Consider the following 284,894-nt stretch of genomic DNA (forward strand, 5'->3'; position numbering starts at 1 on the left):
ACAGGGAAGAACAGAGAGACCATCTCTCTGGGTGAGAGGAGATGTTTCAGCAGACTCACCTCTCGTTCAGGATTTGGATGGTTTGGGACCTGTCCGGCCCTAGGAGGAGCAGGAGGGATGGGGACCCTCACACAAGGCAGGATTGCCACCTCCACAGAGTGCTGCCTGTTTACCTTCTTCCATCCCCTGCAAGCCACAGCAGATTTGTGTCAAGGCAAAGGACCTTACTTCAGCACACTTTGAGTTCCCGGCCTCTCTGATGGGTGAAAAAGGTTCAGAGAAGATTAAAATTCAACGCATGAAAGTGCAAGCACCAAAAGGCCCCGGCAAAAGTTATTACCCATCACCTCTGGGGATGCCTAAGGCAGTTTCGCCATTTCTGGGGATTTGCTTAATGGATTTTGAAAGCCTGGATCACACACGGTCCTCTCGCTTTTTCTTAAACAGGTCCCAGGTGCTGGAGCTGCTTCAGTTCTCGTTCCCCTCTCTGTAGTAAAGGCCTGAGAAGCAGGAATAGACAAAATCAGGCAAACAAAATCAAGCAGCAAACAAGATCTAGCATTTTGCACATAGTGCAACAGTTCTGTTCTACCAATCTTTGAGCACTTGGGCCCATTTACAGAGGGAGAAGGCTGGGCACAGCCAGTGCAATATAATTATACTGCCTCCGATACAAGTTGAAAGTGTAACTGGATATATCAATGCCTTTTCCCTTGGGGAGATTTAGCTTATAGCTCCTTCCCAGAGACAAATCTAAAGCAGGAAAAGAGTTCTTACTCCCAAACTGGAATTCTCTGATCATTACACTGCTGGAGATTTGAATGTTCAATTTGCACTAGGAAATTGCCTCCTGTCAAGAAACTCGAGAAATTTCTGTAATCCCAGCAGTGTGAGGGATCCTCATGTCCACTGCCCTTCAAGCACTTTCTGTCCAGAGCTTTTCAGCCCGCTGTGCTGCTTATAAACACCCAAGAAAGCAGTTGAGTCTTCTTAGAGCTTTACTTCTTACATACTTATGAATTTTAATTGATTTTCCTGGTTCCAGCTGTCTCAGCAGAAGGACGGAGCTACACTGACCCACACTTCTCTCTCCCCAATGGCAAGTCTATTTGTGGCCCTGCACAGTGTCGGAAATAAACTGCTTTTCTTGGAGAGAACCACTGGCAAGCATCAGGCTCGCTACAGAGGGCACAGCAGTCTCAAAGAGACTCGTTTCAACTCGGATTTCAAAGTCCTCACCGAGGGGTTTGGAGGGTTGGAAATGCTCCTGGGAGTGGTGGTGAGGGGAAGAAGAGGCAGGAAGTAAAAAAGTAAGATTCCTCACCCCGTTCTATGCTTGGAAAACAGTCCTTTGGGGTCTGCCTGCTCCCTTCCATCATATTTTTTTCTTATAGCTGGAAATCTCACTAGTGCAGCGCTGAGAATATTTTAAACGACTCATTAATGTTTGCATACATAAGCCAGATGCTTTTTTTAAAAAAAAAAAATAAACAAACAAACAGAAACCTCAAACACCCTCCAAGAGATGCAACATTTTCCCTCCAGTGAAGAACAGACTGACTGCTTGTGCAAGAGAGTGGAAGAAGGTAAAAAAAAAAAAAAAAAAAAACACATACATACACTGCCACCACCACCACCCTCCCCCAGTAAATAAATAAATAAATAAACAAGCAGAGAAAACCCTTTATGAACATTTCTCCTCCCCTTCTGATCCCTTCCCCTGCCACACTGGTTATCCAGTCCCTGGGGAGGTGAGGAGGCACTGAGAGAAGTCACAGCTGCTTATTTCCTCCACAACACCTACACAGAGCATGGACTGGTGGCTTTGGACCACCTTAGCTGCATGTAGATGAGACACTGCATTAATCCAGCTGCTGAGATCATTGATGGGTTGTTCATCAGAACATCTGCCCGTGGAGGAACCCCCACCTCAGTACCTGAGGCCACCCCAGAGATTGTTTCAATAACTTATGAATGAGGCTTCCTAAGCAATTTAGGTGCTTTTGGTAATTTTATCCCAAACCCTTTTTCTTCTGATATTTTGCTCAATTCACTGGGAAATAAAGCACTGTGATTTCCCAGTCCTGGCAGTCTTTAACTTCACCATGCTGTTCACCATGAAAACTGCAGAGTTCCACAAGGGATGCCTGGGATAACCAGTAGGTGTGCAGAAACGGGCCTCGGCAGTGCTGTCCAAGAGCTCAGATGCAAAACTGCAGGGAAGGTGGTACCAGCGAGAAGTGATCTCCCCATGTTTCCTCTGCCAGCTTTGCTCCAACGCATCAGCTTTCATGCGCCAAGGAAATGACCGCAGCTCCGTATGCACACAGTCTTTGTTGTGGAGGAGTGTTCATACACGCTGAATTGATTCTACATCAGCAATCACCATAAAATATTAACTGAAAAAGTGAAGAGTATATTCCTTTTTATGTCTTATGCAAAGGCAACAGCTACTGAAAGCAAGAGGGATTCAGGCGAGCGCTCCACAAGATGTGACTGGAATATGTTTCTTCTGAAGTCCTCTAATCAGCAATAGTAATATATTCCTTTTTTCCCCCCAAGACTTGGAAATCACATTTTAGCGCCTGCCACAGGACTGTCAGGATCAGCATTTCATGAAGCCATTCAGCCTTTATCAACATTCAACAGCATAGTAACTCAGGAATAATTAATGTAATATTAACATAGAGTTATCACGAAAGGTAAGAACGTACGCGCTCAACATCAGATTCATTTAGCATTTACTGCAATAATGTGATCAGCATGGAGTCGTTTAACAGAAATGTCAGCTTCTGCAGGATGTCTTGAGGCAGTCAAGAGCATCTCCGAGGCGTGCCTCTCGCTGTACGTACCAGCCTCAAGCTCTCCAGAGTGCTCCTTCTGAGGGCCGTCTTGGGAAGCTGCACCATGTCTCTGTGTCAAAACAAAAAAAAAGAAACAATTTGGTAAAACCCACTTTGCTGAGGTATATAACACGTATCTGTATTTCCACTCATGAACTATAGTAGGTAAATCATACGTACAGAATATTTAGGAAGGACTGTAGTCTATAGAGAGCCTGTAGATCTCTATTTGTGCATGTATATAAGCATACTGATGGGAAAGTAGCTAAAATTCTATTCGTATATCCATTCTCTCAAATGGGGGAACATGCTGTGGCTTTTGTAGAAATTGTTTCTTGACTTAAGAGTGGATCCATCAGGCAGCATAATATGTACTAATACAAAATTACTTACACTGCTATGCTGCTATATATACACACCTATATTTTTATATATATAAATATAAATTCAGTGAAAGGGTTTGCTTCATAACAAAGGAAGAGAGATAAGCTGCTTTTCCTCGTATCTGGGAAGGATTTACTGTCTTTCAGAACAACCAGGTTCAGCAGTTGGGGTCCTGATTCCTGCATTTCTGTTCCCTCCGTTCCCAGGAGTACTCCTGTGCAGCCAAAAGGAAAAGGAGCCTGTCTGAAGGGTTTTGCTGCTCAGAGCTGCAGTAAATGTCTAGTGGGATTTGCAAACACAGCAAGGCTGCTACCTTATGCTGATATTAGCAGGAGCAAGGTGCCCAGGCACGCTGAAAAATCCCTGCAGCTACTCGAGTCTCACTTGTAACAACATGGTGCCTGTGACAGACCGCCTGGAGCCAGGACCCCACTGAATTTCAGTGGAGCTGGGACACCTGGATCTAGCAAAACCCTGCAGCCGTGAGCACTGGCAGTGCTGGAGCTCACACCCCCAGCTGTATCCGTGCTGCAGCCTGGTTCTTCCATCCAGCTCAATTTCCTCGAGCTGCCATGCCTGCTCCAAAACCAGGGTACAAAGAACAGGGAACAACGAACACACACGGAGAAGTAAAAACCTCTGCTCAGCACGATAAGCCCCAAAGGCCAGATTCTGCACCATCAATCACAGAGCTGACATCGGGAGCGTGCAGTGGAAGGGGTGACGGATCAAGCCTGACTCAGGAGACACTCCTCATGCTACCCTGACTGCCTGAAGCAGCGGTGACACCACCTACGGCAGTCTCCTTGCGATCTGTGGGGCTTTAACAGCGTGTCAAGCATGTCTTGCACGAGCACCACGTCTGTCTTTATGTATTTTTTTAAGAGCTCTTCCCACAAATAAAACCTGAGGCTCGAAATTATGCCTAGGTGTAGTTCCAGCACTCTGCCTTTCCCCGAGGCACCAGCGAAGAAGGCTGATTGCAGTGGAGACACTTGTGCACGAGAAGGTCTCACTGCAGGGCTGGGAGCAGGCGAGGCAGCCTCTGCAGCCTCAGACAACATGCTGCAGCTGAGTCCCACCACTTTTCGGAGAGTGCCATGCTTGTTTGACTGCGTACAGACCGAGTGCTATAGAAAAATGTAAATATTTTTATGGCCTTGCTTGCTTAAAAGCCTACGAGGATGGCTGGCTAAGTGGAAAGGAATGCTGTGCACACACAGCAGAACAAATTTAATGAAAGACAGAACCCAGAGGTATTCTTTAACCCAGAGACGGAGTGCTTTGCATTGTTAAACAGCGCTTGTTTAGTGCGCCACAAAGAGAGCATTAAAGTCTAGATAACGCAATTAATAATGAACTCTCCAACACAAAGTACTGTCCCCATCAGCATGACCTCACCCTCTTCGTGCACAGAACACAGGCTGGCTTTACAGAGCTACTCACTCGTCTCATCTTGCGTTTGAGAAACCGGCCAAGTGCCCGCTTCACTCCGTGCTGCTGGATTGGGATGGTGCAGGCGGAGCCAGGCTCCTCTCCGAGGTGCACGGGGGAAGGACAAGGGGCAAAGAGAACAAGATGGAAGACAGGAAAATCCACTTGGATATTAGGAAAAGTGTTCTTACTCTGAGAGTGGTCAAACATCAGTGTGGTGCAGAGAGACTGTGTCTTGGAGATACAAAACCATCAACCAGGCACGGCCCCAAGCAACTTCATTCGCTTGGCCCTGTGCTCACCAGGGACTGGATGAGGTACATGCAGGGACTCCTTCCAGCCTCTGTTATTCTGCAGTTCTTTGGTTATCCCCAAAGGGCACTTTTGAACGAGATATTTGTCACTCTTTTCTTGCCTGCCTCCCGTGTCAGTGCATCACCTGGGGAACATGAGGGTGTGCATACCCACTTAGCAACAACAATGAAAAAAAGGCAAAAATCTCATAAAACAGTCAACAAAAACCCTGAGCTGAGGTCTCCGAGCTGTCACCACTGAGTGTCTCCAGTAACCACAGGTGAGACCTCTCAGAGTCACCTCTCTTAACCAAGCCCCTGCCTGGTGAGAAGCACAGCCCCCGGCTGCTTGCTACCAGGACGGCAGGAAAATCGCTGCCTGTCAACAGCGCACGTCAGCAGCAAGATCACAGGCAGCCAGCATCACCATCAGCTGACAAAAAAAAAATAAAAATCAAAGGCAGCCTAGATCTCCCTCGCCCTGCTCTGTCTTTCAACACCATGTTCAAATCAGCTCCGAGAGCAGTCATGTTCCACTTACTTTATGGCTCCGTGTCCCTTCAGATGTTACCGTCTCAGTGAGGCACGGTCTCTGGCGTGGGGATCTCCCGTCCAACCCGCTGGGATACAGCTCCAGGGAGGCCAGGAGAACTACACAAGGTGTAAAATCTTCTGGAAGGGAGCCTAGATGCAATACTGAAGACAACGTAGGAGAGGTAAGCCCTGCAACAAGCTTGGCAGCATCCTAATGCAATTATTTTTTAAAAATACATTTATTTAATTTATTTTACGTCATCAGTGATTATGAAGCTTGCATTTAACCTGGGGGGGGGGGGAAGGAAACAAAGACTTGTGGATGGATAAAAGCCCATCTAAAATATTAGAGCCATTGTTACGGCTAAACATTACAACCATGTCAAATTGTTTCTTCAAATATAAACACTGCAATTATGCTAAATGCAAGGTTGCTGCTTCCCATTTAACGAGCCCCTGGCCTTCCCTGCACGCTGGGAAAAAAAAGCAAGTAGACAAGGTTTAGCTGGGCCAGGCCAAAAGCACAAATTTCTCAAGTCCTGTGTCAGCTTAATCTAAATTGCACAGCACGTGGTCTCCACCCGCTCAGGGAAAACTTCCCCTCGACGCTGGGGCTCACACTGATGTCTTGCTGCCAGTTCAGACCCCGTTCTTCAAATCCATCTTATCCCCACGGTTCCCTGCTGCCTTTCCCCCTGGCTCCTCCTGCAGCCCCTGCCTGGACCCTCGCTGCCCTGAGGCACTAGGGATGCTGATCCTCTGCCCTGTGTCACCATCCACAGCCTCTCTGCTCAGTGACGAAGGATTCGAATTTGTCTTGCTCTTGGATGCATTTGGGGCATCCTGACTTGAGTCTGAATTGAGAGGCTTCAGCAAAGCTGAGCGCAGCTGCAGCAGTGACCCAGGGAGCTGTGAAGGGGCCCGTGGTCTTGTAACAGCACGACTGGAGAGGGTTTCCATTGGGCTTTTACGTGGCCTCGTTCCCCTTCTCCTGCTGTTTCTGGCTCCAGTTCCAGCCGCATGCGAACAATGCGCCCTGTGTGCATGTTTCCCATTTGGCGCACAACCTTGTAAAACATTTTTAATATGTGATTTACAGTGGTTCTGGCTTGGGCTGAAACTGTTAGCCTCCAAAACTCAGCAAGGGTAGGCTGGTGGAAAGCATTCAGAGGGAAAGGCAGGAGCAGGCAGGCAGGGTGAAGGCTCTCAGGCCACTGGCAGCCCCAGCACTATGAGAAGCAATAAGCAAAGAGATTGTTCCTCCCTCTGCCAGCGTTAGCTCCACATCATCCCTGCTTCCAGAAGGGACATCTCCTGGCAGTAAGCAACGCTGATGGCTGCTCACTTAGACATCAAAAGCAGAAGCAACCAAAAGTTTCCGCAGTGTCTGAGCCAAATCCATTTATGACATTTTCTTCCCCCAGTAAACTGAAAAAAAATAAAAAAATTACTACTGGAATCACATAAGGAATGGACAAAACAATGGCATTATGCTTAAACTGGATGGGGTGCGTGTGATAATTTTATAACAGGAATGTATTTTTAAAGGGAATTTTCATGAAAAGCAACGTCTGGTTTACAAGCCCCAGGCAGCCCCGTTTGTCATCATTCGAAGTCCTTAAATGATCTCTCCAAACGCTCAAGTAACTACACCAGGCACAGAACCCTGTTCGAATTCCAGTTTCTTATTAGACTTCAATAAAGTCTCAACTGGAAAAGATATAAACTTCCTGTCCTAAAAACTGCTGCCACATGCCGTGAAGGCAGCAGGGGAACGAGGCAGCGCTGTGCTGTGTGTCTGACCAGCAGACGCAGCACTCGAGTCTCCCTCATGGTGAAAGGCATTACGAAATGGAAGACTGCTCCGATTTGATTTTGCATACATATATTACGAGACGATGTAATCTCCACTTCGAGTGCTGACAAAACATACTTAATCACCTCTTTGAGGAGTTTTACAGAGTTGTTGCTGCAGTGTGAAGTGCAGAGAAACGTTTCAGAGCCTAGCTAGGATGTTTTCTTCACAGGTTGAAGCACACGAGACAAGTGCAGAAGCCTGAAAGGCTCCCCAGACACTGCTCTGTGAAGAGTCATTGGGGGAGGTTCTTAAAATAACCCATCGGCTTGAGGATCTCGAGTTTGATCCCTGTTTCAAGCTGCTTTATACCACAGTTCTGTCAAGGAAATGAGCACTAAACGATGCCTAAAAAGCATTTAGGCAGCACCTAAGTGTGTCACGTCTGTGGCACCCGTTGGGATGTGCCTGCTGGGCGCTCCCCAAGGGGACACCCATGATCGCAGCCACTGTCCTGTGGCTCCCACCCGATGCCCTGTTCCCAGTTGTGCCCAGACCACCGAGCTCACTCACTCTGCTCAAGGTTTCAAACCTCATTAAGACAGCCCACTAATTATAATCCCCCTTCATATGAAGCCTGCAGCTCTCCCCTCTGCCTAGAAACGCTGCATTCCTCAGCTGCACCTATCTGCAGTGGCTGAGCTGACGGAAGGCTCCTCGAGGCACTGTGGAAGGCAAAAGGGTCACCCAGCTGCTGCCTGAACCCCTGGAGCTCTGAGGCTAGGAAGGATTTGGGGTGGAAACGGTGGGGCTGCCTAACTGTAACCGGGGCTGGAGTTGCATCAGACACTGCAAATGTGCTTTGGCCACGAAAGGTGAACGGAGATGCCAGAAAAAGCTTGGAGGTCTCATTTTGTCTTTTTTTTTTTTTTTTTTGGTAAGAGTTTTCCTTTAGTTCAGCCATTTCATCTGTCTACGTCAATTCAGTGAAGTAGCTCCCCCCCCAGCTCCTGGGAACCACAAAGGGCAGCCCACAGCTCGCTGAAGAACGCCATCTCTTTTGGCATATTGATTACCGATACTGCCACTGCACTGCACACGCCAAAGCGGGTTTCTGAGAACAGCAGGACTCAGAAATAAAGCACTTCAGTTCAGCAGGCATATTTTCTAGTTACACTTCAAACAGACTGTGCGAAAGTTCTTCATTATTCCCCTCCTGGTTTTCCCTTCTCCAGACCCAAATGCCAGTATTGAGTTTAAAACCTCCACAAAACACGTTTCCGTGCGTTTTGCTGCTCTCTTAAATGAGCTTTTCAACCACACTCTGGCAGTAGCCTAAATACTCACTGATGGCTTTACAAAAGCAGAGGAAAGGAGCCTTCTTTCTCTTATCTCCACATAAACATTTTTGCTTAAAAGCTAGCCAACAGCCTGACCGAGAGATGAGGGCACACAAAATGATGTAAATAAGTGCAGCTCATATCAACCAACTGCAAGAGCTGAGCAAGAAGTGAGAGAGCACTGTGTGTGTACGTGCACATGTGCACAGGCAATAATATAGGAAAAAATTTCACTGCAGAACTGGTCCTGACACTTCCAGATGCTAGGTTACTAGAAGCGAGGTCGCTTGTGCAAACATTTTTTGCCCTCCCTGAACATTTACCTTACACTAGAGCCTCACATTTCAGAATCACATGCTATTTTTTCCATTCCAGGCAATTCAGTGCTTAGCAGGGGTGGCACTAACCGAATAATAAAAAAAAAAATTCAACATTTGATTCTCATCATTCATGGTGTTGGCTCACGCCTTACGTACCGTGCATGGTTCCAGCACTTCCCTGAAGGCACAACTACTCGTTTTCCATATGGTCCTCAGTGAGATGCCTACACCTATAGATCCTGACTGAGTATCTGTAACTGCACAGCTCCCTGGTGAAACAAATAATGGTATTTATTCTTATTTAGGAGATGAAGTGGCAAGAGAGATGGCCAGACGTGCCCCCTTATGCTAGCATCTGATTTTTATTTTTATTTTTTTAGAGGCTGCCTCTTCAGAGGCAACTGCATCCTTGCCAGGGAGGGAAGGCTCAGTGAGGTCTTTACCTGGTGACGAGGTGGCCTTTTTCTCTCAGGAGCTGATGCTGGTGATGCTCACGCAGTCGTCTTCACCTGGGCTGCACCCAGCTCTCTACCTCCCCGGGACCTTCCTGCTGATCAAACGAAGCCCCTGCGACCTCAGCACGTGGAGGAACTGAGAGGACAGCAGCCTGTGTGTGCCCTCCAGGCTCTGTCTGAGCTGCCTGTCATTAAGCAAAACGCTGATCCCAATCCACAAAGCCACCAGTGCACCAGGCTCGATTAGCTCTGCAGCTGTCCTGCCCTGGACACTTAAAAAATGCTTGCCACCCCCACCTCTTATTTGCTGGGAGCAGGCAGATCAGCTCTTTTGCCTTCAGATTTGACTTCAGCAGAACTGGGTTGTCCTCAGGGAGCCCTAGAAGAGCTGGCTCAGCTCCAACTGCTACCAAAATCGGGAGTCCGTTTTTTTTTTTTCTTTGTACTCATGAATTTTGAGTCATGCCCCAACATGGCTCTACATTTCCCCTTTGCCACGGAGTCACACTTCTTCACCGAGGCTTTTTTAGCTAGAAGTTTAGTTAGGACAGAGCAGGCTCCACTGTTCCCGAGTTGGCAGGAAACAACAGTCCCCAGACATTAACATGATGGACATGTCGACACAGGGAAACGTATGGTACCAATTAAGACAGTATCAACAATTATGCAGAACACAGTTGAGTGGATTAATTTGTTGCCTGGAGTAAAGGCTGCCAGTACGGAGCTGGCTGTCAAGAGACACACTTTCATCTCGCATGCTGCCTTGTGCCAAATACTATGAAGCCCATGTGCACTAAGGATGATCGCCAGGTTTTCTTTTTCCACCAGCAATGTTGAGCAGGGAAGCAGCAACCAATTAATGTCTCTATGTGCTGCTTCCTCTCTTCTCTGATTAAAAAAAAAAATGGAAAAAAAATCCCCAAATGACCACTTTTCCCATAACACTAAAAGAAGAACTACAAAGGAGCTGGAAGAAGATGGTGCTTTTCTTGCTCAAAAAGGTTTTCTTTTGCTGAGGGGCTTACACGATAACTCATTTGTCAAACACACTTTTCTTCTCAGTTCTCTCAGCAGAGAGAAGAGAAATGGTTAAGGCATGTGTGACTTCTTTCCAACTTGCTATTTTTGCACTGACCAGAAGGATACTTACACATGCTCTCTCTCCCGCTTCCCACACATCCTTTGCCAAAGAAGATGCAAGATTAGCTCTAAAAAGTTGTGGCTAAGGTCTCCTGCCTTATCAAGTACCTTCTAGAGGATAGGTCAAAACACCTTAATTCTTGCAGGTTTGTAGCAGCAAGCTGCTGAGTTTTGCAAAAATCAGCACGTTTGCAAAATGCTTCATAAGTCTACGGCTGTCAGAGTATTAAACAGTAAACACAAAACTAGGACTTGTAAATCATCATTTACTGCATTAATAAGCAGCAGCATTTGAATTCCTGCTAAAGCTTTGTACCAGCTGTGCTTTGTCTCAAAATCCAATTAAAAAAAATCTGCTTATGCTTGTGCCCGCAATATGAAGAATATTGAGCTGCCCTTCACAAACGCCACTGTTGCTTACAGCCCCAAATCATGCTCCCGTTGCTCCATATTTAGCCTCGTTCAACAACAGCATGCCTACCTGGGCTATAAATTACCTTGAGGCTTGGAGTAAGGCCATCCCGAGTAAGGAAACTATTCATAACACTGCACGCCTTAATTCACTGCAGGCCAAGTCCCCTACCCACTGACACGGCGTAAGGTGATCACAATCAGCGATGGAGAAATCCAGTTGTAGCACAACATTCCCAGTAACCACCTTGTTCTGGGAGCAGCACAACCCTCAAGTCTGGTTTTCTGTAGGTTTATATCCTACGTGCCTTACTCCTCCAGCCATCACATCTGCAGAATGCTTGCAGTTCAGCAGCCCTCCCATACAAAACCTTCCAGCCCCTTCTTGTTACCTTTATTCCTACTGCATCTCCTTGGGTAAAGGAGCTGGAAGCTGCAGGGTCCCAGAAACGAGCAGAGGAAGGGCTGTCCTTCCCTGAGGACCACGCTCCTGCAGGTGTCTCCTTCTCTTGACGCTGATTTTTGGAAAAAAAAATTATCTTTCAGGCCGTTACCGCTTGATCAATTTTGATCAAAATCAGTCAACGCTTAGCAAAGCTTTAGAGGGTGAAGGATGGACAGAGAACGCAAGAGATCAGACCAACACAAATCACATCTGCATATTTATGAGCTGCAGATAAGTGCAGAGGGGCTTCCAGTAAATTGCTCGCCAGGCGCTGAGCGTTAAGTCTGTGGGCATTTGCCTGATTAGCAATATTTGCTGGTATTGCACAGATAACACGGGGCATTTAACAGGATATCGAGCCTTCACGGAGGCACTTCATGATTCCCTCCAGCATCTCAGCCACTGCGCTCAGGAAAGGGAAGAAATCCTCAGTGACTTCCACCCTCACCAAACTATAACTCTGTGGCATTGCTCGGAGACTTCTGTGCCCAAGCATTTTGCTCCATCTTTCTAACTTAAGACTAATTTTTCTTCATTTCACGAGCCTCGTGCACAGGGTTGTTTTCTTCACTGGGCTCAGGGATTTGCGCAGCCCCAACATCCTCCCAACGAAGAGGTAAAATCTCTACAGGCACTTTCTGGAAAGTTATTTCTGCAGCCCGTAATCCCCTGCCCGCTGCCAGGCACGCCACCTTTCTGGTAAACACCAGCCTGGCTCTCTGCTGGCTGCCTGACACCTCCTCTGCGTGGCGAGGACATGGGCTGTGCGACTCCCAAGCCACGCTAAAGCAAGGCTGCTCCTTATCTGCTGCTTCCAGACGCCTCCGACACAGCCTAAGGGGCAGAGGGGGGCTAGCAGTGATGCCAAGGAGAATCAAGGAAGGTCAAAATGGGACAGAAAAAAATATATCCATTCAGACGTGCCCAAATGGGATTTCTTTTTTTTAATTGGACATCTAAACATCTACATCTTCAGGAATTTTGATGAGGTTAAAAAATATATTCCCTCTTCTTTCTCCTTCAGCTGCCATAAACTGCAATAAAAATGGTCCCTCCTAAGCATCTTTTCACTACCTCCTTTTTTCCTTTTGTACCGTTCTCCTTGTCTTTTACTATGTTGGAGCTTTTCCAGTGTGAAATGTTTTCAAAAATGGCAAGATAATGAAAACATCCCCAAAGCAATAAAAAGAGATGAGATAAGGAAAATAGCTACAAGACTTCATTTAGCCTTTTACACTTGGTAACACAAGAAAAGGAGGACACAGCAAACTTAAAATTCTGAACTATCTACATATCACCTCGTGAAAAAAAAAAAAAAAAAAAAAAAAAGGAAGCAAAATAGAAAGAAACAAAACAAAAACTCTGAAGTTTTTTTTTCTCTAGGAAGTACTTGTGAATACATGGAGATAAGCACCTTCCAAAAGATAAGTCAGGTTTTGGTGAAGCCTCTTTTTTTTTCTGCAGGAAACATTCCACTGGGAAAAAAACCTGGAAGCCAGCTCATTGTCATGGAAGTTTCTTCATCACCATCACGTGATCAGCAATTAATAGGAAAATGATGCCACGTCGACTGCTTCCCTGGCAATTTAGGGCAGAGAGGAGCTTCAGGAGGCCTCAGGTAATGGGAGAAGATACAGGCCAGCATGTGGGGTAAGAGTGAGGACGGTTATTCTGCAGCACTGGTGGAATCAGTGCGAGCTTGCGCCCCTCCTGCAAGGAAGAGGATGGTGGAGCCCATGCCTTTGGGGTAAGCTGAAATAAAAGGCAGCAAAATAATCTGATTCCAGCCAGCTCTCAAAGAAATGACTCGGGCATTCAAATATACTAAAATATTAAACACTGTTGAAGTATTGATGTGCTTGAAAGTTAAACGTATTCTTCTCCAGGACTGGAGACTGTGAGCTCGAGAGCGATGGCAATCCTCCCACCAACTTTCAGATATCAAGGACCTCCCTGGAGACATTTCGACTGCTCTGAAAGCTTCCTTAGGAGAGGAGATAACTGGCCAGGCCCCTGCTGGTGCTCTCCTGGTGGCTGTGTTTGAGATGATGAGACAGAGGCTGTGCACGAAAAGTGGAGGTCTGCTGGTCCAAACACACCTCCTGTTCTGTCATGTCCAAAGACAAGGAGATCACTGGAGGAAACACAAAGCTTTATTGCAACTGCAGCTACACCTGTCTATGTGGAAAATCCTCTCCAAACACACGTCTTTCTGGCTGTCTCATGGAGCAAGACCACGTTGAGTCCTGAGATCAGTTGTCTCTCATGTCCTCTCCTCAGGGAGCGCTCACATCCTCCCACTCTGCTTCCCAAGTCAAAATCTGCAAATGCAGGGCGCTCTCTAGTGTCTCTACTCTGCCTGGGAGAAGCACAAGTGTCCCAAGGCACCGACACCATTCCAGACAGTGCATAAACACCAGGCAAAGGGATGCCCGAGGCCTGCTATAAATTAAGAAGAGTTTGCCAGTGTATCTGTTGGAGCGAAGACTCCTGGACTGGCCATCAGCACTGTGCAATGTGGGCTGTGAGCTGGGGTGTGAGCTCAGAGGAGCAATTCCCAGGGAGGAGCTGGCTCAGAGACAGCAGCAGGGAGGGCTCAGCAGGCCTCCTCCCTTCACCACTGCACTGGGGGACGAGGTGAGGGCAGAGCACGTTTCTAGCTGCTGAGGGTGAGCACAAGCCAAAACACTGGGCGCAAAGTGGCACCTGCTTTGATTTCCCCTTAAACAGCTCGTTGATCCCTTTATCACTGCACTTTCTATCGCCACAGTGCCTCCTTCTCCCGTGCTCCTCTGAGGCTGACAGCTCCCGACAGCAAGGCAGCACATCCCACAGCCCACAGCCTCAGGTCCAGCCGTGCTCGCCTGAACGACAAGATCGATGTGGCAATCTGCAGCAGAACATATGAGATCCCCCTTCTCCCTCTCTCCTTTAATATACGTTTCACATTAAATCAGCATCCAAAGGGAGCCTCCTCTAGTGCCCGAGAGAACTGATTTTCTTCGAGCTCGTGACGCTGTCTGGTGACGAGGGGGGAAATGTGCTTGCACCGTGTAATTGATTTGATGCACGCCACGTTTCGGTGGGATAAACGCTCCCCCTACACTCCTCGCATCCCAGTGTCTCCAGCCTAAGCTCCTTGTTGAAGTGCGTTGGGAGCCCATCAGACACTGAGTAGTTTTGACGTGAAGATAAATGCTCTTATCTTCAGCTCCCGACGTTGCTTCTCTCCATAAGCACTCCCGACAGTTTTCAGTGTTTAGACTGCTCTTCAGCTGGGGATGGGAATACGGAGACACCGCTTCATCCACCTTTTATTCCATCAAACTTCTCTGCTGGGGCTGTAAGCTGGGCTTGTCACCAAACCAGACAACTTCCACTGGGACACAGCGCCACGACTCACGGGGAACAGATGAAGGCTTCATCCAGGCAACACCCTTCAGCCCCTGCACAAACCTGTGGCTTAAGCTTATCTCTTGCTTCATGGGCTTAGCATGTCCCAGGTGGACACGTGTCTCCAGAAGCTCCCACACAAGTGCAGTACACCAGCAAAACTACACATCCAAACAGTACTGTGCTGCTGAGGAACCTTTCCAAGCAGGCAAACACTGAAACATAAATAAGTATCTTTCAAGAGGCCGGTGAAAGAACCAGGAAAGAAAACCTGGTCCTTCGCCTCCAAATCCTCCACTTCTTGCTGCAGCCAGCTGACCCTCAGCTCAGCCTCTCATCCCTGAGCAGAGGGCTGAGAAGCCTGCTTCGTGCTTTCAACCTCCCCTTGCTGGAGGGCCACCTACAGATCCCAAACCCGAACACAGAGGCACAGCTCAGCTGGAGCCCAGGGAAAGCCCCGGTGATTTGAACGGATCTAGGATTTCACTCTCTGCTTCCCTACGTGGAGATTAAATAAATATTCCCTGGCTCCAAAAGCACCACACACGCCTGCCTGAGTTCAATGAGATATTTACTTTCAAGATGCAGAAAAGTCGCAATCATTTCCAGCAGTATGGCAGGGGATGAGCTTTAGGGCCAAAAAGGTATCCATTTCAGGCATCATAAATCCAGCCCATGTGTCTTTAATGCAGTGGAACAGACTTTGACAGGAAAAATGAAAGAGAGATTAAAGAAAAAAAAAAAAAAATCCAAGAGAACACATTGCCAGAAGAAATAATATAAAAATGCCTGAAGTATATGAGGAGAAAAATGCCTCGAGAAAGAGCAGGTCTCAGAGCCCCAGCAAGCAGGGGGAGCAATCAAATAAGGAGATTGCAACCAAGCCAAACAGAGTCTTTGTAATCAGTACGCACACCGGAGTATGACTGGGGTTAGGAAAAGGTTGCAGAAATGTTATTCTGGGGGTAACTGCTTATGCTGAGACACTACCCGACACGCAAGAAGAAAGTAAATAATACGAGGAGCACTGGAAAAAACTCAAGATACTGCAGTGAACTGAATCAGCCAGGCTGACAGCAGCTTGCTAAATGCACCAGCCAGCAAAGTAACCAAGCTCACAACAAGAATATGGAATTCATCTTTACGCAGCTGTCACTGCAGAGGGACCCAAGTGATACACACCTTTTAGAAAAGGACCGAGATCATTCTGGGATGAGCCCAACAATTGCTGTGTTCCCAAATTGAGAAAAACAGCCAAGAAAAAATCATGCAGCTTGCTATGAAACCCCCTCAGGCCAGCTGCAGCAGCAGATTTTTGAAGTAAGTGAAATTATTCTGAATTTCTAGTAGAGGAATCCAGCTTTGATTCTGCCCAGAGCATTCTGTACGAGCCTTTGAACTGTGGCAATGAAATATTCAGCTGCACAAATCAACAAGCCTACATCCATGCCCAGCTCCAATGAAGAGTCACACAGTTGTCTATAACAAACAACATTTTCAAACAATTTATCTTTAAAATTTCAGGCAGGAGATAAACTCAGGTTTTTCTTTGCCTCAGTTGGAAAGCCACCTAGACCATCCACACGCTCACGTTTCAGGGGGAAGTCTTCAATTCACATTTCCATTGCATTCACTTCAATGCAGTGACCTCCCCTCTCTGCCCTGCAAAATGCTAATCACAAAACAACCCAAATTTCATCCTGTGTGTGCAGAAGGCATCACGCTTCTGGCCCCACATGCTAACCACGAGACTGCACTGCTTTAACAAGGGTGGCTAGCCTTTGGGTCCATTGCTAGCACTGACCACTAACATCTGAATTCATGCAGAACAGACAGAAACAGCAATCGTAGCTGGTGACCGAAGTTACATCCAGAATCCAGCACCATAAATTTAGACCTCTTACTGAGGGAGCTCACACCTCAAAAAGAAACAAACAGCACAGCGTGTTGTAGGAAACAGCTATAAGAAAGCAGCCAAAAACGCAGCTCCCACCAACCAAACTTCTCTGGCAGGCACAGCAGGATCAGGATTTTTCCATAGGATGAACGGTTTGCTCCTACTTTGGCTTGGTTCATGACAGCTATATTCCAAGGCACCTCCTGAAAGATACGTGGAAAGCAAGATGCAGATGTCTTACAGATGCTTAAATACACCAGTTTTGAGTTTTACAGACATCCTGATATGTCAGACTGTCAGTTCTCTGTGCTATTTGAGAAACTGTTTTGTGATCTGTTTAATGAATCAGCTACAGAGAAGAGAACTCTTCATAATTCAGTTTTAAAGTCTGGTCCTATCACACAAATCAAAGATTGAATCAGAGTCTTACAGGTTCCTCACTACAAACTGCAGCAAGGACAATGAAGTAGATCAGAACTACAACTTACAGTTATAACCAGCTCTATGCTGGAAGCTGTGCCAATACTCATCAGCTGACCACCTGCAAAACACTGCCACTTGTGCTTCCCTCTGGAGAGCTTGCTGAGATCAGTCTGTAAGATTAAATGGGACAAGACTACTAGATTCCTCATGCACCTTAGCAGTAGTTGTTAACCTGCCAAATTTACTAGTTTTCTCTCAAGACTGCAGGCTTTTCACCCTGTCTATAGATATGGTGGAAACACCGCACAGAACACTATTGTTACGGTTTCAAATAAATAAACAAAAAAAGGTGTTGAGTAATTTATGCATTAAACTGTTCAACTGCCCATTTTTATTTCCCCCTTTCTTCCTACAAGTTGTAAGATCAGGCATACAAATTCACCAGCTTTCTCACAGAGCGAAATTTTAAGCAACTGCTTTGTTTCGTGTTTTAAACCCCACGTTGCTCAGACTTTGTGCTTCGGGCCACTGACACAAAATTTACCAGAAATTTTCCCTGGGGCTACAAAGGGATTATCCAGCAAGAACAAAACCCTTGCAAAAAAGCAAAAACGCAGGCACCGATTTTGATTCTCGACTTCTCTCCATCAGGTTTAGGAAGCCCTGCAAAGCACAGAGGAATTATCATTGGAAAGTAGCTTGGCAACGCTGGTGTGGACGCACTGCTACCGAGTGTTTTCTGCAGCTTCACACCCAGACAGATCAAAGCGAGCAGGATTACCTGAGTTACCTACGGACTTCTTGCTAGCAACCGGTCCAAATTATTTCTGTGTGCATATCTCAGTGTGCTCTCTGCTGTCAGCATCCATTAGTACAGCTGGAGCAGGACTGTGCTGGTTTTGTGCATTGACATCTTAGGAAGGAGAGGGGAAGCTTGGGGTTTGGTTTGACACGATCAGCTGCAGTTGTAGGGCTCTTTTTTTTTTTTTTTAATCATCTACCTACACTTACCAGTGATGTGCCTTGTATCCATGGCAGGTCACAGGCGTGCCTAAGAAGTTCACTAACTGCTGTTCAGCCAGCAACACGAGCTGGTAATAACAGAGCAACCCTGCATGACTTCAGCCTTGCTCCATCAGAAGGAAACCACTCTGAGCACGCTGGTGCCATACCTATGGGGTTACTGTGAAAGCACAAGGACTGATGCCAGGTGAGCAGCCTAACAGGCACTACATCACTAATGCAGGGGCATACCACGCACAGCACCATGCTGAGCACCACGTCTTTGTGCTGTCTCAGGTATCTCTGCAAGCAAACATCGAGCTGCTCTCAAATGGCATGTTTGTCCCTGTATTCCCCTACTAGATTCCAACCCATTGCTGTAACTAAGATGAATAATAGTGGAAGAACAACAGAGAATTGTTTGTGATCAAGGTGTTTTCTGAAGCCAGCAGTGATTTTAAGGGCCTCTATACGTTGGTAAAACCCAAGAATAACTCAAATTTCAGAAAGTGGAGGTACTCTGAAAAACAGACCTCTTTAAAGCATCCCCAGCTTAGAGCCCCAGAGCAGCTGGCTCACCAGCCATTTTCCAAATGCCGGGCCAATATTTGCATGTACAATGGAGTATTATGATTTCCAGATAGCAGTATGTGAAATTAATCAGCCCCAAAGCCAAAACACTTCATCAGCCCCAAACCACTTAGTACTGAAGCTTGATGAAAGCTCTGAGTGAAAATTCAGGTATCGTCAGCAAAGGTTTGTTGAATGGCAGTTTCTCTCAAGTGTCCTGGACTAGAAAAGTGCTGACGCATAGGCAAAAAGAAACGTGAGGCAAAAACCAAACGTGAATGTGTTTGATGAAAAATTCTTCTTTAGCTAAAAGCTGCATATTGACAACTCTCAGTGCTGCCTCTTTTCATCGCTGTCAGACTATGCTTGACATCGTCCCGGTTTCTGAATCTGCTAAAGGCACAGGGAGACAAGTTGGGGCTCAGAGGAGCAGGACGAAGCCTTTGCTGCTACCCAGGCACTCGTGGTCATTATCCCGTCTGTAACATTCCTGTATGAAAAGCATTTCTTAGCCTAGATTCAGCAAAGCACTTAAGCACATGCTGAACGCAGTCAAATCAAGACTGGACAAGAAACGAGCTGTCGTTGCATCAGCTGTTACAAAACTCACTGCAGAAGCACATAATGAAGCTGTACGGCCTGCTCCATGTGAAAGTTCCTACCTGGAAAAAAAAATAAACCACATCCTTAATCCACTTCAGCAAAGTGCTTCGTACTGTCGGGACTTTCATCAAGCTCAGGACTGAAAATGTGTCTATTTTACTTGTTTACTCCTAGCAAAAATAACCCAGTCCCAAGGAATTGGGGATTTTTAACCCATTGCACTGGAAACTATAGCTGATGAGCTTTCTCCCCCAAATAACGTGACATTCTGAAGTTCAGTTTAACTTGGCGCTTCTCCTTCTCTCTTCTTTAAAATGTATAGAGCAAAAAGCTGTTCTAAGGTATTTGTCCAGCAGTTCACTCCTGCAGAATAAAGAAATATCGAGAGCAAAATGGAAATAGCAGAGGGGTAACTTATCCAGTTGATTGATTCCACCCCTCCCAAGGATGAGACTTTTGGACATAACGGCTGGAATAAAGCACTGTCAGTCCAGGCTCCAAGGCTGAAATTCTCCCTCCTGGCAGCGCAGCACGCACCCCTGGCATGAGGCAGCTTCGTGTCCTAATCTGCAGCTGCCAGACCCCAGGCCCAGTCACCCATGCAAGCTGGGGCAATCTGCTGTGCCCTGCCTGCTGCCAACAGACATCCCTGCAAGCGAGGGGCAGCGGGATTCAGGAATAATCTCAACGCGTCGCCTTCTGCCAGGACTGGCTGCCACGGAAGGACTGCCTAGCAATTATTTTTCGGTCGCTCTTAACCTAGGGCTCCTTGAGGCAAAGCTGAACGGCAAGGTGGAGGTGGCAACAGCTCTGTAAACTCGAGCAGCTAACCCAGATCTGATGTTAAAAGCCCTCCACATCCGATAACCGAGACCTTTACAATAAACAATCTTCATGAGGACTGCTTAAATTCACCTCCAGGGTTCTCCAATCTCACAGCTTTGCAGAAAAATCATCTCCTTTATGCTATTACGCTCTCAGAAATCCACTTTCAGCACAGGAGCAACCACTGACTTGCACTCCCCTCTGCCTCAAGTAGCTGCTTGCCTTTTTATAAACAAATTCACCTGCAGCTGCTATACAGCAGTAACAAGTCTCAGAGGGAATGCTACATTACATATTCACGTTACACGCTGGTGTGTTTTAGGAAAGAGATAGAGTTCAGAAGTTAGAGGATGATAACATTTAGAGAAATAACCCCTCAACTAATTCTTCAAAGAAAAAGACCATTCAGACAAACTGCTGATAGACTCCAGCCTTAAAGGAATTTCCTTCCATTCTGCATTTGGCACCAAGCTCTTTCTGATTTCTGTACCCAGACATATTTTCCTTCAGGGAAAATACATTACAGTTAGAACACTGCCCGGGATTTCATAATATGTATTTATGAAGTTAATCATACTCAAGTCTCTCAAGGCATCTGTTAACCCAGGCTGGTAAATTCCTAATTATCCTTGCAGGACAGAAATATCAATCCTGAGTCCTAGTACAGTGGTTTGCCACGTTTAATGTTCAAGGGAAAACCATGTGCTTTAGGCATGATCAATACAGGCTGTCTGGTACTGCAGCGAGCAATTTGCAATGTACACTGAAACACTTCCACTTTATTCATCACCTAAATCTTTTCCCCTTCTCTGCCCATTAGATTTCCTCTCACGGAAATCAGGGGAGACCTACTGCGATAAACATCTAGCGTAGATGGACACGGATCCTTTCAGCTAGAGTTGTTTTGTTCACAGAACAGCAGATGAGGCAGTACACGATAAGGAGATCAAGAAGTAGCTGCAGAAAAAAAGCAGTTTATTAGCTCCACATCCATGCTTGGTAAGATGTGAAGTACAAATTGAGGAAAGTGTGGCTTAGGATAGATACTAGGACTTAATTTTCTAACGATACGGACACCAGGATAGATTTGTCCAGGCAGACTGCGTAGTCTCTGTCACTGGAGAGGTTTGGTTTGGACATGGATGGCCTGGCTTTGGGACAGGAGGATGAAGCTGCCTCTCTGGGGCCTTGCACAGAGGATTTTGGGGAAGTCACAGATATGCCAGGCTACAACAGACAAGACCTGGTGGATATTTGTAACTTTTTAAACACAGAAGAAACTAGCTCAGTGCTTCCTTGTAGAAACTGACTTTGTTGTCTTCCAGCTTCTGTTTAATTACTTCTGACTGACCACGGTGGCAAAGTGCATAACCTGTCACACCATAACCCAAAGCCTACAGCACCTCAGCACAGGTCTTTTCTCAACTAAACTCCCGCACCTCAGTGAAATAAAGCAGAAATTCTCAGGAGAAATCAATCACAGCAGTGTCCCTCCACAGCAGACCACAGCTTTTCTCACTGAGACCTCTTGTCGTTCAAACATGTACAAACGCAGCCTGTATTTGCCTCTTGTTGTGGATGCTGCAGTTTAAAACAGCACTTCACTCACACGGTCCAGCACTCGATATATTTCTAATTAGAGCTGCTGTATCAGCATCTGGTGTTTTAAAATACTGCTGCAGTAAATCCTGCAGCTATAAATTTGGTATTTCATAAAGGCAGGCAAGATCTTGTAGACAGAATCTGAGGGGGGGAAAAAAAGCTTTCAATTGAGCCCTGTAATAAAGCATTCCAGAGAGAGAGAGAGGTCAAGCAAGCAAGCTAGATTAGATCCTTCAGTCTGCCTCCTCCACCATGAACAGCAACAACTCAGCATGCAGAAGGGGAATTCCTTGTTTTTAAACATCTTTACAGTAAAAAAATAAAATAAAATAAATACCATGAGGCTTCCTCCAGTCTTAAGCACCACTTCACAGATTCTGGTTACGTGAGGAAGCCCACCTTCACACGACACGCAGAAGTTTTCCATTTCAAAGCCAGCAGATTGGGGAGTTCAAAATGATCCTTCGCAGTACCCAGCAACTGGAACCACAGCTGAGACTGAGGTACAGTGGTGCGTACCCACAGATAAGAAGCCCCCGTCTTAAATAATTGAAAGTGTCGTAAAGACAGAAGTAAGTGCACTCTGGAACTTCAGCAAGTCACTACACTCTTTCTTCGGTGCTGCTTGAGGAGAAGCTGAGTCAAGTATCGTTTTGTTTGGAAACACAGCAAAAAACCTAAAGCTAACAGATTACAGAACAAAAATAAACACGCACCCAAATCCCCGTCCCAACGGAGAGACACCGTAGATTGCCACAGTGTTGCACCAGCATCCCCAGCAGCATAACCCACGATGCTTGAACTAGAGATCCCGAACCAGAACGCAACTTCTGCAGAATTTGCAGTTGTTCTCACCGTCCTGGACTCTCACAGGCATCGGCCTGGACACGAATGGACAATGGAAACCCTCTGACACAGACCTGACAACAACACATACCTTTAGCTTGGCACAGCTTCACAGCAGGGGGAGAGTTTGTTCTTGTTTGGAAACATAAATTTAGGCAGCGGAATGCATCAGGGAATCCAAATAACCAGCCTCACTTCCAGGGTGCTGCCGCAGCTCCAATGTAAGTTGCATTGAAGTTTAGACAAACTCAGGCACGAATTTAGAAATTAAAAATACAAAACCCAACCCTGTGATTGGTTTCTTAACTAAACAATAGTCCTCTCTGTCTTGTGGCTCTTTTTTCCCCCTAAATGATCAAACTACTAACGTGTGTACATCACACACACAGGGCTTAGGCTTGCACTAATTGCAAAGGAAGGGCAAAACTTCTTGCAGGGAACTACCACCACCAGCAGCAGTCACCACTAAGGCCTTCCCTCACACGGGTATATCATCACATTGATTCATGTCACCTTGAAGGTAATTTTTTTTTTTTTTAAATACTGTGCTATCTTTGGATTCTGTGATAAAAAGAGAAAGCTCTTTCTGGCCCTGCCAGGACCCACACCCCAGGAAGCATTTTGCAGGAGTTATGAAGAGTAACAGGTAAAGCACTTGCTGTGATGCCCAGAGAACACAAACAGGCCTCCCATCTGGGAGAGCTCACGTCCACGGAACGGGCTTTGGGGAAGCTTAGATCTCTACACAGAGCTCAGTTTTTAAATAGCTGGGCACCTTGGTTTAGCAAAACACTAGCCACCATTTGCTGAGAGAGCAAACACGTGCAGCAAGCACATCCCTCCTTCCCAAGAACAGCCTTCTGGGGGAACCCATGGAAGAGGTGAAGGTGTAACTGAGGCAGAATTAATCCCCAAAAAGATCTGGAAGCAAAAGAAGAACATCACTTTGATCATAAATTTTGTCAGCAACACAAAATTTGAAGGCACCCAGCCTGTTTGCAGTGTTAGAGCATGGCATTCAACAGCTATTCCACAGCTATCTTTTAGAAGTAAGGCACCCCTCTGTGCTGGTCAGGACACTCAAAGAGTCCTTTAAGGGTACTTCAAGGGCCTCAGTAGAAGCGAGCATCCAGCTCAAAGTCCACACCTTTACTGTAGCCTCCCAGCATATCCCACAAAGCTAAAGCACTTCGGAAACACAAATGGTGAAACTTGTTTAATAGCAGCAGCAGCCTTGAGAATTTCCTAGCGTGCTTGACAAAACAAACCAACTCCAAAAAAAGGCAAAAAAAAGCCAAGGAGCTGTTCTAACTAACCGCCAAGTACAACAGAAAGAAAATCAATCCGTGGGAGCAAGTAATAGCCCCTCTTATCGTTGTTGTTGCTGTCTTTATGCTTAAGAAAAGAAAACAGCTACAATACAGTTATTGAACAGAGTGGTTGCAGCAATCCATAATGGTTGAAACGGGAGCCTCGGAGAGGTCTCATCAGCAACAATAATTGTTTACCAGACACAAATATCCTGTAGGTATTAAACGAACACCAGGGACTAGTGTACAAGCGACACAGAGAAGATTGTCCTGGGGTACTGCACGCCAGGAACACAGCTGTGAAATTGCTCTGGCAGACACTGTCACAGCTAATAACACGAGCCTTTCAAACACACACACATTAGAGCCTTCGTGGCATTTGTAATTTGTTAAAACTCCCAATCTGTCACTTCATTCTGAGAAGAGGAGGACAATGCAAGCCTGTACTCCGTTTGCCTGCACATACCTCGACTCACCAGCACTTTTTTTTAAATATTTTACAGCATTTCTAACAAAACACTGGGCAGGTATCAATAAGGGTGAAGCAAAGAGGAGTGTGACTTGCGTTGCTTGCACACTTAAGGCTACATAAGGGGCAGCAGCACAGGCGTGCCAGGGGAAATAGCATTTGTGGGATTCCACCCCAGCAAATTCAGAAACACAGCAATTGCAATTCAGGTGCAAAGATAAACCACTGGCACCATTTAAATGAACTCTGTGTTTCTGAAATGCCAACTGTAAAAAACTGCTGATATTTAATTTCGTTAGATATACTGCATCTGGTGTTTATGGCTTAGTGCTGTTGCCAGAGGGCCCCAGGAGCTTCGGTCTGGGAGCCAAGCCAGTGTCTACCAACTTAGTTGGACTACTGTGGATACACAAAGATCCAATATTCCTCTGATTTAAAGCTTTCAGGCAGATTTTCAGAGACTTTTGTTTTATTTATAGCTAGCATGTGTGGAGAGAAATAAAACGGTCATTTAATATGCTGCGCAATTATGAGCTTATTTCTTCCAGTTTCACATTTCAGTAGCTTATTTCAACGCACAGAGAAATGGAAATTTGGTTGTTTCTACCTTAACCTTTCATACATGGATAGACACGAAGAAACCAAGTGGCAGAATGTCTTTACATTACAAAAGGAAAATGCCAAAATGGGTTTTAATCACAAAAGCTGGATACTTACCGTATTTATACAGATGGTCATCATAATGGTTTCTGTCACGTAACAGCTAAATGTTTTTCCTTCTTCCACTCCTTATGGCCCCTATTGATACCCCAATGTTACAGGAAGCTCTGACCTGTCAGTGCAGATGTCCTGGTGTTCTGATTCTTCAAGTTCTAAGATTCTCTTCTGCTTGAAAATGGAGCAGGTGCTCTCCAAATGCCCCTACAGAAAATCAGAAAAATTTTGTTTACTAAATTGATCCCCAAAAAATGTGTGCCTTGGTCTAAAGAAAATTAAACAGAATTAGTAAAAAAACAAAGACTATATTCCGTCTTCGGGGAATATTTTAAGTATCTGCGTAGACAAAAATATTAAACAAAGAAGTGCACAATTTCATTTCTCAGGGACATGTAGGATGCTTGGCCATCTGCTGAAAATGTAAGACTGCCAAATATCACAGATTCACACCTTGAGTCTGGAAATAGAGTTCACATGGCAAATCCATGCATTTCTTGTGGTGTCTGCATTCCGCCAGCCTTTCCTTTACCTGCTGCTTAGTTTTACACTTCGCTGACTGCTAAGCTGGATTGCTTCACAGTTCTTAAAAGAGCAGAGCCCCACTGACTGCCATAGAACTGCTGGCTGGACACCTGACTGTATGCTTGATAGGTTTTCAGAATTGGGGAACATAAGAAAATCAGAGCATCTGGGAGATCGGGGCCTCTGCTCAAAGCCACTGGCAACAGGAAAGGAACAGCATTGTGCAGTTCAGGGAAAATTCTTCCCTCAATTCTGAGAAAGTAATCAAAAGGAAAATCCTTAAAGGCTGAACTTTAACAGGCCAGAGTTTATACAACCGTAATTTTAATTCGTATAAACGTGTTCCCTTTGTCTAATTAACTGAGAGTGTGGGATCAGTGTTCCCCTAATTTAAAGGGTGTTAATGAGATCATGACAAACACAAGTGCCTGAAGCTTTGCTTTACTATCTCATTGGTAATATTGCACAGGTTCACCATATCTCACCATTGTTTATAGCGAAGAACTTGATGGTGAGATTTGTGCAGAAGTCACCATTGTAGTTGTCGAGTCTGACAGCACCTACTGGCAAGATAACAAATAGAGATTGCATTTTTTATGTTCAGAAACCTACCTATGAAAACCAGCATTAATGTTAATGCTTCCTGAAACGTAAAAGTCATCTTTGAGCCCTTCAATTATTTACCAGGTAGTTCGCTAATCAGCAAGCATCCGCTCCCAGATTTTTATCACCGTAACTGTGGTATAACTCTACTGTCCTCAGAGCTTTGGCATCCATATGGAGCTAGGACACAACTGTGCGCACATCTGCAACTGCAGCTTGTTTTGCTTTAGAGCCCCCAAAGCATGTTAACTAGCACAGGCATCACTGTCACTACACCTGTAACAGGACAGGCTTCAAAGTTACAAAGTCAGGTCAAAAAAAGCTGAACAAACATTCAGACTTGATGCTTTTACTAAATTATTTGCTTGTAGAGCTGTCCTGCCTGAGCCGCCTAGGTAGCCCTGGTACCAGGCAGACCTGATAGTGCTACTGAGCTGCTTCATCTTTTCTGTGAAATAGGGATAAGCCTCGCCTGCACTTCAAGGTTTATTTTATAAGATCACTTACACAGCAGAGCCCGCTGCCTTCAGCAGCCCTTCAAATTCTGGGATATCTGTAATTCCTTCTCCAAATCTGCTGCCATTATTTGAAAATCACTTCCTCCTCATCTCTTCTGCAGGCTGTCACAGGCAGTTTATTTATTTACTTATTTTTGTGCGGATCCCTGCTGCCATACACGTGTTTGGAGAACCCTTTGAACAGTATCTGTTGTCAATACCACATCGTTCATCAGCTCGATAGCCAAATGGATTTCTCAGAACTCATGCTTGTTTAGCTATCTTTCTCTGTAGTTCTCCCAGTGGGATAGAAAGAAATTAAATTTAAACTAGGCTTTAAATTATTTAGTCAGAGATAATTGAGTTTGGAAAGTCATACTAGAGAACGATCACCCAGGGAAGTAGCTAAATACAATTTGGGGAAAGGAGGGAGGAGACGGGGAAAGGATTTAGGAGATGGAACGGGAGTTGACATGACATATTATGTTCAGTAAAACCACAATTGTTACCAGCCCTCATAGTAAAGGGCACTAGCTGTTCTTTCCTTCAGGTCATGAGGAAAATAACTTTCTGGGCACATCCTTTCTCCTCAGAAGGAATCAGGCCCTACGGGAAGCTGAAAAACCTGGTGAACAGACCACCTCATCTTGAGGTTTCGGACACAAAGTGATTGTTTTCCAAAGCAGGAACAAGCAGAAATTGTTCTCATGCTAACAGCTTTTCTTAGTGCTGGGAGGGCATCCCATAAGGGACAAAACCTACCTGGAATAAAAAGTCTGCACTGCTGCTTTTATTAGTGACAGAGAGAGGCAGCCTCGAGGAGAGGGCATTTTGTGGAGAGCTGAGGGTCAGCCTCTTCTTGCAGGTACCTAGTGATAAAACTAGAGGGAATTGCCTCAATTTGCACCAGGGGAGGCTCAGGTTGTAAATTAGGAGACATTTCTCCTCAGAAATAGCCAGGCGCTGGGACAGGTTGCCCAGGGAGGTGGTGGAGTCACCATCCCTGGGGGCGTTCAAGGGAAGGTTGGACGTGGTGCTTGGGGATATGGTTTAGTGGTGACACTGGTGGTAGGGTGATGGTTGGGCCAGATGATCTGGGGGGGTCTTCTCCAACCCTGATGACGGTGTCACAAAACGAGCCTCACGGACATTCACTTTGAGCACAAACAGCTCCAAAACCGCACCACACGCTCTCAGCGGGAGCGCGGCGGCCGCCACCGCGCCTGCGCACCCCCGCCCCGTCGCCAGGGCGACGGCGGAGTCGCGACAAGCCGCTGCCTCGCAACATGTCGCTGCCCGAGCCGCTGAGGCGGCGGCTGGGCTCCTTCAGCCGCACCGTCTTCACCGACAGCCGCGGCGCCGGCCCGCCGCTCCCGGGAGAGCGCGCAGGTAGGCGGCCCGCCCGCAACAAACATGGCGGCGGCGGCTACCGGGGCGGGCGGGGAGCGCTTGCCAGCAGCCAAGATGGCGGCGCCAAGCGGCGCCTGGCGGCCGTTGGAGCGGTTGTGGGCGGTGAGGGCAAGGCGCCGCTATCCCAAAAATTGCGTAGGGGCGGGATGGCGGAGCTGGTGGCCCCAGCATGGAGGGGAGCCCCATCGCCCTCCTCCAAGCCCGGGAAACGCTGGTGGAAAGTGGAGATGCCCTGTACACGAGATCTGGTTTCACCGCCAATAATCTGCCGTGGTTTAGTGAATATTTTCTGGAGTAGAGCAAGCAGAGTTTCAGCATCACCCCACACTTAACGTGCTGTAGGCTTAGGGCTGGTTTCCTGGACTCTTAAAATACTCAACAGGATGATTTAAAGTCAGTTATACAGGATACTTACACCCACCTTAACAGCACTGGGAGAGCGTGCATGTGAAATACTACAGGTAAAATCCATTGTTACTCACACACCAGATACTCAGACCTCCAAAATAAAGTATAAAGGATTTATAGGGAACAACAAGAACAAATAAAACAACTGAGTTACTGGTGTAAGGTCAGTACCCCTGCACAGTTTGGACACAAGATACCCAAAGCTTGAAGAGGTACATTCATTAGGACAGCTGGAACAAATTCAGGTAGATAGTGAAACTGAAGTACCTATAGATTTTCATTCATTTGTAGATTGTAGCAAAGCGCTGATGCTTAAAAAAGGGATTATTAAACAAGGATATTGGTTGTCTTGCACTTTCTATTTCAGTACAAATTCCTGCCCCTCACACCCTACCCTTAAGGTCTGTCCTAGTTCTACTCCCAAATCCTCCTCCCTTCCCACCTAGTGTAGTAGCTACCATGAATACTTCTGCAACTATCATAAAGACTTCTGGAACAGACTGTACCAGGCTGCATGTTGCTGGAATGGAAACAGGGATGCCAGACTGAGGTGGAACAAAGACAGGTATGAAAATGATTGGAAGATACGTAATGAGACAGTAATAGCAGAAGAGAGGTGGTTCTGAGTCTGGAAGCAAAGAAGTGCAGCTGTCAGTCTGAGTTTCAATTAATGTCATAATTGTAGCAGACAGAAAACTTGAATACAAATCAACAGGTCACAACAAATACTTTCTAAACTTGCTTAGTTTTTAGTTAGTGCTTCTTAGTTAGAGTTTAGCTTCACTTGTCAAGTGAGGAAATGTGTCTACATTTGGGGAAAATGTTAAAAATGGGACTGCTGGTAATGGAAGTAAATGGGTTGCAGTATCAGTTGACCATGGCAATAAAACTTCACCCATTAAAATGAACAATTCCCTTGGAATGACCTTTTAAATTTCTCCTTGTTTTCAGTCTAATCTTTTAAATCTATAATTAAATGGTAAATATAGAATTTACAGCCTGCAGAGTTCAATATTTACTGTTCTTTACATTGAAGAGAACAAAGTGTGTTGATACAGTCTTTAATGACTAAGTTTTAGTTTGACATGAATTTGAAATTCTTAACTCAAGAACTAAAAGCATTAATGGGTTTCTGCTCTCTAGCATTAAGTCCCTACACAAGATCATGTACAAAACGAGGATAATCATGTATTTACTTATTTCAACTTCGACCATTCTCTTAAGAACAGCAATAAAAATTACCACTTAATATTTCTGCAGTATCAGTGTACAGCAATACTTGAGCTAAGCCCATCAGTCAGACTGATTAGGTAGTAGCTTATGGCTTACTCCACAATCAGACACACAGCTTGAATTTACAATTAAGCAATAAAATTTCTGTATCCTGTATACTGGAAGTTACCTTAGATTCCAGAAAATACTGTAGCCTAAGATAGGGTAGTTTTTCTTCTTGATATGTGAAATTCCTTTTCTTAACATTTAACTTGATTCAGAAAGGTGATAATGCTCTTGCTTGAAGCTAAGATGGAACATAATCTTTCTGTCTGAACTATGGTACAAACTAGGAGTGATAAAAGCTTCTGTTTGTCTACAGATAGTGAAATAGTTTCCAGCTTACCACTACAGATGTCCCTCTATTTCAACGTTTATTTTTTCCCGTTTTGGTGGCTCAGCAGTGTTGTCATGCTCCAGCTGAAGGTAAGTCCTGAAGGAAAGTAGTTGTTTGTAAGTGTGATGTTTCTGAGCAAACACCTCCCTGTACAGAGATGGTGCTCACTGACGTTAGAATTTAGTAGGTTTATTTGGGATTTGCTTGAAACTGGAGGCTCAGGAGGATTTGAAAGCCAATACAACACTGTAAACTTACAGTAGCATACAGTTTTTTCATTTAACCACAGATGACATACTATGAAACAGCACGGCAGAAAATTCTACTCTCTTCTTCCCTCTAGTATGCAGTCCTGTCAGATTACTACAAGTTCATTCTGGTCACAGTCATGATCCTAGCCTCCCTAATAGAGATCATTCGACTGTACCTGGGATACATCGGCAACCTGCAGGAGAAGGTATGTTACTACACATACATGTTACTTTGTGTAGGAGAGCTTTCTGCAGTTGAACATAATTAAAATGGCGTGACAGTTCATTCAAGAGATTGTAAGTTGAGGTTATTTCTGATTTACAGCCTGCATCTTGTATTACCTTGGCACCAACTTCCATTAACTTCTGTGGACTCGAAGAAGTCCACCCTCAGAGGGGACCCCTCTCACTCCCCAAAACTGTTTTTCAGAAAATACAAGCACTGTTAAAACCATGGTATACAGAAATATTAAGCCACCTCACTTTGCCATTTCACATTATTTCCTGTGTTTTAGAAGAGTAAAAGTTACTGGTTTTGTGTTTTTTTCATCCCCAACTGCCCGTTTTTAAAAGGTGATATCTCCTTGTTACAGGTCCCTGAGCTGGCTGGGTTTTGGCTCCTGACTCTCCTCCTGCAGTTACCTATAATTCTCTTCTTGCTTTGTAACGAAGGTTTGAAAATCCTGCCACTGGAAAGATCAGTCAATATCATCTTTGCCCTCTTCCTAATCTTTCAAGTCATTGCAGCCTCCGCCACCCTGAAGAGAATGGTGAACAAACTGGCAACTCACTTCCGCCTTAATGAATTTGACAGGCTAGAGGAACACCCCGTGCGTGAATTTTACAGCCTGAGCTAAGACGAGAGTACAGTGTCCAGGACGAATAAGGACCCATGCTGAGGAGTTTCACATGACAAATACTGGCTGGGGATCACACACCAAGGGCCTGAGAAGCCAACAGAGGCAGTCCTCATGCTGCTACAGCTCTGGTTTTGTTTTGTTTGGTCGTTATCAATCTTCCTACTTCAGAGACATTAAAAAAAAATAGGTCTTGCTTAAGAGTCAACAGTAAGCCTCAGAGATGAGGTCCACACTGCAAGAAAAAAAAAAATCATACCTTGCTGAGTGGACCAATTCATCTGTGCTCTGTTACTGCATGAAGTACCTACAGAGTAGGTTTGGTGGCTTTGACATTTTAAAAAAGTCACGTGCCATTTCTAAAGAACAGAAGACTATTTTCCTAACTGTTTGCACAGAAGTATTTTGTTTACAATAAATCTTTTGTACACGTTTGCATTGATAGCAGTTTTCTCTCTATTCTTCCAGGTGTTGTGGGTGTTTAAAGACTCGTATTGCAGTTAAGAAAAAAAATGAGTAAGAACATAGGGAAAACTCAAGTCCCAGAAAGAACAGTAGGGATGCCAGTGATGAGACAGTAAGCAAAGACTAGAGTTTGAGGTGGTATTTAAGGTAATTCCAGCACTAGGAATTCCTTACTAACCAACTAAGAATCAAATTTTAAAAGTATTGTCTGGTCAGAACTCCTACGCTCCTATTCTTTGGTTTAGCTAGGGTTTTAATCATCAAGCCATTCAAAATGGATGGTGCAATTTTCTCACACAGGAGATCCAATAAGTCAGCAGTAACAAAATTATAGCCATTAAAAAAAATTGGCTTGTATCACTGAAGGCAGAGCATGTTTCTTGCAAGCCAGGACATACACCAAGGTCCTCTCATTCTTCTTTGTATTAATGTCTGGACTATCTTCAGTTTCAATAACAGCTCAGCATTACTTTTTCTTGTCAAGGTGGGATGAAAATCAGAAGTAAAATACATTTTCCATATGAATCCTTTGAGTTTTCAGTTGGGCGTGAGTATTCAGTTTTCTGGAGCTGGCACAAACATCCAGACTGCTCAAAGTAAGGTAAAGTAGTCTTATGTGAAAAAAGGCACAGTATACTTAAAACTGTTGCACATTTAAAGCTCAAAGAACCTGTAGCAAAAAGAAGGCATTTATCTTCGTTTCACGTATTTGTTTTTCAATGCATGAGTGAATGGTGTTATTCACTGTATGAGTGAACTCATACAATTCTACTAAATTTTCTTCCTTTTTTTCCCCATTTTGTTACAGTAAAGCATATATTATCAAAGCACATACTCCTTTGCTTTAAAACAAACTATGACTACTGCCAACAACAGAATTAGCTGTTCTGCAGAAAAAGAATTTCTCTATGATAGTCTCTAAGAAGCTCTCGCAATTACTATGAAGTATTTGAAGCCCATCACCTAAAATCTGCAAGAGGAAGCGAGGTTTAAGTTAGATCAGTTGAAAAACAGTTTTACAGCATTAGAAACTCCTTGTAAAAACATTTGTAACTGATGCAATATAAAAATGTGTAACATTCCTATCAGCTACACTACTGCACAGGGCCAGGGCCAGGGCTGATGAGGTACAGGAGAAGCTTGGTAAGATCCATTACAGTAACAGATAACAGCATAATGGGTCCTGACAGGCCAAATAAATATCAAAAACCTTTTTTCTCCTGTAACTGTGGAGCATAACTCAGATGTCTTAGTGCCCCTGTAGCTATACAGCCTCTTCCTGGCCCAGTGCAATGGGTCTAATACCGGAGGCTGCCATTCTTGGCAGAGGATGGGGGGTAGACCTCCAAGGAGCTCACCTCCACCACTAGGAAAACCTGGCTGTTAAAGAAATACAGGTTAACAAACTGCATTACGAATGTTGAGCCCTGCTAGCTTGCAATGCCTTCCAATAATTTGTTGAAAACATAGGGAGTCAAATCAGCATCTTTTTCTTACGTGCACCTGATCTCCAGATCTGCCCTTGATCTCATTAACAGCACAAGCATCAAACTTAGAAGAAAGTTTAGGGCAGTTGCCATCCCTCCTGCCCTGCATGTAGCTTGCCTGTTCTCCTTGTTAAAATCCCACTATGGGACAGGGCAGATGTTACCAGGGAGGTACACTAAAATGGTACAGTAAACCAAGCTCTGAAGAGACAGAATATACCCATAGTAATCCAATCTCTTGCCTTAACTAGGGAATGCCACATTCTTTGGTTTTCTTCCCTGTATCACCTTAAAAAGTTTTTAATGTTAAACTCTGTTGTAAGATAAGAGTGTAACGTTGGGAGTGTTTTTGACACCAAATACATCACATACAACATGATAAGGACCGAAAAAAAGCTAGCCATGCACCAATGCTGACAACAAGGAAGTGGCCTCAAGGCTTAAGGCTGAGAGACACGATTCAAAATCCTTGCTTTTAGTGATAAGGAAGCCATAGGCTTGGAAGATCAAATTGCCATGGAAGACAATTATCAGGAGCCAAAGATACAGGGATACACACCTCTTCGCTAGAGAGACAGAATATCGATGAGGTGAATACAGAGAACAGCATCCAGAGAAGCACTGTTAGAAATAAGAGTTGCCTGGAAATGCTAAAGGGTGGAAACCAGCCTGAGACGTGAAGCTTCAGCAATAATTTTGATCAGTCGAAGATCTCTGGACCATCGCTACTCAGGTTTCATACCAGACCTGGTAGTCTTTCTCTAATGTCATCATTACCATCTTGAACATTTAGTTATGAAGAAAGCCTGCAAGTGCTTAGAAACTTACATCACAGTCTACAGGTGTATTTTTCCCTGTGAGTTTCCCCACTCTTCACATACCAAGAGAGAGGAGACAGTTATGAGTGCTCCAGAAAGACAGAACAACAAATTCAGAATGCACTAGGACTTCTTCACCATTTGCTAAATTTGGCAGGGACTGGTGAGACTTCAAACAGGCATCACTTCCCTCCAGCACATCAACCACACCACACAGCTTGGTGTCATCAGCAAGCTTGCTGAGGATGCACTTGATCTCACTGTCCATGTCACCAAAAAAGATGTTAAACAGCACCGATCCCAGTATTGACCCCTGAGGAACACCACTCGTCACTGATCTCCACTTGGACGTTGAGCCATTGACCACAACTCTTTGAGTGTGACCACCCAGCAGTCCATCCATCAAGTCCATGTCTCTCCAGTTTAGGGAGAAGGAGATCACAGGGAACAGCATTGAATGCTTCGCACTAGTCCAGGTAGATGATGTCCACCAGTGCTGTAACCCCACTGTAGAAGGGCAACAGATTTGTCCAGCACAACCCGTCCTTAGTGAAGTCATGCTGGCTGTCACCAGTCAACTCCTTATTTTCCTTGTGCCTTAGCATAGTTTTGAGGACAATCTGTTCCATGCTCTTGCCAGGCACAGAGCTGAGACTGACTGGCCTATACTTCCCTTTTCTCTTCCTTTTTTCCCCCCTTTTTAAAAATGGAGGTTATGTTTCTCCTGTTCTAGTCAGGGAGATTTTCGTTGGACTGCCATGTCTTCTTAAATGTAATCGTGGCTTAGCAACTACATCCACCTGGGGACCCCTGGATGCATCTCATCACCTGAGAGCTATTGATAGCTTTCCCTTCACAGGCAATATCTTTGAACAGCAGAAGTCTCCATACAGAACTCAACCCTACATTATTTCATTTTATGAAGTTAACTGTTAGGAAAGGTCAACAGCCAGTTTGAAATGAAATCTGTACTTCACTTTTCTTCTTTGGTTAAAGGAAGAACAGGCATATTACCTTAAAATGCTATTTTTAGCTTTCTGATCAATTTGATGGAGTATTTTGTATTCAAGGGTATAGTTGCTGAGTTGTTAAAACCTGAAGTCAGCATTCATTCCTTGTCAGAAATAGACTTTTGATAAAGGATTTTTTTAAATAGTATCTGGACTTCCGAGAAGGTGAAATTAAATTTGGAAGAGGATTCACTTATGCACCTCACTTAGGCCAATCTGATAAGGCAGACGTGAGAGAAGGGACAGATTTGATAAAGACAATTTATGGAAGAAGGGGTGCAGCATTAACCTTCCTGTACCAACAATTCACTCTTACAGATTGCTGAAAGATTTGTACCCAGAAGAGTGAGGTCATACATTTCACTCTTGCCTTTGTCTCTTATAAACTAGAATAGAGTTTGTGTTAATCTTTAAATAGTCAATGAAGCCGGTAGAATCTGCACCATTACATGGTCTGATAAGGCATTCAGTCAATAGTCCTGTTTGATAGCTGGGTGAGGCTCCAGAGATCATTTATTTTGGAAGAACTAATTTTGTTTCTCTAGGACAAAGATCAGACAGCAGCAATTAAAAAGAACTTTGTTCAGTGCTTTGAATAAAGCAAAGGTAATAGAGAGGTCTTCTGCAGGAGGCAGGTGAAGCAGTATATAAGGGTCAACTGATAAGAACAAGAAAAAAACCATGACAGAATATATAGGTTCAAGAAGCGTAACGCTGAGGGAAAATCACTATGTTGATGATAGATGCCACTGAAAGAACAGAGGATTTATTAGAAGGAAATAAGTGTGCTGAGAGTTACTGGCTTGAAATCTTACAGGGATTCAGAGGAAACACATGATTTAATATTAAAGTTAAATTAAGCAGCAGCTTACAGGATACAGTTCCACATTCACTAAGTAAATGCAACTCATGCAGCTTGTTACGAAGAAACGTCTTCTATACACCATGCAATCCAGGATTTGAAAGTAATAAAAACACCATCCTTGGGAAGCACATACTAGCCAGAAGACATGAACACGACAGGGAACCCATAGGGAACAACAGAACAAGGCTGGCAGACAGCTGCAAACATGATCATGCTAAGACCTGTGGCTTCCCCAGTGAGCTTAGGAAGTATTACTGACTTCCTTCAGAGCTGCCTTGAGCATCCAGTGATAGGGAAGGAGCTCCCACAGTCTATGAAAAGAAACACTGTTGTTCTTTAAGGGATAGAAAAGACCCTTCATTATTCACATTTGGTAGAGCTATGCAACTTCCAAGTCAAAAATTCAAACAAAAATGCTTGAGCCATTAATTACCGTGTTCTCAGTTTATTCAAACCATCCCTCAAGCTAAATTCTTTAAGGTGAGAAGAACATCAGATACCCTTGTTCCCAGTCACTCACATTGCTAACACTGAGGAGATTGATTTAATTCACATTACACAGAGAAAGCTTGTGGCAGGCTGGAGCTTCAGCCTCTCCTGTCCCATGCAGCTGCTGGTCCCCAGTTGCTTAAAGAGGAACCTACAGCTCACAACCCCTATGTATGATTCTGGATCAACGTAGTTGATCTCCTGTGTGAACTACAAAGGATTCCAGGTTTGAATTATTTGTTTTTGAAAACACCTCAGTTTGAAAATGAAAGCTTACCACAACCCAAAGTGCTGGAACTGATTGGACAACAACCCTTTGAACAACACCTTCACTTTCAGATTCAAATCCTGAAAAAACCTAAAGGTCACTCACTTTTTTCACACGACTCAGCATGGTTAGCAAGACAAAACAAAAACCAATCAGTTTAAAAAAAATAAAAGGGCATTGCTAAGGATCTTCCTAACATCACACAAACCACCCCAGCAGCCTATAAAGACTTCCCAGAATTAGTGGGGTAGGAAAACCCTCAGAATGTAGCAGACACATCATATGTGCACTTTAGTCAGACTTCCCCCTTATCCTGAATATAGCAACAACTGCTTGGGGTGTCCTAAAGCACAGCTAAGCTGACTGAATAGAGACAGCACTGACAGAAAAACTTCAAGGTCACCATGCCCTTCAAAAAAATACCTTTGGAAGTTCCAAAGAGTTGAAGGGGGAAGGGGCTAAAACCAGGCACGCAGGTGAAGACCTAAGGGATGGTACGCTAGAATCAGAGGGGCTGTGTGCCAGTGAGGTCCTTCGGTCAGATCCACAAGGTGCTGAGTGTAAGGAGACGCACCTGAAGTGCTTCTACATGAACGCACGCAGTATGAGGAATAAAATGGATGAGCTAGAAGTCCTGGCCCAGTCCCGCAACTACGACATCATCGGCATAAGCGAAACCTGGTGGGATGAGTCCTGTGACTGGGGTGTTGCGATAGATGGTTACAGGCTCTTCAGGAGGGACAGGCAGGGTAGGCGAGGTGGTGGGGTGGCGATGTATGTGAAGCAGGGGCTGGACTGTGTGGAACTTCAGGTCGGCAATGGCAAAGTTGAGAGCCTCTGGGTAAGGATCAAGGGACGAACGAATAAAGGGGATGTCGTTGTGGGAGTCTATTACAGACCGCCTGGCCAGGACGATAGCGCCGATAAATTATTCTTTACAGAACTAAGAGAGGCCTTGAGATTAACTCCCCTTGTCCTTATGGGGGACTTCAACTTGCCAGACGTTAACTGGGAGTGCCACACGGCTGACACGAGCAAGTCCAGGAGGTTCATGAAGCACCTAGATGATAACTTCTTGGTGCAGGTGCTAACGGAGCCAACTAGGAAAGGTGCCCTCCTAGACCTGTTGCTAGAAAACAGAGAGGGTCTGGTGGGAGATGTGGTGATTGGTGGCCGCCTTGGTCATAGCGACCATGAAGTGGTTGAGTTCAAAATTTACGGTGACAGAAGGAAAAGTGCCACCAAAACCTCATCCCTAGATATGGGGAAAGCGGACTTCAGGCTGCTCAGGGAACTAGTCAGCAAGGTCCGCTGGGAAACTGCTCTTGAAGGCCTCATGTCCACCAGTGCTGGTCATTCTTTAAGCGATGCCTCCTAGAAGCACAAGATCAGGCAATTCCTAAATATCGCAAGTCAGGCAGGCGGGGCAGGAGGCCGGCGTGGCTGACCAGGAACATTCTAATGGAGATTAGGCGGAAACAGAGAGTGTTTCGCTACTGGAAGAAGGGCCAGGCGTCATGGAAAGAATACAGGGATGCTGTTTGTGTTTGTAGGGAGAAAGTTCGAGTGGCCAAAGCACAGCTAGAGTTGAAGCTGGCTGTGTCTGTGAGAGAAAATAAAAAGGGTTTTTTTAGATATGTAAATGGAAAAAGGAGAACTAAAGAATACATAGGGCCGCTCCTTGATAGGGAAGGTCTCCTCACAGACGATGACGTAGGCAAAGCAGAGACGCTTAACGCCTTCTTTGCCTCTGTCTTCAATGCCGATGATGGGCTTCGGGACCCAGGGTGCCCTGAGCTGGAGGACCGGGACGGTGGGGATGACAAACTCCCAACCGACCCTGAACGTGTGCGGGATTTGCTACTCCACCTGGATCCCTACAAGTCCATGGGTCCGGATGGGATTCATCCCCGGGTGCTGAAAGAGCTGGCGGACGTCATCGCGGAACCTCTCTCAATTATTTTTCAACGATCCTGGGAATTTGGAGAGGTCCCGGTAGACTGGAAGCTGGCAAATGTTGTGCCAATTTTCAAGAAGGGTCAGAAAGAAGACCCTAGCAATTACAGGCCTGTCAGTCTCACGTCAGTGCCTGGTAAAATCATGGAGAAGATGGTTCTCAAACTTATTGAGGCGCACCTGGGGGACAAAGCAGTCATTGGTTCCAGCCAGCATGGGTTTGTGAAGGGTAGGTCCTGCCTAACTAACCTGATTTCCTTTTATGATAAGATCACCCCTATGGTGGACCAAGGGAAACCAGCTGATGTGATTTTTTTGGACTTCAGCAAGGCTTTTGACACGGTTTCCCATAGGATCCTACTGGACAAAATGTCCACCATACAGCTAAATAAAAACATCATACGATGGGTGAGCAATTGGCTAACGGGCAGGGCCCAAAGGGTTATGGTAAATGGGGCTGCGTCAGGCTGGCGGGCGGTCACCAGTGGGGTCCCTCAAGGCTCCATTTTAGGGCCGGTACTTTTCAATATTTTTATATACGATCTGGATGTAGGAATAGAAGGTATTTTGAGCAAGTTTGCTGATGACACCAAACTTGGAGGAGTTGTGGACTCGAATGAGGGTGCAAAGGCCTTGCAGAGGGATCTGGATAGGTTGGAGAGCTGGGCGATCACCAACCGCATGAAGTTCGATAAGAGCAAGTGCCGGGTCCTGCACCTGGGACGGGGAAACCCTGGCTGCACGTACAGACTGGGCGATGAGACGCTGGAGAGCAGCCTAGAAGAGAGGGATCTGGGGGTCGTGGTAGACAGCAAGTTGAATACAAGCCAGCAGTGTGCCCTGGCAGCCAGGAGGGCCAATCGAGTCCTGGGGTGCATCAAGCACGGCATCGCTAGTAGGTCAAGGGAGGTGATTGTCCCGCTCTACTCTGCGCTGGTGCGGCCTCACCTCGAGTACTGTGTGCAGTTCTGGGCACCACAGTATAAAAAGGACATGAGACTGTTGGAGAGTGTCCAGAGGAGGGCTACGAAGATGGTGAAAGGCCTGGAGGGGAAGACGTACGAAGAACAGCTGAGGTCACTGGGCCTGTTCAGCCTGGAGAAGAGGAGGCTGAGGGGAGACCTCATCACAGTCTACAACTTCCTCGTAAGGGGGTGTCGAGAGGCAGGAGACCTTTTCTCCATTAACACCAGTGACAGGACCCGCGGGAACAGGGTTAAGCTGAGGCAGGGGAAATTTAGGCTTGACATCAGGAGGGGGTTCTTCACAGAGAGGGTGGTTGCACACTGGAACAGGCTCCCCAGGGAAGTGGTCACTGCACCGAGCCTGTCTGAATTTAAGAAGAGATTGGACTGTGCACTTAGTCACATGGTCTGAACTTTTGGTTAGACCTGTGCGGTGTCAAGAGTTGGACTTGATGATCCTTAAGGGTCCCTTCCAACTCAGGATATTCTATGATTCTATGATTCTATGATTCCTAGCATCGGTCAGCCATGACAAAGCTACATTCCTTGGGCAACAGGCTTCAATCAAGAACATAAGCCAGAGCTCCTGAGAAAAATTACACCACCTTGGAAAGTCACCACCAGAAGAACAAATGTTGTAATAGCAGGGAAGAAGGGTTAAATAGCCTCAGTCTTCACCGCAGCTGGGAACAACTTCAGGAGTGTCTTGCAACCCTGATTAAAAGAACTCAAAAATCAGAGTTAGGGGGTTGAATGGAGACAGCTGTGTGGGATACTCTGGGTGTAGCTGTGGCCCTTGAGCAGATATCTCCTCATGCCCCACATACACGGGTACCAGGGGACTGTCCTGGTGAACCACTCTGGTCTGCCCTATTGAGGGGCATGTGATGGGAGTAAGTACACTCAGCTGATGTGTCCCACCACAAAGAAACACTACTCAGTTGTATCTCACTTGTATCATCAGACAATGATTTCCTTTCAATTTATTTATTTTTTTAAACCAATCACACCACAAGAAATGAGATCTTACGTGTTAGTCATTAAAAAGCTAAGACACTGTGCCTGAAAACGTGTGTGTAATCTTCAAATAGAAAAACAACTCCCCCTTCCACCTCTACGCAATATATACAGTCTTGTGCTACGAGTGCAAGCAAATGAACACTTCCCACTACATACACACATTAACTTTTAGCCAGCAAGAGGGATTATTAAATAATCAGCCATTTATTCAGAACTCAGTGATTTCATCTGCCAAGAATAAATCACAGCTTGTCCAGTTATTTTGATAGAGCTGCTTTGGCTGACAGATAGCAGAAGCAACACGCCGCTTCTCCAAAGACGCTTGCTTTCACGTGTTAGCATCCTAGTAGCAGAGTGACGGTGCTGTGCAAGCTCTATTTCTCTAAATAAAAAGGCACCATCCTGCTAGGATTGCCTTGACCCCCACTTCTGGGCTTGAGGTGGGATCTGCATGGTTAGCATGCTGCATATCTGCAGTGATGTCCTGGCTGAACACACACAGAGAGGTGGGACCACACGAAGGCTCCCTGCTCTTTCACCACTGCCACCAGTAATGGAAACATTTCCAGGTTGCTGACTTTGGAGAATATTGAATTTTTCCTCTTCCCCAGTCAGAGAGAATGCAATCCCATCTGCTTAAATCAGGCTCCTGGTATTAGCTACCTGCCCGCCTTTGTATGTGACCACCTCTCAGACTGAGCAAGCACAGAGGGCAGCCACAAATTTCCTAGAACTGGGGTGTGTGGAAAAAATTAAAAAGCTCTAAAAGCCAGGAAAATAAAATGGACAAACATTGAATTACAAAAATCCTGATAAGGCAGCAGCAAAAGGATTAGGCAGGCTGGTCGCAGTCAGCAACAGTGAAATGTGACACAATAAAAATTCGGTTATTGAGTTAGGACCGCCCTAGGATACAAAAGACTGAAATGAAGGAAAGCTCTGGATTACTTTGTTCTTGAATATTGATTTTTTTTTTTTTTTCAGAAGCATGAAGCATGAAATATTACAGCGATAAGCAGAGATAGGGAAAGAAAAATAACCGAGGAATAGTCTGTAAGGGATTGTTTAAGATGCGCTGAACGAGTAATTCGGTTCAGTCCTAAACATCCCCTGCACCATATTTGCCCACATTCACATTTGTCAGTACGGCTTTAATTATGTTGCAAAAGGACTGGTGCTGGTCCAGAAAGGCAAGAGAGCAGCAGTACGGCTCCCCTTGCTCCCCAGACACCTTCTGTGTTTGCGTGGTCATTCCTCCCACCCCAAAGTCCATCCCCAGCACAGGGCAGCTCTGGGACCAGAGATGCTCTTCCACTGCCCCCAGCACAAATGCAACCACTGGTGCTGCTGTCAATAGGGATATAACTGATACTAAAACTCTGACGGAAAGATGGACCCTCAGCGGGGACCCACGGAAGGGTTATGTTTTTGTTTTTAATTTCACCATATGGCCAGCTGCCACTGCTGTAGGCTGCCCAGGCTGTGTTGCTGGCAGCTAATCAGGCAGCCAGCAGCTTGAATTTTGTGTGCTGGCTGTCAGCCAGTTGCTGATATCCTGGCCCTGCGTGGTCACCAGCTGTGACAGGAGCTTGAGCAGGACCTCTGCATCCCACCTTCCTCCATGCTACCGCAGCACATGTCCCAGAACAAAAGCAAAAACAGAGCAAGCAGAGCTGAGGACGTACATCGTCCCACTTGGGTGAGAAATCAGGTGTCTTCCTGCAACCCCAGCACCCTGGGTAAGCACAGCTCATTTCTCATGACACCTGCAGAAAACCAGTGACCTCAAACAGTATCAGCTGAAATCTCTTCATCCTCAAAAGGTGTTTGCACTGTTTTATTTTTTTTTTCAGAAGTCCAGACACTCAGAAATTGATATTGCTCTGTTTCAAGCAAAAGAAATATATATATATATTTTTTTTTTTTTTTATTAAAAGAAAAAAAAAATAAACCTTTCAGGGAGAAAAGAGAGAGAGGTATTTTCCTGGGAAAAAAAGAAAAAAAATCCATAGCCACACTTCCTAACTAGAGCAGAAAGACCTTCCCTCTCTGCACAGCAGCTCTTTCAGGTAAGATCTCTGCCCATCGCCCTGCTGAACAAATGATTAAATAATAAATAATTCCTGCTTCTTCATGCTTAGAGGATCGGGAATTTTAGAGAAATTGCATAGTGCTTTGAGCCACTTTACTGCTTTGTTAGCACTTCTGCAATCAGGCAGTGAACGAGTGCCAGCGTGGGTCTAAAGGCTGGTGGACCCTCCTCCCCTGAATGCCCAAAGACTTCCAAGCTGGCTCTGCTCACCCCATGCCCTGCACGATGCAGCACCTCCCATTTTATACCATCAGATCGCCATCCCACAGGAAAGGCATCCAGAATACACCATGTCCCTAATTTTTACACTACCAGGAGAATGAGATGCTTTTCCAGGCACACATGGCTCGGCCCTGTGGAAAACCCAGTGCTGTTCATCTGAAGAACAAGCACGTGCAGCTGGTTCGGTGCCTCAGCTCGGGTGCCCACGCTGGCATCCTTTGCAGTGACAGCACTGTTATTTAGCACCCGTTTAACAGAGGTAGGCTGCCAAACACCAAGTTTGTCCTGCTCTCAGTTCTGCATGGTTTTGGTGTTTTTCGGAGCTGTGTTCAGGACCATTCTCAGGGTCTTTTTTGCGCGAACAAAACCAGAAGCATCAGCTTCACTGTCAGCAGCGTGCACTTACATGGATGCTGTTGCCTGGACCCTTTTGGAAGAAAAATAATTGCTGGAAATATCTTCTATTCTGCTTTCTGCCAGCAGAGGGGCAGCCCAGCTTTCTCTCTCACTAGCAATGTAAGAAATCCCTGTTGTAATATCTAGTGCTCATTATCCTTGTTGATAGCTTCCTGATCCTTTGCAATGTATGAGGAAGCTGTAGCAGGAGAGCAAGCACTCACAGCTTCAGTGGATTGGGTTTTAACTCGCTGCTGAGGCTTCCCAAGTCATCTAAACCCTCTATCTCAGGCGCCTTCATTCTCCTGAAAAATGGAAAAAAATAAGCAGTCTGCATCCAAACCTGTCAATGGGGAGAGTCAGCGTGCGTGGGCATAGCTCAGCTCGCCAACAGCCAGTTAGGACAGAAAAGGGATTATTTTCCTCCTCCTCTACAGCTGGGAGAAATCAGGAGCAAACAGACCCGGGCTGTAAAGCAGCACATCATCTAGCAAACAGAGCTACCAACAAAAAGCGCTTTTGCAAAGTTTCTGGTTTGTCACGTTATAAGTGGGAAGCCAGCCTCTTTAATTTTCAGAAAATGTCAAATATTGCCTTCAAAAACTAAAATCTGAGCATGTCAAACACTGCCAGGCTGTACCTCTGGAACTGTGTTAGGTCCTTCCCATGATCCAAACAGGTTGTTTCCAGAGTGCAAAGAGGTGGTGATACTGCAAACTCTGCTGCACTACCATTGCCCCTCGTGGCAGGGAAAGGGGGAGATTGTAGCAAGGTCTGGGAACACGGAAATCTGAGGATAATAAAATTGCACATCATCATGGTGATCGTGGAGTTTTATTGTAGAAGCTAAGACCAAAATCCCACTACAGTTAACATTATCAACCACATCTCTCGTGCAACAAATCTTCACGTGTGCAGCCAGCCCTGAAGAGAGCCACTTAGGCTCCATATGTTGGAAAACCTCTTCAATACGCTTAAGCTGCTGCACTGATTTAACATTCAGCCACATGCAGATGTTTTCCTGCTTCATTCTCCATCCCCACGCCTTCCCCCTCTGAGCACGCCTAGATCACTGTGTATCCCAAAAAAATAAATAAAATCAAAAAAGCTGAATACATCCAAACCCACGATTACACAGTCCCACGGCCAACTACCACAAGTCAGACCGACAAGAACTAGGGGAAAAAATAGAGCTCGAATACCCGTACCAAGTCAAGCCACAATTAATCTGAATAATTTCAAGGGCAGGTCCAAAAGGCACATACCAGCACAAATATTTTGATGATCTCAGTCGAGAGACTCCACCTCTCCCTCTTCAGGGCCGTAAACAAAGTTAGGTCACTGGAAAAACTTCTTGAACTGAAGTACCCCAGCAGCAGAACACGCTCTTCCTTGTGGCTGTAATTATCACAGCTTTTATTTAAGCAAAAAATATTGTAAAAAATGGGATAAAACCAGAATGTTTAGCAGGATTTTTTTTTTTTTTAAGCTAACTTAAAAGCTGAATGTTATCCTTAGGATGCTCTTAAAGCCATTTTGGTAGGATTGTATTAGTAAGAAGAAGGTTGCTTGTGGTGGCGTCACTCTGGAGCAGCTGGAGGGACTTCTGGACGTGGGGACAAGGTGGCGGTGCCTGCGCATCGCCCACACATCCTGCAGCACCCAGCACCCACAACCCGGCTGGCGGCTGTGTGAGAATTTGGAGGAAGAGCTATAATTACATCTCTGCGCCAGTAATTATGTGTATTTCACACAGCTGAGCAGATGTCGTGGGGTACAATAGGTGCTGTGAAGAATACTCATTTATTAAGTAATTTATAGCATAATAATTAACAGCTAATCACTTGCAAGTTAAGATGCTCTGGGAACGGACCCAATTCGCAGTGTGCGCTGCCTCCTTCCAGGAAATCTCGCTGTTTAGACAGTGCTCCTCTGCTGCATCCCAGCAGAGCCCTTGCTTGCACACACACATCTGCAGGTAATAACCGGGTACATGGCAGTGGCGCTAACGAAGAAATCAATCTCTTGTGTGCTGCATCGTGATATCCGTGGGGCAGGGTGGGGAGCACGTGCTGCTGAAGGAAAGGGAGGAAGAGGGTTTTACACCATGATCTGCTGTAGAAGAAAACCACCATCTTCTTTTACAGCTGAGCAGGCTTCATTTCTCTGCCCGGAGGTGGATACAAGCCAGGGGCTTTCCCAGCCTGCAGTGCCCTGCGGTGCCCGTGCTGCAGGGCCCGACCTGCACCTGCTCCAGCAGAGCGGCTCCAGCCCAACTGGGGAGATTTGGGGTAACTCCGAGCCTCCCTTTCAGGGAGCATCCCCTCATTCCTGCATCGTGAGACAAGCCACAGGATACACAGCACTCCCACCGCCTTTTAGTTCTTTGCTCTTGAAGTCACGCCAGTCGCAAAGCTTTTTATCCAGGGGCCTCTCCAAACCGAAATCATTTCCATCACCCTCCCAGTCCCCCGACTGGCTTCATTTTTGAAAAACAGCAATAAGCTGAAGCCATTTTGCCATTTCTCTTGGGTTTCAGCCTTTGTTTCTGTCTTCTGCAATGCAAGCAGAGGCAACTCGCTGTGAGCCCGCAGTGTTGGAGCCTTTCCACCTCCTCCAAGATATAGCCCAGCCCACATGTCCAACAAAACATCCCTTTGCAGTGGTTCTTGTTATTTTTTGCTTTCACTGATGTGCCAGCCATGGCCACCACATGTTCAATGAGATGTCTCACATTCTTTCTTGTTTTTCTGGGGAGGCAGATGGCCATGGATAGGTCTCCCATAGGGAAGTGCCTCCACATCTCCCCTAGCTCTGTGATTTGTATCTGATGCCAGTGCTCTGCAGCTAGGCGAGGCTTCCCCTGCCTGTTTCAAAACCTGGGGAAACATATTAACTTGAAGCATTTTGGAAGAATGAGTTCAACCAGAGCTCGGTGGCTCTCTTTAATAAATTAAAACAAAATAATAAAAAATCAGCTGACATCGGCTGATGCTCCCCCCCAGGACAATCCCAGCCTCCAAGTTAATCACAGGCTCTCCCAAACCTCTGCACGCACTGCAATAGCTCAGCGATAATGCATGTGGGAATGATTCCTGCTGCAAAAAAAAATCGTGCCTCATAGCCCATAAATCCACAGAGTGTGTCATTTCATATGGCCCAGGGCTGCGAACAAGCTGAGTGCTGCACAGAGAGATGACAAATCCATTTTGGATGTCAGAAGCAGAATAGCTTCCAGTCAGTCTCAGCCTGCAATGCAAGAATTCAGATTTACAGACCCAGAAGGTTCACTTTTTGCCTCATTTTATTGTCTATTAATTCGCTCTACAGCAGATGAGAAAGATTTTGGAAGAACAGGTGCCAAGACTCTGAGCTGCAGCAGGGAAAGAAGTCGACCCCTCTCAGTGCAACTCAGGAGAGCAGGCGAGGAGAGGGATGCAGCCCTGGGGCGGGCTGTCCTGCAGCCAGCCAGCAGCCCGTAAGGCAAAGGGGGGCTGCACACAGCTCTTTTGGCCTCGGTGGAAAACAAAAAGCAACCTTCTTTGGGACAGAAAGCAGATGATTTGTAGCAGGAAAACAGTAACACCTACTGCTCGTGATGGGCTTGGTGTTCGGATCGAAATCCTGCTGTGTTTTGCACACTTGTGCAATGTAGATGCTTCCAATAAAACCCTGATATTTCTCCAAAATACAGCAACAGAGGGCTCAGGCTGTCCTGAAAGGGCACCCGTTGGGAGCCTTGTGCCTAGCACACAGTGCAAACTGCTCCTCAAAAACCAGGGGCTGAAAGCAGCACGCACCCTCGCCTCAGACCATGAGCTCCTGGCAGCCAGATCCTCCCCAGCCACCCATTTCTCACTCACACACAGGCGCTGCAGGGTTTCCCTCAGTGGTTTCTAGTGAATTTAAGATGTGTTTGGGAACAGGATGGGGTGGGTAGGTGAAATGCTGGGGACTTTCCCTGCAGCATTAATTATTCCTGGGTTTAAGGGCGAGCTGAGCGGTGCACTGGGTGAAGCAGAGGCAGGCAGAGCTTTGCCCCTCATCCTCATTCCCTGGAAGACCCCCAGCCTCCAAACCTCCACCTGGGAGCTGCCCATGGATGGAGGAGGACAGGCACCTGCAGGGCCTCCTTCATGGAGCCAAGGGGTGAAAAGGGGAGAAGGTGCCCAGCCAAATCCTGCTTTAGCCCTAATTTTGTACAGGATGAGCTCTAAGAGGGACTCAACCCAAGGCTACAAGGTGGAGAGATGGCCAAAGATACAGTTGTGTTTTTCCCAACCTTTACTGTCCAATTTTATGCGGGCTGGAGAAATTTGTTTCCCAGCAACGAGGACAGTATTATTTTAGCCCTCGCTTTGTTCTTTGACCTCGTTGAGGAAACAACCGCACTCCACAAAAATACAGACCCGCTAATGGCTTCCTTCTCTTTATGATGGAAAATTACACACGCTTATCTGCCTCCTACGGAGACACTCGCAATCAATTCCCTGCTATTTGCAACATACTTTGAAAACCACACATATAGAAAACGCTCTGTGAGAGCTGATAGCCATGTGTCAGGCAAACCAAGCAACAAGCAGGGCCTTTTGGGGAGATTGGTTTGCACCTGGTATCTAAACCTGGACAGCACCAATGCCAGCTGGGGTCGGGGAGTCTGTTCTGCAGGCAGGAGCCCCATCAGCACCAAATAACTGGGATGAGGCTGCTCTCAGAGGGCACACAAGCAAACATCTTCCTTGAGCTGCAGCAGGGAGCAGCCCCCTCCAGCTGTACCCCACATCTGGCAGCCCCTGCACAGGGCCAGCCCAGTAGAGCAGCCGGTGAGAGGCTTTCAGTGGCGGACACTGCCCTCCAGTGGGACATTTGCCACCACACCATCGACATGCCTTCCCCGAGAGAAACACCAAGGTTATTCGAATTAAAAAATAAAAATAAAATAAAAAATAAAGAACTGAAACGAAGATGGAGAAGTCACAACCCCAGACTTGGGGACACAACTGCACTTGATTGCCAGCGAGGAGGATAGGGTGGTGGGTGTTGCTGTTTGCAAGTGGCTGCTCAGCATCCAGGATTCACAAAAGCACAAAAAGTGTTGTCCCCATTGCTCAAAAAGAGCAGAAGACTTCCCAAAACCTTACAGTCAAGCCCTAGCATGTTTCTCACCCATGGTGCAAGAAGTTGAGAATTTGGTCATGGCTTCAGTCTCGCCCTGGCTTCCTGCAGAGCTCTGCAGGATGGGCAGAGGAAAGGAGGCAAAAACAGAGTGCAGGTGCAAGATTAATTAATTCCTTAAATTAAGTAGCAAGACATTTTATTCCTTATTTTTTTCTTAAAAAAAATAACATTTATTTTTCCATGTACTGACACATCCACACAAATCTCAAGAAGAGAACATGGGAGAGGACAGAGTGCTGTGAGCAAGCGTCTAAAAGTCATAAATAGTAAGACAAAGACGACTGTGAGAGAGGTGTTTGTCCACAAAAGACACAAGGAGGGGCCACGTAGCCGAGGAAGACAGGACCACCAGCAGGGTGTCAGGGCCCCCCTAGAGCGGGGGGGACTGCTCCAAGAAGACGGGATAAGCCTGCCCAGGGTGGGCACGGGCCCCCCACAGCCACTCCGGGGGCCTGGCCCTCAGCTTCAGCTGGAAGGGGTCGAGGCGCAGGCAGTCCTCCAGGTCCTGCAGCTCCATCACCGGTTCCTCCGCAGGCCTCTCTGGTGGCTCCTCAGGCCCCGGGTCCCTCCTGGGGCGCTGTCCCCAGCATTTTGCCCCACACATGGCTGCGGTAGCCACCAGCGTCACCAGGCAGGCCATGATGGCCGCCCCCACCAGGATGTCACCATGTCGGAGCAGGAAGCCCATCCCTGACAGAGAAGGTCCACAGCCTCAGCGGTTGGGCCTGGAGGTGCACCTCCAGTGGGGCCACCATCCCCAGCCACCCTCATTGTTGCTTCCAGGGCAGAACATCCCTCCCAAAACCCTGTCCCAAAGAAATATTTGGGCCATGAGGTAGTGGTTTCCCAGCAGAGCCATCACTGAAATCATGTGTGGCTGCATGGAGGCTGGGCAGCCTGCTGCCACCCCCTGCAAACCCCAAAGGCCCCCCTCCTTCACCCCAGACATAAAGGTGCATTTAAGAAATATTAATATAATGCAATACCTAACTGATCTGGACAGGCTCAGACTGCACAACTGGTTAATGAATTTGGAGCTGAGAGGATGGAAGATGAACATGAGCTCAGCCAATTTTTTTTTCCATCTTGAAGCCACTTCCAGTTTTGCAAGGATGAGGAGGCATTTTGGTAAAGTAGCAGTGTTTTAAATGGGTACTGCAGAATACTGGTGTATTGCAGGCTGGGAGGCCCTATTACTCTACAAGATGGGATCAGCCAGCCCTGATTACAGTTAAGCACCACAAGCCATCTGGGTAGCCTTGTGCTCAATTTTTTTTGAGGAGCACTAGGGGTAACACTGGGAACATCACCATCCTTCTTGCCAAGACCCACAGTGTGACAGGACATCGATCACAAGGCAGCCCCAGCAGTGACCAGGCTTACTGATCACTGCACTGTAGCAGAGGTAAACCCTAGATCACTCTTGACCACACTCTGCTTCAAGCTCCAGGCAGCCAACACAAGGAGAAGCAGAAGATCTGGGGGAAATAAAGGCTCGCACATGCCTAATTTTAACCCTGCAGCAAGAAAAGTAGCAAAGAGTGGGGAGAGAAACTAATCCTAATAGAGAGGTCATATTTAGAAGTACCATAAACAGAGCACAGCCAAACACCTCAGCTGTCATCAGCAATTAGCAGCATAAACACCAGGTTCAAGCACCGGCTGCTGCATCCACCCACTAGTCCCAGGGCACACAGGCTTCACTGACAGCTTCCACCCACACCCAAGGAGGGTTTGGTAAAGCTCAGTCAAGCTTTCAGGAGCCTGTGGGAGGCAACTCACTTAATTAAACCCAGCAAGCAGTGATACTTCCACCTGACACAGTTAACTGATGTAGGTCACCCCTTGGATGCCTGTCTAGGCTCACCTCTGATAACTGATGCCTTTAGAGCCTGCATGGGATGAGGTAAAGGCAGTTTGTCCTTCAAGTACAAGGCTCACCTCCTGACTTCGATACCTGGCCTCAGTTTCTGAGAGGACTGCATAGTTCCCTGGTCTGCACACAACTCATACAGAGATGCTCCTGAATCTAGGGCTGGAAGCATTCTTTTGCCTACAGGAACATCCAGCTGCAAAGTGCCTGACAGATGTTATCTATTTTTCCCCACTCCTAAAGCCACTGTGCCAGCAGCAGTGCTATTTTTAAGCATCAGATGTAACACCTGATAGCAAAGGCACAGCTGGTTGGACCCCAGTCAAGGTAACACATGGCACGAGCTGGCATATAGGAGCCCTCTGAAGGGCAGGCAGCTACTGAGGATGCTGCACAAGTGACTTGTGCATCCATGCAGCACGTTCACACCATCTCTGCACACGTGATCATGCACCCTCATTCCCCAGCACTATCACCACAGAGAGATGCAAAAGAAAGCAGAGCACAAGAGCGATACTGTGTCCCCTACCTGATGCAGGAGCACGGACACACAGCGTGCCAGATTTCGTGGGAGAACGGTCCTCGTAGCCCTTCTTGCAGCGGCACAAGTAGGTGCCCACACCATTGAAGCACTCTGCCTCCTCCCCACACAGGCTGACTCCCGAGCTGCACTCGTTCACATCTGACAGGGAATAGGTGCCATGAGGCACACGAGGCTTGGCACACAAGGGCCCTGCAGCCAGCCCGAGACACCCACCTTCCACCAGCAGCGAGACCAGCTGCAGCTTCTCCACCCCCACCGAGGCACCGAGCAGCTCTTCCAGCTGGGAATGCAGGAGCAGGGACACATTTCTCTCCTGGGGCTTCAGGTGAAGCCAGAAGGTGAGCAGCAGGCTGGCATTGCTCGTCCTGCAGGTAGGGAGAGCCCAGGGTGAGGCAGGAGGAAAGCATCACCGCCAGGCCCTGCCATGAAATGCAGGCCTTCCACTCTTTAGTGCAGAGTCACTGTGCTGCAGGCTCTTGCAATGAGTGTTTGTGGCAAGAGACTGCTTTGCTGGAGGAGAATGAGGAGCACCACAGGTTACGGAGGTGCCTGCCGAGTGGGTGGCACACCAATAACCCTACCTTTTGACTTCCTTTAACTTTATTTCATTGACTCTGTTGGCAGAGAGTTTCAGGTTCTGCTGGATCTGAAAACAAGAGCAAACAGTGATGATTCAACATTTGGTGGGCACAGATATGGCATCAAGCTTGCTTTTCTCAGTCCTCTATCCCCTCTTGCTCTTACCCTTCACAGACTGCTCAGGACACATTAAGCATCCCATTGCCTCATGCTCTGAGCCTTTTCTCTAGGATATTGCTAATGGCACCCATCTGCCTAGCTTCAGCCCAACTCCAAGCACACAAGGTGATTTGAGAAGGGCAACAATGACCCCAGGTAAGCATTTGGGCACTAACCCACAGGTGTATACCATTCAGCTTTCTCGAGCAGGCAGCAGGCTAAACCCTACACACACAGAAGGCAAGATCAGGTGAAGACTTGGAATCATGCAAGTCCTGCCCCTACTGGGCTCTGACCTGAAGCTGTCCCATTTCTAGAAGCAAGTTGCAACCCTTGGTTGGTTGCAGCCCTGTCTCTGCAGCGCTTCTCTGCTGCCTTGTGATGGCTGTAGCAGCTGATGCCAGCCCCTGCAGCCGGGCACCCTGCCAGGGCATCAGCCTCAGCTGGTGACCAGCACAAGCAATTCAGATGCCAGCTCATCACATGGCATTAGCAGAAAATCCCTGGGGTGAAGAGCAGGACATGATCTCCAGTAGCTGAGCATTTGGGACATAACATTTGATTTTCCATCCCCACACCCAGACTTACGTGGTTCTTAATGGACTTTAAAAGATCTTTTCTGAGCTCATTTCCACCAGGAGAGATCCACTCCTTGTGCTTGATTTCAGTTGTTACTTCAAACAGCACATCTACCAGAAGAAATAACATCTGAGCATGTTTAAGTCAAACAGGCTCTTAAACTTAGCACCAGATAATGGCAATAGCACAACAGCTACACAAATACATCCTCATTGTAGTGCCACATGGGTGTTTCCAGATGCTGTGCATCAGGTAGAACAGGCTGGTGATGAACGGGTCAAGGCTAACCTCAACTAATGCCCAGTGCTGAATCCTGGAATCGATCTTGGAGCAAAGAGCACACAAAGCATTAACATGCATTTGATTGCATTCAAACTTCCTCAGCAATCACCTTTCCCAAAGCTATCTCCGTAATTTACAATAGCCTAAAAGCCCTCCTCTCTCACCCATCTGTTTGGGATCAGCTTAGATAAACAGCTGTGGTCTGGCTGAATCCAGGCTAGCACAGACTTGCCAGAGCCTGTTGTTTAAAAGCTTATTTATTCAGCAATATTTCTCCTGTTCAAAGCACAGCCCCCTTCTGCACTGATTCCTCTTTGCAAGCTCTTTCTGGGGCTTGCTGTGCTACCCAAGCCTGGTTCTGTGCTTAGCTGCTGCTCCCATGGGCAGGTTGTGCTGTTCTCCCCAGTCTGAGGAGTGAGGCTCCTGAGCCAGGCAGTCCTGAGACACCCGTGTGAGTGTGTTTGAGGAAGTGAGGACAGAATCCACTCATTTAACTTAGAAAAAGTAAACTTTAAAAGAGCCAACAACCAATTCTGGAACCACCCAACATTTCTGCCAGCTTCAGCATGTGAGCTCAGCTTTCTCCAGCACAAAGTGCTGTCCAAATGCCCACTGGTGAGGAGCACCCCACACTCCCCTCAAAGTTTCACGAGCAGACGATACCCACACACAGCACCACCCAGCACACCAGACTTTGGGCAGTGCTTGAAGACCTGCCTGAAGCCTTTGCATCACTCACCGCCTGGATGGTGCAGGGACTGCAGGGCTGTACCGTTCTCCAGGGATGCCAGGACAGAAGCCAGATCTGTGAGAGCAGGGAGAAGAGTCAGGCTGCTGACCTCTGCCCACTGGCAAGGGGGAATAAAAAGTAATCTACCATCAACTCCTAAACTTTAATGGGGGATGAGTGTCATTTTCCTCCTCCCCCCTTTAAATTCTGGAGCTCAGACCGTTCTGACAGCTAGGAGCATCATCCCATAGGTGCCTATGATACAGCAGATAACCCTGTGGTGTCTTCCCCGTGTGGAGTGCTACCACACGGACCAGTGGAAGGGAACAGATGAATCTACAACATGCAATAAAAGCCTCTCGAGAGTGCTCCTTCTCTGGAAATGGACGCTGGACAATGTTGGGCATCAGTTCAACCACAAATAACCCACAAAATGCCTTACCAAAGATGTCTTCGTGTCTTCCCTGTGGTGACACCATACCTCCAGCAGTCACACCAGGAGAGGGATGGAGAGGAGAAGGTTGTGTAGTTGTGTTTAGTGGTGGCTTTTCCAGCGTTGGCAGGTGATGTATGGTGACCGCCTCTGCTGCCAGTGTGCCACGGGCCTGACCCAGGTTAGAGAAGTCAGCAGAGATGCCTGCAGTGCTGCTGGGCACCTCTGAAGGTGGGACACCAGATGAGCTACGTGGGGCTACAGTGACTGGAGCAGATAGCAGCCCTGCATCCCCCTTTGCAGCCTTCAAGGATGGTTGCTCAGCTGCACACCCAGCATCGCCTCTGGCTGGAGCCACCAACATATCACTGGGTTCTCCCCTCTCGGTGCCACCATCCTGAAGGCTCCTTCCCATCTTGGTGTCATCCTGCAGCTCACCACGTTTGTCCAGGCTAGCGCCAGGCTGGGCACCTTCTGCAAGGTCAGGAAGGTGTTGGTCTTCTTCATCCGAGCTTGTGAACTCAGGCTTGATCCTGTCCGCAGGAGGCACAGCTGATGGGCTCGGAGAAGCTCCCAGCATGGGCAGGAAGCCTTTTGTTACCGCTGTCCTCCAGCTCTCCTGAACAGGCTCTCTGGGAGCCATCACCTCATTTGAAGAACCCGCAGCTTCATCATCTCCAAATACATAATACTGTCCCTTAAAATGTTTGTACTCACTGCTTCGGGAGCCGCCCCCTGACAAAAATAACACGTGGACCATGGTGGCTCGCGTAGCAAAGATCAGAGTGCCTCGGTTGTGGCAGGCGTACACGACTTTGGTCTCCACGCTTGAGAGCACCCCCTGGAAAATCATCTTGTCCTGATTCTTCCCGCAGCCTTCGCTCCCCTGAAAGCCCTGGACGTAGATGACAACGTGCTTCTGGGGGCCTGCCCAGATGGTCCAGTTGCACCAGATGTTGGCTTTAATGTCACCATGCTGGGGGAGGTGAAACATCCCAGACCTACCCCGAAGGACGACGTGGCAGCTCCTGGCAGGGACGTACTCTGTCGCCCAGGGCAGCCCCAGCTCTGGCACATTACAGAGAGGGAACACCATCAGTGGTTGTTATACACACCAAGGCACAGATATTAGGCTTTTAGGAGTTACAGCAGAAGAGGTCCTGTTTTAAACCACCTCCTGCTGGGAGGTTCCTGGAGCTCCAGCCCCCAGAGCCCCATCTCTGCCCTGCAAACAACACTGAGCTGAGGGACCTGGCCGCTCTGCATGCCTCCCCACAGCCCTTCCAGCCTCAGAGAGCTTGAGCTACATGTTTTTAATCCTAAAAGAGGCTTGGCCAACAAGACTGCTCTGTTGGAAGCACCCACAGGCAGCTGGGGTCTTGGCTGCCAGGCTGGGGCTGCAGGTGACAGACACCCCCTCCAATCCTAAAGACATCTCACAGCAAGACACAAGCACTCAGAGACCTACCAGCATGTTGCTGCCGCTGTCCTCCTGGTATCAGTGTCTTTCTGGACACGGGATCATTGTAGGGCTGCTGCAGCTCCTGGCCTCGCAGCACTCTTTGTCCCTGCAGATCCACAGGAGGGCTGGAGGGACGATGGCTCAAGGAGGCATTTCCCTGCTCACCAGCACCCGCTCGGAGGCCTTCCGTGGTTTTCTGCATGTTAAATCCCCCAAGGAGGGTGGCAAAAGCCAGTCGGTCACTGGATGCTGCTGTGGTGTTGTGATCTCCCCTCGCCCCCCAGGTGCCACCCCATAGCCACAACTCACCTGGTGCTGGGGACAAGGAAGGCGTGTGACAGACCTCAGCCTGGGGATGGAGGACACAGAGGGACCTCTGGCTGGAAATCCTGCAAGAGATGGGGTTTCTTCTCGCTGGCCACCCTCTTCCAGCACCCGTTTGCTCATCTCAAGGCCAAGGGGGCCGGGGGACACCTCTGCACGCAGCGCGGGGGCTGCTGATGGGTGGTGGGGCGGTGATGGGGAGAAATCCTCCTGTCCTCCAGGGCTGGCTGGTGGGGTCTCTGCCCTTCTCCTGGCAGGATCCAAACCCAGAGCTGCTGCTGGAGGTGAGTCCACCCTGGAGACAGCCTCTGCTTGTGAAGAAAGAGAATCCTTGGGGGAGAAATTGCCAGATCCAAAGCCTGCAGGGACGTGGTCGGGGTGGGAGAGGGCTGGTGTGGGGAATTTCCTTATTTCCAGGGGAGAAATACCCATCAGCTTCGCGTGCTGCAGGCTGGTCTTCCCCAGGTCGGGTTGAGTTGTGGACAAACCCTCAAAACTGCTTTGGCTTCTCTCAGGTGGCAGCTGCGAGCTGTCCCTCCTCACAGCATCATACGGGGTACTCAGGCTTGGCACCAGGCCCTTTGCAAGGCCACCAGCACCACCCCTCACTGCTCCGTGGCTTTTGTCCTCCTCCTGGCTCTTATTCTCCTCCAAACCAGCTGCACCCAGCCCCTGGTACGTGGTGATACCAACAGTGCCTTTACTTTCCCTTCTACCAGGGGACAGAGCCCGTGAGCGAGCAGCTACGTCCAGGTGAGCAGTGTGTGTTGGTTTAGTAGTGGGCTGGGGGCTGCCCACATCTCCCAGCCTCAGGGTAGGCTGCAGGACGGACAGATCACCCTCCTGACCCATGTCTGTGGGCTGCAGAAAAGGCTCTGCTCCCTGCAAGGCTCTGAGCAGAGGAGTTTCCAAAGGCACACTTGAAAACCCACTGACATCTCCACTCGTGGCAGGACCCCGCTCTGCAGCAGGGCTCCCACACTGATCCTCCTCGCAGGGCCTTGTGCCTGCTGGTTGCTCAGGCCCCGGCACATGAGATTTTGTTTCCAGGAGTGGGATCTCTGTGCCTCTGAGCCCATCAGGGCTTCCTGCAGGGCCTCTTCCCCGCGGGGACACGCCGTGCAGCACCGCAGTCACACCAGAGCTCTCGGTGCGATCTGTGCTCGCCAAGCCCAGCACGTCCCTGGGGTCTTCAGCCCGTCCAGGCTCAAAAACACCACCTGGTTGGGGAAGCTCTGGAGATAGAGTTCTGGGAATTGAAGCACCGCTGGAGGGAGATCTGCCTTTCTCATCCTGGAAGGTGAAATACTTCCCTTTGAACCGTGCGTCCCTGCAGTTTGGCACGTACCTCTTCAGCAGCACAACACGGACAGCCTGAGCAAAGGTGGCGAAAACGTGCATCTCCTTCTTCCAGCAGGCATAAACCACGCTGTTCTCCACCAGTGAGGAAACCCCTTCGAAGAGGATCTTGTCCTCATTTTTGTTACAATCTTCCTTAGTGGTAAAGCCCTGGATGTAAATTACGATATGCTTCCTGGAGCCTGCCCAGATGGTCCAGTTGCACCAGAAGTTGATCGGAGAATCGCTGCAATATGCGGGAGGAGAAAACTCCCCGTGGGCATCCCTCAGGACCCTGTGGCAGCTTCTCATAGATGCGTATGCCTTTACCCACGGAAACTCTGCCCCTGCAAGACAAAAAGGGACAACCTCGAGTTGTCCTCCATCCCCACCTCCCAGAGAGTTACTAGCCCTTACTTCCACCCTGGAGAAGGGAAAAAGGAGAGCAGGAGCTTGGGGATGAATGCTCAGACAGCCACAGAGCCCACAGGCAGTGCTGTCCTGAAGGCATCTTCACCCCCTTTCACTTCAAGGCTTCAGCCAAGCAAAAAGCCCTCACAGGCTCAGTAGGATGAGCAACGCTAACATCCCACTACAGCTAACTTAGCCCTCAAAACGGGGAATGCTTTCCCTCGGGTAGCCAGAACCACAGCATTTTCCAAAAAATGCTACCTCCAAGCTAGAAGAACCACTAGCAATAGGTTTGCCCTGCAGGAGCAGGGTTCAGATTTGGATTGAGCTCCTGCTATGTGCTTTAATTGCCCCCCAACAGCAACTTGCTACAGCACAGTGCTCCTGCCCAGGGGTCCAGGTTTTGCAGCTTGAAACACAAGTATAAGAGTTAAATCTTACCTGGCTTCACATCCTGATCCTCCGGGCAGGATCCACATGCCTATGAAGAAAACACTCTTACTGCACACCCAGCTGCCAGCATCTGCACTGGTGCAGCCCAAGGCAGGTAGCCAAGAAGCAGCGAGCCCACCCAGAGCCCCCACCACCTCCCTTCTCCCTGCAGCAACAAGTGATGCCTGCTCCCCACCTCCAACACCAGCAGCATTACCCAGTTCATGCTTTCAGGCCGTGATCAACACAATAACAGCCCCAAAAGAGGGTCAGGGCATCCCCCCATCACTCACCCCCGGGGCAGCATCAGCAGCCCCGCATGGGGGGCTCAGCAGCCTCCTGGGTGCTGGTCCCCACGCCAAGGGCACCAGGGCAAGGAGCACCAGGAGGGGCAAAGGCTTCATGGCAGAAGGCTCACACCATTAAAACAAGACCCCCCAAAAAAACCTAAAACACTTCTTCCTCCCTAAGACAACCCAGGAGACTTCCCCCAGGCACAGCAAATGCTGCAGCCCCTCTCTGATATATGCACTCATAGTGCCTGGCCACCCGCCTGACTGCAATTAGCTCGTCAGGGACAAGCCAGCTGTCCCTCGTTAGAGGTCGGCCTCACAGCTTTCCTCCTTCCCTCCGTGTTTGGAGAGCAGGCACCTTCCTTTTGTAGGGTGTTGGAAACCGGAGTCAAGGCATCGATGTTGCTTGTGGCGTGACCTCGAAGCAGAGCCCAGCTTGCTTCATCTCTCCGCAATAATAATAATAAAAAGGGATTAAAGTACTGGGGGGAGAGCACCCTCGTGTAAAACCATCTCCATTCCATTTTAACCAGCTTTGGCTGGAGTCTGTGATTTCCCAACACTCAGTGAAACAAGGGAAAGTGCCTCAAAAGACGAGGCTCCTCTCGATGTCTGTGCTGAGTGAGGCAGAAAGCAAACAGCCCAGGTGATGATGTGCAAATTATGGGATGCTTCGAGTTCTTTCAGCCTAGCTTGTCATTAGGGGCAACGCAAAGAAGGCAATTAGGCTGTCTGATGTACAGCTTTGACAACATAGCCTTTAAAATGTCAGTCATAATTTAGTACCAGAAAAAAATAAAATAAAATAAAATCCTTTCTTCTTCTAAGTTGTCACATCTTGGCAGGCTGGTGTAGGCTTTCTCCCACGGCAGTGTGTTTGCATTTACAGCATCCCAAATGTCTCCAGAGCCCTGCTGGGTCCCGCTGCAGCCTCCCCTTACTGGCCTGGGCATCTTGCACCAGGCTTTAGCCCCTGGGGAGAAATCCTGAAGGGGCTGAACGGGATCGTGGGGCTCTGTTTGTTGTCAATTTGCTGGTACATAAATATTTGGGTAATTTTAGAGGGCTAGGGGTTGTTTTTTTTGTGTGTGGTAGGCGTTTCTGTATGGGCTTCCTCCTGCTTGCAGCTCTCCTACGTACATCTACCCTGCTGTCATTTATAAAGTGGCGTAATCCTGCCGAGTTTAGGAGAAATTGATTTACCTTCTGCCTCCCCCTAGCGATTGCATTTGGGCACGAAGGGAGAGGGAAAGTCAAGCTCGACAGAACTTCTCTAATCCTCTTTATAAAACCAAAGTAAGCAAACGCATTGTGTGCGTCTCTTACCTGTGATTCCCATCCCTCTTGCACAGCAAAAGTAACAGGAAGAAAAGAGGTAAAGAAGGAAAAGAAGCTGGGGCTTCCCTCAGCTCTCTCCCAAGAAATAACTGGAAGGTCTGGAGAAAAAAAAAAAAAAAAAAAAAAAAAAAAAGTGAGGTGGATGGGAGCTAAAAGCCCAGCTCTGAGGGTCAGTGGAGCGATGCTGATGGGAGAAATGCCAACGCTGCCCACAGAATCCAGCTGTGAAGACAAAAGCAAAAACAAAAGGCAAAAGGCAAAAAGGCAAAAACAAAGATGAAAGAAGAAGAAAAGAATGAAAAAGGAGGAATAGAGGAGAGAAAAAAAGGACAAATAAGAAGAAGAAGGAAAGGAGGGGGGGAAGAAGAAGAAGGAAGAGAAAGATGACAAGGATGGAAAGAAGGAAGAAAAGGAGAAGAAAAAGAGAAAAAGGAGAAGAAAGAAGATGGAAAAGGAGAAGAAATGAGAAGGAAAAGAGGGAGAAAAATAGGAAAAGAAAGAAGAAGGAAAAGGAGGAGAAGTTTAGGGAAGAAAGCGAAGAAAGAATATGAAAAATAAGAGAGAAAAGAAGACAGCAGAGCAGTGACTGCTGTGCCCGTGCCGGGGCTGTGCCCGACGGGGCCCCTCCAGCCCTCCGGGCTCTCCCGGTGCCGTGCCAGGAGCAGGTCCCACGGGGTAGGGCATGGGGCAGCCACGGAGCAGCCCCAGGTCAAAGCCACCAGAGCCCTTGGGGTGTCAGTGCCCAGTAAATGGGTGACCTCGGAAATTTGGTACTGGCCGCCCAGCAAACCCAAGCCCCATTTTGTTGCTCCAAGGTGCTTTCCCTCTGTGACCCCAGCCAGGATGAGTTTTTCCTGAAGGAAAAGGTTGAGGTTTTCTGAATATTAAAAATATTTCCAAAATATTTTTAAGATTTAGAAACGTGTGCATCTTATATGCATGACGCACGTGGCACTGCTTCCTTCTCACCCGGGTGATTTTTTAGTTGCTTAACCCAGCATCGCTCAGTGTTGCCTGCTGGTGCATTCTTGAAAACAAAAGGACGTATCCAGCTGCCAGCAGCTCACAAGACTGGTTCTCCACCAGATTTATACATACACAAGCTCGCAGTGATACACAGGGCATCAGACTCCGAGGGAAATCCCAAAAGCTGGAGACAACAGAGTGCTGCATGGTGCGGGTGCCAAAAATCACAAGGAGCCCCGCTGGGAGCCGCCGCGGAGGCTGCCCGACACAAAGGGGCCGGAGGGAGGAAGCACACTGCTGCCTCGATAAGGGACCCCCTGCCACGGCTGTGACCAAAAAAAACAACAACAAAAAAAAGTCAGAATTGGGGAGGATTGACGGGGAGCGGGAGGTGGCCCTGAGGTGGGTGGCGGAGGAGCTGGAGATGCTGAAGGTGAGGGCACCCGGGGCTGGGAGGCACAGAAGCAAGGCAGCCGTCCCTTGCCTCCCCAGCAGGTCGCCAGACACCCCCCCCAGTTTTGGCTAAAAAATAAGCAACAACAACAGTCTGAATCAGGGAAGAAATGAAAAAGGTGATGGGTGTCTTGAGAGCGGTGCTATCCCTGTGCTCCTGCCCCGCGAGCGCTAATTGCGCCGCCCGGGAGCAGCCGGTGGTTGTTTTTCTGCTGGTAATTGCTCGCGGGGGCCACGTCCTCCCCAGGCAGCCCCAGAGGTTTTGCTCGCAGCCGTTTGCCCCGGGGAGAAGCAGAAACACCACAGGAGATGTTGGCAACAACTGAAGTGTGCCCCGTTTCCTCTTCTGCAACCGCGTTTCGAGAGCTGGTAACGAAAACCAGCATCGGCCGCCCCGCTGCGGGTGCGGGGAATTTGCCGGTAAGACACAGCCTTGCATTTCTGCATCGGTGTCACCCACCCGGGAAAGACCCAGCACCCCGGGGGATTTCCCCAGCCTGGCAAAAAAAAACTAGCTACATCGATCCCTCTGCCCTAAAACAGCCCGATCTGCACCCAGAAAGGTGGTGGCGTGATGCTGGTGCATCGCGGAGCAAATCGGTCCGTCGGCTCCCACCCAAAACTTTTAGGGTGGCTGCTGCAAGGTGCAGGTGGTGAGAAGCACAATTTTGGGGCAGCTGTCTCCCCTCCCCGTATACAAGCACCAGGCAGCGCTGTGTGTGCAGCCATAGGGTGACCCAAAACCTCTCCCCTTGTCCGCCGTGTTGGGTCAGTATGGGAAAGAAGTGGGCCAAAAATCCCAACCTCGCCATGTCCAGTTGATTCTAAAAAAATATAAATACATAAAAAGCTGAAACATAAAACTCCCTTTCCCAAAAAAAAGATAAAGAAAAAAGAAAAATAGGAGCCGCAATCAGGTATCGGGGCTCTGTGCGTGGGTTTGCTCCAGTTTCCAGGTGCTGCCAGAGCTGAAAAGGAAGAAATGGGTGATCTGAGGGGGACGTCGGAGCCAGGAAGTGGTTTAAGAACGAGCATGACGGTGAGGATTGAGAACGTCACCCCTTTTTCCTTTAATGTCTCTAGCTGCGTGTGACGCTGGAGGAAACCATCATTCCCCATACAGGGCTTGTGCTCCCTGCCCTGTCAGAAGGTTTTGACATCAAGAAGGGAAGGGAAGCCTTAAAACTCAAGCAGCAAAAGACCATCAGGCCAACTGGAAAACCAGGACCAACCCTAGCTCTCGAAGGCTGCAGGAGATGCTGCCCTGTCCTCTGTACACCTGCACATCAGCTCCTCGACAGCCCGGGCAAAGGTCACGGACCTTCATAGCTTTGGGGAAAAAAAATAAAAAGACAACTCTCAGCTAAAACCCTAAAATTTACTAGCGTGCTAGCACCATGGGCTGGAAGGGAGGGGTTTAGAGACTTATTTATTGAAATATCACTGGGACTTGATGTCAGCCCACAGGCTCGTAGGAAATTGCAGTGAGTGGGAGATGTTGAACCCTCTCCTCTTTAGGAGGCTGAGTTTGCAGGATCCGGCCATCGGGGAAGGCTCAGCAGGGTCGTGGCCGACCTTCAATGCTGGTGTGGGCAGTGCGAGACGTCCGGGGTCACCAAATCCTCCAGGGTTACAGGGGTAAAGAGCAAAGTGTTTGGGATCTGCCGCTCTCACTGCAACCTCCTGCCCTTTCTGGCTTCTTAATAATGACATCTCTTCCTGCTGGAAAGCAGGGAGCCAGGCCAAGGAGCAGCACCAGAAGGAAGTTGGGAGAGTCAAAGCATCACTGATGTAGACTCAATTTATCAGATTAACAGACGTGGGGGCGATGAGCACGTCCACCACCGAGTGGCCCCAGCCTCCTCCCTTTCTCCACCGTGTTCGTCTTGGTCATCCGCAGAACCAGATTGGCTCTTGCCTGAGAAGCTCGAGTTTTTAGGGCCAGCATTTGGGGGAGTTTCATCAAAATGAAGACAACAAAGTCTGGGTAAATCACACTGCCTACGTGCGATGGCTTGTTGTGAAAATGATGGAAATAATTATCTTCTGTGCGGTTGTTACAGCGTTGGTGTTCCTGCACGTTAGCTACGCTGCCGGTAATTGCCAGGAATTTTGTATATTAAGAGAGCAAAGATTTTGGGGCTGGCTCCTGACAAAACTACTGAAGGTGAACAAAGGAACCAGCAGCAGGCCGGCCCCCGGGTCCATCTGGCCATGCTCACCGATGACCAAGGAAAAGCAAGGACAAGACAAGCACGTAAGGTGCTCCCCCGTGAGCCCAGGCAAATTTTAATATCCAAAAGCCCCAAGACGAGGAGCTGCACAGATCCATCCAGGTGTAAAACCCCACCGTGTGTTGTGTCCCTGACTGCTACCAGTTCCTTGGAAGACCCCCTTCTTGCTTTTCCAGGCAATTTTTCCAGGCCCCCCTTGGTCATTTCTTCCCAAATCCATCACAGCTGCTCCTAAGACAGAGCCTGTTCAATGTGATCTATTTTGGAAATTTTTGCTGATTCTTCCTTATTTTTTTTTTTAGAGGAGAAAGCCCAAACCGTGTGCACTATTGAAGATATAAATAACCTGTTGACTTGAGGTGTCACGTAGATGTACCCTACCCCTTTCCTCGTCACCTTCAACGTGTGATTGGCTTTGTCCTCTACCCACAGCAGCCTCAAGATCTCGCTACGGAGCACAGCCAGGTTTCGTGACCTTTTCCCCTGCTGTGTCACCAGCCACACATCCTCCTTCAAATCTACCTCCCACGTCCCTCTGCCTCCTGCAGACCTCCTCAACTGCCCACGTCACCACGCTCAGAACTGCATCTCACGACCAAGCTCACCCTCTTCTCCAGACCACTACAAGTATGCCAGAATCCCCTAAGTCCCCTAAGATACTGCCCCACGTTCACCCACATTGAACTGAAGAAGGTAAGTGAGGACAGCCCAAACACCAGGGCTAATTTCTGTAACAGAACATTTGGCTTTTCTCAAAAATTTATTTTTTATTTTTTTTCCTCCTCAGAGTAGTGCATGTGTGCCTGAGCGTTCAGGAACAAAAGCTGTTCATCGATTTTTTACATGTATTTACATAGCACCAGCACCCTGGCTCTGAGTTTCAGAGGTTATCCTTTTTCCCCAAAAAAATGTCAGCCCAGAAGGACGCGATGCAGCTGGTAAGAGCACTGGGATCTTTGACTCTTCATCCTGTTCTTTAAATACCAGACTGTTTTCCCTCCAAAGATGTGTTTATAAAGATTTTCAAATCTTAACATGAACAAAAATTCCCCGGAGTCCAGGCTGGCGTCGCAACACGCTATATATCATTATAAAAGACAAATTCCAGACACTGGGATATTCAGAGCAGACCAGAAATAAAAGGGAAGAAACAAAGGGGGAATTTGAAGCGGAGTAGGTGGACGGGATTTTTAATACACTGTGTAAGAGGTACTCGTGCATTCAAGCAAACACTAAAGCTGAGCCCTTAAAGGATAACTCTACCAGGTTAGGCTAGCAGGCACTTTGGGAAGGCTGTACAAAGGATGGGATATAAAGGATGGGATATAAAGATCTTCTCTAGCAAACCTCCCACCTGGCAAACAGCTTCAGGACTCCCTGAGCAGAAAGCCACGCTAGCACAGTAGCCTCTGTCCCTGCCTGACTTCTTCTCTACTTTTGCCCTCAGAAACCCACATCTCAGGTATGTCCTGCCCCGTTTGGGATGAGGCACAACATCACGGCGCTGAATCCAACCAGGGCTTCCTCAGCAGCTTCCTCTGCTTCTCGGCGCAGGAGGCACGGGGACAGGGAGGGTTGCCCAAGAAAAAATTAACAGGGAGTTTATTTCATCAAGTGCCCTTATTCTTTGGAGGCATGGAAGGCAAAGGGCTGAATCATAAAGGTGGGGAATGAGGAACTCTTCTAGTTATTAACTACCATTAAAAATTTCAGTGCAAAACTCACCTGTGTAATTAGGCCAGTATTAATTACCCCAAGTGAATGATTCAGATCTCTATGTTAAACACTGGCTACGCACAACAAACACCCTAAAAGAGGGGAAATCCAAACCCGACCACCTGAGAACAAGCAAAAATAAACCAGGGGAAAGGCTGTTAGCTTTGTAACCTCCCAAGGGAAAGCAGAGCCAGGAGGCCCACGCTATCTCCCACCCTAAAACACGCACAGATTGGGGAAAAAGCACACATGCACGTGAGAGGACCCTCACGTGCCCCTTGCAGGCGGTTCCAGCAGGATAAAAAAGCAGGATGAAGGATCAGACATCATCCCGGAGCTACGACGCTGGGTCTGTGCCAGTTCTTCCTCTCGAGACGCGAGCACGTGTTTCACTTCTTCAGCGGGGAAATTTTCTAGCAGGCAGCTGCAGCTGCAATCCGCAGCATTGCTCAGGCAACGCTCAAGAGCTAGGCCTGGAAAATATGACAAAGAACGCAGTTTTGGTACAGCAAACAGTAGGAAATCAGTTCCAAAGTCAGAATGAAGATGAATGTTTTGAAAGTGTTTGAGATGCCTCAACTAGAGGTCCAAAGACAGTAACTCCTTAACACCCCACTCGGGGCTCTCGCTTTCTGGCAGATCTGAAACCGGTTTTCTCACACTTAAAAAAAGATATTCTTTCACTTGTAGCTAAGGTGGTTTCTTTTGCTCCCCTGTGAAGAAGAAAGAGCAGAATAAATGGATAATCAGCATCAGATAAGGACTGCCGGCCTACCACATGAAGGTAAAAGCTCGGTTCAATGCACCGCAATCACAGAACTGTAGGGTTGGAAGGGACCTCGAAAGATCATCGGGTCCAACCCCCTGCCAAAGCAGGTTCCTCAGAGCAGGCTGCCCAGGTAGGTGTCCAGATGGGCCTTGAATATCTCCAGAGGAGACTCCACAACCTTCCTGGGCAGCCTGTTCCAGTGCTCTGTCACCCTCACCGTGAAGAAGTTCTTTCTCATGTTGGTGCAGAGCTTCCTGGGCTCCGTTTTGTGGCCATTGCCCCTTGTCCTGTCCCCAGAAACCACTGAAAAGAGGTTGGAAAAATCCCTCTGTCCCCCACACCTCAGGTATTTATAAACATTGATAAGATCCATTTTTTTTTTTTAAGAAAAGGGAAGGTTTTGTTACTGAAATACCACACGGACATTGGGTTCGAATTATATCACTTATGGCTGTAAAAGAGCAAGAAACAAGTTCCTACCGCTCAAGTCAACCCTTCAAGCTTTCAGGCATCGCTGACTGGCTTTGATCAGGAAGGGGGTTAGAAATCACATCCACTCCAAATTGCGAGGGAGGGAGGAGACAGCTGAGTAATGATCTCATTCTTGGAGTGCCAGATACCGAGTTTCCATGCAGCACCTAATTACGTCGCAGAGCACTTTGCCAGAGCATGCAGAGAAGTTCAAAAAAAAAAAAAAGAATGAGACGAATTCCTGGAACACAGCTTTGTTGCTGGTCACCAGCCGCTGTGGTGCAGAGCAAGGCAGGGTTAAAGCCCTCCGAGCCACCAGAAGCCTTCTGTGTTTTTGCGTGCCCACAGCACTTCAAGCATGTGCTGTTGGACCCATCGGGACCTGGCAGACCACCCCAGCCTTGGTTTGGCCAAACACAGCTTTCCCTAGCGCGTGAACAAGTTGGAACAACCCAGGTTAAATTTCTGCAGAGAGACAATGACAGCTCTAACAACAAGAGCAGATCCTCAGACCCATCGCGATGAGGAAGCTGCGTGGAAGGGCACCAGCAAACCAAGATCACGCAGCTCCTCGCTCCTGAAACTCATCCAATTTCGAGATATTTTAAAGCTTTGCTTATGTGTGACCTCTGTGATAGCAATATTCATCATTATCCTCATCTAAACATCATTAATATTTTTACCAAGCAACCAGGATTGTATCAAAGCCATGTAAGGAGGGATTTCAGAAAAATAATTCACTGGCCTCCCTGACATTTGTTTGCAGTGGTCAGCAGCGAGTAAGGTGATGAATATTTTTATTTTTTCCACTCAGGTCTCTTGGGCAACCGCCAGATCTACTTCTAAAGCAGAAGCCTGTTTCCTCGCATACCAGAAGGACTGAAGGGAAACAAAAGCAGACCAACTCCTTTGTTTTTACATCTTCAAAAACATTCCCTCACACTTCACACTGTGCATAACAATGAGCCCATCTTAGCAACAGGCTATTTGTTCCTTCAGCTTCGCTTGCTATTTTCTACCCCGTTTCTTACCTGCAAGTTTTTGCAATATCTCCACTCTGGCTTTTTGCCTTCTCCCCCCAGTCATTTGTATGCCTGAATACAGGACAATAGTAAATGCAAACACAGTGATGCAGATTTTAGATAAAGAAGAAAGAGGCAAAGGTACACAAACATGTTTTTATTTTCTTCAGTAGTATTATTGAAGTGTAGTATTTCAAGCTGCAGTGCAATTTTGGTCTAAAAGTGGGTATTTTCATCTCACCTCTATGCACAAGGTGAGTTTTCAGTTTTGTTTTCTGTAAAAAGTTCACATGCATTAGCCTCCCTACTTGGCTGAGTAGTTATATACACTGACAATAAACTCCACACCTTCTCAACTATATCACAACAGCTCACAATTTAGTGTTATGGGACGCCAGGGGGAGAAAGGCAAAAAATATTATGGAACCTTTAAGAAACTGAGTGACCCTGCAACTAAGAAAACAGGAAAGAAGTGACTTGAATAATGACATTTTATTCTTGAAGTTTTAACTCAGATTTATTGCTCCGATAGAAGGCTTGCATTCTTAGCAAGAAGTCACAGGTTTTATGGAAGGGTTTCAAATGCTCATCATATGTGTATTATATATGCCATACCAGCCAGAATGTGTGCATGGTGTCCCCCAAAAAGAAAAGGTTCAGATCTTCACAATATAGTTGTCATTTCTGAAGCGAGCAGGGGCAGAAGTATCAGTGGTGGTAGGAATGGAGAAGGAATCAAAGATAACACATTTCAGCCACAAGAGGAAACACGTAAATGAATGAATCATGTACAACCCCCTCACACAGCAAAAAACAGCATTCTGTCAAGATTTAGCCTGAGGGATAGCAAAGGGACACAAAAATAAGCTGCAACAAATACCAAACCGCAGTGCTTGGCTTTAAAGGCTAACTTCAAAATCAGAAAGTTTACAGCTTGGTGTGCAACACCGCACTTCTTGCCTCATTTACTCCACTGTTTGGAACTGTTTGAATTAGGCTATGATAGAAGCCCGTGATTTTAAAATAGCAATTCCCAGAGAACATTGTTCAAATTCTTTCTTCCATCCTAGGGGTCTGTCACTGGACATGAATCCACAGAATCACCAAGCACTGAGACTGCTCAGCTGGAGGAAGTCAGAATCCATCCACTAGAGGAAAAAACTCCAGTGAATCCAGTGAATTTCTTCTGTTGCTCAGTAAACCCTGGGGTTTTCAAAGACAAACTAAAATAGGCCTGTAAGTGTTTTGAAAGGGCTGCAGCAAACTCCCTGAGGTGCCGCATAGCCACCCCTCAGCAGAGTCATCACTACTTTGAGAAGACTGGGCCACTACAAACACGATACTGCTGTGATTAGACTTTTAACAAAGACCTGGTTTGAGCACAACAAAAGAAAAAAGAAAAAAAAAAGACTTGCTCAGTACTTCATCACACTTCACATTTGGAAATTTTGCTTAAGTGTCTTAGTTGATGGCACACGGTTTATAATGCAACGTGCAGCGACAGGAAAACAAGACATCCAAGTGTTCTTGAAAGGTTAAAGTCAGAGAGCATCTCTCTGCAACCCTGTCTTCATCTGCGCTCCCTTCTTGAGAACACTACTAGCAGATGTCTCTTTTTGCACAGCATGGGGCTTGTTGGCCAACACGGCTTCCAGAGCTGAGCTTGTTTCGCTAAGTTAGCACTCCCACTCCTGTTCTCACCTCCATCCAGCAACCAACTGGGCAACGGCTTTAAAAAGTTTTGGGAAGAGTTTGAAGAGAATGTAGAGAACGATGCTTTGTGCTCCTGCCGACTGACATTCCTCTTTTCAGGTCTTCTCCACGCAGGGTCTGTGAAAGGGATGCATTAAGCAGCTCTCCCTGCCCCATTTGCTTGCTAAGTTGGTTTCGTGATTATTCTGTGAAAAGGAAACAGTTCGGCATAGGCATGAACTCATTAGGATTGGTGCCCTTGGGCAAACGCAGTTACACTGGAAATCTTATGCACATGAGACATAATGAGCTGGAAGGGAAGAGGCCAGGTCTCAGGGAGTAAACTGTTTACTGCAAGCTAGGTCAGCACAACAGCAGCACGAGGTAAGAGCTGGAGCGCTCATTACCATGAAAAATCAGTAAATAAATAAATAAAATTACCTGCTTGAATCTATGGTGACGGATCCTTGCTGAATTGCATTCCTAACACAACAGCTCTATTAAGTTCTGTTCTGCATCTCTCTGGTGTTCTTCAGCCAGAACTCTTTCCAAGTTTGGCTTTCAGCACTTCTAACCCTACACTGGAAAACAGAAAGGATTTTCAAGAATTCTCTTATCGTCAATCCAGTCAAGTGCAACATTTCACTCAAGATTGCATAAAAATAAAAAAATAAAAACATAATGGGGGTGCGGGGTGGAATCCAAGTATAAGGGCAAACATTCTCCCCAAGGTCCAAAGACCTGCAGAAAACTTATTTGAAAAAAAAGAAAAAAAAAAAAAAAGGACTTGTACCTCTAGAAGATAAACACTGCAGTTTGTGTATTAATTACAGCTCGCTCACCTTCCTCATCCAGAGGCCTCTTACAACCTCCTCCTGGCTGCATTGGGAAGTAAAGGCCTGAGCCTTGGCACAAACAAGCTGCTGGATTCTAGTGGCTCATCCTGATGCAACATCAGTTAATCACAGGAGCAATTCATTTCCCCTGCTGTGTTCCGGTAAGAGACTTCATCCACATTTAACCATCTCTAAAAACCTCTCATTTGTTTTCAAATACCGCTATTCCAGTTATTCTCATCGCAATCAAATTTCCTTGCACCTTTATATTAACAGACTTTACTCCTAAACTAAATAAAGATAAAAAAAAAAATACATATCCCTATCTCTACACTTCCCAGATCTCTTCTCACTAACACCTATGACTTGTTTGGAGTTACGATGTAATACTCCACCAGAAATCATCAGTTCTTACTATTTTCTCAACTTTAAGTTACTTCATAGGAAACCGGTACATATTTAAAAAAAATTAATCCCAGCTCACTTTTCTTTTTGAAGTATGCTCCAAAACCTGGAGCATACTTCAAACACTCCTCCCCCCCAGATAAAATCCAGCATCCTAACACTCTGCTTTCCAGTAACTTTCCATCTTCCATTCCCAGGTGTCCCTGAATTCCCCTCTTCCAGTGATACACCCTAGCAGACACCCCCTTTTCTTTTTGGTTGCAGCCCATTTCCTTATCTTTGTTGTTATTCCATTTACTCTGGACTCCAGTTCTTTGTCAGGACAATTCCTTCCCCCATGGGAGCGGACTGGCAGCCCAAGAGGGTTGTGCAGGCATCGGCTTCTCCACACCCAGGGTAAACACGGGCAGTGAGCCCGGTTCCCTCCCCACTGCTTTTATTTACCTATTTGCTCACTGGGTCCACCTGCTCGGCCTTCTCCCCCCCTCCCTTTTCCCTTCCCGTGTCACTCAGAAGGCAGGCAGACGCTTTCTCTCAGTGCTTCCCTTGGCAAGTATTGCTCAGCCTGGTTTTTCTTCTTCTCAGTTGTCCCCTGTGCAAGAGGGCTTTTTCATTCATCTCACGGTTACGGAACAGTATGAAGTAAACACTGTTGGCACCCCACAAATCCCACCCATTTTGCTAACAAGTTAGTATCACAGGTACACTCCACCCCATCTCACTCATAGCATCCAACTCTGGAGCTCTTATCCTGTCCCTTACTTTACACAACCTGCTCTTTGATTTTTCCCTGGAATTCATCCCCACATGTGTTGCTTACCCTCTTCTTTCTCTCTACAACTACTGCCCTCCTTTTCTTCTCTCCAGTCCACGAAGACTCTTAACATCCTGACTTGCATTCTCCATCACCTGAGTAACTTCTCTTTCCCTTGGCCCAAAATCCTGACAAAAATCACACTGGTATTTAGAAAGAAACTGAACTTACACATACTTAGCACGGGTAGGAAGAGTAGGAATTAACACATGCACAGTAAAATCTGCAGCTTTCAGAAAGGTGCAATTCCTCAAGAGTGACAAGGAACTGGGGCCAAACCTCATGGCACAATACCAGAGCACGGTCCGTCTGTCTGTCCCGAGGTTGGCAGTGAATACCTACAGAAGGGAGAGGTGCAAGACCAGAAAAACTTACCCCTCAACCAGGCAACAGGAAAATCCCACATCAAGATACAGGAAGGAGCAGGAAAACACATCAAGAAACCTGAAGAGCTACAGTTAGAGTTATTTTAAACAGAAACTACACTGTAAGCCATCCGAGGTACTCCTTGGCTCCTTTCATTAGAGGAATGGCATTGCCATATGGGCATCAATGATTTTTTTTACGTACCATTTTTCCTAGGGCATCTGATTTTTCCTTACCCTTGCAAGAGCTGCCATCCCTTTCAGCATCCAACAAATCCATTGGTAAGTGCAGCAACATTTTCTTGATAACACCCAAGTGTTAAAGCTGCTGAATTAAGCCTCTTAACTCCCAAAATGTGTTACTGAATGCCGCAGAGTGTGATTGCACTAGGCCAACACTGCATCTCAAATGAAGCACCACAAGAAATATTTAAATCACATTTTATTTTTCAAATTCAAAAATAACAATTAGCTTTATTTAACATGTTACACATCTCACAGGTTTAAAATATCATGCTCTATTTAAATATCTGAGTGACAACACTATACAAATAAAATGTTACACAAAATATATTTAAGAAAATGTTTTGGTCTTCCATCTGAACAATAAATAGACAGGCACTTCTACATATACAAAGGAAGCAATCACTATTTAGAATAGCTCTTATAAGCAAGATGTGGAAATACAGAAGAAAATCTGAGCTTTGAGAACATGTTTAACTCTAGATGAGACATCATGCAACTTCAAAGTTTGTTTCAAAATCCAAACCTCTCAGGAACCGCACAATCCTAGGCTCGCTACTGCTTTACAGGAGATCCAAACCGTGCTCTCACAAGCAATGTGCAATTTCAGTTATTTTTATCAAATCAGCTACCTGATCACTTTTAGTGCCAAAACAGAAATCAAGGACTGACCAGCGTAGCTTTTCACATAAATACCGTGAGTTACAAGTCAGCTTTACCTTATGGGTAAAGCTCAGGGTGGGCAGCAGCTGCGTTGTACCTACTGCCCAGCCCCAAACAAAATCTGTTCTGCCTTTCCCTTATATGTTCAGCTCTTTTATGGGGTGTTTGGAACCACAATACGCTCTTGCCATGTTAAAAAAAAGACAAAACACCAAAAAAACACATCTAATAAAAGGGTAAATCCTTCAGACACAGGCACACTTTGCACAAAAGGAGAAAATACTGCTTGGGGTGCGTAAAGACTGAAAACTGTAAGTTAAAAAATTAAGTCTCGTGTTTCATACTTAAAGCAAAAACTACATTCCTCCAATTTGTGAGTTGTTAATTTACAGTGGTTTCCACACAGCCCCGCACAAATGCTACTCAAGAAAAAAAAATTGTCTTCCACCATCACAATTAATGAAAGATGCTCCATAGTATGCAATCACTGCTTCCAATACAGGTACCGATCACTGACAGCAAGCCACATCTTTCAAGTCCTTTTTAAAATTTAGATAGATACTGAGACATAATGACCACCAGGACAGTGGAAAAAAACAGGACCAAGTCTTGGTGCCATCCCCTCCAATTTTAGTATTACTGTCACTTTCAAAAGTATAGGAAGGAATTTCCAGAGAAAATTTTAAAAGAACTGTTAAACAGAGCTTCAATGGTTCACCAAGAAAGTCAGACCCAAACTTGGAAAGTTATTTGTATTTAAGACACTTTTGCACATTACTTTAGCAATTTAAGTGTGGATCTTGCAAGCGTGTCCAGATCTTAATCATTTCTTGAGGTTTTCTACTATGCACTAACATTAAGTTTGTGTAGGAACATATGTTATTTCTGTATTTCTCTTCAATGTCAAATGTTTTGAAACCTTTGTGTTTTTCTGGAGCCAGCCCAAGCTTCTGAAGGCACATTCCAGTATAAACGTCATCAATAGGATAGAGGAGTACCTGGTCGGACGCATTATTCAGTCTTAATGCCAGATCACCAGAGTACAGAAACCCACCGCCTCCTGCGTATGGAGGATACGAACCTTCATAAACACTTTCTGGGATGTAGTACTTCAATTTCTTTTCCCTGTGAGGTCCAGCATCTTTGATCACATCACCTATGAACAAGTCTTTGGCTTTGTCCTTTGATAAGCTCTTCAAGTAATCCAGGATCTGATGGGTATTCACAAAAACATCGTCATCGCCCTTAAAAATAAACTGGACATCTGCGCAGCTGCTGCTGACCCACTTGAGAAACAGCACCTCTTTCAGAGTTAAATTGAAGAAAGTGTCTCTGTAGTTCCAGAGCAGAATGTCTTGGTGGGTTTCACTCTCAAATTTTATCATGTCTGAAAGGTCAGGAAAGTTATCCTCTGGTGGGGTCTGCCCAAGGAGGAAGACCCTTTTGACTGTTATATCTCCTGATTCTATTTCCTTGCCCCAGGATTCCCTAATTGCTTGCCTTCTATCAAAGTGTGGTATAAGTGACTTAATAGCCAGCAGCAGGAAAGGTTTATGTTTGCACTTATTTGGTTGATCCATTAGTAATGAGTAATTTCTACATCTCAAATAAAGCAGGAAGTCTTTGAATCTGTCTGGCAAGTTTGCAAAGTCACTAACCTCTGAAGTCACCCACGGGTCAGGATCACAGGAACTGAGAACGCTCGCGTTAGAAATTAAGTTCTCTTCCACAGTCATATTGGAAAGCAAAGTCAGGATCGGGTTGTACAGCAGTTCGAGCTTCTGTTGCTGCTTGTTCCAATAAGCTTTGTGAGGAGTGTATTTCCTCCAGAATTTGCTGCGCGGTATAATAACACGGCCTTTGGCATTCTTCTCTTGGCTGCCGCTTTTGGAGACTTCCACAATGACATAGATAAAAATGTTTACCATCATCAGAATTCCCAGCAGCTTTAATCTTCTGCGTCCAACACTCATTTCTCATATCTGGAAAGAGAAATAACAGATTTCTAGCTTTCTTACTAACAAGTTCTTGATTTCATAAAAACGCAAGCCACTTTCAGAAGAAGAACAAGCGAGGTGGCAGCCCGAAAACAGAGGTCACCTACACACAACAGAAGCAAAACCAAAACCAAAACCTTATCTACCTCTAATACAAGCACACCTGCAGCTAGTCAGGGTTTGGGGTTGCATAGGACAACAAAATGCTGGTAGGAATGTAAAGCTTCCAGTTCCCACTTTAGGAATTTTACATGGCATTTTACAGTGTCTAGATTAGCAAGCACACTTTGATCCTCATTAAAGTCTCCTTGAATTTTTTGACTGTACAGTAATTAGAATTTGAGCCCTCAGCTTGGCAAAGGCAGGCAGAGAAGCTTTTTTTTTTTTTTTGCAAGCAAGGTGAGCTTAAGGGTACGCAATGAATTGCAGTACAATAAGGTCAGTTATTTTTAAAATAAGCTCCAAGCTTTTATACTCGTATTTTTATACCTTCCAACTACAGAATAGGCAGAGCTGAATTTTATAGCAGACAGTTTGTTTCTAGCTATTTCATTTGGCTGTTCCTTGGGAGAGTGGCCGACAGAACTGACCGGCTGCATTGCTGCTATTCACTTCTCTGCAGGCAAAAGATAAGATGAATTTTGACTTTTTTCTTCAACTGGAAAAGCAAGTGAATGGCAGCAGGAAATGAAGTGCAATTATTTCTAGGAAAGAAAATCAACTGAAGAGAAATTAAAAAAGCAGAGGTTTCTGATATATGTAAGACCAGGAATAATAGCAAGTATTGTCGCAAAAGCTATATGGAAATCCATCTCCATTTCTTACTGAGACCGCAAACGGATCAACCCCTCTCTCTTCCACATTGTCAGAACGAAAGGTGTACTGCGAAGCAACCATGTTCCTCTGCAGTAACACTCATCCAGCTGTTTACCAGCCCAGAGGGCTACAGAGCCAATGTACAAACTACACAAAAACTCAACAAACCATTCTAAATTAGGACGTCAGACTAGAAAGTAACTCGGGATGAATAAGAGTCGGATTACATTTCAGATACATACGGAACCATTGAAGCAGTTTTCATTTGCCTGAAGTACAATTACAGCAAGACCAGGAAAAAAAAAATAAAAGAACACAAGTCCAGTTATAAATGCTAGCTAAGAAGGCAGAGCACTAGCAGTCAGGAAGGTATACTTGATTAACAGTGCAAAGTGTGCTTCTCTTCACCTTTTACATATTTCCACATCACCAGAGACCTGGGCTATGGTGACCCTTGGTCTCTCCTGGTTTTAAGTCTTCTACTCCTCAGCAATCCAAGTACAACTTTTAGTTAGACAGCAGTAGGTAAATCAGTGATCCTTTTTTCTTCTTTCACCACTGAATTGTCACTAAATCCAAAGGGAGAGTAGTACTGAATATTAAAAAAAAAGCAAAACCAAAAAACCCTCCTAGAAAGCAGGAACTGTCCCGAGAAAAATCCCTATTCTTCCTTCATTTGATTTCCTGTAGCATCTGCATATTGATCTTCAGATATGCTCTTGGGGGCTAACATTAACTACCTTCTTTAGTGTCCTGCTCTCAGCCAGTTGTGAAGCCTGCAGTTCAAAGCTTAGTTTTTTAGTTTTCTTCCATACCTCGAAGACACAAACAAATGATGGCACTGACCATAAACACAAGCCAAACAGCTGAACAGTCAGAAAGCAGTGGCAGCCTCCACTAAAACCAGAGACCATCATCTACTATGTATCTCCTCTTCCCATTCAGTACACACACATGCTGGAGAAGCAGCTGCCTGCATTTTGTACCACTCCATGCAGCTCAGCGTCCCTATCAGTGCTCATTTACCTTGTCCTTAGGCGTTTCTATAGCACCCTCGCTAGAAAAAAAGTGACGCGGTACTTTACCTGTGATCCCTGTACTCCAGGGACACCAGGGTGAGAAGCTCCCCCAGAAATAGCAAACACACACAGGACTGTCAAGAGCTCAGTCAGAGCCTGATTTTCCAGAATATGTAGCGCTGTGCAGCTGATCTGGTCACAGCCCCCGGCTACTAAGCTCCACGCGTTCGACACTTTTGCAATTCATCTTCTGGATGCTTGAGCTGAGAGTGTTCAGAACACCACTTGCAGAGTATTTCAGCGACGTAATAAAACCTTTCACATCAACGTCTTTGGACTAAGCATTCAGATTATGTAACTACAAGATCTTCTTTCATTTTCCTTCTTTCACTTGTAGCCCTGCAGCAAACAGAACATGGATCCTACACAGAAAAATCTCCATTAGACAGACTTGGTTGTATGCTTCATCAGAAAAAACACCAGTCTAGCAAGATCAGCGTGGCTCCATCAAATAACACACTGTAAGTGCTGCCAATCCCACGTATCAGCACACTTCCAGTATCAGTCTCATTTTGTAAAAGTTATCAAATAATGCTGATTAATATTTCTGAGAAGACAGGTAACATTCGGTATCAATACAGGAAAGACTTAAGTTACGTAAGACTTGATCTCAACAATTTTGCGCAACAGCATTCTCTTCTGTAATTAAAAACTGTCTACACAAGGTTTTTATCAATGCATTGAAGTAATATACATACTATGAACACTAAGCCAAGAATAAAGGCTACCCACAAAAAAGGGACTAAAAGTGCTTTGTTAAAAAGGTGATCTAAAGAAAGAAAAACAACACCAAAGAGGGGTTGTGTTAGACACTTGCTCATAGTGTCAGATTGACTTCTCAAATTGAAAGCAACAAAATGAACAGAGATCAGAACAACTATTTCTATAAAGATGGAATCTCAAAGTCCATCCTTTTTATCCAAAGTCCGCTAGTACTCGCTTCCATCATGACATCTCAAGACATAAGTGATAAGGAATGCCCAGCAGACCATTTCATTTCTAGGGAACGGGATTTATCACAAAGTTTTATTACAATCCTCATCGTAATGGGAGAGGTTGTTTTTTATTGTCTTGCTGTCGGTGCTTTTTATTTTTCAGCCCATGTCTCAAGGCAGTTCTCTGTTCCTCATCTGCTTTGCTGACGCTGCAGTGGCTGCCTGAAGCGGCGGCGCAGGGGAGGTGGTGTGCTCTGGGCAGCCTGCTAAGGAGCAGCATCGTGGAGCACAGGACAGTGCCCATTTCCGACTTCTGGCTTGGTGGCCGCCATCTGGACAGATCACAAGATATTTTCCTATTCCAGTAATAGCTTCTATCACCATTTGTATAACAAAATTTCCAGCTGCCTTTCCTTTGACTGATGAGAATGGGAGATCTGTTAGGGAAGCCAAAAAACTAGAAGGGATTCAGTTCATACTTAAATCCATCCAACAAAACTGATGTAAGAACTCATTGAAGATCCACGAAGAGCAGTACAAAGCAACACTACTTGAAAAATTCCTGCTGCTTTTTGTTTTAAAAAATAGGAAACACTACAGCACATAGCTCACTAACATAAAAAGTAAAATGAGCACATACATCAGTAAAGCAAATCACAATACAGAACCTCAGGAACAAAAACCCTACAAAACCTTGTTCCACCTTTGGCTAGGAAGGTGAAAGCCACCTACTTTCAAGGGTGATCTGAAACGTGGGTTTTCACTGTCCGCTTCCCACTTCTCAGCTACAGCGATCTGCAGACAGCTGTAGCAATCAGCTCAAGTTTGTACAACTCCCCACATTTCTGCTTATGCAACTTCCAGCAGCACAGCTGTGTGTCACTGCCACTGCACACAAAGTCCATTTGTTCACCGCCCTTAGAAAGCAACCATGTGACAAGAAAACGGGGTTAACGTTAACCATACTCGGGATGAACCAAGGGCCCACTACAAAGACAGTATTTGGGGTGATTTATTCTGCATAAATGGGGGGGGGGAGGATTTGCCTTCTTCAGCTCTACTCCACTGCAGTCAACCTAAAGTACTGAGAAAAGGAAATTTGAAAAGTCACAAGGGAGCACTGGGATCAAGAGGTGGATGAAAAAGTGGAAGCTGGGAAGAAAGCAGCACCACTGTGGGCCAGGCAGTGATCCACACACCCAGGAATTACACAAGACGCTCTTTCCTGGAGGCAAGCATTCTGACAAACGGGGTCACCATACCCCGTGACAAAAGGGCTAAGTCTGGAGGAAGCCACACTTAAGGTCAAAACAGGACTATCAAAGTGCACGCTACGGCCCCATGTGATTCATCAGTTTGACAGTCTCGCACTGGACTTCAGATCCTACCGATGAGTTCTGATGAGCCCTCGCACAGCACCCTGTAATGACCTCATGCAGTGAGCATGTGGAACACATGACAAAGATAGTTTTAAACCCCGATAGCAAGACATTGCTACGCACAAAAACAAGCCAAGACCTCTGCTGAGGTTTAGGTGTAGGAAACAAACAAAAAAAAAAGGTATGAGGAAGAGAGGCTGGTGTTGCCAAAACAATCATCTCTAGGATAGAGACAACGAAGCCCAGTGGGCTCAGAGGGTGCACTAACTGGTCCTAACTAACACACACCTGGGTGCAACCCCGTATCATCCAAATTCTGAAGACTTGGAACTCGCTTCCACATCCAGATGTTGTCCTACTTCAAGGCAGGACAGGAAGGTGCTCCGTTGGGAATGCCATCATAACCAAGGACATGGCCACATGAAACCAAGCAGCCAAGGGGAACATTTTGACAGCTGACCCTAACAAATTTACCAGTGAAGCAAGCAACTATAAAAAGTTTTCATCAGAAGTCAGACCAAGTGTGTACCTAACTTGGTTCATTCTGCATACACTCAACAAAACACCCACTGACTGTTAAAAATAACATGTAAGTAGCTAATCCTCTGGTAGCTGAGATACCATACATCAGTTCCAGGAACACCACTTTCAGAATGAGTAGAACTTTCTTTTATTACAAGTTTCTTAGTAGCAACCCTTATATTGAAGAGCCGGATGTTCAAACACAAAATACTGACCCTGTTTGTTGATTATTACTGATGCTTAAGTTGCTGAGCAGCGCAGCCTCCGAAGACGTCCCACTGCTGTACACTGAAGCTTCCTTGGCAGCTCTCTACAGACTGCATTGTCAGTCTCTGTACAGAAATGAGCACCCATCCCAAGCTCCCCCTTGCAATGATGTTAAGAGCATAATTGCACCAGGACATAGAAGAACAGGCATTCAGAAGGGAGCTACAGGAGTTAAAGCAATCCCATGCACCTTAATATCGACGGAAATGTGAAAGTCGTCTTCTTGTTCCGAAGAAGCAAAGCCCACAATAAATTACGCAAGTGGACAGACTGCTGGTGACTACTTCAATTTTAACCCCTAGAAGAAGTATTACTGTAATTACTGAAAGCAGGCTCCATCATCTCCTTCAAATAAAGAGCTCAGTTTCATTAAACACACCATAATGCCAAACAACACTGCGCAGCAAGCAGCTCCAAGTCAGCAGGTAGGTTCACACAGCACAACCTTGAACCATGCAAGGACGTTGGCTTGCTTTCAAGAGGCAACATAGTCTGTTGTTGTGCAGTGATCTGCACTCAGCTCCACGACACAGCACAGGAATACCCACAAACTCTTCCAGCAAGATGAAGTAATTGCAGTATTCCTGTTTATTACATGAGAAAGGAAGAGTTCCGGGGAGCCTAAGACACCAGCCATTTTCAATGGAACATTGTAGTTCCATTTAAAAAAAAAAAATGTAGTAGTTTTTCTAGACATATTGAACATCAACTTGACTCCAAGACCAGTTGTCTGCTATTAAAACATTCTTCCTTGATGCTTTTACTTACAAGTGGTATTTATTGATCTCAAGTCTTGACACAAACGCTCAACAGCCACAGAAGCAAGCTGTGACTATCAGCGAGCCATCTCGACAGCAGTGTATCACCCAGGTTTGCAGCTCAGCAAACCACCCAAAGCAGAACCGCCTTAAATCAGCTTGAATATTTAGCACAGACAATTAACAACTCCCCCAGGAAAGGAAGCCCAGAACAGCAAGATACGGACAACCTCCGGCGGTGTCAACACCTTCCCACACTGCACAACATTCCTGCATTGGCAACGAGCTCCTAGATGAAATCAAACCTCGGCTCGCTCATGTTGACTCCAGAGAGAAAACCGATGAGCGTAACCTGCCTGCCTCTACCCTCACCTCTCGCAGCAGTGCCAGGCCGTGGATCCAGGCGCAGCTGAAACAACCAGACCACCTGAGGCCTCCTTCAGGTGGAGGCTCCCTCCTCCTCCGTGTCTCCAAGAGCTCAGGCCTAATCCCTCCCTTGCAGCAGCTCCACCAGGCCCCTTGGTAGATGAGTTCACAGCACTAACCCTGCAGAAAACGAAGTGAGAGAAATAGCAGGTGTGCTTGCTAACTAAAACGGCTCACAGGAAGGTTTGATAAGCATCAGAGCAACTCAGTATGCTTTCACTGTAGAGGAAAAAAAAAAAAGGGAGCAGAGAGATTCCCCCTCCTCTTTGGCAGGGATGACTGACAACACACCAGTAATGCCTTGGTCCTAGATCTGTAATCCTTGCCATCCTTTAACGAGAGGCTAGCTAGCATCATACCAGCAACACTACGTGCCCTGGTGCAAGCAGCCGTATAATGCCAGTCTTTGAGCAGATCATGCAGAGACAGGGTAAAACATCTAATTTTTTCTTCTTTGAGTCTGACAGAAGCCATGACCTTTACCTGTAAATACCTGTATCATCTACCGAGGGCTGGAGTTTCGCTGTATTTCCTAAGTGGGCTGAGTAACTCGCATGCAGTATTTGACTGCCATACCCAAGCATTAAAAGTCCATTTGCTTACCGAGGCTGTCAAAAGAGATTAATCCTTGCTACCTGCAGGCACTACACCTACCACTCTACCGGTTCAGCATCAGGCCGTAAGGAATTTGTTAAAACAAAGCTGAAATTCAATTTTCTAAAACCCCTCCATCTTTCTGAAAGCTCTTTGCAGAGATAAGCTGTAACTGGGGCTATGCAGACTTAGATCTCAACATGTGGCTTCATTTTGAAGCCTGATAGCCTTTGTAGTAGGTGTGCACACAGTAACTCCTCATAGTGCTAGCAACAGTGCACCCAATAGCAGCACTGCTGCTCTGAAGATAATGATAATAAAACACTCCATTTAATTAAACACATCACGAGCTATGCACAGTCTCTCTACCCACTTGGGAGAGGCATCTGTCCCTTAATACCTCGGTTCTACTCAGCGAGCCAAAAGCAGTCTTGGAGTGACCAACAACAGCCTGAGAACATACAGAAGAGGTTAAGATCCCTGAACTGTTACACAAGAAATCTGTGCTCCGTCCAACTTTAAGAACTTGAACACTATTTGTTTTTCTAACTACACACAATCGTATCACTTTTTCCTCTCAGAACTTCACACAGGCACACATTTACACAATGGTAATTAAGAACATCTTAAGAACTGGCACGTGTTCAACAGATACCGGTATTCTGCTTCTGGAGAAGCACGCTGCAGGGGCTACTGCTGAGTAACGCTCCATGTTTTGTGTTCTTCCAACACCACAGTCAGTCTGAAGCAACGTTCCAGCTTGGGGAAGTGTGCTGGGTCTGGCTGGGATGGGCTGCTGCAAGGCAAGTTAACTCCAGCCCAGACAGACCCAGCAGAAGTTACCAAAACACCACGTTACACGCAAAAAGAAATTCAGAGCAGTTGGTTTTACTTTCATCAATTGCAACACACTTTGAACTGTCTTTCAGCACGTTATTTAGTTTTTCGAGAAGGTCAGTCCTCCCACATTTCAGCACCAAGAGTCACCAGCACAACATGGGTATGGAATTTCACAATCCAAGTAACTAAAAAGGCCACGGAAGGATGTGCCTGTAATTTCCCTAAACACAGCTCAAGGCATGAAGAACTGTAAATAGTCTGAGTAAAAGCCAATCTAACTTCACATACTGCTTCCATTCTGCTCCCCGCTAGTTATCTTCAGCACAGTTCCAACATTTTCCTCGAAAAGAAAGAAAGGACACAACGCACTAGGACAGTGAGGCATTTCTCTAGTAACACTCACCTGGTTTGCTGCAGCAAGGTACTTGAGTACTTTTTGAGCCAGGAACTGCATGCGAACCACATTTAATTGATGTTAGCGAAGCTAATCTCACTTTTTCCACTCACTCTTTGAACCCATTTATATCTTCAACCTTTGTGAACTTTACTGGCAATTAATTCCTCAGTTCTTCATACAGCAAGAACTTGGAATGACTTGATTTTGAATTACCAGACAAACGGGGACTCTGTGCAAGTATAATAGACAGAAATTTTTCCACTATTCCCCCTGTCCGCTCTATAGCTGGCGCAGCAAACAAATTTTCATCTGCCTTCAGTTTCTTCTTTGCCAAGGTGAAAAGTTCTAGTCTTCTTCTTTCTAGCAATCTTTTGCGCTGCTGTGTATCCTTGTCATTTTTCCTCCCTGCTTCTGCTAAGTCATTTTGGATATGGCAACAAAGAAAGCATTTACTAATTGAATCTCACAAGTAAGAGACTTCACAAACACTTTTTAGAGCCATATCAATGGTGCTTAGTAAAGGCTCAAGCCAGATATTATGGGCAGCCCTGCTAAACACCGTAAGGGAAGAGAATTACTTGAAAAAACAGCCACAAAATTAAAAAAATAACTTTCCCCACACACAGAGCACATTCTCACTAGCTTAGGAAGCTTTTTCATTTATGGCAGGTAGGGTGATGCTGAATTGATGAAAGACTTCAGATTTTGTTCTTTTTGCTTTCCAGGAAAGACATCATTGTCTTGTGACCTACATGAAGTTACATCATCTCAATTCAGTTTCTAGCACCCACAAGTTATTGGTATTTATTATTTATTTTGGCTGTCAGGTAAAAAGTTGAAGTGGACCTGAAGCCTTAATATTAATAACCATACCCTATGATATGAGGGAACGACACATGCTGTGCACAGAATCAGTTTAATCAGCTTTGGGCTACACTTCAGATAGTGTTAGTAAGGGAACTCCCTTCCTAGAAGGACTCTCCCTCCCTCTTTTCTGAGACAGACTGATGAAAACAAGGAGTGAAGTCTTCATGAACACAGAAATTCATCTGAAACTGCCAGGATTGTTAGGTGCTTGCCTGTTTTCTAATGAGGCACGCATTTTTGTGCTCCTCTGCTGCTCAGCTCACTCTCTGCCACAAAAGTGCTGCCTCCTTGTTAATCACTGCTTTCCACAGTGCTAACCCCCACGCTGCCAGCTCACAGAAGAACTTGACAGTAGCTATGACAATAAACTTGGACCCCCTCCAGCCCAACCACAGGGTTATCTTACCAGTTGCAAACTTAACTGGCACACTACCTTTTCAAGTCTGAAACTGGTTTAGAAGAATTCAAGCTTCAGTTCCCTCATCCTTCGTTAAAAAAAAATAAATAATAATAATAATAATAATAATCCCCAAACCTCAAGCTTCAGAGCTACCCTAGGCATAGGGACAAAGCTCTTCACTGTCCCCCCTCTTCTGATATTGCTTTTAAATAAGACCTCTTATCTTCACAGATAGTTTTCAAGAAGTTCTAAATTGCACGTCCTACAAAGAAACCTTCTCCTGCAGCAGCAGCAACACTGGAGGCTTCAGGAAATAACTGCACTGTTCATTCTAAATTGATTTGGCAGGTTACGTTTGCAATCACAGGGGAAAAAAGCTTGGATCCATCTCCTAAAAATAAGCTGAACAAACATATGTCTGCAAACAGATGGGTGAAAATCCCTCATTTCCAACTGACTTGCTAAAAAATGGGAAGAGAAATAAACTGTTGCAACTTCCCCACACAAAGATCTCACTCCATGTGGCAAGCATTTAATCCCGTATCCTACAGATATGCTTTTTTATTTTTTCCTTTAGTGGTTGATAAACTTAAGGAAGACAAACCAGTCTTGTACTATTCAGTCCAATGGTGATTTAACAAGCTTGGAAAGAAGCCTTTAGGATATTGTAATGTTGCACCCACAAGGCCCGTTTTTTCAGGCATCCAAGCTAGGCCCACATACTTTTTGCAACAATTCAAACTTCAAATTCAAACCATCAGCCAAGGAAAAACTACAGCAAAAAGCAAGTATCTTCCTGAGCTCTGACTGACTTTATTGGGCACTAATACCACATTCTGTACCTGAACAGCTACCTTCCCCTCTGTTCTTATAGCAGCTACCGGATTATGAAGGTGACATTCCAAGAAGTCTCTCTGCATTATGTCTTGTATTACATTTCCTGCGGTGGATCAAATGCAGCAATAAAGGAATAGCCTCTAACAGTACATAAAGTGGAAATTAACACCACTGTTAAATTTACAACTTCATAATTAAGATTATTTTATAAAATATATGAAGGTTATTATACAACATGCAGATAAATACAAGAGAATCTAACTTTAAAGTCATGATTTATAGAATTTTAAAAGCACCAGTACATAAAACACATGGCATTTTCTCTAAATACCATCTAGAATTGTTAATCACAGCCCAGTTTTGTGACCCTCAGCTTGTTTACAGAATTGATCATATAATTTGAACTACAGATTAGACAGAAGCTTTTTTCCCCACACAGGCTGATAGTGCCTACAATCTAGCACCGTGTACATACACCGAAAATGGCTTTATTACCTTAGCCTTGCCATTTTGTTCATTTCAAGTATTCCACGCAGCTACTTGCCAAAAATGTGCAATGACGAGAGCAGGAAGGCACGAGGATGATAAAGTCATCACGTGCCCCATGAGCTACTGTTCTGAAAGGAAAGAACAACGCAAGACTCCACTTGCAGCCCCTCAAACCTCATCCAAGTCACAACCACAAGCAAGCAGGGAGAGCGTGTCCCAACAAAGCACCTCTACCCCACAAGCCAGACAGGACCACGTTCCATCATCAGGTCTCACCCAGACAACAAACCACCCGAGCGAAGACTCAGTCTGCATGAGATAAGAGCGCCGGCATGCACGCTCTGTCTGTCACTGAATCGGGTCGTCATTGAAGTCAAGTCCCCCAGCAGCAGCAGAGACAGACCCTGCAGCTGCCTCAGGGGACCTATGAGCACTACCAATACTGACGTGTCTCAGACTACCACTTCCTAAATTCAGCAGGTTTCTTCTCCGCCAGGTCTCACTTCTCGAAGCCATCATCAGATAACACAGCATTTAAAGACCTAGCGTAACAGCTTTGAGCGAAGACGAAACTCAAGAAGTTAACTTGTCAGTAGTTGCTACCAAAAGGTGGGGAAATCCCTACTACACTACAATTTGTAAAAGCGTACTGAGAATCCCAAACTCCCTACCATCCGACTCAACTGCTGTCCCAAGACTACCGGTGTCAGCTTCCGACTGTGGTAAAAAGACTGAACTGTTTTTTCATTACTGCTAAAGTCCTGTTACCAAAACCGCAAAGTTTGAAGGACTAAGTTATACTGTAAGCATGTTTTCTGTCACCGTTCTGAGTAGCTCCAGCTGCTTCCTTCTCTCTAGCACCACAAGCAGGTCAGAAGTTACCAGGTGGTCAGCTTTCAGGTACACTACTCAAACAGCACCTAAAACAGAAGTTAACTTCATATTCCTGCTTAGAAGTATTGCAGCAACATCCACAAACTCTGGATCAAGTTTTCTTTGTAAGGTAGTTCAGGACTACAATGAAAACATTTAAAATTTCTTGAAGGACAGTTTTTGTGAAATTCCTGTCTGACAGAATCCTTACAGGGATCCTTACACCACAACATCTCCACTACCTCACTCTGAACACGTCCAACCCTGTATCAAAACCACCAGTCACAATACATTTAACTGTGAAGGGATCTACTTCTTACTCCTTTTTAAATTAGAAAGTCTATTACCAATAAAATCACTCAGAGAAGCCCCAACCAGTCAATATTTGAAAATATTACAGACATCCCTTAAAAAAAATAAAAAAGTCTGGTTTTAGTTTAAAGATGATATTTAAAGATCATATACCTGCTGAATTCAGTGCAAGTTAAAATTGCGTTTAATGCAATCAAAATTAAATCCTTGAATCAGCTGAATGATCGATTCATACTAGAATTGATTCCAATGTCCCTGTAGGAGATGAAGGTACATGCAAGGAAAACCTTCTGCTCATATTTAAAAGTCTTCCGTAAACTCAGGCTTAGCTTATATTCCACTTTTTCTATTGGTATAAACTATTAGTTTGGGCATACAACAGGGATTAAAAAAAGCAGTAAATCTCCACAGGTATACCACAGCTACATAAGGCAATTAAACCTACAGCTGTGTCTCTAAATCAGTGCACTGGTGCATCGTGCCAGCGTTACCATTCCATACTAGCATATACAGCCACACTAAATACCTGCGCAGGTTTTCTTAACCATGCATCCAAAGTACAGCGACAAAAAAAGGGGGGAGGGAGTTGCTGTTCAGGAGTAAAAACAGTGGGGTTTTTATTAATTGACATTTCACACTGCCAGCCCTGGGGAAGGTCTCAATTTACTATGAAAATACTCGAGCTTAATACCTCAGTATTTGAGGGCCCACAGCAGGGAGAGCAACCTGTTTTTCCCAGGCCGGTACACAAAAATCACATGCCGTTCTAAGGTCAGCTCAAGCTTTAGAGTTATGCCGTCGTGACGTTTGTTAGGAATAACCCAGAGCTGTCTGCTTCTGATTTATGAACTTCAGTTTTTAAAATACCTTTGAGTATTTTCATCTTGGATGAACAGTAAATCTCACAAAATCCAGAGAAGAGGTTAAACTGGATGGCAACAGAAGTACTCCTCAGAAGAAAATTATCATTTATCACTTCAATTTCAAGTGGGGTATAGTTCCATGGCAGTTTAAAGCAGTGTCAGTCAAGGCCGACATATTTCTGTTATTTATTCCTTTCACTATAAACTGCATGGTTCCATCCCACCTTTGCACAGAACTGTCTGGGTTGAGCCAGTTCCAGGAGCTGAAAAGGCCAACGAAGAACTTAGCAATAAAGCAGCAATTACTTTTCAGCCAGACCCACTCGCCACCGTGCCACATGCAGTAGCGGCGCAGAAGAGGGAAGACCCTCCCAGCCCACAGCCAATCCTATTTTTTATCTACATAAGCTTTCAGGGAACAGCACGTTGCTGCTGCAGTCTGCAGACCTTCACCAGCCAGGCAAGTATCAGCCCCAGCCCACCAGAAGCCACCAGCCTTTGGGCTGGCTCAACCACACCAGGGCCCGACGGGGCTTGAGTCTCTGGCACTTTTTGTAACGCCATCAGTTGGTTCGCTCTTCAGCTAGCACAGCCACCACTGCTTGTGCTGTGGTCTGGTACCTGTTACAGGGATAACTCAACTGGAGCAGCATCTTCCCATAACGACTGGAAAGCTATGGAAGGGGATAACGAGCCACCTTCCTCCCACAGTCAGCACAGGGATTGGTGCTGGTCCTGGTATGAGAGAACAAAGGGGTAACGCAGTGCAAACCTGACTGCTGCTTTCAGTGAACAATTGAAAATAAAGTCTGTTGGACTCGCTGTTTTACTTCATACTTTTATGCTGTATTAGTAAAAAAATAAATAAATATGTATTTCATCTACCCGTTGAAGAGGCAAATAACCATAACATCCACAAACAAGCCAATTCATCTCGTCAATCTCCACGAGCTCTATCTTACAACCAGTAATTAGTGCTGCCTTAACCATATTCCAACAACCTTCACATCCGCATACACAGCGTTCGCTATTTAATCAACTAACAAACCCATCCCTTAAGCGCTGTATTTCAGGTCATCGAAAACCTTACTCCTACGTTATCTTCTTGCCAGTGTTAGACTGTCAGACAGAAGCCACACTAATAAAAAAAGCAAGAAAGCTATAAATGGCTATGTCATTTTCAGCTACTGCCCCCAGACCATTTCACTTCTCCTTAAGAGAAAGAGACTGTTTCAATTCACTTTCCACAAGTTGCTGCGTTTGCAGCCAGCAGCTGGGTAAGGGGACAGGCAGCAGTGACAATAAGCTCCCCAGCCACCTCAGGTCACGTACCCCAGCCAAAGCAAACGCTACGCAGTTGCTCAATCCAGTGTCAGTTCAAACCAAATTCATAATGCAAATATAATGGTCAGAATTTCTGGATCTGCCTCTCAATTTACTGTACTGAACTAAATTAATGTTAAAGAATGCAAATACATGGAAGGTTTTTTTCTTTGCCTTTCTTTGGTTTAGGATTGAAGTGTAAAATACCAGAAACACAAAAAAAGGTTTTCCATCTTTCTGATTCATTCAACATTGAAAAAAAAAAAAAAAAAAAAAAGAAAAAAAAACAGTGGAGTTGTGAAGTGGGGAAGTTTTCCTCCATCACACTTGTAAAAGGAGAAATACTAATCTCACTCTAGCGTATCAAGTTTAAGGAAAAGGGAACAAAGTTCTCCCACACTTTTAGGCAGCTGAGGATGCATACAATACCTCGAGGCTTCTGCAAAAAGACCTTTAAGCGGGTTAAGCAATTAACTCCTGTTCTTTTAATTCCCACTGATACCAGTAGCAGGTAAGCACCTAACCTGATTAGAGGCTTCTAAATCCAAGCAGGAATTTGTTCTGTACCTGGTGCCTGCATACCAATACGAAACTATCCACTGCAGTTGAGAGCAGTTTGAGTAATCAACTTCAAGCTGTTTTGTAACCTTATTTTTACTCAAAAGCAAATCAACAGTTGGCATTAATGTTCTCTATCCCAAGGACAGCCTTCCACAACCACTCTAACATTTACATGTATGCCTAAAAAAAATCATCACCCAAGTAAGGTGAAACACCACTAAATCCATGGGACAATCTGACATTCAGCAAGCTGCACTCCTTAAACCAGACCAAGAAATCCCAGCCTTTCCCAGATCTGCATAGCTCCCTGTATTACATTACGCATAACCCCGAAGACAAGCAAACAGAAAGGTTATTTCTCAACCCCACCGGTTCCTCAATTCAGTTCACCACACAGCTGCACAAACAGCTATGCCGGCACAACAACAGGAGCGCTGCTCTTGCCGCCGCTATGCCTCCCAAAAACCATCGGCTGCCTCAGAGGCCTCACCTCCACCCGCAGCCAGGCCGGTCTCACGGCTTTCCTCCCCCAGAAGGGGAAAGCTCATTCTCCCTGCGGCTGCGAGGCCGCCGAGCTGGCCCAGAGCAGCTGAAGAAGGATGCCATCAGCAGGAAACCCGGCAGACTCGGGCTGAGTGGCAGCCTGGGGCAGGAAGCCTTGGTGGGGTGTGTAGCTTTCGACTGCTCGTGCACGTTTCCTACAAACCTGCACATTCTCTGGTGCTTCGTCACCAATGAGAGTTCATCTTCTATGGAAATAGATTGAAGTGAGTCATCCGCCCCAAAAAATGCAGATTTCTTGCTCGTTTGATTTAGATAGCTGGCTTGTGATTTGTGTCATTTGTCAGTCTGCTCGCAGAATAACCCTTCTGTGAGCTTAACATGAAGCAGCTGTTAAATTTCAGAAGTTATTTACAAAGATGAACAAAACTAGCTCAAAGTTTATGTTTTTCAGCACTTGCTATTGTATCTGAAACAACAAAACTCTTAACCAACTGCTGATGAAATCAGTTCATCAATTCTCCCTTTAAAAATCTCAGCACCACACCCATCACACACTGGGATTCGTTTCTTTACTTAAATGCTAATTGCCTCTCCTGAAACACCAATTTTCAATGACTCTTTCAGTTCATCGCAAGGCACTGTAATGGTCCAGTCTTTTCCTTCTGTTTTACATGACATGCAGACTTGCTGAGGACTGCATACTCAGCTTTTACACCCAAAAACGCCCAGTGAAATCAGTGAAAAAGAAATGCAGGATCAAGCTCAGCGTGCCTGTCAGTTCTTCCTGTGTTAAAAGAAGAAAAACGTGCTGCTGTCTAACCAGATCCGAGGTATCTGTTCTTCAGCTTTCACTTAGCAACGTGCTTGCTTTGTGCTAAAGTAATGGGAAGAGCCTGTGTTTTACTATTCCAACTTCATCTTCTCTAGGTTATTTTTGCTGTCTTTAAGCCCATAGGAATTGCACAAGACAACTGTAAAGTTGCGGCGGACCGATAAAAACATCTAAAGATACACTCACGAGGTCACACCATTACATAACAGGCAGATTAAATTACTAATTTTTAACTGCACTCACAGCAACAAATTCTTCTGTCTGAAGCGCTTGTCTGAATATAGCCTACGACAGTAGAAACATCAAATACTAATCCCGTGCTCTCTCATGCTCAAAACCATAATGACCACACCTTCTTCCTAAATTAACTGTTAACTGAAATGTTATTTTAGAAACAACTACTAGCAATTAAAATCAGATACATACCTGAAAAAAATGTTAAAGTTGCAATCTGAAAAGCACCTGGGTATCTACTTGCTTCAAAATTAGTTACGCACTTCTACTATACAGCAAGAGAAAATGTGATAAATATACATACTAGGAAAAGATCTTCAACCAGCAACACAGAAGAGAAACAGTTCCAAGCTTTTGGAAGCTGATCAACTCTAGCAGCCTTCCAGAAATACGAAAAGGGAACTTGTTAAAAGCCTCATTTTATTCAAATACTTGTTTTTCTCCTCCCCATACTCCGTGCTTGCTACGAAGACACGGTGATAAAACTAAATAAAAGAGATTATTAAAACCTCGTTGCCACAATGAGCATATTCCTGAATTTTTGGGATTTTTTTTTTTGGCCTATTCTTGGCAAGTTTTAGAAGTATACACTTCAAAAAGCTTTAAGTGTATGACAAATCTAGAAGAAGCCTACCAGGCTCTACCATTTAGAGCACGAACACTTCATCTGAATAAAAAAGATAAGAAACAAACGTGATTTTTCCAGCAGGAGACACGGCCAAATCCAGTGAAATACCGACCTGGAATGTCATTCCTTGATGCACTTCAACAGAGCTGCTCACGCGCTTTCTACCAAACCCCAGAAGCGTGTCAGCGAGCCCCACTACAAAACCAGCTGCACCAGGTGGCAGTAAAATGATAATTATTGAGGATCTAGGCCTTGGCAGTCAGAGTAGAGGAGCCTTAAAGTCAGGGCAATCCAGCCGTTTTCCCCCCCATACACAGCGTAACTTACTCATGCAAAGAATGACATCTATTTGTCAGCGTGGAATACAAAAACACCTTATCTGCTTCTCATTTTTCAAAGCCTTTTAGAGGAATCACTCCTTTGATACCAATGCACTGACTCCCTCAGCAGCATCTTCATTATCCCGAAGCATTTTTTTAAAAAATTAGGAGGAGCCTGCAGGTAATAATAATCAAATTTTTGATTACCAGCGACATCCAGTTCGTTAGGAACGATGTCTAGGGAGACTGGTGAGCTGTACCTATTACCAGACGGGGCACAAGAGGGTTAGCTAGCACTCCCAGTCACCAAATGCATGACCTTCAAAACAAGTTCCTTCAGCAGTGTTACCTTGCGGCTGTACCTCCTTTTCCTCCATTTTCTTCTTCTATTTATAGTACACGGGGACCAGAAACAAAAATCCAAGCAAAACCAGTTTTCACATGATAAAATTACTCAAAACAAGTTCTAACTATTGATCGCTTTATGCAATGTTTGTTGCCTCCTTCCATCAGAAGGACAGCATTGCAACATTGCAGGGAGAAAAGCACATGTTCGGAGAGAGCAGCTAAATCTGGATTTCCATTAAGCAAAGAGATTTTGATTCCAACCAGTGCTGTTATATTATCAAGTATTAAAAGATATAGAGGGGATATTTTGTTACTTCACAAAGAGTCTGTTCTCTTTTCAAGTTGCGCACTGCCCCCATTTAAACAACTGAAAATGATACCTGGGAAAGCTGAACTGGAAAAGCTGATGCTCCGTTTCGTTCCCTCCGCGCACCCGGCAATAATTCAGCGCTAATTCAGCTCCTCCGGGGGTTTCAACAGGCATTAGGCTGGGTCACTGAGGTGACGAGGCGGCTGGTCCCAAGCGCCAGCCCCTGGCTTTGTCACCTCAACGAAGCAGCGACCGAACCGACGGCACCACGCACCTGCATGTCATCTCCCCCCGCCCCACCCCACCCACACACACCCCTCCGTGACAGCATCCAAACCTGACGCAAAAGCAGAACTGCAGGAACACGAAACCGTTTTAAGCAACTCCAAGAGAGAAGTAAAACCGAGCCTGTCCCTCGTTAGGACGGGAGGAATAATTAACCAGAAATTTCCTCAAAGGAGAGCACTATAATCATGCTTCCTCTAAAACTTTCAGACTATATATTTGCATGTAATTTTATGCATGCATTCTTCCGCATCCCGAGTAAACTCTTCTGTGCCAGAAGTTTAAAAAAAAAAAAAAAAAGAAAAGGAAAAGGAAAAGATAGTTGAATCATGTAAACTCTTGATTTGCATAGTTAAACTAAACAGGACTGTTTAATAATCAACTCTTGACAGCACAGAGCATTTGGGGAGGTCAGACTAAAGGGTTACTCAAGTAACTTTCACCACAAATTTTTGCAGGATGACTAACGAATTGTGAGCTGCAGTTTGGCCACAATCGCAGTGAGTAACCTGAAGTCCCCTCCTGACAGGGTACAGTATGTCTCCTTAAGTTTCAAAGAACCGAAAAGCATCATCACATGAAGCAACAACATACATTTTTCCCAGCCAACTCGAGCTAAAAACCCGGCATTTACCCTCTTTTCCCTATCCAGGGTGGTGACCTCAAGCCCAAACGTTAGCGCTTCGAAATCTGCCACCTCCTCAGCACCGGGGCCGCGGCCAAAACGAAGCTTAATGATTAACCTCCTGGGGCACAGCCTGCCGCCGAGGTGTCCCCTACCCCCGAGGGGAGCTGCTGTGACCCCTCGTCCTCTCCTCCAAGCCCGGCAGGGACTGCAGCAGCAGCCGGCACTGCGGTAACTCAACGCCTGGGTTGTTTTTTCTTTTTTTTTTTTTTTCTTTCACCTCAAGGTTTCTTGCTGCGGGAGCTCCGGGCTTCAGCATCTCCTCTCCTAGACCGAAAGGAAGAGAAAAAGGCAAAGGGACGAGGCACGGCCGGTGCCCGGAGCCCGCCGCGCTGCTCCGACCTCCCCCATGCCAGGAGGCTGCGCGGCCGCCTCCTCGCCGGGCTGCTGCAACATGTGCCCCTGTGCGCCCCGGGGGGGGGGAAGAGGAGAGGAGAGGAGAGGAGCCGCCGTGGCCGCGTGCTTTAACCCCACCCTCAGCGCCTGCCACCTCCCCCAAGGAAAAAAAAAATTAAAAAAATGGTAAAAAAAATAAAAAAAAAATCCTAAATAAATAAACACGGCTCCATCCGCCCTCCCCTGCACACACACACACACACACCGTCAGCCTCCACACAAACAAGCACGGGGGCGGGGAGGTGAACGCCAAATATATATATATATATATATATATTTTTTTTTTTTTTTTTTTTTTAAATTTTGTTTTCTCGCCCCCCTCGCACCCACCTCGCCCGGCTGCTGCCGCGGGGCTCCGCCGGGGCTGCGCCTGCCGCCACCTCCACCATTGCTTCCCCCGGCTCCCCCGCAGGCTGGGCTCCCGCCGCCGGCTCGAGAGGGGCCGGGAACGGGAGAAAAAAGAGGTGAAAAAACAACAACAACAAAAAAAAAAAAGCCCCGAAAAGCGAATTTTAAAGGGGGGGGGGGAGGCGCTTGGGGGCTCTGAGGCAGAGCCGCGCGCGTTCCCGCCCGTCCGCGGCGCGCGCTGCGCACCAACCGCCGCCGCGCGAGCCCCCTCACGCGCCGAGGGGCGTGGCCAGGCGCCAAAGGCCCCGCCCCTCCCCCCACTAAGCCCCGCCCTCCCAGGCCGGCGCCGCAGCGGATTGGTCGGGGAGGGCGAGGGGCGTGCCGTGGGGCCGGGTGGGGCGCTGGGGGGGCGGTGCTGAGCCCACTCCTCTCCCTCTCCCCCCTCCCTCCCCTCCCGCCCTGGTTGGTTTTGTGGTTGGCGGAGCTCAGCGCCCGCCGCTGCTGTGCGGGCGGGTAGAGGGAGGAGGGTTGGCGGCGCCCCCTCGTTGGGTCCTTCCCGAGCCTCCCCGCTACCGCTCTGCCGCTCGCCCGTATTGCCCCTCGGCTTGCAGGGGGCTCGGCAGCCCCCTTCACGGAAGATCCATCCCCTCACGGAGCCCAGCACAGCTGCCCAGTCGCGCCGCCATGGCGCCCGCCCGCCTCGTTCTCCACCCCCCCCGACGCCATGATCCCCCTCGACGCCTTTCTGATAAACAATTATAATAATAAAAAAGAAACGAGACGGGAAAATCAATGTCCCCCGGTGCCCCCAAACCATGAAGACATCAGCCCTGTAAGCACAGGAGGGAGGTGCCGCCAGCTCCCCCCACCACAGGTTGGTGCCCACCCCAGGCACCATTTTGAGGTGAACGCGTTTCTGCCTCACAAAGGCAGGTTTCACTTCCCCCCCTCCTTCATACAGCAATAAAAACCCCTTTTCTGAGGTAGAAACCTACTCTTCTGAGGTAGAAACCTACTCTGAAGACTTTCTCTGAGCGGCCGCCTCTACACTTGAGGGCTGCTGATTCTGGCTACAAAACATCGTTGTGACAATATTTCTTCCTTCCTTCTTTTTTCCACACAGCATCAAGCAGAAAACAACAACCCTGAACCTCACTGGAAAGTGCTGTCACACATCACATTTTGCAATAGGTTTCTCCTTTTTTTTTTTAAACAAGAAGGCAGTTGGCTCAGTTTTAGGTGATGGTCCACAAAGCTTCTGTCAGATTTCAGGTGGAGGAAGAAAGGGACCGATTTAGGCTATCATTGCTTGCCTTAGTAATGAAGGTTCTGAGTGTTTCAAATTTTGGAAATTTGCCCTGTAGAGCTGATACTAATCATGCATGACTCACTCGCTCATTAGTAACCCTCTTTTTCTGTTGTTGTTGCTTGCTTACTTGCAAAGTTGATGAGACTACAAATCCTAGCTGAGCAGCCCTATTTAAACAGACTAGAGAAATCTCTGAGCCCCAGGATGCTCACTGAAATAAAACATTAAAATGTACGCTGTTACAACAAGGAGCACAGTCTTCAGTCTTGTCATGGCCAGATCAACAGCAACTAGCAGACCGACTTACAGTTCCCTGGGACTGTGATCCTCACATCTTTTTGTCCTATACAGGAAGAAAATGAACACATGCCATTTTTGTTGCTCTGTTAAGCACCTGCATTGTCAAGCCAGTTGAAGGAGAGACCCAACCAAAGCAAGCAGTCATTTAAAAATTGCCTTCATTGCAAAGCAGGAATCTCTACAAAATTACACATTCATGCTCTTCCATTTTACAGCGCTCTTTTTCACCAAAACTGGGTAGCTGATGTGCACAGCCATAGACACAACTGGCTTGGTAAGCAACACAAGTATCCACAGCACATACCCAGCTCCCCATACGCCGTGTCATGAAGCATTGGAGGCCATAAAAGACCTGCAGCAAGTTTCCTGAAGCAGTCCTAAGGCTACTCCAAAATCTTATTCAGGAGTAAGAAAGGGCCGTTCCCATCCATGACACATTCAGAGGGACAATGCATATTTCATTCCTCTTCAAATATGTATATATGTACTTCACGTTTCACTAAAATTGTCCTGACTATCAAAGTAGAAAGATTACAGAAGAGGGATGAATTACCCTAAACTGGCAAGCATTTTTATTCATTAACTAATACAAGGCTTGAAAGGAGAATTAAGTGTCTGGCAGCCAGTAGCTAGGCTCCACTGTAAAGGAGATTTCATAACACTACACTTCAAGATCGATTAAAAAAAAAAAAAAAAAGGAAAACAAAAGTGAAATAGAAGTGTGCTGTCTGGGGGAAAGACACTTCTCCCTCCTCCCGGTCCCACACCCACAGCCGTGCCTGCTCCTCTGCAATCGTGCCGACTCGACTGGTCATGGGGCTGCGTTGTGAAACCTTAAGGAGGAGGAAGGGTGTTTTAATCCAAGCACATTCCCTGATTCAATTCACATCGCCACTGAGCAAAGCGCATCGTCAGACTGCTGCCTAAATGCCATATCTCTGCTGTGCTTGGGGCAGCTGTACCCTAAAAACTTCGGTGGGGAGTAAGGCAGGAGCTTGATTCACAGCTCCACTCCCCTGAGTGTAGGTAGTTTGACCTTCCCTGTAACTGCACATCATGTAGGGCAAAGCATTAAATTTGGGGAGGTTTCTTACCTGTTGCTGGCAATTAACCAGTCCCACCAGGAGTAAGAGCGAGCGCAATGCCGGCTGCAGGGCTCCAACCCAAATCTCCTCTGCCAGTCATCAGGTTTAATGAAGTCTCCTTATCACAAAACAATCCCTCTGAGCAATTCTCCCTTACATCCTCCCTTCAGGCTTCACCTCCCTGCCCCAAGTGCTCTTGCTGGGGCCAGGACACGTCCCCGTATGTCCCTCACCCCACTGGAGTGTAAGGCAAGGTGAGCACTGTGGCTACCGCACGCTGGTGCCATCAGAAGACACAAATCCACCTGATGCCCTGCCATCCCGTGTCATGACCCGATACAACCTCAGACATGAATTAATGGGAACCAGTTCCTAACAGCACCGAGACACGCTGTTCCCAGGCTCGCTGTTGTTGTTGCTTTAAACAAACCATAGGCAGCTTGGCAGGGCCTGCCGGGGAAGAGGATTTTATATCCAGTTGTTGAGACGGGTAGCGGAGTGGCAGCGTGATGAGTAACCTTATAAAATACACTTTTTAAAGCATTGATGATGGAGTAGACACTAATGACACCCGCCAGTGTAACTGTTGGGGAGCACGGTCCCCGGGCCACCTCCAGCATTCATGGTAGGATGGAGCAAGACGTGATGGACTGCTTGAAACACAATCCCAGCACAATCTCTCCTGGATGGCTGCTTGTGCCTGGGTGAAAATAAGGAAGCCCTGAAAAAAAATTGATATTAAAATAGTTCTGAGGTTTACTTCATGAGAAAGGAAGCAGAATTTTCATGTTTCAGGTCTGTAAAGTTGAGGTTTCTTACAAGCACTGTAGTAAATTGCTGTGTTTTGTTTCTCCTGGGGAAGAGAGCAAATGCTTTTGATTGCAGGTGTTGTCAGAGGCATGCACATGCTTCAGTCCGAAACTGGCATAGCTTTTTGCCTACATATCAAAAATCTCACCTTCACACACCATCACAATGCAAATTATTAGATATGGTGAATCGCAGAGCATCAAACTGTTCTCACAGGGTGGCTACAGTGAAGTTGTACGTCCAGGGCACTGGTGTTGGCTCACTCGGTGACACGAATCCTTACTGCCGGAGTTCTTCCACAAGACATGTGAGATGCACAACAACCAGAAAATAAGTCTTTTAAAAGGATTCAACTCTCACTTTTGATCAAATTCAAAATATTTTCTGTTTTTGTTCTGTTCTGTTTTGTTTTCCAGGCTATTTATTCATCGCTTTGAGAGCAGTTGGGTGCACTGTAGTAAAAAGTTATCTTTTGGTGCTACTGTCTTTACAGCTGAGCTATGTACATTGGCTTTTCTCTAGTATTTGCTTGTTAATTCATAACTGGTTCATTGCCAGGAGCAAAAGAGAAGTAGGAATGAGTCCCAGGTTATAAAATCTTTAAGGTTATCTTGCTCTTCCTGTTTTGCAACAGCAAAGTAAGAGCAAGAAACATCAGATGCAGCCAAGCTGCAAGCGAGCACGGCTGCGAGCGCTGCGATGTGGGGCTGAGGCCCTCAAGCTGCTCCCTCGAGGTACCTGCAGCCGCTCTTGTGAACATGGTCCCTGCCTCCTCCCAGGACCTGTTTCATCAGAAACACTTACTAGTCCTTCCCAGTGTTATGGATGTGTTGTCCCAGACCCCCTGCACCACATCCCATAACGTTAATGACTTCTGTTAGCACCACCGCCCTGGCTTCATAGCCAAAAACACTGCTAGCCGCAGGCAGGCATGTGCTGAAACACTTTGCAATGTCCCTCTTGGAAATACCTCGTGCTCTGGGTTCAAATGCTCCTGTAAGGCCAGTGTGGCTGGAATTAATGTTCTGTGATGGACCAAAGCCTGCCCATGACAGGAATCTATCTGATTTCTGTGGACTGAGTGGAGCAGCTAGAGAAATCCAGCTGGAAAGCGTGGGACAAACCTCAGTGTGCCTCTGTGACCAAGAGGGTTAAAGACACAAGATAAGAGGTTAAGATTTCAATAACAACAGGAGCCTGAGGATCACTCCCTTGCATGCATGAGCTTCAGTGGCAGTCCTGATTTTCAAATGCTGGAGATAAGAAGGAAATACAAATGCAAAGGCAACATGTAATTGGAGCTGGAGCATCTCAGCTCTTCCAGGAACCAGCCTGTTTTCCCACTCAGATGGCTCGAGCCTGGAATTCAGCCAAGCAAAAAGCCTCTCCCAGGGCAGGCAAAGTTTACCAGCACGGTTTGTCAGCGACACAAACACAACTTTTCAGTGGTCTCCTCACACTGCAGTTTTCCCCCTCTTCCCCTACCAAGCCTCTCGTGCAAAACAGCACAGCAAGAGCAAGCCCCGCAGAGCTGTTTTGCTCCCGTTCCCTTTGCTTTCATGCCTTGGTGAGATGAGGGCGACGAGGATAGCATATTCAGCTCGGGCAAAACCACTCGAGTTGAAGGGATCTGCACATCCATCCGTGTTTCCTGGAGCACCATGGTATTTATTTATTTATTTATTTATTATTTTTCTGGAGCATTGCAGCTTGCTCTTGCAGGCAAACTGGGCAGGATAGCAGTGGTGGAATGGAACATGTCCCTGCTGCATTGTGTACTGCCACTTGTGAGCCATGGGCAGAGCTGTGTCATGCTCTCATTGATTCACGTTTGCCAAGAATAATTACTCCCTGAGCTGCTGGATTAAAGTGAATGCTCCAGAAGGGCATACCTGCCTTTTCTAGACAAAGGCTGCAGTAACCTATAGTGTTTTCCTCCCTTTCCTTGCAGATCAGAGGCACAGCAGTGCAGGCAATGGGATGGAGAAGAATCCACTTGAAATTCAGCTTCTTTATGAGCAGAAACTGGGCAATAATTATTTTGCAAACAGCAACAACAAAAACACACCCACTATGCACATAACATCTTTTTTTCAGTCCTGGAAAAGTTAACATCTTATGTCTCTCCTTGCCTCAGTTCAGAGGCATCCCACAGGGTTTTGCAGCAAGACCCAAGGAGCTGCAAAACCGAAATCTGCCAGGCAGCAGAGGCTGCAGCCAAGTCTCTTCAAAGGTGAGAAAACAGTTTACACTTAGGAAAAAAAAAAATGTACTGGGCCAGCTTCAGCTGAACCTCTTCCATTTTGCTTTTTTTTTTTTTTTTTTTTTTTTTTTTGAGGATGTAGTTTTAAGCACCAGTAAAATGCCAGCCATGGGACAACAGCCAGTCCTCACATGCAAGTATGATTTTTAAAGGATCTTGACTTCAGGCGTCTCCTCGATGAGGCCGTGCTGTGTGATTTCCCTCGGACTCTTGTAGCTTGGGGAACACGACTCCGATTAACACCAGTCTTCTCGCTGGAAGGATGCTGACATCCACGCTGGCTGTTGTCCGGGCAGCAGGAAGGCATGTCAGCAAGCAGGGGAAGCTGAGCCACCGCCGCTGCGTGCAGGAGGTTTTGCAAGACACTCCCAAAAGTTTGGCAAAGAGCTTGCAGCCACAATGGGAGCGACGTTCTGCTCAGCCCACGGGCGTGCAGGGCACAGCGGGTGTTTCACCACCGGCCTCGGGGCTGGCACATCCCCAGCGAGACAAACTGGGCTGCTCCGAAGCTCCTTGGAGGCACTCATCGGGCTTGATCCCAAGGGACATGCTGCAGGCTCATTGCAGCAAGTACCCCCGAGGTGCAGGATGAGACCCCCAGCACCCCTCAGAGGGGCTCCCCGCACCCACAGCAGGACAAGACGAGGGCACACGAGGAGCAGGGGTGTCTGGCTGTGTCAGACCAAGTCCCCTCACCACCTTTGGTGAGGATGGGTCATAGAAATACCACAAAAATGTGAAAATGCTTTTCTTCTGTAGCAATATGTACACACACCAGAATTATATCAAAGAAGGAGGCCAGAAAGCTCTTACCTTGTTGTTGTAGGGCCTGCAGATAAACTTCAGAAATAAATAGTAATAAAAGAGGGAAAGGGAAATGGAATAACCCACATAGCTCATTTTAATAGCCAGCCTCATAGCTACAGGTTACTAAAAAATGAGCTGGAAGGGAGATATGCTTAGGGACTGAGACCAGCAACATAATCAGAGTAAATAATGTTTTTTCGTCATGCTGCTCCGTGGAGAAATCCCTCTGCCACGGCTGTGTATAAATAAACAAAACTTCAGAAACCAGCACACAGCACAGGCGAGATCTGGCCTCGTAAATTAGGAAACCACTGCCCCACGAACGAAATCGCTGCAGGTTTTTGCGCTTGATCCTGCATGCATTTAACCTTCCCCATGTAAATAGTCCTCCGAAGTTAATGGAGCTGTGCTAATTTGCAATGGCTGGGGATTAAGCCAGCGGGTTTAAGCATTTCTGCCAGCTCAGATTGCAGCACGCTGGGGTAACCGGGCTGCGGGACACCTTGGAGATGTTCCTGCTTGGGCAAAAACCCACCCGTGGCCATCACATGGCGTGTCTGCGGGCAGAGAAATCCCACTCCAGCCCCGCAGAGGAGGGTGCAGACATTTTGTCAGCCGCCACGATGTAAAGCTCGTTTCTTGCATTTTCTCACTTCTCATTTTCTCGCAGGGGACGTGCCAATCTCGTCCAGAGACCATTTCATTACCATCATGCTGCTCGCGAGCATCTTCATTTAAATCGCATTATAGATGCGCCAAGGCACAATGATCTACCCGCAGCCTAAACAGAGTGAAAAAACATCCTTGGGCTGCAAGAGGCCAGAACACGCACTAATTGAAATGTATAAACTTACATAACATTATTTATAAAAAGGAGCCCAATTGTCAAAGGCCCTCAGAGAGCTGGAGCATGGGAATGTTTGTTCTCCCCGCAAAGAAAAATTAATTATGTAAGTTTATAAATTCCAGTTGCTTTGCTCGCTCCATCTCCTGATGTGCCCAAGGACTACTTGAAAGGAATTTATGGTTCCCAGCCGCTGCTCCTCGATGGTGTTTTTTATCTTTGTACTCATGCACACCGCTGCCCTGCAGGATCTTGCGGCGGGGGGAGTGAGCTGTGCACACCGTGCTCCTCGGCTCTAAAAAAAAAAGCAGATTGGCAGGATTGGCAGAAACAAATTCATTTTAGGGAATGTCGGGCTTTCCACGTCACCGTGTGCTTTGGGGAGGGCGGTGGGGTGGCTGCTGTGTTTGGGGGTGCAGGCAGAGGCCTGAGGTGGCTGCAGTCAGACCCATGCCATCACAGCTTTGCTTAATTTCTTCTTTTGCTGCCAGGGACACAGATGCTGTGAAGACCCTCTGAAGACCCTCACGCACGGCTGTCTGTGCTGTGGGGCAGCCAGCAACCCAGCACGGGGACAAACACCCCCCACCGAGCACCTCGACCCAGCAGGGGAAACACTTTTATCACAGAGGACCTCGCTTATCGCATGCTCTGCGTGGTTCAATTTGCAAGGCAGGAAGAGTGCCACTCATTACTAAAATGCATTATTTTGTATAATTTCCTGGTAATGCTGGGATTGGCCAGAGCTGCCAGCTGGCTGGAAAGCATAGGAAATATGGCAGGGAAATTACATAGCATCAAACCCGAATGAGGAATGCTTCCTCCGGGGCTCTGCTCAGATGCACTGTGGCTTTGGGTTTTATGCTGTGATTGCTGCTTTTCCCCCATCCTTATTTGCAAAACGTCACTCCTCAAGGATCCAAGATGCTCACCAGTACCCCAAAATGCCATTTGTTCAACAACCTTTGCATGTTCTCCAGTACCATCTCACTGTGACAGCAGGTGGCTGAGTGCTGGAGTTCCACCATGGCTGGCCACTAAGTGAACTAAAGCTCCAAGTCACCTGTGCTCTGAAGAGGTTAGAAACCAGAAACTCTTTGGAGAAACACCTGGTAGCAATGTACTCTGGCTGTGTGGCGGCACAGCACTGTGGTTTTCCTCTCAGAGGCAGCCCCAGTCATGCCCTGATTGCTCTGATAAAGCTAATGGCCACCTGCAACATGCCCTGGGGGCAAAAGCCCCAGGCAGGCACTCCTGACGTGCTTTTGAACCTGTTTTCCTACAATTTCTTGCATTTCAGCCTTGCTACCTCTGAAAGCAAGGAGGAAGGGTGAGGAATGTGGGGTTCTGACCCTGGGGAAAGCCTCCTCCAGGACTTGGTCTCTGCAGAGGATGAGGGCACGAGCTGGCTTTCCCCCTGTTTGCGGATCACCCTTCAGCACCCACAAATCCCAAGCCTTTCCTTTGAGCAGCCAGTTGTCATTTGTGGCTCAGTTCCTCAATTCTCCTTTCTTAACGGGTTTCCCCCCCCCAGGCTGCCAACACAGCGAGGAAGTTGCATGGGCTCCTTCAACCCCGTTATGTCTTGGGGGGCACCAGCCTTTTGTACCCATTTTGTGCAGGGACAACAAGCACAGGCAACACCCCAAATTAACCCTATCCAAGCAGGAGCGGAGTGGTGACCTTCAGGAGCTTTATTTTGGTACAGAGAAGGGAGAAAATGTTGACGGAGATGGCTGCTTGTGCTCCCAGGGAGCCCAGGCCAGGACCTGTCAGAGGACAAGGACAGCGCTGACACAAAATGCCCAAGTCTGCATGGGGCAAAGGCCATGGTTCAAATTAAAAGCAGTCTTTCTTTTTAGTTTGCAGACTGGTTTAAGAAATTTAAGTGAAAATCACCCGATTTTGCCTTCTTTCTGCCTAGCTGAAGGCATGCCCCCTGCATGCTGAGGTACAGCAGCAGTGAAACAGGGCCGGGAGGCCTGTGAGCCATTCCCAAAGGCTCCCTCTGTATCCTCCCCACCTTCTCCTACAACCCAGCTTATTCTTTTCATTTGAAAACCCTGCTTGGCCACTGTGGGCTCAAAGTGAGGACGAACCACGGCATGAAGTCCCGTGCCACATCTCTACCTCCCACCACAACACGGAGGAAGGCCGAGGGTTGCAGTCTGGCCTTCCCCGGCCAGGCTGTCGCCTGCAATGCTGCCTTCTTAAAAAGGCACTCTCTGTACCCAGCACTGCCTGAGTAAACTTCTTGTAAATACTTGGAATAAATGAATAAACTGTTCAAATTCCCCAGAACGGCAAGGAAACATTTCCACGATCGACACGGAGCAAGCGTGAGTCATCACGTAAAGCTTCTCGGAGAGTTACATGTCCAAAAACATCCAGTAAACAATTCGGGAAATCTACTAAGATGGTAAGTGATTTATTTTATTAATAGATAACAAATAATATAGGAGATGGTGTACAGAAAAGTAAATCTATCAAAATATCAACCAGTTTATCAAGATAAAGCACGACGAAAGGTCATGGACTGCAGCGGCAGCCTTCATAAGAAATACAAAAAAAACACAAATGTAAATTGTGGTGTTTGCACTTGTGAAAAGATCTGTAAGAAGGAGAAAGAAAAATAGAGAAATGGTGAATAAAAAAAAAAGAGACAAAAATACCCCAAACAATGGGAAAGGAAATCCACGTGAATGTAATGCGTCTGCTGTTTCACATGGCCCAAAGCTTTATGAAATGCAGTGGTTGCTTGGCTTGGATTTGGAAAAATGTGCCATGCTTATTTTTTTTAAAATATAGATATACCTAGAAAAACACTCTATGAATTAAGCGATTCTGGGAATACGTGGACCAGGAAAGAAGAAAATTGCACCGAGAGGGATCTTTTTGCAAGCAGAGCGAACACAAGCCTTGCCAATTGCCTAACGTGTGATTTAAGGCGACAGCACGGGCAGGTATTTTAGGGAGCCCCAGCTCATAAACCAGCGGCAACTTGGAGGGATTCCCAGAAAACAAGAAGTCACTGAATGAATAAATTGCAGGGCATTTCGGCGACGCATAAGGCGACCTCAGCTGAAGGTTGCGACAACACGGGGCTGCCGTTCGTGAGTTTTCGGCCAGGGTTGGGATGAGATGCACCTCTGGAGCCACGTGCATGGTGCTGGAGCTGCAGCCTCAGCCTCTTGCTTGCCACTGGTTAAATCCACCACGATTTTGGGGAACCACTGGCTGGGTGAGGAGGAAAGCGCTGGCAGAAGTGGGACTGGAGGAAGCTGGTGAAAACCCTGGCAACATCCCGGCTCACCCAGGCGGTGCCGCAGCTCCCGTGCCTTCCTGGATGCTCCCCGCCCTGTCTCAGCCCCATCTGTATTTGTCAGCCTGAATATCCGAGCTCTGATCGAAACCAAGCCTGCCCCAGCCCAGGGCCATGTGGAAGTCCCACTTGTTCCTGGTTTCCAGTCGTTAGTAAACCAGGAAGGATGAAAATTTGGCAGATTGCATGGCTGGGGAAAGCCAGCCTGAACTGATTTCATGGCCAAAAGAGAGAGCAAAGCGGAAGGTTTCCTGGTTAAATTCATCCAGAGCTTTGTCTGGTTGGAGACCTCTATCCCCGGCCACTGAGCAAGCTGTGGCGGGGCCGGGACAGTGGTCACAGGGCAGGAAACAGGAGCGGTGGCTCGGGGCACGCTGCCACCTGGCCGCTCCCCTGCAGGGAGGAAGAAGAGAAAGAGCTGCCCGGCCACGAATTTGGGTGATTGTGGTTTACACCCAGACAAGTAATGCCCATGAATCCCAACCAAAAAAAAACAAAAACAAAAACAAGGTGACTTGGCTCCTTCACTCAAGGATGCGAGCACAGCGACATTTGAGGTGTCTTCTCCTCCACCAAGTCCAGCCGAAAGTGGCCCATAGGTTCAAAACCCCACAGCGAGGAGCAGGTGGATGGACACGCACCTAACCCATGCCGGCAGGAAGGCACGGTCCTGCTCAGTGTGGAAATCTGTTCTCCTCACCCAGCCAGGGGATGCACAGCGTCCTCTTTCCCTGCCCATGTCAAACCTCATGAAGCAGAAATGATTTTGCTGCCCAGTGGCACTCCTGTGCCCTTACGAAGGGCTAGGCAGAGCGTGGTTCCCAAAATATTAGGCTGCTTTTTTTTTTTTTCCAGCTTTGCGTAATAGTTAGCAAAGACACACCAAGAAAATCACGAGAATTAGATATTTAGGGGAAGGAGGACTGGGAAGAGAGAAGCAGCAACCACAACCAACACGCTCCTTTTTAACGTCTCACCTCTACTAGGAAAGTACCCAATTATTTCTTAAATGACCCGACTTTATTATTTTTTGCCTCAGCCTCCTTGCCTGGTTAGCCATTTCACATATTTATTATTCTGTGCATGAAATAATACTTCCTGACATCTGTTCCCAGTTTGTTTCTCTTTAATTTCCATTTATAGCACATTTTCCTATCCTCTGACCATGTTAAAATAAAACAATAAGTATGTTTGACATGGTGCAAGTTACTCAAGATCACGATCCTTCCCTGACCTTGATTTTTTTTTTTTTTATTTTTTTTTACTTCTTTTCACATGCACTAAAACACAGAAGAACATTTAAATGAACTTTGCTGAAGAGGCAAGTGGCAAGCTGACGGCATCAGCAAGCACTCAGCACTTCACAGCCCTGCTGGCAGCTGGCTACCAGTGGGCTGGGGATGGGGCTCGGTGCTCCCAGCCCCTTCCACTCTGCCAAGGATCAGCTGCGGCTGAATTTGGAGAGCGAGGAGCTGGGGCTGTCTGGTCCCTTTGCAAAACAGAGGAGAGAACCAGGTGGCCCTAAGAGTCAGTGGGATGAGCATGGGAAAGGAGATGTTAATGCCACGAGACAAACTGGCCTGGTTGATGCTTTACCTTCTGACCAGGCAGACGGGAAAAGGGGCCTTCTTCTGGCCCTGAAGAGAGAGAGCCCGCTTCCAGAAACAACCTGGCAACTCCACAAGCAACAAACCCACAAGAAGCAGTGAGGAGTCCTTCAGTAATGGCACAAGAGCATTTGATGTCGTCATCTCTGTCTTGGTACAAGCAGTCAACATCATTTTAGCTCGGAAGGTTGCTTATAAAGCTAAGATGAAATGGAAAGAATCAGCGTAGCCGCCAGCCAAATGTATAAGCATGCCTTCCTGCTAGGAACAAAAGCAGCAAGCCAGTGCCATGCTCCAGCTGCTCCATCACCATTTTACGGACTCTCAGGCAATTCTCCCGTAGGAACCATCATGTTCCAGGCAGCTCCTCCACGTCATCCTGCACTGATAAGCTGGTAGTTACGGTTATTAATCCCATTGTGGCAAAGTGGACAAGATCACAGCCCTGAACCTTTGAGACTGAAAACATTTCAGCTCAGTCCTCCCTGGCTGGAAAAGAGGTCACTGGATCAGGCTTTTGGAAAACCAGTGTCACCTCCTGCCACTCAAGAGATGTTCCCAGGATTGTCCCTGGCTCTCTGTGGCACAGGGCAGGTGTGTGTCAATGGGTCAGCGAGGTTGGCCACCTCATGCACTTGGGAGCAGTTTAATCCTCAGCAGCACAGAGGCTCCTGATTACTTAAATGTGCGTTTGCACCTCCCTTTCCTGAACTCTTTGGTTCATCTGCTCTCCTGGGCTTTGAGTTCCACCTGGCAGAGTTTGGGTGGGCATATTTGTCCTACAGTGCCCATGGTTTGGAAGGATAAACTTGAGCTCCCCCACATCTGCCTGTTCCTTCTGCTCACTTCTCCCCCACCACAACCATCCTATTTACCTTTGCTGTCCATCCACCTGGTATTTACAGCACCTGGAAGACTCAGAAAATGATCGAGGGAGAAAAAAATAAGGAAAAGCTGCTGAAAACTCAAGGGCTTGATTATGCAAAGTTTTATGCAAACAACACTACTGCTGCCTTGGAGAACAGGTGTGGAGGAAGGGTCAGAGAAGTCTCCACAGCATAACTTAGCCCATGCTTGGTTTTGAATGTGTTGTATGGTTATAACTGGGACTTACAGATCATTACATATTTTATTTGTATAAACAGGCATTATGAAAAAGTACCAAGGTCGTTTGACTTCTGAGTTGCAATTCTCTTTATTTGCTGTAAGAGTCAAGTGGTCTGAGTCAAGGCAGTCATGCTCTCCTCTATTTCCGAGAGTTTCTTCAGCATCTGGCTCACCTTGGCCTCATCGAACTCCAGGCAGAGAAACTCGGATTCCTACGAAACAAAATTGAAAGAACAGCAGTTGACAACGACGATCGTTTTTCAGGCATACAAAGGAGGAGAGATATCACCAGGAAACCAGAACGCGTTACGTCCCGTGGATCTCCTTTTTGCCTGGTACCACGTCAGTGTACCCAGTGTACCCTGCAGCACGCCCAGGGATTTGCCACCAATCACCCACCTACCAAGCCTGTACACGCTGGCAAGCCAGCCAGCTGCTGCCAAAGAGGACACACAAAGGGCCAAGAAAGTAAATAATATGTGTTATAAAAGTTCTAATCATACAGAACTTATTAATAAACACCAATGTGAACCAGCCTCCTGAGGTCTCCAGTCCCATAGTCTTACCCACTGGCGTGTCTATGGTCACAAAGTACTTCCTATGGGGATTCTGGCTGACAAAAAGGGCATCCCCAGGTCTCATATGGTTTTGAGCACACTGAACTCTGTCAGTTTTTCAAAATATGTCTTTTCCTATAATTATCACCTGCCAAAAATACTGCAACCTCATCCTTTACATTCACAGCATAAATAGCTCATATGCAAGGACAAAGTCATTGGAGAAATGCAAATGAAAACCATCAGTTTTTCCCCACTGAATTTCTTGCTAACCAAATTTTACAAGTGTTTTTCCCCAGACATGGGGAATAGTTTTACCTTTTACCTTCTGTTACCCTCACAGGGATTCTTGGGTCGTTCCGGTTTTTGTAAGAATCAGACCAGAAAGTGATGTGTAAACCAAAAGGCGGACGGAGGAACCAAAGGGGATTATTTTGTGTACGATAACCACAAAAGGCACTGCCAGAAGAAGGCGAACAGGAAAGAAAGGAGATGACAGATGTTAATGATTATGAAGTCAAGCACGTGGCAGTCCATAAAAAGGCTGTGCCAGGGTTTCTGCCCTGACGTGAGTCACAGGGGGAACTACCGCAGTTCAATGTAGAAATCAAAACATCGATTTAAACTTTGAAACTGGAGGCACAAAGCTGCACACTTACACCCACATTCCACGTGCTTTAAGAAAGGAAACCTGGCAAAATAAAAGCATCATGCACTTTAAACTTTAGTCACCAAAGATCTCCCCAAAGCCAGCTGTTTGGGCACTGGAAAGTCACTTCACAGAGCTACACTGGGTAAATCCATCTTCATGAAACGTTTGTCTTCTCTGCCAACTACCAACAGACCAAAGTGCAGAGATCCCATTATGTATTGAGTATATACTTGTATTTTATCAAGTACTTCTGATTAGTGAACGTTTCATAGAGATAGGAGAACTTACTTCATGCCACTTCGTTCAATCAGAATTCAGAAACAGTCACATGTCTGAGTAGGCATCAGGCAGAATATACAAAGGACTGCTAGGAAAGACCTTTGACTGAGTAAGCTCATAAAGAGCATGCTGTTGGAAACTACCACGGCAGGTTGTTGTTGTGTTTTTTTGTTTGTTTGTTTGTTTGTTTGTTTGTTTTAATTATTAGCCTCTATAAAGTAGTCAGAAAACAGCAGTAGGCATTCAGGATCAACAGCAACACAGATAGGAAGCCCAGGACTTGGATGTTTTTCTTGTCCTTGACAATGGTTATCAACACATCTTATGGAAAGTATCTTGGCACTACAGCCCGCATGTAAAATACCCTGAATACTTCTACAAGGCATAATTACAGCCGGTCAGCGTGCACAAAAGAATGTCTGGTGAGGCATTAGACGGCTTAACTCCATTTGGCAGTGGGCTTTCCTGTAGATTCCTCTCTGATTAAGAGTTATTAAAAACATTGGTTGCATCTGCCTGAGGAAGATGTGTTTGCAAGCTTAGGAGATTGCAAAAGAATGCCTAAACAAACCCCAGAAACATCTCCTTATACATTCCTTTATTAGGAAGCACTGGAAAAGGCAAATCTCAAGCAGGCAGCCAGTTAACAACCTGAGCCTTTTGGAAACACGGTGCTGAAACCAGACAACGTACCCTTGCTGGAGTGAGTCGTTCCCTCTGAAATGAACAGACCAGGGCAGCGTCAGCCCAACCGCACAGCTTTTGGTGCAAAGGCAGCAGATCGGGACTGCAGAGCCGATGCCTCTTCAGCTTCCTCTGCAAAATCTCCCCAGCTTTAACATCCTTGTTTTCAGACAGGAAAACAATTTTGAGCTCGCTTTCACAGAAGAGCTACTGCAGAAGCAGAAGCTTTTCTTGCCAGCCTAAAACACTCTGAGCATCAGTAACACCTTACAAGTCTTGTTTCATAGACAACATCTGAAAACAGCTCTTCTCTCCATAACCTGACCTCGTCTTTCCCAACACGTGTGCCACAGGCACGGGATAATTTCTGTCTTGACCTTTCAGGCAACGACTGGCGGCGCCACGCTTCGCAGCCCCGGGTCATAGTCCTCAACAGGATGAACTCCAGGGCCAAACTCCTGCTGGCATCTGTGGCTTTCTGGCTACAACTGTGCACCCCGAGTCACGCGTGCTGCTGGTCATGAACGGATTTCCCCAGGGCAAGGTCTGCCTATGCAGCTTTTAAGATCTGCAGAAGATGATTTTACAGCTTAATCACAAGGTGAGCGTGAGCAAACAGGAGAGGACCGAAGCTCCCAGCTCTGGTGGGGGTGTTTTTGGCCTCAGGTAGCCTTTTTCCTCTTCAGGTTTTGTCAGTGAAAAGGACTGTAAATTGAGCACAAGGACACTCTTGCCAAAACTTTCCTTTGTGGATGGGACAATAGTTGAGTAATTACCACATTCTCACGTGGGCCAACCTGGAACATGAAGGAGGGGGTGATAAATCAGGTTGCTCAGAGCTGGGTTTTAGTTTCACGTAATGCTCAGCTAGTTTATATCCTCCACAAAGTTCCAAAGATAAAGAAAAAAGAGAGGAAAAAAAAAAGGAAGACTGAGCTCTGAAATCCAAAACTGATCACTCCCTGTAGCTGTTTTCTAAGAGCAGGACATATCTGGTATCCTCAGCAAGAAACAAGGCATCCTTTTAGATATTTCTTAGTGCTATAAATTTTTTTCAGCCCATTCGGATGCCTCGCAATTAAGCAAAACCAAACCAGAACGAGTCATTCATTAAAAACAAACCCAGAAGCCAACAAACAGGAACATCACCAGACTACCAAACACTCGCCGACTGCTTATCCGAAGCCACCAAGCACGCGATGACAGCGCCGTGAGCCCCTCCGCTGGAGGGGGACCTGCTGTGGTCGATGCTTCATACTTGAAGCATGAAGTGGCAGTGCCTGGAAGCTCTGCATGCTCGTCTGCAGGACAGAAACCTGGACTTTGCTGAGCCCTTCCTGGAGGTGGAAGAGGTCTTTAGGGACGGAGTGTGTCCGTGCATGAGTAGGGCTGTCAGAGCACACGCGTGTGCAATGGAAACAGCACGAACAGCCCTGCTTTCAGGCTGGAAAGCCAGGCTCAAAGCACACAGAGAACCGCACTGCCCTTCCACCACCAAACTGAGCCTCTCGGAAAGCAGTGGGACTGGGCAGCCACTTCCCACACCCGTCTTGGTTTTCTCCGCACACGCTTTCCCATCCTCCTCCCATTTCCCTCCCAAGCCCGGGCTACAAAAAGGAGCTGCAAAACAAACATCCAAGAAACACACACTCCCCCCAGCCATGAATCAGTTCTTCCATCTTCCAAGTTTGCTTGTTTTTTGTTGTTTTTTTGGTTTTATTTCCCCCCCAATAACAACAGGGAGCTGAAAAAATATTTATACGAGAGACTGTCTTTATAAACATCAGTGCTCTTGCTATCTACTAGAAAAATACTAGGAGAAGGACGGCTTTCTCTATCTCAGGAACTACAGTTTTAAAAAAAAGTGGTTTTAGAAAACCAATTCTCACACATCCAAAACTTAAAATAGTTTTCAGTTGTTCTCTATAGCATGGCTTTGACCAGCTACTTTAAAAGGTTCCCAGTGACCTCGACACTTCTGGTGTTTTAAGTTCTGGCAAGAGATTTGCTTTGGATGCTGAGACATCTCGACTGCTGCTTGTCCCACGTAGCGGGGGAATGTCCCAGTGAGGAAGCAGCAGTGAGGAAGTCGAGCACAAGGAGTCTCAAGGGAGACGCTGGCCCTGGTGCAATCGGCGGGGCACAGACGGTGCCACGCTTCACACTCGCTGGCCCAAGGACAGGGAAGGTTGCTGCTCACCAATATTTGCTGACCCAGGTGGAAAGAGCTTGGACAAAGCCCTGACAGAGGTGAGGAGAGCCCCCTGCCAAGCTGTAGGGGCCAGAAAATTGCTCAGTAACCGAACAAAGACTCCAAGGTGGTGATGGCAGCCGTAACAACCCAAACCCAAGCAGGTTCAGGGGACCAGGGACCACTTTCCTCTGCTGACAGCTGCCAGGAGAGCAACTCCATGGTTTGTGCAAGGGGAGAAGGAGCCAGCTCCACGGAGCTCTCTATGGCCTTCAGGGAACCAAGAGAGAGAGAGAAATGCAGGGTTTGTTTGGTTAGCTTCTATTTCACATTAAAAAGTCTCATTTTCAGACAAAGTGCTGCGTGCCCATCCTCCCCACCACGGATTTCAGACACGATGATTTCATTTCATATTTTGCATAAGACTAGAATTTTTAGATGTGGCTGCCCTTTGTGTAAGTAAAAACCAAACCAGTAGTGTCATCAGGATCCGAACTTGCCTTCAAACGTTTCGAACATCCAGGTACCTCCTGTTGTGATTAAAAGCCCGCATTCATTTTTGGCCTTCCTAATTTTCTTTTGCCTGCAACAGCATTAAGTGGTTTTAGAAAGGACTAGCTGATAAAACAGTTTTACATTCAAGTAATGCGTTCCCTTGCTAGCAAGGAAATGTTATTTTTATTAACAGTTTGTGATACTGTGATAAGCAAAGTGCTTCACTTAAGGAGGCTTTTTCTTAATTAAAAGAACCGTCGAAGCCAGAATTCCAATATCATTTATTATCCAAAGTGGTAGAATTCAGAAGTGTTGCCTTATTTTGGGCTGCAGCCCAACCATTCTATGATAGGTGATTAAAACTGAAAATAATTTATTTCTCCACTTAATCAGATGTGCAAAGGACTGAATCAAAGACATTTCTGACACAACGTTTCCTATAGAAATTAATCTTTCTGCTTTCTAAAGACCTCTTCAATCCTCAAGGCTAAGCAACTGATAACAAATTCTTTTACATGTCCCTTTTCCTTCCAGATCACTGAATATTCTGCAGCCGAGCAAATCTCCTGCCTCTTCTGTTCACCAGGAAAAATACCAAGTATACCTTACGTAAGTAATTAAGTGGATCGCTGGTAAATAAAGATGCTGAAGCCATGACCGTCAGACTTCAATATAACTTTGCTGCAACAGAGAATGACAACCTGCCTTCAGAGGCTTTCACACATCGTTACATAAGGCATAAGAAATGCGAGGATATGTAAAGCCACATACATTATAAGCTACCCAACCATTTTCCATCAAACAGAATTATCTCTGTACGCCCAGCTAAAAAAAAAATACCTTGAGATTTATTCCTAGTGCACCAAAGCATCCCTGGACTTTGCTTCCAGCAACACAGCAGGATTGGGGTTAAATCAGAGATGTTTTAACACCAGATGAATATCACGCAATTTACAGTACAAGCAAATTAGGCTGCAAACAGAAAAGCCAGCTGGGGGTACATAAAACAAAACGTTTTGTGGAGCACTGAGGAACTGGTCAGTGCTTGAGACGTGGGAGCGAGCAGGGCAGCGGGCGTGCGAGGAGCACAGCACACTTGCCTCTTCCAGCAACAGCCACGGGCAGAAACTAAATTTATGTGGCTTCCAAGGCAAGAGTTACATGGCAAAGACAAAATACTGCTCTCAGAGTAAATCTACAGCTTATCAATTTATTTTTTTCATTTCACAAACAAGTATTAAAACGCTGCTTATCTGGAGTAAGAGGAAATGCACGCACGTGCTAAAGATACAACCTGCCTCAGCAGCGGGAGTTAGGATGAGAAGAAATCTATTGATCTATTAAAAATGTCAACTCTCCTGCTTCCTCAAAATTTGCTAAGTATATTGAAACATTTTTCATAAAATACCGCAGATATTACCCTCTAAGTAACATCCCAAATTGTAAGTATATCATTATTTCAGTAGGAAAATAAATGCATAAATATTGGACAACCACCTAATAAGCTAACTCCTTATACCCTGCTGTCCTTCCAGATGAAACTGAAGGACTGCACACTCAGCATGAGCTTGCACATACATTAAAAACATAAATTTTCTGAACACCTCGCCGCAGCGTTACTGGCTAAGAAAGCATCCCTCCCTCCTCCTGCTCGGGGCTGATGGCTCACAGAAAGCTGTAATGCCTTTTGGGGACAAGCCAGGCTTTCCAAAGGGTCAGAAACGATGCTCCCTGCGGGTGTGCTTGGCACGCAGAGAGGACAAGAGATCCCTAAGAGCATTTTATAGAGAGGTTTTGTTGGCTTCAGTTAATCAGCACTTCTCCCGTGAGCTGCGGAGCCTCACAGCCCAGATGGGAGCAGCTTAAAGCTAGGAGTGATGATGATACAGCCCAGTTCTCCCTTCCTATAACCAAAATGGCACATTCCTGGTTACCCCATTCCTATTTCTTAATCACTAATGAACTGTAGGTGGAAAGAAAGTATCTGGAAATGGCCAGTGAGCAAACCAAAAGAATGTGCAAAGAGGTAGCACTGACCTGAAGGCAGTAATTGCATCTAAAACCTGACAGGTGAGGAAATTACAGGACGGTCCAAGTCTCTGAGACCTCCTTTAAGCATCACTCAGCATGCCCCCGCTGGGCCAGCTCCCCTGCCACCACCAGACAGCATTAATTTGTGATCGCCATCGTGTGATCGATTCTCTGACATGGACAGAAATAGCAAGATACAACCCCCATGGTTCAGATGGACCCATTTTAAGGCTTTGACGATAAAGAAATGCAGATCTCAAAATAAATAAAATAAAATGACTTGTCCCAGCACTACTGGGAAGCCCTCAAGTTCTGGATTCAATTTGTTTTTTTATGTTTTGTTTTAGATGCTGTACAGTCCCACCATCCCTATTCCATGAAGACACCTGTGGAGCTGCTGCCTGAGTGCCGAAACACAAACCAAGCTACACCTGACCCTCCTGCAGGCTTTTGGGGAGCCACATCCCTCCCCACACGGCTCCAGATTTGCTTCCCTGAGGAGTGGTTGCTGACGCCAACCCCAGCAGGAGTGGGGGAAGAGGGAGACAAAAATGACCTGCATAATTCACGCTAAAAAAAAAACACATAAAAGATAATGAGTTACCATGACAATGTTCTGGAAAGCATAAAGAGATGACCCCAAGAGAAGAAAAATATTGGATTTGAGCTTATTTTTCCTTCTGTAAGAATCAGAGTGACAGGCGTGTTGAGCTGGGTGATTCATCCTAAGAAGAAATGTATCGTCAGATGTTTATGAGAGTGGTTTACTCTCACTGCTTAGATTCTCATGTTAGGAACACTTAACAAATAATAACAAAAAAATCATCAAAAACTGGGCTGCTAGAACACAAGGTAGCCTGATCAAGTTGAAATTGCATCGAATCTGCTAAAAGACTGCATCAATCGTGATCCCACTGCAAACTTTGGAAGTGACTTTTAGATTCATTAATGTTCTGCAAGGCACGCTGGGGCTAATGACAGCAAGTTCAGCTAATTCCAGAGAAATTGGAATGGATGGCAATCCATTGATTTCATATAACCATGCTTCAGACAATGCTAAATTCATTACTTTTAATTAAATTTAGCTGCTTTTGCAACAAACGTATAGTCATGGCCTTTGAAAACACTAGGGTAAAGAGCAATTCATTTCCATAATACTGCATAAAATAAAGCAGAAATATTTGTTACTGAAAGGGCATTCTAATTCCTCTGTATTATTTTGGTGTTACGTGAACCAGGAATCTCTTAAGCTAATGATTATTACATCAACACAGAAAAAAAGAGTCTACCCTCCTGCAGATCTTTCCTTAATTCTTTTAATGTAACATCAAGCCTGTAATAGCACAGATTAATCAGAAAGGATTGCAGAAATTGAAATAATCTCAGGAGCATAAGATTAGTTCTCTGATACTGCACAGCAAATGTAATGTCATTGCTTTTATGTTATCAACCTACTGGAAACATTCCGTTTGGTATTTTAAACCTTAAATGAAAGACGATTATTTATGGATGCGGAGACACACAGCCCTTAACCCGCTTGTGCTTGTGCCTTTTGGAAGCAGAGTTTTCCTATCAGAAAACACCAGGAAAGAAGAAAAGTTAACAGTGCAAGTAAATAAAAGGAAGCATACACTGAAGTTCTTCCATATTTCACATCATAAAGTTATTTTTTTAAAAAGAGATTAATACTTTTATGCAACGTATATATACTTCATAAATGGCTATACTGTTTTCAAATGGCTGATACTGTGTCCTAGTCTATACTGTATTTTATCTGTAAGCCTTCTAACTTCCTCTTTTTTTCCTCTTTTCTTAAAAACAAAACAAAACAAAACAAAAAACCACCACACTTTGGATGGTGCCTGCTTTCTTTTCTGAATGGTTTGAACCTCCTGTAATCCCCACATCCCACTCACAGAGCAGCATCCTGTCCTTGGTGCCCTCCATACATGAACTCTTCCAAGGGCTACCCAATGCAAGCTTCCACCTAAAAATACCGTGCCACAGTGCATAAATGCAGAGTTTGACAATGAACGAACTGTGTCTAGCACAGTTAATTATCCTGCATTTGTCATCAGTGATCTTGTGTTTCGCCTCATTACTAAAGGAGGGCTCAGACCCAGTCACTGCCTTCTAGATGTTGCTAGGACACTGCTCGTTCATTATTGATGGAGATGAGCTGAAGCACCCCGTGGTTTTGGAGAAAACACCATGAATGCCTTTCCTAAGAGAGCAGCACCACTGCCTCGACACGTTCAGATGGCCTGAGTGCTGAGCCAGTTCACATGGACACTGGCTGGGGGAACAAAAGGAAAGGACACAGAAATCACTGTCCTGCTGGTGCTAATATAACTTGGAAAAAACAAACAAACAAACAAACAAACATATCCATTTATGCTGACAAAATGCAAATTTATTTCTCATTTGTAGATGACTATTTGCAAGATTATACCTGCAACTTTTTCTGCGGGCATATCTGATCACTAGTTACTTGCTAAGCTTGCCTACCTGGTTCCTCTGTTACCCTTTTACAACACGTTCAAGTAGTTGAGAAAATGACTGCGTGGATTGCCTTTCCAAACCTGCTGAGGTCACTGGTTGTCACAGGAGAGGAACAGGATGGAAAAACCCTTCGGCAGTCCCTGGCTGACCAGCACCACACACCTGAACGTACACAGTGCACAAACCATTCGGGCCTCCTCTCTGCTTACAGTTCAAGTAACTAACAATAAAACTGTGAATTTAACAGGGAATTCCCAGTCATTTCTTCAACTCCGTAGTCAACCTTCATAAATTTGATTAAAACACATGAAAAATAACTGCTTGAAGACAGCCTGGTCTATTCTCCTGAGTCCCAGCTGCTGATGTTGAGAAACAACACCGAGGTTGCAAAATCCATCGTCCCCATGCCAGGAAAGCCATAGCCCTGCTCCTCCTTCACGCACTGAGCAGAAACTCTACTCTCTATGAACAATTCAACAGTGGGCTTGGTGTGCTGCTGCTGGGGTGTTCCACATGTACGAGTCATTTCACCCTGGCAACCTTTTTTTGAGCCTGGAAGCTGCATCAGTTTCATTTCAGCAGATGGTCTTTAAGGTCCTTTCCGATCCAAACCATTCGATGACTCTGTGATTTCTATGAAATACTGACCTTATCAGCTGGTCAAAGCTGAAGGCTGCTAAGAACAGGGCTAGGAAATGCCAGCTAAAGGCACTGCTATCACTGTTGCCTTCTCAAGACAGGAATGGAGTCATAGCAAGAGAACAAAAAGCATTAAGCTCTAACTCCCAGTGCAGAAATGAAAAGTGAGACATTTATGTATCTAAACCACACTACGAACACCATTTGGACAGAGAAAGCACACCAAGACCACTCTCGTTTTGCTGAATCCCAGCATCTTTGAAAGTAAAGCTGAACTCAAGAGCTCTTTTAAACCCTGCAACAGTGAGCACGGGATGGTTAATCTTTAACAGGGCATTTTTCTCCTGCAGCTTGGCTGGCATGACATAAATAAGTGTAACAGCATGCAACACAAATCACTGCACCTTAGTCCACTGACACTTCCTTGGTAATGTTGGTATACAACCCTGGGAGGGTCCCTGGCCCAGTTATTATGCAGAAGAAAATGTTAACGAAGAGTCAAAATCACCAGCTGAGAACCACATTTCCCTTCTAACTCTTCTTTGCACAAATTTTGTTCCCACTAGGCAAGTTTAAAAGACCTCTGAAGAGAAGACTTGCAGAGTACTTAGGGAGAATTTATTTAGGGGTTTTGGTCAATATTTGGAAGTCACTGGTCTAATCCCCCTTTGGGAGATGGTACATGAAAGCTTTATGGGGAATTCCATTAATTCTGTAACAAACGTGGTTGCCAGTCCTTAATCATCTGAAAAGCATAAATTAGGCTACAAACTGTTCTAGTTTTACATTATTTTTACTCCTTTAGAAAAGAGCTTTTTGGGATCCTATGCAATCTAGCGTCTATCATAGGATGAAATCTTAGGGAAAACAGAGAGTGAATTTTTATGCTTAACATTGGTATTTATTTTTCTCCACATGAATACCCTAGAGCAAGCTTATGGGTACCTGAAAGCACTTAGGAGGTTTTAAAAGAAAAACCAATATAGTAACACCTGTACATTTCACCAAACTGTACAGAGAAGCGTTAAAGACAGCACTAAAAATAAAGCCTTATTAAATTCCCTTTGTATCACTGCTGCATTTGAATCAATACATGTATTTAAAAACTACAGAAACGCTCTATTTTTGGCAGAGTATCAGGTTCTTGTCTTACTTCTCAGTCACATTTCCCTCCAGCTCATCCCAGCTCCGGTAGTCCTTCCACTGCTGGTGCTCACAAGGGTACCAAAGAACGGAGAGCTCCATCGTCGTTTATTTGAGCTCTGCTGTGTCAGCTCTTTTCCAACAATGACTCTCCTGGGAGCACTGCTGCAAGGTTATGTACTTTCCTTGGAAAGTCCCAGGTAGGGGAACTTCGGGGTTAAATGACCTTCCTCACTTACGGTCATTGCCCTTCCGTGCTGAGCTGTATTTTCATAGTTCTATCTTGTTCGACAGCTGTGCGCGTTTTCTCGTACTGTATTTTTGTTGTTTGGCTTTTATGCCTGCTCACAGAACTGAAATAGCCACCCACAGTTTTCTCTGTGCATGGTTAGGCTCCAAATACCTCTCTAAGCCTTAGTCTTGTCTCACTTAATTGTAGCTGAAGAGTATGGCATTGGTTTCAGGAAGAGAGAGTCCTACTCAAAGGATCTCTCACCTTCACCTTAAATCCAGCTTCTCCAGTTCTCAGAGCTGGAAGTCACACTCCTTATGTTTTAACCTCACTATTATCCGATACAGGAGTCATTCAGCATCACAACAGACTTTCCTTTTCAGAATCAAATTTCAGCTGCTTTGTGGTGTTATCTACCCTTTCCTTAAGCATATCACAAAGTATGGTGTTGGAACATCAAACCCTTTGTGACTCTGGGGAGTATTTTTGTTATGGGGTATTGCCACGACGGGAGTTTCCAAACTGTGCACTTATCTAACTCTTATTTACACAAGGAAATTTCTGTACTTTTAGCTCTTTATTTAGTGTCAATTTAGCATCAACCCCGTTCCTCTCAGTTACTGCAATATTCATTGGCAGGAACATAGGAATGAACTGTGGGGTTAAGGGTAACTTTTATAACAACTACGTGCACACAATTTATGTAATCTGCATTTAAAAATAATCAGATAATCAAAGAACACAGTCAAAACCTGAGCAATGAATAGCTGACCTTTAAAGGATCGTGTGACTTTGGATCCAGGCATATTCTGCATAGTTAATTACTTGGTTAGCATCCCCCAAACCTGATCTCTCTTGCTCTCTCTGAGCTTTTTACTGTTTATCTGTTATATAAAGGCCTCAAGTGCCCATTAACGTCCTGCCTAAAAGTATTACACTGAATATAAAAGCTGAGTGGAAATTAATACCCTAAGACAGCTCAAGCGGCCGTATTTTCCATGACACCAGGAGATGCTGGCTCCCTTTGATGTCAATGGCTACAAGACCTTGGCTTTTCAGCTCCGATTTGTCTTCAGCAGATGACAGTTGGGTTCAGTCAAAGAAGAAACAGGAGAGTAAAATGACTCTGAAACAACATTTTGGAATCAGGCGTATTTAAAACCTTTCCTGATCCTTTCTGAACCATGCAGGCTTGCGCTGAGGCCTACAAGGCAGCAGGTGAGAGAAGCACAGAGCACGTTGCTGAAATACCTGTAAACGCACAACGGCGTTGATTTTAGTTGTTGCAAGTCTCACAAGTGGTTAATAAAGGCCGTGCAAAGCCTTTGTTTTCTGAACAGCAAGAAGCAATGCCCTCCACAAGTCCCACCTACAGCTCTGTGCCCATACCTGCGCCCTGAGATCAGCGTGACCCGGCTCAAACAAACCCACCCGCGTCCACAAAATGGTGCTTTTCAGAAAGACAGCGATTTTTTCAAGGACATCTCTTTATCCACATCCATCCTGGCTGTGTTTACAGCAACACGGGCATTAATTTCCTCCAGGGTATTTTACCACCTAGAGGGGGAAGAGCACGGAGAGCAGCACCACAGAGACTCGCAGACGCACGCAGCAGCTCCACAGCCTCACAAAAACACAGAGCCTCTGCCAGGGGCACGCTGGTGAGTCACGAGAATCCCAAATTGCACACGAATGTGCCACTAAATGGAGAGTTAAAAGTAACTTTAATTAGGGCAGAAGGGCTCGCGTGGAAACACAAAACCAGAGGCTTGAAAATAGGCTTGCAGTTCAGTTAGGTTTTCTGCGAGTTTTTTTTAGAAATATTCATCAGGACAATAAGTTTGGGCCAAAAAGGCTCCCCCCTCCCCCATTTTTAGGAAATTTATCTACACCCTTTCCAGTGATCTGTAAATAGAATTTATGGGGACAAGGACTTCTCGGTTACATTGCCACTGCAAGCATGAAATCCCAGTGGGACCAAAATAACTATATTTGCTTCTTTTTAGTAATTTGAGTATATAACTTATAAGGGGGACAGAAGCCAACGTTTAACAAGAATCGCCTTATTTCCTTTCTGAAAACCAAGTTTTTCTCCTTATTTCTTTCAGAATGCAAACTGTTCTGTTCTGATTCACCAGGAGAAACCCCCTGTGAAAAGGAGGGCAGCCAGGTATTCACAGCCCAAGCTGGTTTGCAGCCCCTCCAACACCACCACTGCTCCAGAGCACTGGGACGGGCATTGCACTCGGATTTATCACCACAACAGCAGCTTCTGCTGAGCGTGGTGCAGAGCCCACTAAAGATAGTGGGGATCTCTGCACTGACCTTGGGATCAAATGCACCGAAATACCAGCATTATGTGCAGGCAAGGAGATACCGAAAGAATATAGCTGGAAAAAAAAAAAAAAAAAAAAAAAGCTTTTCTTTGCTTTTTTCTTTTACACACAGAAGAGGTGCTTGCTAATATTTGCTGCGTGACACGTAACTCCCTGCTTTCCCTGTGTAAGAGGAAAAGCAAAGGCTCACAATGAGAGCCGAGGCTGTAGATCCAAAGAGCTCAGCGTGGGAGGACACTTGTGCCTGTGCAGAATCCCACTGAAGTCAAGCGGCCCCAGGCTCTGCCCACGCAGCTCCCTTTGCCACAGCTAATATTACAACTGTGTTTTATTAAAGCTGCCATTTCCAAATCCATCTCTAGAAGTGAATGCAGGCAGGGCTAAAATACGAAACCTGCCTTGCAGTCGATGCACGGCATACGGCTGCATCTGCCTGAAAGTTTAACCAGAACAGATCAGGGCACCGGTCCTCAACATGTTCACAGAAACAACCTTGCCATGAAGGCTGTTTTAATGCATAGCACTTCAGAGCCTTCTTGACAGATATCATGTCGAACCAGAGCTTTTTTTAGAAACAGAAAAGATGCAAAGGAAAGTTATCTAATTTTGGTTGACCTCTCATTCTCAACTCAAGGACGAGTAGTACTGAAGTAGAAGTCATTTCCATAACTGAATTGCAGAGCAGTTTTTTAACAATTAATGTGTGATCCATTCAGCATATGGGAACCAAATATAAAAATAAGCATGTGAGAATTGGAGATTCTTCTGCACAAAAAAAGGCTACAGCTCCTCCATGACAGATATTTAATTGGCTACTTCTTTCTTTCTTCCTTTCCCGTGACCAAGGGAAGGAGAGGGCTATGAAATATAAAAGAACTTAACCAGTTCTCCAAAAGAAAATGGAGATGAAGTGAATGACTCATTGAGCTTTCTGTGCCTTTGAAGCAGAGCAGAATTCTCTCTTTTCCTTTTCTTTCCTTTTTTTTTTTTTTTTTTTCTTTTTAATCCACAGCAGCCACCTCACTTTTTCAGTCTGCACGCACAGTTTGGACACCAGCACTTAGCAGAGGGGGCTCTGCCTTACACATCTCTCACTGGCAGAAAATCCATCACGCTGCAGCCTCGTGCTCCTGCGTCAACAAAGCCCCCAATCTGTAAGCGGTCCTCCCGGGCAGGTGTAAGGTCAGGGGACTTTGCTTTAGGACTGCAAGGAATAGGATGTGCCTCGCATCCTCCCCATTTCTGTGAGAGCAATAAGACAAAATTTGAAGTCATCCCTTCCGTAAGGAAGCAGGAAGAGGAGGAGGACGTGCAACACCAAGCCTGGTGCCTGTTTTTAGACAGCTGCACAGAAGCGGATATATAACAGAATTTGTGAGTGGGCCCGTGTCCTTAAATGTGTTTCCTTCTTTCAAACTTTGAAACATTAAAACCTTTATACTCCTTACAAGCCTGTGGGCTTGTGCTGATAGCTGGTCTTTCTGCTTTAGTCCTGACCAAAAGACACTAACAGAGGCAGGGATTCTGCAGACCATCAGTGCACCATAGCAACAAAAATGCTTGTCCCTGGTTTAAGTATCTTGCCTTTTTATTGTATTTTGCAGTCCCTGTTTACTGCCCTTTTCAAGGGCTGGGTGGTAGTAAAGACCGTATGGCAAGATCTGGATGGTGTTGGGGGGCAAAAAGGGCACATATAAAGGCAAAAATGGTCACAAGAACAGGGAACATCTGCCTTGCATCCCCGCCACAGGATTTTCACGTTGCTCTTCTCCCTAGTCTATGCCTATTACATCTTCCTGTGTCTGTTACATCTTTTGTCAAGGTTAGGAGACATGAGCCAGCACAGCTTTTGCAGCAGCAGTAAATAATTAAATTTCCAGCTTTATTTCCTCCCAGCCCTTTTGCCTGCTATCACGGGGCTCCCTTTTATCTGCGCCGCTGCTGAATGCTGAGCAGGGATGCTGGCTGGCCCTTCAACGCTCACACCCTGGCTGTCCGATCCTTTGCAAGCTCACACACGGCTTGGAGAGGCTTACAAAACCCAAATGCCTCCTTCTCAGGGGCACCACTGCCTTCCCTCTGGAGATTTAAGAACTTATCTCGGCGGTATTAATTAGTGAAGCTGGGTTCGGCTTGTGTTAGCTGTTGTTTGCGTGCACCACAAAAACCATAGTGATTAATTTCCCGGAGCCTGCCAAACCGTTTTCGGGAAGAAGGCAGGAGTGTGTACCAGCACTGCTGCAGACGAAGAGAGAGGTGCATTGGCAGGGCTGCGCGGTGAACGCTGGAATGAGCCTGCCTGCATTATGCTTGACGCAAAGCCAAAAACAGTGCTTCATTTTCAGGACTAAATTTGCTCATAAATATGACAAACGGCTGAAAAGCTCTAAGAGAGTATGTATGTAGTGGCACATCGGGCTTCTTGCATTAATTCTGCTCTACTGTAGGCTTGGTAACGTGCCACTGGCCACCACAGACATGTGCTGTAATTTTTGTGGATAAAAAGATTTCCCTGAGATCAAGTATGCTGGGAAGCAGCTTTACATTTGGAACTGCCTTCATCCCCGCAGGTCCAATTAACAGTTTTTGAAAGAAAACTTTGCTACAGTGGTATTTTCTAAAATATCAGCCTTAGGAAAAGGATGTCCTTGCTATAATGAGCTGCTAACATAAACAGGAGGCCAAAATGGCATTTTTTCCCTTCTTCGATTGATTCCCCGATAAACAAGCTCTTGATCAGAACTCAGCAATCCCATTTAATGGGCCTGTGCTATTCTGTATGCAGCTGCTTAACAAAGGGCTGCAATTACGTGCTGATAAAATACCTTAGCTTGATATTACAGACCTCAGATCCTCACTTCAAATGGCTGTGGTGGCGGCGATCATTTTCTGTTTGGTTTTGTTGCTGTTGAGGCAGCACAACGGGGGCAGGAGGACAGAGGGCACCACGAGCATCTGCTGTGCTGTGTCCCACAAATAACCTGTCCGTGCTCCTGGGATTGACAGGGGACAGGCAACAGAAGAGAAGTTCACCACCAGACCCCAGAAGAGAAGTTAACAACTAGAGCCAGCTCCGATGCTTGGAAGAGTTAGGGGGCACCACTAAATCCTAAATCCTGCATGGGATAAACCAAAAACTAGTTTCCACTATGACTTTTAACCCAGCCCATCAGTCACACAAAGAATGGAACAAGCAGGTCTTTGGAGCATATCAACCCAGGACAATGCATCTCTGCCAAAAAAGACATCCTAGGGATGCTGTCTAACAGAAACTCTTCTGACAGGTAGTCAAATGGTGTGCTACTGTGAAAGGTTTGATACCGATTTTAGCACGCTACCGAATTTTGAACAATAAAAAGGTTACAGACAACCTTATACTTGACTTTTTCTTTTGTAACCTCTTTGGGTTATCACATACATTGCAAAAATGGATGGAAGCATGGACAAGCTGTTCAATGGTTTTCTTTGAATTTCTCTTGGGCCGGTATACTGATTCAGCAACCTCGGTATGTAGAAAACATTGCCTCACCGGATCTGAGGAAACTCTAATACAGCAGTTTTGGGTATCATTTAGAAAACAACAACTCCCCAGACAAAAAAAAAAAAAACAAACAAACAAAAAAAACCAAACAAACAACAACAAAAAAAAAAACACGGTTCAGAGATAGGTGAACTCTTTGGGAGGAGTAATAGCAAAGCGTCTAAAAAAGCTGACAAAGGTCTGCCTAATCTTCCTTGCCTCTGCCAAGGAGCACTGTCCTTCACTGGACTGGGGCTTCTGCATCCCTGACTTTTATGAATTTCACTGTGATATCAGGCGGTCCTGGGCAACTTTTTGCCAGTACTGACCTTATGAAAGACTGGAACACTGCTGATGTTGAAATCAGACAAACCTGGGAGATGCCCACAGAGACAACACCTGACAGCGACCACCACTCACCCTCCACTTCACCAAGCACATTGGACGCCAAATTTCTCCTGAATACAGCTCCAATATATCCTCCCTTGTCATGGCTTACTGCCTCTTCTGGACTCAGATGGCTAGTCTGTATTTTTGGGTGTCTTAAAAGCAAAAGCTGACAAAGACTGAGAAACGTGTGTGTGTCTGCATACACACTTTGTGTATATATGCCCACAGATTTTTGTCCGTATGGACACCGAGTTTTGTTCAGGTAGATGTGGTAGGGCATCAAATACCAAGAAGACATTTCCTTGCCATCAGTTCCAAGTTTCTATACAACACTATCTGCAAAACAAAACAAAACAAAACAAACAAACAAACAAACACAAACAGCTCTCTTCTGTTTCAGTCACATAACAACCCCCACGTCAAAGGTGCTGGTTTTGACGCAATAACCTTTCCTCTGCATCAATCCACTTAACATAGAAGAGAGAAAATCATGAGAGGAATGGTGACATGCCACTTTCCAGAGCACATTTCCCTCCCTACCGCCCACACGTCAGTTATTGCATTGTCCAGTCCTGTCCAAGGAGGCTATTTTGCCTAAGACTTGCCAGTGGAGAACACAACATGTTAGAAAACAGCTCCTGGACTTCAAGAGGACAGAGCTGAAACATGTCCTGAGATCAGGCTACAGGCAAAAAAAAAAAAAACTTCTAAAATAAAAGTATCACCTTAATTTACAAGCTGGGCCCTACTTACAAGACATTCTTGCCTGATCTTGACTGATCTACAGTCAGTGTGGACACAGGGCAAATAAAGATGATCGTATTTAGAGGCTGGGAGAGCAGAAGGGGTTTAAATAGCACCTAAAAGCACCATCACCTCTGCTCCAGTTACAGCACCAGGAAATGAGTGCCCATGACAGGACGAGAAGCTGAGGGCTGGCTACACTTCTTCTATTTTAATCACAACACCAACACACCGATAGACTCAGGGACGCCAAAAGGACATGTACGGAGTAAGCAGAAAAGAGGAATATTTCAGCAGAGCACAAGCCCCATCTCCTCCTAAATCCCACGTCCTGTCACAGTCTCCACCACCCCACACCAAATCCGAGCTCCCAGAGGCAGCATCCATCCACTTGCTCCAGCCGAGGAGCTGAGTCCTGACATAATGTTTAAAAGGCACATCATGGGGATGCATAATTTGGAAGGAGGGGTTAGGAGCTTGCATGTGTTCACTCAGGGCACATATTGCCTCATGGTATGGAAAGCAGGGCCTGGGAGATGTGTTCACACCGCTCATTGAGGCCTACTCTGCTAGCAGGAGACCCAGCGGTGAATCTTGAGCAACTTCATGGATGCATCTGGAGTTCAGGCAGGGCAAGGCCCTGCTGGGCTTCCCCTTGAGGGAAAAACAAAGCAGGGATGAGAACGAGCCTGCCTGCTCAGAGCTTAAGAAAAGCAGCGAGGGATTTCCCTTACTCAAAACCTCTCCTGCATATTAACAAAGCAAACTGCACTCCTTTCTCCCTCGATGGTTCTCCAGGGCTGCTGCTGAAGAGCACATGAGGTGAAATCTCCAATACCTCTCCAAGAAAGCCAAAGTCTTCCTGACAAGGCACTAATTGTGGCGTGCCCACTACAGAAGAGCCTGAAATCCACGGAGCTGTACATGCAGTGCGGTTTATCACCTCCCGTAGAGGAGCTGGGAAGGAGGCAGTAGGGTCACTGCCCATCTCTTTTTCATGGGACTGGATAAAAAAAGCTCATTTTCCATCTGGGCCAGTCCTTCAGTCCAACTCCTTTTTTATTACTTGTTTTTGGTTGCCTAGGACAGTGTGTCTCAAAACGGCTATTAATAGGAAATTATAGGCAAATACAACATCTCTGCTTATCCCTACAGTAAGTGATGAATTCTTCGTGAGCAAAATGACGTGGACTTTTAAAAATTGTGGGGAAGTATTTTTAACTGTTGCTAAACTTATGGTGAGTCATTAATGACCCGGGGACCAGAAGACTGTACTTTCTGAAGTTGCTTATTATTCACGAAAACAATTAGTCAAAATTAAAAACAAAGCCCTAGAGCTTCCAGGAACTGGATACTGTTCCTTGAATCATTCATGAACAGGATGAAGACAATAAAGGCCACCTGGACCAACCCCTCACCCTTCGTAATGGGCATAATAACTGGAGACATTTTCATCAGCACAGGACAATAAAAATGTAGATTCCCTTCAGAAGCTTTGGATGCAGGGGAGGGAGGGAAGGAAACGCTGAAAACCAATTCCTATTCACTGACCTGACTGAGTTAAAGCCCAAGCTACATGATTTAAAAAAAAAAAAAAAAAAAAGCACGAAATAACAAACCAATGAAACAAACAAGAAAACAAGAGGAGACTTCAGTATCTAAAAATAATAGCCTGAGAAGAATGCTTACACTGGAAAACCAAGGAAATAAGTTCTAATAAAAAGACCTAGTGTTTAAAACCCAGATTAGACTTTTTCCAGACAACACATTTAAAAGATAGTGTATTACAAGAAATAGAACTGAGGCCATTTCTTGTCATTAAATAATAAAACAAGATACTTCTCTCCATCTCTAACCCTTTTATCTGACTATAATGAGGAGACAGCACTTGATGTTCTGATCTCTACAGGCTCACCCACTAAAATACAACTACTGCAGGAGGAAAAAGACCCTGGTACCTAGGTCTTAAGTGCCAGGAGCACTCTCTGAAGATTTTCTGTCTCGGAATAGCTGCCTCCAAAACAACAAATGGACATTGCTTGCTGAGATTTACTGCTATTAGGTGAAATGACCAGAAAAACGTCTTTTTTTTTTTTTTTTTTTTTTTTCCAGGTAAAAGCTCTAATCTCTGTCCTCATTATTTTCAGCTACAAAGGGTAAAACAGAGTTTGATGTTTCAGTTTAGGGAAAAACAAAGCAAAACAAAACAAAACACTACTATGTGTTCGGAGTTTCCTTTACATCATCACCCCCTCATTCCCTCGCTGACCTGAGACGTTCTGCTGCAGACGCAGACGTGCACCATCAGCTGCCAGCTCCAAAACAGAGCCAGCAACAAGCACAGCGTCTCATGCAGCTCTGAATTTACTTATGAAAAGAAACATTTTGGTTCATTTCTCAAAGGAGGGCTGGGGAATCTGGTCTGTGGAGCCTACAGTGTACTTTTTCCTGAACATACATCTCGAGATTAGCCTGTGATCTACTTTTTCCTTCAGTCACAGATTTTCTTCCTGATATTGCTTGTCTTTTATGCCTCAGTGCAGGCATTTTGGGACTCTTCACTGCCAGCAGGAAACACAATTTCAAGCCATACAAGTGGGAAAAGAAGCATCCTCTACAGAGCTGAGTTTCACATCTCTTCTTTGGAAAAGACAGCATCAGTGAAAAAAAAATCATTTTCACATGGTACATTCAATTGATATTTGAAACACCAACCTTGATAGCTTCTTTACGTTGAGGTCATGACTGCACAATTGCTGACATTTTCTAACAGCAAGCAACAGCTCTAATGCCAGTGTTAAAAGCGCAGAAACATTATAAATATATAATGAAGCATTAGAAGAGCTGCTTGCTGTTCCTTCTGTTGACTTAAACATCACACTTCATTTTGCAATCTAGAATTGAGTGTAAGTAAGTAGCTGGCTGAAGATTAAATCTACCATTTCGGGTCACAAAAACAGCTTGGAAAGAGGTGAAATGAAGGAAAAGAGCAGTTACTGGCTTCAGCATTCATTCTGCTGCTCTGCCTCACTTCATTTGTTCCCACACCCCAGTCTGTTCCTGACACCCCTGCTCGAGTGGCTGATCTGCTTAAACCTATGGATTTGTGTTTCTTTCCCATTCCTCCTCCTGTGGTTTCAGCAGGCCCATTGTTCTTACCCAAACCCAGGCCTGCAGTCCACAGGCTCTCTCCCTCCATCTCAAACCCTTCCTGGGCCACACATAAGGAGAGCAGCTTCCCTTTTCCACAGAGGTGCAATATCTTTGCCCGTCTTTACCTCACGTTGTCGATACTCCAAACTTCCTTCCAATAGGTTTTCGGATTCGTGCATCATCCACCTACATAGAAGTTGTAAGCAAAATGACAAGTGGTATTCATTGTTTACAACGCCCTTTACTCAGGACAGCCTTTGGAACATGTTTTGCACTGGATCAGGTTTGAGACTTCTTCTCATTTCCTCCCCAGAAACGTCTCCAGGGGGTTGTTCTCCCACCCAGCTCTCAGCTGTGCAAAGCTTGCTCTGAAATCCTCACAAAAAAAGGAAGGCATCTGTACTATTACATCACAACACAGCCTTTGCTCCTACCACGATGACTATGTGATCACAGCAAAGAGAGCTGAAAGAAAAGCCTAATGGAAAAGAGTCACATTTATAGTGGTGGGAAAAAGAAAAGAAAAGAAAAAAAAAAAAAAAAGAGTTGTTTCTTCCTCTTAATCCTCCCTTGTTGTTTTCCATTAGCAGTTTGATAGAGAAGAGTAACATTTTTGGCACGCCTAATGCAATGGATTTTATCCCAGAATCCTTTAAGCATTTGCAATGGATGAGAGAAAGATAACTACAAAAACTGATCTCACACTCTTACTTTGGAGCAACCTGTGTGTGAAACCTCCCAAGTGCCCAACAGCTCCAGCAAAATGCTTTGGGCTCCACAACTCCAAGAAGATGATCCTACACTACAGGCACCATCCCAACAGCCTACACCCAATGGGATCATGGCACTTCTATTCCTAATTCTGCTGTTTATCATTTTGGTCCTTTATCCATGGATTGAGCAGCTCTAGGTGCATAACAGGAGGCTGACACCTCCCACATGCAAAACTGGGGCATTTAAAAGAAGAGGTGTTTAAAAAGTGGTCCTCCAGCTAGCAGCAGATCTGTTGCTTAGTATTTATACCCAAACATCTTGGAAAAGGCACCTTTTCAGCCACACATGCTAACGTTAATGATTAATGTGCTTCTATACGGAGACGAGAAGAGGAGCAGGTGTAGCAAAAAGATAACAGTAGTAGGAAAAGGGCTGTTAGGGAGCTAAAGAGTAAAGGTCAACCAACGGAGAAACAAGGATCCATCCTGATAGCTAGAATCATAAGTGTTGGAAAAGACCTCCAAGATCTTCTGGTCCAACCATCACCCTACCAATGTCACCCACCAAACCATGTCCCTAGCAAATTTATTGTCTCACAATGAAGGAAGGACAACAGTCTTTGCTGCAAATATGGAAACGTTTCCTGTTGGGAGAGAAGAGAGCCTCACAAAGCCTTTACCACTCCCGTTACGCAACTAACATCAGGCCCTACAGACAGAACTACATAATACACATGAAAGACTTGTGGCTGAGGAAGTCAAAATTAGGGTGTATTTTCTCCCTCTTCCTTTTTGTGAGCAAGCAGACATGACAGGGCAGCTAAATGAGCCATCTGAGACTTAATTTCCATGAAGCACAACTTAGGATGGAAAAGAGAAAATCAAAGCAGCCTATAAACGAAGTTACCCATCTCGGAAATACTCCTCAATACCATAGTCTGATTTTGAAAGTTTGTCATGTGAGTGGCTTAAAAAAAAAAAAAAAAAGAAATGTGACCAGAACTTTCAGCAGTTTTGCTCCTCACGTGGGACTCACATGACTCCTCACTCCTCCTCACGTGGCTCCTCACAACTCCTGGCTGGGAAGAGGAGGGCTCCTTCCTGATGACCCGCTCTGAGGAAGGATTATGGTGTTCACAAGCACAAGGACAGAGAAAATGAGGGTCATCCTCATCTGCTTCTTTGAAGATTCCTCTCGATTAACACAAAATAGCCTTAAAATTGCACTGACGGGTGCCTGCAGCTCTCTGGAAGAGCACAGACAAGAAGTACGGATACAGCACCCCAGTAATAGGACGAGAGCAGTAAGGCATGGGCGTATTTTGACTGGGCAATAAAGGACTGGTTTTATCACCAGAATTTGATATCCTGCACTATTCATACGGACTGAAGAAGACAGTAAATGCCGCTAACTTGATAACGTGAACACAGCAATCCTTTGGGAACTACCACAACAAGGAAATTCACACAAAACTTTGTCTTCAATGCCTGAGCCAGTCCGGTTATTTGGGAGATGCCAGTTCACAGGGCAAGCGCCCACCTTTAGAGTTTCAAATCCACAAATTTAGTAATCCACTAGCAGTCTGTCATCTTCCATTTAATTTCTAATGCCCTTACTGTTCTGGTCATGGATTATCCAGCTTTTGCTTTAAAAATGGTGTGCGCAGCATTAGACCCGTATTACATAAAGCCATAATACATTCAGCGTGAGAACAGTTTGGCTAAGAGCGCAAACCTGTTACATAAGCTTCAGAGGAAACTGGATTGTAAATGGATTTCGTCTTGATCAATCTGTCCTGAACTATAATCTAGCTCCCAAAAACGTTGCTGCACTTCCCTCCATGTAAGAGAAAATCGTGAATATGTTTGAGACTAGCTGGTGAGAAAATAGAAATGTTGTTTGCCATGAACGCTTACATTGGTGATGAATGAATGTTAGCATAAATGTTTTTGTGACTCTTCTTTTTCTCCCTGAGTGAGCTTCACATTAATTTTATATGTATTTACCATCCATTAATGATGACACCTATAAAACCAGATTGATTTCCATTACAAAAACCTCACAAAATCCAGAAGAGGCAGGGAAGAATCACACAAATTGATGGCCTCATCAGATGACAAAGACTGGGACCTGTTCCTAAGTCCTGGTTAGTGAGGGGTCACTGCAAGATGACAATGGCAGCTGATGAACAAATTAAGGTGTGGATTAATTTTCATAGCTGCTAAACAGGCTTTGTGCATGAAAATGTGGCAATAGGTGAAGGGATGTGAAAGACCCACGGTTAAGGGCAAGGAATCTTTCTGATCCTTAGATGTATGGACGAAAAATTGCATCTGGGAATTGCCAGCTTCAGAAAATGAAGTCCTGGCAGCAAGCAATCCCACCCCTCCTCCCAGCCAAATCAAGGAAAAAGCAAAGAACAGCTTCCTGAAGCTCTTTGCACCAGGGGAAGGCAATCACCCATGAAAAGGAAAAACAACAGGCAAAACTGAAAAAACAGGGCTGGCTCCCTGTCTGCAAACCCAAACATTGTTCCAGGAGCCTCCAGAAGCCTGAAGAAATTTTAAGTCCCTTTCACTCATATTTGATTTTTGTTTCTTTTTAGGCATGCCTAGCAGGGGCATCAGACTTTGTGAAGGAAGCTTCTGGTCTTACAAAGAGATTTCTCCTGTTTTTCAGTTTTTACGGTGCATGCTTTAGAAATTAGACCTTTAACCTGAGTGGAGTTTCCAAATGAATTAAAAGCAGAAAAAAAATAATATAAAGTCCAAACCTGAGATTACAAACTTCTGCTATTACTTTCAGCAATCTTGATTAATGTGAGACTTGTATATTCTCTGTAGAGTAAGCAAGTGCCAGTGCAATGTCTTACGGTGTGAAGTGCCTTGTTCGAACAGACCTTACTCCCATTTGAAGGTTTCATTACCAACAATTTTTTGAAGCTATGAAAGCTTATTTTTCCTCAAGCCTTGAAGTACCTGCAAGGACTTCTTTTCTTTTTTTTTTTTTTTCCCCTCAAAAAGCAGTACACTTACTACTTGTACATCTCAGAAATTATTCTAGCAGGTTAAAGGCTGATGGAGCATGGCACTCAATATCCTAATCAATGCAGCACTCAATGAGCTAGTTTTCAAGATCTTGCCAGTCATCTCACCTCTGAACCATTATGGCTGAGAATCTCAGTTAAATGGGTTAAGTGCATAAGGGAAGAGAAGAGAAACCCATAGTTTCATTTGATGACAGCACTTGGGCTGCAACTTGGGCTTGGTCCCTTCTTGACCACAGCTGAGTACTTCGTTCTTCTGTACATACGACATTAGCTTAGCATCACCTGGAGGCTTCAGCATTTCTTTCATATATCCCTGTTTATTGGCACCTGTCTAAATGCTTGTTCTTAAAATTTAGGAAATTGAGCTCTCTGGAATCTGCTAATGAAAGGTTTATTACATTTAATTGAGGGTGACTTTGCATCTGGGTTGGGTTTATTGCTATTTTAAACACATACCTACTGCATTATTAGGAAATTATATAAACCGATCAATATTCCGTAACATAAAAAGCAAAGTTATTTTGGGTAATCTATGAGAAAAAAGGCACAATGCATCTCCCCAACCTTTTCAGTTTTGCTCCCTTGGTGCATAACACCTTTGCTTTGGTAGCTTCCCTCAGTATCTACGTCCTGCATCTTGTCACAACTATGATCCTCAAAAAAGCACAGGCAGAATAATTAAACACAAATTTCAAGTTACAAAACAAAGTTGATCACATTAGCTGGTAAAACAATCCATATTCCTGTCTGAGCAAGCTTCAAAACACCTCTGTTAACTCGTGCCTCAGATAAGCTCTAAAAATAGCTTGCCCTTAAGAGTTTTGACCAAAACAAATAACCCAGTTTAATAAGCATCACTCCCCTCATTATCCTCAAAGCGTTCTGCCTGCCGAAGGAATTAGGAACAAAAATAGCAGTTTTATCTTTCTCAAAGCCACCGAACTTACAGGGTCCTAACAGAGTTTCAGCTTGGAGGAGTGCACCCACCAGCCTGAGCTATCTGGCTTTAGAAAAGAAAGCCAGGAAATGATTAATGAGCTCTTCTAGCACCTTTAAGGGTAGGATGTATTACAGTCAACAGAAGAGAGAACAATTCCACAAGTTCCACCTCAGCTCCTGTTTGTGGATTAGCAAGTGTTTACACTTTCCTCAAAGCACAGGACTACAGGCATCACCCGTGAAGCTAGCAACTGAACTTGGTGAATAACCTCCAGAACAAACCCAAAATTGAAAGTACTGTAAATAACAGATGGCTGTGAAAAATACAGAACGAACACACGAGAAGACCGTACCTTTCAGTGAGGCTTTTCATTAAAACATCCACACTTAACTACCTGTGTTTCTCCCAAGTATTGTTAAATGTCCGTATAAAGTTCCATATTTCAAAAATCTTCTCTGCCACTACCAGGATATTTACTGGTAACAAAACCTGATGTTTTATTCATGCCAAATATGCCACCAAAACATTTGTTACACGTGTTTTTTTTTCCTACAGAGCTGGTGTCATTGTCAAACCTGAGCATCTCATAGATATCCCACCCCCAAAATCCTGCATATCAACCTCAATTCAGAGATAAGCAGAGTACTGTGTCCATCTGCCATGCTATTTTAAAATATCATATTTATTGACAAAACTTCACATCCAAGTGCCTGGACTTGCTTACTTTGGCCCCAAAAACTACTGCTTGTACTGGATGACATGCGAACAAGAAAGACTCTTTTTGTGTAGCTGTAGTTAAAGAACAGCCCTCACTAAATCCCTGTGCGCACCCCTGGAAAGGTGCTTGCTAGTACTTTTCCATACTTGGTATATTTATCGCTTTGAAAGATATGCAAACCTCGTGCATTTCTACCTAATACACTGTCAGAAATAGAAATTATTAACAGCAGATTGTTAACAGGATTTCTGGCAGTATTTATAAACTATCTCTGCAAGTGAGGGATGAGTCTTCCAACTCCTCCAGAAAGACACAATATCTGAAGATAGAGAATTATAGAAAGAGAAGAAATGCTTTTAATTAAAATGATGCAAAACGAAGTGCAAGTGGTTACATGCGTATGGTTAAAGTACTCACAGGAGCACTGGGAAGCCAGCTGGACAAACACTGTCAGTGTGTCCCTCCTTAAAGACAGAAGACACCCCCAGGAAACAAAAAACACGGTTAGAAAATCAAAGAAAGGTCCCCAAACGTATTCAAAACCCCTCCTAGAAAACAAAGCCTATTGCTCCATGACACATATCTAATCAAAGCGGGCATGTGTGGGTGCTTGCTGCCAGTGGGGTCTGGCTGGGGAACGGCAGCCCTCGTGCAGGGGACTCGAGCCAGCCCCGTGCTGCACCAGGAGGTCATTGTGCAAGCTGTCCAGGGCTTGGAAAAAAATATCACGAGCTAAAAATAACCCATAATCTTTATTTTTAATGCTCGCCACTAGCTTCAGTGGTGCAAACTTTCCTAAACAGTTTGTGGATGCATTTTTGAAGCAGATAATGAAATTCTGGGACGTTCTGATTTTTCCTTCTCAACACTAGTGTGAAAACCTAAACATACACAAACCACTGGATATGGCGTGAGAGAGTATATCTGACCTCAAGTTGTTTTTTTGCTGTTTATAATGCACAGAAACAACCCCCACCCCGGGACAGTGATGGAAACAGCTTTCTAAGGGTCTGTGAGTGTTAACAGGCAGTGCAAGAAAACGGGTGGGAGACTTAAGCCCAGCAGGACCAGAGGAAAGAGCATCACTGAATGACACGTTGCAATCTTGTCAAGGATGACATCTAAATGAAAAGGCAATGCCTGGTGCCCAGGTGAGTTTGCAATTCTCTGCATCTCACCAGAAACTGCTCGTAAATCAAAGGGCTGCGTGACTTCAAAGCAGAACGCCTAATTGCTAATAGAACCCCTGCCACGCCATTTTTGAGATAATGGCATGAAAAACAATGTTTTAGGATTTAGGATTGGTTAGGTGCTATCTGATTAGGATTGGGGTGCTATTTGGTGTTGTCATCTCCACCTGAAGAAATGGGAAGGACAACTCCACCCGCACATAACCAGGAGCTGAGCAAATCTCCTTGCACCTCCCTGCAACCCAAGCCAGGGAGTCTCAGAAAACCTCATCGCAGCAGACAGACATTAATTGTTCAAGAAGAAGGAAAGCCTTGGCAAAACAAGCCCTCTCTCTGGGCAAACACACCCCGTCCCAAACCATTTTCCAAGAAGCAATTTGTAAAGCAGAACAGGCACTCTGAGAGTTAACTCAGCGAGCGGTTGCTGGAAATAGCCCTGACCAGATACCAGCCTAGTCCTGAATGCGAAATGTTGAAAACCAAGTGTCCACAACTGCTGCCCAGCTGGCAGGAGCGGATTGCTCGCAACGCTTGAGCCCTCTGCACTTCACCAGACAAAAACGTCTTTCTTGGGAGATGTGACTTGACAATCGGGCGCTGTAACAAGGACTTCGATTCAATGCCAAGAGAACAATAGAAGACCCAATCCTTCCCACGTGAGCGAGCTGAATGCTTTATTTATTCAGGTCACCGTAAGGCAAACTAAGTTTTAGAGATCGAGCCTGTGTTTTTCATGTATCAAGGCCAAAAAGGACTAAATTTAAATACCACAAATAAAGGAGACACTGTTCCAGTCCTTCAGCAGATCCTCCTCACCGCTACGCCTCCTTCACGAGGCACCTGGCAAGCCAACGTGAGAGCAGCTGAGCTTTGGAGCAAAAACACCTCCTTCCCTGCTGTAAGGAACCGAGAGGAGAGAGTGCCATCTGACCCACCACTGCACAAATGCTGCAACAAAAGGGGAAAACTCTTATTTTCCCTCCCAGGCTTTGCGCACGCATGCACACCCATGTCTTCTGAAATGAATGCCCACCAGTGACCCTGCCAAACCCAGCGTAACCACATGTAAAAAAAACACATTACAAAAAAAAAAAAAAAAAAAAAGAAAAGCCATTTTGCAGAGTTGATTTATAAACGCTTTACTCTGGGCATTCAACTAACATCACTCAACTGCAAAAGCAATGATAAATTACTGCATGTGCGACAGTAGGCAGAATATCAAATGACAGAAATAACGCTGTCTCCTTCATTGCTTGTTGTTTTTCTTCCGTTTTCATTTAAAATGCACTTTGGAGATAAGCACAAAAAGATTCCTTTTCCCAGGTCAGATGCAATGAACTTGTCCTGAAAGAATTTAACCTTACTTGCTTGTGATTCCCCAGAAACACTACAAAAAACACAACGCTTTCTGCACGGTGGGGAGAGCAGAAACAAAAAATGAAGCTTTAAAAGCCAACCACCGGGGATGCCACCAGCGAACTGTAATTGTCCCCCTGTCCCAGTGCCAGACGTGAAGAATTTGCTTTGCTCATCCTCACATGGCTCTGCTGTTCAGCTATCACCCATTACCTCACCACCTTTTTCTGTTTGGGGTTTTTCTTTGGCTATGCAAATACCCGCACAGCACGACAACGCAGATAATTGGATTTTTTTTGGAAGGCAAAGTTAAATTCAAGGCTACAGCTTCTCTCTGAACACCTGGGTAGAGGGCTGAAAACAAAGCTGTGGCGGTGGGAGCTGGACGTCAGCACAGGTTTTCCTGGCAGCAATCTTCCCAGCATGGTTGGCAGCACTGAAATGCGAAAATGTGAAAAGTCTTTAAAAACTGGTATCGTTTGCAGGGCAGCATTTGACAAAGCAGCTCCTTAAACTGAAAGCCCCAAAAGGAAACCTAGCAAGACTTGTTCCCTTACTAACATATTAGCTGCTACGTGGTTTGCATATTTTGCATGCATTTTTGTATATTTTGGATTACAAATCACCCCATGATCAAGTGCATGACACACGTTCTCTGATTTGCTATTAAGGTAAAATATACTTCTGTAAAGTTACCGAGTTCTGATAGCCTTGACTAAAATCTTCCTCTTTTTGACTGACGCATCTCCGAACAAAACCAAAATTAAAGAGACCTAATTGTTTTTGCAGAAGCACTCACATCTCTGGTAGCAGGTTTAGAAAACTACTTGCAGACGCACAGAAACATTTTGTTGGCAACAGCAGATCAATTTTTGTGTGAAGGTTTTGTTTCGTATGGACCATTAGAGGAACAAATTCTTCAGCCAACTCTTGTTTTTTTTTTTTTTGTTTTTTTTTTTTTATAAACAGAAAAGCATCTTATCTTTCCATTATTTCTCTTGCTATAAATGTGCAACCTTCATCATAAAATTGGGCTCATCTTGAATTTCCATCTTGTTTTAAAAACTGTCTGAGCAATCAAATATAAAAGCCAAACCAAAGGAAAGAAACAGGACTCCTCCAACACCACAGGGTAACAACCAGCAAACTCTCAGCTTTTAAGGATGATGTTACAAACACAGCTACTACAATACCAGTGAGATGACACAAGACAAAAAAACACCTCACTAAAAATTCCTTTCATAGCACACACTTCCTTTCAACCCCCTTCTTACTGCAAGTTAAAGAAAAGACTATATATAAACCTACCAGAAAGGAGCAGGAAAATGCTGCCACTTGAAGCCTAAGTGTGAACGTGTTTGGGGAGAGTCAGGGTTGAGCAGAAGCAAGATAGGAAAAGATGACAAATGGTCGTCGTCTCCAAGGACAGACAGCAAAGGTATGTGTCAGTATCACAAAAACTTCTCTTTACTGCATCCTTTGAACTTGGAAGGTGGCTTTCTGAGATGCCAGGTGAAGAACCAGCAGTATTTTACAAATATTTGGAGAATGAATGCCTCTGAGGAGTATTCACGTCATGTTCCAGTTGCTGAGGTGCTTACAGTAAGCAACCAGACTTTGTCAGGCTACATTTTCCCCCTGAATCCACCCTGAGTCATGCCCTGGAGAAGCCTCTCCCTCCACTGATGACACAAGGAACCTACTGAGACGAAACTCAACCCACACAGGTCAGAAGCAATTTTGGTTGCCAAAGACTATGTAGGAAATGAATCGTCCCAGCTGTCACCTTGCACTTTATGGAGGAATTTGATAAGATTATTTTTTTTGAGGTTGGTTTCTTCACTGTTCCGATCACATGGCCCATTAGGCCTTGATCCATCAGGCCAAGGGTATCTCTGTCACCCAGGACACAAGTCCCATGAACCCATTCCCATTATGAACAACCTATAAGGAACATCCAGAAGGTCTGCAAGTGTATCAGGATCCATAAAAGCAAGAAAAAAAAATTGTCCTTCAGGTGGGAGGAAAAAAACTAAAACCCAAGCATTTCCATTTATTTCACTGTAACCCGTGTTTTTAGACAGTATCACAAGCCTTTGGGTAACAGAAAAAGAGGTGTAATGTGACTAGGGAAAAGAAGCATTGCCAAGTCAGAACTGAAGTCTTCTTGAAGCAAACGTATTGGGGTAACACTTCTAAAATTCCTGCTACAACACCTCTGCACAACTGATACTGCCAGATTTCACCTACGTCTCCTCAGCGAATTACAACCCATTGGCAAAAATGGACCTGCAACCCATCAGCTAGAGCTACCTCCCTACTCTGTTTTAAAAAGCAAGGGCAGTCTTAAAGATAGAGCTTTGGGTGAACAAAAAAAAAACAACAAACAAGGGCTTTGCTCCAGGAAGCTTGACCCAGGTAGGCATGGCAAGCTCTGGCAGAGCTCAATGGGAAGGTGACTCATAAGAGCTGCCAACATCTAGATACTGCTCTGCGTGAGGCTATTTCGCCATGATGTCAGCAGCTATTTTGTCATTTGAAATGCTTAGTTCTTCATATTGTAATCAGCACAGTGATTTCACTGAATCCAACACAACAGAGGGCTGAACTCTACAGGTCTTTCTCCAATGGCACTGGAGAAAAGTGTTTTGGATGACGGCGCACTGTATCTTCCATGTGTTGCTCTATTCAGGCCGTTCTTTGTATTTCTGGCAGCTGGTTTATTATTATTTTTATATCACTCTTAAGTTATAAATCTGATTATTGCTAATATTATTTAGCTTCACTCTTTTAAGCTCCTCATAAGGCCACAGCAAAACAGGGTCCTTTCTGCTGAAATTCAGTAGAATTACCTTCATCAAACCCATGGTGACATGCCTGTGGCCTTCTTTTTGAAGGAAAAAAAAACACAACTATTTTGAATCTTAAATCCTGAGATTAGAAACAAGTAACCTCCCTCAAAATCAATAAAAGATCCTTTTTACTTTAGATACTGAGGATTAGCCTTTGTCATGCCAACATGACGAGCTATTTAGATACTGCAGAATCTTATTTTCTGTGTTTTGATGTTTATATTCTTAGAGTTCTCCCAAAAGAAAGCTATCCCACTCAACAGATTTTCTTTTGTGGTTTGGTGGTTTTATCTTTTTTTTTTTTTTAATCCCAACTTCCTGGTATGCAGTTAGTTTTTAGAGCTTCTTGCCACTTGGTCCTTATGTGACCCATGAAACAGAAGGGAAAAAAAAAGAAAGAACAGAATTATGGTATGCTTCTGCAGTTCAGGTTTTCATTAACTCATTTGTTGAGTTTACCAAACTTAATAACCCCCAAAATAAATTCTTAGCTTATTTTACTTGTTGAAAACAAATTACGCTTCAGGCCAGGAAGAACTAGTAATTACAGAACTGCTGGTTTAGAGAGAGGATGAGCCACCCGAATCACGTACCTGCTGAATCAGGACCATCATGGCCAGCTTGTAAACAATACCAGTTGGAGCAAGTTTCCAGCAGAGCCTCCTTGAGTTACGCAAGATAGCCAGACAGAGGTCTTTTCCCCCTTTCCAGCAAACCCTGAAGAAATACAATGCAGCTCTCCCTCCTCCAGCCCCCAGAGCCTCGTACAAGCAGTTGTATGCAATGCATTTTTCTGTGTTTTAGGAATTTTAGTTTTTTTAGAACAAAACCACTAAGAATTGCTTCCTGAACAACTGAGAGAAACTCGTGAAGACGGGACAATACTGTGTAATTTTTACTGTGTCTTTTCCACCTTAGTGATTCCACAATTTTGTATTTCTACTTTCAGAGTAGAAGTACAAAAGTGTTCCTTATCAGCAACCATTTGAAAATAATTTCTAAAAGGCAGGATCCCTTTCTATTTCAGTGAGCAATGGTTTTACACAGACAGATTCCTATGCCTGTTAAAAGTCGTCCTCCTTCAAGCTAAAGCAGGAAAAATATAACAAGCACTGATAAGCACTAAGCAAATCATTAAAGATGGATTTCTTCTAAGATAAATAGCATGACAACGCAGTGGGAATTATACACTTCTGTTGTTTAATCATCTTGGAATCGATGCAATCTAACACTTAAAAAAAAAATTATTTGACAAGTACGTGCAGGCAGTGTGACAGGGTTTGAGATCACCATGGTACCTGACTGCAAGGCTGCTGCAATGACAATGACAGCAATCCAGAGAGCTGGAGGTGTTTCGAACAAGACAGGCTCTGAGGCTTCCTTTTAAATTCTAGTTTCCTTGGCTGGAAAAAGAAAGGGGAGGCAAGTGCCTAAAGGATTGTCTTCCTTTGCAAGAGGAGAGATCTTGCCACTGGGGGAAAGAAATATAGTTATTTCCATTATTTCAATTAGCACTCAGAAAACCTCATAAAGTTGGGTTCATAGTCTATGGGAACGAGACAATTGCAGGGTGATGCAACTTACACCAGTAATTTGCCACTCTAAGAACGGCATGTACTTTCCCCTTCCCACTCCCTCGTGTGCTTTTTGTTTTGCTTTGCTTTTTAAAAACATTCCCTGACCTCCAAATTATTAGAAAGGGAGAGCATCGCACACAGGTTTAAACCACCTGCAACAGAAAAAATCAAATACGCTAGAGGAAAAAAAAAATCTTTGCAGATTCACAGAAACACCACACGACAGTATCTTTGTAAGGTTAGGACTGGAGCTGGCTGTTCACAAGCATGACATATGGGACTAAATTCTCTCTCTCTTCCACACCTAAAAAGAAATGAAGGATTTCCATTTCCTTGTACACCTATGAGGAGGGAGACAAACAAAAAGAGAGGAGAGCTTTTTAACAGGGAAGAGGTGCTACGACAAATCTCCCTGCAAAATGTAATTATCATAAGCAACTGCTGAGAGCCACATTGCCTCCATCTCCATCCCCAAAACGGAAACAACCCAACCAGACCCCATCCTATGCCACAAACTACTCCCCACATCAAAGTTACTAACTGCATCTGATGGTTTTGATACGAAACAAATACAAACAAACAAAGGTGAAGGCTGATAGCTTTGGCATTCACGCATGTCAAACACACCTCTGCCTTTATTTCTAGTGGCTTGGATTTCCATTGAAATTGCTAGATTTCCCTAGCCTTGCAGGAAGGTCAGAAGAAATGCTCCCTGGTTATCTCTGGCTATTTCCTCGTCCACCCTGCAAATCTGCCTGGGTGCCAGCAGCTGATAACTTGTTCCTGGCAAACCCACGTGCAGCGAGTCACAGCCTTGAGTGTGACCAGTGACCGATCATTTCCATGCAGGTTTCCAGAAAACCAGAAAAGTTCTCATGCCAATGAGCAGGTATGGTTCTGAGGGGGTGAGTTACAAAAGCAACCAGCACATCATAGTGCCATGTTCTCAGGTCAGAGTGAAAAATTCAGAGGTGAGAAGGTAGACAAAACAAAATGAAGGGCAGGAAAATCCAGAAGGGCCTGTTACAGCCAGGCTTTTATGCAAATAGAAGACTGCACTTGAAACAAAACAGTCTGAATTTATTACAGGGGCATTCCATTAACTTTGCAAAGCGTAACATTTTCCTCCCATGAGCACACAGATCTAACCCTGCCGTGCAGCACTTGCTGCGCATGAAGGCAGCGTTTTGGCAATGTAACACCCCTAATTGTAGAAGACGTACCTTTTCTGTTTGGGTTATTAAGCTATCACTTCAATATCCAAATACACGTCCTCCACGGACCTGAGAAGTCCTCCTGCTTATCCAGAAGTACAGATTGTATCGGTGATGTGCTTCGCTTTGATCCAGAAAGGCCAAATCTTCTCCTCACCACCTAACTTTCCACTTGGTTTGCCTCTCATTAGCACCAGCCAAGTATAAAGTCTCAACAGCAAGCTTGAGAGGGAAAGATGTGCTTGAGCAGGGGAGAAAGAAACGACAGACAAACCATGTCTTCATACTATTAAGTGTAAGAGATTTGAACATTTTTGGTTTCAGCACAAAAAGTCGTGTTCCGTCCGCTCTGCTGACCCAACCCTTGTCTCTGTCAAAAATATCATCAAGTGTCAACAGGATGCTGAGCAGGCGCTTCACATGAACAATGCTCGTACTGTGAATTATGTTAACCACCGGGGAAAGGAAAAAATAAAATCTATTTCAGTGTGCAACATACAGAGCTAGTCTTCTCTAAGTAAATGGGCCCGTTTGTTCATATGTTGATCTTCAGTCCTCAGAATTTATCTTCCAATAAGTCATTTTTATTAACTAGAATTAGAGGGCAAAAGAGGAAGACTTTTGTACAGGCTATAAACAGATGACAGATGAAGTACAGAGGGAGAAAAAAAAAAAGATATTATGATGCATCGGTTAGCTAACATTTAATGAGATGCCCAAAGACTTCATCCAGCGAATGCACAATTGATTCTCTTGGTAAACCTATTAAAAACCCCTTAATGGCATCCTGTTTGAAGCTGAGATTGCCACATGATCCATTAGTCCGAGGGGAGAAAAAACATCATAAAGAAAAAACCAGCATCCTCACATGCTTTACGGCCACATGTCAGAGCCTCAGTGTGCAGCACCATTTGTACATGTTGGAGTACAATTTTAACAGTGTTTTGCATGCCTTTGTGGAAGCAATTTTACTACAGCTTGCTTGCAGTGCAAACATGCTCACTTATATGCTGCCCTCTGCCCAACCCCAGCACTATTGCTCATCAGACCTCTGGAGTAACAAGCCTGGGTTCTGCTCGTGTCTTCCTCAACGCTGATTCTCAGTATAAGCATCACTATAAACAAAATTATACGGCTCAGATATGTAAATCTACCCAATAAAGCTCATTGTTTAGAGTATACTGGAGTATGTGGGTGCCAAGAAATTCCTATAGGCTCCAGCCTTGTTTTTAAAGCTCTCCTTTGGTAGTGCACTTCACTCCACTAAATCAGCAGAAAAAAAAAACACAGACAAGGGGTTTCATGCAGTTTCGTAGGAAGACTTCATATACTGCTTTAAAATAAGTAATAATAAGAAAATGCACACACAGAGCAAGAACACACTGCTTCCCTTGGCCTCTGCAATAATGCAGAGACCCCACAAGTGGAGACAGCTTGCACGCTCACGCCTTCTCCAGGAGAGTCCCCATCCTGCCAGGTGGAGCACGGGCAGCTTTGACCTGGGACCTGCTGGGCTCTGCAACTCTGACAAAGCAAAAGATAATAAAAAAAGTATCTTTCAGAAAAGCAGCAGTGTGTCCTCGCAGCTAATCCTGCGTGCCACACCTTGACCAACCTTCAGCAGCTGTTCCAAACACAGCTACCTTTCTATCCTACTGAAAACAACACACACCTCCTTGTACAAACACAGTCTGAGGCCAATTGTCTTATAACATGCTTCCAGCCTCGCTTCCCAGCCTGGCAAAATACTCATTTCAGCCAAGAAAAAAAGTGGCAGCACCTACCCCACGTGGACTGTAGCTGGGCAGCCTCTGGTTTCAGCAAGCACTGGTATATTACAGGCACCTCACTGAACTACTGTAATTTAGACTTCTCTCTGTGTTTACCTACTCCTCTGTTTAAGCTGTAGATTTACTTCACCGATGAGACAGGACCCAATATAATCACAATTACATTTCACTGTATATAAAGTGTCATTGCTCAGCCCTTCCTCATTTGGGAAAAAAAAAATGATGTTAGGGAAAGGATGAAGCACTCACAAAGAGCACAAGTCTCTAAGGCAAACCACTCGAGATAAAAGTGGCATTTTACTTGTGCTCTAACAACAGGGAAGGAAGAGCAAAGCACTAAAAGCCAGGTTTTTTACAGGGATGCATTAACGTGCTCCTCTAGACCTCCATCCCGGATGTTTGGCTGAAAGAAACGCAGGAATATTTTCTCCAGTGGCTCATGAATATCACAAATGTTCTGCCTTTATTTGCATGGCACCATTAAGTAAACTTGTTTGCCCAGAGGTTCTTGTGTACATACAGGAAATCCAAGCGAGGATTTTCTGCACACACCCTTAAGAAAACCCTCTTTTTTAAAGAGGGTCAACTATATTCGAGGAACGCAAGCACTGCAAACCAAAATTTTTAAAATACAGAAGATGCTGGAACTGGAGTTGCCAGGCAACCTCAGATAACCTCCTGCCCTTCTGCATACACAACGCAGGCTGTCACTGAGGGATCCAACCCTATTTTTTTCCACCAAACCACGGCGTTCGGCGATGAATCGGGGCTGTGTGGCGAGGCAGGCTCTGATCTGCGGCGCGGCCAGGCTCGTTCAGTGCAGGAGCTGGAAGGTGCACAGCAGAGCTGATGGGAAACTGCAGGAAGAGAAAAAAGGGTCTTGTGCTACCCATCTCTGGCTATGCTATCCAGGCTGAGGGGCCTGCAAACTGAGGCTGAGCGTTTCTCATTTCTCAAACAGGGCGCCAAAATTAGTGGAAATCCTTCTATTTATGTTTTCTGCATCTCTGAAATGGGAATTGTAACACCATCCTAACTGGTAAGTATTTATGAGGGTTTTATGACAGTCAGATGGTTTGTATAACCTCCGCAGTAATAAATATTAAAATAAACCATGAAGAAATTTGCATTCAAAGCACACTGGAAAAGAATGCTCAATAAATAAGTGGGAATGAATGAAGACGACAAACTGCTTAACAGCACCCTTTCAACAAGCCCCTTATTATTCCGGGCAGTGAATGAAACAGAGACCGTGGGGGAGAGAAAACAAACACACAGCCAGAGCCAAGCCAAGGGAGTAAAAGGAGTGTGCAGAGGAACCACATCCAAGCCGGGCACACCAGACGGGGAAGGCAGTGAGATGACAAAGGACGAGCCCTACTGACAGCTCCCTGCCTGAAGGACAAAGCCTGACGGTGCAGCACACGGGGGGCTGCTGGAGAGCACATCCCCTTCAGATGGGAGACACCAGCCAGGCTGACCCAGAGCACCATAAGCACTGGAAGTCACACCCAAGCCCGTGGATGAGAGCTGAATTCTTTGGCCCGGTTTGCATGTAAGCATGCCTGCAGCACTCAGCCTCTGTCCTGCAGCTCTGCGTGCTGCCCTGAGAGCGAGGTGTGGGTTGGGATCTCCCCAGGGTGCTAGGAGAGCTGGTGGAGAGCTCTGCACATTGCTCTGCAAGCACATGGTTGCAAGAAATGCACAAGAAAGGGAAAAACCTGTGGTCACGTCCTGGTCCTAGGGCACAGCATCACGCTCCTGCTCTCAACCCGCTGTGGACGGCAGCCACTCATGCAGCAAAAGCTACCACCACAAACATCTAACTCACCTTTAGCTGAAAAAGCCCTCTTCCAAAACTGCCTGGCTAACAGAAGTGGTGCCCAAAGCCTCCTCTCTCCCCACTGGAGATAGCAGCTTTACGTCCTTGCAAGCGATCTGTTTGTCCACCGTGGTTCAGAGCCTTGCTCTTAGCTGGGAGAATTGTCTTCCTCCTGTTTACTCTTCCCTGGCGTCCCCTAAACTCGATTCAACGTGTTTGCAGAGGAAAGTGTTACGACCCAAAGCAGCTGGGTCACAAACAATATTCAGATAATTATGGCATTTCGGCGCTCTTGGATCACTGCTTATCAGCGCCAGACCTGTCACAGGTTGTGTCTGGCATGCTTAAACTTGTAAACGCCTCTGCTCTGAAACTCAATGCTTGTTTAACGCAGCTTTTAAAAAGCCACATGTTTAAAGAGGCTTTATTTGTCCTTTCACTTACATCTCGCATTCATCTTACCCTGAGAGTTGCAATTTAACCCAGGCAGGTCACTGTCACCCAGCAGCCAGCACTGCTCCAGCTGACAGAGTTCGATGACATCCACTCGAGTACTTTTCCCCCAGTGTAAAGGGAGGAGCTGCCTCTCTCCTCTGGTCCTGTTTCCTAGAAAACAAGGGCTGAGCCAGCAGCTTGCCCAGCTGCTCCGAGCTGAACAAAGCAGCAAGTTTGTTTTTTTGTTTTTTTTTACCCACACTGTTCATCCAGAGGGTTGCTGTCAAGCCACCATTTAATCATGATTCATTTCAGAGCCTAGGTGGGATCTACCTCGCCAAACTTCAGGCCCACAGACCTGAAGACCACAGCGAGAAGAAAAAAAAAAAAAGGCATTTTAGTACACATGGACGTCTACTGGATTCAATCATTATCTTTTCTCCTATTGTGGAAAGAGACAATACGAGAAACGATACCAGAAGACGCTGGTGCCAGTGCCTGTATCCCAAGTAAGAGACAGCACATGAACCAACAGATCTTCAAGTCCTCACAGCAGCAGGTACCACAAAAGCCAGTTCTGCCAAGTGTCACGTTTGTTCTCATTATATAATCAAGATATTTGTAGGCAGACACAGGTTCCAGTGTAATTAAGTTTGATCAGGCTCGAGCTTTTCCCAGGCAGTCGTACTTGATAGCAGCCTCTAAGCACCGCGCTGATATTTATTGGGAAACGCAAGCGCTCCGTTTCCATAAAAGCAGGCAGCTTAAAGTTAGCTGTAGATAATTCAAAATGACTGCTTAGAGCAGAAATGTAATTTTCTGAAAGGGGTTATTGGTTTGAAAATGATGCGTTGCACTCATGATCTGTCATGCCTCATTACTTCAGACCAAATAAGTCGGGCTAGCATAACTCGATCCATTAGAGGCTCCTCAATGCTGACTTCTTTTAAGATGCTGCCTTCCAGGCTGAACCCTTAAAAAAAAAAAGTCATTATCAAACTAATTTTCTCAAGTCCCGTGGCATATTTACAGGTTAAATGGGAAGATTTTTTTTTTTTTTTTAATAATAGCACTTAAAGCACAGCTCCACTTTTGAGAGTGATTCAATAGAAATGGAATCAATTTGACTCGAAGTTTACTGCCTGTAAGCATTCAAATATCACTTCACAGGCTGAAAGAAACAGTTATTAGAGCAGCCCTGCATATTCAATGAAGGTTCAGAAGCTGTCAGAGGATTTATTTTAATTCCAGCAGAAATTTGCCAGTATCTCATTTGGTTAGGCCAGCGCAAACTAAATGGAGGGAGAGAGGATCGCTGCTTTGCATTGGTGGAGCCAAGCCATGTCTGAACGCAAGGAAACTTTGCTCTTTCCATTTGGATCTGCCCATCTAACTCCACCTATTGTTTAGCTACTTAAATTACAATGCCACGATCTTCAGTAACTTTCCCTTGGTGCAGTTTATTGCAATTAAATTGTCAGGAATGTGACCACCGATACGAGAAGGACGAGAATTCAGATCCTTTGGTTGAGCATGGTCAGGGTAAAAAAGCAATTCTGTCACTAAAAGGAGGTTTTAGACAATCATTGTGGCTTAAGAGAACTTTTTACTTTTAAAAGTGGGACTATATATCCAGCATTTATTAACCAAATTAAGCAAATGACATTTAAATTATGCTTTCATTGTCTTATTAACATATTAATGAATACACATCAGTGAGTTGAACTAAAAATATATCCAAGATTTGCATGTCTGATTATCTTTGTGGAGTTTTGCAACTCACAATTTGAAAGGAGGGCAGAAAAAAAGTTGTGTCAACGTCTCTGCAAAATTACAGCTTACAGAGCCTTCCTAATCAAAGGGTTCTTTAGTATCTTTTATAAGTTAAAATGAGCATCTCTTTCTGATTGAAGAGGACTTGTTCTTGGAATTATGCTCAAAGCAGTCATTTCCAGAACTTCTGAAGCAGTAAAGAAGAATATTTTAACCCAAAGCAGCCCCAGTGAGCTCCTCCCAGCCGTTTTCTTTCAGGGAAATGCAGGCAGACTCGTGCTTTAGCACGCTGCCCCAGTAGTATTCTCAAAACAAGCAAAAAAGGAGAAAAAAATGAACAGAGGCACACAAGGGAACACGGAAAACTATTTTGATGATGGAATTGTTGGGAGCAACCAGCTTGTAACCACTGTATGAAAAAAATATATGTTTGTTAAAGCTGTGACTGCTGAGTTAAGAGTTGCACAGCTATTCAGCTCTACTCCTTGCTGCTTCCACGCTTTAGGATTATGGCACAACTCAGCACACTCTGTGGATCAGCTCACCATACTTCCCCCCAGCACTGGAGGAAATAATTGGAGAATATAATTGGACAGTAATAAATAGGATTGAAATACTTAATGACCATTGTGAATGTAATGAAGTGAGAAATATCCTAGAAACAAAGTAAACTAATGCTGTTGTCTGAAATATCACGATTCCATTGCTATTGCAATCCCACCAGGTTTCCACCTCCAGGTACCATTTCAGATCATTTCCAACTCCGACACCTTTTCCACACTTCTTCAGATCAAATCTGTAATACCAAACACGCCCATTGACCATGTCTCATTTTCTATAAGACACCTGCATTCTTTGAAGAAAGGCTGGCACTACTGGAAGGTGTCCTTTGTGCTCAAAGCAAGCTGATGTACTTTTCATGTTCAAGAGAATGCTAGCAAGTATTTAAAATAGTTGATCCTTTGAACACATGAGTTTAAAAGAACATTTCTTTAAAAGATGGCAGAGTTCTCAATTTCTTTTGCTCAGTTGTGCTCTTACCGTGACCTCTCAGCAAATTGATGCTCACTAAAAATAGTTTTAGGGAAAAAATAAAAGAACGGGGAGGGGACAAAATATTTTAATTTGAGCTGGACTCACTCAACTGTTTCACTTTCAACTCTGTAAATGCGTAACTAGTGGGGTAACACAATGGTGAGAACAGGTAACAAAGTCAAGGAATGCCAAGTCCATGACACTGCAAGAAAAAACTAACTCAAAAGTACCTGAGGTTGGCATGTGTTTTCCAGTGGTAGTTCTCTTTACTTGCTTCCTTTTGGTCAGTGTTATTAGCAAGGTGAAGCAGAAGCCGAAGTACTCAGGTACACAAAGACAAATCCATTTAATACGCACACAGAAATGAGGTAAGTGAATTTGCAAATGCAGACAAAGTACTGGAGCTTCTTCAGTGCAGACTCCCACCAGTCATCTGCTAAAAAACCTGACCTATACGACGTGGAAGTCGGTGTCTGCAAAAAGAGCCTTGCTTCCTGCAGCTTGAATCCACTCCCTTGGGAAGGGGCAAAAGCCTCTCCCAAAGCTCATTTTTTATTTTTTCCTGGCATCTAGGATAACCTAGGCATCGCCGTTAGCATTATGCACAGATAGCAGTAACAACATCTGCAGAAGAAATGAGAATTTGCTTTTATAGAGACACGGCACTAGTTTTCCAAGCATATCACGTGTTGATTAACTACATTTCTGTATGGGGAGCCCCCAATAGTGCAGCATCAATGCTCAGTTACTGATTGGCAAGGACAGCTTCGTATACCAACAATTTCCAGCAGCTGCAACTCAAATCCTTCAGTTAGCAATTTTATAATGGGAATGATAAGGAAAAAAATAAAAAAAGAAAATAGCAGTGATGTTTATCTTTTTTTTTCTCCTCCATTTCTAACTAGGACAAGACAGATGACTAGAGGCACTAAAGGGACAGAAAGCCACAGCTTGTGAGAAATTAGAAGATAAATATCTCCTCAACAAAAAGATTGTGCTGTGAGAACTGCCTACGAATCGCATTCTCCTGCCGCCCATGCCTTATGCTGCCTCGTTTATTAATAGAAGGCCTCGCCACGTGGCGATTCAAATTGTGAGTAAAGGTGAAAAAGCAAAGCTGCTGGCAGATAACATACAAGCTGCTCAGAAGAAATGACACAGGCTCTCTCTTCCCTCAAAAAACTAAAGCATTCAGAGAAGCTCAGCAAGTTTAATTGTACAGTTTGGAGTGATTTTGCTTTGCTGTTGTGCACTTCTTTCTTTTTGTTGGATTAATTCTTCCACAGCCATAGCTGGACTCCAGTTTTTTTTAAAGAGTGTACGTGTATAAACAGAATAAAAATAATTCAAAGGATTAAGCAGCAAAGCAGGGTATGAATTACAAGTATTTCACCCCAATTACGTGCCAGCTTTCCAATTTTCTATCTTCCGATACTTTCTCCTGCAGCAGCTCTTCCTAATTAAAATAAATGAAGAACTTGTTCTTATTTACATCTCCGTACACTAACGTTCAGGGATCTCAAGAGAGACCATGACAAACCTGGAAGGATCTCCGAAGAGCTTTTCAGCAGCAATGTGGCATACTGTCAAGAGTGGGAAAGCTGGCCAACTGGCAAAAACAACAATTTTAAATGTACTTGGCCAGGCTAGGCCTGTAAAAACAAGACGCTTTGTCAGCCAATGCAATGGGCACTTACGTTCATAACAACTCCTTTTTTTGCTGAGTTTTCTAAGAACAAATCACTTGGTGATGTTGACATCCGAGTGCTCTGAAGAGTGCAGATGGCCAGCAACACTGAACACAACACGCTAAGACACAAAGAAGCCTGTTGCTTTGCTGTATAAAGGCCATCCAGGAAAAAAAAAAAAAAAATCCAGCCCTCTTTCTTTATTTCCTTTTCTTATTTTTTATTTTTTTATTTTCTGGTGTGTGTCAAGGAAAACTTTTGACTTTGATTAAGAACAAGCTAGTGGAGATCACAAATTTTGGTCCTTCGACCATGTTTCCCTTCAAAAAAGAAGCTGCATCACAGGACATGTTCACCCCAAAACTGCTTGTTCTACAAAACCCAAAGGGTTTTTTTTTTTTTTTGTTCAACCCAAAGCTGCTTGTTCTATAAAAGGTGGGCAGTGCCAAATCTAATTACTGACCTCCACGTAGCCACCCCTGGTTCCTCTTAAACCAGCAAATGATCTCTCTGGACCACAACAGGTGATGGACACCATTTTTGCACTGTAAACTGCTTTTTAGTAAGCCAAGAATCAATGGCACCGGCCAAGCATTGGTCATGCAGCCACATGGTGCCAGTCTGCTTGCTGCATTTTGTGCTTTAACTTGTGTATTTGCAATCAGTCTCTGTTCAGCTCTGTGTCCTGTAGCAAAGGAAGGGGTATTGCAGGGACAGAGGAGACACCTGCTATTACTTACATGACAGCAGTGGTCCAAGATTCATGCTTAAGCTGCTCTGCCAACCTGCCTCAAACCAAACAAGACATTTGGTGATGGGGGTTATGCAATTTATGGTCTCTGAATTAACACAAAGCGCTGAGGAAACACCAAGGAAGCTCACAGCCATCCACTGTGCTCATTACTGACACAGGAACCCTTGTTGTGTGCATGAAGTACAAAAGCAACAGAAACACTGGCTCAAACTTTCATGTGAGGTTCAGAGAACAGAGAAGGAACCAAAACACATACAGAGACTGAATTAAAGAGTACTAAACCTTCTGTTTCAACCCAAAGGTACTCAGGAAGGTTGTAGCATAGATTCCAACTGCATGTCTGACTCCAGTGACTTTACCCAATTTCACAGTTACGTTATTTTGGCAATCACAGACTCCAAAACACTAGTTGGCAGGGTTTTCTAGAAGTCCACAGCCCTGCCTTCTGCTCAGAGCAGGACTTTGATAACCATAAAACCAGGTGAGCTGTGGCTGAGTCCTGAAGATCTCAAAGCATCCAATGCCATAAGGTAACCTACACCAGCCCTGCAGGAACAGCAAATAAAAGGTTGCAAGGTCACAGCAATGCTTTTGGTACAGAGTAAAATTGACAGTCAAGGGCTGTAAGCTAAGGGCATGGTGCCAAAGGAGGACCTACCTGGTCTGGCAGAACGTAGCTGGCAGACAGACAGGGTGAGGATTTGCAGAAAAGCCATGAGCAGATGGGGAGAGAACAGGGAGGATGAGAGCAAGGCAAGTCCTTCTCACTAAACATAAACATTTAGCACCAATTCCACAAGAAGGTGTAGTTGAGTGGTAAAATGAGTTTGCTGAAAACATTTTTCAACAGCCACGTCTACTGAATCCAGCTGCCCCCTTCCCAGACTCATCATACTTTGTATTCCAAGGTAAAGTACTTCAAGGTTGAAAGGAAATAAATATGCATTATTACTGTAACACCTATCTTCATACAGGTAACCTTCAATTAATCCAGAATATCCTAAACTTGGCTGCTGTCAGCAATATTTATGTCTCACTTAAATGGTTTTATTTAAGTCCCTCAGCAAATCCAGTTCCAGAGTAAGAACAGCTGACGAGCAATGTATGTGAGTGGGCACACGTGTATACACAGCACAAATAAATAAGGATCAAAACTGTAAGCACCACTAATTGTAAAATATATCAAGAGTTACTCGATGTTAGGAACATTGCTTGCTTCACATAGGATGAACAGATGAGGTACACCCCAAAATACAGTCAAATATATACAGTATAAAAGCTGGACAGCTATTTAACTACTACCTCTATTTAATTCTTACTTCTCATTCACCAAATTTCACTTTGCTTTCAGGAAGAGGTGACAGAAATCAGACTGATGAAGCAAAGGACCACAGAGGGTACCCCGCAGAGGATTAAGAAATAACCGAGTTCAGTAAGCCAACTGTGTTCCAGTTTTCTCCATGCCAGGTGACCCATTGCCCTTTATGGTTTTTATTTGCTTTTTGCCGTACGGCGTTATGTAACTGTTCCCTCCAGCCCCTGCATTCCCAAGGTGAACAACAGCTCGAGTGATTACATTCGTCCTGGTCGCAAAGGTGTTGTGTTTTTGTTGTTTGTTTTTTTTTTTCCACCAACTTCTACTTACCGGATTTTGTGGTTTTTAATCATATAAAAATATCGAGCCCGGTGCGGTTCAAGTGATCGATTCAGACTCTGCACTTCCCCACTTCTGGCAGGAACAAGGCTCCAATAACATTAACCACTACAGAGATTAAAACAGGCTAAGGCTGGAAAGGAGAAATGGTTTGGTGGCTGCTCTTCCTTCCCCTCTTTGTGGGCCACACACGCTGCCCTTGTTTCGCAGAGAGGGTATCTAGAGCTGCGTTTTTATCTCAGCACGCATCTCTTCTGGTGTCCTACAAAAGGCGATCTGTCTTCTCAGAACACATCCTACTAAGAAAGGACTGCAAGTCCACCACGTGAAGTTATTTCCAGCAGCAGCTACGAAGCAGCCTGACCTGGAGTGCTTCCACCTCGTGTCCAGGGACAAAAAGCCAGCGCAGACACAATCCCTCCTTCCCCACAGCATGGGTTTACTCATGACTTCTTCCTAATCTGATCTTGCTTCAGCAGAAAAAGCTATTGCTGGAGATAAGCGCAGCCTGAGCAAACCAAGTCTTTCACAGACTCTTGCTTAAAAAAACATGCTCAACGCCAGCAGATCCTCAGCGGCATTCAGTCTGTAATCCTGGCAAGGTAATGAGATTTGGAGAAGCTAAATCCTAAGATTTTTATTACACTGTGAAAGCATGTTCAACTTTAATATTGGTGAATGTGTATGAATTCAGCTTACCACTTGTTTATAGCACAGTTGATGCAAATTTTCATCTCAACTTCTATAGAATACACGCAAGTAGCAAGTCAGAAACAGCTCTGCTGTCCCAAAAGTGTTGTTTGGGACCTACCTCATTCTTTTCCCAAACAGCACAAGAAGTCTTCATAGTCATACAAACTAAAAGTTGACCAAATTTCAGTTTCAGAGCATAATTTTTCACCTTCAAAAATCTACCAGCATTTAATCTCCCACATAACAGCAATAGATAATGACAACTGTCTATGGTCATTTGAATTCTCTACCCTGAATTATTAGGGTTTGGACCCAGCCATTAGCAGAGAGCAGAGTTGATATACCTCAGATAAATCCTGAGTCAGTTATTTTTTCAGCATCTGCTAAGTTCTCGCACTGGCAAAGGATTAGTTCATCTGAGTCCTTTAATCAGAAAGCATTTATCTCATTGGTGAGAACGGGAAATGACATTGAAAATATTAATAGATTTCCTATTTAACAAAATCTGTTATTAATGTTGGCCTGTTCTTTTAAAACATGCTTGTTTTATAATGGGAAACTTCATACTTCAGAGAAACGGTATGGGATCAGAGACTGCTTTTTGCCCTTCAGTTTGCAAGAAATTGTTCCAATTTCATAGCATGCTGTGGTTGTACAGTCATACTCACCAGCAGTATTCATGCATACCATTAGCTAAGTTTCATGACACCTCGGTCAGATAGATACAACTGTTTTAAAATCAGGAAAGAGAAGAGATATACAATGCTTTGGGGGAAAAAAAAAAATGTAAATCTTCATGTTGTCGTTGATACAAGATATTGATGGAAAAAACCTCTAATCCGTAATCCTGATGCTATTTCCTCAAGTCTTTCTGGGAAGAATCCTGCAGCATAATACCAAGCTTGATGTCAAAGTAGCACAGAAAATGCTATTTGCTCATAAAATGTGCTTGACTTCCTAGAAAACTCCAGTAACAGTAATACTATGTGGACCACCAGTAGTTCCAGCACTGAAAAGAAAGGAATGTGAGAATACCCACTCTGTGAATAAGTCCAACTGTAAAAGCCAAGCGCAATAATCACGCTAATCTATCACTTGGTCACTCTCAGATATGAAACTGCAAAATATATACTGTTGCAAGGAAGTCAAATTTAATTCTTTCGTCCAGCCCTTTAAAGCTCAGAAAGGAGAGAATGGAAAAATCTTGACCTCCTTAAAAATCTGTCTCTCAGTCTTCACGCTGACCAGGTCTATTGCTTGTGACAATACAGCATTCGAATGCACTGTTTGCTTGCAGCATTTTTGCCCTCAGCTGTGCTGTCTTCAGCATTACCTAAAGCTTTCTGTCTCTTTTGAGAATCAGAAAACATTCACTCTGCTCTCCGGTTTTCTGTATAGCATATGACTGTCAGAGAGGCATCAGCAGAGCAGCTCCAGCATTTCTGGTCCAAGCAGTCTGCTTCAGTGCCAGTCTGCTTAGCCAGAGGGCCTAAGTGACAGGTATATGCGATGAGTGACAATTGCTGGGTAAAATATTCCTATTGCTATTGATTTCCAATTGTACATGGCCAACAACAAAGATTGCCAACAAATCAGAGCAGAATACCAGTGAGAAGAAAACAGTCCCAAGGGCACATCTAACACGACAAAGTCCGTAAAACAGATTTAAATACACCTTAATACCTAGCCAAAGTGAAAAACCAAGCCTTTTTTTTTCTCTCCTATCAATGACAAGGTCAGATATAAATCTGCGACTTGAAAGGGAGCAACTGAAACTGAAATCACTGCAGGTAACCCAATGTGGTGCAGCAGCCAAGGTGCAATGTACGGAGCAGCGCTAATCCAGCAGGGCAGGAAGGACACGAGAAAGGTGCCTCTCCTGCTCACCTCCCCATCTCTCCCAGCAGATTCATGTCCGGTTGAAATTTCATACAGAAACGCTCAGAGAGGGAGAACAGGATCGAAAGGACGTAAAGAAGGGGGCAGGGAGCTACAGAAGTGTTGGGTTTTTTTAATAATAAAAAAAAATAGTTAGCAAGGTACAGAGATAGAGATGGCTAAAACCATTGTGCAAAAATCAGATGGGCTGTGATGGAAAGAAATGACTGGCAGTGATGGGTACCAAATATCACGAAGTGATAAAGGAAAATGCAGGCTAAAGTGCAACTATTTAAGGATTTCTTTTAGTCGAATTGTTAAAGAAAAGGAGCTTTCAAAGTAGAGCATTCATCACAGCGAGCACATTCATCTCCTTTTAACCAGGACATATACAGAATATATAACCAATATAAAGGAGACTTTAAATGTCACTCTAAAATCTTCACCAAAGAAGGCTTCAAACTGCAAGCTACACATCAAAAAAAACTCCCCAAATTTTGGAGCACCGGTATTACTGAATGTTTCTCACCAGATGTGTCTTTAAGTGCACTAACGGTTCAGTTTTCTTCTAAAGAATGGTAAAAGTTAATTCATATGAGCTACAAACTGAAAAAATCTCTGTTCCACCAGAAAACATACACAAGATTTGACATCCTTAATGTAAACTTAGTCTATTTATGAACCAGTCACTTAAAACTGCCCCTTTCTAGCCATATTAGGTCTTACATATACATTCTTTCTTTCCATCGCAGAAGAGTTGACTGATTAAAGTTCAGAGGTGGCAAGCAGAAAGCAAGGTTACTTATTGAAGCAGGAGGAGCAAACGCTCCCCAGAGTGTCAGTCCAAACAGAGGCACCAAGAAGAATTAGAGTGACTTTAAAGTCTGGAAAGGTACATTTTATACCAAACACTTCTTTGCTTCTGTTGAAACATATGAAATATTAATGCCAATTCACTACACATCAATGCACTTGTATACTCCCCTGTTATCAAGTGTCCAAATGAAAACTGTCTATTCAGAATACTGTTCTCCTGAATTATCAGCCAGCTTTCTTCTACAAATCCAAGAGATCTTCACATTTTATTTATGACTGACAGTTTTTACCTTTCAGAAAAGACGTTCTCTCTGTCAAGTTTCAGAAAGGCAGCAGCGTATGTATTTTTGATGTGCTACGAAACTTGGTATTTAGAACAGATATGCTAACGATCAGGAGTATGTAAAAAGGCTATAAAACGTGACAAAGAGTTTCAAATCTGGGGGCTGGATCCAGCATGCAAGAACAACCTGTTCACCCTATAGTAGTGGTCTCCACTTCCATCCTCCCAGGAGTCCCAGGCACACATGGGAAGAGGCTGAGAGCTGGATGAACTGACCTCGCAAACCACTTGCTGCTATTTTCAGTCCTGGGGGTCCCCCAACTGCCCTGTCTCAGCCCATCATGCGACAGTGCAGCCTGCTGAAAGGTCTTCATCAGAGAATCTGTTTAACCCTAAGCTAAAGGTTATGCAAAACAACAGCTCCTTAAAAAAATAAAAATAAAAAAATGACTCACATGGTGATAACCCGAATTATTCCATGATTATTTCTGTAAGTACCAGTCTCTAATACCCTTATTTGCAGCAAATGTCAGGCTTACTGACAGCTCGCTACTGCCCTGTCTTCAGCCAAGGAGGTAAAAGTTACATCCATTGGTTGTTCAAAAAACACATTCACACAACTGCTTTTCCTGGTACGTTTGAAATACGAAACCACACTGCTAAAATAGTTCTTTCTGGTTTTGTCATAGGGCTTTTTGTTACGAGAAACAACAAGGTCTCAGAAGCATCTATTCTTGCTTCATCTTCACATCCCCTTTCTCTGCACAGAGTGGAAGAATTACAAATGTACTTGCTGTTTGATGTTAGTGTAATAAGGCATTACTGGGGGAAACAATCTCAAAACAGGAGTCACTACCTACATAATTCATTTAAGAAATACAACCGTGGTTCTGAGTTTAGGTGGTAATTTTTGTTTTGGTTTGGTTCTTTGTTTTTAAATATACATGGGCATTTTTCACACTTGCTCACTAATGTACTCACATAACCTTTTTTTCCCCCCTTTTTGATTTGTTACTAATGGAATATAATTGTTTCTCTAGATGCTGAGCAGAAAACTCCACTTTTCTTGAGGCTGGGAAAAAACTAAAAATGTACACCATTACTGTGTTGTTGGTCACTGCAGAGACACATTGGGGGAAGGTGGATCATCACTTAAGAAGGGTAAGCTTTCAAAGACAGAGGAAAGAGAACTAAAAAAGTACTTTCGACTACATATACCACCTCAGCAGGATCCCAGTTTACTTGTGCTTTCATTCTGGCCTCGGTAGAGCCACACAGTTCCAGTTAAGTCATTGAGTCTGCATGGGGATACTGCACATGCCTGATACAGGTACTGCTTTGCTATAAGCTATCAAAATATTACAGAATCAAAGGAAACTTAATCAGTGTTAACTATTAATATCAAAACCCCACATTATGCTCATAGTATGGCATGCAGTACCTACAGTTATGAGATTAATTATTATGATTTGCTAACACATTGAAGAGGAAGAATATACCAAAATTTGAACATGGGAAGCCATGCCTTTAGTTGCATGGTCACACTGAATTTAAAAAGAAATGCAGTGTTCAGCACTGATAGAGCGCTCTCTCTTTCAGGCATTTAAGACCAGACTGCATAATGCAACCAGTAATAAAGATTTACTTGTAAGATAAAAATAGGTACTATATAAAATAAAGGGGAGTTTTTCCCCCCATTTGTCCTAAAATGCAAAGAACGCTTGATCACTTATGATGTGAACTTTTTTTTCTCTGCTCTTTTTCAGTTTCTACTTTGCAGATATTACCCAATTTTGTTATTTGATGAGTTAAAAAAAAAAGAAAACAAAACAAAAAAAAACCTTGCAATGCATGGAACACAAATATAATTTTAAAATAATTGCTAGTATGGCTAATTTTATGTGAGATTTCAATGTTTTCAGATTTTCCAAGCTTGAAGTACAGAGCTGTCAGCACACACATAAGCAAAAATTGCATTAATCACACAGAATATATCTCTGCGTCCAAAGAGGGACCACAAGTTCAAGTACATTAAGGTTAAAAAAAAAAGTACTGATTTGATTTGGATGCAGTAAATTCAGCAATGTGAAATGTCTCAACACATACTTATCTAAATCAGGTTTACATAATTTACAAAATAAAGCTTACCTGACCATTTTTTCCCAGTTCCATTTCTACTATTGCAACTGGAGTGTTTATCTGATCAATGTGTCTTGACTGTGACTTCAGATCCACTCTCCAGTTCATGTTTTTCAAGACGTTATCCCAACGGCTTTGATTTACCAGGCTCTCGTGGATCTTTACTCGGTGGTTCTTCCAAAATTTTGCGAGGACTGCAGCTTGATCAGTTGTGATGCCACCTTGTTTTTTGGTTTGGGCAGTGAGAAAAGCCTCCAGCTGATTCAAATCCATGTCTGCTGAAGCAATTGACTGCAGGGAAAAATGGAAGAGAAAAAGGGAAAAGCTTGCTCAAAAGTACTGTTTAAAACTCTTAGCTGAACAGTCCACCAAAAGGTTGTATCTTTAAGGTTTTGCAAATATCAGATTTTAGAGGGATAGTGCAAACAAAACTCAGTTATGGAAATAACCTGACAATTTCTATTACAACTCATTTTGACTACACTACTTATCTCACACTTCTGCCCCAGGACAGATATGGTAATGGATCTCTAACAGTAGGGATGAAGCTGGGAATGCCTTTGGGAATGCAGCACAGGATAGCAAGGAAGCTTTTCACTGTCAGCTTGGCCCTTTTCCCCAGTATGTCCCAGGCATACCAACTGGTTTGTACTGGGTAGCTGGGTCAGGCATCCAGTACGATACTGCTGTCCTGATGGTCTGTTGTACAGGAAAGCAATTGTAAAAATGTAATTGTATCAACTGTAACTGTAAAAATCTCAAGGTGTTAAAAATGCAGCTGCAGCTTCTTCTGAAGCATCGGTGGACTCTGCCACAGTAAATGCCGTGTGTTTTGCAAAGGGTCTGCAAGGGGTGAAGCAACAGAAACGATTCTTCCAAAACCCATTTTATTTAATAGACATCCACGTTTTCCACTGATCTTTCCAAAACCGGTAATCCTACAGCCTTAAATTTGCATCACCTAACTGGGAACGTTCGCTAAATGCATCTGAAAGGAGAAGACAGGATGTGAAGGGAGGAAACTCACTAAGTTTCCCCGTTGTAATTTGAAGCAGATGCTTCTGTTTCATCCTCACCCAAAATGGACGCGACTCATCCATGCCACCTCCAAGAACATGGGAATGCAGAGAGCAGCAAGGCGATATGAGGCTAAAATCCTTGGGATTTGTACCCATTTTCCTTGACACTGTATTCCTACTACTGCACACCACACGTTACCAGTGCCAAACACAGAAGAAACAAAGCCCTCAGGTCTGAAATGTCCCCTGGTTTAACACCTTCACCACTTTCCGAGACAAAACGTAATACATCTGTGCCTTTTAAAACCGCTGCTCGAGAGGAGGCCTAGCGCTCATCCGCAAATGGCGCTGAGGGAAGCGGCCATCTTGCTCCCAAAGCCTCGGACTCCCTGCAGATCAATGCGAGATCTGCTGCTTCTCCCCACTGATGGTCTACATTTGTCAGCAAAGTGCAAAGCACACGGACTTAGTCACATGAAGAGTGGCCTGAAATACAACAGCAAATTAAAAAAAAACCCACACAAGAACTAGTCCTGGACAAAGAGTTTGCAGGTCGTGCAAGTGACGGAGAACAGAGGCAGGAGATTTCCTGCGTCAAAGCAAGTGAGGCCAACAACCACCTCCACAAATACACCACATCCTTCTTAACCTGAGTTTTTTCTAGAGAAAATATAAACTACAACCAGAAATAACTGCCCCCACCCTCCAAAAAACAACACGCAGCTTGTGATCTGCAACAGAATCCAGCCTTTTATCATCCAGCGCTAAGAGCTCTCTCCTGAAAGTTTTGTACTATTTTGTTTAGGAGGGGAGCTCTGCCTTCCCTAAGTCTCATGATGGATTGGCTGCCATCTGTTACATGATTAAGAAAATAAATGGCAATCCATACTAGAAGTAACTGCTCTGCTGTATCAGGATTCCAGCTTAATTGGAGCTCTGGTAATTTATTTTAAGACGTGAGATGTCTAGGGTGCCACTGTCTTTTTCAATTCATGGTATCTGTGCATTGATTGCTTTTCATCATGAAGATATTTACCTGGAGGCACATTCAACTCTAATTATCTTGTAAGCGAAAAAAAGCACTTTTACTTTCTGTTTTAAAAGAACTGTTTATTTAGACTCACATGCCTTTCATACACACAGGTCTTTCATGAAGAGGACCATCTTCCACAGCAGCCATATCAGTGAATTTGTGTGAGGACCTGTTCATGTGTTCTCCGACACCTACCACCTTTCACCATTTTGTGCAGGTTTACGTGAATGGAAGAAGAAACAGGGTGACCTACCAACCCCAAGCCCCATCACCTTGCGTACACAGAGTCAAGACCAAGATGAGATTTGGAGTTTCCCCTCAGTTTAGCTGTGCAAAAAATCGTTTCCTGTTTTATTCTTACATCGAAGCCAAGGACATAAAGTGCGTCCTCTGCACTTTATAAGAAGCAAAAGGTGTAATAAATTAAATGTGATTCCAATGAAGATTCACATGTGGATCAAATAACCAAGTAACCCTTTTCTATTATTGATTTTTATAAGTTTCAAATGTTTCACATATGTAATTGGTGGTTTGGTTTTTAATCTTATCCCCTTCACAACTCTTTTTGTAAGACACAACAAGATTTTTGGCAATAATTTGCTAAGCTCATAGAAAACAAAGGTCCTTATTGTGCTTGACACATGATATAAATCTGACTTTGAAGTGTAGCTGAAAGAGGAAGCTTACAACCAAACTTGCAATTTTAAGCATGAAGAAGATAACAAATATTACTAGGGCTTCTACAGGACAATTAAGCTCGCCTGTTTGGCAAAGATCATCAGACCAGTGGTTAAGATTCTCTATGAGTTACACTTAAAACCTGTGTGAGTTCATGCAGCACAAGCACCTGATATAGCTTGCTAACAAAAGGCTATCACACAAAACAGAGGAAGGAAAACCATGTGTCACAATTAGCAATCATTTACATCTTTTTCTCTTGCAGATAAGGGTGCACATTAAGATGCAATATGCATCACTTAATATTGTGGATGTACATAACTAGAAACCAGAAGGCAACAACCATACTGAATTTTGGTGGAACAAACATTATATAGCATGTGTTTTAAAAAACACACTGATATAGTCCATCATTCATACTAGAATCTCTCTTAGCTTGTAAATAAGAATACTATCTTAAAGTTACTTTAAAAATATAAGTGAAAATAATACAAATTTTAACTGGAAGAGAATGCAAACCATCAACTTTGTGCATATAACCGCACAAAGATATTACTGAAGACATTTTCTTTGAAATTCACAAGAAAACCCATCAGCGATAAAGGTCTTCAAGCAACTAAACAACAGCAACTCATTGTAATATTCTTCATCCGAGCTTGGAAACATTTAATTCTGGCACAGGAAACCAGATAAAAGTTACAAAGAATGAAAGAACAGTTAAGGGCTTCACTGATCTTCCATCTCTTTTCTTGTACAGACATTTGTACAATTTAAACAAGCACAGTTGTCCTCCTATGAGTGCTCATATGAATGTTGGCTGTTCATTCTGAATTCTGGACTTCAAGCTCAAGGAAATGTCTTAATTTAAGTTGGCTAAAAATTATAGTTCTAGTTATATTCTGGACAGCATTACAATTTTTTTCCATTATTTTTAACAACGCTCCTATGTAATAACAGTCAGAATGAGAAATTACAGTGAATATTATTGCTATTTCTAAGGATTAATTGAAAAGTTAAAAAAATGAGTGGTTCTTCTATGTTTATAACTAACAGCAGATAAAATGCATCTGATTATAAGCCTCCCTCTCATGCTTTTTAAAAACTGGGAGCTTAGGATGAGTGTTGAGCACCACCAGGACAGTGAGCAGCTGTAGTCCAGCTCCCACTGCAGCAACAAGATCCCACTGCCAGAATAAACAACAGATACACCTTGGTACCATTACTGAAAACTCCTCAGGACTCAGAGGTGTTGAAATCTGCTCTATCCACCCACTCCCAGAGCTGAATCACTTTCAGCATTTGTTCAAGAGGTATACAGACAGACCTTGAAGTGCAGGATCCACTGCAACACCGTGAGTCACTCCCTACCATCAATGAGACATGTTAGGGTATTTCTAAGCTTTCAGATCTTGAGCTAAGTATGTGGTACGTGGAGATCCTGCCTTCTTCTCCACCTAGTCTCTTCTACACTGCTCCATAAGCATACTTTTGCAATATAACATTGTGGCCCACTTTTTTTCTTTATAGACTATCCCAATCACATATCAAGAAGCGTTGTGTTAGAAGCATGACACCAAGGGTAGATTTGTATTGGCTATCACAGATGATTTATTACTTCGAGACAAATCTTCAGCTATCAAAGATTCCATTTACATTACTACAACTACTCATTCAAGTGACTAAGGCACCATGAAGTCTATTTTAAAAACTAGAGCCTGTAAGAGACCTTTTTTAGACATCAAAAGCTTCCTCACATTATATGCTCTGAGATTTGTAAAAACATGCACTTTTTCCTGGGAAGCACGGCTTATGCACATCAGACAATGAGCAACCCATGACAGCTTTACTTTCCAGAGACTGGGTAGGTGTTTTTAAGCAACAAAAAACAGATGTGGTCACAGACTTTTGCTTGTATTCATCTTCAGTTGATACCCATTATCTCTTTGAATATAATTCAGCCTATAAAAACATGACTTCAAATACTATTTCCTTAATGGAACAATATTTGGTAATCTGGGGAGTTTTGTATTTGCTTAATTAGATCCATTAGACATGTGCTTTGGTACACAGAAAAGGAAAACAGACTTAAAATCATTCTCTCTTCTGAGAAATAGAGCCTGACAAGCATGCAATACTAGTGAGAAACAACAATTGGCAAAATCCACTGGGAAAAAGAACACACTTCATTTCCAGAAATAAAACATGACTTGTCAACGGTAATGCAAGAGCTCCAGGAACTGGCCATGACGGTGTACAGGCATTTTCTCATCCGTCCAAGGGAGTTAGGCAGCTTCTAGGGCCAACGATAGCTTCAGGCAGGAGGTTAAGTACGTACTAACCAGCAGCTCTCCCAAGTGCTGCTGATGTATCCAGTCCTGTAATAAAACGGCTATTCCCACAGACGTTCCCCAGAAATTAATGCAGTAGACTTTCCCACGTTTCTTAAGATGATAGAGGTTTTGGACTAGCTGGTAGGCTGTGTCTCACAAACACTGCGTGTCAGAGTCTGTGAGCTCTCCTGAGAACCAGAATTAAGACAAAATTAGATGCAACAGCCTGCATTGGAAACGGCGATCCATCTTTTGAAAAAAAAAATAACAGAACTAGAGGTCTGTCCACCTCACCAAACTCATAATTCAGAAATCACAAGTGACTTTAACAATCCATTTAATCAAAGTACAAAGATTTTAATTAAAATCTTTAAGTCTTCATCCATGGGATTTCTTTCATTCAAGTTCCATACTGCACCCAGTATTACTTCAGTTTGCTTTGTACTGAGCTGTAATACAGTCAAAGTGAATATTAAACCATTTGCTTACAGAAAAGAACTGACAATCATCAGGAGCACAATGTATTTTGTTTGTACACCCACTGTTTAATTTTTTCCTAGCGGGTAACAGAACTTGTGCAACATCTCCTTCTTATTCTAACCCATAAAGCCTTTTGATTCATTGCCCAGGAGACACTAACCAAGTCAATGGATATCCAGTGGACATGTAAGTATTTTTAAGGTTGGGTTTCCCTGACTTTTATTTAGCTGTCTTGTTGGTTGGCACTCACAACACAGTAACGAGAAAATTATTAAAGTGATACTGCAGATGGGGAAAACAAGCATGTGCTTGCGATGAAGTGTCAGGCCAAGTACATCCTTCCTGCATTTCTAATCTTATTTAGCTTATTTCACACAGACTTATCAAGTGTGCACATGGAAGATAAAACCGTTCTGAATGGATCATTTGCATGCTCCCCCAGTTTTTTCTCCAAGGTTCCCACCAAGCAGAAACCCAATATCTTATTTTTTGCATATAAATTCACAAACCCCAATGTTCTCTGGTAAAATTCCTTTCTCATTTGAACACGAAACTCAGTAACAATTGGATAGCATATACATAGCTATTTTTGGCTTCGCTTACAGCTAATGCCAAAGAGACCTCAGTACTGGTTTTTAAAACCTTCTGAAGTTACCACAACATTTTTTCCTCCATCCTGTCCCTACCATTAGTCTGTACATCTGCTAGAACTGACAGTTCGGCCTCTTAACTCCTTAACACACCACTTCCTAAACTTATTTGCAGGAGGTGTCTTTTTTTTTTTTTTTTTTTTTTTGTGGTATGAAGGTTCGTTTGATGACAAAAGGAGGATGAAACGTTGATTAAAAAAAGGCAGTCACCACACGAAGTGCAACCTGAGCCATGCTCCTGTGGTCAGAGAGAACTTCCTGCAAACCTACAGCGCTGGGCTCAAAACAGCATCCCACCCCAACCCAAAAATCATCTCTGGCAGAAGGGAAACTGAGAATCATAGGGATTGCTCAGTCTGTGCCTACTTAAAGATTCTGTCTGTGCTTACAGAACGAGAATAAAAATGAAAAAATACAACAAAACAAGCCCACCCACTAATAACATTAGTCTTATCTAGATCTCTAAATAATGCCTGCATACTCAGATTATGAACGGATTATAAAAGCTTGGATTTTAAGCAATAAGCATAAAGAAGAAGCACCACCCCCTTCCTGAGTAATAGTTTCCAAATTACTTGCATTATTTAAAATAGAAAGAGGAAGAAATGTGTAAGAGAAAAAAAGGCAACGGAAATCACTTCTCAGAGAGCAGACAAGCACTGGACAGGTTGAAGAGAGGTAACAGGGAACTGAAAAAATAAGGAAATGTTCTACTAATAGCAGATACACGTACATCTACTAGGGTCATAAAGGACAATAAAGAATATGAATCAACTGTCCATCTTGGCCTTTACTTAATTGAATTACAGTAAGCAAAAAAAAAAAAAAAAAAAAAAGTATTTTTAAATGAACTTTGCTACCATTTTTCTCCCGACTTGAGTCAAATTCTTTGCTATGGTTTAGAAAGCATTTTGCCACATGGGGCGGAGGCAGAGAAATGTCACATTTCCAGTAGTTCTTCAACACGAACTAGCCATGCTATGGACAAGTTTGACAGGTTCAGCCTTTTTCAAACAAATATGCATACACATGTGCTCCCTGAGCTATGCTTCAGCAAGGCCAAGTTGCCTTCTTTAAGAATGTATAAACCTCTGCAGGTTACATTATTCAGCACAAAACAGTCCATTCTTCAGTCCTCCTAAAAGAGCAATATTCAGAAACAAGAATGTTCAACAAATGGAAGCCATTCGATGCAGTATTGCTAAAGGAAGAGAGTGAAATAAAAGAGAAACCCAGATAGGGCAGAATAAATACCAGATGGTAAATACAAAGAAATTCATGGGCAAGAGCAAAAGGCGGAAAATAGACGGACGGACAGATAGAGAGACAGCCCCAGAATTGGTGGCATGACCAATTCTGAAGACACCACGTGATGGACATTTTTTCTCCTCCTTTTTCCTCTTAAAATAAATGAGAACTGTGTTTATCAGGTTTCTACAATCATTCTGGGAAAATTACTTGCTGTCGTGGACTATTGCTTCATGTTTAATCTCATTTCACTTAGGAGGGTTAAAAATAGAAGTTGGATCAGCTCGTATTTTGAGGGCAAACGGAAAAAAAAAAGCCATAGCCTTGCCCTGCACGCAGTAATGGGGCAGGCATTAGCAGAGCTTATCGCAGTACTTTGCAGGCAGTGTTCTCGTAAGTAAAATCAGGGTCTGGGAACGAACAGCTGGAAAGCCTGTCCCTGCCTTAGCTCCTAACCCCGCAGACACATCTCATAGCAGCAAAGCGACGAGCGCGTAGAGGAGACGAGTTCACAGACTGCACAGTTTCCAGGGAAGCAGGCAAGAGTGCTTTGCCATCTGGTCACTCGTCAGGTATTTTGACACCTCGTGTTACGTGCTGACAGGCCCGACAGGTGAGAGGTGAGCTTCCAGTCCCCGGAGAGCAGGCGGCAGGCCTTCCTCTTGGCACGTACAACATGCTCGTTCCTCCTGTCAGCTCAGTGAAATGCAAAACACCTTCCCCAAAACCAGGAGCAGCCTTTGTAGTAGTTAACAGCTGAACCTTTATGAGGGCAAGGGGGCAGCAGGTCAACCTGTGCATTGTAAGAGTCACAACTTTTCTGTACGGGTCCCACTCCCCCTGTGGTGCTGGAAAACACCACCGGAGCCTGGGAGCAAAGCGCAGGCTGGGACGCTCAGCAGAAACCTTTCCTCGCTTTCCCATAAAGATTTAAATACCATTTGCTGTAACAAAAATGCTCCTAGAACTAAATCTCATAAATGTTTTGGAAAAAAAGAAAAAAAGTTCAAGACTAAATACTCATCTTAAAGCGTTTTCCAGTGGAATCGCATTAAATCTTTATGACTGTAATTACCCCAGAGGGAGTTCTCCACTTCAATCACATTAGGATCAAGTCATCTATCAGTAGAGCAAGCCAAGTAATCAGGTTTTCCAGCAAATCTGTAGGAACAACTCTCCTCTTCTTTGCCTCCACAGCCCGCTTGCGTTGCTCTCACGAGCTGGACACGCACGGCTGCAGTTTGCTAAGCTCGCAGACACACAGCCTGTCAAAACTTGGTGCGTAACGAAATCCAGCTTTAGGCTTCACCATCATAGGCTTCAATAGCAAAAACTTCAGCCCTAAAATGCCCCAAGGCAGCGCCATCTCTGCCATCAAAAAGCATCAGTTCACTTTTCCCATGGCTTTTCTAGCCCCATCTGACCAAAAACCATACCCATCTTTGATAAGCCCCTTGCCGTTTGACCACATGGGCTAGACAATTTCTCTAGCACTCACTTCCCGTTACAAGACTGATAAAAGATTTAAATGATGCATAATGAAATGAAATGAATAATGAGCAATGAGCAACCACCACCCTCCTAGAGGCAGCCAGATCCCTCACTGTCCTTTGGTCACGCAGGAGACTCGATGCCAGGGTCACACACAGAGGCACGCATGTGGTCGCTTGTCAGGAGCCAGCAGGCACATCCAGTGACCGATGGGGGAAGAGCCTTTCTGCACCAGCTGCACGTGCCTTCTGGCTCCGTACAGCTCTCAAGAACCCTCTTTCAACCCTGAAAGGCAATATAACAACCCCTCGTCTTGAGGGCCCACCAGGAGAGCAAACCACAGACGTGCACTGCAAATGCTGGGGGTGCAGATGCCAAAGCAGGTGGTGTAAAAGAGGGGGGGAGATCTCAAACAACAGGGTCTAACCTCAAAGCCCAAGGATTACGGGCTTGCACATCACAGAAACCCAAAACTCAAAAACTTGAGCAAGTCCCCAACAAGAATCAGAGCTGCAGCTTATAACCTCCATTGGAGGTCCTGCTGGGCGAAGAGCTCAACGTGAGCCGGCAACGTGGGCTTGCAGCCCAGACAGCCAACCACATCTTGGGCTGGGCAAGAGAGGGGATTGTCCTAAATGTCCTGTTTCTTCTTCTGTAGAAAAAGGGGGTCGTACATGTTTTGTACGCTTAAAAAAGGTTTAATAAAAAACACAGAAGAAATCCTAACTGCTACAGATTTGTAAATATTTGTACCATCTTCGATAATGTAAAACCAAAGGGTATTTATATAACCAGCCTGGTAGAACAGCTGATCAATTACACTCCAACCAGAACTGGCAAAAGGAGCATGAATGAATCACGCATCAGACACGACAGTCTTGAGTCAACCAAGTCACATGCAAACGTCAGACAGCAAAAAAGTGTCTGCTGCTCCCTTAAGGTGCCTGCGTGCATCTTAAGATGTTTCTCCATCCTGACATGATGGTTTTTAGAGAACTGCAGAGCAGGAAAAGAAAAGACTACCCACCGGGATGAGGTAGGAATCGCTTGGCAGAGATCCAGACACATCCCGACATGAAAAAAATCTCACCTTATTTGGAAAAATAGGGAATTTCACTCAAACTATATTTGTATTGCAATTTTCACTGTTAGAAGAGAGACGAAAAAAAAAACAATCTTTTCAGAATATATTACCATACCAAATGAGAGAACTACAGAAACGTTTCTTAAAACAACGAAAAAGAAACCCCAATTTTAAGTCCAAAAAAAAAAGTGTTTGGCCAGGCTGGGTATAATTTCACATTTGCTCTACGCAGTGTGTTTTATGATTCCTTTCACCAAGATTTAGCTGCAGTCTGTTTTTATTTACGTGGAGTCACACATCAAACAGCGTGGTTAACAGGTAAATGTGGAAGATGCCAAAGAAGGAGAAGGAGGAAAAAAACATGTTCCGAGATCACTGTCACCTTTCCAAGCGAAACACGCTGTCCTGAAGCAGAGCTGGTAAACAGACACTGAACTCCACGGGGAGCTGAGGAGGAGGGAGGAACAGATTTGCTGTACAGCTGCAGAAGTACCCAATTTTCTAAGAGATCGAGTACTCCTAATCAAATCTTGGGCCGTCAGCTCTACGCAGGTGCTGGTGCACTGCAAACAAAGCGAAGGGCAAGCCTCACTTTGTGCAAAGGGTCCGGTTTGAAATCATTGGCTGGCTAAATATGTAAGATGATTTGCTTTCCTTGTACGTAACTACTGGTAATCAAACAACGTGATAGAAAGCCTGCTGTCCTTAACCTTCAGGTGTTCTGAATGCGCAACAAAAGTGCCTCAAAATGCGAAACCAGTTTGGTTTTCCCAATAATGAATACTCCTAATCCTGTGCCACGGAGGTCTTGCAACTTCCAGACAGATCGGGCTTAGTCCACGTATTTATTAAATGCATTTTAGAAGTTACTGCGTAGAAGCGCCCACCATTATGGATAAATACAAAATTAAAAAAGCACAATATTGAAGGTTTTTTCCTTTAAGGACATCGCTCACTTCATCTTGCCCTAAAGACACAGCACCTCTAGGGATGAATTTGAGAGCCTCCTCAGTAAGCTGTAAGCAATCCTTCTACCCAAGGAGAGCCCCCAGGGAGCCAGGCAGGTTGCTCAAGATGGAGCTCAAGTCCTTGGAGGGTCTCACCTGGCAACTTCTGCCCCATGGGGCTCAATGGCTAAAAACAAAAGACATCACATAACAATCATGGTTCCTGGTATTATTATTTTTTTATACAAACTATTGCAAATATCAACATCCTCTGAGCACACTGAAGAGTTCAAGGCTCCACCACACTCAGCCACCACACTGGGAAAAAAACTCCAAGTACAAGTTGTAAAATGGAGTAATTCCAGCAAGTCCCATAGAACTTTCACCACGATTTGAGTTACTGATATTGAAAGATTTTTTATTTTTTTAAGTTGATCTAAGCAATTGGGTACTGCACTTAACACAGTAGAAAAACTCTTACACATCACACCCATACCATGGTGACTACACATTACCAGGAATGGAAAACTTCAACTGCTTAGCAAGTAAAGAGATGATGTAAGTGTCGCCTGAATTTCTCTTAATACTGTGAACTTCTGTGGCTCAAGTCAATGCCACAGTACGGTGCTGGCTATCCAAGGCACGAACAGCTCTTTCTGCTGCTCTCTGCTTGTTCTGAACTTCCTGTGAAACATGGACGTGCATATGTTAGCAGAGATGATGGTCACTCCAAGATCAAATAGTCTCTTTCTCTAGTAAGATCAATCATTACTCACGGTTGAAAAGTATGTATATATGAAAAAAAGAAGTCTTTTCTGCTCAGCTGTGCTGCATCTTGACACTGGCAAGGTTGGAAGAAGAATTTTTCCTCCACTGCCAACTTTAGGGCACTCCTGGAGCAAGAAAATATTTATTCTCCTTCACAACAGTAGTAACAAGCCCAATTTTAAAAGTATCTGATCACAAAGAATACAATTTCAGTGCAGTCTTGGGTAGAATAAAAAAGAAGGGTTTATTACTAGAAACATATCGTACTTAAAGTGGAAAGAAAGGTTAAAACTGGACTAAAAAGAGAAAATTTGAACAGTTGAACTGTGTTGGCCCAAACCTCCATCAAACCCAGGATCCTTTCTGATGCTGGGCATCTCGGAAGGAGTGTAAGGAAATGATAAGCAAGGACAATTTCCCTGGTAAGCACTCCCAGCTTCCACATATTCACAGCCTGTGGACTTTGTGAGCTACACATCATACCCAATGCTCTTGACAGAAAGCAGCTTTCCCCTCTTGATCCCACTGCTGATGGGGAGGACGCTGGTGCTTGCTCCCCGCCTGCAGCTAAGCTTTAGGCTCCAGGTAAGAAGCCAGCAGTTCCTGAAGCTTCAAAGTCAGAATGCAAAACAAATAATGCTTCTAGGTGAAGTTCTGATCACTCTGTCCAAGGTGAAATTAATGTAAATGACAAAAACAACCAAATCACTAGCTTGCTCTGGATGGTCTTCTAGTTTCTCAGTCTTTCATAGAAAACAGAGCAGGCAAGACTCACATGTAAGCACAGCCTTCACTTTTCCTTTTAGTTCTTCTTCAGGCATCAAACAGAAGGAAAACGAGAGACAACTCAAGTTCCCACCTCTTCACAGGCCGCATTTAAAGCGGAAAGACAATTAATACTAGTCCAGGAAACCACCAGAACTGAGGCAGAAGGTGGCAGTGACTTCATCATCCTCTTCAGCATTTCCCCCAAGACTTTTGGGAATAGGAAATGGAGAATGAGTGTTACTGAAATAAAGGCACGAAACCACAGCTGAAGCCTATGGGGGTCTTTTCCCCTTTTCGCATATACTCCACATGGCACGTGTTAGACAAATACTAATTAGGAATAGTGGAAGCATTTAATTTGTAGCAATGAACTTGAGAAATCAAGAGCTAACTCCACAGTTTTCAGTCAGACTAGACTCTTCTGAAGGTCAATGGAACGACTGCAGCAACCAGATGGGACTCATGAATTCCAGCACAACCAAAATACTTTATTCCCTGTGCACGTGTATGGGCCCAAGCAAGTGCACACATGTACATATTACCACAATAAACTCACCTGTGGGGTTTCGTTTGTTGTTTTTTTTTTTTGTTTTGTTTTGTTTTTGAAGGAAAACTGTTATTGATGACCAAACTACTACTTACTTGCAAAAATCCTACAGATATGACAAAAACTACGTATTTGGATGGGAAAAGGGAAATGAACGGGACACAAAACATGCTAACCACCAGAGAACCCAGCTTTCTCACCAGTATGCTGCTCTGGAAGCCAATTGGCAGTCACCAGATTTTCAGCAGGGCATTATTAAGCTAAAACATAATGCAACGTCATCATAAGCATCGAGAGCTGGCACCTACCTGTCTGCTCTAAACATGAGACTGTGGCCACCACCTCCACAGCCGGGACAGAGCACGTGGATCTCTAGAGATAAAATCAGAAAGTACCCACACCAGAACTGAGGAAAAACCGAAAGAGGCTTGCTTCTAATTTGAGCAATACAGAGCTTACCACATCAATGACGCAAGTTTGCCTACTTCTTTTAATTTACCACTTGTCTATAGATAAGGAGATAAATAAACGATGTGATGCAAAAGGTCAAGTAAACCTTTAAACATAAAGTAAGCCCTTTTTAATTAAATGGCACGGTTACAGTATATCAGCACTTTACAGCCTCAAATGAAATGAGTCTATGACCGCTCTCATTAGGAAGTGATCTTTCATCTCTGTCTCACACCTGAGTTAGAGAAAATACTCCTGATTAAATAAACTGTATTAGAGCCCTTCTGTTTCTGCCTGCCTTCAGGAGGTGTGCTTGTTAATGCCCAGCAGCAGGAGTGCTAAAATGTTTGCAGTTTGCAGGTGCAGATGAGAATCCTCGCTCAGGCCACGTTGTTCAAAGGACAGCCCAATTGGTAGGAAACTGCTCACGCTGCAAGAATCCCTCACCTTCATATCCCGTAGCTCCCAGCAAAAACACTGCCTCCTGAACACCTCTTCAGTAATTAAAATAGTAACGAAAACAGAATACGAAAGGCTTGAACTTCATACAAACACTGAGCTCTGCAATTGGAGAAACTGAAAAAAGAGTAAGAAATAAAGAAATGCAGAGTGATGAAAGCATATTGTTCTTATTAACATACAAGCAATAAACCGCTGCTCGAGGCAGTGAAGCACGGAGCCTACAGCTACTTGAAATGTCCTTCAGCCATGTACAATCCTGCAGCCTCCTCTCCAGCCCATTCTCTTGAAAAACTCTTCCCCCCCAGTTGATGTTATTCCAGAACTGCCAGCCCCACCAGATCCTACTCGAACTGACCTCATATACACGTACCGAGATCTAACATAATTAAGCATGGAAGCACTTTTACCATGAACGTTTTGAACGTTTTTATCACTACAATATAGCAGACAGTTTTTCAAGTGAACACGCAATTTTCTACCCTCCTAAGATGATGTTGAAATAAGACCAAAAAAAGGAACAATAACTGTAGGCATGTAAAGGAACAGAAAATGCACGCCCTGACACCAGACCCCACAGAGGTGGCAGCTGGGCTATGTAATAGCCGTGTTTCACTGGATTAAAAAACAACTGGGGTTGTTGTTCAGCTGTCCCAGGCAAACATCAATTTAGATAATGATCATTTTTCTCGTGTACGTCCCATTTTAACCCAGCAGACATGCCCACCCTCCTGCATAAAACTCTGCACAGAGTTATTGTTAGCACATCTCTGCCTAGCCCAATAAAATTACTCAAAATTAGCACATTGGTGAGAATGAGAGGTTTCACACCATGTAGGATGCAGATTTGGGCAGAAAGCATCTGATATGGACACAGTACTTGCTGATACCCTCTTACGGGCTAACTTGTTGACTTTTACCCATATTGAGAAGAATGAACCTATCTAACTGGCACTCATTTTCAGTGAATAGATGCAGGAATAACTCCAGGCATCAGAGAGCAAGTAATCTTTCCTGGTAACTCTTCCCAAATGATTTCACCTCAGCCTTTGGATTGAGGCCGCTCTGCCTCTGAGAAGCTTGGGCTTCCAAGGCAATCGTGAGGCGTTCAATAAGGAGCCCAGGACAAACCCACACATGTGAAGAATCACAAGTTAGCTGAGAGAAGGAAGAACAGCAGCTCTCTTGCCATGCCAGAAAACGCAAGAAGTTTGGGTTTTCCCCCATCAATGGCTGTCAGCAGAAACCCTGAAGAAAAGGCCTCTACCCTCCCCTGAAGGAGACACGAAGGCCTCCATCCTCCTCAGCCGATAAACTCCACGACCAGCTTTCTGCTCAGACTTCTCCCATAAAGGCAGACCCCTTTCACCAAGATCTATCATCTCTTCCCTCCCAAGCAGCAGCATTAACACTTTGGGACCCCTTCTCCAGGTGACAACAGCAGCTTGGTCAGGACAGGACCTCAGTTGGGTGATAGCCTTTAGGGACACGGTGCGCCAAAGGCAGCAACCAGCCCTCGAAGCACCCACAGCTCCCCAGTGCTCATCCCCAGAGTTTTGTGCTCTGAGCAATTTTATCCGTCAGTGGCACTGAGGTTTTCCCCCCTAAGTCTTTAGATCAGATTTTGATCAAAAGGTTTCTTCCCTGACAGGCAGCCTCCAAAGGCACAATGACTGATAGCCACCAGCAGCAACGGGGCATTTCACAGGCTTCAGGATGGGAATTAAATAAGCTGTGAAGGCAAGCAGAGCCAAACAACAACAGTACCATCAGCTTCCTGGCTTAAACAGCAGGGAAATAAAATACCACTGTTGATAGAACAGCTGGTAGGAATAGCAGTGTGATTTCTAGTGGAAATGATAGGAAGATGGCTAAGAAATGCTGTCCTGTGTGATGTTTTGGGTGCATTTCCCGTGCTGGATATCAAATGTTCAGTTCTCCCACAGTACTTATGTACATCCTGATTAATATTTTACCAGCGACATACTGCTGTATTCATTACAGATGGTAACACCCTCACTATTTGCAAAAAATAAATCAAATATAATATTTATATGCCGCGTGATGAATTTTCGTTGTCATTTAGCCAACGTACAACTTGTTCTGAAGCAGAAGTGAGCCGGGACGCTTCCAGCACATTCGGTAAATTCAAGAGCCTATCGCCACCAAAAGGAAAAAAGTGGAATTACTCTAGATGTAAAGTACTTTTTTTTATTATTATTTATTTATTTTTTAAACCACAGGAACTAACTCAGCAAATAAATTTACATGAGGAGGAGACAAATTTAGTATTTTGATCAGGACAAAGAAGTCTTTGAAACCCAAAAATGCTTGGGGCGAGAATTTGCAGGAGCAGGTCTCCCCCCATTCCTCAAGGCTTTGTAAATGTATGGGATTGGGGCTGGGAAATATGCAAGCAGAAAGTAGAAAGTAATCGACAAAACATTGACATGATACAGTTCTCCAGGGTCAGCCTTCCCAGAGCTTTGTTCTACTTTCTAGGAAATTCCACAAGAAATGAGATGTAAAAAAAAGTAAAGGTCAATAGAGATAAATTTAATAAAGAAACGTTGTTTCTCTATAAAATAAGTCTGGGACCTTAGAAAGAGGCCAGATTATTCAAGCACATTCTGCAGAAAAACACACACAGATCTACGGGGAGGAAATGGAACAGCCAGAAGAAGTGGACTGTCAAGACAAATTTTATAAATAAAATAAAGCAAAGTAAAATAAAATAAAACATAAGACTACACAAAGACCAGGAAAAAATAAGTCCTATTGCTGCAGTACATGGGATACACTTTTGTGGACTCTATTCATTTGCACACATTTCACAGGTGCCCTGCTTTTCATGTGCTTGAGAAGTTACCGTGCTTTGTATACACAGAACGCAGGAGGGTACAGTGAAGTCCTTCACTTTATTTATATAAACTCTAACAGAAATAAGTGGCTGATTTATGCACGGACTGATTCAGAGTACTGATTTATGATTACTACTTAGAGGACACAAAGTACTACAGCAGTTAAATAGTCACAAGGCCAATGAATCTCTCTGCTTCTAACAATGAACTGACAGCATGAGTATACGTCAGGAAAAAAAACAAAAACAAGTGAGGGGAGTGAGGTACTGTTTATCCCATCCAGATTAGGTGCTTACAATCCCTACAGAGACAACAGAAGACAATAAAACACATCTTATCTTTTCCATATTGACCACATAAGAACCTGGGCTCTTAAACAAGATGTCTGAAAACAAACAGCACGGCTACTGCCCAGCACAATATATTTGGTGTGATTAGGTGTTATTATCAATGGAGACACCAAAAGTTACGTCTTGCTCTAAATTTCAGGTGCAGATCACTGCTACACATGGGAATTGTCTGCACGAGCAAGTTCTCTGACTCTCTGCTCCTGTTCTGTTTGTTCCCCCTGCCTTATCCAAAGAAAGAAGAGAAAGTTATATAATTAAAAAAAAAAAAAAAAAAAAAACAGGAAAAAACACAAGTATTGATGTTAATACTTTAATCACACATCTTTTTCACAATAAATTAGATATAAGGATTGGAATAGATTTACTCAGCCATTGACAAGGAAGGGACAACACATCTTCAGGCGGAGCTTGCTCCTCCAGGTGCTGGGGAGACACTAGCATTCAAGACGTGTGTCCTAAGAGTGAGATGTTACACATATAGGAACACTTCTCAAGTCTACACAATTTGAGAAGCTGACACAACACACACACTTAAATTCATAGAGACACTAAAAGTATTCCAGGCAATTCCCTGAAGAATGCAAGTACAGGTTTTGTGGTTCTTGGCTGCTGAAGATTTAGTTCAGCAACTTGTAGGGCCAAGGCAACTTGACCCTCAAGTCTCCCCCACCACGTTGTTCAAACAACAGGGAACGTCTCACTCTGTATTTATTCTCTGTGTGATGGCTTCAGATGAGACAGTCAACGCCACAGGCAGAGATTTGTAAGCTAGCTCTGAGAACTGAAAAGGAAGCATCACAAATAATACCTAGGACAACGGGCAGACAAAAGCTCAAGCATTGGTACTTCCAAAGCATAACTTCTACCTCCCCACACTAACAGAAGCATGAGAGATATGGCCCTCTAAACAACCTAAAAGCCAGGGGATTTTTTCAGGATCTCTGTGGTTCAGCATCCTGAAGTATCCACAGGACTTTGATGTTACTTCCTTTAAGTGCCCCACTAGATGTAACGACACCAAAATCCATGCATACTCATCCTGAAGTTGTGCCTGGACAAAGCATTGCTTATTGCTTAGCTCAAAACTTCAAAGTGCACCAATGTGTATAAAATTTGACTATTTCCCAGGAATTTCACCCATAAGGAGATGAGCAGAGCTCTGTGCATAAAGGCAAGCAGACACACACCTGATAACAGCAAGATGCTACCTTGAATTGGAAGGTGTGACCTCAAAGGCCACAGGTGTTACCAGTTCTGGTTCTTAAAGCAGCACCTGGGGAACATGAAATCCTTCCCCCATCAGACTGCCAGGCTCCCGACCTGTATGCTGGTGTTACAACAATGAATAAACATCTCACAATTTTTTTAATCATGTTTTCTGGGGCCTGAATTAACATCATGTAAAGAACAACTCAACTGTGCTTGAATAAGACCTGGCTTTGAAAGGGAAAATAAGGACAGCCACAGACACAACCAGAAAGTCTTAAGTCCTGCAAAAATCAGAGTTTCGGATTCAGGTGGCAATATTCATGTCAGCATTTTCAGGGTATCAGCTGAATTTGATCATTAAAGAAAGTACAGATTCTACATAAAAGCAGAAAGTAAGTGCTAGCATCCTCATCAAATTCTAAATCTATCAACTATGTTTGCAAAGTTTCTCTAGCTATTTCCTCTGGATGTGGCACTGGTTTTTCTTCTGGCCTCAAATACATCATTTTGGCTGAGCAGCTGTCACACTCCAGTCATGGCTAAGGAGCTACATGTTTCTGTAAAAACAGTGCATGCATAGAGTTTGGAGAACATTCCTATGAAGTTAGCATTTATCTGAAGTTACTACATTATAGAACTGCATTGAAATGAGTAGAAAAAAATACTACTTGTATTTGCTGGTCATCTATCACAGGTAATCAAAAGCACCTCAAGAAAACACCTAACAATCTATGAAGAACAGGTGGGTCAAAAATAAGAAGGGTCACATCTGAAAATAGCCACCAGAACAGAGGACAGTGAGTAACAGTAAAATCTGGCTTACACAGATTTAGAGGAAACCAATTTCAAAAATAAACCATATGAGTGAATCAGAAATTCTAATCTAGAAAATCCAGAGAAAAAGGTTGAAATATTAACCAAAATACACAGTATGGAAAGAAAAAACATACAAAGTATTCACCTATTTTTTTAAAGAATACGGTAAAGCAGAAAGTTCAGTTCATGGCTTTTTGTTTTGTCTCCCACTGGTCCTGTGGCTGCCGAGTAGGACTCGAAACATCCTGGCTTTAAGCCAAGGAATCAGGACATGACACTTGCGAGGCATTAGTAATGCCAGTCACCATCACCCCCTAAGAGGGAACAGAGTACAGACGGTGGGTCTGAGGAACTCCAGTTTGCTGCCCACTGTACAAACTGACATTGATTTTGTTTTTCTTCAGTGAACTGACGAAAGAAATCACCTCACACCCTGCTTCCCCTCACTCGCTACTCCTGGCTATGCAGACCAAGCTGCTTCCTTCATTCACCTCTGACGCTCAACTGATCTTTTCATGAGACAATTTAGACTCAGGAGCTACAGTCTTTCTGTTTCTCTTCCTCTTTTTGAGTTATTCAGCAACCTGACAGAGAAATCCAGAAAGCACTGCAGTTGTCAGAAGAGGCAATGGATATGGCCAAAAGGGGATAAGAAAACCACCTTTTGAATCATAGAATGGTTTGGGGTGGATTTTGGCAACAACACACTGCTCAATTGGCATAGTGCATCTCGCAGGATAGCGGGCAGATCTGACTGCTGTGGCTACCAAGGCAGATGTCTTCAGGTGTGAACAACAGTAAAGAAATTACAAATCAAAGTGGTACGTTTCACATACACGGTTCCTTACCTTGTGGACAAACAGGGGGTGCTGCTGCTAACGGTGCTGTGAGCACGGTGTAATTATGAAAGATTAAGCTGGAGCTGATGGCTGCTGCCCTGTGGTCAGGAATTAGAGCAGCACCTGCTGCGCTAACACGCGTTTTAGTGCTAAGGTAACACCCCCTGATACAAAGTTAGGGATGGAGAAACAACAGAAAGACGTTTTACAGTTGTTTATCTTTTGAGTAGAATACATGCTTTTGACCTTGTAAGAAATAAAAATATAGAGAGAAATAAAAATATATAGAGAAATAAAGCCGGTATCTTCTATTTTTTTTTTTGACATCTTCCTGCCATACAAAATGATCCAAGGTAATTCCAAGTATTTCTTAGAGAGCTGTAACTTAACATATAGGGTTGTTAAGGAGAGATGAACGATCTTTAGTAAAAGAAGGAGCATAAGGTAACAGCAGGTACTGATAGAGGACAAAGCAGATGCTGCAGCTTTATTTAAGATGCCAAAGAAGGTCTTAGAAAGAAAACCCGCACAATATAAGAAGCTGGCTGCTACATAGCGGGATGCGGGCGTTACACACCCAAAACCAGACCCAATCTCCCGCTCCTCCTCACGGGACCCCCCCGACCAGCCCCGTGCCGAGCCGTGGGGACCCCCCGAGCCCCCAGCCCCCGGGGGTACCTGCAGGAGGCCGCCCATCTTGGCTCGCAGGGCCGCGAACTCCTCGGGGGCCGCCTCGGGGTAGAGCTGCCCGCGGAGCAGCTCGGCCGTCAGCGCCGCGTTGCCGTGGTAGGCGGCCTGCGCGATGCCGCTGAGCAGGGCACCCAGTGCTTTACAGCCCTCCGAGCCCGCTCCCAGTGCCTGGCACTGGTGGGACTGGTGGGACTGGGGCTGCTCGGCCATGTTGGAGGGGCGGCCCCAGCGCCTCGGCCCGCCCCGCCGCCGGCTCTCGGCTGGCGCCTGGCGGCCGGGGCTCAGGGTGGTGGCCGCTGCTGGCAGCTCGGGGTGGGAAGCTGAGGCTCTCGCCTTCCTGGCAGGGTGAAAGCGAGCTCTGTGGGTGAGGAGGAGCTCGTGGTTTCGTCAGGAGGAGCTCAGGGTGTCGGGGTTGGAGCCGGCACGGAGCCGTGCCCGAGGTAGCACTCACGCGGTGGAGGAGAAAGTGGTGGGTGATGTTCCTCCTCACGGGTGGGTGAGGGATCGTGTGCTCCAGCCATCCCACAGTAAGCATCAAGCACCAGCCAAATCCGTATCTCGAAACGCAGCAGCTCTACAAGAACTTTATTTATCACAAATGTTTAGGCACACGCTGCCAGGCAATCGGACATTTGACTGACCAACACAAGTAGTGACGCACACCAGCATGGATCCTTCACTGTCATCCCTTCGCTATTACACATTCACAAACGTAACTATAACATTTGCTATTATCACCACTATTTTTCCACGCCCTGACAATGCAATGTTTCAAAGTTATCCATGAATTAAAAAAAAAAAAAAAACATCCCCCAGAAGACACAACCTTAGAGGAATGACCCGATGCAGTGCAATAAATCTCTGCATCTTGAACTGTACTTCTGTTAAAATGTTCCATTTTTACTAAATATTCAGGTATTTTAAGGAAACTTCCATACAATGTGCTTTGTATCCCTTTGTTGTAAGACACAAGGTAAAGCACAAAACGTGGGGACAGTTCAGAAAGAGGTACTAATAAAAATCAAGTGTTTTCGCTGTGCACCACTCTATACAAGTTCAAATATAAAAAATATTAAAATGCTTTGTATGTACAGGCATATACAGTCACAAAAGAGCCTACATGCTCTCAAAGGAGATGCCTATAGCAAATGTTCTTCTGTTAATACAGCGGCATCATATACCACCTGATTTCAAATATTTGAGCCCTTCATTGTTGTACTTTTATGACATAAAAGAAATATCACGTGTTGCTCTAAAATATAAAATATAAATTATGATCGATACAGTCTGTTCTGCTCCATTCTTTATTCTGTATCTTTCTGAAAGCACAGAACTGGCAAAGAACACAGACCAGGTGCCTGTATCTGAGTGGGATTGCTGTATACTTCTCGAAGCTGGAGGAACAGGAAAAGTCACCAGGATGTATATCTATTATTTTCTTTCAGTTTCTCTGTTGATTTGGAGAACTGTTAACACGCTCACTTTCTCCAGTGGAGCTGGAAACACAGGAGATGCCATTTGTTCCGATCACTAGAAATTAGTACTGTAGTAAGAGGAATGTATCTCCGTGCCTAATTTGGCTACAGACTCTTCAATGCACAGCTAACCACTCCCAGACTCAAAACACTCCTCTGGTGAGAATATTTGCTCCTATTAAAAAATAAAGTAAATATGAGCAGAGGGGAAGGGGCAGGGGGAAGTAATAACCCTTCAATGGCCTGTCTGTATCACCATGGAAAATGAGATAATGCTTCCTCTTACTCCGCCTTAAATTTCTAGAGATTCTGCTCCTCGATGATATTCTGTCTCCTGCTGCAAGCTGAAATGTGTCATTAAGTCCTAATAAGCAATGCTGCTTTATTGACTTAGGTTGAGGTACAAATTTGCTTTAAAATTGCTTTTTCTTCTCAAAATTGTTCAGTTTGTTGCAAGAAGATGGCGAAACAGCTGGAGAAAAGTGCCTACTTCTGACTTCAACACCAGTATGAAAGTATTCAAAATGCACATGGCAGCAACCAGTGACCTGTGTCTTTAAGAATATTTTTTATTTGATTTTGTAAACAACCTTAATTTTAAACAAATTAAAAATACATTGAAAATTCTCTATTTATATACACAGTACATGTTCAAACTTCACTTCATTGTGTTACCATGGTTTAAGCAGAAAAACAGGTTTCTATCCAAAGCCCAGTTGAATTACAACCATCCTCTGCAGTACAGCAAACCATCGTGCCCAGACACGGTCCCTTCAGCAATACTTCATTTGTTATTTATCACCTGAACCGTTTTTCGGCCGTAGTGGTAATAGCTGTACGCAGATGTTACCGTCGTGAACGCTGTGATGCACCTTTGGGAGAAAGAGTTCCTGTAAGTCAGGTGAGTCCGAGTTATGACAGTAAATGTTAACACTTGTTTTAAAGAAGGGAAGAGACAATCATCTGCTTCAGTTTGTAGCCTGCAGAATTTTTACCAGCGTGGGAAGTGACTGATGTGAAAAACCATCGCTTGGCTGCACAAAAAGGGAGCATGCAGATAATAGGAAATACTTGAACTTCTTATTTCAACAAGCGCCAAAGCTAAAGCTCAAGTTTTGTATTTGGCCTCTTTTTTCCCCTTCCCGGGCATTAGGAATTTCTAAATGAGCAGTGCTCCTCTCTGTCAAAGGCTGGCACCGTTCATGCGTGAGTCGCTGTTACAGTCCTGCCCCTCGCTGCCACTGCCAGGCTCGCTGACATCATTGTTGGAGCATTCCTACAGCATCCTGGTAAGTTACACCTCACATTTCTTCATTACTCACTATACGGGAACTCTCTCAAGAGTCCCAGAGAAATAGCAAGGAAAGCGTCTTTCACAGAGGCAGTTTTGGGTCCGGCTTTCCAACGGGATGAAAAACACACTTGACTGTTAAGATAAAGGTTCCTAGCTCCTTAAAAGCTTTGAGGCTGTTTTTCTGTTTTGTTTGCTTTTTAAAAAAGGCACGTAACGCTGGATCTTTCACTACTTTAAACCAAGTTACGAAGTAACGCAGCTATCCGCAGTCCTGCCTCTTTGTTCCAAACTCTTGCCTAAGAGCTGAGGATAAATAATGCCACAATTAATTGTTCAGGTCTGCAATGACAGTGACGGGAAAGGCCATTATTTAAAGAAGTACACTCCTGGTGGCCTGTTTTCATTTGATCTCTCCCTTTTCTCCCCTTCCTCTCTATAGCCCAAGAGGAATCATTGACTTCTTCAGGTACTTTATTTAAGGAGGCTTCAGAAACCAAGATTTCAGGATAGCAGGTAGAGCATAAAACATAAGAAAATACCTCCTGTCTATTTTTACCGGTATCAAGATTGTTTCTCTAGGGACGCTAATGGCACGAACATACACAGAACACATACAGCTTTTCTTCTCACTCTTCTTTTATACTAATCTGAACATACACTTTGCACCGTGTCTACTCTCAAGACTTGTTTCTTAGCTGTTATTCCTAGATCTTACCTAGTCTCAAAATAAGTGCCAATAAATATATAGCTGCTGTGTCAGTTGAGAATAAACGTGCAAAAATTCAGCCATAGGGGGTCTATGACATCATTTGGGCACAGTTTTTTTGTTCCACACAATTAGATTAACCTCAATTACCAGTTTCGTAAGGAGTACGTTAAATTATCTGGAAAAAGAACGAAGAGACGAGTTACCATAATGTCTGCAGGTAGATGCTGTCCACATAATCGAAAACAGGAGCTGCTAAAGACGCTGCCACCAGAAGTAGCTGAACAGCTGTATTCATCTGATAAAAGCAAAATTAGAAATGTGACCAAAATGAAGAGCACTCTCCAAGGAATACCACTATACACTTTTAATACTTGTTTAAGTAAAAGTCTATATACTACTACTTAAAAAGTACCAGAAAAAATATTTTAAAACTTCTTTTAACAAACTATCTTACACATTTGAAGTTGCCTCCAAATTAGTTGGCACCACACTGAAACTGCACTCAGCAGCAGCAGGAAACAGCTCTCTCCCTCCAAACTACAGCTCGCCCCAGCTACAGAGAAATTTATCTTTTCTAATGAGTTATTACTCTTACCTTGCTAATGAATGTTGGTTTTAGTTGGGCTGTAGCATAACAGGGATTAAAATACCTGCTGAGTGTTCTCTGTTAGGAGAGAAAAGGGGAAAAAAGGCAATTCTAGCAGATTTGTTTTAATACACCTCTTAAGCTATCAACCCATGTTTTGAGCAACCATCAAGAGGGAAAAATCTATTGGTTACAACCTGTTAATGCTTACTCATTTTATATACACGTAAAAGTATGTTAAAATAAGATTCAATCACAGTAAAAAATGATTACATGCTCATAGAATTTTGTTTAACGCTACAAACTTACTGGTGGAGAGAGAGTTTTGTATCGCACGTAAAAAACAGCAGCGATGAGTGCTACATCCCTCAGAATGATCATGGAAGTCAGTGAAACTGAAAAACCAAGCCAACAGGATCTAGTGAAAAATCGCGTCCACGACTAAGAACAAAATGAAACAAAAAAAGCACAACACATGAAGCAAGAAGAAATAGCCACCTCCAACTTCTAAACAACTTCTAGGTACGACTGAAGATTTTTAATGTGACTTCTGAAAGGGTCTCATGTGAAGTCTTAAATCAATCCGTCCTGAGAAATCTTTTGATATACCTGCTGACTACTATTGCTTTGAAGAAATTACACTTGAAAACAGCAGCAATGCTTTTTGATGTGTAGATCTGGGCGGGGGGCAGAGGTGTGTTTTTTGTTCAAGTATGTAACAGCAGCAAATAACAAAGTACAACTAACTGGCAAAACTAAAGTTTTGAGCAATACAGAGTTTTCCTTCCAGAAACAGAAGAAATATTATCACACGTAGGATTAACTTCTGTACCTAACACAGCATTGGCAAGTAATGGTATTTTCTCACCTGGGATAAGATTTGCACAAGTTAGGCTTACGTAGAGCACGCTGATGAGAATTTTATCTGCCAGAGGATCAAGAGCACTTCCCAAGGCTGATTTCTGATTAGCCCAATTTCGTGCAATAAATCCATCCAACTAGGAAAAACACAATTCAATATTTTCGTATTAAAGAGCTAAGAATACAACAGCTTTTATGTGCTTCTGTTACAGAAAGATTTCCTGAATGGCATGACACAGGACAGCTAGTTTAATTTTGATGAGATATGACACCTGTTAGCTGATACTTGTATCACTTTTTTCCCCCCCCGCATGTTGCATTCCAGATTCTGGAAGCCTTCAAAGATATTCAGTTCTCATTATTTCAAAGAAAAATGAAGAAGATGTTTTAAAGTGCACATCTCAACAGACCTCTGGGTGCATGAGCACTGGCTGGACAGTTCCCACATGGGGATGGGAAGGAACCCACCCGGCTAACCCCACCGCTCCACCAGCACCAAGGTACAGGAGCTCACCACAGTGTCACAAAGGACACGTACAGCATTTCTAGAAAACGATGAGCATAAAAACGTGTCTGTTCCTATAATTTACTCATTCCTATTCTATTCTCTCAATTCCAACGTACGTCGATGGGGTCACCACATCCCAGGCTATCCCCAAAGCATCTCCAAACCAATGCAAACGCACCAAATCTGTTACGCCAGCCAAAACGAAGACACCGAGTGCAACATTGAAATTTTCTTCCACGATCAAATAGCCCAAGACCGGCGCCAGACCCATCCTCGCCATTGACAGTATGTTTGGGATCGTCCATGGGTTTTCATACTGCAAAGCAAGAAAGGAGAAACTTCAGGCCAGGAAGGCAGATTCTCGTTTAGCACGTAATGACAGCAGTCAAGGTAAACAGGGGGCTGAGGCGGGGAAGCCCTGCAGATGTTGGCAGCGAGCTGCCATTTGGGCAGGGCGCAAAGCACCTGAGCGGTAAACATTAACCAAGGCTTTGGTTTGGCAAATAGGGCACCACGAGAGAAGACACAACTGAGAGAAAACCTCCCCTGACAGATTTCCTTGACAGGTTCCCCTGACAGAAAGACCCTACCCAACAGCAGATTCCCTGACAGAAGATTTCCCTGACAGAAAGACCCCTCCCCAACATAAGATTCCCTGACAGAAATACTCCCCCTGACAGAAAGACCTCCCTGACAGAAGATTTCTCTGAGATTTTCCTGACAGAAAGAGCCCCTCCAACAGAAGATTTCCCTGACAGAAAGACCCCACCCCAACATACGATTCCCCTGACAGAAATACTCTGACAGAGGATCCCCTGACAGAAAGACCCCCTCCAACAGATTTCCCTGACAGATTTCCTTGATATTTCCCTGACAGAAAGACCCTCCCCGACAAAAGATTCCCCTGACAGAAATACTCCCCCTGACAGAAGATCCTCTGACAGAAAGACCTCCCTTGACAGGTTTCCCTGACAGAAAGACCCCCCCGACAGAAGACTCCCCTGACAGAAACACTCTGACAGAAGATCCCCTGACAGAAACACTCCCCGACAGAAGATCCCGACAGAACGACCCCCCCGACAGATTCCCCTGACAGAACGACCCCCCTACCACCCCCCCACCCCCCCCACGCACCAGCTCAGCGCAGCGCCCCGCCGCGCTCCTCTCCCGGCACGGCTCCTGCGGCGCGGGGCCCCCGCTGCCGGCCCTGGGGTGCCCGAGGCGGCTCCAGAGGGCGGCGGCGGCGGCGGGGAAGGGCGGCGGGGGGAGAGGCGGCGGCGGCGGCGGCCGCTGGCGGTGGCGGAGGAGCCGCGGGGGCTGCCCCAGGCCGCCCCCCCCCATGAGGCAGAACCCGCCGCCGGCACCACCATGGCGCCGCCCCCCAGCCCCGGGCGGGCTCCCTAAAGCCCTGGCCCCTCCGCCGCCACCTCCACCACCGGTGCCACCGCCGCCGTCTCCCGGTCGCCTCCTCCCCGCGGTGCGGAGGAGCCCCCAGAGCCCCCTGCCGAGCCAAGCGGCGGCCAGCATGGTGCGAGGCGCCCGCTACCCGCGCTGCGGCCCTGCCCGCCCGACCCAGCGGCCTCCCGCCGCCGCCATGGGCCCGGGGACAGGGGGCGGGCGGGCGGGCGGCGCCGTGCGGCCGCGCACCGGGACGAGGAGGAGGAGGAGGAGGAGGAGGGGAAAAGGGGAGGAAGGCCGGGGTTTGGCGGCGTTTTGCGGCCGCCCCCGCCGCTTTACGGCAAGCAGGGAGCCGCCCTACCTGAGGGAGGGAGGGGGCGGCCATGAGGGGGGCGCCCCGCTGCAGCCCCCCGGGGTTTTTGGGGGGGTTATGGGGAGAGGTGCTCGGTGCGGGCTCGGAGGGCTCTCAGCCCGGTTTGCTTTGGCTCGAAGGTAACGAAGGAGAGTTTACTTTGTTAGCTCTTGTGAGGTGCTTGGCCCTGCCACCCTTCCCTACATAGAAGGGTTTTAACTCGTTGCTGGGCTCGGCTCAGCCCCAATTGAGGCAGGACCCCCTGTGCTCACCCACCCTGATTACCTATAATGCTCAAGGAACTCGTAAAAGAACTGAAAACCCTGAACCAGCAACCTGTCACAGTAAGCTGCTAACCTCTTTTTGCCCCCAGGGTGAAAGACAGTTGAGAAATGCAGTTTGCTTGCTCTGTGACCTCGATAACGTCCTGCTTCTGGCACACCAAGGGGGAGGCACCCCTCAGTGGAAAAGGGGAGTGAAGGTAGATAATGGGGAACTAGACCTGTGAACACCTTCCAGATGTGGAGATGACATGAAATGGCCACGCTGCCATGCAGAGGGACCCCAGCAGGCTGGAGTTGGGCTGACAGAACCATGATGAAGCTGAGCAAAGAAACAAAGTCCTGCACCTGGGAGGGAACAAGCACAGGCAGCAGTACAGGCTGGGGCTGAGCACCTGGAAGCACCTCAGCAGGGAAGGATCCAACGGGATACCAAGCTCACCCTGAGCCAACAAAGCAGCAAGGGCTGGGTTAAGCAGGGGGAGGTAAAAATCTTCCTTACATCGAGGTGTGGGCTCCCTTGTCTGAGAGGGACGGACAGGAGAGAGTCCCTGGAAAGATGATGAAAGGACTGGAGCTTATGTGATAATACGGGGACAGAGGACTGGGACTGCTGAGCCTGGAAAAGAAGGTTATGGGGGAGAATCTGAGCGCGTATCAATAGCAGATTGAGGGAACAAAGAAGAGGGAGTCAAACTTCTCAATAGTGCTGAAAGACAGGACAAGCAGAACTTCAGAGAGCAAGGCTAGGCGAGGCAGAACCCTGCCTCTGAAATCCCCATTCAGCGTTCTGTCTCTCATGCCCCCCTGCCCTAGGTTGTTTTGTACAAAATTTAAGAAAAGTCACTTACTGGAAAAGGTGAAATTGTGAAGACTACTTTCTTATACATCTTTATGTATTTAAACATCTTAGAAATAGGAGGGGAGAAAACAGAAGCATCAGCAACACATTGTTTCAGCTGTGGGTAAGCATTAAAAAAAAAAAATTAAGAATCTGCCCTTTTATTGGAGTAGACCATGATCCTGATTTCATAATTGTACAGAGCACTTCGTGGAACGAACATCCTGCTGTGGCAGGAACAGAGTTAAACACATACAACATTTAACATGAATGCGTTATGAAATAGCTGTTAATACCCACACCCCTGTTCACTGTTACTATATCTCTTGAATAAATAACTCAATAAATTTTAACAAATTTATCAATGTATAAGTTTAATGAAAAAATAAAAATTCAATTCCTGTTTTTACACATTAAATACTGTAAGGAGACCTTAAATTAGACTTGCACTGCAAATAAAATCTCAAAGACCAATAAATACAGACTTACAAATCAGAAAACCAAATCAGTTTCAATAAGGTATCACCTTTTACTGTTATAAAGCTGCACTGGCTCAACATGATGGTTCCCAAATTTTGGGAAACTTTTCTACATATTAAATTCCTCAGACGACCTACAGTGCTAAAAACACAACTGACATTGTTCTCTCATGAAAGATTGCTTTTTTAAAACCTGTGGGTAGAACATCACTAAGTTTAGAAGCAACATTTGTTACTGTGATCATCTGGGCTAGCAGACCTACACCTACAGGGTGAGTCCGGCAGCAGTATCACACCACAGTTTGTCCCACAACAGCTTCAGGCAAGCCTGCTGGCATTACCAGTTTCCAAACAAGAATCTTGCACCTGAGGTAAGCAACGCTGCATCAGCTTCTGTGGTAGGCTGCAATTCAGGATGCTTTATTGCTGTGTCCACCAGCTCATTCCAGATACTTTGGTTGTGTCTCAAAGTTCAGAGACCCAGTCTCTCTCTTCACATAGTCTGAAGCTGATAAACTCTCAAGCCTTTTTTCAAAAGATAACCCTGATCATTTAGGGATTGAATAAAGCTTTCAAAATCAAATACCTGGAGGAAAAAGACAAAGAAATATCAGACTGAAAGTATTACATTTTATCTGGTACAAAGCAACATCAACAATTTAAAAGAATTGCAGTATTTACATATTAGTGAACTATGCAGAGTAACGTATGTATTTATCCAAGTTCTGAAACAAACAGAAAATATAAGTACCATTTCTACAGTTCTCATTGATTTCCAAGTATTTATTCCATATCTAGAACATTGAATGGGCAAAAAAATATTGTAGGAAGGCAAAATTATAATTAATTCAATTAGCTACAAGTAACTAGTTGCTAAATGAATGTTCATTTGAGAAGAGTGGGCAATAACGCATCCTGAGGGCAATAACATTCTGTCAGACATGGATCAAACCAAATATCCTATGTACAGCCCACATGTGGACAAGTTTGGAACTGAAGTCATCTTCCCCAGCAGACCAGGGTAGGTTGACCACGTAAGAGAAGAACAGCATTACTGGCCACAGTAAGTTCCATACAAAGAAATTCCTGGTCGCTACTTCTCACTTTAACACTCCAATTTCAAAACTTCTACATTGGCATTTAAAGCTTTTGACCATGAAACAAGAAGTAGAAATAACTATCAATATTTTTGTTTAGCTGAAGCCTCCCTCACAAGTACAACATATAAACCTGTTACAGGATAAATACGTCTCTGGCCACATGTCCTACATGATGTTCCTACCAAGTTACAGCATTCGGATGCTTGAAGCAGAACCAAAAACCCAAAGGGCACATCTGGGCCAGTGAAGGCCAAGCAGAAACCTCACTGCTCACAAATAGAACAGACACCACAACGGCATAAATAAATAAATACACAATAAATAATTTTGGCTGCTCTTTTTGAAGAGATGCTTGATTTCCATACTTACTCGTATCTGTAGCTCCTTCGCAATCTGCCGAAGCTGTTGCAATTCAAAGAGGTTGTTGTAAGTTCTTTCCGCAATGCTGTTGAGGGCAGAAATAAATCTCTTTGCTTGGGACCGATTGCTCATCCCAGACCCGTGCTGGGAACGTTCAAAGTCCAGTTTCCCAAACTCATCCGAGTAGGTTCCCAGCATGCTAAAATAAACATATGAATGGGAAGTAAGAGTAAAAATGCATGAAGTTCCTTCCTGAAACATAACTGCTTGAGATGCTTTTATTCCTAGGGGATGACTTCCTATCTAGGGAACGTAGATTAAGCATCTTCCCAAATCACTTTTAAACTTAAGTTGTTCAACAGCAACAACAGGCAGTGAGCACAGGAGACAAAAATTTCTGGCAGCACCTCATCTCTAAATTACTGTGTACTGATATTCCTGACTGCTTTGGTGACACAGCTCAGAAGTTGAAATGACAGTATTCAACTTTGGGCTGCTGTTGATTTTTAAACAAGTGTTAACAACTCTGAATGTTAGTAGCAAGGGCCTAAACTCACTAAAGTCTTTTCTTCACTGTGTTTGCCTGTCAGTGTTTTAAAAAAAGTCTTTGAATAACACCAAGATGCTTTATTTTTAAAGCACCGTGTATTACCTGTATTTCATTATTTCTATTACATCCTCAGCATCTTCCTTGGTACATTTCTCTCTTAATTCCAGCCTTGATCGTGCCTTAAAACAAAAACAACACAGAAAGGTATATTTAAGGTACTATACCTGATGCAAGAGAAAGCTACAGCCCTGCCCCATGCACACAATGATACAACAAGCACAAGATTTAGGAGCACAGAGATTGAATCCTGTGGGCTCAGGCTCCGATGACAAGCCCTCTACTTTTTACAGCATTTCAATGTCACGTCCTTCAAACACACATTATCAACAGGTTAGAGTTTATTTGCTTTTTAATAGTGCATTCCTGGGAAGCAGCACAATAACACAATGTTATTAAGGCATGGTGTTATGGAAAGCAGGAACAGTCTGAGTTCAAGATGGGCAGCAGCTTGTCTTTGCCTGCACCTACTTGCTCTCCTTTTAGGAGAGCATGATAGGTTTTATTTCTACCCCCTTAAGGGTGCTTTACCTCTTAAGAGGCTTTAAACAACAGTAGCTCTTAAGCATTTGTAAGTCTCTTATATCTTAAAAAAAAAAAAAAGCTGTGAGAAAATACGGGATATCAGTATCAGTTCAGGAATAATCTTTTTGCTTTCAACCCTTAAGTACCACAGCTTGAATTTACCTCAGTAAGTCGAATCAATGACTCCAGCTGCCTCGTGGTGATTGGCGTGCTGTCTGCTCCTTGGTTCTGCTTCCGAAGCTCAAGGTAGAATTCCTGGAGGACCTGAGCAGCTTCTGGAGATAGCTTTGGGTGAACGTACTGCCGAGCGTATCCGACGTACTTCCTCAGCAGCTGATGTGGAATGGCATCGAAGTTTTCTCCTGGTGAGATCTAACCCAATTACAAACAGAAGTCTTAGATTTCGGATTTTCTGTCAGAACCCTATAAAATACAAGTTTTAAACATAAAAATTTCATCTCCTAGGCTTTATCTGGTGAAATCTTCATGAAGCTCTGAACATGGTGCCACATATGTGAGCCATGTTCTTCTGAAATCCATACACCGTGTTAAGACACATTTTGCCATTTCAGAACAAGCAGCAGAGCTTGTAATTTCCACTTCTTTGTGTCAAAGGTCCCCTACCTATATCAAGAACTCTCTCAGAAAGGGAAAATACAATTTCCCAATTGTTACAGTATACACCTCTATAGAAGTATAAGCCTTCACATTTCCCAGAGGGGTTTAATTTCTCGGAGACCTGGCATTTAGCAATACCAGCCCTGAAACTAACCACTGAAATTGAGTAACAAAATATCAGTTCCTTCCCAAATTCCTCAATCTCAGTCCACAGATGTCCAAGTACGTGTCCAAGCACTTACACTGCTTTACTGAGATTCAGTATTTCACAGCATGTAATGTAAAATTATTACACCCAATCTAGTTCTGTAGCTCCTTACTGAAATCTAATACAGCAAATTCGATTTCACACAGAATACCTTCCCTCTACCCCAAATAAGAACAAACAGAAGGAAAAAAGCAACTCAGCTGTTAAACTCTTTCCATGTGAATTGGCACAATTTTGGCAACTCCAGCATGGTGGATAATGGCAGCTACAATAAATAAATAGCTACTTGCAGAAACTGGTGGCTGGGGCCTTAATACTACTTGAATTCAGAGCCAGTTGTGATGAGAAGAATGGGAGTAGGAGACGGAAGACAGCAGGTTGAGGTTGCCAGGTCCCACTGTAAGGAGCACCACAGAAACAGGCACTGCAATGGTCACAGGACAAGTCCTACCTTAAGCCTTTCAAGCAGTGGCCGATCGGAAACAACTTCAAGAACAGAGCGATCCTGCAGGCTGGCACGACTCACAACGGCGCTGCTGCACGCTGCCTGCTTTCCAGCTCGGATAGCCATCACGTGCTCGGACAGCAAGTGATCGTGATCTTCATTTGGGGTGTCCAGCAAAATGAAAACCAAATCAAATCTTGACAGCAAAGCACTCCCCATTCTAAAGTAAAGACAAGAAAACCACACAATCCTTGTATTAATGTTGAAAAACAACAGCAACCCTGCTCTGCTTCAAAAATATTTAGAGAATTGTGTCCTTTTCATTCAGGACAAAGCAAAACAGCAATTTCTCTACTAAAACAACATGAAAACTTATTACAAGCTTGTGTTCAAGCTCCAGGAAACTAGAAGTCAATTAAACCCAACTGCAAGACTGCCTGAAGCACCTGCTCCCGAATTTGGATTATATAAGCAGCATTTCAAAAAGTGCTCACTTTAAGTTCTCAGACACCGTTTTGGCTTTGTTATAATGCCCTCCAACGGGGTTTGCTGCAGCAATGATAGATGTCCTGGCTGGCAAGCTGCAAACAATGCCAGCTTTGGCAAGGCTGATACTTTGCTGTTCCATGGCTTCCAGCAGAGCCTGGTGTTGGCTTCCCATCTTATCAAATTCATCTATTCCACAAATACCTGGAAACAAAACAGGACAAAGGCTTATTAGGAAACACGTTAACTAAGGGACAAGTGGATGCCACAATCCAGTGCAACATCAGAACTCCACTCAGAGTCTGGGTACTGCAGGAGATCTTGGACCAAGCCTCCATTTCAGCAAGGTCTGTTTCCATTCCAAGCTGCTGCAGCTGAATCATTACAAAGCTGGCTTGGCGTGCAGAGGCAGTGTCTTGGCTACTCATTAAGATGCCAAAACAAGCAGTTTGTAAAAGCAGAAATAAATGGCCAACTTCATAAGCAAGCTATTTTTCAAAAACAGTAAGACTCCAGTAGCTGCCCTTAAGTCAGAGATTTCTCATGAAGGAAATCCTAGTTCTGCACCACGTGAAATGACACTGGTATGCAGATTGCAGAACTGAAGTTTTATACACATCCTAAGCCCTAAGAAAGCAGGAACCACTTCTGGAGAAGTCACTGGAGAAGCTCACAACTTCCCAGATTGGGAAAGCCACTACCATACTTCAGATTTACATCTTTAATCCCCAATTAAGCAAGCACTGTAGTTAACAACCTCTGACCCAGCAGCACCTCCCACCACCACGTTTGTTCATACGAAACCTATGGCATTACAAACATTACCTTGATCTCCGAGCACTAAAGCACCAGCTTCCAAGGCAAAATCTCCCGAAGCACCATCTCTAGACAGTGTAACAGTCAGGCCAGAGCTGGTGGAAGTATTACCACAAACATACACACCTCGAGGAGCAACGTTACACACTGCCTGGAATAAAGAAAAAACACTTTTTTTCTCATAAGCCTTACTCTAGAGAAACAGTACAAAGCAAAACCAAATCTGTTTCTTTCCATTTAACATAGCCCAACTGTAAAGCTGTAACTCCTTGCAACCCAAAGGACACGTTTCTGCACAATTTTTGTCGCAATATTTGTACTTAGCCACACCTACTGTGTTATCAGAACTACTTGGACTTGGGGCTCAACACCTGCACCCAAAGTGTGTGGAAATGCTTGGGAACATCCAATCCACCACAGAATTGCTGATACACAGTTTCTGTATTTTCAGGCCCCAGGGTCTATTTAGGCTAATATCTTATCCAGCTGGCCAACACAAGCTGCTTTGGGGGGGAAAGCATCGTTTGTTCCACAACTACAGGTTGAAGGAGAGGCCTCGTCTCTGCCATGCCCCTAGTATCCAGAAAACAGCTTGAGCTTTGAAAGGACTGGCAAAAGACAGGCATGTTGCGGTTAAGTTTGTTTAGAAAGCAGTTATCATTAGAGATTTACTGGGAAAATTAACTTTGTTTACTTGTTTTATTCAGAAGATAACACCCAAAGCATATTTGCTCAGTACCAGGTAAGTGACAGGCACTGACAACTGAATTAAAAAACAAACAGAAGACAAGAACAAAACCAACAAAACCCACCACAAACTGGTTCCTACACAGCTCTGTTCTTGTCCTTGTGATTTTTTTTTCCTGTGGCAGTGATGATAGAAAGGAGGTTTGTCTCAGGGTCTTATCTGAGGAATATGCTAATGGCATTACTTAGTATTATGCAGGGGAAAAAAGCCACAGAGTCATTTATTATATACCAGATATCCCAATTCAGTGAAAAAAAAAATCATTTATCAGGACGCTTGCACATACAACTGTCACTTTGGTTAAATTATTTTAAGGCACATCTTAACACGACACGTTCATGTTTAAAAAAATCTGAGTCTCTTTAATGAGATAGAGAATACTGCAAGTCTAGGAAAACTCTGCCCCCCTTTTGCTTCACAGTAACCACAGGCAAAGACGTGGAACTTTAAAACCATTCAGTTTAAGATACATTCTGCTGTTAACTGGCTTTGCAGTCTTGCAAAAAAAAAAAAAAAAAAAAAAAGCCCACCAGGACTGTGATGCAAGCGTAGGAACAGGTCCCTTCCCTGAAGAGCAGAGATCTGGGCCAGCCACACAGAAATAGGAAAAGAGGAGGGAAATAAGCCTCACGGGAGGTGAATAGCATGGTGGTTCTAAAAATGCCCTTGTTTTATATGACAGTGGGATAGCTACATGAATAAAGTGAGACACCTCATCAAGAAGAGAGGTTGGTGAAAGGAGCTAACAAGAGCAGGACAGCAACAACACAAAGTACTTTAAAGTCTACAGGCTTGACCAAGTATCTCTGCTTTGAAAATGTTTTAACAGGACGATTCTCTGGAAAGAATGGACTGCAGGGAAGCCATTTGGGTGCTATACGCTACACCTGAGGCATGCTGTATGAAGAGACATCTCCAGCCACGCCAAGAAACCTTCTGGTCTTCGTGCAGCTACCCTACAATGCTCACAAGAAGGTAGCAAGGAGTTACTGAAAAATACAATCATACAGTAGTAAGAAATCAACTCATACTTGCAACATTTGACTTTTTCCTAATCCTGGATCTCCAACCACCAGAACATGCGGATCTCCTCGAACTGGGATTCTGTTCTTGTCATCAACAAACTTCTGACATCCTCCAAACAATGCCAGGGCCAAGCCTGCCTTTACAATCTGTGGCAGTACACACCAACATAGTCAGTATTCAGTCATTGTGATCAGTACTGACAGCTCCCCAGAACTGCTTCTAGTAACCCCTCTCTTCTGGATGGCTGAGCTTAAATCCCAGAAGAAAGTTGCAAAAGTATAAGGCTGCCACCTCCCTGTTAGTTCACGCACTAGAACACCACTGAAAAGTCACCCATAAATACAGCCCCTGCCCCTTCCCTCCACCCCCGAGAAACTTTACAAATCCTGTAGAAGTTTACTGTGGCATAAACATTTCAGCCTGAAGTTGCAAAGCAGAGCTGGCAAACTGCTTACCTCATGGCCATAGATGGCAGGACAAAGGGAGCTGAAAAACAAAGCATACTGTGACATACAGAACAGAGATCTCACGTTACTACTAAATAATCACTTGTTCTCTCTCTCGTCCCAGAACACTTTTCTAAGTACAACATTTTTGCTTAGTTGTTGATGTAGTTTAAATGTAAAAACAGTACCATATTTCTCAAAAATTTTAGATAACCAGATATACTTGAAGCAACATGAAAAGCCTTTTATTTGAGTTTGCACAACTGCAAAGGACCGTTTTCCCAGCGGTCACTGCACTGTTGTGATTTTTATCAAATAACTACCTACAAGCCTCCTTCTAGAGATTCTGCAGTTTTGTGTTCTTTGATTCCGCTGGCAGGACCTGAGGGACAGCCCAGCTAGAGAAGCACTTCTCCATCTGAACTGAGGGTCTCTCACACCCAGTAACCACTGCCACACAACTTACTTCACAATGAGCCTGAAGAGGTTGTCTTCAGCTTGGATTTCTTGAACAGCATAGAGGTCCTTAAGCGAAAACTCCATGAATGATCTCTGAAAAGTCTCATCATCAAAGTTCTTTATTTTTTGTCCTTTACTGTTGCTGACAGAATTCGCCTCAATGTACAACAGGAACACACACTTGTCATTCTTATTTTTAGAAGCTGTTAGAAAGATTGATAGACAATGAGGAAGAAGTTTTGCATTTTTAATGCTGATGTTATTTACAAACGGCACAGGGCAATTCAGAAATATTTAGCAGACATATCTACAGCCTCTGTTTTGCATATTTAAGTAGCTGGACACCTGCTTTTTTTTTTTTTTTCCCAGAGAATGGTAACTGAGCAGTGAACGCAGGCTCACAGTAAATCCCAACTGCAGTTCCCTGCAGTATGTTCATTCTATTACAGCTACGCACAACATGCTTCTTCGTTTTTGGGGAAAACAACAATTCTAAGATTTCTCTAGGGAGAACTATACTGAAAAAGGTAATATGCCTTCACAGTTGTATGATGGCTTTTCTGTAACTTGAAGGAGGCATTGAAGCAAAAAGATTAAACAAATGATGAGCCTAGATGAGACTTCAGGAAATAAGGATGCCCCCCTGCCATGTGAGCAGTTCAGAGAAGGCTTCACTATCAGCTGACCCACCATAAAACACCACATGTCAGGACTGGAACTTGAAGACTATAGTTAAATATAGACCAGTGGGTTGCAAAAGGCAAACTCCCTCTATCAGTGGACATTTGAGACAGCGCTCCCCTTGAGCAGTGAGGCAGATTGCCTTTTCAAAATGACACCTTGGTACGAAACTTTGGGAACTTGTTAAATACACTTAACGCTTTTACAACTTTGAGAGCTCAAATGAAAGAGGACGGCTGTTCATCCTGTTGGGAAATCACTAGAAAAAAAATAAAAACCACAAAAAAGTATTCTGAGATGTGTCTTTTACCTTCCTCAGTGCTCGACACCTTGACTATCCCTGTAATTGTGACCACATCTCCTGGCACGCAGCTGTCCACCAGATCCTGAACCAGTTCACATTCAATTGTGCGAGGGATTCGGCCTGCTTCTCGCTGATCATCTGACATGAGCTCCTGCACCCTGCAATACAGGTGGTAAGCACTCATTTCACGCGTTACGTTACGTGGTAACACCACGTGTTACCAATTCTGGCATAGAGAGAACGGCATACACTGAGAAGGGAGGCACCAGAAATGTCCTGATCAACACTGAAACAGCGGTGCTGAACTTGAGAAACAGGCTTTTTCAACTCAGACTTGAGCAAAAGGGCATATAACATACCTACAACCCCAAAAGACAGTTACAACGTACTCCTGAAATACTAATTGATGTGGACTTCAGATTTTCTAGCACTGGTGTGTTCATGTAGAAATATGTACGGTATGTGAAATAAGATGGACTTTATTTACAAAGTTAGGAGGTCAGACATGATAGCTCCAATGCTTAATTGGCATTTTAACCCTAGAAAATGCCACGAAGTTCCTCAGACCACAGCAAGAACAGCAGCATGCTCTGTGTAGTTGCAAAAGGCCAGCAGCTAACAAGTTCTTTAAAAGGTTCAGATTTTGACTCTGCACATAGAGTCCTGAAAATTTTCCTAGAAGCTTAGCATAAAGCTTCTCTTAAGCTGTGATGAACAGCACCCTCTACAGCTACTCACAAGAATGTCAGTACTGTTTTTAATGAGTTCTAAATCACTTACTAAGGAAAGTTCTTCAAGAAATACACTTGGATGACATTTGGCATTGTAAGACTTGACACTGAGCACATGAGCTTACAGAATCTGAACACAACCAGAGGAAAGCAGTAAGAGTTCTGTTTCTGCTCAGGTAAGCTTAGTGCTTACCTGCAGTAAGCTAACAGGATGAGCAAAACACAGAGCAAATTCTCCTGAATGTGTATTATGGGACAAGAGCAGCATGGTCACAGTACAGCAGAAGCAAGGAAACAAAAAGAAACATTCAGCTCGTTCAAGTCAAGTGTCACAGCTGATGAATAATTTAACACAGCTTTCCTAACGGACTTTCAGTTCATTAAAAGGAATTATTAAATATCAGAAGCAACTAAAAATAATGTAGAAAGTCTACAAAGAGCACAGATGTAATATTTCTCAAAGAACTCACATTAGGAGGAATTCCCAAGAAGCTATTACATTGTTCAGGGTTCATACACAAAGTACACTATTTCTGTGATAAAACAACTGCTTTGTAACAATCTTTGAGAAGTACTTACTGCAAAAGAGTAAGGAGATTAAAATGACAAAGTGTAACACAGAAAGAGACATCCTGTTGCTTTTTGACTGCTTTGGTTATTACATTTTTGTGCAGGGGTGGAGAGATGCTTACTTCACAGACTGCCAGTCCACTGTTGTGGTTAAAGGAGAGCTTCTGTCAGGGGTGAATGACCGGCCACGGCACTCAGGTACAAGGCACTGTAATAGAATTAATTCTAATTCATTCTTAGTTGTTGTTTTTTTAATGGCAGTTTTAAACCGCCTTTTTATTTTTCAAAAAGAAAGCAAGACAACAATATTGATTATCACAATTTAAGGAAAAAAATCATTAAATTAATGCTACAGACTAACACATAATTAACAAATCTGTGCTATCAAGCACAGACAGCTGATCCTTGGCTCAGTTGTTAGAGCAAACACAGGTAATTTGTATGATCCCCTGATTCATGGGAGTTTCTCCAAACTGCTTTTGTTTCAGTAGTATACACTTTTTTCAAGGTTATGCACTAATTCATAGCTGGATGGTAAGTTTTTCCTGTTTTGTTTTTTAAACGTGTCACATTTTTAGGCTAGCTTTAAATATCAAAACTAATTCCCCTTTCACCACCATTTCTCATCCTTCAACGCCGACTGACGTTGCCGTTTTTCAAATCCCCACAGAAATGCAAGAAGGAGAAGTATGAGCTCGGGCAATTCTAACTTACCTTCATTGGAAGCGTGTATTTTCCATCAGGCAGAGGAACGCTCTGAACATCTCCACACGTGCCACAGACAAAGGCAAGCTTCGTGCACAGAGGCTTAATGTTGCTGACGCGCACAATGGTACCCCGCAAGGCGATGTACTTCCCGTAGCAGTTGGCCCGAACGTTTTTCAGCTGAGTTAGCGGGTCGTAGTTGTACACCCTACACAGAAGTTAGCATTTGAATCCCTACCAGCACTTTGAATCCCTGCCAGCTGTACATTTTGTTTGTATAGTGACACCTGGAAACAACCAAGACTACCAAAATCACAGAAAATACTTAATAATAATCATGTATAACTGCCTTTGAATTATTCCCAGTTAAGAGCAGGGTTTAGACTTGTGAAAAAAGAACCAAAGACTCATGTCTGTGTTCCAAAAGATGCCTTCTTCATCTACAGGTTTTCCGAAACACAGTTCAGTACCTAATTAAAAGGGTGCAGTTTTATAGCAACAAAGCTTAAGAATATATCATAGTCTGTCAAACTCCCCAATTAATTTGACCTGCTGTGTTAAAACCTGCTGGAACCAGTAGAGAAAAAATAAATCAAACTCAAATAGAGCTAATACCCCCAGTCTGCCTCAGAATCCCAAGGTCTGAGACTATTTTCTGAAGAGGAAAGTGTTTCATTAGGAAAGCAACGGAAGTCACATTTTCACAGTGATAACAGCAATTAAGATTCTTGGATGTATATGCTTTTTCAAAAATTAGTGTAATTTCAGTTCCTTCATTTCAAGTTAAAGGTTAAATAATTAGAAACATTCTGGAAGCTTCCTATCAATAACCCTTTAATAGATGTAAGCTAAAATGAAAGAACAAATCTTCCTCTACCACTGTCCAAATACAGGCAATAATAAATATTGCCCACTGTAGTTTAGGTACACACCAAATCAACTTCTTTTTGAAGGCAAGCCTTTTACTACCAAAAGGCTAGATTCTTTTGAATCCTTTCCTCATTTCTCTAGTAAACAGCAGAAATATAACTATACTGCCGTTTTTAATGAACACGTGTTTCACAGAATAGTTGCTCTACTTGTAAATTACTTCTCTGTGTATAAACTGTTTCTTCAGCTTATAAGCAGGCTTCTTTTGCCTTTGCTTTCACCAGGACAGCTTAGCTTCTGATATTGCAAAGGTAAAAATGTAGACTGTTCTTCTGGAAATATCTTCACAGGGTCAAGTCTCTCTATTAAATAAGCCTTTAGCACCATGCACGGACATTGACGATCACTACAGAGGAGGCAAAAGGCTCTTCCTGAAAACAAAACACTCAACACCTATTACCTGGCATGAATGAGAGGCACATTTATTACAGCTTCTCCCTCAAGCGGCAATCCTTCCTGCACCTGCAGCTCCGCAGCATGCCTTTCAAGGTCCTTTGTTAGCACCTAGACAGAAGAGAAAGGCAGGCACAAACTTCATATTCCATGCAACACGGGTTCAACCGGCTACCGTTTGGTTACTGTCAGACCCACTGAAGTCTGAAGAGCTCTCTGCTGTCCAGCAGCCCCCACTAAACAATGATTCCCTGCTTCTGAACAGCTCTAAGATTCATTTTAAAAGGAACTGAAGATTGTATTTATTGAATTATAAAGTGAGTGTTTACAATAGTCTTCAATCCTGGTCAATGCATGGAGTTTTGTTTGACAAGAACAAAAGCACCTGAGAATTTGCCTTTCAACAAGCAGTGAAATACTTCTTTAGGAGACATTGAAAAGAGCCAAAAATTCTTCCACCAGCTCACCACTCACCCATTAGGCACGGCTCTTCCATGTGAGGTCAGATAACTAGCACAAGTAACTCACAGCCCATTGATAAAAACAGGAATTAGAAGTCACTGACATAACTGTTAGAACTACGTTTAGTTTTAGCCAACTGCTTTGACTATGACTAAGCAAAATACACTAAAACCAACGAATTTTCAAATCAGGATTTTGTAGACCATACAGAAATGGCGTAGAGATGGAAGTTATTGAGTTTTGATTGAACAAAAGATTTCCGTAAGACAGAAAAAAATATAGAAATTTGTTTTTATATCGTAATTGCCTTAAAATCCCACAGATTCTTTTCATTATGAGGGGTGTGCTCACAGATTAGAACTTCACATTTACCTGGTGAATTGCTAGACCCATACACTGCAATGTTTTCTGAGGCATATCCCGTAACTCAGTAGATATGTTTGGTATTGATTTAGTTAACTCTTTATCTTCTATCAGGTCCTTATAATCCACTAGGATACTTCCTTTTCTTTCTATTTCATCCTGCAAAACATTTAAAATTACCATATACACTTCAAAATATAAACACAATACATCCAAACCACGTCATAAACGTTTCACATCTGTGATGTAGATTATCTTTGATAGAGAAAATAAAATTATCTAACATCACTGCATCAACAATGTATATAAACAGACATATTTTACCTTATCATAAAGGTCAATGCGTTGCATGAAAAATTTTTCAAAGGCTTGAGTCTTCAGGACAAAAGGAGACTTGTCAGCATAAGCTAATCAGAAACATGCTATGTTAATGATTGACAGAAAGAATTATTTCAATTTCACAAAATACATAAAAATGCAATTTTTGTTCTGTTCTCTTTCTGTATTCCAGAACTGAGGAAGATGACTGATCTCTACAGTCCCACAGTAACGTCCTGTTACAAGGTGTGTTATAAAAGAGCTGTCTCTAGGATGACCGAGATCAACCACACAGGGGCAGGAAAAGCTCCACAAAGACACAGATTCCAGCCTTTGACAGACCGCACGCTAGAATATACCTAACTGAGCAACTTAAAAAAGATCCTATTCTACACTATTTAAGATTTCTTTCCAGTGTTTGAAGTCCAGAGATTACAGCGTGCTACAAGACTAAAACCTGTGTCACATGAATGTGACACAAATGTTTTCTCTTCCACTTATCCCCTCTACTTATAACCCACTCTAGAGAAAACAGAATAGGATATTTGCTATACATAATTTTGGTCTAAAAATACCTTCAGAAAAGTAAAGCTTCCAGCCCTTATATGGAATAAACTGGTCCAATGTTGACTGAACTAGTCGAGATGTTACTGAAAGAGATGGAAATTGGGATTAGAGCTATGTGGACACTAAAACTTGGCAAATTTTATTGTCAGTGATTCTTTAAAGCAGCAGAAGGCAAGCAGTGCCGTTGCCCAGCACACAAGCGGGCCACAAGAGGTTGCCCAGAAAACAGGGAGGAGCCAGCTCACCAGCTTGGGGCATTCTCTTGCACTCTGCCTTTTGTCCTCCTCGTCCTCGCCATCCTCCTCGCCATCCTCCTCTCCACCCACCTCTCCATCCGCCTCGCCACCCCTGGAAGCCTCTTCCCCGGGCAGCCCCCCTTCCCCTGACATCCGCACTCATTTTTCTGTAGGGGCATCAGCTCGGGGCAGTAACAATGGGCAGAAAATTTATGAATTATCACTACTGGGGATGAGAGCCTGGGGGGGAGATCCTCCAAGCCTTGGGGTCCCCCTCCAAAACACAGGGGGACCCCCTCAAGCCTTGGGGTCCCTCCACAGACCTTAACGCCCCACTTATAGGACCTGGGGTCCCCCTTCCAAGCCCTGAGGAACCTACTCAAGATTTGGGCCCCCCTTAGAGGCCCTGGGGCCTCCTCCAGGCCTTAAGACCCCACTTATAGGATTTGTGGTCCCCCTCCCAGCCCCAGGATCCCCCTTCCAAGCCTCTGGGTCCCTCCCCAAGCCCTAAGGGACCTGCTCAAGGTTTGAAGTCCCCGCTCCAGACCTTCGGGTCCCCCTTGTCAGATTGGGGATCCCCCTCCCAGCCCCGGAGGCCCCCTTCCGAGCCCTGAGGGACCTGCTCAAGGCTTGAGGTCCCCGCTCCAGCCCTTGCGACCCCCGTTCGAGGCCCTGGGGCCTCCCTCAAGGTCTTGGGGTCCCACTTGCAGGACTTGGCACCCCCATCCCAGCCCGGGGTCCCCTTTTCAAGTCTTAGGGTTCCCCTCCAAGCCCCAGGAGGCTCCGAGGGGTCCCTTTAAGCCCCGGGGGGTCTCTCCCGAGGCCGCCCCCCCTCAGCCCTCACGGAGCAACCCCCCGCCGCCTCAGCTCCCCTCAGGAGCCCGCCCGCTTTGGCGCCCAACCGCCACTTCCGGCCGCGCCGCCAATCCCCGAGGAGCGCGCGGCGGCCCCGCCCCCTCGGCGCCGCGTTGCCATGGAGCCGTGAGGGCAAGCGGCGGCGCGCATGCGCTCTGGCGCGGCGGAAGGCGGCTCGGAGGGGCGCTTCCGGTGCGGGCAGCGGGCGGGAGGAGGAGGAGGAGGAGGAGGCGGAGGCGGTGATGGCGGCGGGGCCCGGGCCGCGCATCTGTGAGGGGGAGTGCGCCGTGCTGAAGCGCGGGGACGTCTTCAAGGCGGTGGCCGTGCTGCGGAGGAGGTGAGGGGCCTGAGGGGGGCTGGGCGAGGCTTAAATTCCCGTCAGGAGAGAAATAAAAGTGATTTCAGTAAATATCGCTGATAAAACCCTTTTTTTCCTAACGTGTATAACCCAGCTTTATGTGTTTATAGGGTTATATGTGTATAACCGTGGATTTTATATGTTTTAATTTTATTCCTTGCCACGTTGAGGCTTCATCGCGTCAAAAGCACGCTGTGTAAATTATGTTCTATACGCTTAGGCTTTACCGGTCATTTTCAGGTGTCTCTTGAACTGAAAACATATAATTATGAAAAATATGCTTGGTTTAAGTTCTCTGTTCCCTTTCCATCCATTATCAGTGTAACGTAATTTTATAGTTAGCAGCACTTGGCATTGATCTTCTTGTGCTTGTCCTGGTTTCCTCAAGCACCCAGGTAAAAGCAGCACGTGTGAAGTTCCTTATTCTGTTGTGGGTTTTAAGGTCCTGTCACGCGGTCTCTTGGACGTGGTCAAAATGCTGCTTTTAATGCTATCAACTCTTTTCTCGTTTCAGGAAAATTATTTTCGAGAAGCAGTGGTTCTACCTGGACAATGCCATCGGACACGTTTACGGGACTACGTTTGAAGTAACGAGTGGAGGAAACCTGCAGCCAAGGCAAGAGGTGGAAGAAACTACCACAGGTATTACGGAGCCTTGGTTGATCTTGGAAGAACGAGCACTAATTATGTTTTCTCCGATAAGACCAAAGATGATGGAAAAGCTTTCTGTTAATCGTTTGTTAACATATCTTACTTATATTCTGTGTCACAAGTGCATGGGTTTGCCGTGATCCGCTGTTCCACTAGTCCTGTAACAAATCAACTTTTTAATATGGGAGAAAACTGGAACCGTGATTTGGGTGAATATCTATATATAAATATGCTGAGGTGTATTTTACATATTACATTTAATGGATTGCTTACACGATACATTGCAAGACCACAAAGCATGTGGGATTAATGCTGAGTCTGCTTTCTTTGAAACTAAAATCATTTGTTTCTCCGACTTAAAAGTATTTAGAGCTAGATTTTACAAATCTATATCCTTTTCCTTTAGACACAAAAGAAGCAGGTACAGATAATCGTAACATAGTTGACGATGGAAAGTCTCAAAAACTGACTCATGATGACATAAAGGCTTTGAAGGACAAGGGTATTAAAGGACAGGTAAAAATAAGGTTTTGGTGTCATTTCTGTGCTACCTTGATGGTTATATTTTAGTTTACGGAACAGGCTATTCTTTTAATGGTGCAGAAACTTCAGTGCTTTTTCTTTGTTCTTCTGCTCAAGTCATGTTTTCCCTAAAGATCTGTTTTTACAAAAACGCAAGGGCTGTTTTCAGAGAAAACTTCATGTAAGGTTGGCAACTTTGTCGATAGAGAGGCAAGAATGACTTCGTGCTGTATCAGAAGTCATAACAGACATAAAAGGAGTATTAATCATTAAGGAAACCTAATATACGTAATCACCTTTTAATTTGGTTTCTTCATAAGATTCAAAATGTTATTTCTGTATTGCAGACGTGTTCAAATTTCACAATAATGAAACTGCTAAAGGTGTAGTGAAGGATCGTGGAACCCTTAACTAATAACACTGCGTAACAAGCACGCTAACAGTGTGCTTCTAGGTGCTACCTACCAGTGATGTGTGTCTTTTATCTGCACCTTAAAAGCTAAGAATATTCCCAAGAGAGCAGTCCCGGTAGAAAAGGCATTGGTTTTTACCCCACTCTTAACTGGCAAGAAGTGAGGCCTTGTAACATGTTAAGAAACCCCTGCAGTAAGTGCTGTTCTGCACACGTTATCAGTCGAAATTCTCTCTCATCTTTGGTTTACCCTTCTTAGTAAAGATAAGAAATTGCTCATGCTTACATCAAGTTCATCTCTTTGCATCTTGCTGCGTGCTGCTGCTGTTCGAAGCAGCTGTTCTGCTTTTGCCTGCTTAATAATGGATGGGTCCGGGGAGTCTAGAATGGTATTTCCTCTGTTTATGTGGTTGTGCTGCTCTTGGCAATCTCTCTTTGATAAGAATGTACTAATCGGTCTGATAGCTTGGACATTTTCTGTCAGTTCTCATTATCTGTGGCAAAAGATCACTCTTCTCTTTGTCCTCAGCATGTCCGTGCCATTCGTCTGCCATACTGTTAATTAAGGTTATTAAAATAGCCTGCTTTGGTAATTAACTGGAGCTGAACATTCATTTCATGTGATATTAGCACTGTGAATGTCTGGTCACGTTTGAATTCGTGTTTGTGAATGGCATGTGTTTGTGATGCAGGCTGAGTTGCAAGGTGATTTGAATTGAAGCAGCCTCAGTGTTAGTGGGGTTTCATTGCCCGTCACATTCCCAAATTCTTCCCAGGTCCTGAGGGACAGGTGTACAGTGTGAGGCTGCAGGCATCAACTGGTAGTTATTCCTGGGGTATTGCAGAGTGCCACGTCTTCCCTTTGGCTTCTTGTGCTTGCCCTACAGAAATATTCTCCAGTTTCCTCACTACATTTTACTGGAAATAAGTAGACACTGCATTTAACTCTTCCAAGAATAAGGCAAAGAAGGAATGACGTGCTGATCCACACCATTAATAATACATCCTAAATGCCTGAAGGACTTTAAGAGCTGATGGCTTGAAAAAGAGCAAGTGAGAAGTACTGGCACCAATCTATTTGGAGCAAGTTTTTAAGGTGCAATGGGAGGTGCAACGTCCACGTGCAGCTTTTGTTCTTGTATCGCAGGCATGTGGACAAAAGAATGATAGATTTTATCTTACTTTATTCTCTTGGAGGTCTTAATGCTCACTCCAGCTGGAACCTGAAAGCGTGAGGAACAGGAATTATATTGGCAAAGGGAGGAGATTAGAACAAGGAGATTGGGAAAATAAGACAAGAATTTTGGGAAAACTGGAAGCCAGAGCTTCATTTCTGGCCATACAAGGCTGCCCTCTCTCCAGAGTTAGTTCTGGCACTCAGCAGAGTCCTTCCCCCAGTATGCCCTGTTTTCAGAATCAGCGTTTTCATTTTTGCCACTTTTACACTAGCATCATGCAGTTACACTTCTGTCTCTAAGTGTTCTGTGTGGTTCGATTCCTGCATGTAGTCAGGGCAGTGCCTCCCTTTCTGTGTTGATTAGAAGAATTGTACCCTGCCGTTAATGTCAGTAGAACTTAATGATACACATGCCTACACTGCAATAAAATATTTTCTGTGTTTGTTTAAAGCAATACTATATGTGAAATGAATAAGAAATACATACCAGCCGTAGTAAATATAAACTGTCTTTCCTAAGGAAATTGTTCAGCAGTTAATAGAGAACAGTACAACATTCCGAGACAAAACAGAATTTGCTCAAGATAAATACATAAAGAAGAAGAGAAAAAAGTAAGTGAATTTTAAAATCTGGAAAATATTTAGTACTTTAATTTGTTGACTCAAAGTAAGACTATTACTGCGTGTTTCTTACAGATACGAGGCAGTTATTACAATCGTAAAACCATCCACTCGCATTCTTTCAACAATGTATTACGCAAGGGAACCTGGAAAAATTAAGTAAGTTTTCATTTTGTTTCTCTTCTCAAGTGATGAGAATATTTTAATATTTTTAAAAACATTTGTATTATACCAGAGTATATAATACCACTTAATTAATTATTATTAACATATAATACCACTTAATAACACCTATTTTTATTAATGGAAAAAACAGTTAATGAAAACACTATAAATTAATGAAAAATAATGTGATAGAGAAAATTAATCAATATTCTCCTGCAGTGAAGAAAACCGTTGCATGCAGTGTTAGTTTCTTCCATTTCCCTTCCACCACCATTTTGCTTATTACCTCTGTTGAGTAATTAGCCACTTTGGTGGCACTTTACGTTTTCAGAGGGCTCTTATCTCCTGTTGGTCAGTGGCATATTGTCTCTGTTTTCTGGCTTAGCAGACAAAAAAACAAGCATCCTATCCAAAACAGGGATTTTAATATTTAACATGTTTAAGAATCAAATCTTCTTCATTCAGAAGCCTCTAGAATTTAAAAACACATGGATAGCATTAGAGGAGAGCGGGTGAAGATCTACTTGCATTTATTTTTTACCTACCTGAATTACGTAACTTGTTCCAGACATTAAGATGGACAGAATTATGGCTTTTTAAGTAGGAAAAGTTGACCTAAAATGTTCAGACTAAAATAAAGAGCATTTTTTCCAAGACTTCTCAAACCTTTTTTCTTCTTTCCCCAACCTCCTGCATTTGACTTCATTTATCTGTTAGGAATAGCTGTAAGTTCCTTGGCCATCACTGAGGCTCTTCAGTGTAGGTGTTCTACAGTACGTGTAGGTTTTGATCTGGGATTGCAGGCAGTGTGTACTGCTGCAGAATAGTTGAAGATCATAGACTCATGGAGTTGGGTTGGAAGGGACCTTAAAAATCATACTGCCCTGCCCTGGGCAGGGACAGCTCCCACAAAGCCAGGCTACCCAAAGCCTCATCCAGCCTGGCCTTGAACGCCTCCAAGGATGGGGCACCCCAGCTTCTCCAGGCAGCCTGTGCCAAATGCTTTACACAAGTGCAAGTAGATGACATCTGCTGCTCTTCACTTATCCACCAGCGCTGTAACTCTATTAAGACTGTTTTTCTAACTCTAAGAGAACTGAGTTGCTATTTCTTAAAGCTTTTTTTTTTTGTTGTTTTCTAGCCATTTGCGTTACGACACACTAGCCCAGATGCTGACTTTAGGAAACATCCGTGCTGGCAACAAAATGATTGTAATGGAAACATGTGCGGGCCTTGTGCTGGGCGCTGTGATGGAGAGAATGGGAGGTGAGTCATACAGCAGCTTTAGCAACATACAAAATGAGGGCTTATGTGAAACTTAAGAAATACATTTGATCTTGATACTTTTAAAAGGCACTACTATATAATCATTTCTCAGTTTTCAAAATCTGCTTGGACTGTCTCCAGCATTCAAACACCTAATTTTATTTCCATTGGAGGGAGTTGTGTTTTGCGTATTTCAGGTGCATTTACTATTTTTAAAAATATGAAATTTGTAGTCTGCTGTATGTAGATCTATTTTAGTGTCTGTCTTGGGTTAGCATAAAGATGTTCAGAAAAGGCTACAAGGAGCTTGTATGCAGACTGTTCTCAAGGACTTGGGAAGAGAGGAAAGAATGGCAGAACAGGGGAGTGGTAACACTGGAATCCAGACAGCCCACAGTACTGCAAGTGTTGTCACTCATCTAGCTCACTGTGCTAGACATTTAGCACCAGCATAACGTGTATTTTAAAAGCAATATATGACATTTTCTTGTAGGAGAAGTTTGACTTGCATTTATTTCTCAAACTCAGTTAACTAGTTTCATCTTAAATCATTCAAAGATACTAGACAGAGGTGACAATTATATTCCAGAAGCCTGGAAAGGTAGGAAGTGTGATGTAGTGTTGTGCACCCAGATGTCTGTTGGCTGAAAAGCACGCAGGCAGTTATACTATAAATTGTTTTCATTTCAGGAAATTTTGTGCATAGGATTAATTTCTGAAGTAAATTAACTAAGTTGTAATTACATTACAACTACTGAAAAGTTCTTGTTGCAATGTTTACTGTTTAAATTAGCTTTTACTTTTTAACAAAACCACTCAATAGTTATAAGAAAGAAATACTACAGAAAACTTGTCTTTTTAATTCTAAACTAAATCAGTTTCTCTAATGATTTGTCACTACTCACATATTCTGTGCAGATTCTGAATATGTTTAATACACGCGTAGTCTTTGAGTTACCATGTCCTTTAAATTTGCAGTAACTGTTGTCCTTCCAATAAACATTTCCACCTTGAGATGTGTATAAATTTGATGGTTAGATCAAGATAAGACAATTTGCTTACCTGTTTTTAAATGTATGGTCATTGATCCCAGAAGTTCTGACTCTCTAGTAATGATGTTTTTGATCCTTTGGCTTTCATAGGCTATGGATCCATTATTCAGATGTATCCAGGAGGGGGACCTGTTAGAGCTGCCACCAGTTGTTTTGGATTTCCAAAACATTTTTTCAATAATCTTCATGAATTTCCTCTCAGCAAAGTGGACAGTCTTCTCTCTGGGACATTTTCTACAGAGATGCTACCTTCAGAATTTGAAGATAATGCACTAGTGGAAGAAGAAAGCAATGGATTGATTGATGAGAAGCAGGCTTCTATACAGGAAACAGAAGAGGAATCTATTACTGCCACAGCTATGGAGATCAACCAGACAGAAGAGCAAGAAACAATGGACATTAACGCTGAAGATGTAGAATTTAAAGATAACAAAGAAAAAGATAATAAAGAAAATGTAAGAATGTTTACTATGGCTATTTGAGTTTTACAATGTTCATATAATTTGTCTGATTTCAGACATGCTGAAACATTAGCTTACTGAGGTGTTAAAATGGACTTTTGAAAGTTGCCTTACGTTGAGCTAAGCTGCACAAAATGAAAATTCAGCCCATGATGTAGCGAGTACCGTTTTAAAGTGCAAAATATTTGTTTCATTGTTCAAAGGTTCGGGAAAAACAAAGAAAACAGTGGGAGAGAAGGAAAAAGCTAATAGAAGCTGCTGCTCTCTTGAGAGAGAAGAATGCGGATGGGTAAGTGTTTGTAGTTGGAAAGGTGTTCTGGTTGAAAACATCTACAGAAAATAATTGCCTTTGAAATGAATAAAAGCTTAGTTTTAAAAATACCCTATTTTTTTCTTAGTATTTAGTAGCTAGCAGTCAACCGAGATGTGGCTTGGGTCTTGTTTAGGTCTTACTGGTTGAGATTTTTTTCTGTCTTTTAATGGATTTGAGTTTTCCTCAAAACTCAATTCGGTGTTGTGCTTGGGTACATTTTAATACACATTTACTTGTTGTGTGTAAATGCTTGCATATGTATTTTTTGTTTTTATTATGAAAAGTTTTAACTAGTGCTCTATGTATTTTATTGTGTCATCTAGTATGGGTAGATGGTAGAATTAAGGTTTTCTGTGGAGGTGCAGAGACAGGTCACTCTGTGTTCTCTAAAGAAATACAATTGTAAAGGACATTTGCAAGAAGTACTGCGTGTCAGGTGGCCAGCAGCAGCACCCTGATGATGCCTGCACATGACCATTAAACTGCCTGCATGGTGGCAGTGTTCTGTTGTGTTTTTACCACTCTACCCTGCACTTACCATAATAATTAATCTCTGTGCGGACTGACAAGGCAAAAATTAATATTTGATGCTACCTGATTCTTCCTGCAGTGTAGAATAGTATATTCAGCTGTTGATTTTGAGTTCAAGGACACCTAATGAGTCTTTTGTCTCTTGCTCATTTGTTTTCAATCACTGGCATATTTCTTCTTTGTCCTTTGTAAAGAATGAACACTGTAACAAAATACATACTTGAAGTGAGTGCTTCCTCTAGGAAGTCTTCAGCATGAGGGGGGGAAAAGAGAAGCTTACGGATGCCTGCAGGCAGTGTCCCAGATGGCTCAGTCAGGAGCACCTTTCTTTAGTCATCTGCCATTTATAGGCCACCATTTGTTTAGGTCAGCAGCCACAGGGTACGTGCTGTGAAGGCAGGAGAAATTGGCACAGAATAAAGAAGTGCTTCAAATTCACCGCTTGGGTGGCAGGTGAGTAAAAGCAGGCCAGGAAGCCAGGATTCTGTTTTGTGTTGCAAGAAAGGGGGAAAGGATAGGTAAAAGCTGTTTAAAATCATAGGTAGGGAGAAAGATTAATACATTGTCAGAGTAAAGAGAATGGTAGTCAGGTGAAGATGAACACCAGCTTTAGGATTGTTTCTTGAGGCCCTGACTTCAATAATATTTACTACTCAAGGCGGAAGATACACTTGATAAAATTTATATTTCTTCTCTGCTGTCCTTGTACTAGACTATTTGTTCAACTCCACTGATGACAGATGAAGTCTGTTGTAGGTCTTTGAAAGGGAAAAAGGAAGGCATTCATTATGGGTGTTATTTCAGTTTAATTTTAAAGGAGTAGGCAGTGATGGACCGTTACGTTTTTCTGATACTATGAAAGTGGAAATTGGTTTACAGACACTCCATGTGTTCAGAATTAGACCACACACCTTCTCTGTACCCTTCCCTGTCCTTTCTCCACCTCCTCCTTCCCCCCATCTCTCACTCATTATATTAATTTTGAGACTGGCCAGACTACCTGCTGACAGCAATATGTGCTGCCATATGAGACCATAATTTGATTTTTTCACATTCTCCCTCATCTCTCACTTACCTGCCTCTTGTCTGGCAGAGTTCCTTTCGGTGTCAGCGCAGTACTCTAACCCTTCTGGAATATGGTTTGGAGTCTTTTTTCTTTATGGTTCTCTCGGATGATTACTGAGCACAATTTTTTTGAAATTTGGATTTGAGGGAAACCTGCAGCCTGCAGAAGCTCTCCCCAGCAGAAAGTCAAAATGTAAACAAGTGTAAACATAATTGTCTCACTTCGTGTTTAAAAAAATTGAACATCAACTTTTCCTAGGCAAGTTTGACAGTGTATTCAATGCTGAGAGCAGCTGTTGATTGACAGGTCTTATATGTATATAAACACACACTCCAGTTTCATTAAGCTATTCTTTCTGCACAATTACAAATCACTAACTACTTGAATCCTAACGATTTCCTGACCACCTGAACCTTTCTGGTTTTGCAGTGATTTTTTTCATTAAAATTCTGGGTATCTGTACGAAATCTCAAGCACCTATAAATACAAGTTAGGCTATGATATTAAAACTACGATAAAGAATAAAATACAAAGGCTTTAAGTTGGCAAGGACAAATTCTTTTTAAACAGTCTTTAGTCATGCCCATTAAGGAATCATTTTCTCTTTGAATAATAACATCATAAAAAACACATTTTAATAAGATGACCCAGGTTAAAGAAACATGACTGAGGTTACTTTCTAAGGAACAACTCGCAATCACAAAACTTAACTTCTGTTTTGACAGTGGTCTCAGTAGAAAAAGGAGCATTCAAGTTTTGGGGGTTATAAGAATTATTGTGAAGTTCAAAACAGCTCAACTGAGTGCTTCTGCAGTGTATTTAATATGACATTTTAGAAAACAAGCTTTTTAATTCTCTTAATTATGCAAGCAGGAAATCATGATTTGTTTTTATATTTGGGGAGTAGTTAGAGCCATGAAAACATGCTGATTAGCAACATTTGAGCTGTAATTGATGCTCAGAGCTAAGTAGGAGAAAATGTCACTTGATGAATAGTTTTCGAAGCAGAAGACTAATGTGCGTGAAATTTCTCTTACAGCTTAATTGTAGCCAGCAAGTTTCATCCCACTCCTTTATTACTTTCTTTATTGGAGTTTGTTGCTCCTTCAAGGCCTTTTGTTGTCTACTGCCAGTATAAAGAGGTAAATCCAGTACGTTACTCTAGCTGTTATTACTTTAAGTCTGAGACTATTTTGCTGTATAACCTATCATCTCTTTTCTTAAGCCCTTATTAGAGTGTTACACAAAACTGAGAGAAAGAGGCGGTGTTATTAACCTAAAATTGTCTGAAACCTGGCTACGAAACTACCAGGTAAGGATTACAGTAAGTGGCTGTCAAAACTGCATGAATTCAGGGAAGCAAAACAACCTAATGAAAATGTTTTTTTGGATTGACTGAAATTATGTACAAGCTCATGCATTTGTTTACCTGAGAGTAGTGAGAAAATGCTGCGGAGAATTTTAATGTGTAAATCTATTGTAGTATACAAGAGATGTAGCAAAATATGACAACTGCTTATTAATTTCCAGCTGGTTTGATAGCTTAAAAGATTTCTGTAGTGTAGGAATAGTGATGGCTTTCAAAGTCAGTGGCTTCACACAACACAGTTCCTGGAACTGGAGTAACCAGAAGTTTCAGGTCTAGGAACAACTCCCTTGTCAATTCAACAAACTTTGATCGAGATGTTTATAATGTGGAGTTCCCTTCAAAGTAGGAACATAAAGATTGTAGTGGCGGAACTGGAAATTACTTTATTAGCGAATGCTGGTATGTTAGACCACTTGTGGTATCTTGCAAAGTACGTGAGATCTGAACACATGAATGAGACTTTCAGGTGCCTCACGCCTTGAATTTGTAATTCTCCTGGAAACACTATGACAAAGTAGTCAGCAATACAGTAGCCTGTATTCCTAGGTGTTTCTGTAACTGGCTTCTGATATCCAGATACTTTGCCCTTCCAAACAAACGCACTTTTCAGATGTCTGTGTGTTACAGAGGCTGGGAAAAAACCCTTCATCTAATACTGTAAGCTTAAATTACACAATTTGATGTGCACATATAAGCATGACGCTTCACAGATGTTTATTTTTGGTTTTGTTTTGTTCTGTCTTAAAGGTCTTACCAGATCGAAGCCATCCAAAACTGACAATGAGCGGAGGTGGAGGGTACCTTCTGTCTGGTATAACTGTTGTGCTGGATAAGGGCAAATCTGATTCCAGTAATTTAGAAGCACTGAAGATGGAAGAGCCATCATCTAAAAGATGCAAAGTTCAAGACCTTCAGTGTTAACATTTGAAGAATTGATTTGTTTTTTAGATCTCAGGAGATACATGGTTAGTAAAATAACAAATACACTTTCTGTGCTCTTGACAGCATAGGAACAGTACCTGTCATACATCTGTCAGCAAAAAGCAGAATTGTGCAGTAGGGAGAATCGCCTCTCTCTTTACCAGTTTACATGATCAGAATGAAAAGAAAAACCCACGGAAGCAAACCTGTGTCCAACACCACACCAAAAGCACTCTAACTTCGAAAAGACCTTCTGCTGATCAGGATGAGAAGTTGACATGGAGATAGGACAAAGCATCGGTGAAAGCACTCTTTTTGTTTGTAGCCAAAAGTGGATGTGATTAAAAACATTTTGTCCGAATCAGCCCTAAATAATTTAGCTTCCATTTTCCCAGAACAGCACCAGGGTAAATGTTCTACATAGTGATCTCCTCGTTCTTTGGATACTGAAACCTGCAATGTTCAGTAATCTAAGAAAGTGGAATAAATGGCAAAAATCATACGTTTTTCTTTCCAAAGGAAAAATAGAAAGAGAATACCAGAACTTTACAGCATGACTCCATGTGTCCTGAAATAAATATGGGAGAAAGTGTATGTTCATAAATTAAATACCAAATATTTAAACAGTGTCTCTGTTAGTATTGTCTGTCATTTTCCTGAGAGGAGTTATGTTTTTAAGATACGACAGTTTTGAAAACTGCTCTATGTATATTTATTTTACCATTCTGTTCTTCCATGATGTGTAGCTTTTTTATTTTTTTAACTTTGCATTTGACATTTTAATTAAACTACAGGATGTATTTCCTAATGAGATTTCTTTTTCTTAATTTTCCCTCCTTTAGGAAATCAGGTGGAGGCTTTAGGAGAAGAATACCCTTGCAGGTTGCATTCTGTTAAACCCCTAGGTGGGAGCCAGCAGGACTGGGCTTCCTGTCTTGAACCTTATTCCTCGATCAAAATCTGGAGCTTTGAGTTGAAGTGCTTAGACTTCATGAAGCTATGATATTCTGCATATTAATAAGAATAATGCTCTTTTAGGGCACTGATGTGCAGAAATAGATCTGAAACCTGTGTTTTGCCCCTCTTACCTTTCACTACAATTTAAATATTGTAAATCATGCATAAGGAATAGAAATCTCATGCATGGCTTTTCCTAGTGGAGTTTTTTAAAAAATGCTGAATTTCTCAACTTCTTTCAAGAATTAATAGATTAGTGGAAAGGTGTGGGAGCAGTTTTCCATTACTTTGTGTCTGCATGTGCATACTGAAGGTAAACGGACTTTCAATGCAAAACAGCCATTATGTGGAGAAATTCTGAGACAACCTAGCGTAGAGCAGTGCCTAGAAGCCTGAAAGCCAGTCAAAGGCAACAAAATTATGAAATCAGCATAAACCAGGAGGTAAATACTAAAAAAAAATCAAACCATCTTTTGGTACAGTTCTCTTACCTGTAAGGCAGACCTAGGTACTTTTCTGCCACTTCCATGGAGCTGGTCGGTACTCAGATGTCATATTTATAGAACCATAATACTTAGACAGTAAAAAGGTTAAGCAACCAACGTATGTTTTAAATACTTGTTATCATGTATAACGTGATAAAAATAATAAGCTGAGGAAAGTTCTGTTGGATGTTTTATTTGTATAATAAAAAAAGTTTTGAAAAGCAAACAGTATTTTTTTTCAGGTGTTACAATACTTTAGATCAAAGCCCAGCTGACTGCATTTGATGTTAACAGCAGCACTCTTTAAATATTGAATGCTGTCCCACGTTTTTTAAATGTCATAATGCTTGCAGTAATGAAAAATACTAAGAAAGGAAGTGTCAAGCAACTCATGTAAAACATTTCAAATTACTAAAGCTTCAAACTGATTAAACATGGTCCCATATATGCCATGGGGAAGAGCAAATCTTGATCTAATAAGTCCCAGTAAGTTACAATGCCATCCTAAAAACTATTGAAAATAAAGAATGTAATGAAGAACATTTCTAAGAGAAAAGACAATGTACAGGAAGGAAGGTAAAGCTTGCATACCTATAGATAAGTCTCCACACAGCACAGCTCAGGAACATCGTAGTTGCTAGAGACTTGAGGCAGAACATTGAAAAGCTTTCATCTCCAGAGGTATAGAAAATAACAAACCACTACACTTTAAGGTTAGTCAACGCTGTGTAGATAAAGAACAGGTAAGGATTGTGGCTGATGTGTAGATAAAGAATAGATCGAGGCAGTGGCTATTAAACTAAAGAGGGCTTCCTGAAGGCAAACCACAGAGTTCTCCAGCAGCCATCCACTCAGCAAGGTAGAGAATGGAGTTTGGACAGTCTGCCAAGGCTGACCTCTGTTATTCTTAGGCTTATTTGCTGTACAAACAGCCATCAGTGAGGTGGCACGGTGTGTTGCTGCTGTGGTGCATGTACTCAGCTGTGGTTACATTCCCCTTAGCTCAACTAGGTGGTTGTTGTTTTTTAAATACACAAAAACCACCACAAACTTGCCTACAGCTTAAAAATGGGCCACTTCCACAAGAAAAATGCAGCTGTAGTCTCTGGAAATGAGGGTATTCTGTTTACCTGCCTGCATTTCTGGCTCCTGAAGTACTCACCAAAGCTTGAACTCTGCACAGTGATGATGATAAAGGAGATCCAGGTGTTGTTTACACCTCAGAGGACCCTCAGCCTTCCTCTAATAGTTGACAGTGTCTGGCCTCAAAAAAATAATAATAGTAATAAAATCACAACTGAAATTCTCAAGCCAAAGCTTCTGTAACACACTAAGGATGTTTGGCAGGGCAAGAACCTGGTTTGGTAAAGGTATTGCTGTGCAAGATTTGGGAGCTGTTTTTATCTCCATCTTTACTCACAGAACAAAACATACAACTGCTTTCTCCTAATGAATTTACTGAAAATGTAAGCAAATGAAAAGAAGTAGCTACCAAGCTTTCCATCGCTGTGCTTTACTAGAACTACACAACCAGATTCACCAGATTCAATTCAGATTTCCAAAGGGTCCATGCGCCAGGAGCCAGAAGACATTATTTTCAGAAGCCAAAACCACTTAGTTCGGCTTCATTTGATTTGGAACAAAATTACGCACCTTATATACCACTACTTGTTTAAAGCTGTACCATTGAGCTTCAAAGCCAACAGCGTACAGTATTCCTTTCAAAAATGCAAATTAATGTAAATGGTATTGGAGTCCTGCTTAAAAAAAATGATCTAGTGTCACTCATCAAAGAGTCCTGAGGAGGCAATGCAAATGTGGAGCTAAAAACGGAACAGGCGCAAGCAGCCAGAAGAGCTACTTGGCTCTCGGTGCTTGTGGTGTCAGCCCCACAGAGGAACGGGAGCAGAACAGAGAAAGACGACGGCTAAAAGGGCTGGCACAAAGCTCTTGGAATCCATTGAACAATACCTGGGCTTAACACAGCCTCTTTCAGGGCATAGGTTTTTAAGCAAAACATTGCTGATTCATGAATGCGTATTTCCATAAGATGAGCCTTTAAAAAAAATAATCGTTGTTAGGATTACATACTTGAACAATTTTAGAAAGCTTTCCATGCTACAACTAAAGCTATTTGCTTCTGGTTATTCAGATACTCCCAGACATGCCTTCTCTTGCACCACCTCAAAAAAAACCTACCATGTTGGAATAATTATTGTATGGTATTATAAATTTTTCAAGCGAATCTCGGACTTTGAAAACAAGCAAGTATTCCTGCAGCTGGGGCACGTTCTAACCTTCCTTACTGTTGCTAGAAAAGCCCAATGAAATCACAGTCCTACTGAAGTCAAAATTCTGTCCACTTCTGTGAGCCAGGGTTTGGTCTTTGTATACTTCAACCAAACACAATGAAACACTGGAGTGCTCTCACCAAAATCCCTAGGCATTATACATGCTCTGACAGCTCATGGATCAGCATCTCACTGAATATTTTCACTTCATACTGCCTTACAGTTAAATTGAGAGTATATTTGTGTTTTAATGAACAGGTGGATTAAATGTGTTAAGCTGGGATGAGAGATGCCGCACATTTACCGATAATGTGGCTCAGCTGAATTCTTGGTATAGCACCTCCTGTGTTGGTGCTACACAAGCAGCTGATACAAAGACACTGTCACAGCAGAAAGACTGCAGAAAAAAAAAAAAAAAAAAAAAAAAAAAAAAAAAAAAAAACCACATTTGGAGAAGTTGAATTAAATTGAACCCCAGATATTTGGAGTAATTGAAACTAATTATGGGATTGTTTCTTTTTACTGCTTCATAATGTCACAAGATTACCAACTGGTTCCTTCCACAGGCCGCTTATTATTCTCCATAAGGCATCGTACTGTTTATTACACAGAACCCATCCTGCCCTCAGCTCACTAGCTGCTGAGAAACTTCCTTTTTGCAAAATTAGCACTGCTCTAATGTAGCACAGAGGCTCGGCAACACTGTCACCACTACCTGCTTGTCTGTACTAGACAAAAAGAATGGCAGCAAAGCACGTTTACTGGGTGATTAAATTTATGGAACTACTTAGTCTGAATGAATGGCAAAAAACAGTTGACTACATAATGCAAGGATTCCAGAGCACCATGTACTTTCCAAATTAACAATCAGCTATTTGGTGTTGCAACCTCCCTGCTTCTTTAATGATTAATTTCCAGAACTAAGTAATTCACAGCACATTTCTGAGCTACTAAAGCAAATTAACCATTAATATCTTTCTTACCTTTTATGCTCCTCCTAAGTGGCAGGTAAAAGGCATAGACAGGCTCCTTGCAACTTTAAAAAAAATAATGGTGAACGAGTCAACATATTGTGCACAAACCACTCATCTGATACAGCTTACTTTGAAATAACCCAATCATTCAAATAAGCAAGGAGGAAGTTTGCTCCAAGATCAATGTTTTTTATTATTTCAAACTCAGACATATATTTCTGAAGAACACTAACACAATTATTTTCACAAGCATATTAAAAATATCTGCCTCGCATGAAAGGTTATAATATTAAAATTCATGCTATTCAGATTTCAATAGCATAATAGCAAATTAAAGACATTTTCAGCTGTATAAATCACTACACTATAGTGGACAGTAAATAGTATTTCCTGTTTTTAGGGCAAACAACAATCCAGTGGCCGTGAATTTACCACAAAATACAGGTATTGTGAGTGAAGCTACACCTAGCTTTGAAACACCAAAGCAGATCATCTTCAGCCTCTTCTGTTGTCATTCAACGTCTCCGCTATTTTCTGCATCTCCAAATCCATAGCGGCCAGGTTTTCCAGTTCTTTTTCCTGTGAAAACATAAAGGGCATTTTACACTTCAATTAATTCAGGGACATCTGCTACTTTTTGGTCCCTGGGCAGCTTCTGGGGTGGGGAAGTGAACAGCAGTGAAACGCATACTTCAGAGATTTGTGCAACATCCTGCTTTTATCAGAATTAGCATTAGAGAAAGGATCAAAATACTCATTCTGAGAGCTGGACAGCTTGATCTTTTTAGCTATAGAACAGCATTAGCTCGTAGTGACTTCCTGCTGTCTCACAGTTGCTGCTCCTAGCAGCATGAATTCATTTCTGCCCAGGTGAAGGTCCCTTAGGAGACCACAACCTTTTGCTCACAGCACTTCTGGCTCATGACGCACAGCAAGCGCAGCGTGCAGTCAAAGGAACTCTTCCAGGCTGCCAGATGCTAAGGGAAAAAGTTACGCGGTCAATGCTTGTTTATTATGCTAACTCACGAATGCTGTTACACCTCTAGATAAATTCCAATCAAACCTCCACCGCTCCCGGTCCAGCTTAGCTTTGTGCAGCAGAAACAGTAAGATATAAGACAATCACCTAGCTGATGGGTGCAGACTCAGTTTTCTTGAACACTGAAGCAGAACAGGGGGTCCAACAAGAAAAGGCTCCTCGTACAGAGGAACTGCATGCAAGAATCAAGCATGTGAGTGCTAGCCTGGTTCTGCTCTAAAATTAGGGCATCGAGTTACTGGGTAGCTGAATCTCTTCCAATGCACAACTTACTTTCCACCTGCATGATTTAACAACCCATCAGACCAGCTGGTGCTTGCTAATTATTACCTCTCTGCTCCCGCTGGAATGAGCATCTTTGGTTTATTAATCTGTAACACCCTAGAGGGAGAGGTAAAGCCCAGAGAGGAAGAATTTCCTCCATCTCCCTGTCCTGCAGCAGGATGCACCTCCTCTTCAGTTTATAAACCATGCCCTGGGGTAGGCTCCACTAAATTCATTCAAAGACAGCAAAATTTTTAAATCATTGTAGATCTGTCTTTTAACATGATTTAATTGTCGGGTTTTTTGTTTGTTGTTTTTTTTTGTTTGTTTGTTTCTTTTTCAGTCACAGTTTACCAGCTGTCTCAGGAATAGATTCAGAAATGTGCACATAAAATTTATTTCCCCTGGCTCTTCAGAGGAACACCTGTACACATACCTCCTCTTCTGTCAGAGGCCTCTGGCTCAGAGCTCCTTTGTCATTCCTGACTGTGTGACGTTTTTTCATGTCTTCGCCAGAGCTGTACAACTCTGGGAACTCAGCTGATTTCTTCCTGTAGTTCAGGAGCTGTGCAAGTTGATCCATCTTGTTGTATTGCCTTTTCGTATCGTATCTGTTCATTTTGCCAAGGTTCCTCTGCTCGGAGCGTCCGTGGTTCAGAGAGCTTAGAACCTGCCTTTTGTCCCACCAGTCATAGTCAGTGTAATCAGGGAAAAGGTTCTTCTTGTTCAGGGCAGGCCTGCTCTCCTCTTTGCTCTCCAGCAGCCGCTCTCCTGCGCTGTTCCTTTTCTCAAAGTGCTGGCTCTTCCACCACAGCAGTGGGTATAAGGAGCTGTAGGATGCTGCGGTTCTCTTGTTCTCTGCAGGGAGACGGCTTCTGTACTCTTCCCCCTCGCTGTATCTTCCTTCCTCCATATTTTCCTCTTCATTTTCCAGCTGATCACTGCTGTAATGCCTCTTTTCTACTTCCTCCTCCTCTTCCTCCTCCTCACTGTTGCCAGGGTAGCGCTGCTGCTCTCCGCTGTCCTCAGTGCTGTAGTGTGTTCTGGCCTGCCCTCTGCGCTCCTGAGCGTACGCCTTCTGGAGCTCTTCATCTTCGTTGTCCCACAAGTGGTACCTTCCTCCAGCACGATGCTGCCTCTCCTTGCTGCCACCGCTGTGATACCTGTCTGGCTCTTCCTCACTGTCGCCTCCACGATACGTCCTGCCCTCAGAATGGTGTCTCCTTGCCTCATGCGATCCGTCATGGTGCCTCTTCTCCTCGCGCCATTTCTCCTCGCTTTCTTCGCCGTGGTGACGCCTCTTACTTTCTTCTTCGCTGCTCTCTTCACTCTGCTGCCACCTCTCTCTGTACTCTGCGCTTCCCTGGCCTGCATGCCTCTTCTCCTCTACCTCTTCAGACCCGTGCCTCCCACGGTAACCACTCTTCTCCTCATGCTGCTGCTCAGATTCTTCACGGTGGTGTTTCTGATGGTGGTTCCTTTTGTCCCAGAGAGGGGCCTCCTCTGCATTCGATTCCTCAGCTAGTTCCTCTTTCTCACCACCGTGGCCTCTCTTCTCTTCGGAGGAGTCATCCATTCCGTGCTTCCCGTGGGAATGTTTTGGTTTGTAAGGTTGCTTTTCCTCCTCTGCTTCTTCACTCTCATCGGATTCTTCACGCTCTTGCTGACGGGAGAAATCACGTACCTTAGACTCATGGTGATATTTTTCACTTCTTTCTTCCTCTGCCTCTCCCTCTTCACCTTCGTGAATTCTTTTGTAAGGGCTCTGCATTCCCTCCTCTGAATGCAAGTGGCCCATGGGGCGCTGGTCATTCCCCTCGGGGAACTCCTCTGTGCCCATGCCTGCAGAGTTGGCCTTCTTGTTGACAACAGCACGGTCTACCTCTCCGTCATGATGCTTGCTCTCTTTGCTTTCTTCTTCACTGTGGTAGCTGTTCTCCTCCTCTCTTCTGATTTCCTGATAGTGTTTCTTTTCTTCTGTATGAAGTCTTTCTTCATTAACAGGTATGTGGTGTCCCTCCTCCTCTTCCTTGCTCTTACCTTCCTCAGGAAGGATTTTCCCTTCATCACTTCCTTTCATGTGCTTTCTAGAGTCATCTTCTACCTGACTTTGTTCCTTCTCCACACTCCCAGCAAGATGTTTTTCCATCTCTTCTGGGTCTTTCAAATGCCTTGCTTCAAGTTGTTTGTCTTCACTTCTCTCTCTGTCAATTTTACCACCTACAAACACAAAAGCAGCCTAATGAATTAATCTCACTCTCCATTGATGTGATGTCATCTTAAATATATAACTGGCTTCCAGAACTGATACAGACACAACTAATTTTTTCACTTCTGCTTTCCGAATTCGTTATTTTCATTAATTTTGTATGATTGCCTGGAAAAGCATTAAGTATCATTTAATTAGGTATTTTCTAAATTCCATTAAAGTGTCCAGAATCATCTTTCCTCTTTGGCTTTTTTTGTTTAGTCGTGATAGCATTTTTAGCACTGATTAAATTAACTTTTATTCCCATTAAAACTCAATGGGATCTGGAATTGTGTTAAGTTTTTTGAATGTCTGCCCTTAGCCACAATACAAGTTCACTGACAGAAAGGACAGCCATCTATTTCAAGCTACTCAGGAATATTTGAGGAGAATTGTAAAATTATGCTTTTAGCAAATATAAAACTTTCTAAGTTGATTGCACAAAAATGAAAGAAACCTGTTACTTTGCAATAGTTACATTTAATCAAATCATGTAGCTTCCACTATTTTCAAAATCCTAAATGAAAGGCTGACTGACCACATCGGTAACGGTACATTTCTGTGAAGGTATTTCTGCTTCACTTGTGCCTGACTAACAGCAGAAATAGGTCACAAATCCTAGAATTTTTCAAACAGCTTCACAGATTTAAAAATAGCTTGCTCTTTCTGAAAAGCTTCTTGTTATCTGATATTCTTGGAGAAGAGCTGCCTAATGGCTAAAATATGATTCTTACTCTCTCCAGCCAGCAAGTGGATTTTTGTTTACCAGATGATGACAAATAGACAGGTTGATCTGAAACTAACACCATCATGAACAAAGCTTGATGCCCGATGGCATTTAGCATCAACTAGGAATTTTGGGCTTAGATGCCAACAGATGTATTCCTAAAGCTTGAAAACCACCTCCTTCTGATGACTGCGTAAGGGCCACACGTTATTTCCTCTATAAACAAGCAGCAGACAGATGGGTTTCATTATTGCTTCTTGCTGGCAGGTAAGCTGAAGAGCCTTTTTATTGTTCTGTAATCAAATAAATATATACCGGGCAGAAAAGAAATATGTGCATTTTGCCATTTGGCACCATGTCAGACTTAACCGCACTTCACTACAGACTGAAATCAAGCATGCAAACAGCCTTGTACCTCAACGTCAAGGCAGCTGTAGGCATGAGCTCATCAGAAATGAGGACTCCCAGAGGGAGTTTTCAGCACGCGTTTCCAGACCTCTGGAATCAGCACAACAAACTTGTTTCTGGGCTGCTTACAGCCTGAGTAAGAGACCCTCTCCTGAGCTGGGCACAGATTCTGCTGCCACTGGATGCAGGAGCCTTGCTGATGTAAGAGGAGGTGAGCTGAAGCCTGTTTGGACATGCTGGGAGGCATTCAGCACCTGCTCCAAACCTGGCCGTGTTTGTTGACCTCCCAGGTTAGATGGGAGCTTGTCTGCATCTCTCAGACTCTGCAGGTGGCTGAAGCGGAGAGCCACATGCGTTAGCCAAAAATCCCTGAATTGCTGGCAGTTTTAAGGTAAGACTGCTTGCTCTTTGAACCAGACAGACTACACTGAAGAAAATAGGAGTTTTGACACTGAAACTAGGAGGTACTAGACTGACATGGGCTGAAGTAACAGTTTACGAGCTCCAACCCAAAAGAGAATCCATCTGAAAGTTGATTTTCTCAAAGTTACCAACAAAAGGGCCTAATGCTGAAACCTGTACTTTTTGAGAATATTTCTAACTCGTTCATGTCACTCCAGGCTAGTCTTAGAAATAAAAATGAATCACTCAATGGCCGTTGCAGGATCCGCTTTAAGACTCAGGGAGGGAAAATAACAAATCTATCCTGAAAATGGGAATATATGTTTATAAAATTAAGAGTTGTATCTACCAAATGGCTTTCACAATAAGGTTGTACTTACTCTTTTTGAGGATTTCTTTACATTCAGGATTGATTGGTGGTGCATTTAGCTTAGAGAGAGCGTTGGACAGAACTTCCACTATGCACCGTGTTACCTAGAAGAAACAAAATTGGAAAAAAAAAATCTCATGGTGAAAATGGAAATCCTGCTTCTGGCCCAGTCAATGAGTAAGCCACTTTAGGTTTAGAGTTCATGGCTAGCAGTTACGGGTTCTGGGCAACCCCCAGCTCTAGCAGAACTGTGCATTTGGGTAAGAGGTGCTCAGCTCCTCACTCCCATAGCAGTAAGAGAACAGTCATTGACTCATTTTGTTCTCCTCTTTTGTTTGCACAGGTAACGGGCTCCTTTCGTATGTTTTTAAATATTAAACATCCTATTCAGTACAAAGGAGAATCAAACAACATGTGGCAACCCAAAAAAAATAACCACCACCACAATACACCCAAAATATGAGGAACATCCTGTACCACCTGCCCAACCGAGGATCAAGCAAAGGTATTGCTTGGTCTGTGAATAAACCAAAAAATGCCTCTATAAGTAAGTGACTTGCTCCACAAAGTACTTCAGGAGCTTACTCCAGGAATTTCAAGTATTCTTTCACGTGTATGTGCTTTAAACCACTGCTTCTTTTAGTATTTGGCGTTCAACCAGAAGCAGAGGACGTCATTTTAGGGAAGTGGTACGACCACCTCTAATCCTAACCGCTCACCAAAAGAGCTCACCTACACAAGTAGAAGTACTGCACTGGAAAAAAAAAAAAAATCACATATCTAGCAACTGCAGATATTCCCCACTAGTTCAATTTTCCTCAAATTTGCCTCCTCACTTTCTACAGTCTGATTATATGTACTATCGTGTAGTATTTCAGATCATTTTTCAGGCAGCTGCAAAACTCAGAGTTTCTGACACAAGAAGCCAGCTTCCATTTTCATCAAATGCACTGATGTGCATGTAGTTGTCTTCTGACAGCTACGGGGACTCTGTGTTCCACATCACTGATGATCTCTTAGGAGTTTACCCTTAGGAAAATAAAAAAGTGTTATCTTGGGAGTTTAAAAACACAACAGGAGCCAGAACACTGGAGAGCATGTGACTGATATTGTCTGAGATTTGCTTTGACGTATAGCTACTCACCATTTCCTCCATATGGTCTTTTTCCACTGGAACTGCGCTGACACCTGGAAGAAAAATAAATTATTGCAGACTCATTAATCCTAGCAGCCCCATAAACATCACTGACAAGACCTCAGTCAAATTTGTCTGATGAGGCTGCTTGAGTTTGGGGTTGGTAGGATAAGAAAACCAGGTGCATTTTGCATTATATCTTTTCCTCCTCAGAATGGAAAAGCACTGAAAAGCTTCAACCCAGCTCAAGAGACATGTTGACATTTCCAGCACAAAAATAATACACACCAAAAAAAGAACAGAAAGCAACACTCAAATTCTAAGAATGGAACTTGACAGCAATCTGGGTCTTGTAGGTACATGTAGATGTACCTGTTTGGCAGTGAAAGAAGAAGAAACAAACAAGGTCTGTTTTCACTCCGAGAACTCTTTCACCTTCCACAAGAGGCTCAAGTGCCCCATGACCACCTCCCCAGCAGGAGACCACTTCAAATGTGAAAACCAACTACTGTCCTGACCCCACAGAGAAATCCTGTCCCACCTGGAGAGGAGGGAGCTGCTGGAGGGAGGACAGAGCCAGAAGGGATAGGGATTTTCCATTCTCAAAGAGGTCTAATATCAGCCCAAGAAATGAGCAAAAAGTCAAATCGCAGTGGAAAAAACAATTCTAGAAGAAAGTGGTACAACTTCTCTCTATTGTGAGGATACCTCATCGCACCAGCTCTACTGCTGGTTCAAGGTCTTTGCTTTTGGAAAGAAGCTGCTGCACATGAAACCTTCATGATGCTTAATTTTTGCATCACTGCTGCATTGTGTCCCCAGCTGGTTAATGAACTCAGCTGCTGAGCATTAATACACCTCCTCAACTCTCACCCACCCCAAAATTTGCAGAAGTGAAGTCTGCCAGTCACACAGGAACACATCAAAGCAAGGGTTATTGTACCACTGCTTCACAGCCTTACTACTCTGAACAGAGTCACCATGCATAAATGTAGAGTTTGTGGGCAGTTCTGAAGTTCCTACAGAGGTCAGGATAGTCTTAAATTCAAAGGTCACCTTCTCTACAATACAGCGTGGGATCTTCTGTAGCAAATGAACACAAAGATTATGGAGACCATGGAAGCCAATTTGCCTTACAGCATCAGGAAAACTGACACTGTCCCTTGGAAGTTTCCTGCAAAGCAGTGGAGTGCATAACCTTAGACTACGGAAAGCAACAAAACCTCTCTTCTTTTCCATCCGCAGAGGAAGCAGACATCTCCTTGAGCACTGGCTCCATGTGTAGTATCTGAACACTAATAACTCTCTTGATATTCCCACTGCCTTCTATTTTTGCTCCCTCAAACACAAACGTAGGAGTGTGCTCCTCCAGCGCTCTACTCTCTTCTGTGTAGACAAGTGCAGAGCAGGGAACCCGCAGCAGGGCAGCACAGAAAGGATTCCCCTAAAATAGCACTAGGTGCCTACCAAGCCGCCTCCCCAGAACGCCTGGTGGTGCATGAGGGAGATGGTGCTATGCAGAGCCAACACTCTCCCACCATTAGCAGCAATCAGTGCTGAACGCGACAGGCTTTGGGTTACTTTATTTACTAACCTAGTTATGCAAATAACTACCACGCTACGCAGTGCTGACGCCGTTGCAGTCCAACCTGCCTGCAACTGAGCACGAAGAGTAAGGATGTACGCGCGTGCGGGGGCAGGAGACTGGCAGCAAAGCCCCTTCTACTAAAACAAAAAAGAAAAAGGTGTCATACACTAAGAAGACATTCTCCCAATCCCGTAAGGGCTAGAAACGCTGCTCTTATGGCAAGCAGAGGGGATGACCTGCTGTACTACCTCTCCCTGACACAGCTCCTCCTGTCATCCAGCCCATGAGACATCAGGACAGGCACAAGGACAAACACCTGACTGTGTCCTTTGGAGCAGTCGTGCATCCAGCGAGGTGCATCCAGTTGGCATGGCAAAGCTGAACACACAACCTTCTGAGAGTCTTTCACTATTCGAGATGCCACTTTCAGGTTGCCTCTCCAGTGCTGCATCAGTGGTGTGGGAGTACAAAGCCAGGCTGTGCTGACTGCCTTCGCCCTCTCATTCCAAAGCTCTCGTCTCTCCAAGAGAGAGACAGACAGATTTACACGTAGATTTAACAAGCACTTGCTTAGTGGTCGTTAATGATGAGAGCTGATATGCACAGACAAAGAGGAAGCATCTGGCTATCGTAACGTCAGAAGAAACAGACAATATTGGACGTATGTCAACTTAGCCTGCCGGAGGAACAAATTGAGTATCCAATCTATCCCAGAGCCTGGAATAACGCACTGAGGCGGTTGCTGTGCCAGAGCTGAGATGGGAAGCCCGTGGCGAGCCAGCATCCTCACCTTACGCCTGCGCCAGCTGGCAAGAGCTCCCTCAGAGCCTCCTGCCAGCTGCTGCTGGCCGGCCAGCACCTCTTGGTGTCCTGCAGCTCTGCCATCCCCTCCATGTGCTCAGGGTGATCTGCAGGGCAAAGCCATCACCCCAACACGGCCGGCGGCAGAGCACCCACCCACAGAGCTGGTGGGCAAGCAGGGATGCAGCAGACGGTACCACTGCAGGGTTTCACAGCAGAAATAGTCAGGGCATATGCCCAGAAGGAAAACCTTGCCCTGTCCGTACTGAAGAACCAGACCACAGACCCACAAAGGAAAAGACAACTCTGGGTGTGCTATTCCCTCGGGACCCAAATCTGCCCAGGCGGTTCAAGTCAGCCCATTTCATTTTATTCACTACAGAGAATAAGAAACGAAGACTTTGTACAACTTTAAAATAGCAACACAGGACAAATTAATGTGGCTTTTGCTTGCATCTCCAAGACTGGGACAGACCTTTTGGTGGTCCCTGTTTAGATCCTCCAGTTAAAAATTTTTCATTAATGCCAATGACCCAGTGTAGTGTCCCTGGTCCTCCAAATTTCAGCTAAAACCTTTCCTAGGGAAAATCATAAACTCTGGCATATTGATTTGAAGAAGGAGCACCAGAAAGTTCCCCAAGTTATCATTTCACTGATTCCCAGCTCCAAACTCCTTAGTTCATTGATCCTGGATGACATTTGACTGGGCAAGACAGCCAAAAGGGACGTAAAGAAGTATCTCTCCACCCTAATGCCATAAAACATGAAAAAATATTTGGTAAGAAGTTCCCACTGGGACTGTGGATTAAGTCTGGCAAGCTTCTGTGATCTGGGATCTCTTGCCATCTCCCACTCTCCCCCGAGATTATTTATTACTATAAAGACCCTTGAGGGTCTGCTGTGACTTGGACGTGTTTTTGCACAAGTCCCAACAGGCTTTCCACCCTAAGACTTCCAATACACATACAGCTGAACTATTTGATGCAAAATTACGCCGACTTTCAACAAATGATGAATTATGCATAGAAGGCTATAAAGCCAAGAGATTGCCTCATCCTACTGCCTCCAATTTTAATTTCTCAGTTTAGTTTTAATACTTCTGCTGTACACCAACATCAAAATTGCTAAAGCTGGAGACCTGCTCCTTTAAAATCCTCTCCCAGTACAGCACCTAGCCGGGAGAAACCTAGCGATACCGCGTGAATAAAAGTCTGTGGAAGGAAACAGCCTGGGTGTACCGGGGGAGAACAAAAAACAAACGGAGACCAGTCGTGTCCTCAAAGCGTGAGAAGGAAAAGGTTCATTTCTCCACAGTAGTGGCTACGAGGGCTCTGTGGGGGATCCCTGACGGTGCTGAGGGGAATGGGGACAGGTGAACGCTCCGTGACGGGGAGCACCCTGCGTGCTTTCCCCTCTTCGGTGCTACCACCCAAGCCTTCCTCACACCCAAAGGGGAAAGTTTCCTCTTTGGGGACCCGTGACATTTGCTGTTTCACCTCACTAGCCCCCTGCCTCAGGGGTGCTGGCCCAAGGGGTGCCCCCTGAGCCACGGCCAGCCCGCCGTGACGCAAGATGGACGTCACACCGCCACGGATGGCGTCACCCCAGAAGGGAGGAAGGGGAGCGGGGGTGGAATGGCCAAGAAAGCACCGTTATTCTCCCCAGAATAACGCCGGAATAAAAATAATAATAAAAATAATAAAAAATTAATAAAATATATTTTAAAACATTTTTAAAAAATAAAGAAAAATTGGCATAAAAATTAACGAGCCACCCGACCGGCGGCGGGGCTCTCGACCCGCCTCGCCCTCGCCTCACGGCGGGTCCCTGAGGGCGCCCAACGGCCCCAACCGCCGCCCTCCCCTCAGGCGCCGGCCGCGCCCGCGCTCCCCCCCGCCTCATCCCCGCTCACCTGCCAGGGCGGCGGCCCCCAGGAGGCCGAGCAGCGCCAGCGGCCCCATGGCTCCGCTCCCCTCCGCTCCGCTCCCCTCGGCTGGGCTTGGAGCGGCGGCTCCGCCGCTATTTAAAGGGGGGAGCGGGGGCGGAGGAGACGGGCGGGGGGCCCCGCCGGGAGCCTGCGTCACTGCGAGCCCCCGGGGCCGGCGGGGGAGGCGCCGCCGTTGCTGCCATCGCTGCTGCCCGTTGTCCTCTTCCCCACACAGGGGCTGAGGGAGCCCCACAGGCAGCCCTCGGGGCCCCCAGTCCGGGGAAAAGAGCAATCTTCCTTGCCTCCCTGCTCAGAGGATGCAGCATCATCCCTAAGGCTTTCTCCTGTACTACTAGGATGCTGAACCTACAAGGCAGCAGGGTAGCGAGGAGGTGCAGTCATCTCCCCCCCCAACACCACCCATGTCCATAATTCAGCCCTGATCGAAGCCTTTTCGGGTGCTGCGGCATCCTTTTTGTCCCTCCAAGTCGCTGCTCAGCGAGCCCGGAGCCGGAGAATTACTGGAAAGTGATCCCCGTGCTCCTGTCGTCTGAACTTGGCAGTGCTCCTCAAGAGTTTTTGCTGGGGAAATCACTGCTCCTAGCATCCATCTCCCTCACGCTGCTTCTGGTGGTGCTCCGGGGACCACGATCAAACCTAGCAAAATGAAGTTTTACGTTGTTTTCTCGAACAGCCCCAAAGTGTCCCGATCAGTCCTCGATGGGCTGGGGGGTGTAAATGACAAGCTGTGAGGAGTTCTCCGCAGAGCAAGTCTCAACACTCCCCGCTGCTCCTTGAGAGCCAGACAAAGGCATTATAAGACCAGGATTTGTTTTGTTTTTCCTTCCGTTAACTCTTAGAGGGCCACCTCCGATTTATTTGTACTCTTTATTGCTCTTTTTTGCTTGTACTCAGTGTTAAGCAGGTGGCCCTCTAATTGCCAGCAATCATGGAAGACAAAGAATCTACACATGAAAATGGCAGGTCCCTCTATAAATGATTTATTATCTCGTATATTAGCAATGCCAGGCTGCTATAAGTGTATCTTTCAAGGACACAGAGCACCAGTGAACTCGTATGCAGCTTCATCTGTGCATAAAGGAAGCCAAGAAATGGCTGCATTTTAAGCTTGTTTCAAAAGACAGCCTTCAGCTCTGGGAGGTAGTGCCAGATACCTCCTTCACCTTGCATTCCCATCACAATTTCTGCAAAATAACAAAAGCTGGCCACCTTGAAAAGCAAAACAACGCTGTCATGCCTTCCATTCTTCCTCATCCTCACCCTGTTTCGTGCTGTTCCTGTACAACCATCAGATGACCCATATCAACAGGCAGATACTTCTTTGGACATCACCAGCCTTGACTAGGAAGCTGTGAGCTCAATTCAGAGGACTGTGAAGAGTTTCACCAGCTCCAAGGCTCCCATCATGTCCCCACTTCCCTGAGGATTCACCTCAACCTCCTCATCTGCTCATGACAAAGAATTTCAGGTGAAATATTTGCCATTTAAGCATTCTCCGCTTCCCCAGGCACATAAATAGTACTTATCGTGGACATGACGATCAAAACGGGCAAGCAATACACAGACACTGAATAAAAATAGCCAGCTATTTTAGTACCTACAAGGTATTCACAATAAGTACCTGTTTCACGCAAGTCCTGTTGATAGTACAACAACCACTACAGAAACCTTCTTGCTGCAAAAGAGGCGTTTGAGATTAAAAAATCCTGCACCCCTGGCTCACGTGGCTTCTAATCCATCCCTGGTGCTGCAGCCGCAATCACTGGAGCTTCACGGCTGTTTTCTCTATGCTGGTAGGTTTATTTATATTTGGACTCGCAGGATTTCTCTGAAACACTCCCTCACCTCAGCACTGCGTGGGCTGATCCTGAAGAAGTAACAAGTCCTATATTTGCGGTTGACAAGAAAAGATGTTAAAGCACTGCTGGGTCATGTTCTGCCATCAGTTACCCCAGGATCTACAGGGGGCAAATGTCAGTGCCTTCAGATTTGATTGGAGTTGAGGTTACAGGGAGATCACAGAAGATGATTGCAACAGGAGCACAGAGACTATAGGACAGAGTCCATCTAATTCCATCTCCTGTGCCCAGGGGTAGGATTTCAAAACACCATCCCACGAACATTTCTGCTACTGCTGGACAATCACTGAGAATCCAAGCACCTTGCCCACAGTTAATTAACTCAGCTCATATTTTCAAAATAAGGTCACCTCACGTGGACTTTTACAGTCAGGTATCGGCTGGCATAAGCTTCCCCTCAGATCAGAGAAGAAAAGTGACTACATTAAGTCAGGATTACAGCCAGCGTATTTCACTCGATCGGTTGTGAATGGCACACCCCAACCTCCCTTCTCAGATGTGTCAGAACTTTCACTGCAATGATATACGTGCCTCATAACGTTGTGACAATCCATCGCTCCATGAATAAACAGTATTTATCCTGCTGGATTCTCTCAAATACAAATGCTTTAAAAATACATATTTTGGCTCATCCTAGAAGCTAGAACTTCATAAGATGACAAGCGAATTTCCATGTCTGAGCTTCTTCTAAACGTAGAGACTGCTTGGGGAATATGGGGATTGTTCTCCTCTAATTAGATGTGCTAGTGGGATTATCTTCATTCTCGGATGCCAATTAGTTTTCATGGAATGAAAATCCTGCAACCCGTTTCATGAACAAACTCATCTCTTTCATTCAGAGCGTACTAAGGGGATGGATCTGGTAAACAACACCAATCAAATCTGAAAAAGCCAGCGCCTCGAGGGACTTCAGCCATTCAGCTTCATTAATGGCAGTGAAAATCCTTTCAGAGGTCCACGTTTATGCAATGCCAATTGCAACATAATTGGTAATGCTGAGCCTTCGCTGCCGTTACACATTACCGTGTATGTATTTACCCATAACTGTTAGAGAGGCTTAGAGCTGGTGTAACATGTAGTTGAAACATGCCCCAGGAATTCAATTACCACCTTAACTCTACGGCAAAGCAGGATCAGGTGCTCGTCTCCCTGTTTGTACAGTAACAGGCTTCAGAGGAGATAAAATCCATCAGGCACATCCACCAGAGGGGGAACAGGCCAGTGCTCTGCTAGATCTCATCTGCACTCCGTCCAGAGAGGGGGCCTGGCAAGGCAGAAAGGACAACACTTCAGGGTTGCATATGCCTGTATACACACAAAAAAAATCTTTGCCCGCCTCCAGCCACAGCCTCTGTGAGAGGTGGCAGACAGGCCCACGCTCAGATCTCCTCCTTCCTACTGAGCAAAGACTATTTAGGCACTACAGCAATGCTGATGAATGGAGCTTGCTTGTCGAGCTGCTGGAGGATTGCTCCATTGCCCCAAACCTGACAGCACTCAAAAATTCACCCTCATAGCAGAACTGAGCCTCCAGGATGTAAATTACCAGAACGCACTAATGCATATATGAAAGCACTTAAGTCTATATTTACACACTGACCAGCTTCCAATTTAAATCTAAAATGCACATCTTCTACCTCCACTGAAATATTTTTGGGGTGTTTTTCCCCTGTATCCATAGGGTGAACATGCCCAACACTGCATGTGGCTTTAGTGCATGGATTTTGCAAAAGGTATCAAGGAAACACCCAGAAAATTGCGTTCTAGCTGAGAGACAGATGAGCTGTGAAGAGACCTGGTGTGATACAGATGTGTAATGTCTTTAGCGTGAGCAGCTATATATTTTTCCCTTTTTATATTTATACAGTACCTCAACACAGTGGTTTTCTTTTTCATGCCATGTGCTCTTAAGCAGTACTGAAACAACTGCAGGAAATATCCACCAGGCTTTCGTCTCAAAGACTTTCTGCAAAGAAAATCTAAAGAACCTACAATTTAGTTCTGCTTTTAAACCAAGAGAACCTTAAACATTCAGGGTAACTCTTCTTGAATTTTAGCCTCTGAAAAGAGGTTTAAAACATGCCTATTATACATCACAGACCTTAAAGGATATTAAAATACATGCAAAGACACTGCCTTGGTCTTGAAACGACACAGGTTTCTTGCCCTCCTACAAGAGGAAGGCAGAGTTTGCCTAATAGCAGCGCACCGCTGGGATTTTGAGTCACCGGTCTCTTTGTTTTATCCACGGTGCCACTTCTCACCTTGGTACAGAGTCTTGATTTGCTGTCAGTGAGTGATGTAGTGGAGTGCCAGTCAAAACCTGCCACTCCAGATTAACTGATCATCAAGCTAAAATGCAGCTTTGAATCCACCGCAGCTCAAAAAGGCCTTAAATGATTACTCATGGCTTTATGAATTTGGCTATGACTAAAGCTCCTCCAAGCCCCAGCTGTAATGAAATTGCCTTGTGACAACAGGAGCAACAACTGCAGCTCCAGCCACCTCCTCCCCTGCAAGGAGGGAGGGAACAGGAACCCAAAACCATCCCCACTGGCAAAAAGCCCCATATAGTGAGCAAGAGCACCCCTGAAAGCTGCCAGCACATCTCCCCAGCCTGCCTTTTGGATGTTCAGCATCGCTGCAGGACCCAAGCAGCTGATACCCAGAGAGCAGAGCCTTTGGGGCACCTCACTCTCTGGCCTGGGCATGCTGGAGCTTCACACCCCCCAAAAAAAACACCCCTATACAACCCTGCCAAAAAAAATCCACGTTTTTTTTAGGTATCCAATTAACCACGCTCGTAACCTCCTCGGTGAAGAAGTTTGGGGTCTGTGCAGCTCCTGTAAAACAGGCTGGAAATTTCTTTCTGCGACCCAAGTGCTGACTTAAGCCCTTGTATTTCGAGTGCTGCTCGTCATTAAGGAAAAATGACTTTTACAGTTGCCTTTGCACTGCAAATAATCTCATTTAGGCAATGAAACGGCCCCATTCAGTGTTTCTGCCTGCATTTTGTCAACTGCATATGTTCCATTTAATATTTACAGACTGGGGCACTAGTCTGGCTTACATACTAATTCTTTTTTTTTTTTTTCTTCTTTTAATATTTATAGGTCTTAGACTCTCAGCGAGGGTTCTGTTTGGTAAGAATAATATTGTTCTGTGGTTGATAGCGCCATGGAAATTTCACAGAGGCAAATTTCAATTTTGTAAGATAAAAATATATAGATACCTGCAACAGACTGTTATGATTCCAAAAGAAACTTTTCATTGCTGACCATGTATGTAGTGGAAAAAAATATCTTATTATGCCTTTACATGTAGCTCCAGACCAAAGGCACAGTGCTGAAACATGCAGTTTGTGACAACAACACACACACATAGCAAAAGGAGCTGCCAAAGAAATGTTCTATCACCTCTTCTTTTTCAATCACCACTGGTACAGAAACCCAGCTGCAAAAAGACCCTAGGAAAGAGGGAGCAAAGCCCACAAAATCCAAGAGGAGTCTTCGCTAAGATCTCTTCCCACTGGAAAATCCTTTTCTTCTTTGCACGCCGTGATTTTAAGTCTTTTAGGCTCTCTGCGTGAAACACTGTGTGCTTATAAAAAAAGGCTTAAGAGGCTTAAGCTTAAAGGCAGTCTTGGGAGCTGAAAGTACCTGGCAGATACACTGTCAGTGTAAATTTTTCTAGTTCCAGTGACTTCAGAGACTGCCTTCAAATGACACCAGCTGAGAGCCAGGACCAGAGAGCACATCCCTGGCCTATCATTTCAGGCTTTGCTGTAGATGCACGAGTTTTCAGGCACTCCCTCCTGGGTAAGAAGATAACTACCTGTATTTGTGATGTAAGGACAATTTCCCAGAGGACACCAAATGATAGTTATAATTCCTCTGCAAAATACCACACCAACGAGGCAGGGCTTACTGGGGATGTGTCGTTCCTACACAGGGCTTCGCGCTCACTGGACACCACCACACCTTCTGCTCACCAGTTTTTTTTCTTGTCTCCTCCATTACGACTCCAGGGACTTGAGATAATTCGCTCCGACAGTGAGGCAGGGGAAGTGGAGGAACTGCATTTCAGCACTGACCTGACATTTCACAAAGCACTGAAGACGGCAGCACGGCAGCTGGGAGAGCAATTCCTGCACCTCTGGAAAAGCAGCCCCCATAATTTGTAAAGTCAGTGGGAGTGAGCTGCTAGGAGTGAGGATGATTAGCAAGAAAAAGCTAAAGGTAGAGTAGCTCTGCAAGCCACACAGCAACCATTCCTCCTCACGGGAGGAGTGCTCCAAGCTCTGCTCCCAAAAAGCAAAGGCTTCCAAACACAACCTAAACCTTCCCACCACCCCTGCTATAACCCAAACCCACCTTCTTAAGGATAATAAAACATTTCTCACAGCAGAGCTGCTGTTCTGCAAGGGACAGAATTAACAACACAGGAATTCACTGATTTTGTGCTCTCTTCCCCTAGGGCTCCCAGATTGCTCTTACATCCCACCCACGGGCTCCAGTGCCCCCTGCCAACCTCTCATGGCACAGCCTGGAGCCACGCAAGGGCTGGCAGGCCAGCAAGACACGTGCTGGGTGACTGGCTGGCAGGATGGACAGGGCTGATTTAGCTTTATTTTCCTCGGGAAGGCATTCATTTGGGTCTCTTTTCTCCCCACCTGCCAACACCACAAACTTAGGTCCTTCTCCTCAAGCACAGATGGGTGTTAAACTCCTGGCTTTGCCACCTCGGTACAAAGAAGCCGGGTGGCACCAGCACGCCAGCTCCAAGCACAGACATCGACCCCATGGCCTGACACCAGGGCTGCCACTTTGTTCCTCCCCCAAAAGGGAGATGATGTCTCCTGCTGTCTCACCTTCGTGCTGCCAGGGATGGAGAGCCAACACAGATCCTGCCAGGGGATACGGAGAGAAAAAGCTTTTTTCAGGATTAAATGTCCTCGCAAGGTGGAAACCAGCAGCTGCCAAGAGCCATCCCGTTACCCAGGGGGAGGAACGTGGGAACCTGCCACCACGTCCTTCTCCACACCCAGCAGAGGTGACCTTGACCAGCTGGTGGCCCAGCTCCCACGTGAAGGGGGTGCTGCCAGCTCTCCTGCACCTTTGCTGCCACTTGTCTTGGGCTTTATCTGGTTCTCAGGTATTTCTCTTGAAAAAATCCTGCATGGAACATTCTCCTTGGCACCACTGCTGCTGGGCTTTCAGTCCATGGCCATGCCTGCTCTTGGGGCTTGGTCCCAATATCACAGCCTCCAGTGATGCCCCAAAGCTTACCCAGCCCTTCTGCTGGCAGCTGGTGCTGGCCACGCTCAGACAAGAAGCCCTCAGGCGTGACTCACCCCAGCCTCTCCACGTGAAGGCGGAGCAGAAGGCATTTTAAACACTCTGGGGGCAAAAATAAATAAATAAAGTGCTGGCACCAGCCCCAACAAAAGGCCCAGCATTCATTTGTAACCCTGGAGGGTGAAGGGGTGATGCAAGCAAAATAAGCAGGAAAAAATGACCTTGAAAGAGACCTCTGCTACCCTGGACATCGGGAACAGCAAGCCATAGCTCGCAGTCTCACCGGCTCGCACACAAGGCGCATCAAGCATGCAAAGTGTCATCCTCTGGCTTTGGGAAGAGCCAGTTCCCATATGCCTCTTCCTCCAAGCAGACCCACACCAGGCGGGCATCTCAGGAGGGATATTTCAGCTGAAATGGGTCAGGTGTGGCAAATTTGCAAGCTCTAGAAATCAGGAGGACACCTCAGTTCAAAGCTGGGAGTGCCAGGAGCTGCCCAGCCAGCACGATGGTCCCATCCAGGCCGAGCTGCCCTGAGGACACCCCGAGACCACCCAAACACACAGGAAATTGGCCCGAAACAGCCAATTCCTCCTCGCTCAGGGCCTCAGCACTTCCATCACCCCCAGCCCAAACAGGGCAGCCACGTGGCAGATCCTTATCACAACGTGCTATGCCCTGCAGGGCCTTACAAGCAGGGCTGGCTCGGCCTAATCGCATTAACAGCATCGCTTCTGCTCAGAGGACACGGCTGGTGAGGGTGCCTGCTGCCCCTGACTGTTCTCCAGCACAGAGCTGGATTTTTCAGCCTGATCTCCGGGAAGACTCCCTGCCTTCAGGATAGCTCTGAGCCGCAGTCTAAGCTCACACACCCCCAGAGAGTTCACCCTACAGGAAGATTCTCCTGGTGGGCCCCCCTTTGCAGAAGAGGTGCTGTTCACATGTCTTAAAGGCTGGAAGATTGCAAGCACCACGAGCGCTGCAGTCTCTAAAGACCAGGGCCCCCAAGAGCCCATCCGGCTTGGTGGAGGCTTGGAGAAGCCACCCTCCCCGAAACGTTTGGAGTATTTTAAAAACTGGCACCTGGGGTACTTTTCTAGCACTGGTTTTAAAGTTCAGGAGTACCCGTGTGCAAACTGCTTTTTTGTCTTTGATTTTTTACAAAACACGCTGGTGTTGTTACCGCTCCACAGGTGTAAAATTGGTTTTTCCTCATTCCAGATGATTTTTCTCAATAATTCACACCCAGCAAGTTTACTCCTGAACGCCAGGCAGCCAGCATTAACAGTCAGGCAGTCAAAAACCCAGACGAGAGCCTCTCCCATACACACACTTCTTGCCTCTCACTACTCAACCTCCCATTGCAATTCAACCTCTAATTGCTGTCTTTTTAGGGGAAATGTTGTTGGGCAAAGACGTGGGTGGAAATCCCATCCTCTTCCTCCTCCTTTGAAGCTCTCAGGTATCCAGAACAAGCTGCTGGGAATGCAGAGCAAACAGATTTGTGAAGGTCTCAGAGAAAACGGGTTGCAGGGCACAGCACTGAAAGCAACCCTACCGCATCCCCACCTCAGTGCTTCTACTCACAATCATTCCAGTTTCACTGGCTGGATTTAGCTGCTGATTCCAACATCCATTTAGCAGCATCCCCTGCCCGTGCAGCACATCTCACCCAGAAATGGAGTCATTAGAGATAACGCTGGGTAGGGTTACCTGCCCTGAGGTTGGCTGCTGTCTCCCATTACGAGAACCAACCTCCTACTGCCCGTAAAACTTGGTCCAGCTGGAGCTGAGGTGAGATTTTCCATGCCAGGTGTTCGTTCGTTACGAGACTTTCCCTTCCAATTCACAGAACCTGCAAACAAATAGGCCTTTCACAAAAGCAATTTGAATAAAGGTTTGACCTTTCAGCCATGAGTTTTCTGGCTTCGGCTCGCTCCAGCTACTGTCTTAATCACATCTTTCTCATTTCATGCTCTGCACGCTATGTGCCAGTTTCTACTTTTAAGGAAGAAATGCTGGCAGCTGGCGTTGGCTAATCGATGTGTGGGGGAAAATAGTCATTAGGGAAAACCTACAGAACCGGGTATTTTTAAAACTGAACTTTGGTGTTGTGGGAAAACACATGCCCCACGCAGCGTCACCTACACTCAATAATGAAATAGATCCATCCCTGTAAGACGCCTGCTGCCCGTTGTACGCCGATTTTAGAAACCATATGTCCCGAAATACCCACGCATACCAAAACACCTTAAACTTCTGGGGAAAGATCCTCTGATGGTGTAAACGGCCCCGGCTCCATTCACCGGCGGGGAGCTCCCTCGTTGATGCCTGCCGAGGATCTGCTCCAGCGCCTGCCTGATGTCTCCTTGGCTGCTGCTGGGCTCCAGGATCGGGCAGGTCGCTGGTGTGAATCAGTGCCTCCCACAAGAAGCTGTGTGGGAGGGAAAATAAAAATTGTCAGAGTAGGCATCAGCGAGGCCATCGATACTGAGCATCCTGGAGGAGCTCCAGTGAAAAAAAAAGCAGGGAATGACTTCACAGCAGGAGGATTCGTCACGGATGACAAAATAATTTGTATCAGGTGTTTATATAAGGCTGGTTGTGGGAACAGAGAGGCAACGGTCACTGGCTGCCGGGCTCGGACCAAAGATGAGTCCCGAGGTGGCTGCTGCGCAGGGGCAGGGGGAGCCGTGCCTGCAGCAGCACGAGTCACCCCAGCGAGGGATGCTGGCCCCGTTCAGCCAGTAAAAACCCAAGCCAAGGCACAAGCACCCCTAAGGAGAGCCTGGGTGGGCTTTGGGTGGATCTTTATTTCAATTGCACATCTCACCTGAAGTTCCTGGGGGATTTTGCTCACGCACGACCTTGAAGGGTGCTGTGGATTGTCAGTGTTGTCACCTTCGCGAGTTCAGGCAGGGTCACTGCAGAACAGGAGGAGAGGAATGGGATTTGCACACGTGCGAGCTTTGTAACAGGCATCAAGGATCCCCGCTCTCCCACCTGCGCCAACTGCCAGAGCTGCAGCAGCACGATTTAGGGAAAACCACGAAAATCCCCTCCTGCAGTTTGCCAGGAGGGCAGGGGGTGCTGAGAGCACATTTGCTCTCGAGCAGGGGAAAATCAGCAACTCGGAGGGATGTTTCCTATTGCAAAAAACAGGGCAACTTGCAAGCAGTCCTGCCCAGAGCACACACACAGCACAGACAACTGAGGGGGGAGTTTCAAGGAGAATATAACCTCAGGTGATTTTTTTTTTATATATTTTTTTTTGCCTGTGAGCTGTACCTTCAGTGCTTACGGTTAAGTCTGCTTTTGAAAGCCGAACCCAAGCAGCCCAGATGCCTGCTGAGCTAATGGTAGTGGAGCACGTCTGAGCACAAAGAGGTCCAGCATCAACTGGTTCCTCGCCTGAAGGGGAAGCGGTTATTTCCTGCTGTAAATAATGCAGCAGAGGAAAAAAAAGAAAGAGAAAACAATGGGGTAGGTCACAAAAACAAAGCGCACGGAGAGAAACCAAGGGGGGCCACGGCACAGGTGACAATTTGTGCTTCACCAGGAGCCAAACCTAAGGGTGCTTCAAAACTGAGCCAAGTGCGAGCCAGGCAGAGGTAAAGCAGCCTTCAAATGAAGTGACCCATTTCCCAGAGGTTGTTTCACAGCTTGGGACGAGCTGCACAAAACATGGGATGTTTTGGTGAGGGTCAGCAAAAGCTGGACAGGATCACTGGGACCAGACAGGTCTAAGGGCAGTAACATCTGCATGGGAGCTCTCATCTTTTTCTAAATATGCGGATGGGGCAGGAGGAGGGTTAGATCATTTCAAAAGCATTGAGTTCTTGGATAAATACCGTGGGTTGATCCGTCTTTGACCCCAGAAGGGATGAAAAATACCCAGAGCCAAAGGCCCTTCTGTATGTAACTGCTACACCTGTCTGAACTTAAAAGAACTTTCACTTGTCTTCTAGGAAGGCGCCCCAAGCAAACCATTTCTAGTTTTACTCACAAAGGCTTCAAGTTTCTTGTCTCCCTCACTTTGTACCCAGTGTGGGTGCTCTGTCTGTGAAGTCAGTGACCTGGGAGTGCTTCGTTGCTCCAAAGACACATTACAAACATTTCCAACCATGCACGGAGGTTTCTTTGCTGCTGTGGCCAACTATTTCCAAACCACAGCCCAGGATACCAGATCATCACCCTCCTAAATCAACTGCTGAACCGAGAGTTAACCCCTGGGTATCCCATTTTCCTTGTGGGAATTTCACCCTTCCTCAGAACAGATCCTCTTAATCACCTGTGATGCCAATCACCTTGGACACAGGAACCAGCCTCATACTCCAGAGAAGAAACCAGATACAGTTAAGAAAAAAAAAATCCTTTCCTCCAGCAAGACCTGCATCAAATTTATCCCCTCCCAAGATGTTTATTCCTATGGGCTCCGCCTTTGCCCTTTCTTCCATCTCAGCGGGAGACCTGCCTCTATTTTTGGCAGCCTTACTGCCATCAGCTGCACGCCGTACCTGGCAGCGAGCGCTGCAGAGAGCTGCAGGTGCTCCTGGCTGGGAGAAGCACAAATTTGCCAAAAGGCTGCGTGTTTCAGCAGCACAGAGCTCACCACATCTCGGAGATGCCAGCTTTGTGGCTGTGAGTCACCATCCCAACACCTCAGCTGCATCCAGCCTGCTCTGCCTACGTCGCTCTTTAAAGCCAGGGAGTTTCATGCTCTCCTCTGCTGGTTCTCTACCTCCACGCTCTTCCAGCAACCGCCTGCTCTGCTTCGTCATCTTCTTTCCTAAAGGGATGAAGAGAAACACATCCTAGGATTCTTGCTGCACCACAAGTTTCTGATAAGGGAGCTGGGAAGCTGAAGGCAGTGACTGAGCAGCCCCAAGAGCCGGGGGGAGCTGAAGCAGAAGCCCGACCCCTCTGGGGATGCCTCGTCCCCCTCTGGCACCCAGTGCCTAGGGAAGCAGCTCAGTGCCCCCATGGTGGGACCCCAGACGAACTCCCTGCACAGACACCCACCTCCCAAGCTGAGATCGCCTCATTTTGTGGTTATTTAAATGCATCAGCAGCCAATAGCTCCTCCAGAAGAACTCTCCATATCCCTTGAACATTTCAGAGACCTCATTCAAAAAGCGGCAGCTCGTTTTTGTCCAGGCCCCAAGGGGAGCATCCCTCACAGCCCCAGAGAGTGGGGTCCAGATGGGTTCCTCGTATTTTTTATGACTGGGGAAGGCCACGTCTGGCTCAGGGGCTGACCCAGGGTCAGCTTTTCTCTGTTCCATCAAAACTGTTTTGTTTTGTTTTGTTTTTTTGCAAGATTTTGCAAGATGCTGGGCAGCAGCAGGGCTCTCCTAAATCACAGGAGCTTTGCATTTTGCTCTGAGCTTTCTCGGCAAAAACTGCGTGGGTTTGGACATATTTTTTTTTATTTCTTATTTTTAAAATTCTGAACAAGAAACCAGGTGGCTTCAGAGCTAATCCCAAACAGACCAATTCATCACCGAACCCAATCCAGCTACCGAAGGTGTTCAGATGCAGAAGGCTGACTTGAACTCCTCCAGCTCTCCTTCTGGGAGATGCTGGATCCCCTCACACGCCAGATCCTCTTCTTGATTCATTTTTTCCCCTAGCTCTAATAACCTGAGCAGCTGGGGGAGCAGCTCGAGGCCTGTTCCCACGTTTTGTGTGCCCCCTACCACACGTACAAGTAGGGCACCCCTCCCATAAAAGCGGCACCAGTTCCTTTGCCCAAACGTTGCCACTTTCTGCACAATCCTTCTTTTCGCTCTGTGCTTTCTTGAACATGTCCACAGTGAAGAAAGGGGGGCACTGCAAAAAAACACCCCTCAGTGGACAAGCCAGAGGGTGGAAAAGAAGCACAAAAGCTTGTCGTCCTGGCAGATGGAGGAAAGCAGCAAAGAAGCAGCTAAGCCAGGAGATGGGAGGCCTCAGAGAGAGACCTGAAGTGGCTGTGCGTGGGTTTGCTGCTCTGTTGCTGACTGACATCAGGCTCTTTGGGCTCGCAGAGACCTGCTTCGTTTGAAAGCGAAACCTCCTCCAGGGATCTCATTAGCACCATCACGGAAGACAGAAAGGAACTGGAGGCTGGTGGAGGGGTGATGCTGGGGAGGGAAACAGGCCAGAAGCACGGCCCAGCTGCGTTCAGACAGGCAGGGGAAGGAGCCTGGCAGCACGGTGCCCTCGCCACCCCGCGCTGGGGCTGCCTCCTTCCCCTCTCTGCAGGGCTGCTGCCCAAAAGCTCAGCCCGAGGCACCCACTCACCTGCTTCCTCCTGCCAAATCCCTTCTCCTCCTCCTCTCTTTGCTCTCACCCTTCCCAGGCTGTGCTCTCCTCCTCTTCCTCCTCTCTTCCACCACCGGCTGGACATCATTTGTGTGAAGCAGCAGCTCTGGCCATGGTTTGTACTGCACCTACATAGGGCAAAGACAACAAGGCACCTGGGGCTGTGTCTGCAGCTGTAGGATACCCGCCGGGGTTGTTACACAGCTCTGCAATGGCAAGGATGGGTGTGACAAGGATCCCTGTCCCGACAGCCCACCTTCCCTGCAAGGAGGGGTGAAGTACCCTGTGAAACAGCAGCTTCGTGGATCCAGAACAGCGATCGTAGCACAGCTATGCCAGAAGATCCCCTTCTAATCCACCTGAGAAAAGTCACAAAAGCAACACACGCAGAAAAAAAACAAATAACCCATAAAAACAAGAGGAAAAATTAAATCCAGCGAAGTTAATTCCATTCGACACCTTAGTTATAACTGCAAATCAGCTCAAGAAATTGAAACGTAGACTTAAGTTAAGCCCCCTCTGCTATTACTTAGCAGCTCTGATATTTATTGTCACAGTCTCTTCCAGGCAGCCCCATAAATGCCCATCAGGACCGTGCTTCTCTGAAGTGAATCCTGCTCAGAGCACCTGGCAAAGGGGAGAAAGGGGTGGGATGCATTCAGCTCCCCACGTCTTGAAGTCCCCACGACTGAGATGTTTATCAAGGCAATGAGTAATGCCAACTGCTTGGCTTTCGGCAGGCTCGGAAATACATGCAGCAGGTTCCAGCACAGGTTGGTAAAAAATTAATTAGCAGCGAGTCGGAAAAGGAGCAATGGGTGTTATTCTCTGAGCAGCAGTCTTATTTAACTTAATAAAAGGGATTGAACTGTAAGATCCCAGTGAAACACCTCCTCACGTTGTTTCTCCAGAAATGGAGACATCGGCTGCACAGAATTAATGACCAGGTATTCTAAACTGAGATGTGTTTAGGCTCCTAACGCCACAATTAGGTGTCTAGCAAGACTGTCAGACTCCCCTAAACATTTATCTTGCATCATTACCATTAAAAATCAATGGGATTTTGCAGCCTGCTTTCCCCAGCAAATTCAGCTCTGCTTCTTTAAGCACCTAAAACCAAAAAAAGTCATAAAACACAGTAATTTTATTCCAGATTTTAATGAAAACCTAACAATAATGGTTTTAAGAAGACAAAATTTTTACAGTTCTTTGCTCTCCAAACAAGCTGAGAAGCAAAGCAAAAGCTACATCAAGGCAGCAGGCTTGGGCACCCCAACAAAGACTACTATAAAACTATCTTCTCCCATGTAAGTCTCTTTTGGAGCCTGAGACATCCTTCAAGAACAGAGCATTTACATGAATAACTGCAGATGGTGAAGCGTGGCTTTAATCACTGGTAACCAGTCCCCAGAGGCAGCAGAAACTCCGCTTGCTCCTGACTGACCGCTTCAAAGGGCTCCCACGTGCTGAGCAGAGGGGGCTGTGTGCCAGCAGCACCCTCCAGCAAGGGAGCCCAGACCCACAGCCTTCACGTGGTTCTTCTCCTTGGGATTCATCCCCGTTTCCACGAGCACAAAGCAAAGAATGAGGCCTGCCAAATCCGTAGCGCTGCATCACGCCCGGAGCTCTGTAAACTCCCCTGATGGCGCTGACGAAAACCAACTGCTGGGAATTAGTCCTTCAAGTCACCTCTTCGTGCAGGGCAAGCCACGGAGTCACTGCAAGCCCAGCTGGGAAACCAGCACGCTGGGCCAGCTCTTGCTGCAGCCAGCGACGATCTTGCCAACTAAAATCAGAGCAAGCAAGCTCTGGGGATGAGCAGCAGCAGACAGCGTTGGAAGCAGCAAATCTCTGCTGCAACCAAGGAGTGCTGGCTGAGCCCGAAAGGACAGGAACCTCCCCTGTGGTTCAGACATCATACAGAACGTTTGCCCTCATCCATCAGCCACCAGGAAAGGAATCTCAAGGTCTAACCAGGATAACAGAGTGCTCTCGAGCACTGCACAGTGGTTTCCCCTCTGTGAAAGCTCGAGGGTCACACCCCGTGGCAGCAGAAAGCAGCAGGGGCTCGTGGGCAGGGAGAGAGCCCTACAGGATCAGCCGAGTGACCCACGGACTTGGGCGTGCTGAGGTGTGATTGCTGCTTCTCCTGGATACTCTGCATCTCGCAGCAGGCAGACACCAGCACAGCTGGCATCGCTTCTGCAGCTTCCTTACGAACACGTCTGCAGAGCCCCTGCTTACGGATCTATTTCGGGTTGCTCTTAAACCAGCTCATACAGATAGGGGGAAAAAAAAGCCACTCCGCTCAGCTGGTGCATCTGAAGTGTTAGAAAAATCTCTAAGGCGATAAAGCTTCGCTTTTTTTTTTTATCCCCTCCTGTAAAAAAATAACCTAACCTACTCTGTAGCTGTATTTCCTCTTATTCAGTTACACTCAGCAGCACGTGGACGTCCTTCCACGCCTGTGCAGGGGCTGAATTTTGGCCGGGCTGCTGTTCAGCTGGGGCAGGGAGATTAGTTTAGAAGTTTAGGCCAGTTTAGAAGCCTGGTAGGTAGAAATGCTCGTGTCTGACCCTCCAGACGCAGATGCTACCCCCCTTCTCAGTAAAAAGCCAAGCTCTGGTGACAAACAAAGCAGCATCTTGATCACTTCTCATGCAGCACGTCGGGGCTGTGTTCTGTCCGGGTCCGTTTCAGGAGGAGCTGCAGGACATCGTCTGAGAGTCCAGGTGTTCTCTTAGTATCCTCCAACACGGCTTCTCCCTCAGCTGGCTTCGAAAAACAAGCCGTAGTGGGGTAGTTTGGAAAGATCTTACATCCATCTCTGTTCAGGACCACCTGGGCCATCTGCAGGCACCGCAGTGCGTATTTGCTCCCGCCCTGGTCTGCGAGCTCCGAAACCTTCTGTGAAAGGCATCGCAACGCAGCCTCACAGGTGGGATCAGCTCTGCCTGGCCCGTTTTTGCAATACGTTTCGTAGAAGGCATCGAGAGATTTCCTGATGCTTGCATCTTCTGTATTTTCACGTTCATACGTACTTGAGAGAGAAGCATCGTTCAGTTCGGTGTGCTCACACAGCCCAGCTTCTGGATAACACCTCACATTTCCCTTCTCAGAGCCTCCAGCAGGAACTGCAGAGGGTGGATTGCTTTCTCCTGCAAGCACAAGATCAATGAAACTCATTAGTCACCAGGTCATCCCTGTAGCAAAATCTTTTTTTGTCCCCCCTCACTGCAGTCTGGCAAACAAGCTCCGTGCAGGAGCGAGCTGAGCGCTGCTTTAAGCGCGCTGTTCTGCCAGCGAGGCTCGCAGCACAGATTCATAGAGATTAATCTTGTATTTGGGCATCTCACAGGTGTCCCAGTTTTGTCCCTCTGCAGTGACTGAATCTACTCCACGGTACACGCCTCCAGGCTTCCTCTCACTCACACTTCCAAAAAGAGGTGGAAATTGCTATCTGCTGCTGCCGGAGCCAGCAGCCGACCTACACTTAAAGCCCAGTTTGCAGCTGAAACAGTTCTGCCCGTTTCTTTTTCCTTCCTCCACCAGTCGGTCCACTCCTTCCCTTTCCGCAGTCCTCAATTTCATCGCTGCAGCACAACGTGCAGGCTTGTCCCCTGGTTTTCAGCCAGGCCGAAAGCCTCCGAGTCGGCATCGTTAAGGCGAGTGCACGGGGTTTGGGGAGGGGGCCTGCAAGAGGGAACCTCGTGCTGCCCCGTGGAGCCCCACTTTCACTGCCCAGCTGCACTGCACCACTCCCCCCACGTCCTGCAGGGATTTTTAAAGGAAATCTTCATCTAAGAGCCAAGGACTTGCTCAGCCTTTCTCCTTTGCTCTGATTCTGTTTTGCTCCAGTGTAATGAAGGGGGCCCAATTAACGCACCAGCAGCACCAAGACACTTGGCAAAGGCACGAGCAGGGTGAGCAGCAGGCCACAGACATCTTCTCCTACAAAAAGGAGGTACAAAAAGGGACCTGGAATCAGGCTCTGGTACCCAGGGAGCCCCTCTGACTGCAACCTCATCTCCCAGCCCGCCTCGCCAGCCCGTGTGCCAAGCACCTGAGTCACCGGCAGGAAAATTTTCCAGGGCTCAGCCAGAGGTTGCAGAGCTGTCACCTGCAAGTTGCATAAGCAGGACGCGGAGCATTGGCAGGCAGCTCGGCCTCTCCTCGTTCTGTAAAACACGAGGCACCTTCTTGCCAACTAGCAAGAAGGCACTCGATTATATTACGAGGTGAGTTTTCTTTCATTTACTGGTTTAAGTTTACACGTGTCTATTTTTCCCATCAAAGCCTTCTTAAAGCGAGACGAGAAGGCTTCGAAGCAGAGCTCCCAGAACTAACCCCATCAAGCTGCAGGGTCCAGAAAGAGCTTCTCACCTGGGACACACGTACAGCACAGGAGCATGTCATGATGCCCTTTCTTGAGGGTACCCTCAACCCTACAGAAAAGCCAGGATTCCCCGATAACACACAGCAGCATTGCTTCAAAGCTTGCACCTCCCTGGCCAGCTCTCAGCAGGAAAAATGTCCTTCACAGACCATTTATCCTTCCATGGAGAGCTTTACAGCACAGCTGTCACGCGCCTTTGTGTTGGCTTGACCCAACACGTGCAGAAATTAACGGAGTTTCACCACCAGACAACCTGGCCCCAATTATTTTTAGCAGTTTTTACTCATTTCTATTACCAAGCAGGTATTAAAAAAAAAAAGAAAAAAAAAATGAAAACCCCAAACAAGTAATTACTCATGTCTTGATTTCACTCTCACATGATGGATAATCATCACTAGGGCCGTGTATTGTTCCATTTGCGCCCCCACTCCCCGCTAATTGAAGACCAGCATTTGCAGCTTATTAGCACGAGACCTGGGGGCCAATAACGGGATATTCTTTGTGTTTATAAAGCTGCTGATGAAATTTTAACGCCTCCATCTGGCACACGCGCATAACCCTGCCGCCCGAAGCACACAACCAGATCCTGGTTTGGACCTGGGCCACTTCCACTGGTGTGACAGCCTCCTGGGGACCCTGATCGTGTGGGTTCCCCTCCTGCCCCGTGCACAAAGGCCCGTCCTATTCTGAGGTCTGGGGGATTTATTGTGTAGCTGTGAGTACGAGAGCTAAACCAGAGTGTGTGTCAGCAGCAGTGTGATGAAAAGGGCAATTACAGCACTCGTTTCAGGGTCGGGATCGTTTGCTCCAGAGCTCTGGGATGACTCAGCCCTGGCACAGCTGCTCACAAAATGGAGCTCAAGCCCACCAAAGCCCATATTGACCCACCAAAGTGAACCCCAAGCCCATATCGACCCCAGAAGCGCCCTGGTGCTCTCAGGGGTTATATGGGACCAGAGCAGCCGTGTCCAACAAAAGCAGCAAGCCTCATCTCCAAATGGAGAGGATTGTTGTGCTGCTGGGGCCGAGCTTTGGTTTGTTTTCCTCCAGAAGTTCAAAAGCCCTTGACCCCTTCCAGCAGTGTGATCAGCCACGTGCTGGGGCTAAGCTGGAACAAGGGCTGAACATCTCTGCCTGGCCTCTGCTGTGCCACCCTAAAAAAGTGCCAAGAAAACTAGGGGACTGGGAGGCACGGATCATTTCTTTGAACAGAACTAAATTAACGACACAAATCAGCCGTGGGTTCACAGTGGTGACTGAGGTTCAACCAGACATTGGTGAGATGACGCCAGAGCACATCCCTGCGTTGTAAGGTCTGTGACAGGATTGTAAAGCAGAGTTAGGGATTATTTAGGTGCTCAGCTATGAGATGGTACTGAGAAAACATGTCTGGTTCCTTCTAGAGCCACCCTGTCTGCTCTGAAGGCCAGAAGAGATGATCAACATTGGGTTGTTTGAACAAACCTCCATGAACAACAATTACTACAGAAAGGGGCAACGCAACAATGGAAAGGAAAAACACAGGAGAGGAGAGGGTTGGAGGAGAGACAAACTCCTTCTGTGGGTGGCACCGACCCAGAAGTCACCAATACTTGTCCAAGTCTCCCTGGGAGCAGACAGGGCTGAGCACCCTCCCTCCTGGCTCATCAACATGCCAAGTTAATCGATGCTCCCAAAGAGGGAGACAGAAGACTTTGCAGCCCTCCTGTGGCAGTCCCCAAATCAGCTATTTCTTGCCCAGGATGCCCCACTTGCCCTGGTCGTTGTCCCTTTGCATGCTCCTTCTCCTCACGTGAGTCTTCTCCCCACCAAGACCTGCTGCAGCTCCAGCTGACGCAGTCCCTGCGTCCACGGGCAGGGGTGAGTCACACGAGAGGGACACGAGTTGCCAGTTGTTTTGGTTGATTGTATCCATTAAAAAACAAACCAAAAACAAAAAAAAACATTCCACCCTGCTCTGGGAAGAAAGAAGAAATTTGGGGAAGGATGTAGCAGGAGCTCATTATTCCCCAGCCTCACACAACACCCTGGCTCGTTGGTTATCACACACCAGAGTTGGTTATCACACATGCACTGCGAAGCCAGACATTTTGGGATCACACCTTACCTGCATCAACAAAAGCTCCATCGATTACAACAGCTAAACACCCATACATGAGCTGACTGCATCCCTTTACGTGAACTGGAATCTATCTGCACCGTATTTTGTATCATTTCCATTACTGACATTTAAACTGGAAGAGCATCAAAGAAGACAAATTACTACCAAGCCTAGGTCCTTGCTATTAGGTGCCGTACAAACACCTACCACCTGCCAGATCCTAAGCCTTTTGTGTACAGCGCTGAATAATGATGGTGGGGTTTACAGTTTCTCTGCCTTGCAGAAAACAGCTGTTTTCTACTTGCTTCCTTGCTTGGGAAACCTTCCAGCACTTAAAGCAAAGGCGAAATGGAATTTTCGATGACATTATAATTCAAAAAGGCTGTTTTAAGCCGAGAAAATGTGCTCCTTGTGGGTATTTAAGTTGTGAACTGAAAGTGAAAACAAGAATATAATAAGCCCTGCTACCTTGCTGCCTCCCTGATGACACAAAGCAGCCTTCTCACGCCACAACAGGCAGCAAGCTATAGCTCAGAAGGCAATTACCTTTGAGACTCTGCTTTACCCAAGCAGCGATTTTGCTCGTCCACCAGCCCAGGGGAGAGGCACACGGTGTTGAGGAGCTGGCCAGGAGCTGCACAAACGCTGAGCAGACCTGGAGGAGGTGAGCGTGGGAGGGTAGGCGATGGGCAGCACGAAGGGAAAGCAGAGGCTGGAGGAATTTGGGGTACGGAGTAAAGGCAGTGATGGAGGAATGGCAGCAGATACAGCCCGGTACTGAGTCAGGCTCCCTGCCTTTTTCTCCTACCTGCTTGTGGAGTGAAAAGTTGGAGGGGTTGGAATTCGCGTGGGGTAAGACGTAAGCAGCTATTCTGGGGAAGCATCAACCTTTCTGCCCAGCTCCCCTAGGAACCTTACATTCAAGAAAAACAAAAAGCCTGGCAAATAGTAAAGCGCTTTTGAAACGCAATAAGCAGACGTAGCTCATCCCCCTAGACACTCTGCCAAATGTCACACTTGGTATTAAGCTCTGCCCTGCTCCGAGAGCTCGCGGGTTGATGCCTGTTGCGCTGTGCTCTGAAGGCAGCTGGAAAAACCCAGGTAAATGAAGTCTTCTGGAGGATGTGCTAGTTAAACATGCTGGATTTAATAAACACGGAGCTGGTCAGCTACAATACAAACGGCTGCAAATTAACAGCCCTTATTTTCTGAAGGCCAAGAGATGGGCACTGCTGGCATCTCACCAACCTGTTCCTAAGCAACCAAGCCCCACGGTGCAGGGCAGTGGGCACAGGCAGAAGCCATGGCAGCACCACAAATACCTCCACGTACGGCTGTGCCCTGCTAAGATCCTCGTGTGTTTATCCTCAGCTAGGCCCCAGAGCACCAGGCATCGGATGCAGCTGCCTGCGAAGAGGCTGCTTGATGTGTAAGAGCACACAGGAACACGTCTCAGTGCAACAACCACAGGTCTCATCGAAGAAATGGGCAGCAGCATGGCTGGGGTGTCTCAGCTTTTCTTTTCACGTGGCAAGCTCCTGCCTCGGAGCTCATCACCATTCTACAAATAGAAATCGCAAAGTTAAGAGCTTTTCATGTGAGATACTTAGAGGGGTTTAATTTCCATGATTCTGTAACTGGTAAAAAAAAACAAAACAAGAAGCCTGAAACATCCTACTCGTCTCAAAGTGCAATGAAGAACAGCTTCGTAAGGTTAAAGACTACTCCTAACAGCCACCTTCTCCGGAACAGAAACAGTAAGAAGCACATTTATGTAGCTGAAAAAATTAACTGTCAATTAAAGTTATTATCCAGCAGATGAGGGCTTTGAGGGGCTTCATTTGAACTGCAGCTCTCTGCTGCTTTCCTATTACGTACACAGTCTTGGGAAATGACAGCCCGACTCACCTTGTCTACGGAACACTAACGGCACCGATTTCCAAGAAGAAACTCTGACAAGGCGTCTTAAGCTAATTGCTCAGTTTCCAATTAGGCGTTTCAAAGCGTGCTCGCAGGCAGACACAGCAGTGCCGTGCTAGCCAGCCTCTCCTGAACCACAGCAAAGCATCCCAACAGGCTTAGGGTCTTTGTCAGAGAAGATGCAATAGGAGCATCCCCAAACCAAACCTCCGCCTGCTCTGGAGGCAGAAAACTTTTATTACAAATATACTTTCCTTTAAAAAAATAAAAAATAAAAAATCAGCAACCTGCAGTGTCATTCCTTTCTACGTAAAAGGCCATAATTTAACCTCAGACCACATTTTTCTTTAAGCTCATTCTGCTTCAGAATAAGAGAACGCGTCTGGTGCTTGAAACCAGTGAGAAAAAGTCTGCCTGTCTGATTTTCATTGCTTAAGATTTGAAAAGAATTTTATGAAGGAAAACTGGCGTTTGAGCTTTATGGTTCCTGAAGGAGCTTTCTCACTTACTCATATCACACGGCTAAAGCGAATGGAGTTGTTTCCCTTCATATTTATTTTTTTTCCTGCCTAAAGATTATAAATTCTGGTCTCATCTCTTCTCTTTTTCCAGCTGACTCTAGAAGCCCTTCATGAACTGTTCGCTTTCTGACATAAGAATTTTTCAAAGAACCCTCATTAACTGAGAGGGAAGGGATTTTTATTCAGCCCCTGGGTTTGGTTACCAGCTAGCCAACTCCAGAATCAGGAGAGAGATTTGCTGTGCCCACCTCTTTGGCTGAGAGGTGAGCAAGTCCCTGGGGAACCTGAGTCATCCGAGGAGATGTCTCACAGAGACAAAAAAAGGACGCATCAAAGACAACATTTTTCACAGTTCCAAGGTAAAAGATGAGGAAAATAATAAAGGGAAGATAGTGCACTTACATGTACTCTCTAGATGTTGCCATGCAGAACTGATGAAGCTGAGAGCTTAGATTAAAAGAGAAGTTGAATATTTATCTGGATGATCATAGGCAAGTCTAGCAAAAAAAAAACATTCTGGCAGAATTATTAAATCCCATTCTTTGGGGCTTTAGCAAATCCTCTGCTAGAGGCAAGAATGGGGCCCAACGGGCAGCATATTTTATATTGCAGACTCCCATTTTGGAGGATGGGGATGAAATGAAGAGAGGAAAACTACCTCTAATCCTGAAATATTCAGCAATGGCCACTGCCAATGACAGGAAGCAACTCCAGAGTACAAGTCTGACTGAGTAATGCAGTATCACTGCAGCTCTAAGAATTAAAAACAAAACCCAAAGCAATATCCCTCCCTGATATATTCAATTCTTCGTCTTTCATTCACAGTCACACGTTCTCAGCACTCGAGAGGAGCCAACAACGCTCAGCTGATGCCGTTGGCAAGAAGAGGAACAAGCAGACGGCTCTCGCTGGCGATCAATAGCTCAAGTTTCAACATCACTGGAAATAAAAATCTACCCTCTGCATCTCATTGCCAAGTGATATGCGTGACAGTTTGCCCAGAAAAAAAAAAAAAAAAAAAAAATCAACAAGAATACGGTACTGTTCATACAGATAAAATAGAAGAGGAAAAACCTATCACTATGGTGTGTCTTCAGTGAGAAAGACAGAAGAGAAGACCACACCATTATAAAAATTCAGCAGGTTTGCCTTATTTACAAACCGTGTGAACTTGGAAAAGGAGACGGGGTGGAAATTGTTCTGGGTACAGTGCCTTCCTCTGCCATTCTAACACTTCAAAGTCCAGTTCATTACAACGCTAGCACCCACAAACACACACATAACTCACATTGCAGAGATTCACACGCGTTTCAGCTCTGCTTCCAACCTGCTACACTTAGCTCTGGACAAAAACAACTTGAGAATCCAGTTTTTATCCAAAATGGCAGTTTTTAAACCTAAACAATACTGCAGAGTGAGGTATTTTCAATCATCCCTCTTGAAATGTGGTTAAAATTGTACTCTCTGTGCATGTTTTGTGAGACTAAGAGATGGATTATCGTATAATGCTACCATTACCCATCTTCACGGAGGCCTTAGACCTGAAGGCTTGAATCCTGACATGAAAACGATGCCCAGGTACCACAGGGCACCTAAGAAATTAGTGCTGTGGGAAACAGAAAGACCTTTAAGGAACAGTGGCAATTGAAAACTGAGTCAAATAAGGCAGATGAAGGCAAAGTCCAACTAGAATGTAACTTCCTCCCAGTTCTTTACCCCGCCCCCCCTTTTTTTTTTATCCGTTTGTTCAGCTTTCTGCCAACTTATTTAGGTTCAGATCCCAAATCCGTGGATTGATTGTCAGAAGTGCTGAGCACACAGATGATCTTACAAATTTAAAAGAAGCCAGAGAGACCTCGGCTGTTTTGAACACGGTTATGCCATCTCAACTTCAACACTACTAACTACAGCAGCAGACCACTGTACAGCAGAAAAACAGCCTTTGGGCTCTCAGATTTGAAGTCCTCACCTTTAGTCTTTGCCTAAGGCCAAACGAGTTCATGTGGGCATAGCAAAAGAGTTGTTTACAGACGGACTTATTCTCTCTAGGTGTGAAAGAAATAGAGTAATTCTCTCTAGGTGTGAAAGAAACAGACTGCATGTGCAGTCTGCCTCTCCTCAGGTCAAAGTTTTCTGCCTCCTGTCAGGACTGATTTTCACTAAGAACAGAGGAACATGGCAGAGGTGTAGGTTTCCTGAAGCTACTTACAGTAAGATGAGTTTTAAAACCATGTTTCTTCTCTTTATTATGGTCCTGAAAATACAGTGTAAGTCAGGCAAAGCCCTTCTTTTAAAAGCAAACATAGAAAAAAAGCACAAAGAAATCATCTTAAAAAGCAGGCAAATTGCACATACAAAGTCAAAGGAATCTACTCAAATTTTGGTGAAGGTTTGAATGGAGAGGGAGGCATTTTCCCAGCCTCTCCACAGGCCTGATGTAGCTGCGTGCATGGAGAAGGCTATGTACAGACAAAGCGAGCCCCAGAACACCTTGGCAATGAAAGAGCAGAGCTACAGCTCTGTCCTCTCCCCAGCCCGGCCAGGTGGGATGTGGAACCACACAGCTCAGGGCTGGTTTTTCTTCCCTTGCCAGAGAAAGTTTGTGCATCACATATTGATCAAAAATTATTAAAAAAAAAAAAAAAAAAAAGACCACTCGAAAACAAGAACAGAAGGTTTTGTCAGTATGGAAACAAGATAACCATCTCCATCTATGAGCTTTCCACAGGCTAATAAATGAAACATCCTCATATCGAAGAAAGCAGAGAATCAGATAGATCAAGCAGTCATCAAGGAAATTTTCAAGAGACAGAAAATGCAATTTCAGAGTACAATGAAAAGCAAGCAAGATATACAAGTTTAATAACTTGGAGGTATTTGTTCATCACTAGTCTGGGGCATTTTGGCTTGCCAGCTTGAAAGTACACTGAATAAACATTGGAGCCATCTAGTTCTCCTGCAATATTACAGGAAAGCAAGTAATGAGCAAAGAGACTGTTGGCCTGGAGTGATGGGCACATTTACAGACCATTCACAAATGCTGGAGGCTTAAGAACCACAAGGGCTTCTTCTTAATTATCTGCATGGCGCTTGGGGAATCACTGAAAAGCTCTTCCATCAGCAGCAGCTCGATAGAAAATGAGGTTTTGAACAGAAGCGTTTTGCCATTTAATCAGTCGGCTTTCTGCAGGAATTGCTGTGCTGCTGCAAAGCCGAGCACCTGAAACCCGAAATTGGAAGTGGTTATCACATAAGAAATACATCAGGAGTGAATCTTCGGGCCCTTAATGAGCTGCCCTCACCTGTCAGACCTCACCTCTCAGGCAGTGTCATATCTGTGGGCATCCATGAGGCTCTGAAGGGGCTGAAGAAACAGAGGAACAGTGCACAAGGGAGAAAGTCTTTAAAAACAGTATGACTTTAAAAAGGAAGAAAGGGAGAGAAGTCACTTAACAAAAAACTACATTAGTCAACTCAACTATTTTCTTACCAGCCAGCCATGAGGAAGGCTTGGCATTTCCCTGCTCCAACCCAGCTTTGCCCTCTAAGACCAAACCATAAAAGCTTTCCATGGCTTCAGGTACGTTTGCATCCCTTTAGCTGGCTCCCCAGCCTAGCAGACCCGCTTTTTAAGTGAATTCCTTAGCCGGGAGCACTCACCTCTCTCAATTCTGCCCCAAACCAAGTATTTCACCTCCATTACTCCCGGACACAATTCTATGTAAACTACGAAGGTCAGCGAGAGCCCAGGTCTTGTTTAAAAAGAAAAAAAAATGGGGAAACTCACATTTCCCACAGTACAGGGAGCACCGAGGCAAGAGCCTGATGCTGTGTGTTACCACTTGCTTGAACAGCTCCTCAGTAACACCTTCAACTACTGACGAACTGTGGTTACTGATAGTTACTGCAACCACACGCTGATTTTTTCCACCACACTTACAACACCGATGTGTAAGTGACACGAAGGGTGCCCAGGCACGTTTATGTCTTGCATTACTGCACGTAGTTTAAAAATATTGACACAATTACCTGTGAACAAGAAATTAATTCCTGCAAAACAACATGAATAAAAGGACAGATAAGCCAAAGCAAGGCAGGATAATTCATTTTATCCTTTAATAAAGATAACATTTTTCACTCACCTCGGACCATGGGCTTGCTTAGCTGAAAATAGCTACTTTATTCAAAAGAATCATACAAGTAACAAGGTAGGAAAAAAAATACATGAATTACGACCGTGTTTGCTTAGAATTTCTTCTCCGAACATGGGCTCAAAGAATTGCAGAAACAGACAAGATAAAGGGAAACGCCAGGGAGTTCAGAATTTGTGGTGTATTGGTCCGAATCTCCAAACTGCCTGTTTTGTCATTTCAAATGTCACTTTAAACCAACCTTACTGGGGCATTCAGTAATTCCTAATGCTCTTCTGTCATCTAAATGAGGACTCGAATCTCCACATGCAACAATTCCTCCCTCCAGAAGTGTATCAGAGGGGAGAAAAGATTAAAAAAAAAAATAGAATTGATTAAAATAAACATGAGTAAAGCTGAACAAACAGGCAATCAACACATAAAAGCAGCTCTCCTGAGTGTTTTTGAGTCCAGGCAACCAGCGGCTGCAGTGCAGGTGTTAAATGCATAAAGATGCTGTTCCTAAAGACAACGCGCAGAGTAAGAACAACCCTGAGATCTGGGCATGCGACCAGCTTTCTGCACCAGGAATCCCAGAACAGATTGTCCTTGGATAAGTGATAGAGATTGGTTTAGAAAGAACAAATTCCTTCAATATGATGGTCTTGCTCTAAGTTGTTCTCTTTTTTTTTGTTTAAATTAATATTTCTATCAAATGATAAAATTGAATATGTATGACACGTATGATATAAAGCAGATCCTTAACAGTGAAGGTAGATTAATTTTTTTTAATAAAATTGCAAGTTTATCAGTTGTTTGTTTTTTTTTTTAATCTAGGCTGGAACTGTTTTCTGACAGTTGTGTTCTAATGTAAGCTAAAGGCTCCTGGTTTTTACTGGAGATTTGTTGGTGGGGTGGGATTTAACAGTCCAGATAAAAAATAAAAGAAAATCACAGATCTGTATGGTCAGATAAATTTTTACCCCCAACATTTATGATCAGCTTAAGAATCGTGTTTTAAATGCCCCAAATAAAGCATAATTCAAACAGATTGGGTTCTGTAATTGCAGTAAATACATCTGTTTTATTTATAAACAAAGCAGGGAATTCTGAAACAAAAGGTTTCAGTGAGCATTTTCAACCCAAGTTTTGAAATTGGTCTTCAAAGGCTACCTAATGCTTGTTTTAGAGCAAGTGTGGGCAACTGGAGGAGACTAAGGACGTAACCAACAAATTTGCATTCTGCTACCTTGACAACCTGCTCCCTTAAACTCATTTTCTCAGTGATTTTCTCATAAGTCATCCCCATAGCCTGGGTGCCCCCGTGCAGGAGGGCATTTCCACAGTGTATGGATGCTTCCATCCCTCAAAGGAGATGTAGCTACAAGGATGAAGCATGCCAGAAGATGCTCATATCCAGAAATGACTTGGATGTGGACATTATTAATGTACAAACAAGGTGAGCAAGTGCATTTCCCATTAATAGAACAAGGAACAACTGTCAGAAAATAAAATTGATTTCTACAGGGTCCTCAGCTCCGAAGTTTTAAAACCTGTAAGATCACAGCCCTACAAGCCTTTTCTTCTACTCTACAAACCTACTTTCCCCTTGCACATGGTTCCAGTTCCTCTTGGTCACATTCACTGCTGAAGGTTAATTGGGTCTTTTAAAACACCAGCAGGTACATCTAAAGCTTCCTGTAGCTGGAACAACGTTTAATGTGTTCAAGGCCTGGAAAAGGCCGGAGTCCTTGAGTGAGCAACTGAATCAGGATATGATGAAGGTCACTGAGAATTAAAATAAAACAAGTACCTGTCTGTCTGCACAAAGGCTCTGGTGTGCCCTCAGTGCCCCCCTCGCAGGAACTGATGCTCATTCTTTGCAATAAAAAAGAAGTCAGCCTGCTGTCACACAGACCTGAAAGAATCCAGAGGTGGAGATAAATAATGGTACGTTTCAGTGACAGCAGCACCTGCGACCAAATGACAACACAAAGGCCCAAACAGAACACAAAAAGCTAACGGTGAAGCCATCCTGACCAAGGCACACGGGGTTAACCATGGGGTGTGATCCTGGTCTTTTTTAAGCACGACTGCAACATCACAGCCACGCAATATAGGGTGAGTTTAAAAGGTCTTGGTGCATGCTTCAAGGAGAATTTTGGGGCAGAAAGCAGGCTCAGCACAGCACCCATTTGTGCCCTCCGTGGCATCTGTGACCTGGGGAGGAAGCCGGCTCTGCTGCTCTGAACCACGAGGGAAGAGGTGATCGCTCTCCAGGCCCGCCAGCAGCCACCCTGCACAAGTCATTTCAGCAAGGAGAGGAGAGATTTACCCCCCAGTAAACCACAGGGAGGTCCTGAGCCCTACCGATGGGCTTTGCAAAACACACTGTGGAGTGAGAAGGGTGTTGAAGGGCAGGGAATAGCCAAACCACACGAAAACGCAAGAGAAATTAAATATCACTTATTTCTCCTCTCAAAGAGAAAGCCTTGCCCAGCTCAATGCACTTCCCCTTACAGGACTTCCCGTCCCATCCCAGACCATGCATTCAAATAAAACTGGAAATGCATGCAAATAACAGCAGTCCGTGTGCTTCGACAGAAGCCCTGAGCTTTCGGAACGTAATTTACATGAAGGGAGACAAAAGGATTTTGTGCTCTTTAGCCAAAAAACAGCCCAAGGTAAAAAAGGTGATTGAAAAGAAATCACATCCTGGCTGCAGGTAAATTATATTACAGACAGCTCGCTGGCCAACAGGAACGCTTTGGACCGTGATACACAGCAAAACAAATTTAATTACCCCTAACAATCAGAGAACCTGTAAGTTTACCTAAAAAAATAGGAGTTGAGCTTTTAATTGTTTTTCGCTGCAGACACAAACAAAAGAGGCTGATTAACTTACTGGGCTCAGGAGGTAATTATTTTGCAGCAGATGCATCTGTAAGAGCAATCCTGTGACAGCTCCAGATTTAATCTGCCTTTGTTTTATGAAGGCCATCTGCACAAATTATTTTTTCGCCTAGATTTCAGGTTTTGAGATGAACTCTGCTCAGCCAGAATGCAAAACTCAATTACAGCCCCGTATCAGGATCTTGTGATGCTGGAGGGGGAGGCTGCAGACCGAGCTGAATGGAAGCTCCCAAGCTGAAAACAATTTAATTTCCTTTAAAAGAAAAAAAAAAGACCACATTCACCTTTTTTTTAAAATATTACAAAGATTAAAGAACAGATGAGCAGATTACTGAGCAAATATGAAAGAATATTTTTAAAGTTTTGGGTTTTAATTTTAACTGGAAACAAACTAAGAGGTATTTCATTACAATGCTGTCTCCCAGCTATTGTGCTGTTTCATTCTGCAATGTTACCCAAAGAGCAGAGCAGCCAGGTAGCAATATGCTGCTGTAAACCCACAGACTTGGAAAAAGTGCTTAGCAAGACGCCAGCATCTGCACAGCAACTTTTCCAAGGCTGCTTCCCAAGACCCCTGCAGGCTGCGGCACCGATACCCAACTCTCCACGTGCTCTGGGGCAGCAGGGGAGAGGAGGAGAGTGCAGTGTCATCGTGCAACGAGTGTGAATCAGAGGCACCAGCAGAACAGACCGCAGGCTGAAGAGCTGCAGCCGAGAAGGTGAGGAGAGGCAGAGGCCAGCATAAAGTCAGGGCACAGCTCAAGGTGTTGGAGCTGCAAATTGGAGCCTCCAGAGCAGCGCCCCAAACGCCCTCCTGGGATCACCTGCCTCACCACGAGCTACTTAGCTGCAATCCAAGAAGCTGGCTCGCTGTCGTGCTCACGCTGTCTGGCAGAGCCTTTTCTTCCCCTTGGTTTTGCCACCACTCTGACCTTGACTGTGCCGAGATGTTCCTCCTCTCGGTGCATTCTTTGTGCTGCATTTCACCTAGGGCAAGGCTGGGAGGCAGGCAGCCTGCCAGCCCTCACCAGCACCCGTTTTACCATGGACCTCTGGAGTGGCTCAGGGTTGTCTGCCTGGCTTTGACACTGCCAAGAGGCTTGCCGTACTCAACCCAAGATTTGACTACAAAGGAAAAAAGCAGAATTGCAAGCAGAGTCTCCATAAAAGCAGAGAAATCTCCGAGGCAAGGCTCCAGCTCTCCCCCAAGCACCTATACCCACACCTCCCTGCCTGGAGCATCGATAGAAAATCTCAGCAGGTTTGACTTATCCAAATCATCCACAGAACGACTACATCATCCACATCAAGTCTTCTCCAATGGGATATAGGATTTGGGGAGGCATCCACAGACTAAGACACTGTGCAAAATGAAGCCACCAGCATTTGCTTCCACGCTCTCCTGTGCGTGCACGGCATGGCCCCCAGGGTGCTCTTTGCATCAAGGTGCAGCTAACGTACGACAGATGGTTTACTGCATCTCCTTTGTCTTAGGGTGTTGTGGGTTTTTTTTGCCTTTAAGCAGGACTTAACGTGCACCAATGCCCATTTGGGACAGCGATATTTTTCACAGATTACACTGAGCTTCAGGGAATAATTCACATGAACGTTAGTGAAACCAGAGATGTTCCTGCAAATGCTCCCAGAGGGCAACAAAGATAGTTTTGTGCAAAGTATTATAAAAAAGGACAAAGTAAGGATTTAAATCAACATAGTCATACAGATGATGCCGTAACAGATGCAGAACTGAGGATATCAACCTCTTCTCTAATTTGTTAACAGCTGCAAGAAGAGGCAGAGACCATTACACTCGAGTTTTACTGAGTTATTGGCAAACAGCTGTGGTTCTAGATACCATTTAAGGTCCATTGAGAGTTTGGCTCCTGTCTAATGAGTTATTTTCTGCAATAGCACACAGTAATGGTAACAACATACCCAGCAGGACCGAGCAGCACCCGGATCCACAGTTATAGTCCAACCTTGAGAAGCAGCAGAAACCAAGGGTGCTCCTCAGCACACCATCTCCTTTCCCATTTTGGTTCCTCGTGCTGTCACAGCCTTACTCCCGGAGCCGAGGCTTGCTGAAACCAGAGGCAAACCCAAAATGCCCTTCCAGGTGCGTTTCTCCAGAACAACCGGACTCCAAGTAACGTGTTCTAGACAGGTGAGCATCTGGAATATTGTGTTAATGCATTCAGAATCCCAACCACACACACACTTTATGATCCCCACAGCATTTACTCTCACAGCATTTCCGAAAGCATTTCTGAAAGGCACAGAGAGAAAGCCTGGCAGGTAACACACCTCTGGCAAGCTGTCCAAGTAGAGTGCCTGCACTGCTCACCCAAGTTCAAGTGCTTGTCTGGTCCCTGAAGATGATGGGCTCTGCTTTCTGCTCCAGTGCTTGCTCTTTTATCACAGGTGGAAACAATACCGGGGCTAATGCACAGGGAGTGTAACTCTAAAGCAAGAGCAATCAGGGACACTATTGTGTCCAGAAGTGAAATCCAAAGGAACACATTTGCTCCTTCGAGAGGAGCACAACCAACCTGCTTTCAAGTTATCAGCAAAGAGCATCTTACAGAAGGAAAACCCCAGACGCATTACCCAATATAAGAGCTTTCAGAGCAGGCGTGAAGCTCGCTTACTGTCTCATGCAATAGTCAAGGGAGAGAAGCAGATTCCTGCAGCAAGCCAGCACCTTGCTGGCTGAAAAAAGCTAGGGAGGTCTGTTTGAGAGGTGAAGGGAGGGCCCAGCTACTGCCTGGCAGGGTTTCAAGGAGCTTGAAAGATTCAGATTAAATCTGCTCACGGAGGCTGCTGAACCAAAGCAAGCTTCTTGTCTTCTCTCAGATTTGCCCAGCCCATGGTCTTGGGACCACTCCAGTCTTCCTAATATCTACTCCAAGACTGCAGAAGCATTGAGATGAACAGGATCTTAAAGCACATGGAATTATAATATTTATAAGGAGGCCAAATTTTCCCCTAGCTCCAAGCAGTTCAGCTCTGTAACACTATGTTCTTTTCTGTGGCTCGGCTCTAAGGAGAATTTGTGTCTAAATCTGACCAGTGCATTCATTTAGTACCACTTTGGAAAGGCAAATTCTGGTTTTAGTGCACAGCTGAGACGAGATGAACTGGCAGCAAGGGCTCCTGATAGATCCTTTGAGAAGGATTTCTTTCTAAAACTATCTTGTTCATAAGAAATAGCCAGACTGGTTTGCCTTTTTGTTGTTTTTTGTGTACAATGAAGAGGGGGAAAACCATTGCTATGACCCCAGAAAGGCCAGATTGCAACACTGCAACACAAATGCAGCCAGACACTGGCACAGTGGGTTGGTTCTATGCTACAGGGAGGACAATTTTGGCAAACTAAGAACATAATGAAGTGAGTTACTAGTTCGAAGTATTAAAGCCATCCATGTGATGGATTAAAGGTGGACTATTGCCTATATACCATAGGATTTTCAATCATCTCAGTCTATGACCAACTCTTCAGTGTGGTGGACAGAGAGAGAGCAGTTGACTAATCCATGATCAGTCAGGAAGGTTCATCTAGAAAGGTTTCACTGCCAGGTATTGTTAATGTGGAGAAGTCATCAAGAATTTAAGCAACTGAGTATTTCATTTGTGTGGGAAGAGCAGAGGCAAAAACAGCATTTTGTTTCTGTGTGAAGAAGCGCATTTGCCAACAACGCGTGTTCGCCCTCTTTCCCCACGTGGCTTAACTCATCCGTGTGGGTATGAACTTCCCAGCTGTTAATTACAGAGCAGGGTGCTTCCATTCTGAATGTGAGATCCAACTTGCAGCCTCGTTTTTGCTTTCATCCTCTGCGAAAGACCAATTCCTCCTTTTTAAGAGGAAAAAGAAAATGAAGAGTCAGAGCGGCCTGTTCAGAGCTAATAGCAAAGTAGGATAGCACAAAACCAGGTTCCTTTATATTCCCAGACTGCTGGGCTGAGGAGCACCAATATTTCCTCACACTCAACCTAACGCAGGAATGAAACCCACTGGCGCAAACTCGGTGACTCAGCCACTCGAGCCAACCTCACTCCTGGAATGCTGCCACCGGCTCTGCGGATGATTCACACCCTCGCACATGCTATTAGACAAGTGCCTCCTATAAAATAATAATTAGCCCCAATAACAAGCATCCTACCACACGGCACTGGTGCAGCCTAAACTGGATTTTCGCGAACTATTTTATTTCGCATCTTCTGCTGCTTTCATTACGTTTTAATTAAAGCTGCATCAGGAGAAAAATTAACCTCGGAATAACCTCCTTAGACATCCGGAGGAAAAGCAATGTAGAGCAATGTGAAATTCAGCAGGGACTGCAGATGGTGGATTTGTAAATCAGGCTCTGCTTCAATTCAGCACTTGAGCAGGCAGCTCACCTCTTCAAGAAATTACAACTGAACGAGAAGATGCCATGAAGTGGAGCCCACTTGTGCCACACCATGACCAGGAGTGCAGATGACAGATTTCTCTGCAGTCTTTATGCAAAACATTTTTTTTAATTGCAAAACTCAGAACAAGTTAATACCATGGAGAGCACAAAAAGTCTTGGGGCTAGGCACTGGGTCAATGCATTATGGGCTGCTTCTCTACTCCAACAGTCCCTTTCCTTCAGCTTCCCTCCTGCTTTTGGGCAGGTTATCCCAGGAATTAATGGCACTGCTGAAGGCAAGAGTTGTACCCATTAAAACACTGGCATCAGCTTTGCCATCTGCACAATCAGAATCCTTCCTCCTTTCTAAAGGGACAAGGAAGAAGTTTTTTGCCAGGCAAGATGAGATCACAAACGTTTCTAGTCCAGGATGGCCCCTCCACGTGTGCTGGGTGGCAGCAGGGCGATGTGGTGATGGGGATACGTGCGTGGGACCTGGCACCTCCAGCCAGGCAGCGATTAGAACAGGCTGTGAAACGTCACGCTACGTATTCGATATCTCAGCAATGTGTGTGTCAGCAAGAACTATTTGACTTCGATCATTCTTATTACCCAAATCAGCGTATAACCCCCTTTTCTTAACATTAGCAAGCTCTGAGCCTCGATGATTTCCCGTAGCACTGAGTTTTGTCATCTAATCACCTGCCGGGTAAGAAAGTGCTGAAGATTGATTTTACTGTCTTTCCTTTTCCTCATCTTCTAAGCATGCAGATACTTCTCTAGATCATTACTACTCTCCGGACTTATTTTTTTATTCCATACAAGTTTTGCATAATTCTTTGAGATAGATTTATACATACCGAATGGATCACTAGGTCACTGCCAGAGCCTTGATTCATCTAGAAGATGTTAGTGTACCTGTTTTCCTGTACTTACTCTTTTCTGGTTCCTTTTGTCTTGTCTTTTTGAATTAAAGCCAAAAACTTTTCCTCTCAGGTATCAGCAGGCTGTTGTCCAAAGGTAGGACCTCCTATTTTCGTGGCAAACCCAGCTAACTTTTGGAATAAGATGATCTGTATAACGCAGGGAACGCTATTTTCCTAACAGTCAACCTGAAAAATGAAACCTCCACTTACCTCTGCCCACCAACGAACACCAGAGCACAGCTACAAGTCCTTCAACGTGCTGAAAAGAACAGCGAGCAGCACATAGCACAAAATATTGTCGTTTGCTTGCCAGTGCTTATTATGGCAGTAAATAACCAGCTGCCTGCTACTCTTCACATATAACCTCAGTGTGGAGGCTCACTGTAAACACAGAAGCACTGCTCAGCCTGACAGCCTTCCATCTGTCTGCGGAGGAGATTTTATAGACGGATATATGTGCATGCGTAAGCTCACCAAGGAACTTAGCTACTGTGAAAATCCCCAGCAAGTGACACCACGGAAGGGGGCTGTGATGAAATGAAGGAAGCAATGGAGGCAGGAGGGCTCCAGGATAAAAATTCATGGCCTGTAACCCACACTGATGCTGAATCACAGGGCTACGCTGGTTTGTTTTAAAAAAAAAATATTGTGGATGATGAAAGTGTGCTATATTTTGTACTCACAGTCTGCTCCTAAAGGGTTCTGAGTCACTATTTGGTGTGCTTTTATGCTGCAGTCTCTTCAGCTGCACACCAATGAGCTCAGTTAAGCAAAACAGAGAAACAGGCAAAAAAAAAAAAAAAAAGCCTGGATTAAGTCACACACAACAAGTTTAAATCCAGTGCCAGACTGCCCACTTATGCCATTTATTTTTGTGATAGGTGCCTGAGCTGTGAGGCTTTAGGAGTATTCAGTTGGACCTGACCCACATGGCGCAAGCTGCAGTAGACGCAAGGAGCCATTAAGAGCTGCACAAGAATTCAAGGGCAGAGACTAAACTACATGGAAGAGAGCAGGAAACAACTCTGCAGCAATCCCCAAAAACCTCTAGCTCATTTTTCTAGCATCCAATCACACCGTATGCCTGAGAAAAGGTATGAATGATGGAGATGGGTGCAGCGAAAGTCCCCCATTGAAAAGGAGAAAGCCAGTCTGGGCAAAAAAAAAACAAAGTAAAAACCTTGCTAATACAGTAACGAGGAGACAGCCTTCATTACTGTACAAGCTCAGTGCCCAGGCCATGCAGGTATTTCACGTAGGCTCATAACTTATCTCACCGACATTCAGACGAGCTCAAGAGACATCCGTGTTTGAGCACGTGGTGCTCTGGCACACGTTGCTTACATAAGCTGTCCCTGTAAATTGGAAATGAAAGAACATCCCTGATTATTTATTTATGTAGCTCCGGGAGGCTGTTTGCTATCTCAGCAGTAACCCTGACGGGTTACATAAAAGCAGGGGCAGAGCAGGAGGAACTCATGCACAAACATGCTCGAACACGGGGCACAATGCAAACCACTGCCTTTCCACGGGGTGCAGCGGAAGGCAAAGCTTCTCAGCAGGAGCAGCGAGGCTGGGTGCAGGGCAGGTGAGAGGCAAAGGGAGACATCCCCCAAAGAGGCACACACTAGAGAAAATCAGAAATGAAAGGAACTGCCAGCAAAACAGTAAGTTTAAGAGAACAAAAATGGAAACAACAGCTTTTAAAAGAGACTTGGGGAGTCCCATTTGTTATCTAAGCATATGACCAGAGTATTAAATCTCCCTCTAAAGCACAAATGCTGCTCACAGCTGGACCACAGGTGATGCGCCCCGAAGCATCTGAGCAAATGTGCGCTGCATGAAGCTCAGAGACAACTGGAAGCCCTGCAGCATCCTTACAGGGGGGCACAGCTGCATTTCAGGCTGATGCAGCTACACCGCGCCCCCAAATGCCCAAACTAACCTGTGCCAGGCACACGAGAGGAATAAGCCGGCTGGCTGGGGATGGCTCCTGTTGTTTTCCAAGGCCATTTGCTCTTTCTGACTGTTCTGTCCCAACCAGACACATCCTTCATGATTTAAATTGGGATTTTAAGCCGTTCTCGCAGAACTCGGCCACCCACACACGGAGCGATGCAGCTGACAAGCTGAGAGACCCAAGTACACTCTGCAGACAGCAGGGAATGGTAACAGCAGCTTTACATAACGAGGTTATTGCAGCCACTTTGTCTTCTGCCATTTGCTGGCTGCTCAGCGCCGACACACACGTCTTGGGGCACTTCTGCAGGATCTGCACTGCAACAAGACCGTAACGCCAAGCTGCACAGAGCAGCTTTATTGTAAAATAAAGGATCCAACATCTTAGGAGACCCACAAAAAAGACTAATGAAGATGAAAAGACCCCATGAAGTGTCACGGAAACAGGAACAGTCACGCTCCCATAGAACTTCGTCCAGTTATTTCACTGGCCTGATGATTCAAGGCATGCATTTTCATTTTTCTTCAATGAAAAGAAAAAAAAACAAAACAGATTTGGTGGAAAGGTTTCGGTTGTACAGCAGCTCTTGTGCTCCAAAGTGATGGGAAACTTTCACGTGTACACCAGCACGTTTCGTGGCTGCTGTCATTGTACTATGGCATCTCCTGCTGCTCCCACATGCTTGGTTTTATTGTTCTTGTTTAGATGTATACCAGCACGAAAAGCCCTGCCCAACTTTTACGGAGACAGAGATGTCCCAAGATGAGAGAGAGGGCTCATGCTGGATCCAAACAACGTGCCAACACTAATCAGCTTCTGTGAAAAAGCAATGTGCTGCAATAAAATGGTGTTCCAAGGTGACAGGGAAAGAGGAAGTGCTGGCCAGCACCCACCAGTGCATGAAATATTCGCTCCATCACGGCCATTGCTTCCCAGGCCTTCCCGACCAACAGGAACATCAGGATTGTTCCTAGAGCTTCTCGGCTTTGAAATAACAAAAAAGAATTAATCAAACCTAGAGACAGATTAAACAACAAAACCCCTTTTCCATAGGATCTACCTCTCCTTCAACCTCACAGACACTCGAATCTCCTATTTCCCTTTCCTTTTCTATACTTTTTTTCACCTCATATCCCTTCTATTGACACTTCAGCATCCCTGCACAGAGCCACAATATTGCTGAAGGGATGGAGTCAGGCTAGGATGCAGATGAGGCTCTCTGCTAGAGGGCTTTCCATCCTAACCACGGGAAGAAATGGTTCTCCTTGCCTGTGCAAAGCTCCTTGCCTGAGTGAGCAGCAGGTGGTAAAAACAGTCCCTGGGCAAAATCAAGCAGATGAGGCAAAGCAAGGAATTTCTCTTGTAAAATTCAAGGGAATCTGATACAAAGAGGAATTCCTTGCTCGTTTCAGATGGGAGCCCAGTGTAGGGAAGGCGGCCATCCCAAGCGGACCTTCATCTTACAGGGGACCATTAACTTCAGTCAATGCTTTTCTCCTTCCAGCAGCATCAGTCCGCTGCCAACATCTGACATCCAGTTGCTCCAGGACAGATCCACCTCCACTGATGACTCCAAGGAACAGATCTAATGATTTTGGAAAAGCTGAGTAGAACTGCAAAAAAAAACAAGTCTTCAACACAGAAAAATCTCTGTACTACACACTCAGCTAAAAACCTATTTACAGCACCCATTAAGGAGGAACCCAAAACAAGGATGAGCTTTTTGGCCACATCAGCACTATATTCTAGAGCTTTGCATAGCCACGAGCATCTGGCTGCCATCCCAGCCTGGTATCAGCCTGGATCTTTGTCAATAAGAAATCTTCTGGTCTTCTTTTATTTGGAAGTTCTTCTGTGCCCCCACAATATCCAATGGCAGCACGGTGGTTACAAGTGACAGCTGCAAGGCCCAGGCTTTATACAGCCTAAACTTTGCTCACTCTTCTGTAAAAACCACACTTGGATGGTTTCTGCTCCTGACCTACAATTTTCCATCTCAAAGGAGTCCGCATTTGCACTTCAGAGGGTAGAAAATGAGTCATAAAGAACTGAACAAAGTCTCGTTCCCTGTCATTTGCGTCCAGGATTTAATTCCTTTTTTTAAAGAGCTAAGGCTCAGTGAGCAGCCTGGGAAGATGAAATCGCATTGGCATACGTACGTACAAAATTGCCTCGCAGCCACCTGAGTAACAATTGCCACAATGAAATTACTGCAGCTGGAATTGGATTAGGTCACAGCAACGGACAAACACAGATAGCTGCAACGAGAGAAATCAAAGCCTGGGATTGCAATGACAGTTTAGATCAAGATAAGGGAGAAAAGGCCCACAGGGAGTATTACACCACTGCCACGGAGCGAGGCGAGATGAAAAGAAGAGCCCCCAGTCCCCAAGGTGTGCAGACAGCTCTGTGTGCCTCTATCTGGCACTGACAGCACAGCTGGAGCTGCAGCAGGTCAGCCAGGTCCCCTCTCACACCACAGAACCAGTAAAAAATTAATGAGACCTAATATATGTCACACACACACACATATATATACATAAATATCTTCACATATGCCCTGCATGGCCTCTTTATGAATCAGATCATCCATAGTTAACAGCCAGGCTGCTGTCAGTGCAAGGGAAGGCATCCATAGTCACTCGCCTCCAGTAGATGGAGCTTTAAGAAAGGCTACAAACACGTTATAATCATGAAATGAGCTATGTTGTGACCTGAAAGCAGCCTCCTTTCTGAAAGGCACACCACTAATGGCCTGCTGTCATGGCATTTGATACAGATACAGGTTGACCCTCCTCCCTCGACATTCAGTAAATCCCCGCACTTGCTTCCGAAGCAGGAGCACATTTCGTTTCCTGAACCTGGCTCGTAGGCCTGCCTGACCTTTGTAAATCACTAAAACACCGTCTTCACATTCTCCTTTTGCCATTTCGAAGCCTAAGCCGGACCCTAGAGCCTCACAACCAGGAAAAAACAGAAAAGCACCTCAGAAAACACAAGGACTACAAGCACAGCAAACATCAAAGGCAGGTGCTGAGCAAACATCTCATTGAGACCTGTGCCAGCAGGGCTTTGGAAGCAAAGCCAATAAAAGCCATGAAGTTTCCCATAATAAATACCCAGCAATAACACTTGACTTAGGATCAAGCTGAAGACGCAGCACATGGCAGAGGCGAAGGGGATGACATTTAGGGTTTCTTATCTTTAATTATAGGTGGACAGAGTAAATATTTCCATGCTGTTTTGATGACAGCAGGTTGATGGCAATGCGCACACGATGGAGGAATGCGGGGGGAAAACCACCGTGGTTTAGCACTGAATAGATACAGGAGTGAAAGCACAAAGGCACGGGATGTTACAAGGGAAGGAAAGAAGAGAGCAAAGCATGCGAGCAGACTGCAGTGAGCAAAAAGACCAGGAAAAGAGCAAAAAGACAACTCTGACCTACCTGCAGAGCTCCTGGACTTGTACTACAGCCAGTAAGAGACCTTTCAAGAGAAAGGTCTCTTTTTCAGATCACTGTAGTAACTCAGGCACAGCTCAGTGCCCTGCAAGGAAAGCCTCTCCTTCCTCTAACACGGCTCTCAAAGCAGGGAGGCAGTAAAACCACCAAGCAAAACGATGCACAAAGAACTAGGAGCAAGGACTACAGCACCTTGATAGGCTGCTCTGAGCCATGTCACAGACATCACCCTGTGCACAGTTCTTGCCCCACGTCCCTAGAAGATCAAAGAAAAGCTGGAAAGGACACAGTAAGGGACAGACCAAAGATAGCTCAAGTCACAGGGTGGCTTTTCTGTGACATAAAGATCTAATGCACTGGGCTTCTTTAGCCTGGAAAGAATTCTACAGAGAAAGTGTAGGATGTCTGTAAGGCCACAAATGGTTTGAACAAGGAATCAGCAGCCATCATTCACTGGTTCTGAACCTGTAGGAAGATTCAGGGGAGCCAAGGGAGTCAAAGACACACCGCCAGTGCGCCCCCACAGCCCCACTCCCACATGGTGAAGTGGTGTCCACAAAAAGTCAGACAAATTCCTTGAAGGCCCATTCATCAGGAGCCACTGACACACTGACGTGTCTGTGGCTCCTAGATCAGGAGTCCTGGCGATCTACAGGCTTGTAGGGTTGGGATCCCTTCTGCCTGCACTGCTACCTGCTGCTGAAGACAAGGAACAGCTCAAGGCATCTCCACTCTGACCACTCTCATACAATTGTGTCCAGTATTTTATGTCTTCAAGATGCTGCCTGTTCCATTGTGCATCAGCTCGAACTGACCAACCTAAATAAATCCAAAGTTGACTCGTGTGAGGCCTGTTCAATCAGACGGACACCTCACATCTTCTCAGCAAGGGGGTTCAGAACTTGCACATGAGGATTTGGAAGCATTTAAGAGCAATTTCCACTAAGTGAATGGTGTCTGAAAAAAAGTACAATAACCCCACACGCTTCTGCACACAGGAAAACAAAAGCATCACTAAACAAATATTTTAGTAATGTAAGGGATGCCGAAATGTGCATCCAGTACCTAAGCCTTGCCTTGTACAAACATTTGGCAGCTCAGCATCAGGGCTCTAAATCACGCAGTGCACCACAACCACCCCACATCATCTTTGTGACACGTGCTCTTTACATATAAAGTTGGAAAATAACCCGGAGTTACAGGCTACTTCAGAAACACAGCTTGTTCTCGATGGTGAATGGGACTAACGTACAACCTGACTCACGCCTTGCTGGTTCTGTTGGAGTACTTACTGTTCCCTGCACTTGTTTCACCTTCTCTGGCCAAACAAGCACCAAATGAACTTCCTTCAAAAGTTTAAGAGAACAATTCTCTGTACCTGGCTCGGGGAGGTGCACAGCCGGGCTGTTCTGTTATCCCAGAGGAAGGACAGAGCCTCCCCTGTGCTCTGCAGCACACATTTTAATGAAGTAAATACTAATGGTTTAGCAAAACCAGCTGATTTTCACAGAACATAGATGCACCCTGAGACACTGAAATCTGCAAGGCAAGTCACATGCCCCAGTTTTTCTTCCCTTACTTATAAGGACAGTGCTTTAACTCTCCTTAAAATAGGATTAGTTTTCTTCTCCAGTCTGTGCGGAATAAAGCACCAGCTTTGTCCCATCCAGGATTTATTTTTGGCTGGATGCTTTATATAACAAGCCTGAAAAATTCATTTACAAAAGATGCAGAGACCTTCAGAGCGGTGCTGAGCACTTCGTTTTGTGTCATGCAGTTCCCCTGAATTCCTTTCATGTCACGTAGCATGAATTCTACTTTGCAGCTTCGTTCAATGCTCAGCAGAACCGTGCCACAGAGTTAACCCTTCAAAGCTCACTCAAGCTCCAGTTACCACACCTGTGTGCATGGCCACGACTTCAGAGGAGCTGGATAAATTCACATCAGCTGAGCACCTGCCCCACTGGATCACCAGGTCTATGTAAAATTTAGGATCTGGAACTTCTCACCACTGTTTTCTATTGAAAAGCATGGAGTTTTAAGAAAAAAATAAGATTCTGTTTATATTTGAGTGTACGTGGTTAGAAATCATAAATAAACAAGTACATATTCTTGCTTGAACACGGGTGCTTCTTTGCTTTTGCTAAGCTAAACAAATCACCTACCTTGACAAATAAGTTGATGCTGACACCAGTATCAGGGATGAAAGAAGAGTGAGCTGCTAAAAACAGAACCTTTGAGAAGGCAAAGAAGTGACAGCTGCATGCAAAAACCAGCATAACCACCAAGCTTTAAAGACTCCTCATTCTCCTAACAGACTCAGATCCTGGCATGGCTCTAATTGTAATAGACAGATGTAGGAAGGCTATTCCCAGACAAAAATATTTCACCTACTGGCAAGATAAGCCACATAATGCCAAGAATCATGCACTAAACAGTGAGCAGCCAACACTCCTACCTTGGGAAAGGGTTAGCATCTTTTCTCAGTGGCAGGCAACTACCACAGGACTGAGCTCGCTACATGGCATACATCTGCACCAGGGGAAAACAAAACAAAAAGTCTTCAGCCCACCAGCTCCAAGCAGGCAAGGTTGGCAGCTCCGTAAATGAGTCACAGTGCTCACTAGAGGGCAGCAGGAAACAAAGCATAACCGGTGAAAATCCAGGAATTCTTAAAACAGGGGCCACAAGCTTCAGCCAGTCAAAAGCAGCTCTGCACAGGTCATCTACCTAGAAAAACACAATTATTTCTGAAGGTGTTGGGGCTCCCAGATCAATTGGAAGTGCATTTGCAAGTGGAAAAACGTTATCTTCCTGCAGTCCAGGATGACTTTTCATACTAGCACAAACCCCCTTTGTACAGCACCCTCAGCTTCATCTTCACATCAAGCCAAAAAGCGAGATACCCTTTGGGCAGCTTCTATCTCATGGGTAAAGGGAAACTGGCAGAAGTTTCTGTATCTACAGCAGCCAGAAGTACAAGAAAAAGCCTTGTTTAGCACAGCTGTGGCTCCTTCTGAAAGTGATTCAGAAGATCACATATGTTTGGGATATAAAGAGCTAACACTGACCCCTTAAAATGAGACCTTATATAAAAGTCTTCAGTCTTCTGCCTGTCCTCAGCAAGGGCAGACAAAAAACCGTTCTGGAAATTCTGCTACTTTTGGAAATTGCAGCCAAGCTGTCATTTCTATACCAAACAATGAATGAATACACCGAGTTCTGGGCTGAACTCTATCTCCAAGCACCCGTCAAGTGCCAGCCCTGAAAGGTTGCTGCTGACATGAAAAGTACAGCCTGCTCCTTTCATTTTCAGCTTCTACGTCAGCACTTGTGCACAACTCCCCTACAGAAAAAGCAGAAACCATGCCAGGCTTCTTCAGTAAACACAACCCAGCTCTGCAGAAGAGATTAAGCAACTCTTGACAGGCAGGTAGACACAGTAAACAGAGGAGAGCATTTAAGGACACATCAGAACACATGCACTGACATTAATGTGACTCCTCGGTTGCTAATAAAAGACACCACCACTCGCTGCAAAGCTAAACATGTAATTTCGGCGGGTATGTGCAGTGTTTTTTTCACAGAACTCACAACTGCCTACAGAGCTGAGAGCTGTGTTAGTGTGGAAACCTCTGCTTTGATTAACACGTGGTTGACTAAAAAATAAAATAGTCCAAAACCCATGATTGCTTTTATTTTTTAAACTGGGGTATCATCTTGATCAGGTCTGCTCGCCTCAGGATTTTAGCACAGTAGCAGCAGCAGCACCACAGCTCAGACTCACCCATTTCACCCAAGCCTTTCTGGATCCAGGCCATGGAGAAATGCTCTTCGGTTCCACGCCGTTTCCCCCATGCCCTCACCAGTAGTTAAGCACAGCCTGTGTTTGAAGGAAGCCTCAGAACAACATCCATCAAAAGGAACATACAGCCCGGCTCCCCGCAGGGGAAAAGCAATTAATACCCTAACATTACTTTTTCCAGAAGCCACTGCTCTGGAAAGGCTGTAACCCCACATGAAAGGCAGGGCACGCTGCTGACTGCTCCGTCTTGCCATATTCCTGTGCTGCTGCCAGCAGGAGCAGCTGTCCCCCCCATCTCAGCCACGCAAATATTCTTGTGGCTGCCAGTTGTGGCCAGATTCCCTGAGCTGCCTCCTCGTGGGGCTGCCTGAGCAGCAGTACCAGCGCTAAGGATGGAGCAGGAGCAAGAAGCAGGGCTGGTTTGGGATCCTTGCTGTGTTTGAGAGCTCGCAGGAGCCTGTGGAAAATACCCAACATCTGGGCTCAAACACAAAGCAAACTGCAAGAACAGAAGTAGTGACTTTGGAGATGGTAACTAAAGGTTGGAAGCCTCTATTTGCATTTTTCTGAGAGCTAACCATTATTGAGAGCCTCTCCTATCACACACTGAATTATTTCTGTCTCCCTGCTCCCCCCAATTTGCTTCAGCATCCCTCCTTCCTCTTCTACTGTCATCCTCCCCCTATTTTCTTCTTTCCTGTGACACCACATTTCCCTCCCATCTTTCCCTTCCCCTGGGTGACCCCCTCTACCCACCCATTCTCCTAAGGACGGATCTTTCTCACAAACTTTTCACGACAAAGAAAAAGAGACCGAAGGAGAAGCTGCAGGACACGCGAGGAGGATCATCCCTCCCCGCTCCAGCCAACAGCCACACAGGCAGACTGATGCAGAATAGAAACACCATAAATAATGAATGGGATTTCTTTTCTAATTATTTTTCAGCATAAGGGGATGTATAAGAAAAAAGGAGGCAGACCAAAACTTCACTGATCCAATTTAATTTTCTCAGCTACATAAACACTTGAGCTCACAACACCAGTCGGCTAAAAGCACGCTTATCTGTTAGGAGAACACAGCCCTCGCTCCCACACTAATCCTGAAGCCATTCATCCATGGATATTAGGTATTCAGACTCAGATATTCAGCAGTTTTTCCACAGAACTACTCTGTTCTTGCTTCGGGGTACCTGCTATCCTGAGGCTCTGTTTCCCTGACTAATGGGAACCACCTTCTGCTGTCACAGGTGATGCAGGCTCTCCAGATTAATAACATCTACCACTAATGACTCAGGCAGTAGGCATACCTCCGTGTTCACCTCCGACTCCCGGGGCTGGGATGGCACAATATTTTGGTCAGTCTCAGTCCGCCTCGTGGCAGCCATCAGATAACCCAGCTTGTGCTGTCACTCTGCTGCTAGGCTAAGGAAGCTGTCACATGCCCGGAGACCCAATGGCCTTTTGGAAGTGCTTTTGAATCAGAGGAAGATCCCCACCCCTAAAATACTCTTTCAAGTCTGATGAGAAGACCCATTACCCACACTGTCCAAGCCCCAGAAGAGTCTTCTGATCACACAGCTTACAGGGCTGCAAGCTATAGCCACAAGGGATCCCGATTTATTTTATGCCATGGAACAGTTTACAACATGAAAACAAACAAGCAAAGGAGCTCCCTTGCCCAAGACAGAACTTGCCTGTAAAAAAGTCTGCCAAAGGCAGATTGTTTTTAAAGGACTCCTGCTTTTTGCTGCTACGCTGACCAAACACAATGGATTAGAGCTGAGGTGTGCCTAACAGTTTGACACTTATAAAAAAGAAAGGAATGGGAATGTTCAGAGCACCAGCTGGGTCTGATGTGACACTTGGTTACTTCACCACTAGGAGCACAAGGTCAGGAACCTTTCTACACTGCGCATCCCACAGTCACCACAATTGTGTTTGTGGTTTTTTTCCAGCTGTGAGGTGTCTCCAAAACAAGCGATGAAGGAGAAGGCTCCTAAGCCCACTCTGCCCTTCTCAGTGCATCTAGAATCCCTGAAAATAGCAGGGGGTGTTGGAGACAGCAAGGACGAAGGGCCTGGCATCGCAGCACACCTCGGTACCAAGCTTTAGCAACATACTCCACGCTGCCAACAACCCACCCAATGCTATCATTTGGGCTGCAGGCTGCGTATCTTCATTTCCACAAATGCCACCACTGCTGTGCCCCAGCCCAGCCTTAGGACTGAGGAGTGGCCATAACGTTCTTCTCTGCATCCCATTCATCAAAGCAATCACGTCCAGGTGCCCCGAGACACACTAAAGGGTGTTTGAGCAATTAAGCTGCTCTACACATTGTGGTAACTGCCTCACAGCTCCCAGAACTTCTTCATACCTGTGACACGGGGCTTGTGAAATCTGAACAGACAAAAGCCCTCCAGCCTGTCCCACCATTACAGGAACTTCCCCATCCTCATGAGAGAGGAAGGAGGCTTGCTCAGGACATTCTTCGTAGTGGTGGTCAGCACACTTACTCACAAAAAAAAAAATGCAAAACCTGAAAGCAGACTTCATTATTCTTCTAATGAGATATGGATCATGGCTTCACCGTAAAAAAAATTGCAATTGTAGCCTAAGACACGTGACTTCCTGGTCCACAAAGGGAAACCAAGGAAGGATTGGTACCTAATATTTGCAGATTTTATCACAGGTTCTGGATGTCCCACAATTAAGAGGTGAAGACAACTGCGCTAGCAAGTAGTGAGGATTGACTGAGCTAGACTAGTTTGGTTGATCCCACTGCTGCCCTGTTTAGCATGCTAAATACCAGTATCCCCACTGTAAAAAGAAACAAACAACAGAAAAAAAACACCTCATGCATTTAATTCCAAGCAGAATTCTTGATTCTGCAAGGCCAAAAGAAGCTACCTGGTGCCTGAGGATGACAAGGCACCAAACTCTACTTTTACACTACTTAAAACTACAAAGGAATCAGAAACTTTATCAGCCACGTTACACCTGCTCAGCCCGCAGATTTGCCTTGACAAACCATCTTCTCACATTATTTGCGATCAGATTCACCCACACAACATTAAACATAATTACCACACCCCTGCCATATATTTGTACTGGCAGGGCTGAGGGGTGTCTCTGGGCCACTGCATTTTGATTTAACACTTCTTGCCGTATATTGACACTGGTGAGGCTGACGGATGTAGTAATCAGAACGTGCCAGACATCAGCTGATCCCATATATGCCAATACTCCTGAGAACCTGGTGTAAAATGCCATTTCTGCAGAAATCAGCCCCCTCTGAATAAAGGAACTGCTGCCTCCCAGAGCTGAACTGAAGCAGCTCCTCACGTTCGTGTCTTAGCACCAGCACACATTCTCTCTTGTATTATTCAAGCAACAGGCTACAAAGGCCATGTCTTGAGCTCATTAGTGGAAGATACGTGGTGAGCACACGAAGAGAAAAAGGGAAGAATTGGCGTTGATTAACAGTAATTTGAGATAGTATTTCCTCCTGATGCCTGTAGGATTGCTCTGTGGGCTTGTTCAAGTAACCCTCTTCCTCTGAGAGCACACAAAACGTGGATAAATGGTGTCATCAAAACAGCAGCAGCTGAGAGCATCCTCTGAACTGCTCTCCTATGTCTCATCAACCCACAACGTACATTGCATCTGTCAAGCTAGAACGGACTGTACTTCTGGTAAACCGTGTTTTAAGACAAGGCAGGTGCACCTGTAACTGACCACTGTTACTCACTTCAGTGACGTGCACAAATAATGCACTGGATAAGGAAAGACCACGTGAGAAGGTAGAAGCTGTTACCTGGGAGTGGAGAGGGAAAAGAATCCGGAGAACAAAAAGGCTCCTCACTGCTCTCAGTGCTGTTTGAAGGCTGGAAAATCTCTGCTAGGTCACAAACAGAGGGCAGGTCCAACACGCTGCTCTCCTCCGAGTGGAGGCTTGGTGATGGCTCTTTTCCTTCCATGGTCCCGCTGCAGAGACACAGAGTTGATTGAGCAGTGTTTTTAGAGCATGAAAATCTGAGCAAAAGACAACCTGGCATTTCTGCACTGCTCTGTGAGATGAGAAAAGCTGTTTTATTGTATTGGTACTGAAGTTAAGAAAAGAGCAAGATTAAAACAAAACAAAACAAACAAACAAAAAAAAAAGCACAACCCTCAGCCCTACATTGGATAAGTAGGAGCCCACAACATATCTGGCTTTTTTAGAGGCTTCCCAGAAGTACAGATTCAGTCGCCAGCCCTAAAACAGCCTTACACCTGTAGCAAAACCAAATAGGAATTGTCCTAGCACCTGCTGCAAGGCCTCATGCCAGCAAGACTTCTCAGGCAGGAGCTTCACTGAAGCACATACAGTGAGAATGACAATGAGATTGAGTGAGATAAACGTGAGCTGAAATTTTGTTCTCCTCCCTCACTTAAGTAACAGATGATGCTTTTCACGGGGAAAAAAATGTGGACAGAACAAAAATGTTTCTCATTAGATGTGAATTTAGTTCCCAGCTCTTACAGAGACTGCAGGAGATTTTGCCCACATTCCTTCCATCATCTGTTTTGTCTACTTAATGTAGTTAAAAAAAAAAAAAAAAGGCAGATTTTGTCTCTGCACTGCTACCTCCACCAGCTGGTATCCTTGTGCCATCTTGATAAAGAACAACAGGGCAGAGAAACCAGATCTAGTGGACAGGCAACGGATCAGGACCCTACAGACGCTCATTTATTTCCTTTTTTATAAGGAAATATACTGCTTTCTTAATTTTACCTTGGGGGTTTTATAACAGTAATAAATGCTACAGTCACGGGAGTGAAAGAAACCCCTAGAAGTAATTAGCATTGAAAAAATAAGTGAATAACCCCATAAGGATTTTATTTAATAAAAAATAAATAATTCCTCGGGTGCTTCTGTCCTGAAGAAACTTGTAGCTAAGACACACCTCTGACCTTTGCAGAATGCTGACCAACCTGCTAATGAGCAGAGTGAAGATGTTGGCTGTGATACTGGAACCCAGCTGCCTCGCATTGGAGGGACAAGCAAGGTCAGTGCATTCATGGAAACTTTCCACAGACAACAGAGTGGAAAATTAAAAACAAAACAAAGGACACAATCCTCCCCCCACAGTTTCTTTACAGACAAGGTTCTCCTCTGTTGTTCTTCATGCCCCAAATCACTGATGATCTGGGCATAAGGAAAACAGAGAAGAAGAAATGTGCCTCCAATTTGTTTTCCTGCTTGATGCTACTTTTTAAATACATAAATACTTTACAGAAGTCTAATTCAGTCCTTGGTCTGAAGCAAACAAAACAGTAATTAAAGTAGTTTGAGGTTTGATTTTCCTCAGAACATGCAGTTTTAATTTTGTTGTGAGGTTAACAAAGAGAGAGTTTCCCAAACCACACCACTGAGCTCCTGTGCGTGAGGTGGGAAGAGGAGCGTGGTGTCCTGTGGCAGTGCGATGCCAAACCATCTTGGTGCCTCAGCCCTCCTGCATGCTTCCCTGGCAGCCTCAGCCTTGCAGGAGAGACCCGAGAGGGCTGCCCGGCACGGGGATGGTCCAACTGCTGCTTTGCAAAGCAGCTGGGCAACGTACAGGGGTCTAAGGTGCCCACTCAGCACCCGGTCATTTTACAGCCCTGTTGTGCAAGCCCCAGCCCAAGGCTTTCCTAGGAAATAAAACGCCAGCCATCCCGGCACAGCACAGCCGGCGGAGGTCAGGGAGCAGCCCTGGCTGTTGTCTGAGGCCACAGGGTGGCCTGGCGGGCGGGAGCGCTGCCAGCCGAGAGCTGGCCGGGCTTCTTGGCAAGCCGACCACCACGGAGGCTGGGAAGGAGCTGGTGGCTTTTCCAAGAGCCTCTGGGCTGGTGGCAAAGTGGTGTGTTTAAAGGGAGGTCAATGAAAGGGGAAGGAAAAAAAAATTAGAAGTCCTGTGGCTGCCAAAAAGGCCTCATTTTGCTCCCAGGTGAGCTGGCACAGGGGAAGGCCCCTGCAGGGACAGCCTGTGAGTCTGGTTTTTAGCGAGAGCAGCCAAGCCTGGGCTTTTGGGCTTAAGAAGAGATGCAAGCCTAGCCTCCTAGGTGGTAACTAAACCCAGGCGCTGCTCTGGTACCAGGCTGTCTTCCCACCCACTATCTATCCTGGAGAAGAGGAGGCTCAGGGGCGACCTTATCGCTCTCTATGGGTACCTCAAGGGAGGCTGTAGCGAGGTGGGGGTTGGCCTGTTCTCCCACGTGCCTGGTGACAGGACGAGGGGGAATGGGCTTAAGTTGAGCCAGGGGAGTTTTAGGTTAGATGTTAGGAAGAACTTCTTTACTGAAAGGGTTGTGAGGCATTGGAACAGGCTGCCCAGGGAAGTGGTGGAGTCACCATCCCTGGAAGTCTTCAAAAGACGTTTAGATGTAGAGCTTAGGGATATGGTTTAGTGGGGACTGCTAGCGTTAGGTCAGAGGTTGGACTCGATCTTGAGGTCTCTTCCAACCTAGAAATTCTGTGATTCTGTGATTCTATCACCCATCCCTCTGGGGAGCGGGGTGGCCCCTTTTTTATGAGCTGGAAGGCAGCACCCCAGCACACCTTGCAGGGAGCAGGGCTGGAGCTGAGCACAGGAACACACAAAGTCAGCAGATCTGCATTGTTTAGTTGTATAGCACATGCAGTGCATCCAGAAACCAGCCATCTCTGTGATATCTCCCCACTGCATCAAAAAGGCTCTGGCAGTGGGGAATTTGGTAGGTACTGTTGGGTCCCCAAAAAATCCAAAGAGCTCCAGAAAGCAGAAGTGACAAACAAGCCAAAATGCTTGTTTACAACATTCTCCAGACTACCGGTTTCTATTTGTCACATTAGGTGGAAATCTCTGACCTTACTTTCATTTCCTTCACAAAAAGAAAGGGGTCCTGTGCCCTCCTGATGGAGCAGTGCGCTCCCCTGGCACCCCATCATTGTAATCTACAGCCCTTACCTTTATTTCTTACGAACTGCATTATCAGCAAAAAGCTTACATTGGCTGACAGTGCTTAGAGCAAGCCTGCAAGTGCGTACTGTGCTCCTTCTTTTTATCGGTGTGTCAATGTTAACACATGATAAAACGATGCCAGCAGCCATGTCTGGAGCTGGTTAAAACGGAAGGTACATATGAGACAGGAAACTCAGAATTAAGCCTCGTGCTTGATATTTTGTCAAGATCAAACTACTGAGAGGCAAACATGACCAAAAGGAAACACATTTTCTGACTATTGCAGCTCTGTTGCAATGGGAGTTTTCAGTGTTGACAGTTTCAAGGCCAGAGTCCTAAGCCGTACAATTTCATGTCATTGAAGCTAGTGTGTATCTACTGACTTACCACCTTAAAGACTTAATGAATAACAATGAAAAAAAATCTACTTTCATAAACAGCAGACCTAGCATGTTTTTCAGTCCTTTCCTACTGTCACACCACAGAGGAACAACTCACTTCCTCCTTTCACAATTGCTAGAAATGAATTTAATACGTGAAAACAGAAGAACAGCTGAATACCTTCTGTTCAGCAGGAAGTGCACAGGGCAGGAGAGATACTAAGGAGACTCAAATGAGGTTGATTTTCTCCCTGTTGAATTAGGCAAAGTTTGTTCTGTGCTTTACTACAAATGAACAAACCAAAGTTTGTAGTTTGTGTTTTTAACCATTTGGAGGTCGCTTTCTCACAACAAATTAGGACCTTGTTCTCACAACTGAAAGCAAGAAAGAATATTGGCATTTAAATCTATTATCTGCATGCATTTTACTTCCCAGCTCTGTTGCTAAAACTGCTAGAAGATCAGGCTGTGCTGGATTCCACTCTAAGGCCCTCTCAGGCCCTCCAGATGGTGTTTGGTTGGCCTTTCCTCTGGAAAAGCCTCTTGTGGCTACGCCACAAAAGGTCAGAGGAAGGCTGAAAGATGAGCTCTTCTCCACCCTCACCCCCTCCAAAAAAAAAGGATTAGACACCTGGTATTTAGTAATTTTCTTCATGATCGTCATCCCTTCACCTGTAGCTGTGTCCTTCATGTGCTCACTGTAGTACAGCTTTGGCTGCCCTAAAACTCATTGATTTATGCCGCTGTGTTAGCACGTCTGATAAAAGGATATTATCAGTCCCCACACAGATTTGCCTCACACAAGTTTCCAGGACCACATAAAAACACACTGCGTGTTTCATATTTTGCCACATCAAGGCAATCGTTGAAATCAGCAAGCCTCCCTGCACAGGGTCAGCTCCACTGGAACTGAAATGCTCCTCGTCATCAGCACTGACTCCAGTCAGTGATAACTGAGGGGCTAATGGCATTTGGCGTGGCAATTTCTGCCCTGTTCGGACTGAACTATCACAAAGCCCTTACTGCTGATTCAGGTTCCTGGTTAACACCGAGGTCAGCGTATAAACTGTCCTACACGTCTTTCTCATGCATAGTCAAGTAGCCATCGATCTACCAAGTTCCCCCAGCCCCATAACCTGTACTCCGGTGACCGTACTTCTCTTCGGGACAGGTTAAGGTTACTTCCAGCAAGCAGTCATCTGCATTGCAAAAAGTGGGTCAGCCAGGCATCTGAAAATCTCTCAGCCCGTGCTGGCCTTTTCTTCACTGGCTGTAAGACAAGAAAGCTTTTTTGCTTCCTGCTTCGGTAACAAGGAGCTTAAGCCTTTTGCTTGTTGCAATCAACACCCTAAGGTACAGGAAGTTTCAAAGACCAAATGTTATTTCTGCTCTACCACATGCCAGTAAATTGACTTTTTTTTTCCCCCCTCCCGGGGATCTGTTGCTATGGGTCTGCCAGCAGCATCTGACTTTTTAAGGTGCCACTTCTGAACTCAGCTTGAATTTGTGGTAGCCAGCTCATGGTTTCTTTGTGCCTTAATGTTGTCTCTTGGGATTTTATTACTTTGGGAGAAACTTGCTCTCCCTTGAGAGAGTAGTTTTCAGTGGTAAAGCTTGAAAATGTGAATGTTCAGCATGTTCCAGCAGAAGCAAGAGTGGAAAGGAAAACTTAAGAGTTAAGAGCACTTCGGACTGGCAGTGTTAGCCTGACAGGGCAACTCAGAGCCTGAAGAGCTTTTACATGCATGAATCCTGTTTTGCTTCTGACACATTCCTGAAACCCTCTTCTACTCTATACATAGGAGGAAACGGGAGAAAGTATAAGAACAGCTTGGGTTTGCTGCGTGTGACTGCCCCAGCCCCTTTCTGTTTCGTCACAGAACCTACAAGACCTCTGCTCTGCTTTCCCAACACTCCTCCTTGCCACAACGGCCAATCTACCCTTCCTCATTCACCTCACTCTCATGAGAAACATTCATGTCCCTTTTTGTCTTCTGAGGCCTCTCATCCCACTGAGCTCTGGCAACTCTCAGACCTTCTGAGAACCGTTTCCTTCCAGTGCCTGCGAGTTCCTCTTTACAGCCAATACCAGCTGGGACCTCTGAACCAGCTGCTGCCCTGGCGTTTCATCCAAGTGACCCTTGCCAAAGCTCCCCGCTGCTTTCTGAGAAAAAGCAAAAGCATTCCTCTTCCTCCCCTAAAGCTTCCTCTGGTGCAGCCTTGTCGGGGATGTCTTCATCCTGCCACCACTTTGAAGCCATGTCACGGGAATCTGGTCTTGGTCCTCCCCGCTCAGAGGGAGCCTCCAGTACAAGCACATTCAGCTGCGTACTCCGCCAACAGGTCCAAGAAACAGACATCGGTACCGGGTCCAGAAACTAGGGAGCCAAACCTATTTCTTACAGCCCCATACCAAATCCTGCCTCTCTCCTTTTCTGGTGCTCTGATTGCTATTACCTTTCTTCTACCCTGTTTGCATTTGTTGTCGTTTGAATCCTCTTTGAAGGAAAGCTTTTTAGGACGTGAACACTATTCTTCTTTTTCTGCTTAAACTTTCAGCACAGTAGCTGCAGACGTAGGGCTCTGTGGGGCCTCTTTCCCTCCTGACAAAGAGCCTTTCTGCATCTCATCGACCATAAAAGAAAAGCACCACATGAAGCGAGGTTAGACACGAAGCACACTATAGCTAAGCTTTCATCATGGACCCAACTACAACTTGGGGCTGCAATAACTACTATTTATTTGCTTCTTCCAGCGTTCCCCCCTTGCAATATATGTCGATTTGAGTCCCGGCACCCACGCTCTTCCCATGCATTCCTGCTCCCCAGGGATTTTGCACATCCTAATGGCTCTGCTGGTGCCTGTGACGCAGCTGCTGTCTGATGGCAGTCCCGTGCTTTGCAGCTGTGATGGAGGAACTACGTGGAAAGAGCAGAGACATTTGGAGTGACAGGCCAGGTCTTACCTAGACTCACCTCTCATTCTCCCTTAGGAGCAAAATATCCCTTTAAGAACTGGTGATCTGCTGTTTATCCCATTTCATTCTCAGCTCTATGAACTCAGTGATCTATAGTCTCTTCAGCTTCTCAGCCACCAAACAATCCACAGCAATCAGCAACTGGACTCCTAATTCTTTGGCATGGAGTGTGTGTCTGAGTTTCCAGACCTTGTAATCCCTGGGATCTGCATGGAAATTGTTACAGATGGACCTACGTATGTCTATCCACACAGAAATATCCCCAAAGATTTGTCATATTCTCATGTTCTCATGCTTTTAGGTCTTTAGGGAATTTCCAAAGGATGCTTCCAGCCTGACTTGAAGTAAATAGTCCCAAGAGCGCAGGGAACAAAGCCTGGCTTCTCGCCTGGATTTTCCAGTGCCTGCTGCAGTAGGGAGGTCCAGCAAGAAATGTCAGCTGCAGTATTCGCAGCATTTCACTACAAGTCCTCCTGTGCTTAGGAGCTGAGCCACCCCCATTGGCTTTCTGTGCTGCTGAAGTCTCTCCTCTGTCTAGTAACAGTTTTGTTACAGTAAGCACATTAGCTCCGAGATCATTACCTATCTATCAGATGTGATCAAAGAGTTCAAAAGTAACTTGAGAAAAGCACAACCATGTTGGCTTTCTTTCCCTTGGAAGCTATGCTAAAAATAAAGATAAAAGTCGTGTCTTTCATCTAAAGGGCTGCTGTCCTTCGAGTGGGGTTATGGGGAATAGAGAGAAACTGAAGGCCAGAGGGCATGCAGTGCTGGAAGGAAATCACCCTCTACTTACACAGTGTTGTCTGCCCCTGTGGTTCTCTCCAGTGTATTGCTTCAGGGAGCTTCTAACTAGATTTTGCAGATTTCTGCAAATTGCATTGCTTTAATTAACTGAGGTTCTCATTCACAAGGCACAGGATTGACAAAAGACTTTGGTATTA

At 44.9% G+C, this 284,894-nt stretch overlaps 9 protein-coding genes and 5 long non-coding RNA genes across 30 annotated transcripts; 3 read left to right on the forward strand and 11 right to left on the reverse strand.

The window, feature by feature from the left end:
* Positions 1 to 2,039: 2,039 nt before the first annotated feature.
* Positions 2,040 to 5,650, reverse strand: LOC311435318. 2 transcript variants are annotated; one of them, XR_014692058.1, is made up of 3 exons: positions 5,496 to 5,650; positions 4,964 to 5,100; positions 2,040 to 2,913 (listed from the first exon to the last, which is right to left on the reverse strand). It is a non-coding gene; the product is annotated as an uncharacterized lncRNA (long non-coding RNA). The 2 variants fall into 2 exon arrangements; XR_014692059.1 differs by having other exon boundaries at positions 4,674 to 5,100.
* Positions 5,651 to 27,723: 22,073 nt separating this feature from the next.
* TMEM17 (transmembrane protein 17) lies at positions 27,724 to 31,650 on the forward strand. The gene is made up of 4 exons (XM_084516128.1): positions 27,724 to 28,062; positions 30,086 to 30,189; positions 30,444 to 30,557; positions 30,945 to 31,650. Exons 1-4 carry the CDS (start codon positions 27,960 to 27,962, stop codon positions 31,206 to 31,208), a joined length of 585 nt encoding a protein of 194 aa, XP_084372254.1. The 5' UTR covers positions 27,724 to 27,959; the 3' UTR covers positions 31,209 to 31,650.
* An 11,531-nt stretch (positions 31,651 to 43,181) lies between these two features.
* LOC311434658 lies at positions 43,182 to 44,878 on the reverse strand. Its single transcript, XR_014691629.1, has 3 exons — positions 44,527 to 44,878; positions 43,902 to 44,051; positions 43,182 to 43,566 (listed from the first exon to the last, which is right to left on the reverse strand). It is a non-coding gene; the product is annotated as an uncharacterized lncRNA (long non-coding RNA).
* A 3,427-nt stretch (positions 44,879 to 48,305) lies between these two features.
* Positions 48,306 to 58,101, reverse strand: LOC311435194 (uncharacterized protein). The gene is made up of 11 exons (XM_084515921.1): positions 57,879 to 58,101; positions 57,595 to 57,634; positions 55,390 to 57,089; positions 55,087 to 55,276; positions 53,628 to 54,686; positions 53,195 to 53,260; positions 52,183 to 52,283; positions 51,438 to 51,502; positions 51,070 to 51,221; positions 50,842 to 50,994; positions 48,306 to 49,129 (listed from the first exon to the last, which is right to left on the reverse strand). Exons 1-11 carry the CDS (start codon positions 57,987 to 57,989, stop codon positions 48,810 to 48,812), a joined length of 3,957 nt encoding a protein of 1,318 aa, XP_084372047.1. The 5' UTR covers positions 57,990 to 58,101; the 3' UTR covers positions 48,306 to 48,809.
* Positions 58,102 to 63,602: 5,501 nt separating this feature from the next.
* Positions 63,603 to 69,233, reverse strand: LOC311435300. The gene is made up of 2 exons (XR_014692044.1): positions 68,981 to 69,233; positions 63,603 to 65,058 (listed from the first exon to the last, which is right to left on the reverse strand). It is a non-coding gene; the product is annotated as an uncharacterized lncRNA (long non-coding RNA).
* A 2,153-nt stretch (positions 69,234 to 71,386) lies between these two features.
* Positions 71,387 to 93,472, reverse strand: B3GNT2 (UDP-GlcNAc:betaGal beta-1,3-N-acetylglucosaminyltransferase 2). 6 transcript variants are annotated; one of them, XM_084513552.1, is made up of 2 exons: positions 93,273 to 93,472; positions 71,387 to 73,847 (listed from the first exon to the last, which is right to left on the reverse strand). In XM_084513552.1, exon 2 carries the CDS (start codon positions 73,836 to 73,838, stop codon positions 72,645 to 72,647), a length of 1,194 nt encoding a protein of 397 aa, XP_084369678.1. In that variant the 5' UTR covers positions 73,839 to 73,847; positions 93,273 to 93,472; the 3' UTR covers positions 71,387 to 72,644. The 6 variants fall into 6 exon arrangements, with proteins under 6 accessions (XP_084369678.1, XP_084369679.1, XP_084369681.1 ...); XM_084513553.1 differs by lacking the exon at positions 93,273 to 93,472 and adding an exon at positions 92,767 to 92,923; XM_084513555.1 differs by lacking the exon at positions 93,273 to 93,472 and adding an exon at positions 92,496 to 92,611.
* A 13,138-nt stretch (positions 93,473 to 106,610) lies between these two features.
* Positions 106,611 to 179,621, reverse strand: COMMD1 (copper metabolism domain containing 1). 6 transcript variants are annotated; one of them, XR_014692063.1, is made up of 5 exons: positions 179,368 to 179,618; positions 158,672 to 158,953; positions 140,410 to 140,582; positions 139,705 to 139,828; positions 136,027 to 136,695 (listed from the first exon to the last, which is right to left on the reverse strand). XR_014692063.1 is itself a non-coding variant. In XM_084516130.1 (3 exons), exons 1-3 carry the CDS (start codon positions 179,587 to 179,589, stop codon positions 106,849 to 106,851), a joined length of 612 nt encoding a protein of 203 aa, XP_084372256.1. In that variant the 5' UTR covers positions 179,590 to 179,621; the 3' UTR covers positions 106,611 to 106,848. The 6 variants fall into 6 exon arrangements, 2 of the variants coding, with proteins under 2 accessions (XP_084372256.1, XP_084372255.1); XR_014692060.1 differs by lacking the exons at positions 136,027 to 136,695; positions 139,705 to 139,828 and adding an exon at positions 106,611 to 106,956; XR_014692061.1 differs by lacking the exons at positions 136,027 to 136,695; positions 139,705 to 139,828 and adding an exon at positions 106,611 to 106,956 and having other exon boundaries at positions 140,375 to 140,582.
* On the forward strand, positions 108,931 to 115,225 carry LOC311435321. The gene is made up of 3 exons (XR_014692064.1): positions 108,931 to 109,517; positions 112,137 to 112,211; positions 113,981 to 115,225. It is a non-coding gene; the product is annotated as an uncharacterized lncRNA (long non-coding RNA).
* Positions 179,622 to 180,352: 731 nt separating the features above from the next.
* Positions 180,353 to 186,457, reverse strand: CRLS1 (cardiolipin synthase 1). Its single transcript, XM_084516132.1, has 7 exons — positions 185,947 to 186,457; positions 184,991 to 185,128; positions 184,312 to 184,441; positions 183,753 to 183,838; positions 183,453 to 183,521; positions 183,061 to 183,152; positions 180,353 to 181,726 (listed from the first exon to the last, which is right to left on the reverse strand). Exons 1-7 carry the CDS (start codon positions 186,337 to 186,339, stop codon positions 181,639 to 181,641), a joined length of 996 nt encoding a protein of 331 aa, XP_084372258.1. The 5' UTR covers positions 186,340 to 186,457; the 3' UTR covers positions 180,353 to 181,638.
* Positions 186,458 to 187,829: 1,372 nt separating this feature from the next.
* On the reverse strand, positions 187,830 to 202,645 carry MCM8 (minichromosome maintenance 8 homologous recombination repair factor). The gene is made up of 18 exons (XM_084516131.1): positions 202,277 to 202,645; positions 202,040 to 202,114; positions 201,471 to 201,553; positions 201,156 to 201,305; positions 200,329 to 200,432; positions 199,008 to 199,206; positions 198,416 to 198,501; positions 196,999 to 197,150; positions 196,015 to 196,210; positions 195,558 to 195,588; positions 195,108 to 195,248; positions 193,338 to 193,479; positions 192,521 to 192,716; positions 192,033 to 192,246; positions 190,918 to 191,127; positions 190,276 to 190,352; positions 189,633 to 189,822; positions 187,830 to 188,749 (listed from the first exon to the last, which is right to left on the reverse strand). The coding sequence occupies exons 1-18, from the start codon at positions 202,428 to 202,430 to the stop codon at positions 188,657 to 188,659; spliced, it is 2,493 nt and encodes an 830-aa protein (XP_084372257.1). The 5' UTR covers positions 202,431 to 202,645; the 3' UTR covers positions 187,830 to 188,656.
* A 695-nt stretch (positions 202,646 to 203,340) lies between these two features.
* On the forward strand, positions 203,341 to 215,675 carry TRMT6 (tRNA methyltransferase 6 non-catalytic subunit). 2 transcript variants are annotated; one of them, XM_084516135.1, is made up of 12 exons: positions 203,341 to 203,459; positions 203,995 to 204,122; positions 204,538 to 204,647; positions 206,763 to 206,854; positions 206,939 to 207,022; positions 208,170 to 208,294; positions 209,437 to 209,801; positions 210,011 to 210,096; positions 212,757 to 212,859; positions 212,943 to 213,029; positions 213,834 to 214,051; positions 214,850 to 215,675. In XM_084516135.1, the coding sequence occupies exons 1-11, from the start codon at positions 203,365 to 203,367 to the stop codon at positions 214,005 to 214,007; spliced, it is 1,449 nt and encodes a 482-aa protein (XP_084372261.1). In that variant the 5' UTR covers positions 203,341 to 203,364; the 3' UTR covers positions 214,008 to 214,051; positions 214,850 to 215,675. The 2 variants fall into 2 exon arrangements, with proteins under 2 accessions (XP_084372261.1, XP_084372260.1); XM_084516134.1 differs by having other exon boundaries at positions 213,834 to 215,675.
* A 3,212-nt stretch (positions 215,676 to 218,887) lies between these two features.
* On the reverse strand, positions 218,888 to 229,722 carry CHGB (chromogranin B). Its single transcript, XM_084516133.1, has 5 exons — positions 229,609 to 229,722; positions 225,317 to 225,360; positions 224,183 to 224,276; positions 220,454 to 222,237; positions 218,888 to 219,293 (listed from the first exon to the last, which is right to left on the reverse strand). Exons 1-5 carry the CDS (start codon positions 229,655 to 229,657, stop codon positions 219,210 to 219,212), a joined length of 2,055 nt encoding a protein of 684 aa, XP_084372259.1. The 5' UTR covers positions 229,658 to 229,722; the 3' UTR covers positions 218,888 to 219,209.
* A 7,028-nt stretch (positions 229,723 to 236,750) lies between these two features.
* LOC311434407 lies at positions 236,751 to 243,513 on the reverse strand. 3 transcript variants are annotated; one of them, XR_014691457.1, is made up of 7 exons: positions 243,389 to 243,513; positions 243,086 to 243,234; positions 241,413 to 241,589; positions 239,634 to 239,724; positions 239,043 to 239,234; positions 238,514 to 238,655; positions 236,751 to 238,279 (listed from the first exon to the last, which is right to left on the reverse strand). It is a non-coding gene; the product is annotated as an uncharacterized lncRNA (long non-coding RNA). The 3 variants fall into 3 exon arrangements; XR_014691458.1 differs by lacking the exon at positions 236,751 to 238,279 and having other exon boundaries at positions 238,339 to 238,655; positions 243,135 to 243,234; XR_014691459.1 differs by lacking the exon at positions 236,751 to 238,279 and having other exon boundaries at positions 238,339 to 238,655.
* A 735-nt stretch (positions 243,514 to 244,248) lies between these two features.
* SHLD1 (shieldin complex subunit 1) lies at positions 244,249 to 278,620 on the reverse strand. 3 transcript variants are annotated; one of them, XM_084512593.1, is made up of 4 exons: positions 278,606 to 278,620; positions 277,446 to 277,615; positions 257,988 to 258,092; positions 244,249 to 246,264 (listed from the first exon to the last, which is right to left on the reverse strand). In XM_084512593.1, the coding sequence occupies exons 2-4, from the start codon at positions 277,606 to 277,608 to the stop codon at positions 245,756 to 245,758; spliced, it is 777 nt and encodes a 258-aa protein (XP_084368719.1). In that variant the 5' UTR covers positions 277,609 to 277,615; positions 278,606 to 278,620; the 3' UTR covers positions 244,249 to 245,755. The 3 variants fall into 3 exon arrangements, with proteins under 3 accessions (XP_084368719.1, XP_084368720.1, XP_084368718.1); XM_084512594.1 differs by lacking the exons at positions 257,988 to 258,092; positions 278,606 to 278,620 and adding exons at positions 277,938 to 277,984; positions 278,578 to 278,602; XM_084512592.1 differs by lacking the exon at positions 278,606 to 278,620 and adding an exon at positions 277,938 to 277,994.
* Positions 278,621 to 284,894: the final 6,274 nt, after the last annotated feature.

This window comes from Aythya ferina (genome assembly GCF_964211825.1).
Source record: "Aythya ferina genome assembly, chromosome: 3".
Lineage (NCBI taxonomy): Eukaryota > Metazoa > Chordata > Aves > Anseriformes > Anatidae > Aythya > Aythya ferina.

Excerpts from the sequence above, each read along its gene's own strand:
- CHGB (XM_084516133.1), bottom strand. The coding sequence starts at position 229,657 with ATGGGGCCGCTGGCGCTGCTCGGCCTCCTGGGGGCCGCCGCCCTGGCA. Across the intron at positions 225,361-229,608 it reads GGGGGCCGCCGCCCTGGCAG|GTGTCAGCGCAGTTCCAGTG; the intron begins GTGAGCGGGGAT and ends TTTTTCTTCCAG. Across the intron at positions 219,294-220,453 it reads GGCCTCTGACAGAAGAGGAG|GAAAAAGAACTGGAAAACCT; the intron begins GTATGTGTACAG and ends ATGTTTTCACAG.
- MCM8 (XM_084516131.1), bottom strand. The coding sequence starts at position 202,430 with ATGAGTGCGGATGTCAGGGGAAGGGGGGCTGCCCGGGGAAGAGGCTTC. Across the intron at positions 201,306-201,470 it reads GCATTGACCTTTATGATAAG|GATGAAATAGAAAGAAAAGG; the intron begins GTAAAATATGTC and ends AATGTTTTGCAG. Across the intron at positions 191,128-192,032 it reads CACTGCTTGAAAGGCTTAAG|ATCTCACCAGGAGAAAACTT; the intron begins GTAGGACTTGTC and ends TAATTGGGTTAG.
- TRMT6 (XM_084516134.1), top strand. The coding sequence starts at position 203,365 with ATGGCGGCGGGGCCCGGGCCGCGCATCTGTGAGGGGGAGTGCGCCGTG. Across the intron at positions 210,097-212,756 it reads AGAGAGAAGAATGCGGATGG|CTTAATTGTAGCCAGCAAGT; the intron begins GTAAGTGTTTGT and ends TTTCTCTTACAG. Across the intron at positions 212,860-212,942 it reads TCTACTGCCAGTATAAAGAG|CCCTTATTAGAGTGTTACAC; the intron begins GTAAATCCAGTA and ends TCTTTTCTTAAG.
- SHLD1 (XM_084512592.1), bottom strand. Across the intron at positions 258,093-277,445 it reads TTTTCCCTCTCCACTCCCAG|GTCTGTGTGACAGCAGGCTG; the intron begins GTAACAGCTTCT and ends GGATTCTTTCAG. Across the intron at positions 246,265-257,987 it reads GCCTTTGTGCAGACAGACAG|GAGAAAGCAATCCACCCTCT; the intron begins GTACTTGTTTTA and ends TTGTGCTTGCAG.
- CRLS1 (XM_084516132.1), bottom strand. The coding sequence starts at position 186,339 with ATGCTGGCCGCCGCTTGGCTCGGCAGGGGGCTCTGGGGGCTCCTCCGC. Across the intron at positions 185,129-185,946 it reads CGGGGCGCTGCGCTGAGCTG|TATGAAAACCCATGGACGAT; the intron begins GTGCGTGGGGGG and ends CTTGCTTTGCAG. Across the intron at positions 183,153-183,452 it reads AACCAACATTCATTAGCAAG|ATGAATACAGCTGTTCAGCT; the intron begins GTAAGAGTAATA and ends TGCTTTTATCAG.
- COMMD1 (XM_084516129.1), bottom strand. The coding sequence starts at position 179,589 with ATGGCCGAGCAGCCCCAGTCCCACCAGTCCCACCAGTGCCAGGCACTG. Across the intron at positions 158,954-179,367 it reads AGATGGGCGGCCTCCTGCAG|TCAATTGCTTCAGCAGACAT; the intron begins GTACCCCCGGGG and ends TTTTCCCTGCAG. Across the intron at positions 151,746-158,671 it reads AACTGGGAAAAAATGGTCAG|GGCTGGTGTAGGTTACCTTA; the intron begins GTAAGCTTTATT and ends CTGTTCCTGCAG.
- LOC311435194 (XM_084515921.1), bottom strand. The coding sequence starts at position 57,989 with ATGAAGCCTTTGCCCCTCCTGGTGCTCCTTGCCCTGGTGCCCTTGGCG. Across the intron at positions 55,277-55,389 it reads TTCCTTGTCCCCAGCACCAG|AAAACCACGGAAGGCCTCCG; the intron begins GTGAGTTGTGGC and ends TTTAACATGCAG. Across the intron at positions 50,995-51,069 it reads GGTCTCGCTGCTGGTGGAAG|ATGTGAACGAGTGCAGCTCG; the intron begins GTGGGTGTCTCG and ends ATTCCCTGTCAG.
- TMEM17 (XM_084516128.1), top strand. The coding sequence starts at position 27,960 with ATGTCGCTGCCCGAGCCGCTGAGGCGGCGGCTGGGCTCCTTCAGCCGC. Across the intron at positions 28,063-30,085 it reads GCTCCCGGGAGAGCGCGCAG|ATAGTGAAATAGTTTCCAGC; the intron begins GTAGGCGGCCCG and ends GTTTGTCTACAG. Across the intron at positions 30,190-30,443 it reads TTGTCATGCTCCAGCTGAAG|TATGCAGTCCTGTCAGATTA; the intron begins GTAAGTCCTGAA and ends TCTTCCCTCTAG.
- B3GNT2 (XM_084513552.1), bottom strand. The coding sequence starts at position 73,838 with ATGAGTGTTGGACGCAGAAGATTAAAGCTGCTGGGAATTCTGATGATG.